The sequence below is a fragment of the Vulpes lagopus genome, chromosome 4, assembly GCF_018345385.1.
Source record: "Vulpes lagopus strain Blue_001 chromosome 4, ASM1834538v1, whole genome shotgun sequence".
Lineage (NCBI taxonomy): Eukaryota > Metazoa > Chordata > Mammalia > Carnivora > Canidae > Vulpes > Vulpes lagopus.
The window spans coordinates 99,712,571-99,968,799 of record NC_054827.1 but is presented as its reverse complement, the minus strand read 5'-3'; the positions used below and the strand labels follow the sequence as shown (position 1 = coordinate 99,968,799).

The 256,229-nt window shown below is 44.5% G+C and overlaps 3 protein-coding genes and 2 long non-coding RNA genes across 7 annotated transcripts; 1 reads left to right on the top strand and 4 right to left on the bottom strand.

Annotated features, from left to right (window-relative positions):
• Positions 1-33,505: 33,505 nt before the first annotated feature.
• On the bottom strand, positions 33,506-43,855 carry SELENOS (selenoprotein S). The gene is made up of 5 exons (XM_041753699.1): positions 43,726-43,855; positions 42,868-43,002; positions 40,750-40,856; positions 37,232-37,400; positions 33,506-35,233 (listed from the first exon to the last, which is right to left on the bottom strand). Exons 1-5 carry the CDS (start codon positions 43,799-43,801, stop codon positions 35,154-35,156), a joined length of 567 nt encoding a protein of 188 aa, XP_041609633.1. The 5' UTR covers positions 43,802-43,855; the 3' UTR covers positions 33,506-35,153.
• Positions 43,856-49,272: 5,417 nt separating this feature from the next.
• Positions 49,273-63,025, bottom strand: SNRPA1 (small nuclear ribonucleoprotein polypeptide A'). Its single transcript, XM_041752035.1, has 9 exons — positions 62,843-63,025; positions 60,865-61,012; positions 58,603-58,681; positions 54,813-54,859; positions 54,461-54,563; positions 53,746-53,825; positions 53,253-53,328; positions 52,490-52,583; positions 49,273-49,738 (listed from the first exon to the last, which is right to left on the bottom strand). The coding sequence occupies exons 1-9, from the start codon at positions 62,922-62,924 to the stop codon at positions 49,680-49,682; spliced, it is 768 nt and encodes a 255-aa protein (XP_041607969.1). The 5' UTR covers positions 62,925-63,025; the 3' UTR covers positions 49,273-49,679.
• Positions 63,007-69,869, top strand: LOC121489254. 2 transcript variants are annotated; one of them, XR_005987307.1, is made up of 3 exons: positions 63,007-63,230; positions 69,092-69,182; positions 69,302-69,869. It is a non-coding gene; the product is annotated as an uncharacterized LOC121489254 (long non-coding RNA). The 2 variants fall into 2 exon arrangements; XR_005987308.1 differs by having other exon boundaries at positions 63,122-63,502.
• Positions 69,870-71,225: 1,356 nt separating this feature from the next.
• On the bottom strand, positions 71,226-253,767 carry PCSK6 (proprotein convertase subtilisin/kexin type 6). Of its 2 annotated transcripts, XM_041752033.1 has the most exons (22): positions 253,462-253,767; positions 205,855-205,959; positions 190,976-191,086; positions 190,281-190,424; positions 188,893-188,969; positions 186,541-186,629; positions 154,218-154,390; positions 148,851-149,063; positions 145,104-145,204; positions 140,430-140,533; positions 138,564-138,681; positions 128,599-128,787; positions 124,337-124,473; positions 95,578-95,757; positions 95,378-95,416; positions 89,613-89,715; positions 88,256-88,452; positions 86,623-86,710; positions 84,027-84,130; positions 79,183-79,312; positions 74,434-74,546; positions 71,226-72,749 (listed from the first exon to the last, which is right to left on the bottom strand). In XM_041752033.1, the coding sequence occupies exons 1-22, from the start codon at positions 253,765-253,767 to the stop codon at positions 72,652-72,654; spliced, it is 2,919 nt and encodes a 972-aa protein (XP_041607967.1). In that variant the 3' UTR covers positions 71,226-72,651. The 2 variants fall into 2 exon arrangements, with proteins under 2 accessions (XP_041607967.1, XP_041607968.1); XM_041752034.1 differs by lacking the exon at positions 95,378-95,416.
• On the bottom strand, positions 177,237-181,135 carry LOC121489255. Its single transcript, XR_005987309.1, has 2 exons — positions 180,931-181,135; positions 177,237-177,649 (listed from the first exon to the last, which is right to left on the bottom strand). It is a non-coding gene; the product is annotated as an uncharacterized LOC121489255 (long non-coding RNA).
• Positions 253,768-256,229: the final 2,462 nt, after the last annotated feature.

Sequence of the window (256,229 nt, the reverse complement as noted above, 5' to 3'; positions counted from 1 at the left end):
TTCAGCAACAGTCCCATAATTCACAATGATTTCTATAAAGCATGAATCTGGCAAGACACAGATGTTCAATTTGGTGACATACTTAATGAGTTCAGTATTTTCTAACCTTTAAACGTCTCTATATTTCCTCTACTAGACTGAAATCCGATGAAAAGTAGACAGACGTGATGGGACTTAATGTCATGAGGATATTAAATGTTTTGCCCTTAATTCCTTGGTTCCTGATGTCCCTAGACCGATATCCTCACCTACCTCATCTGGAGACTCAGTGGAACAGCCTCCTTCATGATGCAGAGGATTCCCTATTGTCCATAAAACCTGAACCTGAAGGTTTAGAGTGGCCAGGACAAGGAGAATATGACATAAGTGAAGTCCTCACAGGAAACACAGGAGAATGCCTGTCCAGGGGCTGGTGAGACAGGAGGGGAGCCAAGGTCCTATAGAAGTCAGCCAGCGGATCCAGGACCCTCCATACTGGGGAAGGGGCCACTTCCCAAGTGCAGCCTGGAGATAGGGAGGGGACACTCCAGCACAGCTGCAAGCAGCAGCTGGATGGTCAAGCTGAGACCATTCTCCTGGGGAGGGATCCAAAGGTGTCCGACCCACCGAGGGGCCCTGCAGAGGCCTCAATCAGGAGGCAGAGCTGTCCCAGTTGGGGATTTCATAGCTGGAGGGTAAGGCCTACAACCAAGGACCTCAGTGACAGCCAGAGGCCCAAAGGGCCAAATAGAGTTGGTAAGCCCAGAATGGAGGCCTGCCTGTCTATAGACACTAGCCCCATCGGCCCCTGAACAGCCATTACCAGCAAAGATCTAGGGAGGATGGCATGTATCTGAGACGCCTGCCTCCCCATGCACACATATGCACCCTTCTCAAAACAACCTCTGGGCCAGGCAGCAACTCGAGCCCTATGTCTCCCTCTCCTAATTTTGTCTTTAAAGGTGAGAAGTCAGATTCATCCGATTTAAAAGGCATTTCACCTTAGTACACTGAGGAAAGAACTATTTCTCAAGTTTGTGGCACTAGGAACCCTCTCAAGTTGAGAGACCACTCATTGACCATTTTTTCTTAAATAATTTTTTAAAAGACATGTTGGGGCACCTGGGGGCTCAGTTGGTTAAGTGTCTGCCTTGGACTCGGGTCATGACTTCAAGTCCCAAGTCATCAGGCTCCCTTACACAACGAGGAGTCTGCTTCTCCCTCTGCCCCTCCCCTCACTGGTGCTCTCTCAAATAATTTTTTTAAAGTGTGTTGTTAACCACAACCAGAAAAACTTGTAAGGGAAACCCTAAACTAGAGAGTTATCCAAGGATGAAGGCTCCTGGGGCACCTGAGTGGCTCAATGGTTGAGCATCTGTGTTTGGCTCAGGTTGTGATCCTGGGGTCCTCAGATCAAGTCCCACATCAGGCTCCCTGCTCTGTGAGGAGCCTGCTTCTCCCTCTACCTGTGTCCCTGCCTCTCTATGTCTCTCATGAATAAATAAAATCTTTAAAGGAAAAAAAAAAAAGGATGAAGGCACCTAAGGGCGCATGCCCCACGTGAGTGGGGGTCCAGACTGGATCAGGTACCAAATACAGAGTGGGGGTTCAGGTCTTCCTTCTACATGATGAAATCCCACCAGGACAAGCTGTGTCCCTCTCCACAAGGTTTCAGTTTTCTGGGGTTCAAACGGGTCTTTTCACAGATCGTGTTAAAAGTTCCTTCTCAGTGATTCTAGACTGGCATTTAGAAATGTGTTCAAAAAATACCACATTATCTAACTTTCTGTTTTATGCAGTGTGATTCTCTATGACATGTAATTAAAATTCATCTCCACCAACGTTACTGAACACTTTCTCACAAATTCCAACACTGTTCCCACATGCATTACATTTTTTTCTCTTGCTAATACATTGAATGCCTGTAACAGGTATAACATTTCATATAATTTGCAGCAATTTCTTGGAAACCTTTGGTAAATACCTCAATTGTTGGTTGGCAGCAAGCCTTGAGCAACTGACAGAGTTCCCTGTAAGGGCTTCTTTAAAGAGGCAGCTCCTGGACTCCTGCCGCAGACAAGGAGCACTGCAAAAAAGTGGCAATCATTTAAGACCTTTAGAAATACCTCTTTTGAGAAACAGCAAATGCAGAGGAGGGAGTTGTAATAATCCGTCTTTTCAGAAGGTTCTGTTCATTGCCTGCAAAGAAGAAAATCTATAATGACCATTTTGCTAAGATTGCCACTTAACCTCTATTAACCCAATAAAACTTTGCTTTATTATTAATGCTGCCATTAAACTGGCCTTTAAGGTCCTCATTAGCTAATTACTTTTGCTCTATATTTCCTTCTGTTTGCAGCATTTCCAGGCAGATGCAGGAAAGGAAAAGCCACTAGAGCTTATGTTCTGGCTTCCAGACATGAGTGGATCTGACACTGGTTGTGCTAGAATGTTCTTCATACTTCCTTGGTCTGCTTATCAGCTTTGTCCATTCTTTCCGTCAGATACTGAGTCATTATGCATGTGTTTGAGAGACAGAAGAAATTCAGCACTGCTCTGGGTGCTGGCAGGATGGGATGTAATCTTACTAACTAGAAAACATTGGCTGACGCCGGCATAGGCGGTATTGAGAAAGAGCCTGAATGTTCTCTGGGAGATAACCTCACTGCAGAGGCTGGGGACAGTTTGCTTGTAGGCTAAGACTTAATCCTTGAATAGCAGAGAAGTTTGCCTTTCCCATCCATTGCCAAGAAATGCCATTAATCTTTAGAGCAGTGCCAGAGTTTCCCCCAGCTGAAAGTTTGCACAAAGACAAAGCTTCCATTCCACAGGAGGGAGGGAGTGCCCCTTCCCACCACCACCACCACCATCAGAACCCAAGCACTGATTAGCTGGTCAGCAGCATTGCCACCTGAGCTACATCCCGTGGGCAGGCCTGGGTACCTTGTGGAAATCTCCAGATCAATGTGCAACTCAGACTCTGTTTTATTCATGGCCTAATGAAGCATGAAATTGCTTGGGGAAATTCAAGTTGTAGGAGAAGGTTTGAGCTATGAATTGAGGCAGCAGAAATTCAGATGCATGAACAGAAATCGTAAAGCCAGAATAGGGAACATCCATGACATAAAACCTGCTCAAATGACCCCATGTTATTGATATTTCACATGCCCTGTTGTGCTGGGATACCCATCCCATGGTCATAAACACTCATGTCACCCATCTGGTGAGTTACAAGGATGTTTATCCAGACCTGGTATTAAAGCCTCCAAGAGAGTTCAAAATGAAAAATGGCACAATGATGCACTCTGTTGGCAAGTCTGGAGAAAGAGGCTTTCCAGCAGTCTGGGGGCAGTCATACAACCCACTTAGAGGGCGATATGGTCAAAATTGCAAGTGATGAGTGCATTGACTTTTGACCCAACAAAGCCACTTTGAAGACTTTGTCTTCCAGCTACACCCCTTGTACCTGGTTATTCTCTGCTGCATTGTCACCTGAGATTATACCCAAGTGCCCACTTCATTTCAATGGAGAAATAAAGAACAGTGCATCCATCAGAGAATGAACTAGCAAGGCAGGGCTCCCTCGCCACTGAGATGGAAAGGGGACAACATGGTACAGAACAAAGAGCAGACAATAAGGATTTTGGTAGTGTTTTTATTTTGGTAGAGCAGACAAGAAGGATGCACAAGGAATAAGACAATAAAACCTCCAGGTTTGGGGGACACCTGGGTGACTCCGTTGTTTGAGAGTCCAACTCTTGGTTTCAGCTCAAGTCATCATCTCTGGGTTGTGAGATCCAGCCCCACATAGGGCACCATGCTTGGCAGAGAGTCAGCTTTAGAATCTCTCCCATTCCCCACTCACGTGCTTGCTGTCTTGCTCTCTAAAATAAATAAATCTTTAAAAAAAAAAATCAACCTCCGGGTGTGGGGCTTGGTAGTTGAAAGGAAAACTGTGAGTGAGATTTCCCAACGGAGGCTCCAATCTTCAACTGATTTTTTTGTTACGTGGTTGTATTAGCTACTGAACCCTCCCGCAAAAAAGGGTACCAATTTCCCACAAGTTGAAGCCCTAGGATGGTATTTGCAGAGCATTGATCACTAAGACCATGGGTTCTCTCTGACACCTTATTTGGTGCAGCTGCTTTTGTTTAACTGAAGTGGCAATGGGGGCCCAGAGACATGAAACCAGTTAGCCAAGTGGGTGCTGCCACCAACCAATTATCCAATACCCCAAAGCCCAGGATGCCTCAGGTTCTAAGCAAGAATCCCCCAATTTTTGCCTCTCACACCTGAGTGATCAGTTAAAATGAAAATTTTAGAGATCTTATCAAGCTTTTACTATCTACTTTCCCTAACACATCATTATAATTGCTGTACCAGTATGGAAATGCCATTTAGAGCCTTCTCACACCGTCAAACTGCCTATACTTTTTCCAGAATCTATTTCTCCACTTTTTTCTTTATCCTGCTTCCTCCTTGTACTTTATTCCTGGTTCTTCCATAATCTTAGGGCCTCAAGCCATGTTTTTTTGTGTGTATGTACCTTTAAGCATACAAAAGAAAGAATCAATCTTTCAAATTGTTCTTAAAACCAGCCAGCATAGTATTAAACCCCACATAGTGGGCTGGAGCTGGACCAGAACATTGTGACAAGTCTGCCCTCTTGTGGTGTGTAGCTACTCCTGTTAAGTGCAGATCTATAATCTTGGACTCCAAGAGAATAAACGGTCAGATTTCTTTATTTTATGGTTAATAACCTGTTTCTTTTAAAAAATTTTATTTATGAGGGACACAGGCAAAGGGAGAAGCAGGCTCCCCATGGGGAGCCCGATGTGGGACTTGATCCCAGGACCCCAGGATCAAGCCGAAGGCAGGCGCTAAACCGCTGAGCCACCTAGGAGCCCCTAATAATGTGCTTCTAGTTACCATCTCTATCAGAATTTTCCAAGCTGATAGATACTCTGGTCTTGGATTTGTGGCGAACTAGCAGATGAAACTGTAAAATGAGAGGAGTTGAGCTAAACAGCCAGTTAGGATCGACGCCTAGCGTCTTGAAGCTGAATGAGAAACACGGTGACTCTTGTTTTAACAAGCACCTTGCAAGATTCTGTTACTCAGACAGTTTTGAGAGCCATGGATCTCTGCTTCTGTGTGGGAAGTGGGTCAATTTCCTCCACCAATGAAAACTACCAGCCAGTGTAAACTGATTGCATGTGGCAGTGATGCTAAGGGAGAATGTGTGTCCTCCTGCATCTGCCTGGGATCACAGCTGTGAGTTCATGCTGGACGAGCTGTCTGATGGCCCTCGAAACAGATGTCTGAGGTCCAAAGATTTTCTTTGCAATTCTCCTCAAAATGCCACCTTTAACACGCACTTGTATGAACTGTAGGGGACATGGTCATCAGCACCTACTGTTTGCCTTTGTTGTGCACCCCTAAGAAAGGCCCCAGTCCCCACCCACACCTGAACTCAGAGGGCACTCTGAAAATGTGCCCTCCAGACCAGCAAATAGAAGACTCAAAAATGATGTGCTTTATTATCACAAACTAGAAGTGGTATTTTAAAAAATCATTTTATTTGTATTCATTGTGACAGGTGTACTCTCAAATCCCCTATCCCCCATCCTGCCACCCACCTCCCCTCTGGTAACCATCAGTATGTTCTCTAGTTAAGAATCTGTTTCTTGATTTGTCTCTCTCTCTCTCTCTATTTTTCCATTGCTCATTTGTTTTGTTTCTCAAATTCCACATATAAGTGAGATCATATAGTATTTTTCTTTCTCCAACTGACTTATTTTACTTAGCATTATAATTTCTAGCTCCATCTACGTCTTTGCACATGGCAAGATTTCATTCTTTTTCATGGCCAAATAATATTCCATTATATATATAATATAGAGAGAGGCAGAGGGAGAAGCAGGGAGCCTGCTGTGGGACTCAATCCTAGGACCCCAGGATCACACCCTGAGCTGAAGGAAGATGCTCAACCACTGAGCCACCCAGGTGCCCCATATCATACTGTTTTAATTACTACTACTTTGTAATCTAACTTGAATCTGGAGCTGTGATGCCTCCAGCTTTGTTTTTCTTTTTCAAGATTGCTTTGGCTACTCGAGATCTTCTGTAGTTCCATACAAACTTTAGGATTGTTTGTTCTAGTTCTGTGAAAAATGCTGTTGGTATTTTGATAGAGATTGCATGAAATCTGTAGACTGCTTTGGGTAGTAGAGACATTTTAGCAATATTCCTTCTTCCAATCCATGAGCTGGAATGTCTTTATATTTCTTTGTGTCATCTTCAATATATTTTATCCATGTTTTATAGTTTTCAGAGTACAGGTCTTTGACCTCTTTGGTTAAGTCTATTCCTCAATATTTTTTTGGTCTTGGTGCAATTGTAAATGGGATTATTTTCTTAATTTCAGTTTACGCTACTTCATTATTAATGTATAAGAATGCAACAGATTTCTGCTCATTGATTTTGTATCCTGCGAACTTACTGAATCCATTTATCAGTTTTCGTAGTGTTTTGGTGGAGTCCTTAGGATTTTCTGCATATATCATTATGTCATCTGCAAATAGAGTTTTCCTTCTTCCAGTTTGGATGCTTTTCATTTCTTTATATTGTCTGATTGCTGTGGCTGGGACTTCTAACACTATGGTGAATAAAAGTGGTGAGAGTGGACATCACTGTCTTGTTCCTGACCTTAGGGGAAAGGCTCTGTTTTTCACCGTGGACTATGTATGATGTTAGCTGTGGATTTGTCATATATGGCTTTTATTATGTTGAGGTATGTTTCCTCTAAATTTACTTTGTTGAGGGTTTTTATCACAAAATGGATATTGTACCTTGTCAAATGCTTTTTCTGTATCTGTGGACATGATCATATGATTTTTATCCTTTGTTGTACTGATATGATGTATCATACTGATCATTTTGTGAATGTTAAACCACCTTTGCATCCTGGTAATAAGTCTCACTTGATCATGGTGTATGATTTTTTTAATAAATTGTTGTATTTGGTTTCCTAATATTTTGTTGAGGATTTCTACATCTATAGTCACGAAAGTTATAGGCCTATGGTCCTCTTTTTTGTTTGTGTCTTTATCTGGTTTTGGAATTAGGGTGATATTGGCCTCATAAAATGAACTTGAAAGTTTTCCTTCCTCTTGTAGTCTTTGAAATAGTTGGAGAATGGGTATTAACTCTTCTTTAAATGTTTCGTAGAATTTGCTTGGGAATTTGTCTGGTCCTTGACTTTTGTTTGTTGGGAGTTTTCTTTTTATTATTATTAGCTCATCTTCTTTGCTGGTGATTGGTCTGTTCAAATTTTCTACTTCTTCCTGCTTTAATTTTGGTAGTTTATATGCTTCTAGGAATTTACTCATTTCTTCTAAGTTGTGCAATTTGTTGGCATATAGGTTTTCATAATATTCTGTTGCAATTGTTTGTATTTCTGTGGTATTTGTTATATTTCTCCTCTTTCATCAGTAATTTTGTTTATCTGGGTCCTCTCTTATTTTCTTTAATGATTCTTGCTAGAGGTTTATCAGTTTTGTTTATTTTTTCAAAGAACCAGCTCCTAGTTTCATTGGTCTATTCTATTGTTTTTTAAGTTTCTGTATCATTTGATTCTGATCTAATTTTTATTATTTCCTTCCTTTTGCTGGGTTTGGATTTTGTTTGCTCATCTTTTTCTAGCTTCTTTAGGTATAAGGTTAAGTTGTTTATTTGAGATTTTTCTTGCTTTTTTTGAGGTAGGACTGTATTACTATAAACTTCCCTCTTAGAACTACTTTTGCTGCATCCCATAGATTTTGGAGAATTTTATTTTCATCTTCATTTGTTTCCATGTAATTTTTTATTTCTTCTTTGATATCCTGGTTGACCTGGTTGATTCATTATTTAGTAGCATGTTATTTAACCTCCATGTGTTTGTGGTCCTTCCAGATTTTTTCTTGGGGTTGATTTCTTGTTCCATAGTATTGTGGTCAGAAAAGATGCATGGTATGACTTCGATGTTTTTTAATTTGTTGGGGTTTGTTTTGTGGCCTAATGTGTGACGTATTCTGGAAAATGTTCCATGTGCACTTAAAATGTTCCATGTGTATTCTGTTGAATGTTCTGAATATATTTGTTAAATCTCTTGTCCAGTGCAACATTCAAAGCCATGGTTTCCTTGTTTTCTGTTTGGATGATCTATCCATCAGTGTAAGTGGGGTGTTAATGTCCTCTACTGTTATTGTATCACTACCAATTATTTCTTTTATGTTTCTCATTCATTGTTTTAGGTATTTGGGTACTCATATGTTAGGTGCATAAATATTTACAATTGTTAGATCATCTCATTGGATTGTCTCCTTCATTATGGTATAGTATCCCTTCTTCGTTTCTTGTTATAGTCTTTGTTTTAAAGTCTATTTTGTCCAATAGAAGGATTGCTACCCCGGCTTTCTTTTGGTTTCCATATGCCTAATAAGTGTTTCTCCATCCCCTCACTTTCGATCTGCAGGTGTCTTTTGGTCTGAAATGAGTTTCTTGTAGGCTAGAAATGGTCTTAAGTTTCAACTGGCCCTGCTGCCAGACAGAAGAGTTCAATCATTTCAGTGAAGTTGAAAACAATGGAGAAATTCTACTGACCTAGTATAATTTGTTTTCTTCTCTACATGTTCTGGGCTTCCTGACATTTTCCAGTAAACATTTTATTTGGTTAAATGAGAAAAAAGGAAACATCTATGCCATTGCAAAATCCATTTTATTTCTAAGTATTTCTTAGTAATAGAGCCAAGTGCTTTGGCTAAAAGAGGGCAAACATCAGAGGCAATGGTGAGAAGCTGTGTAACTTATGAACAGACTGGAATTGCCCATGACACTTGCCTGGAACATACATCAGGCTCAACCCACCTCTACTTTACTCCTTTGTGAAATTGCATGATGTTAAGAGAGCAAAGCTGACAGAAACTTAAAGATCCTACAGAGAATTCTGATCTCGCGCTGGAACCACTTGTGCTGTAAGGGGCTGGTCAGGGGCCAAAAAACCTTGCCAGTTATTTGAACAAAAAGAATTTTTTAAAAATATTTTTTCTTTATTTATTTATGATAGTCACACAGAGAGAGAGAGAGAGAGAGGCAGAGACACAGGCAGAGGGAGAAGCAGGCTCCATGAACCGGGAGCCCAACGTGGGACTCGATCCCGGGTCTCCAGGATCGCACCCTGGGCCAAAGGCAGGCGCCAAACCACTGAGCCACCCAGGGATCCCCCAAAAAGAATTTTTAAAAACAGTTATTTCTGTTGATGAACAATAAACTGCACATATTCTAAATATATAATTTGGTAAGTTTTGATATACATATTAAATGCCTCACTGCTATGGTCTGAACGTGTCTCTGCCAACACCAAATTCATATGTTGAAATCCTAATCTCCAAGGTAGGTATTAGAAAATGGGGCCTTCGGGAGGTGATTCAGTCATGAGGGTGGAGCCCTCTAGAGTGAGATTACTGTCCCTATAATTGGGACCCCACAAAGCTCCCTAGAATCCAAGTGAGGACATTGGAGAACATATTAAAAGGTTTGAGATGTGGAGGTGGACACTCATCCAGCCATTCTGGCACCTCGATTTCAGACTTCCAGCCTCCAGAACTGTGAGAAATAAATGTCTGTTGTTTATAAGCTACCCATCCTGTGGTACTTTGTTATGGCAGCCCAGAGGGACCAAGGCAACTACAATCAAGATAGTAGACTTATCTATCATCTTCAAAAGTTACTCCTTCCTTGCCCCCAACCCATATCCCAGGCAACCACTGATCTGCCTCAGTCACTATAGGTTAGTGTGCATTTTCTAGAGCTTTGTATAAATAGAATCATACACACACTACTTATCTTAAAATCCATCTATGTTACTGTGCATACCAATAGCTCATTCCATTTTATTTTTATTTTTTTTAAGATTTTATTTATTTATTCATGAGAGACATAGAAAGGCAGAGACACAGGCAGAGGGAGAAGCAGGCTCCATGCAGGAAGCCTGATGTGGGACTCGATCCTGGGACTCCAGGATCACGCCCTGGGCCGAAGGCAGATGCCAAACCCCTGAGCCACCCAGGGATCCCAGCTAATTCCATTGTATTGCTGAGAAGCATTTATCCTATGAGCATACCACAGTTTATCCATTCAACTGTTGATGGATATTTGCATTGATTGTAATTGAGACTATTACACATAGGCTCTTATGAGCATTCACATGCAAGTCTTTGTATGGACATATGCTCTCATTATCCCCAGGCAATACTTATGAGTGGAATGGCTGGATCATATAGTAGGTGTGATTTAACTTTTTAAGGAACTTTCAAACCATTTTCCATTTTATATTCCTACTAGCACTGTGTGAGAATTCCAGTTCTTTCATATACTTGCCAACACTTGTAATATGAGTCATTTTAGCCATTCTAATAAGTGTGTAGTAGAAACTCATGGTGGTTTTAATTTGCATTTTCTTCGTGACTAATGATTGTGAGCATCTTTTCATATGCTTGTTGGCCATCTATATGTCCTCTTGGTAAACTGTTTAAAGCTTATGCCTATTTAAAATACTGTTTGTTTTCTCTTTCTCCTTTTCTTCCTTCCTTCCTTCCTTCCTTCCTTCCTTTCATACTTTCTCCTTTCTTTTCTTCTTTTTTTATTTGTCTTTAATCTCTCTGGTTAAGTTTATTCCCTGGTATCTTATTCATGTTGATACAAGTATAAATGAGATTGTTTTCTTAATTTCTCTTTTTGCTATCTCATTATAGTGCATAGAAATGCAACGAATTTCTGCATATGAATTTTGTGACCCACAACTTTACTTACTTAGTCACTTATTAGTTCTAGTAGTTTTTTGGTGGAGTTTAAGACTTTCTATATATAGTATTATGCCATCTACAAATAGTGCAAGTTTTACTCCTCTCTTACCAATTTGGATGCCTTTTATTTCTTTTTCTATCTGATTGCTGTAGCTAGGCCTTCCAGTACGATGTTGAATAAAAGTGGTAAGAGTGGACATCCTTGCCCTGTTCATGATCTTAGAGGAAAAGCTCAGTTTTTCCCCATTAAGGATGATATTAGCTGTGGGTTTTTCATTTTTGCCTTTATTATGTTCAGATATGTTCCCTTTAAACCTACTTTGTTGAGAGTTTTTGTCATGAATGGATGTTGTACTTTGTCAAATGATTTTTCTACATTCATTGATATTATCATATGGCTTTTATCCTTTCTCTTATTAATATGATGTATCATGTTGATTGATTTGTGACTACTGAACAACCTGTAGGAGTGCTGACAACACTGACTCCATCTTTATCCCTCCATCTTGTTCATACCCACACAGTGACCTCCCTTGGGGCTATGTCTTCCAGGTCCCTTAAACATTAATGTCTTCCCTAACCAGAATGAGGGAAGGCTTGATCTGATCTTCCCTAAAGTGGCACAAAGAAGGTGCCACTTTAGATAACTACCCTTTGGCCTCACCACCATGATCCCCTCATCCTATAAACCTGGTGGATAAGGATCCAGATGGGGGTGGAGAACAGCTATGTAGCATCTGGAACATCATCCACCTGATCCCCTCCCTGTCAATGAGTTACCCTGAATATAATCCTGTGTAAACAGTATGGAGTGATTTGCTTCATTTGGCAGTCTCAGAGTGCTCTTAGTCTGAAGGATTCTTTACTGTCCCTTCTCTACCTTCTAATAATTAGTGAGCTGGCAGGAGAGCAAATATAAAACAAGCGTGGGTAAAGGGACTGGGCAGGGGGGAAAGCCCAGCATCTGTGGGGATATCTAGGGCGGCCAACCATCTATGTATGGAGCCACGTTTTTTGAGCATTTTGAACCAGTGCATGAATAAACCAATCCATTGTAACCATAGCCGCTATGGTGGCTGATTTAATGAAATTGAAAGAATTTGTCATAAGGGAAATGTTTTTTCCTTTCAACCTGTTTAAACAGGTTGAAAACAGAAAAACAAAGTGTCCTGCCGATAATAAAATGGTAGAAAAGGGTCTCATCAAGGGCTCTTGTAAACAATTGTGGCAAGATCTAGTATTATCTGGGATGCTGAGAGAAAATATGGACAAACAACGCAATTGGGTCTGGCTAAGTCTATAGACGGCATCGCTCCAAGGGCATCTCCGTAGTCCCACAGTTTGTCATGGGATGGTAGGTTGGAATAATGGATATTGCCAGAGGACACGATGTTTTATCATTATACAGATGATGTTATGTAAATTTGTGATGATTTTTCCTCCCTGCGTCAAGCAGCTGTGTCATTACAGGCATACCTAAAGTCACAAGAATGGCAGGTAAGTACTGACAAGATCCCAGGCCTGGGTCAATCAGTAAAGTTGCGGGGCTGTGACGTGGGCAGGTAAGACAAAGGTGATGCCAGAGGCAGTCATTGATAAAATACGAGCCTTCCCAATCCCTCAAGTAGTAAAAGAATTATAGGCTTTTGTTGTTTTATTGGGTTACCTTTTGTTCTCCATTTGCACATTTTATATACCTTTGTTTAGAAGGGAAGCAGATGGGATTCGGGTGCTAACCAAAAGGGAGCTTACTTGAAGACAAAAATGGCAGTTAAACAAACAGAGGCCCTGTAGATACTGATACCAGATGTGAGTTGTGAACTAGACATAAATTCATATCCAGAAGGGTTTGGCTGGGACTTGTGGCGATGACAAAAATAGGAAACAAATCCCATTAGGATTCTGGTCTCGATCATGGAAGGGAACAGAAACCAGGTATGGTCCCATCAAGAAACAACTAGGAGCTATGTATCTTGCATGACAACAGACAGAAGACTGACTGGCCGTCCATGGTGATATGAAGGTCCCTACCAGTAGGAGGATGGAATTAGGACATGTTCAGCAAACCCAAGAATACCTCTGCCCAGATAAGCACTTTACAGAAAAGGCACGCTTCCCTATGGCAGAGGAGTGCTCACAATGCCAGCCCGCTGTCTCATGAACTGTACTTGTTACCAAGACTCGTAATTTCACATTGACCCAGCCCAACTTCCAGAAGTTGCCAACATGTGGCCTCTTCCCCTCCCCAAGTAAAGGAAGGAGTGGATACATGGATGGCAGTTACTGGGTAAGCCCCCCTATTTGGCATTCCTCTGCTGTCTGACTGGATTCTTGTAACTGGAGCCCAAGGGTGCAAGAGCTCCTGGGTCGGGGGTGTCTAACAGACCAGGTTTGGCCAAAACAGGCCAGGTTTGCTGACAAAATCCGAAGGCAGAGAGACAAGGAAAGGAAAAAAGAAAGGAATTTATTTCAGTGAGGCCAATACCGGGAAGACAGCAGACTAACGTCTCAAAGACTGTTTCCCACGTACTGAAAATACTTCTAGGTTCATATAAGGAGAGTAAATTGTCCTTATATATTCCTCATATAAGGAGAATGGGGAACAAAGGTTGGTGGGTATGTGCAAGTGGGAAGTGAAGATCAGGTCATTGTCTTGGGGTCAATCACACAGAGTCTTGCTGGCATCAGGGCAGTTGTTGCAGTTCCCATCATGGGATGCTTTGCCCACCAGGTCTTGGAGTTAAAGATAGGCTGGAAATAACTAAATCCGTTAGAAAGTACAGACTCAGGTCAGAATGGAGGTAGCTGACATCCTCTTTCATTCTGATGTACTTTGGTTCAAAGAAGGAACTAAACAAAGTAGCCAGTGAGCAGAATTGAGAGCAGTATGGATTGCATTGACACGTGAACACTTGCCCATGGATTTGGCCACTGAGAGCAGGGCAGCGTGGAAAGGGTTGACACCATGGATGCCGCAATGGCATAAAGAATGCTGGGCCATCCTAAATAGACTCCTGTGGGGAGTGGAACTGTGGAGAGATTTTTGGGAAGTATGCATTAAACCCTGTGCAGCCATCCAAGTATGGGATGTGTCCATCCATTCCCCATCCACACAGCTGGGCAATCATGAGGCAGATGCTCTAGATCTGGTGCAAGCCCTTCTGCTCGAGGCATTGCCTACCTCACCAGAGATAGCAGAATGAGTCTACTGTAAATCTATTTGGGACACAGTAAGAAGACTACATTTGCCTTTAAAATATTCTGATCTACAAGCTGCTGACAAGGACTGCCCCCCAGTGCCACCTCAGGCAACGGCTGTTGCACTATACCTGGGGCATATCTGGTAGACTATTTCTTGCTGAAAAATAGATTACATAGGCCTCTCACTGGTATCAGAAGGGCACAAATATAGGCTGACCTGCGAGGATATGCCCACAGGATTTGTACAAGCCTTTGCCTGTAGAAGAGCAATCAGGCTGCAATTATAAAGGGATTAATAAAACTAGAGGGCGAGTATGGAACACCATCTCAAATAGTGATCAAGGGACACATTTTACTGGCCATGATGTCCAAGAATGGGCAGAGGGCTGGGATATATTCTGGAGTTCGCACCTGCCATACAATCCTATTGCTGCAGGTCTAATCAAAAGGATGAGTAGGCTAATAAATAACACATTAAAGATGTTGTCACCAAATGGCCCTCTCAAAAGATGGTCTCCACAGCTAACAGAGGCAATTTGACTCCTTGATGCCACACCCACAGCAGGACAGACATTGGTATGTGAACGCCTAACCATCTACACCCCCACAGCTCAGGTCCAATGGGTATATATACTGTCAGGAGGTTTGAGGCCTATCTGATGGGAAGAGGGACTCGTTTTGTGATTGCCACAAGGCCTCCCACCTGGTAAGACTTTCAACTCATTGGAAATTGACTTGGAGTACCCTCCTCCCCTAGGTGGCTCAGTGTCCTAATTCCTTGGGACCAAAAGCTCACATCCGTATTACTCTTTTTTTTTTTTTTTAAGATTTTATTTATTTATTCGTGAGAGACACACGAAGAGAGAAAGGCAGAGACCCAGACAGAAGAAGAAGCAGGCTCCATGCTGGGAGCCCGACGTGGGACTCAATCCTGGGACTCCAGGACCACGCCCTGAGGGAAAGGCAGATGCTCAACCGCTGAGCCACCCAGGAGTCCCTGCATCTGTATTATTCTTAACCCCTTGTTCTACATTGGTCAAAATCTAAGACACATTCAATTAACTGCTTCTGAACCTCTGACTCTTGGTACTGACATAGGGTTGTTAGTATGGGTGCCGATTGAAATGCCTATGTATAATATGGACACACCTTCTGATGATGTTAAGGGTCAAAACATATGGTATCATCCCCAAGGCAAGATACCTAAGCCAAGGGTGATATTGGCTCATGGGGACCAAACTGCTACTCTGTAGTTGCTAAATGAAATTTTGCCATATTTATTGCCTATAAAACATTTGTCTTATTGCTTCAGCCTCGCTTTGTTGATGCTTCTGTTGCATCAGGAAACATCATCCTGTCATGGGTCATCACTTATGCTGAAGTTCACAATCACTCCATCTGTAAGGTCTACAGAGAGGACCCCTTTATAGGGTTGCTGAGGAACCATAGTTCTAAGTATTTCCTTTGTCTTATAGGGATATTAATATTGCTATTGTGGCATAGGGATGCAAGTCCCCTCCTGGCTCTATAGTCATCATGGAAGAATGGCATGTAAAGATTATAAGAGCCATAAAGATGGTGGTGGGGGGGATCGGTAAGTGCAGAACTCCTGACTACACTAACTGCATCTTTGGCCCTCCATCTTGTTCAAGGCCATGCAATCTCCCTTGGGGCTAATGTTCTAGGCCCTGTGAGGGGTAATGTATGCCCTGACCAGAATATGAGGAGGCTTGTTCTGATCTTGCCTAAAGTGGTACACAGAAGGCACCACTTTAGATAACAACCTTTTGACCTCATCACCATAATCCCTCACTCTATAAAAGCTGTGAGTTTAGGGTGAATATGGAAGCAGAGAATAGCTGTGTAGCACCTGGATCATCACCCACCTGATCCCCCTGTCAGTAAGTTACCCTGAATAAAATTCGGTATAAATGGTATGAAGTCACTTGTTTGGTTTCTCAGTTTCAAAGTACTTTCTTGGTCTGGAGGATATTTTACTGTGCCTCTCCTACGTAGTAATACCCCTGCATCCCTAGAGTAAATCCCACTTGATTGTGATGACAATTTTCTTAATGTATTGCTGGGTTCTGTTTATTTATATTTTGAGAAGTCTTGCATGTATATTCATCAGAGTTATTGGCCTGTAGTTCTCTTTTTCTGTGGTGGCTTTATCTGGTTTTGGTATCAGGGTAATGCTGTCCTCATAGAGTGAATTTGGAAGCTTTCCTTCCTATTCTATTTTTTTTAATAGTTTGAGAAGAATAGGTATTAATTCTTCTTTAGATGTTTGGTACACTTTTGTTTGGACTTTTGTTTGTTGGGATTTTTTGATTACTGATTCCATCTCATTGCTAGTAATAAACTGTTCAAATTTTCTATTTCCTCCTTGATTCAGTGTTTGAAGATGATATGTTTCTAGGAACTTATCCATTTCTTCTAGGCAATCCAACTTATTGGCATATAATTTTTCATAATATTCTTATAATCCCTTGTATTCTTGTGGTGTTGGATGTCATTTTTATTCCATCATTTCTTTTTTTAATGGAATTTTATTTTATTTTATTTTTACTATTTTATTTACTTATTCATGAGAGAGAGACACACACAGAGACACAGGCAGAGGGAGAAGCAGGCTCCATGCGGGGAGCCCAACATGGGACTCGATCCCAGGACTCCAGGATCGCACCCTGGGCTGAAGGCGACACCAAACCGCTGAGCCACCAGGGCTGCCCTATTCCATCATTTCTAATTTTATTTATTTGAGTCTTCTTTTTTTCTTGATGAGTCTGGCTATAGGTTTATCAATTTTGTTTATCTTTTCAAAGAGCCAGCTCCTAGTTTCATCTGTTCTATTTTTTTTTTAGTTTCTATGTCATTTATGTATGCTCTAATCTTTATTATTTCCTCCCTTCTCCTGGCTTTGGGATTTGTTTGTTCTTTTTCTAGCTCCTTTAAGTGTAGGGTTAGTTGTTTGAGATTTTTCTTGTTTCTTGAGGTAGGCCTGTATTGCTATGAAATTCTATCTTAGAACAGCTTTTGATGCATCCCAAAGATTTGGGGCCATTGCGTTTTCATTGTCTCCATCTATTTTATTTCTCTTTTGATTTCTTGACTAATCCATTCATTGTTTTAGTAGTACGTTATTCAGCCTAATGTATTTGTGTTCTTTCCAGACTTTTTCTTGTGACTGATTTCTAATTACATAAGTGTTGTGGTTGAAAACGATGCATAATATGATTTCAAACTTCTTGAATTTGAAACTTGCTTTGTGGCCTAATGTAATCTATCCTGCGGAATGTTCCATGTGCATTTGAAAAGAATATGTATTCTGTTTTGGGATAGAATGTTTCGTATGTATGTGTTAGGTCTATCTAGTCTAATGTATCATTCAAAGTCACAGTTTGCTTCTTAATTTTCTGTCTGGATGGTCTATCCATTGACATAATTGGGTGTTAAAGTTCCCTACCATTATTGGATTACTGTCAATTTTTTCCTTTATAGCTTTTGATTGTTGCTTTATGTACTTAAAAATGTTGAATCCCATCTTAGATGCATAGATATTTACAATTGTTAGGTTCTCTTGTTGGATTGTTCCCTTTATTATTATGTGATATCCTTCTTTGTCTCTTGTTACAGCCTTTGCTTTAAAGTCTATTTTGTCCAGTATAAGTATTGCTATCCTGGCTTTCTTTTCACTTCCATTTGCATGGTAAATATTTTTCTGACCCTTCACCTTCAATATGCATGTATCTTTAGATCTATAGTGAGGCTCTTGTAGATGGGTCATGCTTTTTTATCTATTCAATGTATTTTGATTGAAGCATTTAGTCCATTTACATTTAAAGTAATTATTGATAGGTATGTACTTATTGCTATTTTGTTACTTGTTTTATAGGATATTTTTATAGTTCTTTGTTCCTTTCTTCTCTTGCCCTCTTCCTTTGTGGTTCAATGGCTCTCTTTAGTGTTATGCTTGGATATGCTCTTTTATCTTCATTTGTTGTACATTATAGGTTTTTTTATTTGTAGTTACCATTTGGTTCATATATAATATCTTAACTTTATAGCACTCTATGTTAAACTGACAGTTGCTTAAGTTTGAACCCATTCTAGAAGCACTAAATTTTTACCCTCCACCCGCCCAAGTTTTATGTATATGATGTCATACTACACATCCTTTTATTCTGTGAATGCCTTATTTTTATAGATATCCTTGATTTTACTACTTCTGTGCTTTAACCTCCATGCTGGTTTTATAAATGATTAATCTACTACTTCTATTATATGTTTGCATTTGCCTATAATTCTTCCCTTTCGTAATTTTCTTACTCCTAATTATGGCCTTTTATTTCAACCCAAAGACCTCCTTTTATCATTTCCCATGAGGATACTTTATTAATGATGAACTCCTTTAATCTTTGTCTGGGAAACTCTATTTCTCCTTCTATTCAGAATGATAATCTAGCTGGATAGGGTATTCTTGATTGCATGGCTTTTTCCTTTCATCACTTTGAATGTATCATGCCACCCCCTTCTGTTTTATAAAGTTCCTGCTGAAAAATCAGCTTTATGGGGTTTCCCTTGTATGTAAACTGTCTTCTCCCTTCTTGCTGCTTTTCGAAATTCTTTATCACTACTTTTTTCTTTTTCTTATTTTTTCTTTCTTTTCTTGTCTTTTTTTTTTTTTCTCCACTTTTTGCCACTTTAATTGCATTGCTTCTTGGTGTGAACCTCCTTGGGTTAATTTTTTGGGGGATTCTGTGTTCCCCCAGATCTTCCCAGATTAGGGAAGTTTTCAGCTATTATTTCTTTAAATACATTTTCAGCCCCTTTTTCTCTCTCTCTTCTCCTTCTGGCATTCTTATAATGTAATGTTATCATGCTTGATGATATCACTGAGTTCCCTTAAACTATTCTCATTTTTTATTCTTTTTTCTTTTGTGTTTCAGCTTGGTTGCTTTCCATTACTGTGTCTTCCAGATTGTTGATCCATTCTTCGGGATCCTCTAGTCTGCTATTGATGCCCTCTAGTGTATTTTTAATTGTAATTATTGAGTTCTTCATCTTTGACTGGTTCTTTTTAGAATTTTCTCTCTCTGTTGACATCTCACGGATATTCTCCACTCTTTTCTCAAACCCAGTGAGTATCTTTGTGACCATTACTTTGAATTCTTTATTAGACATACTCCTTATCCCCATTTCACTTAGTTCTTTTCCTATGGTTTTATCTTGTTCTTTCTTTTGGGATATAGTCCTCTGACTCATTTTATCTAACTCTATGTGTGTATTTCTATGTGTTAGGAAGGTCAGCTGTGTATCCTAATCTTGAAAGTAGTAGCCTATGAAGAAGAGGTTCTATGGTGCCCTGTAGCACACTGCCCTTGTCTGAAGCTGCCATAGTTTTATAGTCAATCAGACCAGGTGCCTGCTGTTGGTTCATCTGCTAGGTCTGGGGTCACACAAGACTGCAGGGCACTCCCTGTGCTGCCCACTGAGAGGTTTTTAGTGTTAGGCAGAGCCAGCAGTCGGACCAGATAGCTACTGCCTCCGTAACACATACACACCAGGCTGTCTATTGGAACTGCAGTCATATAGAGTAGGGTGCTCTCCCTGTGCTGTCTTTGGATAGTGTTTGTTGTGGGCAGTCAGACCAAATGTCTTCCCCGAGTCCGTCTGCTGGGGCTGCAGTTACACTGATGGGCAGGGCACCCTCTCTATGCTGTCAGTCCCTTATAGGGTTGCTTGTAGGGTTTTGAGAGCTGCTTTGGAGGGATGCCTGTCAGGTGGGGCAGGTTATACAGGATGGATCCAGCAGGGAATATGGGGTGGGGTGCACAGTGCTAGCAAATAGGTGTAGTTTTCTGGTTGGTTCCTGCAACTTTCCAGCTATCTAGAGCTAGAGAGGTTGCTGGGAGAGAAATGGCACCCACCCCAGCACTTTTGTTCTTAAAGAAGTCTCCTACAGATCCCTGTGCTTTCGCTGCGTGTTCTGGGATAGTAAATAAATCTCCTTTATGTATACTACAGGTACTTTTTCAAACTGCTGCTTCTATGCTGTCTCAACTGTGTTGTTTATTATGCTGGCTCTTTAAAGGTGGAGACTCAGTTTCCTATTGCCCTCTAGCACTCTCTGAGCTAGATCTGCTGATTTTTAAAGTGCCCAGAGTTAAGCACCACTGATTGTGAAAACTCACAGACTTAAGCCCTACTAGATTTCAAAGCCAAATGTTATGGGGATTCATCTTCCCAATGTGGGTCCCCCATGCCTGGGGTACCTGGTATAGGATCTGATCCTCTCACTCCTCCATGCTTGTGGCATCCCTCTGTTTGTGATTAATCTCGCCAGGGGTCTGGCTCTCAGCTGCATCTCTGCCCCCCTATCCTTTGTGTTGTGGCCTCCTCTCTACAGTTAATGGTTAAAAGTCTGCTAAAAGTCTGTTAAAAGTTTGTTCTGGCAGGCTTCCAGGTCATTTTCAGAGTTAGCTGTATGTATACAGAGGTTAGCTCTTGTCTGCGGAATGACACACTTGGCTTGGGATCCTCCTACTCCACCACCTCCCCAGATGGTTGTTTGTTTTCTTTTTCTTGAGCCTTGAGAGTTTATATATTGAGTTTTGAGGGTTTATATATTCTGAAGATGAGTCCTTTATCACATATATGATTCGCAAATATATTCTCCCAGTCCGTGGATTATCTTTTTGTTTCCTTAACAATATCTTTCAAAGTGCAGACACTCCTAGACTGTGCTTTTCCTGCTGTAGCTAAGAAAAATTTGCCTGACTCAAGATTATAAAGGTTTTTCTTATGTTTTCTTCCGAAGTTTTATACTTTTAGGGTTTGTATTTAGGTCTATCAACTGTAGGAGATTTAGACCAAAGCTCATTTTCTCATAAATAATATCAAGTGTTTTCAGCACAATTTATTGAAAAAGACCAGCTTTTCTCCACCAAATTGCATAGGCAACTTTATTAAAATTAGTTTTCCATATATATATATATATATGTATATATATATATATATATATATATATGGGTGTGTGTGTGTGTATGTTTATTTCTAGATTTTCTCATCTGTTCCATTGATCTATTTATCCATCTCAATACCAACACTACTCTATCTTGGTTATTGTAGCTTTGTAATAAGTCTGGAAATCAGGTAATCTTAGACCTCCAACTTGGTGTTTATTTTTTAACTTGTTTTAGCTATTCTAGATAACTTTATATTCTATATAAATTTTAGAATCACCTTGTCAGTTTTTACAATGATGCCTGCTGGAATTTTTATTGATAGCACCTTTAGCTCAATTGGGACAGAAATGTCATCTTAACAATATGAAAAATTCTGACTTATGAACATAATATATCTTATATAGTCTTCCTTAATTTCCCTCAACAATGTTTTATAGTTTTTAAAATACAGGTATTGGGACACCTGGGTGGCTCAGTGGTTAAGCGTCTGCCTTTGGCTCATGGCATGATCCCAGAGTTCTGGGATGGAGTCCCGCATCAGGCTCCTTGCATGGAACCTGCTTCTCCCTCTTCCTATGTCTCTGCCTCACTCTCTGTCTCTCATGAATAAATAAATAAATTCTTAAAAATAAAATAAAATACAGGTTTTTATATGTTTTGTCAGATTTAAGTATTTTTTATTTTTGATAATGAGAATATAATTTTTAAATTTCATTTTCCTGCTTTTTATGGGTAGTATATAAAAATACAATTGACATCTGCATATTGATCTCATGTTTGGCAACCATGCTAAATTTACTTAGTAGTTCTAATAACTGCAGTTCCATCTGATTTTCTACACAGATGATCATGTCATCTGCACATAATGATAGTTTACTTCTTCCTTTCCAATCTCCATAGTACTGATTTCCTATATTTGTTTTGTTACACTTGCTACAATCTCCAATGTTGACTAGAAGTGTCTGATCTTGGGAGAAAAGCGATCAGTGTTTTACCTTTAAGTGTCCTGTTAGCTGTAGGTTTTTGGTAGATATACTTTATCAAGTTCAGGAAGTTTCCTTCTATTCCTAGTTTGCTGAATTTTATTAGGAATTGATGTTAAGGGGTGTCTGGGAGGCTTAGTCGATTGGGTGTCTACCTTTGGCTCAGGTCATGATCCCAGGGTCCTGGGATCAAGCCCAGCATGGAGCTCCTTGCTCAGCTGGGAATCTGCTTCCCCCTCTTCTTCTGCCCCTACCCACTGCTTGTGCTCATTCTCTCTCAAATAAATGAATAAAATCTTTTTTAAAAAAAAGGAATTGATATTAAATTTTGTTAAGTGCTTTTTCAGTGCCTATTGAGATGATCATATGATTTTTCTTTCTTAGTTTTTTAATATAGTGAATTATACTGATTTTCAAATATTAAACCAGTCCCACTTGATTATGATATCATGAACACTCTACTTTTTTAAATTATAGAATTTATAAAACTCAACTTCATAAAATTTTGTTTAGAATTTCCACATCTATGTCCATGGGGGGTGTCTTGAGATATTGGTCTGTAGTTTTTCTTTTTGTTTTTTTGTGATTTTCATATAAGGGTAATACTATTCTCATAAAATGAGTTTAAAAATATTCCCTCCTCTTCAATTTTCTGGGAGAGTGTGTGTAGAATTTTTTTCTCTCTGGATCTTATTTTGGATTATTTTTATGGCCCTGCCTTCAAGTCCACTATCTGATCTTCTGCAATGTCTAATCCCACCCAGTGTTAACCCCACCCAGTGTATGCTTTTTCTGACATTGTAGTTTTCATCTCTAGAAATTCTGTATGAGTCATACATATATGACTCACATATATATATGAGTCATATATGTATGACTATATATGTCATATATGTATGTATATATACATACATATATGTATACATATACATATATGTATATACATATATACATATATGTATATATACATATATGCATATATATGAGTCATATATGTATGACTATATATGTCATATGTGTATGTATATATACATATACATATATACATATATGTATACATAGACATATATGTATACATAGACATATATGTGTGTATATACACATATACATATATGTATACATATATACATAGTCATATATGTATGTGTATATATATATATACATACACACACACACACACACACACATAATCTTCCATGTCTCTACTTAACTTTTTGAGTATATAAAATATAGTTCTAGTCAATGTTTTAATGATCTTCCTGTTAATCCTAACATCTCTGTCAATTATGGGTCAGTTTCACCTGTTTTTTCCTCAGTATGGGTCATGTTTCCCTGCATCTTTGCATGCCTGGAAATCTTTGATGCCAGAGATTATGAAATCTACTTCATTGGGTCCTGAATATTTTTGTATTCCCATAAATCTTGAGTTTTAGCCGGGGAAGCAATTAAGTGCCTTGGAAGTAGTTTGATCCTTTTGGGTCTGGCTTTTATGGTCGTTAGACAGGTTGAGAAGAGTGCTTAGTCCAGACTAATTATTTTCTGCTACTGAGACAAGACTTTCCTGAGTACTTTACCCAATATCCTATTAATTACTACATTTTCCACTCTGATTGGTAAGAACAGGCACTTTTCCTGGCCTTCTCTTAATATTTGAGGGGGACCCTCCGCAGATTTCCAGAATTCTGTCTATAGTTCTCTCTTCTGGGGGTACTCTGTCTTGCAAACTCCAGTCACTTGAGTCTCCCCCAACTTTCATTCAGCCTCTTCAACTCTGGGAGTCAGCTAGGTCCCACTTGGGCTCACTCTTCTTGTTTTCTCTTAAAGATTTTATTTTTTAAGTAATCTCTACACCCAGCATGGGGCTCAAATTTGCAACCCTGAGATCAAAAGTTCTACCTACTGAGCCAGCCAGGCACCTCCTGGGCTCACTCTTCTATATTGTACCTTGGAACTCTGAAATCAGTAACTAGAGGAACCATATGACCATCTTGCATGTTCCCATTTATCTAGGATCACTGCCTTTCATTATCTGATGACTATCATGTTGAACCGTTATCTATTTGATTTGGTTGTTTCAAGTGGGTGGGTAAATGCAGACACTGCTATCCCCATCGTGGCTGGAAGTGGAAATCCAAAAAGAGAGAGCTTCATATAAAGAATTGTTTACTAGGTACAAAGCTGTTAACTTGTTCACCAAAGAGTAAGGGAAAACGCTAAGATACCATGGAAGGAGTAGCTATGGAAGCAGCTACTATTCCTAGGACTGAGCGAACAATGGTAAGAGGTTAGGATTCTTACAACTTAGAATCTTAGAGGAAGGGCCCCACTCAGACATCTGAGGAAGGGACCCTGGACAGTAGTAAGTGGTAGTTTCTCCTGTGTTAGGGAAAACTGAACCCCATGAGCTACTGCTATAAGGAACTGCCTCTGCTAGAGTGAAGAAGCATGGCTGGGGTAATGCTCATAGGAAAAAAGAGGCAGACAGGAGAGAAAAGCCCCTTCACCACCCTTTTCAGCCTCGCAGCCTCCCTCTAGCACCTCCACCATTGGCAGTGGCTAACAAGGAGCTGCTGGCCAAGCAGAAATGTGGTTTGCCAAGTCCCAATCTATACATCACAATCACCACCCACAGGAGAGTAGGACTAAATCTAACAATTAATAACCAGCTCACCAACCAAAGGAATAGTGAGTAGACTTCTCAACAAGGTGGAGAATGCCAATCCTTCTGTATATTTGTTTAGTTTCTAGAGTATGAATCAGCCCTTAATGTTAACATATTATACTGCACTGCAGGCATTATCAGAATATGTAATCCAATTATCCACAAGCCATGGCTGGCAAAAACTTGGCTAGATTTACTGCAAAAATATATCATGGCCTGATTATAACTGCAAGAAGATGAAAAAGTCTAGATAGCCAATAATAGGGGAATGGTTAAATTATGGTAGAGACAAACAATGGGGTAGTATGATATTCTTTTATATTATATGTTATGTTGTGATATGTTATTTTAACAGTCATAAATTTGCTCACATTTTTACCTCTTTTGTTGTTCTTCATTCCATCCTGCTTCTCCAACTTCCAACCAGGATCATTTTCCTCTATATTGAAGAACACCTCTTAGAATCTCCCTTGGTGCAGGTCTGCTGATTGTAAGTTCCTCAGTTTTTGTCTAAAAATGTTTTTATTTTGCCTTAATCATTGAAAAATAGTTTTCCTGGGTAGAGAATTCTAGGGTGGCAGTTGTTTTCTTTCAAGTCACTGTAGATCTCATTCCAGTGTCTGCTGGTTTCCAGCAGTTATTATGATAGAAGCCAGCTATTGATCTGACTAATCATCAAGAATAAGCTCCTATAAAGATATTGTTTCCCTATGGCTGATTTTTAAGTTTTTTCTTTGTCTTTGGTTTTCAGTAGTCTTTTTTTTTTTTTTTTAAGATTTTATTTGTTTATTCGTGAGAGACAGAGAGAGAGAGAGGCAGAGACACAGGCAGAGGGAGAAACAGGCTCCATGCAGGGAGCCTGATGTGGGACTCGATCCCTGGACCCGGGGTCACACCCTGAGCCAAAGACAGATGCTCAACCACTGAGCCACCCAGGTATTCCAGTTTTCAATAGTTTTACTGTATTATGCTTAAGTGTCTTCTTTGTATTGAATCTGATTGGGATCTGTCAGGTTTTTGAGTCTGTGGATTGATGTCTTTTATCAGGTCTGCGAAATATGTCTACCATTATTCCTTCAAATAACACTTCTGATTTTCTCTCTCCTCTTCTACTGTGACTACAATTCCAAATATTTTAGATCTTCTCTCTATATCTATGATGTATCAACTACAATCTTTACCTTGTCTTCTGTATTATTCAGCAGTTTTATTTCTTTGCTTCATTCCAGAATTTTTATTTTGACCTATCTCACAACTGATTCTTTCTTTAGTTTTGACTAATCAGCTATTAAACATGTCCATGAACCAGTATTTTCAGTTACCAACTTGTTTTCAATCCTAAAATTTATTTTTTTCAAGTCCTATGTCATTTTTTGATGTTTTTCACTTCTTTGGCAAACATTTCAATCTTGCTTTTTTATCTCCTTGTACATGATAAACATCTCTGTTTACAGCATATTTTGTGGTACTGGGAGTTTAATGTCTTGGATCCCTGAGAGTCCATTGCCTGTTGTCTTTCCAGTTCTCCCTTATGTGGTCTTGTTCCCTCGTATGTCTAATAATCTTTGATTGTGAGCTGGAAAGTTATGTGTGGAAAGAATTTGAAGTCAAGGATAGGCTTGCCTTCCTTCAGAGAAGACTGTAATTGCTTCCATCAGGCATCTGGGAACAGTTACAGTCCACGTTCATTCCGGTACCAGGCTGAGATTTCTCTGAGCCACCAAGATGATGGGAAGCCAGGCTGCAAACTCCGCTCAGGCCTTTAAAGTCAGGGTTGAGGGATTTACCAAGGTTCTCACCCTTGGCAGGCCCCTAATTCAGACAATGTTTTCTAGTCTTGAGAGGCCAGAAATGAATGCAGCTCAGTCTCTCAGATATCTCTAGTATACTCACAAATGTCCCAGGACAAAAAAAAAAAAAAAAAAAAAATGGGTACCAGTGTTCTTTGTACACCTTACAGTGTTACTGTACCCTATTCCAAGATCTTGACCTAATGATTGCATGATTTTAAAAAATGTGAAACCTATCTTGAATAGTTTTTTAGTTTCTTTTAGAAGGAAGCCTGGCCTGAATCACCCAGTCTACCATTGCAGGAATACATTTAAGAAAAGGGAGAAGATGCTACTGAAAGCATCTTTTCTCCACTTGAGGGTCAGAGTAGTCAATGCCAATTGTGAGGCATGTACAATGTAATCTTTTAAAAAGATTTTATTTATTTTACAGAGAAAGAGAACACAAGCAGGGGGAGCATCATGCAGAAGGAGAGGGAGAGGCAGGCTTCCTGCTGAGCAGGGAGCCTAATGCGGAGCTTCATTCCAGGACCCTGGGATCATGATCTGAGCTGAAGGCAGATGCTTAACCAACTGAGCCACCCAGGTGCCCCTGTATGATGTAATTTCTTTTTTAAAAAATTGAAGTTGTTTTGCCACTTATTAGCAAGTCACTTTACTTTTCTGAGTCTGTTTCTTCATGGATCAAATGATAGGAATAATCTATTTTACAGGGTTAGAGTAGATGATGGATGTGAAATTGCTTTGGGACAAAGGCAAAAAACTCAAATACTATTATTTTGGCATTTTCCAAATGTAATTTTGCTTTTTACTAATAAAAATGAAGCTCTAGAAGTTTGTAAGTGGTTGAAGTATCTTTTTCAAATAAATGAAATGTTTATTTGAGTTAGTCAAGCTCTTGAAGTTTGTGTATGGGTTCATCTATATTTATTTTTTTAAGATTTTGTTTATTTTACACAGAGAGAGGGGAAAAAAAGCAGCGGGGGGGGGGGGGGACAGGCAGAAGGAGAGGGAGAAGCAGACTCCCCATTAAGCAGGGAGCCTAATGCAGGGCTTCATCTCAGGACTCTGGGATCATGACCTGAGCTGAAGGCAGACGCTTAACTGACTGAGCCACCCAGGGGCCCTGAGTTCAATCTACATTTAAAACAGTTTTGGGTTCTTGGTTACTTGGATATGATCAGCTTCTAAAAATTTATTGTGCTGTATCCATAATGTGTGGATTTTGTGTATATGATTTTATATTTCAATAAAATGTTTAAGAACCGAAAATTTGTATCTTATTTGAATAGGTAATATATGCACATGAGATAACATTTAAAAGGTAGAAGGGGGTGGAAATAGAGTTTTTCTCTTTATCCTGATCTTCAATCTTTCAGTTTCACTCCTCAGCAGCTACCACTGCTGGTTTCTTTTGTATTGCTCCAGGGATTATTTTATGCATATCAAAGCACATGTGTGTATATACATGTGTACATACATGATTCTGTTTTTTAAACTCAATGTCGGCATCTTATACATGTGGTTCTGCAGCTCGCTTTTTTCACTTAATATAAATCATTCTGTAGCCATACTTACAGACTCACTTACAGTTACAGGTACTTGGTATTCTATTGTATGGATATTCCAAGATTTGTGTACTCATATGATATGCCACCCTTTTGTACAATGTGCCCAAGAATATTACTTATACACCTTTTGTGTGAATGTATTTTAGGATACATTTCTAGAAGAGGAAATGCTGATTTAAAAAGCGTGTCCAGGAGTGCCTGGGTGGCTGTTAGTTAAGCACCTGATTTTGGCTCAGGTCATCACGTCATGGGTCATGAGATGGAAACTTGTGTGGGACTCCATGCTCAGCAGGGAGTCAGCTTGAGATTCTCTCACTCTGCCCCTTTCCCAACTTGTGCTGTCTTTGTAAAATTAATAAATAAATCTAAAAAAAAAAAAGTGTGTCCATTTAAAATTCTGATATATCCAGATTGTTTTCTGTAGAAGTTGTACTCTACACTCCCATCAACAATGTATGAGATTTAAGGGTGTCTGGTTCCCTATACCCTTGCCAGTATGTTAAGCTTAAGTTATTGTCTTTCCATTTGCTAGTTTGATAGGAAGAAAAAAAAAGGAAAACACAGATATTGCCTTGTATTCCTTCAAATGGATGATGGGCAGCCCAGGTGGCTCAGCGGTTTAGTGCTGCTTTCAGCCCAGGGTGTGATCCCGGGGTCCTGAGATCGAGTCCTGCATCAGGCTCCCTGCAGGGAGCCTGCTTCTCCCTCTGCCTGTGTCTCTGCCTTTCTCTCTCTTTGTATCTCTCATGAATAAATAAAATCTTTTTAAAAAATAAATGGATGAGGCTGAACATCTTTTTCATATGTTTAGAAACAATTTTAATTTTCTATGAAGCGTATCATTTTTGTTTTTAGTACATCTTCCTATTGATTTGTTGGTCTTCTTTTTATTGGTTTGTGGTTTGCAAATCCTTTGCTAATTTGTCCTTTAACTTTGTGGTTGTTTTAGCCACAGAAATGTTTTATTCTTATGTGGCTGTATATATTAATCTTGCCCTTAGACATAAAGATTTCATAGTATAAAGATGTTGATTCTCAAAAAATTACTTTTAATAGCTGAATATAAACCCAATAAAAATACAAGTGACCCTTCCATCCCTTCTCCCTCCCTTCAAAACTAGACATCTCCCTAGACCCTGCCTATCCTTTTGCAAGCAGTCTCCTTATTAGCCTCTTCTTGATTACCCAGTTCATGCAGGCCATCTGTTTCGAGCAAGACCCCATCTGCTAAATACAGTGAATGTCCTGGGAGTGGGTCTAGGAAACAGACCCTCAAAATAAGATTGGGGACTGCATTGTTCCCATATTTAAGAAGTGAGTAATGGGACACTGGTAAACCATGGCATGCAGTGGCATCTCAGGCATTCAACATGTCACTGATGATGTCATAGGAGAGGAATGCAAAGCAATGGGAGATCTAAGGGCTGAGAAACACACCTTGTGGCAACAAAAGGGACAGGAAAGGCAGTGAGGTCACCTGGCCACTTCTGATGGTCCCTGAGTGTAAAGGGAGAACAGGGAAAAGGACAAACTGAAGGTAGTTATTTATGGTCAATGCAGAACCCAAGTCGGAAATCAAAAGCCCAGATAGAATTCCTCGCTGTCTATAGTTGCAGGAGAAATGGCTGCCCCCAGGGCCTGACTGCAAGGGTTGCAGAGTTGCAATGCCAGTTAAACACTCAGCCTTGTCTGGTCTTTCACGCTAAGGACACTGATAGGAAAGAGTGGGACCCTGAGCTATGGGTTGATGCAGAGGAGGCTGAAAACTTTGACCTCTAAGCCCCTTTGCCTCAGCCCCTGCCAGCCTTCCCTGCAGGAGCGTCCTTCCATGAACACACCTGAGGCAGCTGCCTTTCCTACAGATCCTGATTACAACCTCAGGACTCACCCTCTCCCTCTCCTCAGGGCCTCCGGGCCACAATAAGAGTTTGATCCCACCACGTCCCAGATGGAAAAGTTACCAGGCCTGCCATGGGAGGGCAGAGCTCCACACTGATATGTGTGGCAGGACCTCATCCATCTGTGCTGGCAGGAGTCTGGGAAGCATCATAGTAATGGACTCCAAGGGTGTCAGAAGAACAATGAATTATCAAAGGCTTTCTGGAGCCAAACTTCTCAAAATGAAATCCAGGATTTTATGTGTTGGCTGGAGCCCTGGGGAATGGTACTCAAATCTGCTAGACTTCTCATTTGAAGCCTGTGGTCCAAGTAGCCTAGAGTCAGCACCCTCAGATGCTGGCCTGAATGGACTGCCATTTATGGCTCCCTGCAGTTCGTATTACAGTTCTAAAGGGAAGAGTCCAAAATTGAAGTGTCTGCAAGGCCATGTTCTCTCCAATGGCCCTAAGGGAGGGTCCTTCCTTGTCTTTTTTAGTCCTGGGAGCCCCAGGTGTTCCTTGGCTTGGGGCCGTTTCACCCCAATCTCTGCCTATTTTCACATGGTTGTCTTCCTTCCACATGTCTCCTTGTAAGGACACCAATTAGTAGGAGCTGAATTGTGTCCCCAGAAGTCACATGTTGAAGCCCCAACCTCCACTACCTCAGAATGTGACCACATTTGGAGAAAGGGTCTTTCAAGCCATAATTACACTAAAATGAGGCCTTAGGGGTGGGCCTTGATCCAACCGCACTGGTGTCTTTAAGAGAGGAGATTGGGTCACACAGATAAAGGATGCATGTCCACAAAGAAAAGACCATGTGAGGAGGCAAGAGGGCAGCCATCTCTGAGATGGGAGGAAAGCAAGCCTCCAGAATTATGAGAAAAAATTTCTGGCAAGCCACCCAGTCTGTGGTGCTGTGTGATGGCAGTCCTAGCAGACTGATATGCTAATTACACTGGGTTAGATCCTACCCTAATTCAGCAGGACCACGAATGACCTCATTTTAACTTGATATCTACAAAGACTCTATTTAAATGAAGTCACATTCACAGGTCTTGGGGGTAAGGACTTCCAACATTATCTTTTGCAGGACATATTTCAACCCACCAGAGCATCAGTTGACTAGTTTGGCTGATATTATATTGTCCTCAGGGGCCCCAGATTTCAGCTGAGCTCAGCCAGTGGGAGGTACTGGCAGGGAAATGGTGGGTGGGAAAGTGGGATAAGAGTCTTTATTCTGGTTCCTTCTCACTGCTAAGTGAGCATTGGCTCTCTCTACTGCAGGCCTGTCTCTGTCAGGCGGCTTTCTCCATACAGGCCCTCTACAGGTTCTGGTAGCTGTTCTTTTTGTGGATCTTCAGGCTCATGGGGTGGGGAGAGGGGAGAGGGGAGGCGGCGTCAGTGGCTCCTCAGTATTGCCAGCTGCCCCCTCTTCAATACCTTCCCCTGATTGGATTCCTTATACCCCATCTACACCTTTGCAGTTAGCTCCTTTACTGACTACCCATCAACCAGTTGAGTGAGGCATGTTTCCTGCTGGGCCCTGCCACTTACCAGGGCATGTTCTAGGCTTTTAGGATTGCGGCATGGTATATATTTATCAGAGCAGGATTCTTCCCCTTTGCCAGGCAATTCTCTTGATTATAAACTTGGGGATGGACCTTAAGGATCAAGTGGGGGCAGCCTTGATCCAGACTGGGGATTTCATAGGCTGAAAGATGGACATTACAAGATTGAAGAGGATTTACAGTATGTCCACTGCAAATAGCAAATTTCTTTCCCTTCTCTGCATCTCGTGTATGGTTTTTGCTTCTTCCATTGAGAAGCAGTCTTCCTCCACCCTTTGCATTGGGCTGGATTTAGGGATTGCTTTGGCTGATGGGATGATGGCAAATGTGAAGCAAACAGACTTGGAAAGGTTTAGCCCATTATTCTTAGAACCAAACCATCACGTGAACAAGCCTAGTTGGGCTGCCAGAGATTGAAAAATGCATGGCCTGTCACCTGCTGCCCAGCTGAGAGCCAGCCAACCAGTGAGTGTCCATCTGTGGTATCCACAATGCCACCAACACTGGTCACCTTCTTGCCTTTTCTAACTTCTGACTAACTATAGCATTTAGTGGTCAGGGAGATAAGAAAAAAAAAGCACCGAGGAATGGCCAGAAAGGTAGGAGAAAACCAGTCACATGTGGAGTCCTAGAAATCACGAGACCAGGGTTTTTCAAGTGTTTTTCAATTTTCAAATGATCCTCGCTTAAGACGAGTACTGAGAAAGATCCATCAGACTTGATACCACAGGTGACCTTGAAGACGACTTTGGTGAAGAACAGGAGAGAGAAAATTTGTTCAGGGAGGAAGTTCACAAAGGGAGTGGTATAGGCACTCGTGGGAGTAAGACACAGTGTGGTGTTAGGGCAGACAAGAAAGGGAGGATTGTGTGGGGAGGGAGGGTAAGATGTGACCAAGCAAGCAGTCCACCAGTTTGCAATCTGATGACCCAGTGAGAGCCTGGCCAGCGTGAAGCAGAGGGTAGGGAGAGAGGCAGAAAGCAGGCCAAGCCAACTCAAGGCTTGAGCTATAGGGAAAGGCATGAGAGGGAGCCTGGGCTTGATTTATCTGACATGGCCATGTTCTTGTTGGAATGCCAAGTATGTGTGAATATTGATGAAGAGCTGGAAGAGATGGCAGGGGGGAAAGGAGACGATGGGGAGGCAAAAATGGAGTCTGGGGAAAAAAGCATATGGGATCCAAATGACTGTCTTTATCCTCATGTACAGAGGCAGGTGTACTGGCCAAAGCTAGAACTCCACCTACCAGTTTCAACTAATGATTCATGTGTATTTTTGCCCAAGAACCTACTGACATTGCTCTGGAAGGATTGGGTCACACATTCATCACTGAAAACTTATAGCTCCCAAGTATCTACACACCAGTTCCAAGCTGCCATCCCAGCTGCAGCCCTTCCACGGAGGGATGAGGCAGTGTCCTATTCAGTTCGACATGGCTCTCCTGGCCCTGGCCAACTCCCTTCTTCCCCACAGGCCTCAAGTTCTGGCCCCACTTCTTCATCCATTCAAGAGGAGAGCAAAACTCACTTCTTCATCCATTCAAGAGGAGAGCAAAACTCACCTTCCTGGGCTACCTCTGTCTACCCTTCTGGAATGCTTCCCGCCCTAGGCTTGTAGCACACAGTTTTCGCCCCATTGTTCACTATTCCACACATCTGTTTCAGTAGCCAGATCAAGCTCCCCACCCTGGTTATCCATAGCCCTTGGCTGTTAGGAACACAAGGGTGAGGTTGAGGGGTATCCCTGGGTGGCTCAGCGGTTTAGCACCTGCCTTTGGCCCAGGGTGTGATCCTGGGGTCCCGGGATCAAGTGCCGCATCAGGCTCCCTGCATGGAGCCTGCTTCTCCCTCTGCCTGTGTCTCTGCCTCTCTCTCTCTCTGTCTCTCATGAATAAATAAAATCTTAAAAAAAAAAAAAAAAGAAACAAGGGTGAGGTTGACCATGGTGATCAAGGCTCAGAATTCAAGCATTATTCCTTCCTGTGTGCTCGTGACTAATTTCTAGTCATGAATTATGGAAAAAAGAGGCGTGAGGAAAATGAGTCACATTTCAGAGTAGATTAAAACATGCCCTTTTACTTCTAAAATGAATCACAGAGAATAACTAAACACAAGTTTTCAGCTACAGAAAACACATGAAGAAAAAAAAAAGAAAGAAAGAAAACACATGAAGGAAAGAATTATTAAAGTTCCTTAGAGACCACAAGGGAATCTCTCTCTCCATGCAAACAACAAATCTGGATGAAATACTTTAATCCAAGTCTGAAACTTCCCATGTTGTAAACCTTCTATGCTGGTAAAAAGCCAATCTAGTTAACAATTGGAAATTTTGATCTCCAAAACCTCACAAGTCCCACCCTTGTTTTCACTGACCCTCTCTTCTGTCTGGAACCCCCAGGTCCCCCACCCAAAATTAAACTCAAATGTCTCTAAGACTCAGATTCTTAGTCTGGACTATTCCAACCTGTTTGTTTGTAAGTACACTGTTCTTCAAGTGTTCTGGTTATTGCTCTCCCCAACGCTCCCCAAGAGACTGTAAGTTCCATAGGAGCAGATTATATTTTTTCCTTTATATATAGCAAGGAAGACAACCCCAGAATACTTCACACATATCAGATACTCAATAAATGTCAACCAATGTATACATGAGACCACTCTAGAATATTTTTCTGGCTAATTAACCTGCACTATTTTGTTTCCTTCTTATGATCTTGACTTGACAGCAGGATCAGTAAACTATAGCACATAAGCCAAATCCAGCCCATGAGCTGAGAATTTTTTGGTTTTCAACATTCCTTTAAAAAAAAAAAAAAAAAAAAAAGCACAAACCCAACACTATGCATCCTGCACAGCCTGAAATTTTACTGTTTGGTCCTTTACAGTGGACTATTGACAAGAATATAACAAATGAGTCCTGGTGCAAGGGGAATGACCCACAGGGCCCTTGTCTAGAGGTCTGTTTATCCTAGAATTTAGCAACTAGCTCTCAGCACCCGATTCTGTGGACAGACTTCAAGGGGCCTGCCCACTCTGGGAATCACTGTAGCTGACCGTCACTCCTCCTGCTCACCACAGGTGAGAAACAGTGAGCAGGAAAAGTAAGTAATAAGAGGAGGTTGTGGCATGATAGAAAGCTATTTCAGGTTTGGTAGACATATTCAAGTTCATAATGAAACATCCTTGAATTTAATAAAGGTGCTAAAAATGTTTTTTTTGTATTTTTTTAATATTTACAGTTTCTTTTTTACAAAGTTCTGTACATAAAAATAAATATACAGAAACAACCCCATCAACTGTCTGCATCAGTAATCCTCGCTGGTGGGCTCACCATTTACAAGGAAGACATCATTCAACGGCAACCTGTCACAGAGACTGTCCTACCAGCAACAACTTCTAACTTGAAGAACCATTAATTTTATCAAGATTGTTAATCAGCTGGAGGGCTTTATCTACCACCTAGAAATTACCCATGAATCAATGAATGCAGTCACTGGCTTTAGTGAAGTGTGACCAGCTGTCACTGCTGCTGGTGGTGCTATTATCCTATGCTGACTTCAACCAATAAAGATGCATGTGTGGTTAAGAACAGAAATAAATCCCACTCCCCTTGGCTAGTCACTGTGAAAAGCATGCACGTAAGGCAGTTGAATTGAGGGTTACGGATTCATCTTGCTAATGTCCAAAGTGACATTAACAAGATTCTTAGCCTCATCCACCAGATGACGGGCCTCTGCGTCCAGGTCTCCAGGAGCAGGCTCCACCTCCTTCACCAGACAGTGGGTTGTAACCTGGGATGAGGGAAAGGAAGCAAAACACTGGGCACATTCTGCATCAAATATAAAATTGCCGAGCCTGACATGCAAAGCTCTATTCTCACACATTTTCATAAAACTTTTAGCTACCATGTGAAAAAAATACTTTATTCTGTGATTACACTTTGAATGGACTTTCTGGGGGAATAAAAGAAGTCATCCAGCATTTTGGTCTTAACTCCTCAAAAATGTAAAAATTCCCCCAAAACACACAAGAAATTTGCCCCAAAAAATCTCTCAAGATGGCTGGATTTAAGTACATGAAGGCTTCTACAACAGTGCTTAATAAAATGTATACATTCAAATAAGGACAGTGCAAGCTACAGAAAATAAATTTAAAAAATATCAAAACAGAATGGAATTTGCCCCTACTACCGATCAGACCTGGGTAACATTCATGCCCTCACCCTCACTCCTAATCCCACCCACTCAGCTCCCAAAGTTAACAGACATTTGGTGACTAGGTTGAGTGCTCAGGCTTTAGGCCAGTGAGACCTTAACTGAGGTGGTTTTGCTCCTTATTTACTATGGGATCTTTGGGCAATAATTCCCTGTGCTTTGGTTCCCTTATTTGTAAAACCAAGCTACTCAGAAAGCATCTGGCTCAGGATCATTGGGAACACTGAAAGAGACCATGCACATGAACACATCATATGTTACGTTTTCTACAATGTCCACTCTTCTCCTAAATATCACCACTGTTTGTTCTACAAAATATCCTTTCAGGAAAATTTTTTTTAAAAAAGATCAGAGAGAGACAGAGACAGAGAACAGAGTGCACAGGCATGCATGTGCATGGAGGGGGTAGAGCACACGGCAGAGGGAGAGGGTGAAAGAATCTCAAGTAAACTTCCCGCTGACTATGGAACCAAATTCAGGGCTTGATCTTACGACTCTGAGATCACGACCTGAGCTGAAACCAAGAGGTGGACGCTTAACAAACTGCGCCACCTAGGTGCCCTGATAAAGTTTTAAAATAGCATTTTCTTTTCGGATATATCACTCCTCTAGCAAGCCAGCTTTGGGTTCCTGACGCAAAAAGGATGGGGCTCAACCTTTATGGACAACCCAGCTTCTGTCCATGCTGCCTTGGAGCCCACATTCCAGTCTCCCTGTCGTCCTCCCAAGACGCCAGCCAGCCTTCCATGCCTCTGCCTCTTGCAATACCTCTGTGCAGAAGAAACCTTCTCCCCCAATGGAGAAAAAAGTATTCAGCCCAGAACTGGTTCCTCCACAGTGTTCTGGTATCTTTGCCCCCTCCTCCCTCAGGATTAATGTGGAACTGCTAGCAGATCACAAACATTACTTATTTTCATTTGTAAGTCATGTCTTCCCAAAAGGATGTGAAAGACCTCAAGAATGGGATGGAAATAGACAGCGACCGTGTCATCTAGAGTGCAGGGGACAGGGGTTGCACACAGAAAAAAGCTCTGGATGAACACCTGTTCGTGTCTCCTTGAGAGAGTTATTTGCAAGAAATAAGGTGGCCCTGGCTGGGAAGACAGAAACCACGGTGTTCTAGCCTCGTGACACTCATTCGCAAAATGCGCAAACTATCCTTTGCCCTACTTAATTCTCCCCTTCCTGTGTGGGAGCAGGGTGAGAGGCTTAAATATGAGAGCCACCATGCCAGTTACTCATGGGGGCCTTGACTGACCACCCCTTCCTATTTCTTAGGCAATGTTTACTTTACTGATTGGACATGGAGGCCTAGGAGGTTACAGGCCTTCTGGAAGCAAGATCTGCTCCCATACCCTTACCCTAGGACGCTGGGCAACAGGGACATTGGGCTCACCAGGTTGGCGACCTTGAGCCATTAAGGGTTTCTTTTATTTATCCCATAATCCCAAGCTAGGAATTAGCTTCAATTTATAGATTTAAAAAAAAAAAAAAAAAAGGAAGAAACAGAATCTTGTTTTTAAAAGGTAAACCTACCCTGTAATTGCACAGAATACGTTAGTATCTGGTACTCACCACCACCCCGCAGAGGCTTTCGATCAGGTTTCCGTTTCGGCAGGACTGATGAAGTAGAAGGCCCAGGACAGTCTTCTTCTGGAGGCTTTCTTGCATTTCCTTTGTAACTTTTCCCTTCTTGCATGCTATCCCACATTTCAATCTTCTGTCTCCTTTTTTGTTCCTCAAGCTAAGAAAGAATTGCACATTAATTCATAAGGTGCCATCTTTCTCAAAGAAAATGCTAATTTTGGCAATTTTTTCATTTATTTTTTTTTTAAAGATTTTATTTATTTATTCACGAGACATACAGAGAGAGAGAGAGAGAGGCAGAGACACAGGCAGAGGAAGAAGCAGGCTCTATACAGGGAGCCCGATGTGGGACTCGATCCCAGGTCTCCAGGATCAGGCCCTGGGCCGTGCTAAACTGCTGAGCCACAGGGGCTGCCCAATTTTTTCATTTAAAAGTCTTTGAAACCAAACCTTCACCCGAATTTTCTTTAGTTAATTATGTTGCTGTCATCTAGTGGTATAAGTTTGACTCACACAGAAATTTTTTTTTTAAAGACTTTACTTATTGGGCAGCCCCGGTGGCTCAGGGGTTTAGCACCGCCTTCAGCCCAGGGCCTGATCCTGGAGACCCAGGATCAAGTCCCATGTCAGGCTCCCTACATGGAGCCTGCTTCTCCCTCTGCCTGTGTCTCTGCCTCTCTCTCTCTCTCTCTCTCTCTGTGTGTCTCTTGTGAATAAATAAATAAAATCTTAAAAAAAAAAAAAGATTTTACTTTTTATTTGGGAGAAAGAGAGACCATGAGCAGCAGAGAGGGGGAAATGGAGAAGCAGGCTCCCCACTGAGCTGGGAGCCTGATGTGGGGCTCGATCCCAAGATCATGACCTGAGCTGAAGGCAGACACTTAATTGCCTGAGCCACCCAGATGCCCCTGTGTTTATAAACTTTAAAGAGAGCAAAAAGTGTCATAAGAAAGAAAATACCAATTCAGTTCTTCTAAAAGTTGCCCAGAGCAGGACATTTCTGTGACATGGAAGAACTCTGACTTGGAATGGGTGAGTGTGGCTGCCAGGTCTGTTGCCACTTGGCTGAGTTACCTAAGGAAAGTCACTTATTCCTTCTGCTTTGCAGAATGAGAACCGATGTGATGTGAAAGTGCTTTGAAAGTCCAGTACTACTGGAAACATAAAGGAAAACTAATCTCAGCAGAAAATTGTACAGAACAACAAGCACTTGAGAACGCTTGCAAGCGTAGAGTGAGCAGGCTCCCAAGGCAGGAGGGAAACGTAGTACACTGGACCTTTGCCTCTGTCTGCCACTCTTGGAAGAGCAACATTCCCACCAGCAATCAGGAACCATGCCTTATGTGCACACAAGCTTATGTGCACTACACATTTCTCATTCCCCATGGAATCCAGACTCAAACTGCTGTTCATTCTGGTTCCAGTTAAACTGTGACACCAGAAGGATATGTGAGAAATCTCTGGAAGCACATCCACAAGATTTCTCCAAGGCTTTCAGGGTTCACTGCTCCTAAACCCCAATACCTGTTACCCCATTCTTCCACTGTCTGCAAGGACAAGAAGTCAAGGGGGAAATCATCTCTTGACCTGAAGGCTATTCTATACTCCTGGCTGACACACAGAACACCAGGATGGAACACAGCTGACAAATCCTGAAACTGTGAATAGGAGAGCCGATTCAGCTGTGGGCCAGGCAGACTCAACCCATTTGTTATTATTACTATGCTTGTAGTACAGGAAACAGAATTACATGTGCTGAAACAATCTTAAAACCAAACATGGACTTTTGTCCCTTTCCCAATTTTAGGAGGCTCACACTGCAATTTTACAAAGATTTTTTTTTCAGCTACTTCAGCAAACTGCATAAATGATCAAGCTATTTTACAGACACAAACTCAGACCCTGAAGTTGTCAATTATGACATGTAAAAGGAACTCAACTTATTCTATGGCTCTTGGAACAAAATAATAATAATTAAATGGTTGGAGATCAGTAAACATTAAAATAGAATGGATCAAAAATGGCATCTATGTACACTATGCTGCCATTTCAATGAAAAATTACTTTTTCTTAAAGATTTGATCTATTTATTTATGAGACACAGAGAGAGAGACTGAGGCAGAGACATAGAGAGAGAGAGAAGTAGGCTCCAGGCAAGGCCTGATTTGGGACTTGATCCCAGACCCCAGGATCATGGCCTGAGCTGAAGGCAGATGCTCAACCGCTGAGCCACCCAGGCGTCCCTCAATGAAAAACCTCTATGGGTATTTATATATGAATAAATATTGCTGGAAAAATACCTAAAAAACCTAATATGGAATGCTGGGCAGCAGGAGGTAGAAGAACAAAGAGATAGGAGACTTAATTTTCATGGTAGAGATTTTTTATAACAAACAATTTTTTTTTTTTTTACCCTGTATGATTAAAAAAATTGAGCAACAGCAATGTGCAAGTACATTCTAGGTTAGTGATTCCATTTAAGTGGAAAACACGCAATTGAACACTGAAGAAGGTTGCTGAGACAGGGTGACCAAGGGGGAGGAACGTGTGGAGTAGGTGTGCTGTTGTTCTGTCCTCCTGGGCTCCAGCCAAGCTGGGGAAACCAGCCATGTACTAGATGACTGTGCAGAAACCACAGGAGCCACTAGCAGTGGCAGAGAGGCACAGGACACTGAAAACACCACAGACACAAGCAAAAGCAACAGGAAGACCAATTTCTCTGATGCCCTCAAGCTAGCAGAGGCTTTCTTCTAAGAGGAAAAAGGGCCCAGAAACATCTGGACTGAAACTTCTTAGAAAGTAGTCTACAACTTCGTCATTTCAGTTACACAGACTAGGTCAAATCTGGTGGGTGGTCTTGCTCCTGAGAAGGGCAGTACAACCCACCTGACCCCTCAAGTCACTTCCAACAGTTGTCATTGGTTCTTTCTTCCCTTTCCCCTTCTACTGCTCCCCAGTGAAACCACCTGCCTTTAAAAAATCTTTCAAAACTCCGTCTTCTGCTCCCCATCTCACTCCTGGGTTGAGCCCACTATTGCCCTCCACCCCCTGACTCTCCTTCAATCCACTGAAGAATGACTAGATCCACCAAGCTAGATCGTGTGAGATACATGGCTTAAAACAGATAATGGAGCTAGAGCTGAACGTGGCATGGCACCTGGACACACAGTTTTGGGTGAGAATACGGTGTGAAGAAACCATTGGAAAGCAAAAATGGTAAATAAAAGAACATCCTTTTAAAAGAGTATTTTCCCCACAAACAGTAAGATATTGCACAAGAGAAGTGTGCCGACCAGTACTAAGCTAAGAGGAATCAATTCTGCCATAATTAGCTGTTCCCAGTACCCACCCTAACAGGGGGTGGGGTGAAGGAGACTTGCAGGCAAACCTGCTTGTATACACACACACACACACACACACACACACACACACACACACACTCTTTTACCCACTAAGCAGCAAAATATTTCTTAAGACCATGTATTCAAACTAAAACCAGCTCGTACCTGTCTTAGTTTTTCCTTATGCTTTTCAACTTGTGCATTTAATTCTTCTTGCATTTTCAAACGAGCGGCTGCTAGAGCCTCCTGTCGTTTAACAACAACATCAGGTTCTAAAAGGTCAAGAAAAAATTTAATAAAAAAGAGATTCTTAAGGGTCCATATTATTAGGATACAGAAGTGCAGATGTCAGGCAATACAAAAACACTGACTTCATGTGACAATTCTCCCGTTGTGCATAAATTTTACTGCTTATGGGGGCAGAAGACTGCTCTTACTGCCTTACTTCTTAGCCCCAAAGATCCAGGGCACCAGAAATCCCTGCTAGAAATGCATATTTCTGGGCTCCCTCAGCAATTCCAATTCAAAAGAGTCTGGCATAGCCCCGTGACCAAGGGGCACCTGAGATTCCATTTCACAACCTGGATTTCTAACATCCAGTCTCCAGGCTGACCAGAATTGGAGAAGACAACAAGGAAAGATAAAATTTTCTAATCATTAGCCACACTTATTTAGCTCCGATCCCTACCACAAAGACGTAAAGATCCTTAGGCATCTTACCCTTGTTTCTACAGAAAAGAAAAATCCTTCCAGTTAGCCTTAATGGAAATAATGCTCCCAGTTTTATCTACGTTTTATCTGGTTTATAAAACAAAACAGAGTTATATAAATATACTGTCAAGTTCTCTATCTGCTCATCTATTCAGACCACCATGTTAAGAATCAGCAAGAGGCATCTACACAGTGGTATGGCTAATTTTTAAAGAAGAAAACAGAGTAGAACTATATGTTCACATCAGCACTATCCAAAAGCATAAGCAACCATCACTCCTAGAAGGTAGTGGAAAGAGAGTACTTAACTGAATTCACATAAAATGGGCCAAAGTAGCACGTGTGTGTGTGTGTGTGTGTGTGTGTGTGTGTGTGTGTAGTGGTAGAAATGACTGGAAATTTTATCTTCAGAAACAAAATTATAGTTCCACTTCACAGAAATGTGATTTTTGGTAAAATCTGTAACTATCAGGGCATTCTTAAAATCAAGCATGGATTTTTTTTTTTTAACCAAATTTTCCTAACAAAATTGTATAATAGCACAACATAACATTTTTGACTACACATTTACTTTTCGCAGTTCTTCACAAAAAAAAGCCTCTTTTAAAATGCCCAGCCTAAATAAATAAAATAAAATAAAATAAAAAATAAATAAAATGCCCAGCCTATCATCTTATAAACCTATTCTTCAATTGTAAGAGCAGTCTCACACTGCCAACACTTCACTCGGAGAGATGGCTATACCAGGTGACTAAAGCTGTTTCCTAACACCACTGCCGCCCTCTTGAAATCCTGCATCTTATGCAAGATGCACAACTGCAATTTGTAGTTTGCTGTCAGATGTACAGCTAACAATAAAAAAGACTGAGAGAATGGCAGGGCCACACACAGAGTTTAATGGAAGAGCGGAGAGGTATGTCTGAAGGACATTCCTAAGCCTTTCCGCTAATGACAACTTTTGTGCTACATTTGCTTTTCTCCCCAAACTCAGTAACTCTGGTGGGTCAAAAGAAGGATTTGTATTTAATTGTGCTGCCACTCTCAAAACACTTAACATTTCTTTCTTTTAGATATGTTCTCAGAAACTAGCTTCTATTTACTGAAATGGCTACAGTTTCAGAGGGAATATGTTTTCAAAACAGCCAAGTATAGTTTGAAATCAGAGCTGATGAGGAAGTTGTGAAAATCAAAATGTGGTGGATATAAAGACCTAAGGCTGAGTTTCTTGTCACTTGCAATGGTTCTAGAAATTTAGTAGGCAGACCCACAAGTAGGAGAAGCTGTGAAGTTTTCATTTCAATCCATCCTATAAGTAAAAAAACATTTAACAAAAAAATGCAGCGAGTGCTCTACACATCATGAAGCAGGTTTTCCATCTCATTAAAATTACCGAAATTTAAGGAAATAAAAAAGCTATTACACGTTCCCCAAAATTAGTTACAGAAGCATAAAAGGGGTTTCCTTTCATACAGATTAGAATCATGGACTTCTTACTCTTCCTAATACGCTTACTTTTAAATACTAAAAAAAAGAGGTGTACAGGTGTATACCCTCCTGGTATCACGCACTAACCCACGGCTGCTTCAGCCCGGTCCAGCTGCCTCTGCCTCAAGGCCCTCAGCCGGGTGGAAAGCTTCTGAAACACCACGTAGAGAAGGATGCAGCTGAAGACGATGTACCAGCCATAGGTGGCCAGCAGGGAGCCCACTGAAAAGCAGAACACAGTTGTGAAGAAACTGAACATCATGCCACTACTAGACTTTTTCATAAAATTCAACTAAGACGAGGCGTAACTCCTCCCCTCAAAACCCAGAGTGCAGCCGAGGAAAGGGCCTCCTAAGCAGGCAATTAAAATAGGAGCAGCACCATTCAAGGGTCGCCAAGAAGGGCCTTCTCAACCATCTGGGGAGTTGGGGGCAAGTCCGGAGGATGGAGGGCACGGCAGAGTGGGTTTTGGGGGGTGGAGGGAAGCGTATGACTCGGGAGGGCAAAGGCCTTTGAGACCTCAGAGACAGAAAGGGGTGGCCGTGGGGGCCGATGCAGCGCCAGGTGTGCGGTGCGGTGGGGTGGGGTGGGGTGGGTGACGTGAGCCCGGGAGGTGAAAGCCCAGCGCCGAGGGGCCACCGTTACCGCAAGCCGGGAAGGGCTTGCGTCGCATAAAATAAAGGATTCGCGCAAAGGAGGGCCGGGCCGGGCCGCGCAGAGAAGTGCGGTTCCGGGAGGGCCTCCGCGCGCGTTCCAGGTCCGCCTCCCGGACCTGCGTGCGGCGCCACCCGGCTGCCGCCCAGGCCCTGCCCAGGCCTCCCCAGGCGTCCGCAGGCCTCCCCGGGCCCGCCCGGGAGCGCAGCAGAGGACGACCCACCGAACATGGCGGCGCCCGGGGGCAGGCGGTACAACCCCGAGGCCCAGCGGCCCGCAGCTGCGACTCACCCGTGACGTGCAGGTAGCGCAACCCCTCGGTCTCCAGAGCCGGCCGCGCGGACAGCTGCTGGCCGTCCCGCTCCATGGCTGTCGTCTACCCGCGGCGCCCGGCCGCGTCAGAGGGCGTCTTCGCCTTCCGGCCCGCCCCTACGTACACGTGGCGTGCGCCCTGCACCAGCGTCCCGGAGTCCTGGCCAATCGTGGCGCGACCCGGCCCTGGGGCTCGGCCAATCACAGTGAGGCCGTGGTCCACGGGGGCGTGGCCGGGAAAGCAGAGGGAGGCGGCGGCGGAGCGCGCCGGGCCTACCGCGCCCTGTTGTGGTGAATGAAGCCGCCTGACTTATCTGCCGGCCGACGTCGTCTGGCGGGTTTGCTTTTGTACTGATTGCACACCGAGGTCACGGGGGCGCTGGGGGCCTCCTGGAAACGGCTCCTGCGCCCACATCCTTGCCCCGGGCCCGTTGGGCAGGCGGACTCCCGGCAGGCGAGGGCTTCAGCCAAGCTACGCCCCCGAGGGGTGCAGGTGAACCCCTGGCAGCCGCCTCCTCCACCTGCCCTGGTTGCATCTCAGGCGGAGGAAATCCCACCTCCCCTCACGGTTCTCCTCCTCTCGGCTCCGGAGAGTTAAAGCAGTGGCTCCAGCACATATTGAATCCTCCTAGGTGTCACCAGGCGGTGTCAGTTGTTTATAATAGATGCCTGGCGGCTCCCTCGGCCTGCAAAGACTTCCTCCATCGCCTTCGCTCTGCTCTGAAGCCTTCATTCTCCCTACTTGAAATTTGAAAACTCGAGTGATTTTTGGAGCAGGCTTTGAGGTGAACACGCCTAGCCGTGTCTCGGGAGGAGGGTTGAGAATCAGGAAAACAGTCGTGGAAAGACAGCGAACAGGGAATAACGTCAAAGCTCTTCTTCACCTTGACAATGGGCTCTTGAAACGCGGAAATGGAGGACTCTGGACTTTGTCAGCCACTGATCTGATGAGTTTAGGAGAGAGAAAGGTTATTCCCTTCTTGATGTTTTCCTCTCGCTTGTAAAAGGTGATGTACCATCACTCTTTGAGGTGGTTTCGCACTTGATCTGGCATCTTGCAGGAACTAGATGTGCTAAAACTGGACTATTCCTTGGGATTATGACTGCAATACTTGATTGAGGATCCGCTTTAAACATGCCTTGTGTATAAATAGTGATAAACTAGTCAAGAGGTTGGGGTTGCCCAACTGGACCTGATACACTAACTATACTGTAGGAGTCACTGCTCATGGAAGCCATTGATGAGGACCTCTCTCTTTTCTCGGCGCATTAATGTCCTGGAAAAAGATCTGGCACAAGTTTTGATTCATGCTTTTTATGTTTTTTTTTTTTTTTTTCTTTACAGTCACTTAGTGGTTAAGACTGCTGGTAGCTTAGAAGGTTTTTAACAGATAGTTCCCTGCCCTGACAAAAGGCATCAGGTTAAGATGTGAAAGCATCAAGCATGTTGCAGTAAACATCATTTCAGAGCTCACAGTGTAGCCCAGGAATTACGGTATTTGGAGGAGCTATGGAGAAAGATCTGACTTTGCAGAGATCCTACCTTACTGGTGCCAGCTTTCAAACCAAGTCAGTGAATTAAGTCAACCTGCAAATCCTAAAAATGCCAAAATGTTGCATCTGGTTAAATGGTGTAGAAGAGTTTGTTTTATTTGCCTTGTTTACCTACCCTTCCCTGCAGTGTCTGCAGGGATGAAGATAGAATAAATTTAACATTTCGTTTCTATCATTTAAACAAAAAGAATGAATAATTCCTGTCACTCAAAATTTTGTAATAGAAAACAGAAACCAGCACAACAGTAATGAAAATAACGCACATTTTTAAACACCAAGAGTAAAGTGCTTTTGCATACTATTATGAACTAGCGTCATTTACATATGTACTCGCAGTATGATGAATAGTATATTCAACTAAAATCTAATTAGGTTTTGAATTGCTAGAATGCAATGGATAAAGAGAGTTTGCTTTAGTTCCTTAGCACATTGCTGTTCTTAAGTTCCCACTGATGGAAGTTATTCTTCCTAGCCAGGCTGATGTGTTGTTACCTTTGTCCCTTTAATCAGGAAGTATCTCACCTAGCTTATTTAGAACCATAAAGTTATTTCAGCACACACCTTGTTCAATACAACTGCTCACAGGTTATTTGGAAAAACAGAACAAAGGTAGTATCCAGAACTCCCAACCAGTCAGACCATAGTAGACTAAATGTCTCCAATTCATCATTCCTTCTTACAACCACATCCTTGCAATAGCCTCAAGGTAGGAGTATTATTTGCCCAGCCTTTGACTTTGAACTTGGCCAGGTGGCTTGCTTAGGTTAATGGCAAGTAGGCAGATTTAACAGTGTGTCAGTTTTGAGTATAGGTCTTAAGATTTTAGTGTTTTCTCCATGTGTCACTGTCCAGTTAGCTGACTTGCCCAAGGAAAATGAGATATGTAAAGCTGAGTCATGCTAGTTAACCCATGGACCTGCAAGGAAAAGCAGAGCCAGGTGTGAGAATAAATGGTGGTTGCCACTTAAAAGCCTGAGTTTTGGAGTGGTTTGTTATGCAGCATCATTGTGGCAATAGCTAACTGATAAATTGCCTAACACCTCACCTTTTAACAAAAGTATAAAACAAGACAGGATTAAAGGTGTTGGTAGCTAAGGGAGATTACAGAGATGGCAATCAAACAATAGTATTTCTCAAACTCGAATGACCCTTTCAATGACATTCTTATAGATTCCTACTGTAACACTTAAAGGTTTTGAGACAGAAAAAGAGAGCGAGAACAGGGGAGGAGGAGGGAGAAGCAGACTCCCCACTGAGAAGGGAGCTGGGCTCAGGGCTCCATCCAAAGACCCTGAATCCTGACCTGAGCTGAAGGCACGTGCTTAATTGACGGAGCCACCCAGGCGCCCCCTACTGCAGCATTTAAATTAGGTTAAATATTGGGCAGCCCCAGTGGCTGGGGGTTTAGTGCCGCCTTCGGCCCAGGGCCTGATCCTGGAGACCAGGGATTGAGTCCCACATTGGGCTCCCTGCATGGAGCCTGCTTCTCCCTCTGCCTGTGTCTCATGAATAAATAAGATCTTTAAAAAATAATTAGGTTAAATATCTACATATATAAAACCATATATTTATGTATATGTAATTATATACATTTCCTAAATGTATAGTTCTTTGAACCTCAAAACCTAATCACATACAAATGCAGTTACAGGATTTCCTTCTCCTTTGGTGCCCATGGTTCTTGGTCACACCATTTCAAAGAATGAAGAGATCTATAGACCAGACGAACAATGGTGGGCAGCAAAAGTTTATTGAGCCATAGTAAAGTGATAGTACAAAACTCCCAAAGAAGAAGGGGACCCAAGAGGGCTGCCATTGGAGTTTCTAAGTCTAGAGTTTTATGGACTTGTTGGAGGGCTGTTTTAATCTGATTAACCCTCCCTGCACCTGTCATCCAATCGGACTTTTGTCATCTGTCACATGGGAAAGGGTAGAGGGCTCCTTCCAGAGTGGTGTAAAATCGTTTTAAGGGTTGTTTTCCCTTAGGGTGGGGCCCCTTGTCCTGCCCTGCCTCTCTTCAACTATCCTTCATCAATACTATAAAACTACTAATAATCCAATCAACATCTTAATGTAGTTACACAGAAATAAATTTGAGTGTTGCAGGACAATGCCACTGGTACAAGTTGCTACTATAACATGATAGAAGGTATCTTTGACCAAACCTTATGTTCTGCAAAATTGCACACTGAAAACAGGGCTTCTGGGAAAAACTGGGTGGAGGCAAAACTCATTTTTCTGGTCCTGAGACACAAAGATGTTGGTTGAGCTCTGAGCCAAGGAGCCCTCGCTTTCATCTCATCAATTTTTGAAAAATCCTCACTTGGGACCATGCATAAATATAGCAGCAAGGTCTCCTGTTTTTTCTTAGCAGCCCTCAAATCATTAACCACGAGTCATTAAACTGTTTAGTACCAAAGTAATCCTGTTTAGTCCAGATCCATTCAGGGGATGGCACGTCTTGTATTATTGCTAAGTACTGCCCACAGTCAAAGCCAGGACCACAGTAAGCTACTTAAGAGGTAAATAAGGAACGTGACTGGAGGGAGGTGAACTGCAACCAATGTTATGACTGAGGCTAGTGACCAGAGGCTTCAGAATCCCCTTAATAGGTGGCTTATAAATGATGAGAGCAGGGAGCCTCCTGACTAGCATGGCAACAGCTTCCCTGAATCTTAAGTGTGGAGAAGAAAAATGGACTTGTTTTAGTTGTCCTATCAGAAACAGAAGTGTTGGGTAAATGTGCATTTACAGAAAGGCTCTGTGAAAGTAGAGAAGGCAGCCTCATGGCCACTTAGGTCATGAAAGGTGCTGTAGAAGCTAAATTCTAATCCAGCCCAGGAAGATCTCTAAGACCACCCCCAACCCCACCCCACATCTTTCTGTTCTGATCCCATGTACACCTAGTAACATTCTAATCCCAAAGGACATCTGGGTGAGGGGCACAGCAGAGCATGAATTGCAGTTATCTTCCTCTCAAATCAAATTCCAGTTTATAAATCCATCTACTGTGTATTTGGGTTAGTTCCTGGGTGCCTAAATGCCCCAGGCCTCAGGCAATCATTAAGAAACATCAAACTCCAAATCTGCTAAGGTGAGAATAAAACAAGAACACAGCAATCCACTCTGGTTTGAGCATCAGTAAGTGGATTACAGCAGACAGTTCTGGAAGGAGTTGAAAGGTGCCAGGTAGATTTTAAGGAAGTGGTGAGAGGTTAAGGTTGGAAATCCTCTGGGGAGCATTGTCCTTATGGACAGCAACTGGGAACATACTGGAAGTGCAGCCCCAGGGCCGACGGGATCTTGCCATTTAAAAGGTGCCCTGAAGTTCACAGCACACTGGAGTTGTAAAGCACTGATTTAGGGTCATACTGAGGAAATCTAATGGCCAAGGTTTCCTGATACCCAAGTTCCATTTCCCTTCTGAACGCTCACCCTCTTCTTTTCTTGTAGTTGCTACTGCATGGGGGTTTAGCCCCACAGTGGCCCACGGTTCCATCTTCCCAACCCGTCTTGTCAGTTCCTTGAAAATCAAACTCTTTCTTGTCTTATCCATCTTGTGCACACTTTATAAGAACAGCCAATCAGCCCACGAGCAATCACTCACAACCGTTCAGGGGTCTAAGAAGGGTGTTTCTCACATTTTGAATCTCCCAGGGAGCTTTAAGAAAAACCCAGAACATCAGATGAAAACATGGATGAAGGTGCTCACCTCCACCACCTTGTTCCTGAGATTAGCCTAAACAGGGTGTGAGAAATATAACAAAGTGTATTTGTATACTGCTTACTAGGCCAAGACACCGCACCCCCGCCCCCAACCATGTCCTGCCTGCTGTCTCTGCTCAGATTCCAAAAAGCAGAAGTTGAATTCCCCTATAATTATTCCAATCAGTAATTAAAGACTGGCTGCCTTTAATGAAGCTGTTGTTATTCTTTCTATGGGGAAAAAAATGCACCAGAGACTGCACAGTCTTACTGATAACCACTGGCAGCAGATTATCTTGAGTTTTATTAAGAACTTAAAAATCTAAACATTTTAGAGAGGCCTGGGAAGCCTATCTAGAAACATAGACTTCTGTCATTTCCAACCTCCACATGTCCATATACCTCACAGCACTGCACACCCACCCACCCCCACCCGATGACAGACAGCTTGGCAGCACAGTGAATGTCACATTTTTACTATTTGTAGAAAACTGGCATTTAGATTTCAAAATTTATAGTATTACAAAATTATGGGCAGCAGTCTTAAGCATTTCAACAATGCTTATAAGCTCCACTTTGCTGACTCAAACAGGGTTATTATTCCAAGTTCAAAAAAACAGGACTTGTCCCAAGTAGGCATATTATACATCCTGCAGATACTTGGGCCACACTGCTCAGGACCCATTTGTGACCGTGTCTTCTTCCATCTCCTCTTCACCATCATCAGTGGGGCCTAAAGAAAAACACAAAGCCAGATGTCATATTGATTTTAGAGCATGTGCTTCCTCCATATGCGAGTGGTCATTCTGTGAAGCTACTGCCTGCTAGTTCCTCGACTAGGTACAAAAACCCAACAACACCTGCCCTCAAAGACCTTATGGTCCAGAGACTACCCATCTTTAGCAGGTATGGGAAGGGATGGTCAATTCCTAGGGAATGGGCCACAAAGGTGCTTTATAAAAGTCAAACTCCCTGCCTGACATTCTAATAACCCATTTTGGGTTGATAATTCATTTTTTGTGAAGCTAAAAAGCTTATATTTTGTTTTGTTCTTACCATTACCATAAAATGGCAAAGAAAATGGTAATACTCAGTGCCTTTAGGGTCTCTAAATTAGAGAAAATTTGGCAACAATCAAAGTCTTATATTTGCTCATCAATTTATGACAGACAGTCTGGCCAATGTATTCAGAAAAAGGGAATGTTTTAACTCTGTCACGGTTTGGAAAAATTAGTCTTGTTTAAGCCCACTGCTTCTACAGTTAGCCCCAACATCAGTTTTCTTGATACCAAACTACCAAGATAAGAATGTCAGTCAAGTTTTGGCAAACTCAGAAGCCTAGGCCCACTGAAATCTACAAAGTACCCTGAACCATGTCCACCTTTCTCTCCCCAGTTAATTTCCAGATCACAGTGAAAATCCCAAGAGATCCTAAGGCCCAAATGAAACATATTAGGGAAAACAAATAAACTCAGTATTTCTGTCATATGACAATCACAATAAGCAACCTGCAACCACTGAGCCTTGAAAACCTTTGACAGACTTCCAATGCTCTCAGAAGATCGCATCTGTTACAGTCTGCAGGTACCTGTGTGGCCTACTGCATGCTTTCTCTGTTGGCTCGTCTCACCACGTTCTCCCTGTGCCTTGAACTTCACTCATACTGGCCTCTTTCAGTAAAAGTGTGCAAGGCTCCTATTTGCCATAGGTGCTTTTGTCTGTGCCCTTCCCCCACCCACTTTGCCATTAGAATGCCACTCTGCTTTTGTTTAGTTCAGCAATTCACAAACACTTTAGTTTTAGGACACAGAGAGCTTTTGTTTATGTACATTTATCAATACAGTATTAAATTCACCAACACTGTATTAGACATTAAAACAGTATTTTAAAAAACAGTAATTCATTAAAAAAAGTCTCTGCTACACATTAACTTTTATGTTTTTATAAAAAAAGAACATTTTCCAAAACAAAAATATTAAGTGAGAAGTTTAGTATTATTTTATTTTATTTTGCCTATCTCTGGAATGTATGATGAAGAGCAGCCAGCTGGACCCTGGTAGGTACTGGCTTCATCAATCCACTGCTGCAATACATTGTTTTCACTGAAGGATATGAAGAAAATCGGCCTCACACAGATGTGCAACTAGGAAAGGAAGGAGTATTCTAACAGTCTTTGAGGACAATTGTGGGTTTTCCGAGTCTACGCTAAAACTTGACAAAAGTGGTAGTTTCTGAAGGGTTAGTGTACAAGATAGAGCCTGAAACCTTATCAATAAACTTTCCATACTCTTACTTGAAAATCCATAGATGTATCTCATTTTCCTTAAAGTGATGAGTTTACTTCGTGTTCAAGAAGATGCCTGCCTCTCAATTAAAACCACTGCATGAGTGCAAGGAGACAACCGTCCAACTTAGGCATGTGCTCATGCACACCCCCCTCTTGCAACCCAGAATATCAAAAGATGTGCACTTAAAAGGTGATATTTGATAACATTCATCTCTCTGCTTCACAAGGGAAGCAGTTATCTTACTGAGAGTCCACAGTAGTTTAGAATGATGACTACTAATATCCTTTGGGCCACTGCTTTGACCTGTGCCAAGACACCAGCAATTTTACCCACCACTACTCCTGCACCAGCATTGCAAATGTCAATAATGGGGGAAAAAGCAAGTAACACACTAGTGTCATTATACAAAGTTCTCACCTCTGAGATGCCTGCAGGCTCAAGAGCTACATAGTGGGAACCACTGGTCTAATTAATGTCTTACTCATTTTTTGCTTCCGTTCAAACATGATTTGCTCAAGGGAACTTTCCCTGAGTTGCCAGGCGAGGTAGAAGCCCTCAGTTACATCCATATCAAAACTTATACTATGTGTTATGTTGAGTAGTTTTTACTTTACACCTCCAACATCCTGTCACAAAGTTGGCCTTCAATTATCAGAATAGCCAACGCTTAACGAAAATTTAGGCTAATGTTGTAAGTGCTATCTATGAACTGTCTTACTTATCCTCCCAAAAACCTTTTGAAGTTGTTACTATATGTTACTTCAAAATTTAAAATGAAGATATGGACTTAAAATTAAGTGAGGATGAAGAAATTCACCTAAAGATAGAGCCAGTGAGGCTAAGATCTGAGCTTCATGCTGTTTGCCCCCGAGGCTTGTGTTTCCAAGTAGTAAGGTATCTATCCTACACACACACACACACACACACACACACACACACACACACGGGTCCAAATCTACAAGGTTACTCTAGTGTTCGGTTTCACTGCATGGCTGGGGAATAATGTATGTTTCAACTTTTACATCAAAAACTCTGAGTCCTATATCATAATATTCTACATCAAACAACTTCTCTTTGAAGAGCATATAGAGGGATTTCGTGTACGTTGATGCAAGCATTTCTGGGGTCATAGCATCTGAACTGTTTTGGAATCACTTCAAGTATAACATTGATTTATTTGGAAGTCATGTCCTGACCTGATCTGCGTTCTCTGCCAGGTATCTGACCGGACTGTAGCAAGCCCTTCAGCCGCTCCACCTCAGCCAGGGTTGACGCATTTGCTATAGCATTCTGGAGGACAGAAAACAATGGACATGACCAGTTTATTGCATCTAAGTGTCAATCACACAAAAAACCCTACAGAAGTCCACGGCAACTCTGTGAGGTGGACTATTAAACAGTTCTGCTGGGGTAAGAATTTTATTGTCATGTTGAAATCAAACCAAGTCATAAATTCCCCAAATTGGTAGATGGATGTGGACCCTCTTACAAGAGAGAAAATAATCATTGCACATGTCCTAACAATTTAGTGAATTAAAGCACCTTTTTGGAACTATGTTACTGGATAATCCAGGAAGCAGTATTATGAAATTAGGATTTCCCATGATTAACAGATCTTTCAGACAGCAAATCTTTCAAAAGCTAAGGCAAACACTGAGACAACATGCTAAGGTAATTTAACTATTTAAAACAACAACAACAACATAGATCCTGGGAAAATGACAAAGAACCAGAGCTGCCTCTGCTGTGACTGGCTCATGTAAATAATTCAAGTCAAAATCAGGTAGTAACTTTAAGCTAGTTCCTTCCTTACACGGAACATAGCAGGAACCTAACTCTTGTGGGGTGGGGTGGGGTAGGGGAAGACACTACAATGTTTAGAATTTGGTCAATTACATATTTCATGTCCTAAAACCCATGGCAACTCTTTCCAGTCCAAGAGTCCTAACCCGTTATTACCTTGATTGCTTCTACATCCCCTGGAGATGGCCCACCTTTCTTTTTGTCAGTTGGCAAACCAGCACCTGGATTGAAACTTGGGAGGGGAAAGGAGAGGGAAGAATGCAACTGTTAAATCCAGACAAGGGAAACTGCTTCTCTTTTACTTTCAAAAAAGCTTTTGAAAGTAATTCAACCAGTGTAGTATCTTATCTTTGTTAACAAACTGATACAAGAAACTCCCTCCTTCAGAAACACCACCCAGTTCATCTTCCTATAGAGAAGAAGCAGGAAGTATACAATGTCGCATTAAGATTGAACATGGAAGTATTTGCTAACCTGATGGAAATCTCATGTGATGTGTGGACCAGTGATGGTCACGGGGCTATCATCACACGAATTCAATACTGTGTTAGTCACAGGTGTTTTGTTTAATTCTGTAGGAGGGCAAAAAGCCAGACAGATAGTGTTTCTGAAGGTGAAGTGGAGTGAAGTTGGATTATCTGTATCTTACGTTTTGCTTCTCCTGGCAATATCCTTTGCAAGTTGTGCACCCCGTTTGCCCTTGAACATTTTCTCTGCTTCCTGACGCTCCTACAGCAACACCACACACAGAGTTAATGGAAATAGGAATACCACATGCATTTAAATGCATTCCTCAGAAAACATGGAAGGAAACTCTCCTGAAACACTCGGGGCTGGTAAAAATACCAAAAAGCCAATTTCAAATTAAAAGGAGACAAATGGCCTTGCCTTCTCTGGTGAAAGCTCCCTGAAGAAAGTTCCCCCTCCTAGTTTCGAGGAGGGGGTCTGGAGGAACTAAGAATGTTTAAAAAGAAAAAACAAAAAACACAAACCACACACAAACCAAAAACACACCTAGTAAAGAGAAAATCATTCTAACAATTACAGCTGCTGCTGAAAAATGGATTATACTTAGGTCCCCACAGGGGAGTGGATCTAAACGATCTGTTGTTGATGGTGCTCATGGTTGCTCTGATATTGTACTACCTCTGAATGACCAACACTACCATGTAAGACAGCTTTAACTCAAAGTCCTACTATATAAACTCTGCTATGAAAAATAGAGGACTTAACATTTTCCTTCCCACATTTTTATTACAAACCAATAGGAAAACTCATTAGGCAACTAAAAAAAATCTGTAACAAAAGTATAAAATGAAACACACGAATCCACAATGACTTATAACCCGCAGAACAATACTTACTTTTAGTTTCACTTTCTGGAAATCCAGTACTCTGACTTGCGGAACTTTATAAATTACATACAGTCTATAATGCTTCTTGTTTGTTACAGGATTTCTCAGAATACTACAAGAAAAGGAATAACATAATGCCAATCTTACTCACAGTGCAGCATTCAAGAGGTCCATTTTAATGGAATCAGATGAGTCAATTTTGTCATGTTGCAGAGTTATTAAATTCACATTGGGGAGGTTTCACATTTTCAGTCCTCGTTTTTCAAAGGTCCTTCTTACTAACTGTTTGCTCTAAGATCAAGGCTGGTAATGGTGCTATTATAAAGGACTTAACTGTCACCACCACAGATTATTTCCATACCTTAGGTAAGTCAGTGATTTGAGAGATGCCAAAGGGTCTAGGTCACCCTGTAAAAGAAATGGCCAGAGGTAAGAACATGAATACCATAGGCTATTCTGATAACTCTGACATGGCAGATGCCTTTGGAGCAGGGACTCCTACCTTTTATTTCTTTTTTTTTTTTTTTAAAATACTTAATGAGAGGGTTTTTTTTTTTTTTTTAATTTTTCTTTATTTATGATAGGCACACAGTGAGAGAGAGAGGCAGAGACACAGGCAGAGGGAGAAGCAGGCTCCATGCATCGGGAGCCTGATGTGGGATTCGATCCTGGGTCTCCAGGATCGTGCCCTGGGCCAAAGGCAGGCGCCAAACCGCTGCGCCACCCAGGGATCCCCTATTTCTTTAATGCCCTAGCACCTAGCACAATACTAGCACATCATCGATGCTTAGTAAATTACTGACTAAACTGTTAAGTAGATTTGAACTTCTTAAACTGAAAATCCTAGCCATAACAGCTTCTGTCTCAATATTAAGAGACCCCTCCCCCCCAAAAAAATTGTATTTCCTGTAGCAAGCTCAAAAGGGCTAGAATTTAAAGGAATTATTTAGAAAAGAAAAATATATCAAAGTTTATGTGACTTCAGAGCAAATTATTCACACAAGGAACCTCAAACTGGATCTTGGGGTAAGGCGGTTTTTCCCACTAGTACCTGGACATGCCTGGTGGTGACACAGGCATATCATCGTTGAGGCCAGGCACCTTTATTCAAGGTTCCCTCAAACTGCTTTAGATAATTATTCAAGGACAAAGAGTATAGGGGGAAGAAAAAGGACACAATTATGGGATAAAGGCAAGTTAGTTTTTGATTCTTCCCAAATTACCCCATAAGATACAGTTCAACAAGGATAGCAAAACCAAAAGCCTATGGTCAACAACTACAATTAACCTAGATGAAAAGGCATTCTGTCAAGAATCCTAGCAGGCAGAGACAGACCATTGTGAGAGCTGCAAGACTGGCTTGGGGGCCAGCATTTGTACAGGAAGCAACAGCAGGACAGCAGAAAGGCTTGTGACAAATGTGAATACCCCAAAATGACCAAGAGTTCAGCCTGAGAACAGCAGCCAACAGCTATGTATCTCCCAATAAGGAGTACATTAAGTCCTGAAGCAGCTGGGCAATTCTGGCCCTCATTCTTCATACTAAACACAAATGGTATCCTTTCCAGGACAAAGCCCTACAATGAGGATAGATTGGTAGGACCAGACTGAAATTGAGGACAAGGCAAAAGGAATAATGAGAGAAAAGAACAGGGGTACAGAGTAGAAGTTCAGAAAATAGGCTGCCATTTTTATTTTATTTTTTTAAGATTTTATTTATTCATTCATTCATGAGAGAGAGAGAGAGAGAGAGAGAGAGAGGCGGAGACACAGGCAGAGGGAGAAGCAGGCTCCATGCAAGGAGCCCGATGCAGAATCTCCAGGATCATACCCCAGGCTGAAGGCGGCGCCAAACCACTGGGCCACCAAGGCTGCCCCTGATTGCCATTTTTAAATGCTTCACAACCAACCATCAGAGGGAGCTCTAGAGCATGCCACTGGCATGTCACCCCTAAAAGGTAAACACAAGATGACCTAAAAGAAGACAAAGACAAACATCAAATGATCTCACTCGTATGTGTAATCTAATAATTAAAGAAAAATGAGCAACTCTCAGCAACACGGAGTTGAATGGTGGTTACTGGGAACCCTGGGTGGCGCAGCGGTTTAGCGCCTGCCTTTGACCCAGGGCGCGATCCTGGAGACCCGGGATCAAATCCCACGTCGGGCTCCCGGTGCATGGAGCCTGCTTCTCCCTCTGCCTATGTCTCTGATCTCTCTCTCTCTCTCTGTGTGTGACTATCATAAATAAATAAATATTTTAAAAAATTTAAAAAAAAAAAGAATGGTGGTTACTAGAGGCTGAAGTGTGGGGGAGGAGGGGAAATGAGCTACTGATCAGAGTACAAACTTTCAGTTATAAGACAAGTAAGTTCTGTTTGACATGGGGACTATTTACTACTGTATACTTGAAATTTGCTGATAATAGATCTCAAGTACTCTTACCCTACAAATAAAAAAGTAAATACCTGAGTGACGAATATGTGAGTTTGGTAACAGTGACCACTTCAAAACTATACATCTATTAAAATCACACGTTGCATCTTAAATACATACAATTTTTATTTATCACTCAAATTTCAATAAAGCTGCAAAAAAACAAAACAAAAAGGAACAACGAATGGCAACTTTTGTTACACAGAGACACACATAAACTGTGGAAAACAATGTCTTGATGGGTTTCTAAAGACAGAATTAAGTAAATAATATGTGGGGGGTTTGAAGTGTTTAAGGTCACTATTGTTTAAGAAACTAGAGGTATTGGTTAACTCAAAACTGTAATAAATACGTATTTTAGTTCCTAGAATACTAAGAATAGGAATGAGTAATTCCTACACTCTTAGGAAAAGAATGACAGACACACACACACAGAGAGAGACACACACACACACACACAGAGTGAACATAGTAAAAGAGAGAAAAAGAAATGAATGATGAGTGGGTCAAACAATAACCTCCAGAAAAAGTGAGAAGACAAACTCAAATACACCAGTAATTAAATTAAATGTAAGCAGACCAAATACTTCATTTAAAAGAAAGACTTCACACTGGATTTCACAAAACAATCTTATCATTCGCTGTTTTCAAGAGATAAATCTAAAACATAAGTTATAGTAAAGCCTGAAGTTAATTTTGGATAGGAAATATTATACAAATACTAACTAAAAGAAAGCTTGTTTGGGAGTAATTATAGCAGATAAAATAAACAGGGTAAAATATCACTAAAAAAGATAAAGAGGAGCACGACACAATATTAAAAAGGTTAGTTTAGCAGGAAGGTATTAACAATTTAAAATTTGTGTATATCAACTAAGAGAACTTCAAAATACATAACTAAAATACAACTCCCTGTCAAATCCAGGAAGATGTAAGAGATTTTTTTTTTTTAAGATTTTATTTACTCATGAGAGACACAAAGATAAGCAGAGACACAGGCAGAGGGAGAAGCAGACTCCATGCAGGGAGCCCAATATGGGACTCGATCCCGGGACTCCAGAATCATGCCCTGGGCCAAAGGCAGATACTTAACCGCCAAGCCACCCAGGTGTCCCAATGTATGAGACTTTAACACACCTTTTCCAGTAACTGATAGCACAAACTCAGCCTTCATCTTTACAAACAGCTTTAAATATAAATACAATATACATAAAAATACAGCCTCTATCCTGGCACACATTTCCTATGAATGTGCATTTTGGGTTGAAAATCTGGTATATTTTAGAAAAGACAGCCTGACCAGTCAGTGCTCTCTTACTTTTGGAGTTAAGTACTCCTTTAAGAATCCGAAGGAGGGCAGCCTGGGTGGCTCAGTGGTTTAGTACCACCTTCAGCCCAGGGCGGGATCCTGGAGACCCAGGATCGAGTCCCACATAGGGCTCCCTGCATGGAGCCTGCTTCTCCCTCTGCCTGTGTCTGCCTCTCTCTGTATCTCATGAATAAATAAAATCATAAAAAAAAGAAAAAGAAAAAAAAAAAAAAGATGAGCTACAGAGTGGAAAAGGCTATTTAACCGAACGAGGCCCTGATCTTGAATTAAGAAGATAAAGGATGATGGATGATGAAAAAACTTTCTGGACTTTCTAAGTTGTAAGAGGCAAGTAGCACCTTTAATTCCTCCCCCAAAAACACCCCCCTCACCCGGTTGGACTTACCAGTTCCACAAGACTGTTGTTGGTGAGAATGAGTTCTGTCAGACAGGGTAGAGCCTGATCAAGTCCCTCACCTATACGGCTAAAATGAAAATAAAAGACTTCTGTAAAAGTGAAAAAAAAAAAAGTAGGTAAGCTAACCATTTTATCTAAGTCCTTGAACAGAAGATTTCAGACTCTAAAGGTGAAAGAACTTTAGAGATCTTTGTTCCACCACCCTATTTGACAGGGAAAATGAAGCATGAAAGGGAAAACCTTGTCTGGGGTCACAAGGTTAGTGGCGGAAGTGGGGTGATTTTAGAACCTACGCCTCCCAAAGGTTGCCTGGGGTTCCTTCCATCACCACACTATCTAGTGAAAGCTAAAAGAAGAAGAAACTCCTGTGTAGAACTTTTGTGCAGGTAGCACAGAAGTACAAGTGGCTCTGCATTCACACCTCAGGTACACAACAAACAACAACTACATCAGGGAATGGTTAAATCCATAAGAAAAAAATTTTTTAAAGACTTTATTTATTCATGAGAGACAGAGTCCGAGACACAGGCAGGGGGAGAAACAGGCTCCCTGTGGGGAGCTAGATATAGGACTTGATCCCAGAACCCTGGGATCACGATCTGAGCCAAAGGCAGATGCTCAACCAGAGACACCCAGGTACCCCTGAAATACGACATTTTTAAAAAGCAAGTCATTGAGGTGCCTCAGTCAGTTGAGCGTCTGACTCCTGACTTTGGCTCAGGTTGTGATCTCAGGGTCTTGGTAGGGAGCCCTGTGCCAGGTTCCATGCTCACTGGAGAGTCAGCTTTGGATTCTCCCCTTTTGTCCCTCCCTCCTCCACTTGCATCTGAGCATGTGTGTGCTCTCTCTAAAATAAATAATCTTTAAAAATAAAAAAATAAGAAAGTCACTACCTAATACTTCTTAAAAACATTGTCTATTAACTTTCAACAACTTTTTTTGATAGGATTTACTCAGAGATTGGGGATCCCTGGGTGGCTCGGCGGTTTAGCGCCTGCCTTTGGTTCAGGGCGCAATCCTGGAGTCCCGGGATTGAGTCCCATGTCGGGCTCCCGGTGTGGAGCCTGCCTCTCCCTCTGCCTGTGCCTCTGCCTCTCTCTCTCTATCTCTCTGTGTGTGTGCCTATGAATAAATAAATAAATAAAAATCTTAAAAATATATATATAAGTAAAATTCTAAACATCAGTTGTGAAGAAAAACAAATGGCAGAGGGTGTGAGGTAGAGACATTCATTCAGCCAAAAATATAACTGTTGGGGGTGCCAGGGTGGCTCAGTTAAGCGCCTGACTCTTGATTTCAGCCCAGGTCTCGATCTCAGGGTGCTGCAACAGAGCCCCACAAGGAGGTTTACACTCAGTGGGGAAGCTGCTTGAGGATTTCTCTCCCTTTGCACCGCTCCCTGCTCTCAGGCATGGGCTTTCATTCCCTAAAATAAATCAGTCTATCTGTCTATATAAAATTGTTGAACTTTACATATCTTCTAAATATAATCCCTCTGATAATTACAATTAGTTTTAGAAGCCAAATATGCACAAAACAGAATATTTGCAATTTAAATATCTATTACCATGAATATATAAGTATTTCTGAACAAATGCAAATAAAAACAAAACCATTACCAAGTTAATCTATGGGCCTATATGGCAAAAGTGCAGCTTGTTTCTCATTTTAAAAAGAAATACATAAAAAAAAAAAAAAGAAGACATAAACAGGTCAACCCCACTGGCCCAGCAGTTTAGCGCTGCCTACTGCCCAGGGTGTGATCCTGGAGACCCGTGATGGAGTCCTGCATGGGGCTCCCTGCATGGAGCCTGCTTCTCTCTCTGCCTGTGTTGTGTCTCTGCCTCTCTCTCCATGTCTCTCTTGAATAAGTACATAGGGGGATCCCTGGGTAGCGCAGCGGTTTAGCGCCTGCCTTTGGCCCAGGGCGCGATCCTGGAGACCCGGGATCAAATCCCACATCGGGCTCCTGGTGCATGGAGCCTGCTTCTCCCTCTGCCTGTGTCTCTGCCTCTCTCTCTCTCTCTTTGTGACTATCATAAATTAATTAATTAATTAATTAATTTAAAAAAAAATCAGTGGATAACACCAAAAAAAAAAAAAAGAATAAGTACATAAAATCTTAATAAATAAATAAGAATACATAGGCTCAACTGGCAGTATATGTACTATGGCTTCTTCAGGGAATGCTGCAATATTTACTCGGGGGGGGGGGGGGGGAGGAATTACTCTCCACTAGCAGACACTTACCATATTCTATTGTTGTTCACTAATAATGTTTTCAGCCTTCTCAACAAAGGAAAACCATCCAGTTTCCTGATTTCATTGTCAGAAAAATCAATAGCATCAAACTGGTCTAAGGTAGCACCCAGATTTTCAATGACAGGAATTTTATACCCTGCAAAGTAGAAGAAAAAAAAAAATACACAAGTATTGATATGGCTAAAAGATACCTTAAAACCTTAGCAGTACTTCATGGTAATTTGACTCAAAGCTTTATTTAGAAAGTGTTTACCTGGTACCTGTGCTGTGCCAAACACTGTGCAAGTATCTGGCACCTGTGCTGTGCCAAACACTGTGCAAGTATCTGGCACATAAAATGAGAAACAAGGATCAGATGGCCCACTGCCACAGTCTAGGAGTGGACATGAAGTCAGTCATGACAACACGGACAAGGGCTATGGACACTTATTAATAGTAATATTGGTAGCTAACATTTGCAGGAGTATTTTTTAAGGTCTCTCACGCTGTTATAACCAAAGCTCCTGAAATAGATAATAGCTTACATCGTAAGCTGCTTTTTTGTCAGCGTCCAAGTCTTGTTCATACACTGTGGACAACAGCTCTTGACTCTGTTTGCATTCCCACAGGCCAGATTCATAAAACTTACCAGGATATCCTTGTGATCTCATGACAGTTCTCCCTTACTGTACACTTCCCCCAGCTCCAATTCAGAGTTGAAGGTCAACAGTTTACACACAATAACACATCACCCTGTGAACAATTCACCAAACCCTCACGAGTTTGTCTTAAATGGGCATAACTACTGTGCTAGGTGCTGGCGGAAGAAAGAAACGAATCCAAGCCAAGGTTAAAAGTACATAATTCAGAGCAACAAGGGTTATGGCAAAGCAAACGCTATATCAAAACAAGTATCCTCAACACTTGATGCACTTCACACTTAGATGGCTAAAGATCAATCTTCGCCAAGAGAGCGACACTTAATTTCAACAAAATGAAAGCACTTTGGCTTTGTCAGCAAGGAATCCAAGCTTAAGGCAAAGCCCACAACAGTGCTGCACCTCAGACGGTGTTCTTCTGTGGAGCCAAATCTCAGGCCCAAATCGCATTCCCAGAGAAACTGCTCTTCACACCATTCCTAAAGTCATTTCCTTGAAATGCTGATTAGACAGCTGCACTCCCAATTTCCCACCAAGCCTTTACTAAGGTTGAAATGGCTACGTGAATTTGAATAGTTCAGAGCTTCTACCACCTTACACAGGGAACTTGTACTGCAAGCCTCTTTAAAATATGTTTTTCTTTCAGTACTTTACTTATTAATTTCAGAGAGAGAGAGAGAGAGAGAGAGACGGCACAAGCAGGGAGAGCAGCGGGCAGAGAACGAGGGAGAAGCAGGCTCCCCTCGGAGCAGGGAGCCCAATGCGGGGCTGGATCCTAGGACCCCTGGGGATCAAAGACACTTAACCGACCGAACCACCCAGGTGCCCCTCAAATGCTTTGATAAAAGAGAAATATGGGACAACTGAAGGTAAGAGGGAAGAAATCTTGCGGAAGCAGTCGCTTTTGTTCTCCGACATCATTTCCTCCCTCGCAAATTACAGGTAACACGTTATCTTACCTACGCTCCCACAGTAACACCTGAACGTATTTACGAAGAACCAACCAGCCGCTGCGCACTAGCGTTACAAGCACTAACAACCTGCCCGCTCTCAAATAGTTCAGACTGAGAAATACGCCAAGCAAGGCCTACCCGAGGCCCACGGTGTGGACCAGGAAGCGACCTACTGGCTGGGCGTGTGAGTAGGAACGAGGGTAACCCAAGGCTCAGAAGGGCCTAGGGATGGTCTCGGGCAGCCCCGGGAAGACTGAGCCCCGGGCGGTGCTGCCACAGTCCGGCTCGGCGCCCACAAGGCAGGCCCGCTGGCCAAGCGCCGGCCCTCCGAGCACGCGGCTGGGCGCGAAGGCCCACCCACTCCTCGAGACTCACCCCGGAGATCCAGCTCGCGGTCCCGCACGGCGTTGGTGTACTGAGCCGCCTGCTCGATCAGCTCCGCCGTCAGCTTCACCATCCTGCTGCCTCCCGCTGCCGCTGCCGGTGCCGCGGCCCACCGGCTGCTTCCCGCCGCCTCTCGCCCGCCAGACTTCCCGGCGTACCCCGCGCCCCGCCGCCAGGCCTCACCAATCGCAGCCGGCGCATGCGCGCGCCGCTAGGCACCCAGGCCGAAGTAATCGAAGAGCCACGCCCACGATCTCGTCGTCCCCGGAGCTGCTGGAGCGCGCGGAACGCGTCTCAGGTTTTGGGTTTTTCCTTGGGGCGTGCTTGAAGGAGGGCACCAGATTCCTGATGATGCTCTTGTCCGCAAGTTAAGCAAAATGTAATAGCACCCGAATAGAACTCTCTCATGCATCAATGCATTTTGAGGTGGGAGGAAACGCTGTGTCTGCCCTCGCCCCACCCAGGAGGGACGGGCACCCGGGGGATCCAGTGAAAGGTTCAGGACGTCAGGATTCCCGCCCCACCAGGGCAGGGTCAATCACAGCCCCCCCCCCCGCCCCCGCGCCGCCCCGCTGGGATCGTCCTACCACCTAGCGCGCCCGACCCTGCCCCGCGCACAGTTCAGTTTTCGGTTAGGCTTGTGACCTCCAGGTATTTAAATATTCAGCCCAGGGCGTGATCCTGGAGACCCAGGATCAAGTCCCACGTCAGGCTCCCTGAATGGAGCCTGCTTCTCCCTCTGCCTGTGTCTCTGCCTCTGTGTGTGTGTGTCTCTCATGAATAAATAAAGTCTTTAAAATAATAATAATAATAATAATAATAATAAAAACAAATAATATTAGTATGAAAAATAATTATGGGGATTCTTATGGATGTGTAATGGTATTGCACTATTGTTTTGATTAGCTTGTCTCTAATAACTAATGAAGTTGAGGACCTTGTCATGTATAGTGTCTATTCAGGTATCTTTTGCAAAGTGCCCATTCAGTGAAGTCTGTGGTCCATTTTCTTTTCTTACTGGATTGTCTGACTTTTTTTTATTGATTAATGGGATTTCTTTATGTATTCTGGATGTGAGCACACTCTGAGGCATCCTTTTGCACTTTTTTTTTCTTTTGGTTAAAACTGCTTAAATACAAAAGAATTCGCAGAGACCGGAAATACTGTCCTTGTACAAGTCATCAATGCAGCAAACACAAATTATAGTCCATTATGTTCTGTTTAGGATAACATCCTATTCCCTAGATCACTACATCATAATCTGGGCTGCAATTCAAATCAAAAGGCTAATAAAGTAGCTTCCTCAACCCATTCTGCAGTGAGAACAAGGTTTCAAATGGTCCAGTTCAAGAGGAGTCCTCAGAGGAAAAGCTTAGCTCAGAAAGCCCTACGCATGGACTATCTTTTGTCCTCTTCTGTTGGGGCAAAGTTTCACTGTGGTCATGTAGTCTGGAACAGAAAAAATTTTTCTGCTTACAGGCCTTTCCACTCTTTTTTTTTTTTTTTTTTAAGATTTTATTTATTTATTCATGAGAGACCGAGAGAGAGAGAGAGAGAGACAGAGAGAGAGAGGCAGAGACACAGGCAGAGGGAGAAGCAGGCTCCGTGCAGGAGCCCGACATGGAACTCAATCCCCCGACTCCAGCATCAGGCCCTGGGCTGAAGGCGGCGCTAAACCCCTGAGCCACCCCAGGCTGCCTGGCCTTTCCACTCTTAATGGTATTGTTTGATGACTGGAAGTTTCTAATTTTTATGTAATTCTTTTTTTTTTTTTTTTTTTTTTTTTTTTTTTTTTTTTTTTTTAATTTTTATGTAATTCAATTAATCTTTTCCTTTCTGGTTAGAGGGCTGCATGTCTGTGCATGTGCCACCAAATATTTTGTTGCGGTTGTCTACTGGAGGCTTAATTGTTTTACCTTTCACATGTAGCTCTACCATCCCCCAGAATTCATTCCTTTTGAAATTTTTATTGAATTATGATATACTCACAGCAGAAGGCAAACCAAGTACACCCAAGTAACTGGCATCCGGATCAAGAACAGGACATTGCCACATTTGAGAAACTCCCTTCTTGTCCTTTTAGTCACACGCTTGCCCTAGTGGTAACCACGTCTTGCATAGATTGGTTTTGCTTAATTTTATATTTATGCAAATAAAATTGTGCCTTATGTATCTCTTGCTTAACATTGTATTAGTTGTAGTTAACTTATTTTCATTGTTATATAGTATTTTGTTGTGTGAATATTCCAATTTATCCATTCTGCTGTTGATGAACATTTGGGTAATTTCCAGTTTGAACAATTAAAAATAGTACACCTATTATATTATAATAGTGCACCTATGAATACATATGCTAACACATACATGGAAATGGATTTGCTGGATCATAGGGTTAACTTACATTCACCTTAAGTTGTTTCTTACTAGTTATCCTAAGTGGTTGTACTAATTTACACTCATTAACATTTGATAGTGTCTGTCTTTTTAATTTTGGCTATTCTGGTGGGTCAGTAATGGTATTGCATTGTGGTTTTAATTGTATTTTCTTAAGTACTAACACAATTGAGAACTTTAAAAAAATATATTGTCCATTTGGATCACTGCTATTTGAAATGTCTGTTTAAGTGTTTTGCACATTTTTCTATTGGGCTGTTCTTTTTTGCTGATTTGCAGATTTTTATATTTTTTTGGATATGAGTTCTCATAAGATATAAGTGTAGTGAATATGTTCCCCCTCTCTGTGACTTGCCTTTTCTTAATGGTGTCTTTTGATGAACAGAAGTTCTTAATTTTTAAAAAAAAAATTCTTTTTACTTAACAGAAGGAGAGAGCACAAGCAGGGGGAGTGGCAGAGGGAGGAGGAGAAGCAGGCTCCCCTCTGAGCAGGGAGTCCAACATGGGGCTTGGTCCCTGGGTCCTGGGATCATGACCAGAGTCAAAGGCAGATGCTTTGACTGAGCCACCCAGGCATTCCCGGAAGTTCTTAATTTTAATGTATAATTTATGAACTTTTCCTTATGTAGTTCGTGTTCTTTTTAGTCCTCTTTAAGAAATTTGCCCACCCCCAACTCATGAATATTTTCTTCTAAAAGTTTTGTTGTTTCACCTTTCACATTTGGATTTGCAATATGTCTGGAATAGACATTTGTGTATGGTCTGGGGTAGGGATCAAGATATATATTTTTCCCCATATGGATATTCATTTGATTCAGTATCATTTATTGAAAAGACCATCCCTTACCCACTGTTCTGCAGTAACTTTTTTCAAAAATTAAGTGTCCAAAGATGTGGAGGTCTGCTTCTGGACTAGCTATTCTAGTCCGTGGGTTTGGTTGCTTATTCTGGCATAATATCATACTGTCACTTAAAAACTTGGTATTTGGGACACCTGGGTGACTCAGCAGTTGAGCATCTGTCTATGGCTCAGGGCTGATCCTGGGATCCAGGATCAAGTCCCACATTGGGCTCCTTGCAGGGAGCCTGTTTCTCCCTCTGCCTGTATCTCTGCCTCTCTCTGTGTGTCTCTCATGAATAAATACATAAAATCTTAAAAAAAAAAACCCTTGATATTTGCCTTTAAAAAGGCTCACAGCTTTTTTTTTTTTTAAGATCCTCAAGCCTTGGTTGTTCTTGTCCTTTGCTTTTTAGTATAAATTTTAGGTCAATTTTGCATCCAGGAAAGAACACATGCTTTGATTTATATCATATTGGATTTGTAGATAAGTTTGGAGAATTAATATCTTTACAGTATTGAGTATTCCAATCCATGAACATGGTATAATGTTACATGAATTTAGATTTTGTTTAATTTCTTATAGTGTTTCATAGTTTTTTTGTGTGTATGTAGAGGTCTTATCCATCTTTTATTAGACCTAGGTATATAATAGTTTTTGCTGCTGTTATAAACATCAAAAAGCTAAAGAAGCACCAAAAACTAAAAAAAAAAAAAAAACCCAGCTTCTAATTATTCAATGTGAGACATTGAAATACAATTTCAACAATTTCTAGTTGAAATACAATTAATACTAGCATTGTATCCAGCAATTTTACTAAACTCACATATTAATTCTAATGATTCATAACCATTCTTTTGGGTTTTCTGTGTACATACCATGCTGAGAATAATGATAGTTTTATTTCTTTCTTTCCAATTTTTATATTAGTCTTTTATTTTTTTAAGATTTTATTTATTTTTCATGAGAGACACACACAGAGAGAAAGAGAGAGGCAGAGACACAGGCAGAGGGAGAAGCAGACTCCATGCAGGGAGCCTGACATGGGACTCGATCCTGGGTTTCCAGGATCATGCCCTGGGCTGAAGGTGGCGCTAAACCGCTGAGCCACCCAGGCTGCCCTGTATTAGTCTTTTCTTTATTTTTTGTGTAGTTTCACTGGCTGGGATCTTCAGCATGATGTTGTGGGCAATGCTAGAAGCAGACATCCTTAACAGGTTGGGGTGAGGAGAGGTGGGGAGGAGAACCCTAATCAAGTGATCAGTGTTAGTATCACCAATAATGGGAACATATCAAAATCATGATTCACTTACTAAAAAAAAAAAAAAAGATTCACTTACTAGAATGGGATTAGAAGAACACAGCATCACTTCTGGGAGATTCCTGTCCAAGCAAGATGCATGATCTGAATGGAAATGTGAGGAAACCTCAGATAAATACAAACTGAGGGACAGCCTACAAGTAACAGGCTGATGGTCTCTAAAAGTTTCCAGGTTATGAAAGTCAGGGAACTGATGAATTGTTCTAAGTTTAAAAAGACATAATGATTAAATGCAAAGAATGATCTAAAGCGGATCCTTTTGCTAAAGGCATTTTTGCGACAATTCACAAAACTTGGATCCAGTCAGAAGATTCGACGGTAGTAATAATACATCAGTGTTAAGTTCCTGATCCTGATGGCTATGTAGGAGAAGGTCTTTGCCTATAGGAAAATAAAGTACTTTGGAGGAAGAGGGTATCATATCAGTAACTTACTCTCAAATCATTCAGGAAAACATTTCTTTGTACTCTATTGCCAACTTTTCTGTAATTTTACTTCGAGATTGTCTCAAAATAAAAGTTAAAATAATCCAGAATGCTTCATTCCAGAGAGAGCCACCAGGTGGAGTCCTTAGAGCAGGGAGCTAGTTTTACTTGGCCACTCTTTCTGGTTAAAGGGGGTTTAAAGGGAAATTGTAGGAGTTTCCCTTACTTCAGCACACGGACAGGGACATAAGTCAAACTATAGGTGGTTTTATTCATTGCACAACATCCCTATGAAGTTGAGATTACCTTTTTAAGTTTCATTTCTTTTGGGTGGGGTGTCTCAACCTCATTTGAGAGGTTGACACTTTGAGGCTAGATAATTATTTTTTGTGGGGCTGTCCTGTGCTCTGCAGGATGTTTAACACTATTCCTGGCTTCTGCTCACTAGATGCTGTACATACCTCCACCAAAATGTGTGACCACCAAAAATGTCTCCAAACATTGACAAATATCCCCTAGGAGGCGGAAATCACCAACAGGTTAAGAACCACTGTTTCTGCAACAGAATGTTCTCTGCTCTGAGCATTTAGGTTCCTCTTTGCTCAACAGATAGCCTAAGAGGTATCTGATCACTCCTAGTATGGCTGGTACATAGTGTGTGTATGTATGTGTGTGTTTGTCTGTCTGTCTGTCAGTAAAGGGGGAAGCTTTGGGTGGTGGGAACTGAACCCCAGGACCTGGGGTTCTGGCAGGTGCTCAGTGCTGTATCACGTAGGGATTCTGTTCTGTGCACAAACCACAGAGCCTGGAGTGTCAGGAAAAGTCTTGGGCAAGCAGCCAGGAAGGGTAAGTCCTGGGTTCAAGGAAAGAAAGCAGCAGAAAAGGCTGGCTGAGTAGGATACAGACCCCTTTCCCACAGCTGCCAGAACCCAGATGCCTCCCAGCTTAATGGGAAGAACCTTAAGATGCTGGAGGATGGCCTTGGTTTCCATCATCCCTCTTTGTTCTTATTAAAATGTCCTTTCTGGGGATCCCTGAGTGGCTCAGTGGTTGGGTGCCTGCCTTTGGCCCAGGGTGTGATCCTGGGGTCTGGGGATTGGGTCCCACGTTGGGCTCCCTGTGTGGGGCCTGCTTCTCCCTCTGCCTGTGTCTCTGTGTCTCTCATGAATGAATCAATCTTTGAAAAATAATGATAATAATAAAATAAAATAAAATGTCCTTTCTGTTTCACTTCTCCACCCCCTTCTCTTTCCATCCTCAGATCTGGACCTCCCCTGCTCCCCTCACCTGCTCCCAGGGGTCCCAGCATACTTCAAGCATTCAAACTTACAGCCCTCTTCAGCCCTATTATGGTGAGTCAAATGCAGTGGACAGCAGTCTCCCCCAAGTTCAAGTGCTCTCTATGGCTGGCCATAGAGGTTTATAGAAACCTGTTTTTTTTTCAAGTTCAATTCCTCCCTTTCTGTTATAGGTATATCTTCTTTAAAAAGTGCAACTTCCCCCAAACCTTTCAAGAGTTACAAAATATAAAGTCAGCAGTGGCCTGGGAGGGATGGAGATGCATACATGGAGACAAGGTGAGAAAACTATCATCTCCTGCAAATAAAGCCAGTTTAAAATAAATGCATCCTGGCTGGATTTGGCCAACCATAGAATTAACTCACCCCCCCGCCCCAACACACATACACACAGAGAGCCAGCCTCTCTCTCTCTAAAGACAGCAAGGGAGCCACCTTGCCAGTGTGTGGCCCAGTGCAAGTCCCTTTACCTCTATGAGCCTCAGTCTACAAAACAACAGATTTAGAGATGATCCCTGACTTTATCCTAAAAAACAAAATCCATAAACGTGCCTCACCCCCACTGAGTCCAAATATCCTTAAAGTTGGCCCATCTGCAAACAGGCACTTTATGCGGTCAGTCCTTTTTAAAAAGGTGGTGTTTTGTCCCTACAACTTTTTTTTTTTAAGATTTTACTTATTTATACATGAGAGACACACAGAGAGAGGCAGAGACATAGGCAGAGGGAGAAGCAAGCTTCCTGCGGAGAGCCCAATGCAGGGGGTGGGGGGACGGACACTGGATTACGGGACCCTGGGATCACGATCTGAGCTGAAGGCAGATGCTCAACCACTGAACCACCCAGGTGTCCCAGTCCCTAGGATTTTGTGGACAGCTTCTCAGCTTCCCACCACCCTCCACAGCCCCAGGACCAGCTGGCCAGCCACAGCAGCAAGGGGACATGCACTCTGAGGCAGCCTGGTTGGCTTCTCATAGTTGGGATCCTTTGGGAATAAAAGGAATTTGCTTCTGACTCAGTGCCCATAATGTGAGACCATTGCTCTCAGTGGGAAAAGAGCTCCAGGGGCTGAAATGGTGTCCCTGCACCAGAGGTACTTAGCATTGCTAGTTTTAATTCAATTGGTTCATGGGGAAAGTTGAATCCTTACCAGTATTCTGCCCAGGTCCGAACACACTCATTCCATCACTGCCTCACACTGGCAGCTCCAGCCGATTCACACTCGTGGGGGCAGCTGTCAGCTTGTGTGGCCTACCCCACTTGCTGAGAACTGCATGTTGCTCCCTTCTTCCAGCTCTGAGGTCTCTGGAAAGCTCCCTGCTGCCATGTTCTGCTGTACAAACCGTCCTTGTGGCCACAGTCGATGGGGGCTTGGTGAACACTAACGTGAAGCAGGGTAACCATGGCCAAGAAGCAGATACAGAAAGTTTGCTTCGGGAGTTTGATTTGTACCAGTTTCATTTGGAAGGTGTCAGTGGACTCGTTATTTGTCCAATCAGCTGGGGAGGTGAGGAGGACAGGCTATAACACTGTCACCTTTAATGCTGGTACCAGGAGCCCCAAGGCCCAGCTGCACCCTTCCTGAATTCTAAGTTAACCCTGGATTCCTAAAACAATGCCCTTTACCCACTTTTGTTTTTTTTCCTAAGTCAGTTCCAGTGAGTGCATTTCCTTTATTTGTAGCCATAAAGGCTGCAAATAAAAACCAAAAATTTGCTGGATTCCCAGCAAATACAAGCTTCTGACCTCAAAGAGTGGCCATGGTAAAAATCCCATGCAGCACAGAACCCATGGGTACAGGGATTTCAGTCACTATGCAAAAGACAAGCTGTGTCCTAATTAAGTCCCACTTAGCAGAGGTGAAGAGGCATGTGGTAGGGGCTGTGGAGGGGCGACCCCTTGACAATGAAGGGCATCTCTGTCTCCAGCCCCTCCACCCAACTAGGCTTTGGTGGCCTGAAGAAGGCCGGTTACCAAAAGATTCCCTGGGGCTGGAGCTCTGGGATTTCCCCCCTGACTTCATCACATGAACATTCGCTAACATGAGCTAAAGCTCTTCGGCTTAATGGCATCAAAGAGATCCAAAACCATAAAAAAAGCCATTTCACACATTGGTCAACACCCACGTTTATTAATTGTTTAATTGTTATGCCTTGGAAAGAAATACGGGCTTCTTTGTCATGGGATATTAACTCTTTTATTAACAAGGTTAACATTGTATTTGCTTTGTGGATTTCTCTTTTGAAGTTGTGGATTCAATAAACAACAGCTGGGCTTCCCCAGCTCCTAGGGGACAAGGCAAATGCATTACAGTCATAGAGGGAAGCAGGACAAAATGGAGAACAAGCTTGAAAAAATTTAAGGCAAATGTCACTCCCATAGTCAAGGGAACTGATCAAGCAGGTCTGCATTTCAATGAAAATATATGAAATATTTGTCAAAATAATTAACATCGGTAAAAATTAGAACATGTAGCTTATAAAATGCCTACACAGGTTTGGCAGAAATAGACCCAACTGTGTCATTAGGCTCATAGTACATACAGAGACAGGACCATCCACCTTAAGAGCAAGTCTCCCGGTGAGCAGAGGCCAAGCATATTTCAAAAGCAATTCCACAAAATGGGCAGTGATCAGATTAATGATTCAAGGGCTGGGGTTCTATTTTGGTAAGAGGAATTGCTTAAGTCACTGGGGCTCCTTTTGGCTGGCCCCCAGGACGCCCCTGGGGCCCTCCTCAGAAGGTTTTGCATCAGGTAGAGGTGATCATTTGGACCAGGAGACCCCTGGAAACATGACAGAACGTGGTGACAACGGGCACTTGGCGGGACAGTGCGGTGGAGAAAGGAAGGCTCTTCCCATCCAGGTTTGGAATTGGATATTCTAAGACATCGCTGCAATTCCAGAAGTTGCTGACTATGTAGAAATAGATGCTCCATCCTCAGTGGTCATGTATTTTATGCCCCCCAGTCTATTCTATTTACAGTTTGACCAAACCGTCCCCAGGCCCCTCTGTGGCAGGTGGGGGTGGGTGGGGAGCAGATGCACGCTTGCCCAGGGCACCCCATGTGGGGACTGCCCTGGCCTGGCAGGGGAGATTCACCCTGGCAGGGGAGATTCATGGAGGCTGTACAAAAGCACGGGGAGGAGAGTGATGTGTGAAGCCAAGCATTTTGCCTTTCTGCTTTGGTCTTGAAGATTCAATAAACTTACGGTCCCAGACGCTGCTCCAGAGCTGGAGCTGTGGATTCCTGGAATTCATGTCGTTCCTGTTTGGGGTTTGCCAGAACAGAGCCAGCAAGCAGAGTTCGAGAGGCTATCGCTGTTTGAGGGACATCTCCTTAAGGCCCACCCCCCACCCAGACTGGGTGCTCGGAGATGCCTCAGAAGGACTTTGCTTGCAGGGAGATCAAGCTGTCAGATGCAGGGTCCCCCTGAAACAGGCTCTGGCTGACAGTCTGGAGAAAAGGCGGGTGAACAGATGGACAGGAGGGGCCCTGCCTTCTGCAGTCGGCTGGGGGACTCCTACCCCGCCAGGAGGCACGTGCGGCAGCAGAACTGAATGAACAGCTTCCGTTCACAGAGCCGGTTGGACTTCACCATCTCGCAGAACGTCTCGTCAGCTGGGGTTCCCCCAGGAAAGAGAGAGGAGGGACAGGTCAGACTTCGGGGCTTGTTAAGATTGTTCCAACCAGCCCATTTCACTGAGCCCCCTAAGGTGGGCTGGGCGGGGGTTCCCAGAGAAGGTAGGGGCAGCAGCCAGGGTGGGCCTCGCCGTCCTCCCATGACATGTGTAGCCTGGTTTGGCAGAGGGGCCCCGGCTATGGACAAGGGGGGACTTGAGGCAGCATGGAGGGTGGAGGCGGCTACACCAGCCTGGCCTCAGTGCTCCTGCGCATCTGTCTTTCCAGATAACTGTGGTGGTGGCAAACTTAGGAGAAAAACTCTGGGGTGGGGGGAGGGTAGGAGGGCAGGCATGGAAGGGACAGGCATGGAGGCTGCTCCTGTGTCCCAGAAGAACCCCAAACCTAATGAGATAGGAGGAAAAGAGTTGTCAAGGTTAATGCAAAGGAGGAGGGGAAGAGGGATGGAGGCCAGCCCATCCCACCTGGCTGCTGGCATTTGAAGATGCCCTGGCATTGATGATGGGACCTGGGAGACCCTCCTGTGACCACCCCCACTTTTTTGGGCTGGCTAGATAACCTGAGTAGGTGTCATCCTAAAGAGGGAGCTTCCTAGCCTTTGAGAGCACACAATTCTGCAAACCAAAAAGAAATGACCAAACAGCAAGGCAAGGAGGCCACACTGAGGCCTCTGGAGCATGCTGGGTTTGTGCACTGCCAGGCCGGGCCAGCGACAGCTCCACGGGACCGCCAGCTTTCTCTCCTGTGTGTAAGCTCACAATGCCCAGAGCTGGCCTGCCCTGTTCCTCCCAGTGCCTTGCTGAGCACGGAGTCTTCCTGCCACAGCATGGCTGCTCACAGCTCCCACCCCGCTGTCCAGGCCAGAGCCCTCTGCCTGGAGCTGCCAACCTGGTCTCTGGTCTCCCTCAGGAGTTCATGTCCTCGCAGCCCTTCCTGGTCTCCAGTGGACCTAGGGAACCAGGGCTCATCCACAGCACTGATGTTGGGCTTCCCTGTGGGATGTGGGGGCCTCGACTCTGGGCTCTGAGGCTGAGACCCCTCAGGCCTCCTCCTGGCTTTGATCCCCAAGGTTGGGCCTCTCCTCTTTTATTATTATTATTATTATTATTATTATTATTATTATTATTATTATTTTATTATTTTAAAGATTTTATTTATTCATTCATGAGAGAGGCAGAGACACAGGAAGAGAGACACAGGCTTCCATGCAGGGAGCCCGACATTGAGACTCGATCCCAGGCCTGATCCAGATCAGGCCCTGGGCCGAAGGCAGAGCCAAACCGCCAAGCCACCCGGGCTGCCCCGGCCTCCCCTAAGAGAACTCACCATGCCCAGACCACAAGGGCTTATGGAATGAGTGGGAACAGTACAAGAACAAAATCAGTCTTCTGAGTCACCCAACAAATAGACCAGCAGTAGCTTGGTGGCCAGGATGCCTCCCTGGTCAACGTGAGAGGCCTAAAGGGACAGGAGGAAGATGAGAGGTGTCCCCGATGGTCACCCAGAGGAGTGGCCAGCACACCCGTTCAGAGGGACTGCTGTCCCCGCATCTCCTTTTCCTTTCTCTTTGAGCCAGAAGCCAGTGAGCTGAGCACCTCCAAGGACAGCCCCAAGGTCAACCCAGGTGCATCCCCTGGCCCGCCCTGCCTCCCCCGGTGCTCACCGTTGCTGCACGTGTGGTTGGTGATGCAAGTGTTCCCCAACAATGTGAAGCCCATCTTACACCTGCTACACTTCCTGCTGGAGCCTTCACAGCTCAGGCAGCTCTCGTCACACCTGTGGGAGGACAGAGGTTCACAGCTGCTACTTGGGGAAGGGGCCTGACTGACTGCTCCGGGCACCCCTCCTGGAGCCTCCCTGCCCTCCTGCATTGCACCTGCCCTGCAACTGCATCCGTCATGATGGCTTGAGACCCCAGCCAAGCGTCTGCACGTCCTTCCTCCCGTCTGAATGCTCTATTGCCCTGGGAGGGTGAAGACCATCAGGGCCCGTCAGCAGGAACATGCCCAAGGGCAGCAGGCAGGCCCAGGTCCCTGTGGCTTCCTGTGGCTCCCTGTGGCTCACCAGGACACCTTCTTGGGACACTGTGGCACCCACTCCACAGGTGGTTCCTCAAGCAGTACCAGCACATGCACCCTTGGACAGCTGCCCAGCTCTGATGGCTACAAGGTTGGGACTCAGGGATTGGGTGGGGCAAACTTGATCCTGAAGCTGGCCTGGGGGACTGCTGTTGCCCATCAGGCTGAGCATCCTTCACAGTGATACCAGTCTCCCCACAGGGCAGGTGGGCAGGGTGAGGCTTTTCCAGTTCCTGCCCCAGAAATGGGACCCAGGGCTCTTTCTAATGAAGAGTACTGTGATCTCAGGGGATGGTCGGCACACAAGCCGGCAAGCTACATCCAGCAGTTTTACTGGAACAGTCATTTGCTCAACTATATATCATCTGTGGCTGCTCCTATGATGGCAGAACTGAATAGTCGTGATGGAGACCACAAGGCCTGCCATGCCCAGACTACTTACCACCAAGCCCTCTACAGAGAGAGCTTGCCATCTCTGCCTCAGGGCTTGCATCTTCACCTCACCCCCTCTGGTGGGCTGTACCTGCTGCCTTTTCGGAGTCCAGCTCCTGGTGAGTGGGTCTCACCGGGCTCTAGCCTGCCATCCACCTTTCCCCCGCCCCCCCCATGCCAGCTGCAGCCAGAGCAGGCCCTGGAGGTGGCGTTCACGCAGGGTGGGAGGTGCATCTGGAGCAGAAACCTGGCTCTGAGGACTCCTGCATCTGCCTTGTGTGGCCAGTTCTTTGCACAGGACATATGCCACCTGCCTAGTCAGTGACTAAATGTCATCAACAAGGCTCCTGTAGACTTCTCCCCAAAGCAGCCTTCTGCTGAGTTCTGATTTCACCTGTGATTCTGCCTGCGTGGAGTACCTGGTGGGTCACGCCCTCGGCCTGGATGAGAGGGGGGTTTTATTCTACTAGTGCAGGGTGCCCCCAAATGAGTTCAGGCCCATAGTCTATACTCATAAATGGGTAAATCCCACGGGCAAACTTGTCCTTCTCATGTCTTTCTCCTACAGCGAGAGCCTGGCCACTACCCCCATATAACCTGGAGGGGGGAGGGTGGGGCCTGCTGTGTTGGGACCCTGGTTCTGTGCACTTTGGGGAAACCACTAGGGTCTGGTCCATCCTGCTGTACCTTCTGGTGGCCCAGCCACAGATCCCTGGTGCCACAGCACAAGGGATGACTTCCCTTGGGGATCCCTGGCTTCTTTTACAGATCACCCCTGTAGGACCAGAACTAGGGCCTAGCCTAACTATTCAATGGGAGGAGGGGGGTCAGTCATCCCAAAGCCTGGGGGCCAGTACTCCCAGGCCGTGGCCACGGGCTGCTTCGATGCAACACTGAGTGGAGCACGCCAAGGTAGAGGACCACCTGCACACGGCTTACCTTCTCCAAATATAAGCTCACCAAGCTCGGGGGGGCTCCCTTCTAGCCCCAAGTGGGAAAGCAGGTATGTCAGTTTTATATGGCTGTGTAACACACTAACACAAACCTGGCAGCTTAACACAAACACCATTCAGGATCTTCCAGTTCAACAGGCAGAGCCCTAGGCAGGCTCCGAGTAGCTCCCTGCTCAGGGTCTTATGAGGCCCAGGTCAAGGAGTCAGCTTGGCCTGGCCTTGGATGTGGAGGCCCCAGATCAGGGGAAGAATTGGAAGAATCCAGCATTATGCTGCTCCCAGGGAGGAATGATACCCCTCCAGGTGACACCCCGCCCCCCCCTGCCCACAACTGCCTTGAGGTCCTTGCTTCTCTGAAAGACCCTCTTGGCTCCTTTCTGCCCTGCAGGTAGTCCTCTTAAGGCAGGGAGGGGGCTTTTCAAACATCTCTGGTTCTGTCACTTTCTATGGTACCTACATCCCCCACAAAACACCATGGCAGCTTTGCCCTGCCAAAATCTGGAAGGACAGGCATGCCCCCGCAGCCCCTCTTCCATGGCAAGGACCATGTCCTCTTCTTTCTTTTTGCCTTCCTGCTGTTCTGGGTGACAGACAGCAAGTCTTGTCACATTTCAGTCTGGGCACAGAATAAAGCAGAAGGCATGCCTGAAGTCTCTGCCCTGGTGATCACCTGGGAGGGGTGGAGAGAGCAGAGAACAGTGGGGAGGACCAGGGGAATGAGAGGCTAGCTTACCTCTCAGGCAAGTGCCCCACCGAATTGCTGTCTTCAGAGAGGTCCTTGCTCCCTCTTCTGGGTCCTCTTACTAAGCTTTGGGGGTCTCCAGTGCCTCTTTTGAGATCTTTGTCATGGACTGTTTTACACTTTGGGCCTCAGCTCCACCAGTCTTGTAGGCATCCTGGTTGCCGACCCAGCAGGCCTGAGTCCCAGCCTGGCTTTTCCACAGAGCTGCCCCAGGCCTGCCAGCAGGGGCTTGCCATGGAACTCCTCAGGATCCTAAGGCCCAGAGGAGGCCAAACCCAAAAGCTGCTGCTGTCTGAGTGGGGAGAGGGCCTGCAAAACCAAACAGACCAAAACTATTCTTCCTTCAGGAGGAATCCACACAGAAGGGGTCTTCGGAGCCAGGGGACTCTAAAGACAGAAGCTTCCTAAAAGGCTGACATTTTACCACCTCAGGGCCTTGGGCAGGGCTCCTCCTGGGTATAGCCCCAGTACTGGCCTCCCCTCTCTAACTGAAAGCTTTCCCTCCTGTGGAGGTAAGCACCCAGGAAGCTGCTGTCCTCTGATGTCCAGGAGGAGCTTGGGGGGCTGCCTACCTCCTGCCTTCTAGGCTAGGGAGGACATAGTTTCTAGGTACCCCACAGGGGACTGGGGGCCATGTTCATGGGGATGCCCAGCATCCTGTGGGAACCTGGGCGTCTGACAAACAAAAGTGATTATCACTTTCATTCCACACTCTTCCTGGGCTGCTGTTCTTAGTACAATTACCCTTGAACCAGTGGGGCTGGTTAAAATGAAACGCTTACTTCAGACACACATGCCGAGGACCCTATGCAGGACTCAGCAAGGCTGAGTGAAGGTGGCAAGTTTCCTATTTCAAATCAGCTCAAAAGAGGGGGCTGATGCCTGTACAGATACATAAATCCCTCAGGACCTTCTTTTGTGAGTCAAAAAAGTGCCAGGATTTGGTGGTCTCTCATGGGCTGACTATGGGGTTTTGTTTGTTTGTTTGCTTGTTTTTGTCTTAAGAGAATAAATTGGAACCCAGAGCAGGTCTCAAACGGCCTGGGGAGGCAACCCCACCACCGGTCCCCAGCCAAGAGGAAGACAGGGCAAGGTCTCCCTAGCCCTGTTGTAATATGTGCCTCCAGGGCTCCCTTGTTTTGAATCTGTTTCAGAAGAAAGGCCCCTCCCCCAGCCACACCATCATTATCATCAAGGCCACCTTGCAACATCTCATTATTGCTCTTACCCTGAACGAGACAGGCTGCCCTGCCTGTCCTGGGATTTAGGTTATGAAGTCCTGAGGTAAGGCAATAAATATTCAGCAAGACAAGAGGACACCCCCAAACAAATGGCTTCTTCTTTTCACTGCTCACGTCCAATGAGAAAGGGAAGGAATGCCACAGGGTTGGAAACCACCACACAAGAATGGTGCACGACGCAGACACATATGGGAAAGGAGAGAGGGGTTACAGTGTATGTTCACTGGATGCACAGGGAATAATTTTAGAATGAGGACATCATCTGAACCTAAATTTTCTCTATCTAATGTAAAATAAAAAAAAGAAAACAACAACAACAACAACACATGGTTTCCTTAATAACCACCAGTGTGAAGGGTTCCTGGGCTGTGGCACAGAGAGCTCCTGTGGACTTGGCTATGAGGGTGCAAGTACCACCAAGAAGGCACCTGTGTTTCTGCTTCCTGTCCCATGCCTGGCACTCAAAACTTATTAAATGAACAAAGGAATGAAAGCCACCAACAAATTGTGATCTTGGCCATCACCAACTGCAGAGGTCTCTTCCATCATAAATGGGTCCCAGTACCCCACCATACCTGCTGCAACCTCTGCCATGGCGTGATGTGGCACCCTCCCCCAGCCCCAGGGAAGAGGCCATCAGACTTGGCCCTCTGGCTGTTCCTTTGCTGGCAGAGGCAACCACCATTGTCTGGCAACTTTTTTTTTTTTTTTAAAGATTTATTCATTTATTTGAGACAAAGGGAGAGAAAGAGAGAGCATGAATGGGGGGTGGGCAGAGGGAGAGGGAGAGAGAGGATCTCAAGCAGACTTCCTGCTGAGCATGGGATTCAGTGTCACAACCCTGAGACCATGACCTGAGCTTAAATCAGGAATTGGATGCTTCACCAACTGAGCCACCCAGGCGCCCCATCCATTTCCCAGCAATCTTGGTCCGAGCCAGGAAGACCATCTGAAAAGATTACATACCTTCGGCACACTTTGTGGGGCAAGCCTGGCATCTCCTCTGGGTAGAAACCTTCACCACAGGCCGGCACACATTTCCAGTCTTGGAAGTGGAAGTTTGCCGCACAGTGTATACATTCTTCTCTGCTGGGCCCTGGGGGGTTCAGGGATAGAAGCAGATGTCAGGGACCATCCACCTGTTAACACGCTCCGAGCCTGCCACAGTGCCCTGGGGATCTGGGGTATGCTTCAGACACCCCATGTCCACCACTATAGCTAGGGGTCCCAGGTGTCCACCCTATGCCTGCACTGGGCCATCCTTGCCCACATCCCCATTCCATAGGGAGGGATACAGAGGTGTGAGCCAAGCTCAGCCTGCTTCCCACTGCCTGTGCCACGTCTGATGGCCCTGATTCCAAATGCTTCCTTGCCAGCAGGCCTTGGTCCCACTTCTTTTTGCTAGAGGCAACCATGTGTGGCTTGGAACAGTTAAAATACGGCTGCGCCAAACTGAGACATCGTGCAAGCACAGAATATATACATACTGGATTCCAAACAGTGTAGAAACAGGATAGAAAACTGCTTGTTTATTTTTTATGTTGACTATATGTTGAAATGATAGTATTTTAGGTACACTGGATTAAATAAGATATGTTATTATACTTATTTCTGCCTATTTCTGTAGGAAATTTACAGTTGTATCAGTGGCTTACATCGGCAGTTTGCATATTTCTTTTGGGCAGATCACCATTGTAGGACGTGGGAAAAGTGACAGAAGTGCCTCATCAGCCTGAGGCAGACATTGGTCTAGAATAAAGAAACTGTGCTGTCTGCCTGCCTGTCCATTTGTTCATTCATTCATTTAACAGCAAGTAAGCGCTGGTGTCTACTCTGTATAGACTCCTCTTCTCCTCTACTCTGAGGAGCACCCAATGGGACATCAGAGAGAGCAGCGATGTGGCCGCTGGCTGATAGCTTAGGGGGTTGAATAGGGGGAAGAAGTCATCTTAGATGCTTAGGTGATCACAGTCCCTTGTTAAACTTCTTCCTCTAATTTCGCTATGGTCTTGGCTGAGGCCTGGCAGCTAAGGCAGTGATATCTGGCTCTCTTCCTGGAGTAGCTTCTGGACTTGGCAGGGGCCTCTTGGCTGTGTCAAGGGAAGATTCCCTTGCAGACAGGGGTCTGTCTGCAAAGTGGTTTCACCAGCCCCAATGCTCGGTGCTCTGGAGGCTGGTTTTATCTCTCAGAACCACAATGTTAGGCTTGCAAGGGAATTCTGAGCTCATCTAGCATTGTGAGTGGGATGCAGAAGCAGGAACCCTTAGGGGTCACGGAGCCTCTGTAATGAACAGCTGCCCACCCACCCATAGCCTCCACATGGGATGTCCTCCTTCTTTCACTGCGATGCCCCACAAATGTGTAGGGTTTCTGTCCAGTTTATTTTGTTCTAGATGCAAGATTGCTCCTGTGCTTTGGCCACCCCTCCATCATTTATCTCCAGACAGCATCCAGGATTGGCCTTTTGGCCTTTGGAAACCCAGGGCCTCAGGAGCTGTGTGGTCCCTGTGGCCGTCTCCACTGGGGCCTTCCCTGCTGAATCCTGTTACTCACATTGCCCTGCCTTGGGCATTAGGGTCCTGAATGTCTAGGAAAGAATACTAGTTCATATTTGTACAGTTGACCCTTGACCCAACACACAGGTTGGGGCACTAACCCCTCCATGATGTTGAAAATCTACATATAATTTTGGATTCCCCCAAAACTTAACTACTAATAGCCTACTGTTGACCAGAAGCCTTTCCGATAATATTGAGTCAATTACCACGTATTGTGTATGTTATGTGTAGTACAGGCTGCATTCTTACAATAAAGTCAGCTGGAGGAAAGAAAATGTTATTAAGAAAATCATAAGAAGAGAAAATACATTTACCATACTGTATTTATCGAAAAAAATCAACATATAAGTGGACCCATGCAGGTCAAACCCACGTTGTTCAAGGGTCAATTGTACTTAGAAGTTCAACGTATTAAACTGTAAAGCAATGAATCATATTCAGCTGGGGAAGAGGAAAAAAGTTCTGTAAACAGATGGTGGTGAGGTGAAATGCAAATGTACTTAATGCCACTGACGTGTACACTTAAAAACGGTTAATCTGGTAAAACTTGATGATTATGGATACTTTGCTGCAATTAAAAAAACCTAATTAAACACAAATTTTCAGGCAGCCCCGGTGGCTCAGCGGTTTAGCGCCACCTTCAGTCCAGGGCGTGATCCCGGAGACCTGGGGTCAAGTCCCATGTCAGGCTCCCTGCATGGAGCCTGCTCCTCCCTCTGCCTGTGTCTCAGCCTCTCTCTCTCTCTCTGGGTCTCTCATGAATAAATAAATAAAATCTTTTTTAAACACACACACACACACACACACACACATTTTTCTGGACAAACTATTTTCACAATTACCAAAAACTATGAACTGTATAACCCAAAGTCTCTTAAGGATTCTGGCAAATCCCAAGTCTTTACAGTCTTCAGACACTTGAACAGCACCCATAGATCCTAACTTTAACAGCAGGATGGGTTTTGCTTATTCGGGACTCGATACATCATTTGTGGGGCTGACTGCAAAGTGAACATGAGGGGTACTTGCTCCAAAGGCAGAAGAATGTGCCATAAAGGGTACTGATATAACATGCTTTCCTTGCTTCTGCAATCTCTCTATGCAGCTGTCGTGATGCTTTTATCTGCTATTTCAAGCCTTTCTCCCTTAGGCAGAGGCCTGAGGAAGGGATGCCCAAGGTAAGGGCCGACCCTCACAATGACATGGGGTGCCACCCTCAGCTCATCAGGCATATGCTTTATCCGCTGCTCAGTGCTGACCAATGTGCCATGCCCCAGCTGGGGACAAGTTGAACCAGGTACCTCTCTGTCCCAAAGGTCCTCTACAGCAACCCACACCTATCAGGCAACTCCAATGAGTCACATCCTCTGTACCAAGACGCTGGGTATGTGGACCAGGAAATTAGCAAGATGCTTATTTCAGCCAGTCGCCCACCAAATGCCCTGGGGCACTGCCAGTCCTGGGTGGAGACATGCCACCAGGCCCACTCTGCACTTGTACCCGACCACAACTCTGCCCATGACCATGTCCAGGCCCCTGTCCTAGGGATGGGCAGCAGTAATCACTGACTCGGGGCAGGGAGGGGAAGGCTCAGTGGGCGAGGCCCTTAAGGGGGTGGAATGCTGACAACAGCTACTTCAGACACAAACTCACATCTGATGCGGAGCAAAAAACCTCCAGGCAACTCAGAGCTGAGAAGTGGGGGGTGGACGCATGCAACTCAAGAGCTTAGGAAGAAGCCAGGCAGGCAGGCACAGGGAGGAAGAGAGGACCATCCCCACCCCCTTCTGCCAAGACAGCCTTAGACCTGAACACCATTGAATTAAATGCCTGAAGTGACAGAGAAGCCACTGGGTTGAGATGAGAGAAACTGAGCAACTTTGTAAAGCTGTTTGCAACAGGCTGTCTGGGGACGTGGTAAACGAAAATTGAATTATTGAAATCAAAAGCATTGTAAAGGCACATTTCTGAATTTTACGATTTGAGTGACTATGAAATTTAAATAAGTAACATTAGCCATGCTCCTTAATCAACCTGGGTAAACAAGAAGACAAAGGAAACAAAGAATAAAAACGAGAACAAAAGAATAAGAGGGCAAAGGGCTAGGAAAAACAACTGAACTGCTGGTGGCTGAGAATGCTTCCAAATGCAGAGCTCCTGCTCCCGTGGGCTTGTCCCAGGAGGGCGTCGCAGGAAGGCACAGCTCCTGTAGGTTTTGGGGGCACTGGCCTTTGCCACAGCCCCACTTCCTCTGGCACGTCCATGCCTAGGAAGCACAGCCTGCCCACAGGGGGCTCACGTGGCCACAGGGGATGGGGTTGGGGGGGGCGGGGGGGGGGCAGGTGGGGGAGGCGTGCCACTCCTGCCAAGTGCTGGATCAAGAGGGAGGGTCAAGAGAAGACTTCACCTAAAATGTATCCAAGCCCACAAACTCATAATGCACTTCAACATCTAATGCAAATAACTCTGCAAACAGGAAACCCCATAAAACGAACACATTCTCTGCTCTTCTGCATAAAAACGGTGCCTGGGAGACATCTGTGCTATAATCTTTGTAGGAAATTATAATACACATAAAACTGTTTATAGAAGTCTTTTCCTCTTTGAATAAAATGTTCCAAATAAGTGAAGTTAGGTACAAAGAAGAAAGACTATGTTTTTAAAAAGGCTCCTTCACTTCACCACCAGGATCTGCCCCCATTTCTCTGAATCTTTATAGTCTTGCATCCGAGGCAGTGTCTTTCTGCAGAGAGGGCTGAGCTTCAGGCAAAGCAGCTCCTGAGCGGTTCAGCTTCCTTATGTGGCCCCCAAGCATCCGTCTCCTGGCTGGGTTTCTAATGCCTGGAAACCCCGGGCTGGCTCATTAAAGGGTCTTAACGATTTCCCTTTATTTTGAATTTTTTAAATTGTGATGAAAGGAACAGAACATCAAATTTGCCATATTAACCATTTTTAAGTGTACAGTTCAGTGGCATGAAATACATCCATGCTGTCAGGCAACCATCACCACCATTCATCTTCAAAACTTTTTCATCTCCCCAAACTGAAACTCTATACCCATTAAACACTAATTCCCCCCTCCCCCACCGAGTCTCCTGGAAGGGCCCCTATGATTTAATGTTGCAATACCCAGCAAAGCCCTTGGAATCCTAGGGCTTTCCTGGCTTCAGGACAGTTGGCCTAGAGTCCGTGACCCAGGTCCCAACCGTCTGGCATAATGAAAGCAAGGCCCCTCCAGGCGATGAACTCACCCACACAGGTTTGGCAGGTGTGATGGCATTCCCCACATTTGATTAGCTCAGAATCAAAGTAGGTGCCCGGTTCACAGTCCGGAATGCAGCTGCCCCTTGCAAGGCTGTTGAAAAGGGGGGAAAAAAAAGGCATGTTTTCATATCCCTTCCCAAATTCTAATTAAATTACAATTTGCCTGCAATCGCCTTTCATGAGAGGAAAGGAAAGTCGCTAAAGCACGGTTCTTTGTGTTACTTGAGGTTCCAAGCTCATGAAAGCAGAGGAAAAGTGGTCCTGAAGCCAGCTGGAGGCCCAGCAAGAAGGAATGCCCCAGACCTGAAAGCAGAGCCTCTTCGGAGTCCAGGTGACCTTGGAAATTCCCTGGGGCCTTGGTCCTGGTGCAAGATTACACGGTGTTTGATACACATGTAGCAAGCTGTCTGCCATTAGACACCAGGGGACAAGTGCTCTGGGGTGTTAGCAAGATCCAGAGAATCCTGTGTTAGTGGTGAGATGTCAGGGGGTCTGAAAGCCTCTAGGCATCGATGGTGGATGCCCGCTCAGGGCTCCAGGGCCCCTGGAGTCTTTAGTAAGACCCAGTCTTTAGTAAGTGATGTTTCCCTTCAAACCCTTCCCACATTTATCCCCCTAAAGAGATGGATGGCTGCGACTCAGCAGCTCGGCTGCTCTCACTGCTTTAACGTGACAGCGATGATTTGAAGCCACAGCTTAAAAGGATATTGGGCAATAAAAGGAAGCTTTCTGTGGATTATGGCTGACGATGTTTTCAGAGTTTGCGTGCCTCTCTGAATGCCTGTCATGGCTGGAACTGCTGCACCAGTCCGTGTGACTACTCTTTGGCAGGCATTTTTGGTCTGTGACACTCTTCCTGACCTGAGCAGCTGACCTCCTTTCCCCTATAGGACCCACAGGAAAACAGCTCCTGGGACTCCCTAGCGCTCCCAAGGCAGAGAGCAAGTTCCAGTGGGTTGGACCCACAAAGCTTCCCCACCACCCCCGACACCTGCTTGGGGTTTGGGAGCCTGGGGTGGGGGATGCCATCACAGCTGCCTGTTCCAGGCCACCAGCTGTGGCCACCAGCTCAATGCCACTGTTTCCTTTGGAGACCTCCTTCCTTGACTGCTTCATCCTCCTCCTATTAATCCTGCCTTGTCGAGCTAGCGAGTTTACATGACTACAGGCATGATGTGAGACTCTGAGAGGGTCCTGCTTCCCTTTCCTCTCCCCTGACTCCTGGAAGCTTGGGCCATGGACCCTCTTCTTCTGATCTTCTCTGTGACCTGGAGGAGTAAGGGCAGGCTAAGGGGAACCCCATGAAGGCAGAGTCATTACACTTCCTCAGAAAGTCTCTCTCCCCAGTGACTACAATGGGAGCAGTATGATCAACATTGCAGGGTGCCTAGGCAGCAGGTTAAGCATCTGCCTTCTGCTCAGGTCTTGATCTCAGAGTCCTGGGACAGAGCCCCATTTCAGGCTCCCTGCTCTACGGGGAGTCTTTCCCTCCCCCTCCCCCTCTTCGTGCACACTCCTTTGCTCTTTCTCAAATAAATAAAATTTAAAAAAAAATCATTTCAAAGTCCTAGGTTGCTGTGAAGATTTAAATGAGGCAGTATTGATGACAGCACCTGGAATAAGTACTGGTAAAATTTTTCTCATCCCTACTTAGTCCGAAAACATTCAGCTTTGCTGGTGAATTCCAGCTTTGTCAGCATCCTCATCACCTGGGAACCTGTTAGACATGCAGAGTGGCAGGCTCTGCTCAGAGCTGCTGGAGCAGAATCTGCATTTTAACAAGAGCCCTGGTGATTCTTTGCATGCACTTGTAGGGGCGGGGGTGGGGTGGGGGGGGTGGAGGGCACTGCTCTCGGTGACCCTTCCCTTTCTTCCCTGGTTCTAGTCCCTGGACTCTGGGTGTGTTCATGGCATAGTTTCGAATAGTATGTTTTCTAAGCTCTAGACAGTAACTTGGAGGCAGAGGTAGTATATCTTTGGTTGCATTAAATGGGCTAAGCAAACATTTCAAAATCTTCCAACAAAAATCATTAACCCAGTAAAATGTTTTTAAAGCAGACATGTGATGAGCTTGGTGGAAGAGGGAAAACCAGGAATCTAAAAAGCATCCCGAGGGAGCGAGCTCCCAGAGCGGGAAGGAGATACCAGAGCCAGGAAAAAAGATAGTGAAGGCAGAAAATGGAGAGGGGGCAAGGGGCTTTGCAATGGGGCAGACTGGAAGGGGCACAGGAGGGCGTGCCATTACTGGTGCTTAAAAACGGGAGCTCCGTTAGAATCTTCACCTTTCCAGCAGCCACCCTGCTTTATATGATAGGGTTGCTTCTTGCTTTCACCATTCCCCAAGTTCTGCATAAGTGGTAGAGATTTTGCCTTTCCTCCAACTTTCAATTTTAAACATCGATCTCCAAGTGGAACTCTGGTTTCTACAGACTCAGACTCTTTACCCTGAAGGGCTTTGGGCCTTTGCTTTGATCTTTTAGGAAAAAGTTGCCAAAACTTCGTAAAACAGTGATAGAAACAAACAAACAAACACCACAGACACTCTGCTGTTCTTCTTCTTCGGGTCTGAAGGCCGGGTTTTACCTGAATCCTTCTTTACAGACAATACATCTTTCTGGTTCATCAACACACTTTTTACAGCTTGGGTGGCATTTAAGGCAATTTTTCTGACCTGGAGGAAAAAGAAGATGAGGAGGAGAGAAGGGGGAAGAAGAGATGTGAATCCATTCTGGGCAAGGAAGACTGGCATTTCAAAGCAGCATTGATAGAACAGCTTGTCACCGGTGTCCGCCTCCAGGCAGGACGATGGAGTAATAAAACAGCCAGAGGTCATGGCCAGACCGCAGGCCCACGAGTGGGATCACAGATGTCTCTCCTCTGCTTTCTGGAGTAAATTAAAGCCCTTACACAACCTTGAGGCTTTGGAAGTGGGCCCTTTCCAGAGGAGACACGCTCTGCTTCTGTTTATTTCAACGGGGAACGAAACCAGTTCCTGGCTGATGGAGCAGAGATTAATCAGGTGTAAGTCTTCATAAGAAAAAAAAAAGTGACTGGGTGCAGCCTGCAGAGGCCTCACAGCTCTCCGCTGGTGCCTTCACAGGGGACTTTATTGAAGACTTGGTAGTAGTTACAAATACAGACATAAATCTATGACGCCCATCACACCTAGGTTAATGCTGAGGGAATTTTGCCTGTTATTATCTGGTCTTTCCTTCTGGCACCTCATCGACGCCACCTTGTGTCTGGGCCTGGAAGCGAAGGGCTGCTTGCTACCCCTTTGGGTCTCCTCCTAGGGCCCCCATAGGTGGCATGACACACACGCAGCAGGTGTTCAGGCAGGACACTGGATCACTGAGGGTGGCTGATTCTTGCTTTGGGAGCAGGGTGGGGATGAAGGAACCTCAACCCGGAAAACAGGTCTGGCTGGCAGCCTAGGGCAGGTGTTTGCAAAGGCTGTGAAATGCATCTTGCCAGATGATTGGGTTTTTTTTCCTCTAAAGACATTCCAGTTATTCGGTGGCTTTGTATGTCTTTAAAGACTTCCTGGCTCCTTCTCTATAGGAGGAACTGTAACATCATAGGCTGGATCAATGATCCCTCCTGCATAGCAAGGGCCTCTGTGGGAAGGCTGTAACCTACGCAAATCACCAACGTCAAAACAGTAGCTTCTTTGAACTTGAGAACTAGCCTCCATCTGTTTAACCCAGACCCTGTCTTTTGCCGCTTCGGTGAAATGTGGGCATGGGTCCTGGGCCCCAGAGTCCCACCCATCCACCCACCTTCCTGGGCCTGGTGGAATGGCAGGACACCTGGCACACCTGGCTTTGCTGCTCTGAGTTCAAGTTCCGCCCGTGCCATTACTAGTTAGGTAGGGGCCCTCTGCCACCTCTCAGCTTCGTTTCCCCATCTGTAAGACCAGGAAAGCATCACCCACGTCATAGGGGTGTGGTCGCTACCTGTAAAATGTGCCACAAAGATCAATGCATCTCTTCTGAGCCTAATTAACTCTGGCCAGTAGGCTCCTTTTTGTTTTTGAAGAACTGAAAACCTTCTGCCCGTACTCCATTCCCGAGTTCAGCTCAGAAGCTCTTCCTAGGAAGGGCCTTCTCCCAATTTCGACTAACAGGTCCATAAGCTGGTGCCAGATTCCCTCTCTGATCCCAGCTCCGAGATGGGGGCTGACTCATCATTCCTACCCACACAGACATGCACTTACTTTCGTCAGCATAAAATCCAGCAGGACAGAACGTCACACAGGTGTTCATCTCCTGATGGTGATAGAACCCGCGGCGGCAGGACAGGCACTGGGTTGGGCTCCTGCCCGAGCAGGTCTCACACCCCTTGTAGCACCTGCGACAGCGTCTTGCTGCTGTGTCCCCAAAATAGCCCAGAGGGCACACGCTCACGCATTTCCTGTGGGAGCAGGAGCCACAAGAGGACTTTTCCAAATCACCCCCACCACTACCCTTAAAGCCCACAGCACTGCCGGGACCTGGGGGGCAGGGCAGCTAGCTGGAGAGGAAATTTTAGCTGGCCTCTGCAAATCCCCACCCCACCCCTGGTCAGCAAAACTTGGAGGGAAGCAAAGGCCCCAAGGGTGAAGGTTAAATCACTGATGCCCCTTGTCCTGGGGAACACATGGAGAGATTCCTAAGTACATAGGAGAGGGTCCCAGACTGGCATAAGATTCCGGGAAGAGTTGTCTTTTAAAGTCTCCCCAGAGGAGGTGCTCAGTGGCACCTGGATGATGATATTTGACTTTTGGAATATTTACCTCTGATAAAGCCTCACGGCTGATGCCCCTGGGGAGCTAGTCTCACTGGCAGTGAGTAAAAGCAGCAGGCTGGCTGCCTTCATAAGGCGAGGGTGAGTGTGGCTGTGTTTGGGAGCTCCGGGATGGCAGGAAGGTCATGCCCAGCCTTGTGTCACCATGTGTGGCCACACCACCAACTGGGCATTCAGGGATAGGAGCTCCCCCAGGCTGGGCCCAATGGGCTTTTAGAACAGTCCTGACCTCTACTGTGACATTTGTCTATAGGTCCCAAGTGGCCAGCCTTGGCATACTCAGGATGACCCATTTTTGTTTAACTAAATGGCTAGAAAACATTTTATAAGCACAGATACCACACTGCCACAGCTTTTGATTTCTCTCTCACAGGCATGAATTACTCATGTGATGAGGACAAAAAGGTACTCAAACTTGGGCAACCTGGGTGGCTCAGCGGTTTAGCACTGCCTTCAGCCCAGGGCCTGATCCTGGAGACCCAGGATTGAGTCCCACGTCAGGCTCCCTGCATGGAGCCTGCTTCTCCCTCTGCCTGTGTCTCTGCCTCTCTCTCTCTCTGTCTCTCATGAATAAATAAATAAAATCTTAAAAAAAAAAGAAAGGTACTCAAACTTATACAACCCCAAAGCAGTAAATCTCAGTGGAATTTCCTTTTCAGGGGGGTATTACATTAATTCATAATTAGGGCACCAGGCTGTGGGGTGCTAAGAACACAGCTGGAAATAGGTCACCCTAGCACCCCTCTGAGGGGCTCCAGGACATGCAGTCAGAAGCCCCAGCCCTTTACCTGCTGGTCTTGACGTTCCCCAAGCTGAAGTGGACACAGTTCAGGCACTGGTCTGCTTTGGGGCCGTCACAGCCCTTGTCACCACACTCCGGATGGCACATACCTTAAAGAAACAAGCATTTCCTTTCACCCATAGAGATGCTTTATCCATCAAATGCAGTCCCCTAAGACCCTGTGTCTGGGTCTCCCAGCCTCAGAGGGGCAAGAGAAGCTTTCCTGGGGAATGGTGGGGCCACTGACGCTGCAGGACCAGACACTCAGCTGCACGCAGTGCCCACCCCCACAGCAACCTGGCTATGCTGAGAGCTGACCCTAACTCAGCTCTGACACTCTGACCCAGTGTCAGAGGTTCTGATGACTCAAATGGCAGTGCGAGAGAAAGGAAAAGAGCTAGGTGTAGGTGGGGACCCGGATGCACAAGGAGATGAGCAGTGTGAGATACCAGGAGAGAGGTCCAGAACACCCTTCTTCAGGGCAAAACGCTGCATTGGAGGTCATGATCTTGGGACCAGCCAATTCTCTTGATTTCCAAGGTGAAGGACCAGGCAACTCAGTATGGGGCATTGAGCATATCAGGCAAGCTGCTGCCAAGCAGTGATGACCTGACAGGAATTAAGCAGGAAAAGTGGAGGAGAGGATGCCCTACATGCATTGGTGGGAACAGGATGGATTTGCAAGCTCAAGGACACTGGGAGCTGCAGTTCCCCGGTGGGGAGGGGATGGGCAGGGCTGGCCTCACACATGGACTGGGCCCTTTCCTGCAAACCTTTTGGGCTTCCCTCCCACTTGGCATCCACAGTAGACCACCCTGTCTTCTTCCAAGTCCCTTGTGATCCCCAAATTCTGACCCAGGGGCCTGTGTGTTGTTGGACCAGCAATGGAGAGAAATACGGGGAGCTGGGTGGACTCCAGCAAGACTCACTCTTGCAGGCATGCCACACAGAGAAGCCCAGTTAGAAATGCCTGGTGTCCCATGCCTGGGTGGGGCAGGTCCACAGGTATCCCCTTCACCGGGCCTAAAGAACGTGACCACAGCACGCTGAGGAACACCACTGCAGTGAGACCCCTGACTGCCTTAACCTCTGGGCAATGGCTTCAGAAAACCTCCCTGTGTGAGGAAGGGCCCAGTGGGGTGTTATGAGGGTTTTTGGGTCTTCAGAAGAAAAAAAAGCCTTCTGTAAGGTTCGAGTTGTTGGAAGGGGTGGGAAGCGAGTTCAGAAGCAAAAGAAGAGGTGATCTGCTGGCCACCAGGATTTCATGGGGATGCAGGCAAAGACAAAAGTCCCCATTCTCTGCTGCTCACAATGGGTCTTTGCTGAGATGCACAAAGCCCTCTTCATTCGTCCTTAAAGGGCCTGCAGACCTTCCTTGTGTTAGACCCGGTTTATTTTGCTTCCCTCCCCGAAGGTTTACGGTTGTTGATATTTCCAAAGTTTTCATTGTGGGTCCCACTGTGAACCCCTTTCAAAGCTGCCTTCATCCCCAGGAGCATGCTGGGCTGGGGTAGGGGAGGGCTCTGGAGTTGGTGCCTCAAGTCTCAGTTCAAGCACAGGGCCCGATGTGCCCAGAGCTTATCACCGAACCCACCCTCACCCCCACCCCTTTCTCCAGCTCCAGACTGTTGGGCTATTTTGCAGTCTGCCACGCTGAAGACATATGAGTTAGACTACTGGGCTCCGACCTTCCCAACCTGCTCCTCCTGCAGCGGCCCTGAGGATACACCACGTTAAGGACCAGCTGCCTTCTGTACTGATTTCTCCTAAAGGCCAAGGGGAGCAGCAGGTCTGTCTTGTTTGATAAAATAAAGGAAATCTGGCAGGAACAGGGAGGAGACAGACCAATTTCCCCCACTCTTTCCTGGCACCGGACCCAGGAGCTCCACAAGACAGGATCTGGACTAGGGCTTTTACTGCTACATTCCCAGCACCTAGAAAGGCATTTGGCATAGGGCAGGTGCCCAATAAATATTTGCTGAGTGGCTCAAGGGTGATAGAATGGATGAAAGAAGAGTGGGTGGAAATTGGGGAACATCCACAAACAGAAGGTTCTAGAATGTCCCAAGAGAAGGATAGTGTTAGGGAAGGCCTAGTTCATGGTATTTGGACTGGACTTTGCCCTCTTCCTCCCTCCTGAGGCCTCTCTGTGGTGGAGAGTTTAGTTAATAACCTCAAGGGAGTCCTGTTCAAGGCTGGGGTCCACCCAACATTGAAGGCAGCAAAACCCCGACCTGGCATTGGGCGTCTAGCTAACTGGCTGGGTGCAGCCCCCAGTGAATAGGCTCAGATGAGTATCTATAAGCACCCTCTAGTTCGGCCATCTATGTGAGTTGTCTCAAAAAGCCCAGTGTCAAGAATCATCTCTTAATAAGTGTTCTCGGATTCAATCTACTCGGCTGGCTGTCTTAACCCACTCACTCCGTCATTCCTAAGATTATGAGTCTTCTTTTTTTTTTTTCCCCGAATGCTGTAACGCATTCCTGGGGTGAGCATCTATTCCCAGAGCTCCAGATATGAGGGGAGCCATGATTCATGCACTGACTAGCTGTTGACCCCCCATCTACATGGTGTTAGAACAACACAGGCTCATTTGAAACCTCTACCTTAAATCTTTCATGAAGAAAACCCAGGAGTGAGAAAACCTTACAAAAAAATGTTAGAAAGCAGCTTGGGTGTTCTAGAAGGCCTTTGTCATTAGGTGGTGCTTCGACCAGTGTCTGGAGGAACAGAAGGACTTACTAAGTATCATGATCTTTCCCCTGACATTCCAGGAAAAGTGGGCTAGAACCTCACGGGCAAAACGTTAGACATGAAGCCGATTGCAGGGGCAGAGGTGCTTGACTGCACACAAGAGTTGTGGATGAGGGGATCCCTGGGTGGCTCGGAGGGATCCCTGGGTGGCTTGGCGGTTTAGGGCCTGCCTTTGGCCCAAGGCATGATCCTGGAGTCCAGGGATTGAGTCCCACATCAGGCACCCCGCAGGGAGCCTGTTTCTCCCTCTGCCTGTGTCTCTGCCTCTCTCAGGAATAAATAAATAAAATATTAAAAAAAAAAAAAAGAGTTGTGGATGAGAATGCCAAACTTCACTGCAGGTCTGGTCTCCCTCCTGACAGCCTGTAACCTGGGCCTCAGTGCTCCTGGGCAAGGGCTGATGTGCCCTAAGTCTCTGACCCGACATGGTACTGTACTGGACATGCTACGTGTCCCACATATTAACTCCCCTGTGACTGTTGAGCTGTCCTGGAACGTGTCCAGGCAAAGGCTGCAGGGGCTTTTGGCTCCCCTCAGTCCTGTGTGGCTGACCACACTGTCCCCAGCCATCCTCAGCCCATGCACCCTGCCTTCCTGAAGCTTGGGCTTCCCTTCATCTTCATGACCAGTCCTTCCCTCGAGGCCACTCTTTTGTAGCAGCCTAAGCACCTCCCCGGGGCCTGCCACCATCCTCACTCCCCAGCCCCCCTACCTGGAATCACCTAGCATGGCCTCCAAGCACCCCCAGACCTGCTGAATCTGCCTCTAGGATGTGTGGGTTACTGGGGTGGCCTCACTCACTGCCATGCCCAGTGCTCTCCAGGGGCTCTAGCTATTCCTCAGACCCCAGGCGGCTCTGTCCCAGCATGCAGGCCATCGCCACAGGCTCTCCAACTTTAAGTACCTCAGCCACTCATGTTTCCCTGGCACCCTCCACGGCCATGCAGCTACTGCACTTCCTTCCTGCTGGACCCGCCAGCCTCCCAATCTTCCAGCCCTACTCCTTCCTACGTTGGATTTCCACATGCTCTTTTACCTCAGGAAACCCAGAATTCACCACTACCATGGACTTCCACTAGCTATGGCCCTGGGGGCATAACTGTAGTCACCTCCTCTGTCCCCATTTCCAGGAGCAATGCTGGCTGAGAATATGACTGCTGCCCATCTGCATCATGGCTAACCTCTGCCTGGGCAGCTTTCCCACCAGCGCTGGGGAGGCACCCAACACCCCGCACAGGAGTCCTGTTCCTTCTTGGTAGATGGCTTGCCCGCTACCACCCTGGGATCCTTGCCGACTGTCTGGGTTGCTGGACTCCATCTCTGCCCCTTGCTCACCTCTTCCCCTTTACCTCTTGTCCCTGGGAGAGCTGACCCCCCCATCTCTGCCCTCATTGCAGTGCTGTCCTGGGGCCCCCAGTTTGCTGCCCCTGGGACCACTGCTCCATCAGACTCCCCCACCCCTTCCTGATGCACAGGCCCTAGGTGGAGAGCACACCAGGCTGTGCTCATCATCCCCATGTACCTCTGTCCATGGCCAGCTCTCTGAATTCTTGAGAATCTACTCCTCCATGTGACCACCCCTGCAAATTCCTGCTTCAACCCATCTTACTTCTGCTAAAACTGCTGATAATAATCACAGGCCCACTTCAAAATCACCCTCTCTTTCCCTGAGCTTCTGCACTGGGGTTTATCTGGGACTGAGCTTCTCCTACAAGAGGCATGAGATGAGGAGCTCCATCCCACAAGCCCTTGACCGTGGAATCTAACATGATTGCTTTCTCCTCCTCCCCCTCGCTCCCTCCCTCCTCCCTTCTTTCTCCTTCTTCTCCTCTTCTTCTCTCCCACTGCCCTCTATACCACGCACCTTCCTAATCTCATGCCTCTCTTGCTCTTCCCCTGTCTCTGGCTCTTCCTGCTATTACTGGTCTGCCCGTCCCACTTGCCCCAAGACTGTAGGACCTTCCCTGAGAGTCAGGAACACATCCTATTCCCACAGAGACACCCTGTATCCATCTAGGCCATACTTGGGGGAGACTAAGTCACTTAGGCTGCAGGGCAGTCTATTAGTGAGATTCCAGGACAGTGTAAGGTTAGAGTCAGTAGCAGATTTTAGGTGAAAAAAAAATCAGTCCTTTATTAATAATTACTGAGTCTTGCCATCACTTATAAATCACAGGGGAAACAGAGCAGATTAGTCCATACATAATTCAATGCTCCATTTTAAAGGAACTGTAGAAGAATTTAAAATTGAATCAACCATAATTTATGTTCAATATGTATTGGTGGAATTCTGTTTTGTTACTTTTCTTTTTTCAGAAGCTATTAGATAACTCAAAACATCAATATCCTTAGATATCAGCCATCATTTATCAAGCAGCTGTAATATTTGGCTAAGGAAAATATGCCCAACCAGAAACACTTGGTTTCTCACAAATCACTGTGGGATGGTTCAGAGAAAAAGGAACCTAACATGCTAATCATGACTGTGCCTGGCCCAGTGGCTGGAAATATCTGAAGCCTTCTCCAGACTGCCATCTCTGTGAAGGAGGCTGAAAGGCCAGGACCAGGCCCTCTCCCCGACCCTGACAATACAGCTGGAGAAGAAGGATTCATGTAAGGCATATTTACTTCCTGTGAGATGCTTAACCTGGTTTTGGTGACATCAGTATCTACATAAGGTCCTGAGATCTTGCCCTGGGTCTTCATCTCAGCCCTCAAAGGTGATCAAGACCTCTACTGCTAGTGCCTTTCCTGGCTATGTTCATTCAACCCAACCTTCCTGGGCCCATTAGGACCCACATCCTTCCCACCTTCTGGCTACAGGCACAGAAAGTGGATGGACTTGAGAGGGTCAAGAGGCTGAGGCCGAAGATGAGGGACTTTGAGGGTAAGAGGGGGGGGACCCAGGAGGAGGCTCACTTGCCATGTGGCGAGTCCCAGTTCTGGTTGGGCATATAGAACCTCTGTTTCTCAGCCTGGAAATGTTGGAGAATACTTACTGGTTTGAAGCATACTTACTGGTCTGTAAGATACTAGGAGAGCCATGGGTGGAAAGAGCTGTGTGAGTGCAAATTACCATCATTATTACAACTTCCAGAAAAGAAGGAAGACCCACTATCATAATCCCCACCTTTGGCCAGGAATGGCCACATTTAAGAGCCACGGTGGAAAACCAAAACTCAGAGGCTGGCCATCAACTCTGGCTACATGTTCATTACCTGTGTAGTCCTCTTCATCCTCAGGAACCTCAATCTGGGGCAGTGACAGAGCAGACTTGGGGGACTCCAGCACCGGGGCTGAGAGTTCCAGCATCCGAGAGCGTGACTGATGGGAGCTGAAGGTGGTGTAAGGATGCTCTGCTGTGCCATACAAGATGAGGCTCCATTCTTTCAATTTCCCTGAAAGGTACCAAGCCCAGGGTCACTGGCCAGTCATGAAATCTCCCACAGAAAGCTCCTGAGGTCCTTGGCCCAAGGCCTCCCGCACTCACAGAAGTGCCAGGCACAGGGGTCCCACTGGAGAGCTCCGCCCCCACTACCTCCCTTCCCAGTCACCCAAGGACCAGGGACTTGTTCTCTGTGTCCCCCACCCCCACCCCGTCTCACTGCAGCTCCCCCAACTGGCTCTCTTCCCCTTCTTGGAATATCCATAGAGTAGATCTGGGGCCTGGCCCCAAGCCTTGCCCCATCTGCTTCCAAATGGGACAGCTGGGTTACACCAAGGAGTCCTGCTATTTGGATCAATCACCCAGACCACAGGAAGACTGGTCTTGGGCTCCTTCCTGTGTAGCCAGCATGGGTGTGCAGGGAAGTGTGATGAGGTGACAGTGGTTGTGCAAACCCAAATGTCCCTAGAGGGTGGGTGCAGGGAGGATGTCCTTAAGAATGGCAAGATGAATGGCACAGATGCCAGACTGTGTGGGGGTGGGGAGCGTGAGAGGCATGCGGAGGGCAGGAGCATACCCAGCCATGCTCCGGGTGGAGCAAAGAGAAGGTGGGTGGAAGGGACCCACCCCCTGCCATCGACCTTCATGTGGGAATGATGCCCCATGCTGCTAGGTTTTCTCAGAGGTAAAGAGAAGTGAGAAACCTGGCCTGCAATTTGCAGGTGAAATCTGTGATGTTTAAAAACAAAACAGGGGATCCCTGGGTGGCGCAGCGGTTTAGCGCCTGCCTTTGGCCCAGGGCGCGATCCTGGAGACCCGGGATCCAGTCCCATATCAGGCTCCCGGTGCATGGAGCCTGTTTCTCCCTCTGCCTGTGTCCCTGCCTCTCTCTCTCTCTCTCTCTCTGTGACTATCATAAATAAATAAATTAAAAACAAAACAAAACAAAACAGAAAAACACTTCAGGGGCACCTGGGTGGCTCAGTGGTTGAGTGTCTGCCTTCTGCTCAGGTCATGATCCCAGGGTCCTGGGATGGAGCCCCATACCAGGCTCCCTACTGAGCAGGGAGCCTGCTTCTCCCTCTCCCTGTGCCTGCTGCTTGCCCTGCTCATGCTCTGTCTGTCAAATAAATAAATAAATAAAATCTTTAATAGACATGCATGTGGACCGACCCTGGTGCAGACCACAGGTCTGGGCATCTATTCCTTAAGATCGTGTCCCTGAGCATTCAGAGCAGTGAGACCACGTTGAGGAGGTCACTGCTGTCCTTCTAGTGCAAAAGAGGGGCCAAGTCCAGTGTGACCAGCAGGGGACACACTCCTCATGCTCATGGACTCACTGTAGCTTCAGGCCCACACACAATCATCTAGCTGTGAGCCACTTCAATGAACCCTTGTGACCAGCCACCGGGACCCAAGCTGGGAACAATGTCTTTGCCAGCTTCATGTCTGTGTCAGCTGGGACAAATCTCTGTCTTCCTCTTCATTTTCCATCATTGGTTTTATTGGCAATCAGAATGCTTTAGGTGAGGGAAATTAGTGCTCTCATTCTTAACTATTGATTTATGTTTTTATTGTCACTTCTGCTCATATTACTCTACTTCTTTGCTCTGAATAGCAGGCCATCTGCCCTTAGATATCCGCCTATACACTATTTTTGCAATGTGGGTGGTTCTGCTGGTATAACTTGATACTTTGTTTGAATCCCAGGAATATCATACTCTCCCTAAATCCTAGAACAGGAGGCTCCCGCTTGTCCACATACTCCAGGAACCTCTGGGCAGTAATCCATACTGCCCGCTAGGTGCTACGTGGAGGACAGAGGCAGGACTGGTCTGCACATACTAGGCCACACTCTGGTGCTGCTCTCAGTGGTGTCTGATGTTGATTCAGTTACACAACATGGCACATACCACACTCTAGCTAACCAAGGTCCTAAGCCCCCCAAAGCCTGCAGCCCTCCAACTTCCCAAATCAGGCCCTGCATCACGTGGGCCTCTCCAAGCCTGGCCAGAGCAGGATGATGCAGGTCCTTCAATTTGCAAAAACATTCCTGAGCTACTTGCTAGTACACAGACTTCCAAAGGGCCTGGTTCTTCTAGACACTCCAAGGCCATTTCCTGAACACATGCCTAACATGGACCACACAGTTGATGGCACCATGAGAAGTATTTTGCACGGGTACAAGTGCAGAAAACACAGTCCCTGGTTATGAATTATCATCTGTTCTCAACCTCTGAAGACCAAATTAGAGACACATTTCAAAACCACAAAGGAGCCTGGGCACATTAACTGCAGGGCAAGGAGCTGATGGAGGCAGGAGCATGAGGACCACGCGACAGGGAGCAAAGCTCTGTAAGCTGTCATTTGAGTCAGGATCTGTTTCCACCCTGTATCATGTCTCTAAAAACACCCACCAAAGGGTGTTGCCACTGAAATTAGGTTCATATTTTCAGAAACAGTTTGGGTAGGACAAAAAAAGAGAGGCCACTCTGAGCTCAGGATCAGCACCCCACCCCATAGAGGGAGGGAGCGCAGAAGGAATTATAAGAAACCAAGACTGTAGATCCTAAGATTTCTCATCATAAGGAAAAAAAAAATCAAAGTTTCTTTTCCTTTTGCATATGTGTGTGGATGTGCATCTATATGAGACGATGGATAGTAACCAAACTTATTGTGGTAACTGCTTCACAATTTATATAAGCCAGGTCATTATTCTGTACACCAAAAACTTGTGCAGTGCTGAGTGTCAGCCATATCTCAATAAAACCGAAAGGAAAAAAGGAAAAGAAATTTAAGAAACTAGCAGTAGGAGCTGCCTTGAAGGGGAGTTTAGGGTTCAGGAAGAGAAAAGAGACTTCATTTTTACTGTATTCCCTTGGGGACTGTTTTATTTTTTTAAGCCACAGCATATATAATTTAAGAAGAAATTTAGTTTAAGAAAAAAAAAAGTGGTTGTAGAGTCATAGAAAAAACATTGAAAAAACTGTAGTATTCAGGGCTTTTGGTTTATGTTTCTGAATAAGTAATGCATACGAATAGCTCAAAATCCAAAGGTGTAAAAGGGGAAACAGCAGAGTCTCCCTCCAGCCCTGCCTTTTGGCCACCATCTCTCTTACCACAGGTGATGCACTTACTCATTCTTATGCATCCTTCCTGAGGCATTTTATTCTTTACCAAGCAAGTATGAGCATATGTGCATATATCCCCCCCTTCCCTTTATTAACACACCCCGCAGAACCTTCTGCACCTTGCTTTTTCTGTGAACAATACATCTTGGTGACCTCATCACTGCATCAGAGAGATGTTGAGCCATTTGCTTAATGATCCCAACTGATGGGCAGTTAGGTTGTTTTTAATTTGCAATTACAAACAGTGCTGTGGGGCGCCTGGGGGGCTCCCTCATTAAATGCCTTGGCTCAGATCACGATCTCCCTGTCCTGGGATCAAGTCCCTCACTGCTGTTCAGCAGGGAGCCTGCTTCTCCCTCTCCTGTTGCACCACCCTCCCCCCCCCCTCCTGCTCACTCTCTATCTCAAATAAATAAATAATCTTAAAACAAACAAACAAACAAACAAACAAAACAAAGCCCAAACAGTGCTATAACCTTGGTCACAAGAGGAGGGATCCAGGGAGGGAGAAAGAGGTAGTAGAAAGAGATAGAAAGAAGTTCCAGTGTGTGACCAGGTTCCCAGTCCCAGCTCCTTCCATGCTCACCATTGCAGAGTCTGCCCTCGCTTTGGGGAGATGAGACATATAGGCATAGAAAAAAACACAGAAAAATAGGAGATCAAATGGGGGGGGGGGCGCTATGCCAAACCAGGGACTGCATCCATCCTCAACAGAACTGCAGGAGGATTTCAAAATATTGGCCTGCTTTTGACAGAGCATTTAACCAGAGAATATTCTTCACCATTCAAGATACTATGCATGCTTGTTCAAGTTTACCCTGACAAAAACTCAACCGCTACCATTAATTCCTTAATTTCCAGGAGAAGGAGTCTTAAAAGATAACCTAATTCTTTGGTTTTTCTTCCCATCAGATTCCTGCGACTGTAGAAGAAAGAATGACAAATCCACCTGCTTAACCACTTGGGGCCGGCACCGCCAGGATTCTGCCTCCAAATGTCACCAGCAAGCCCAGGCAACAAGAATTGTGTGAGAGGCAGACGGTAATCCTGGCTGATGCCAATAAATGGCTTTATCATCATTCACTATCTTCAGTGCAGCGTTTCCCCTCGATGAATTGAATTGGTAATGAACAAACAGGATTATTCCTATTATTCAAAGGAAGAACCAGCATTAAGGGGAGACTAAGGTTGAATTCACCAATAGGAAAGTACCAGCAGTAATGAAGCTTTTCTCTGTCCGGCATTTTGAATTAAGCATTAAACATCCTTGAGAGGGGAATTTACAATTGGAGACAAAGAGGGTAGAAGTGGGGGAATGGTTTTGTTAGGCTAAGGACTCTGAGCTAATACTTTAGAATTCTTGGGTTTTCTTTGGCCATGAGAAGTTATTAACGATAAAGAATTTATTAATCCTCCCCCCACCCTTATATTGAAAATATGCAAAAAAAGAAAAAAGAAAAGAAAAGAAAATATGCTGGGAGCAATTCTTTAGTCAAAACATAGTAAAGAAAGAGATGTCTGGAAAAAAAAAATCAAGAAATACTTTTCAGTTTCACCCCCTAGTGGAAGTTTTTTTGTGAGGGCCAAAGAACCTGATTTGCAAAGTTTATGAAGTTTAATGAAGAGGATTTGGTGAAAGGAATAAAGAAAGCTTACCACCCTCTGTTTATAAAAATATACAAAAACACTTTAAAGGGGGGATTTTATGGTATGTGGATTATATTTCACTATACTTCAATAAAGCTATTATATGAAATACTGTGAATATATATATTTATACACACACATGTGTCTATTATACATACACAGAGAGAAACCCAACATTCACTCAATAAATTTAACACATCATTAAAAATGCACTTTAGACCCACATTATGGCAACTAAAAGGGAGGAAAATAAAGGGAATATAGGAAATGATCTGGAAAGGACAAGGAAGAGTGTACACCTGTGTGTGCTCACCCTCAGAGCCCAATGTAAGACAGGGTAGATGATCCTGTAGTCATAAAAACCATTAAACCATGATATTTTCAGTACCAGGAAAAGGATCTAAGAATCCTAGGTTCCAGTGTTCATTTAAATGAAGGGTAGACGGCTTAGTCAGTTAAGCACCTGCCTTCAGCTCAAGTCATGAGGGATTGAGCCTGGCATCAGGCTCCCTGCAGGAAGCCTGCTTCTCCCTCTGCCTAGGTCTCTGCCTCTCTCTGTGTCTCTCAAGAATAAACAAGATCTTTAAAAAAATAAATAAATAAATAAGTGAAGGGTAGAAACAAATATACATTTGGTGAAGAATAATTGTCCTGTACAGCAATGTACAAAATCGCATTTTCTTCTTTTAACAATTTTTTAAAAGATTTATTTATTTATTTATGATAGACATAGAGAGAGAGAGAGGCAGAGACACAGGAGGAGGGAGAAGCAGGCTCCATGCCGGGAGCCCCATGATGGACTCGATTCCAGGACTCCAGGATCGCGCCCTGGGCCAAAGGCAGGCGCTAAAGCACAGAGCCACCAAGGGATCCCAGAAATCGCATTTTCCTTAATGGAACCAATAAGGTTAGATAGGAAATGCTCAAATACCATCTTTTTCATATTTTTTACTTTTTTTCAAAGTAATGAATCAATAGTTTGCCAAGTCAAGTAAGCTACATAGTTTTTTTTTTTTTTTAAGCTACGCGGTTTAGACCAAAGACAGAAGTCCTTCATGTCACTCGCCCCTACCTCTCTGAGTCCATCCCTCAACACAGCATCTTTTCATACTTTGAGCATGTGTTCTAGCATTTAGTACCACATTGCTTGATTAAATGTTCATATGCTATATCCTAGTTTCTCAGTTTTAGACACCATCCAGTGACAACCTACCTAAGACATGGAGAAGCCCCACTCTCACACCATCCCTAACACACTCATGTCCTCTCCAAATCCCCAACACTCTGTTAACACCATTTCTTACTGGGTCAGCATTTAGTGTCTTCCCCACCCCACTCTCATTTCATTTTGTGGGAGATTTCCTCAGGTCTTCTAACCAAACAATTGACTTTCTAATTTTTGCCTCATGTTTAAAATTTTCAAGGCATTGATCTGGTTCTTCCAATGTTCTTTTCTCAAAATGAATAAATCTGTTCTTGTTTTATAGATGAAATATTTTCTTTTATCTTCCCTGAGGACACCTATGAGATAACAGAATTTATATCCTGGTCTCTGTTTTAGTTCTTGGCACAGAGCTCCTGAGAACCTTGTCATTTCCTGATTGGGAAGAGCAATAGGAGCATCTTTTGTTATAATATTTGCCTTTGACCCTGTTCCTGACTCAGTACTAACATCCTTGTAAATTCCTAAGTGATAAGAACACTAGGAGCATCCTTTGTTCTACGAAGGGGACTTGGACTTGGGATGGGCTCCTGGATGGGGGCTGGTCACCAAAAGGACCAAGCTACGGGGGGGGAAAAAAAAAAAAAAGGACCAAGCTACGATTAGAAGCTTGGAATTTTCAGCCCTGTCCCCCACTTCTCTAGAGAGGGGAGAAAAATAAAGTCAGTTACTGATCATACCTACATGAGGAAGCCTCCTTAAAATCTCAATAGTATGTGGTCTGGTGAGATTCTAGGTGGGCAAACACAGCCATACCAGGAGGGTGACACACCCTAACTCTTCAGGGACAGAAGCTCCTGCTCTTGGGACCCTCCCAGACCTCACCCTTCCTGTGTATCTCTTCATCAATCTATTCATCTGTATCCTTTATCACTTCCTTTAATAAACTGGGTAAGTGTAAGTAAATGCTTCCCGACATTTTGTGAGCTGTCCTAGCAAATCAAGGGACTCCCAAGAGGAGTTCTTTAGAACACCAATCTACACCAATCTACATTAGGTCAAAATCACCGGTGGTAACCTGAACTTGTTATTGGCATCTGAAGTGTATATGAGTGTGTAGGTGTGGTAGGCAGTCTTGTGGGACTGAGCCCTTAAGCTGTGAGATCTGATGCTATCTCTGGGTAGATGGTATCAGAATTGAGTTAAATTATAGGACACCCAATGGGCGTGACTAAGAATTGTTTGTTGTGGGAAAAACCACACACTTGGTGACTAGAAGTATCAGAGGTGAAATGTTCTGTGTGAATAGTAAAGGAGATATACAGGAGAAAAACACAGTAGGAAATAACTGAAGTTTTCCCTATTCAGGGGAGGAATAACTACAATTTTCTATTTTATACTAGCAATAATAGTTTTTCTAAAGTTTTCTTTCGCTGCCAACTTGCTCTTTCCCCTCCAAGCTTCTTCTCTGCTAGGGTTTGTTTTTAGTTTACCGTTGGGTAATTTCCTCAAAAGTCTGGTGGTCCCTGAGGTGGTCTTTTCATATTCAGTAGTAAGGTACTAAAAAGCTGACTGGAAGCTCTGTGTGTTAGAATATGGAAACACACTTTTCGTTTATTCATTTTGTACATAGCAAACTTGCTAGCTTGTACAATATGAGAAAAAAAATGTTATCATAGTGTATAAGGTGGCTCAGATATAAACAATGCTTACATAGTATATGTAAATACTTCCCATCAGAACAATGGAGGTCAGAGGAAAATGTAATATCTTTATTGTGCTGAAATCTGAAATTAAAAAAAAAATACTGCTGGAGCACCTGAGTGGCTGAGCATCTGCCTTTGGCTCGGGTTGTGATACCAGGGTCCTGGGTGGGATCAAGTCCCCCCTGCTCAGTGGGGAGCCTGCTTCTCCCTCTGCCTATGTGTCTGCCTCTCTCTGTATCTCTCATGAATAAACAAAACAAAACAAAACAAAACAAAACAAAACAAAACAAAATACTGCCAAACCCTGGGATGCGTAGGTTGAGCCTCTGACTCTTGATTTTGGCTCATGTCATGGTCTCAGGGTCATGAGATTGAGCCCTGGGTTGGGCTCCGCACTCAGTGTGGAGTCTGCTTGAGATTCTCTCTCTCCTCTCAACACTACACCTCCCCCATTCTCGGTCTCTCAAATACATAAATAAATAAAATATTTAAAAATAGTTTTAAAAAATACTGCCAACCTGAAACTCCATATCTGGTAAAAATAGCATTCAAAACTGGGTAGAGTCATGGAAACATCATGAGGGTTTATTCAAACCACAAAGTCAATGTATCAACAAATGAATATACACATTTTTAAAAACAAACAAATAAAATTGGTTTAAATAAAGACATTTTGAAATAAATCCAAGCTAAGCAAACTCATGGCCACCAGGCCAACATGATAAGAAATGATAAAGGCAATGCTTTAAGCAGATGGAAATTGATACAAGATAAAAAACTGGATCTCTAGGAAAGAATAAAGAGCACCAGAAATGGAAATACATGAATGAATAAAAAAAAAAAAAAAAGAGCCACTTTTTTCCTTCTCTTACTTTCTTTAAAAGACAAAGCCTCCTAAAGTAAAAATATCACTATAAAATAGAGTTGGTAATACATACAGAGGTGAAATACATGACACAATCATAGCAGAAAGTTGGGAGTAGAGGGGAACAGAAAAACTGTAGTTAGGTTCTTACATTTATAAAGTGTGAAGTCATGTGATATCAATTCTAAATAAACTGTAATGTAATGAGGATACCTTTGTAATCCTTAGAGTGACCACACAAATATGGCTAAAAGGACAATAAAATAAATAAATGTAATATTCAAAATTATTTAATACCCCCCCCAAAAGGCAGAAAAAGAGAAACCATTTTTTTAAGGGGGGCCAAAAGATAGGGAGAGAAAATCTTTTTTTTTTAAGCTTTTATTTATTTATTCATGAGAGACACAGAGAGAGAGATAGAGGCAGAGACACAAGCAGAGGGAGAAGCAGGCCCCATGCAGGGAGCCCGACATGGGACTCGATCCCGGGTCTCCAGGAGCACACCCCGGGCTGAAGGCAACGCTAAACCACTGAGCCACCAGGGCTGCCCAGGGAGAGAAACTCTTAAGCTGACTCTGCGCTCAGCTCGGAGCTGGACCTGGGGTTTGATCTCACAACATTGAGATCACAACCTGAGTTGAAATCAAAGGTCAGATGCTCAACCAACTGAGCCACCCGGGCGCCCCGAAGAGAAACCTTTTTGCTTAACGTTGAATGTGAAATTTTCATATTTATGTTCTTGAGTGAGACTGGCTGAAAATTCTCCATAACGTGCTGTTGGGATTTGGCACCAAGGATACACAGGCTTCATTCAACTACTGGGGACTGTTTCCCTTTTTTCCACTGTGTGAAAGAGTTTATGGAATATTGGTGTTATTTCTTCCATTTGAATGTTTAGTGGAATTTGCCAGTTCATCTATCCAGGCTTGGAGTTTCTTTTAAATTACAGAAACAATTTCTGAGGATAATTTTAGTCTTTATTTTTTTTCTTGTGTCAATTTTACCAAGTTGTATTTTTTTCTTGGAATTTGCTCATTTTACTTAAAATTTCTTTCCTTCTTTCCTTGCTTTTCTTTATTTTGTCACAAAGTTGTTTATAATACCTTCTTACAATAGCTTTAATGTATACAGGATTTGTAATAATATTCCTCATTTTCGTTCCCAAAATAATATATTCTCAGTTTTTTCCCTTGATTGGTCTTTCTAGAGGCTTATCAATTTTATGTATTTCTTCAAAGAACCGGTTTGTGGTTTCTTTGATTCTCCCTTCCATATCTTTGTTTTCTATTTTATTAATTTCTGCTCTTAAAAAATTTTTCCTTCAAAAAAAATTTTTTTCCTTCTTTCTGCTTTCTTTGCATTGATGTTGGTCTTTCTCTACCATCGTAAGTTGAGATGCTTAGTAAATTAATTTCCAGCCTTTCCTCCTTCCTAATACATGCAGTTAGAGCCATAAATTTCTCTCTCTCCACTGCTTTATTGGCATCCCACTTGTTTGCATATGTACTATTTTTATCATCATGTAGTTCTACATATTTTCTAATTTAAATTATAGTCTTTTTCCTTAGATGAATTATTTCTCTTTTTTTTTTAAGATTTTATTTGAGAGCAGCAAGAGAGCACACAAGAGAAAGAGAGCACACAAGCAGCAGGGGCGCAATGGGTGATGGGGTGGAGACGCAGGCTCCCTGCTCAGCGGGAAGCCTGATGTGGAGCTCTATCCCAGGAACCCCCCCCCCCCCCAAAGATCATGACCCAAGCCAAAGGCAGACACCTAACTGACTGACCCACTCAGGAGCCCGACACTTGTTATTCAGAAGTGTTTTTCAATTTCCAAGTGCATGAGCTTTTCCTAGTTATCTTTTTATTTTGATTTTTAACTTAAGTATAATGTCAGAGAACAGGGTTTATATGCTACCAATCCTTAGAAATATGCTAAAGCTTGCCAAATAGCCCACTATGTGGCCAATTTTCATGAATATTCCATTTATGCTTGAAAAGAAATCCTATTCTTCAGTTGGTGGATACAACACACGAACAGACCCATTAGACCTTGGATGTCAGTTGTGATGTTCAAATCCTGTATTCTTACAGGATTGCTGTTTTACTCATCAAATATATTTGAAGCATATTAAATCTCCTACCTTGTGTGTGAGTTTGTTTATGTGAGGTTTTTTTTCTCTTTGTAGTTTTAACAGCTTTTTGCTTCCTATATTTTGAGGCCATGTCAGAAGTGAAACAAATCTTTTATCAACGTGTAGTAATACTCTTTAGTTCTAACGATGCCTATCGTCCTGACATTTCTGCTCATCTGATATTAATATAACTACACCAGCTTTCTTTTGGTTGGTATTTGCTTGCTATGTCTTTTCCCATCTGCTTTACTTTGAACTTTTTTTTTTTTTCCTGTTTTAGATACCATTCCTTAGAGTTCTATGGGTCAGTCCCAGCAGGAACCAGACAGCATAATTAAACTGGGATAATCTACAGAGGCTTCAATAAAGAGGCTATTTACAAAGGTGTGAGCAGAACAAAATAAAGCCACAACTTTGGATAGTGGAGTTCTCTGGGGCTAGTAACAGAATGTGTGTTAAGCCCTTAGGTGTACTATACTACGGCAAAGGGAGGGCAGGGCTGTGACCCTGAGAGGGATGCTGGCTGCTGAGGGCAGCTGAAGGGCAAAACAAAACAAAACAAAACAAAAAAACCCCACAAAACCTCATAAATAATTCCTTCCCTCCATTCTCCTGTGGTGTTTCCCCTCGGCTGAACTCAACTGTAAGCCACAGGCAGAGTCTGTGATTAGGCCAGCCTCCTTATGCAGAGTAGGGTGGAGAAGAATAGAGAATGGAGCTGGTGGGCATGGGAAACACACTTGATGCAACAGCAAATATATTTTTTAAAAATCTAATATGATAATTTTTGTCTTCTAAAACAAAGCCATTGGTCTATTTACCTTTATTGAAACTATTGACAATTGGACTCATTTTGAACCACTTCTTTTGTGTGTTCTGCCATTGACTTCTTTTCTTTTCTTTCTTTTCTTTCTTTCTTTCTTTCTTTCTTTCTTTCTTTCTTTTCCTTCTTTCTTTTTCTTTCTTTCTTTTTTTTTTTTTTTTTAACTTTCTGTGCCTCTGAGGTCCCAGATTTATGCAGATGCAACTTCCCAGATCCAGCAAATACCCTAGGGCACAAGCCACCATTATTACTCCATTGGCCTCTCTGTCAACATTTCAATCAGCATTTAAAATTTTTTTCTGTGGGCAGGCAAGATACTTGGTCTTCGTATTGTTGGAGGTAGGGTTCTATAACATCTTTTAACATTTCGGTTCTGTCTTTGATTTGGGGTAATTTGTCAGCAATTTAGAAAAACCATTTACCTTACACTAAAAAAAAAAAAAAAATCCAAACATTATGGAGAAAATCAAATCCTAAACAAACTGGGAATGAAAAAAAAAAAAAAAGAATTATCAGAACTCTGGAGGAAAAATTTAAGATTATCTGTAAAGAATTAAAGGTCAAATAGCATACCAGAAAAAAATATTTATAGGAACTATCTCACACCATGGGTTATTACATCTGTGGTTTACCTGGAGTACTTTTTAGCTTAATAATGATAGTACTGAGACCTCTTGGGACAGAAACAAAAATGGCAATTTTCTGAAGAAAAAATATATTTTGTACACAAACATTTGAAAAGGTATTCATCCTCACTAGTAATTATCACAGTGCAAATTAAGGAAAGATATCATTTATTTCCTCTAGAGCTGGCCAGCGAGTATGCCTGGTGAGATTGTAAATTGGTTCAATTATTTTGAAAAGCAAATTAGTGATACCCATCAAAAAGTAAATATGCTTCCATCTCTAATTTGTCCCAGTGTCTTACTTCTGGTGAATGATCTCCAGAAAATAATTTTTTTAAGGTTTTTTAATTTATTTATTCATAGAGACACAGAGAGAGAGAGGCAGAGACACAGGCAGAGGGAGAAGCAGGCATCAGGCAGAGCCCGACATGGGACTTGATTCAGGGTCTCCAGGATCACACCCTGGGCTGCAGGCGGCGCTAAACCGCTGCGCCACCAGGGCTGCCCTCCAGAAAATTTTAAATTTAGGAGAAGCTTTCTGCACAAAGCTATGTATAAGAGAAAAAAAGGAAAACAGCCTATATGTCCAACAATAGATGTATAGCTTAAATAAATTACAGCATTTCTACTTGGTGAAGTTTTATTTATTTATTTAATGTGGGTTTTTTAATACTTTATTTATTTATGAGAGACACAGAGAGAGAGAGAGGCAGAGACACAGGCAGAGGAAGAAGCAGGCTCCATGCAGGGAGCCCGACATGGGACTCAATCCCAGGTCTCCAGTTTCAGGCCCTGGGCCGAAGGCAGGTGCTAAACCGCTGAGCCACCCGGGCTGCCCGGTGAAGTTTTATTTAAAAAAAATACAAAATGCTGCTTACAAAGGATATATGACATTAAAAAGTGCTTGATATGCAAGTAACAAAAAAGAAATACAAAGTTAGGAATGCAGCACTCTCTGAACTCTGTAAAACGTCAGGAAAAAAAACAAGTAGAAATTATAGATATACTTTTGAATATGACATGTTGCTGAAAAAAGTAATAAAGTTAAGTGTTCAAAAACTAAATGCATTTATATATTTGATAGTAGATCTTGTTGCCAGAATGTTGGGCAGCACAGACAGCATGAACCTCAAGCTATGTCTTTTTTTTTTTAAGATTTTATTTATTTATTCATAAGAATACACAGAGAGGAGAGAGAGAGGCAGAGACACAGGCAGAAGGAGCAGCAGGCTCCATGCAGGGAGCCCGCCTTGGGACTGGATCCTGGGTCTCCAGGATCATGCCCTGGGCCAAAGGCGGCGCTAAACCACTGAGCCACCCCGGCTGCCCTCAAGCTAAGTCTTTGTACTAAATACTGATGCCATCTGGAGGAATCTGAGAAAGGGGTTTCAGGAGAGCTCTGTCTCTCCTCACATCACTTCATTTTTCATTTTCAGCACATTTAGAATTTTATTTGCAACTGTGAAATATTAAATAAAACTCTCATCTTTGCGTTATGTTCACTATCAAGAGACACAGAACCAAGTGGCTAATGCCATGATTCATAACCACACACAGCAGCGGTTGGGTTGTACTGTCACCTACATAAGTGGGAATCTATACTTTTTTGCTTAAATTAGGAGACCTGGGGAATGATGCCGCTTGATCTTTGCAGTCCCTTGGACAAAAGGAAGGAAGGCAAAAAGACCAGCTGGAACACTGAGCCCTAGTGAAGCAAAAGGGGTTAGAAGTGAGACTTTTGGAGAGTGGTGCATATGCTGACTGTTTGGAAACCTTACTGAGCTCTTTGGTCCCATTTCAAGAGAAGCAGGAGTGATATTCTAATTGCACTTTCCAGAAACGAGAGAGTTCAGTCACAAACTTGAAAGCTGGCACAGAAGGCACGTGATTTCAATCTGACTTCCTTTCTAGCCGCCAGTGCAAGATAGATTGAGCCATTGATCACAGATTGCAAAATTTCAACTCATCTTGCAAACGGAGATGAGCTCAAAACAGATGTCAATTAAAGAGGAGTCAGTAAAATAACAATAAAATGAGAACAGCTCTGCTCTCAGGAAAAAAGCAATGCATGAAAGAGCTAACTGAAAGGAAATTAAAAAAAAAACATGGAACTTTTTATGATAAAAAAAAAAGGAAAAAAACAGTCACACAAAAGAGACTAATTTCTTCCACTTTTAACCGATTATTAAATGTTTCACTGAGTGTGCACAGACAAAAACAGAGTTGATTAAAATTATATGAGCTCTTGATTTAAACAAGGTTCATGGATGCACGCACATTCACTCAACAAATAGTCGTTGACTGTGCTCAGCACTCGGGCTGGGGCGGGAAGAGACAAAAGCCCTAGTGCGGCACTTCCAAAGGCAAACTTTGCCCAATCACACTTGACCTGTTCTAAATTGATCCTCTCTCCCTCTCCAATATTTCCTACAGATTATTGAAACTCATGTTTGATCTGCCACCTGAATATGTATGTGCTTTAGCCTATGTTCCCTAGAAAATGGGAGGCCAAGCCTATGGGGCTGAGGCTTTATGGGGAGGCATAATCCCAGGGCAACAAGAGTGAGGGCTGAAAGGTCGTTGGCAGGGAAGGGGGGTGGGGACACCAAGCTGGCTCCAGCTTCACAACAAAACAGCAGGGCACTTGGACAGGGGAAGAGCTGATCTCCTGTCTCTCATTGCGCATTTCCTGGTCTATCACCTGTCCCCTCCAGGCAGCCAGATACTGTGGAGCCCAGATGCCACACCTCCTCTAGAAGTGGAAAGAAAAGTCACAGCTTCCCCAAGTCTTGCTGGGTGGGAAGGACCTGACTCCCTAGGACCATTGCAGTTTCTACCTGTGTGCAAATACCTGTGCACTAGCCTAGCCTTCACCTGGGCTAGGACACAGGTGTTCACGCAATGAGGAGATAAACTGGGGGCCAGACCTCTCCACTGGGCAGAGGGGCTGATGGAGTCAATCTAGAGAGACACGTAAGAGGTCCAGCGTGCCATTTATGGAGTAAAATTCAATCATTACATGTGCTTGGAGGTAGAAGGCACAAACTATCATGAGCAATATTTGAAAAGAATCTTTTCCCCTAGGCTTTCTCTGGTCTTCCATTCAAGTGAGCATAGCACCTTTGTAAGACACTGTATAATGGTAAAAGGCAGACTTGTAGAATTGGGTGCACATGACACACACTTACCACCGAGAAATATGTGTTGGTGATCTTAATATTTCAGGCACTATGGTCAAACACTGATCAAAACTTTTTAAAAATCCTCATGAGGTATTTGTTTTATATAAAATTTTCCTACATTTGAATCTCAACCAGGCCCATGAAATAATACTACTATAATATTAATAAGTATTCTTATTCCTATCACACATATGCAGTAATGGAGACCGAGAGAGGTTCCATGACCAAGCCAGCAAGTGGCCCTGTTGGAACTCAGACCACACACCTGCCAGACCCTCTGTTCTGGGCTCACTCCAAAACAGGTCCCAACACCCGAATCCTGTGCCCCGAGTCCAAATTATGTGGCAGCCTGGCCTTCCTCACACTGCCCACCTGGTCACAGTCAAGTCAACTGGACTGTGGATGGGGTCTGATCTTCATAGCTTATTCTGCAGGTTTTGGCAAATGCACTTAAATTCTTCCTGGACTTCTTTGATCTCGCCCCGGCTTCAACTTTCACGTTTGTGCTAAGGAGAGAGGCAGAGATGGGATTCCACAGACGTGAGCAGGTGGACTTGGGTGTACTGGGCTGAGCTCCAAAGAAAGCCAAGATGTGTGAGAACTCTTAAATGACTCGGGCCCTGGGGACGCACCACGCACACACACAAAGGCCACTGAAAAGCCAGTCAGTTTGTGGGGTAGTATCTCCTCACAGCAGTTTCGAAACCAAGCTGTTGGTTAGCAAGTTTTGGTTTCTTTTGTTGGGAAAAAAAGCATTGCTTAAGAAGAAGAAAGAAGAGAAATGTACCTGCTGAGTTCAAGACTTGAAAGAGTTTCTCATTGGGTCTGTTGACTAAATGGTGATCCAGGGTGCCCTCAGCACAGCAAGCCTGGATTCTGTTGTTTCCAAATTCCTTGGTTCTCCAGAAAAGCAGAGCCAGTTTAATCTCCCTCAAAAGCACTGAGACAGGTCTCTGCCAGTTACCTCTGGGCTGGAACTTACCCAGAGGGCAAAAAGACCATTTCCTAAAGGCTGTGGTTAGAGCCTATGCTTGTAGCAAGTAAGGGCAGCCTCAGGGACCTGAGTTTCCAGAACAACCCACCATATGCCAGGTTGTGCTAGAAAAGTTTGCTCCCATCAGGCGCTCACAACATGCCTAGGAGAGAATTATTACTCCCAAGGTCCCCTAGACAGTAGCTGGTAGAGCCAGTACTGGGTTCCAGGCCTTCCTACTTCCACATTCATTTTCTTTTCACCAAATCACACTGTGATCCCAGTACAGAATACCACGGATGCTCTGGTATTTGTTCTGCAATCCCTAGAACTTCTACTTGTTGGCTTGCTATCACTATATTTACTCTTCTGTGTTTTTATTTATGTTTTCTTCAATTATGACAAAGACAATCTTTTGTTCACTGATTGTTTATATTTTTTTCTTTATGAACTGTCTTTTTGGGCTCCTTTGCTGATTTTTCTCCTGGGGTGCTTTGTGTATTTCTTGGTGATTTGTAAGCACTCTTTATATATAAAGGCTATGATAGTATAAAGCTTTGTATGCCATCATCTAGCTATAGTAGTCAAGATGCTAGAGATAAAGAAGGTATCTGCCTGTGTATTGGAATTTTTTTTTTATACCAAATATTGTTTTTTAACTTCCTGTCTTGCAAGGAGGACTGTTTAGCACATTGAAAATTCAAATGATAACTGTTTATTGATTAGGAATATTTAGGCAGAAAAATAATTTGACTTGTTAAGTAAGCAGTTAAACCAATGGCAATTAGACCTTTACTCTTCTGAATGGGCCTTGAGAAGAAATAAACCAATAAAATAAGAGCCCCTGGTTGTGATGTCTAGTTCTGAGGGAGGGACCAAGGCTCTACTCAGAGATGGGCTGGCTCTGTTAGGATAATGAGGAGGTGGAGGTTGGGGAACAGAGCACATTACAAGATCTGAGTCTTGGCCATACATTGAATGCATTCCTTTTAAAGGATACCCATCTCAAAAAATAGTCCTTTACCTATATGATTCCCAATAAGCAGTGGTGTGCTAGGGCCACTTTGCATCGATTTACTGATTGTTAACATTTTCAGGAATTTGTGATCTGATTGATAAACATAGCCATTATTAAAAATTAAATAATATAAACATAAATTATATTGAAAACAAAGGTAACAAATACTCAAAAATCATCACTTTCTAATCATTTTACTGGATTTTGACATAATCCATGCTTTGGGGGTTATTTATATCCTATCTATACAGTAGAAATACTATCAGTGGCTACTGTGTACTCTTCTCAACTCTACTTTCAGTGACATCTCATTAGTGGTTTGAAATCAGCTGTGGTGGGAGCATTTACACAGGGAAATTGATAAACACTGCAAAAAAGGGCTCGATTTGCTGTTGATTTTTTTGACTTAAGAAAGTGATGGAGGAGGAAATATTCATAATGTAGGTTAAACTTAAAAGTGAATTATATCTGTAGCCATTATATCAGCAACAGCATTAAAAAACTGAGGAAATACATTCTTCCAGTGTTTGAAAACCATCATCCAATTCAGCAATGAGGTTGCCCATATCACTGACAAATAAGTTCCAACTTGTATTTATGCCAAAGGACAGTTGTTCATCAACTGCAACCACAGATCGACTATAGATATTAGAGTCTGGCAAAAATCAATGAACGCGTTCTCTTAGAATCAATGGACTATATGTAATTTACAATGTGAACAGTGTATTTTCTTATTATTTGCAAACTGTGTTACACATACTTTGTATCAGTAAAATTTATAATATTGCACACACACATAAATAATTTTATATACATTTCTACATACACACTTGCCCCCTGGAGTGCTAGTTGTTAAGTATTTACTAGGACAGTGGGGGGTCCATGGGGGGGTAAATGGGGACAGGATGAGAGGCCTCAAATAACACCCAAATAAACAGGCCTCTTAATTACAAGGTAACGGAGTACTCCATTCAACTGCAATTTGTAAATAGGCTAGAGCACAGAGCAACAAACTAGGGCCCACCACCTGATTTTGTATAGTTATGTTAAAACACACATATGCATACATTTACATATTTTCTATGGCTGTTTTCATATTGTAATGGCAGTGCTGAGGAGCTGTCACAGAGACCAGAAAAGTCTAATACATTTATTATCTGGCCCTTTATAGAAAAAGCAAAAAAAAAAAAAAAAAAAAAAAAAAAAACAAAAAAAAGCAAAAAAAAAAAAAAAAACAGCATCAGCCTTTTTTTAAAGCATCAGACTTGAGTGAAGTGAAAAAGACCACTTGTGGATTACTCTGAGTTCATCCAAAATATTTTATAAATATTTTTCTAATTTTAATTTTATGGCATTTTTTTTTTGCCAAGTAGAAGTTTCTAATTTTATGCGTATTAATCTACCAAAATAATGCTCTCTCCAAATGGTTAGCCAGTTGTTGAGAGCTTTTATTCAATACCTCATTCTTTCACCACCAATTTGAAATGCTACACTTAGTGTATCTCTACTTGTGGACTCTCTCTTCTGTTCCCCCTGACTTACCTCTCTATACCAGCACCAGGGTCATACTGTTTTAATTATTTTAGTTTAAAAATACAGTTGAGCTTTGAATAACACAGGTTTGAACTGCACAGATCACTTACACATAGATTTTTTTCGATACAAACAGTAAAGTACTGTAAAAGTATTTTCTCTTCCTTATGATACTCTTAATGACATTTTCTTTTCTTGAGCATACTTTACTGTAAGAATATAGTATATAAAACATACACTAGTATGTGTTAATTGTTTATATTGTCCGTAGGGCTTATGGTCAACAGTAGGCTATTAGTAGTTAAGTTTTGGGGGATGGTATCCCTAACCCCTGTGTTGTTCAAGGGTCAACGGTATGTTTGAATACCTGCATTTAAGTTTTTGGAAGTTCTCTCACTATTCTCTGTGTTTACTCTTACAGATAAGCTTTAGAATCATTTAGTTAGGTTCTTCCTACCCCCTTAGTTTCATGGTAATATTGATTGAGGTTGTCTTCAAATGGTAGACTTATGAACAATGGCCACCTCAGTGATATTAAAGCCTGAAATACAATACAGAGGAAAACCCTTTAAACATCAATAACCATCTCTTCTAAGTGCCTGTTGTATTTCAAGTCCTCTGGTAGGTCAAAAAAAATAAAGATTTGGGCTCTCTCAACTCTCCGTCCAGTTGAAGCAACCTCTCAAGAGAAACACTTTCTAAAAGTCATGACCATAATACAGAGCAGATGTTCCTAGTATAAGAAACCTGTTAGACTTCAATATTTGATTGATCTTTATAATTATGACACTTAAAATAAAATTAAAAAAAACAACCAAAAATATCCTAACGCCAGATATAGGAAAACCACAGAGCTAAAAAGAGAAACATCAACTAAAGGCTGCCTGTGGTCAGAAGAGGCACACTGAGTCCAGGCTCTGCCCTTAGGGTGCGTGAGCTTGGTCAGGATCCTAGGTGGAGCTTGGAATTAGCTTCCTCTCCCACAAAATGAGGATTAAAACACTCAACAATAAGATTGCCACGAGGAGTCATGTTAATAATATAACACCAAGCACTTGGCACGGACTTGTAAATCAAATCCCTCCAACAGCCCGATGCAGAAGAGGGACCGAGACTCAGAGAATGGTAATGGCCTGTCCAGGGGCCACTGCTGGCAAGTGGCAAAATGTGGATCTGATGAGCAGGGTGGCTCCAGAGCTCAACCTCTGGTAAGCTGGGTTCTTTAAAAACAAGAAAACACACACACACACACACACACACACACTCATACATATATACGTACCTACCTATACCCACACCCCACAGACACAGTACATATATACACTCATGCATATATACATACCCACATAGTACATACATTCATGCAAACGTAATACCCCCGTGCACATATATATACAGATACATACATACTCCCATGCACACATATATACACACATGATCCCACTCTAATCCATGTACACACACACACACACAGTTTGGTGCCTTGCCTTATTCCTATACAGATTTAAGGATAAAGAAAGTCCAAATAACCTAGTTCAAAGAGACTAGCTCTTCCATGGCATACTGAACCTTTCTGTTCTTCACACGTATATGGGGAATTATATTTGCTCCCAGGCAACTTCATTGTTGTTAATTTATTTAACCATGCAATCTAAATCTCTAGGACAGCCTTTCATTTTGACCTCTTGGGAAGAAATGTCCCCCATGTGAATTTTTTTTTTCAATTTCATGATGGAAATTTTCAAGTGAAGACAAAATAAAGAAAACAATACAATGGGTTCCCATGTTCCCATCACATAGTACCAATAATCATCAATGTTCTGCCTATTTTCCCCTGTCTACTCCTTCCTTGCTCCTCCACCTCATGTCCCCCGAAGTATTTATTTATTTTTTTTTTTATTTTTTTATTTTATTTTTAATTTTTAGGTAAGCTCTACCCTCAACATGGGGCTTTGACTCCAAGATCAAGTTGCATGCTCTACTGACTAATCCAGCCAGGAGCCTCTCTCCTTAAGTTTTTTAAAGTTAAGTCCTAGATCTCATTAATACTTCACTCATAACTACTGTTGTATGTATCACTATCAATAAGAACTCCTTTTCCATAAACCTTAATTCCTTATCATCATCTAGGACTGTTTAAGATGCCCTACTTCTATACTGACTTTTATCAATGAGATCAGATGACATCAGTACCTGATGGAGAATACTTAAACACTGACTATCAGCCCATTCCTCTCTTTGATAAATGTTACTGCTCCCCTAGATCAGTGGCAATTTGGAAATGCTGGTGAGATCAAGAAAAACCTGCCCCATGTGGGCTGCTGCTCTTTTGGAATCAGAGGCAAAACTAGAGGAAAAAAAAAAAAGAGAAATTTCAATCAAGAAGAAAAAGTGAATTCTCTGCATTCAAGAGAAATGACATAGAAGTTTTAAAAGTGCCATCAATTGTCTCAGACAGTCTATTTATTACTATGTGAATACCAAGTATGTGAAACTGGAACCCATTGGAGTCCAAGAATAATATACATGGTGTCGATGACAGAAGATTGGGAAGCCTGCTTGAGGATATTTTCTGTTTAAAGTTGATGTCTCACAGCTCCCCTCAGAGGGGAAGATGGTGGGAGGTGCCCAAGAGCTTCAGGCAGGCTCATGGTCATGAAAGAAGTGTGATCTGGCTACAGAAGACACACCATAGCCCTGACGGAGCTCTCTGTGCCGGGCACCAAACTGAACCCTCAGGCGCAGAATGGGGTGCAGAGATGAAGAATGAAGAAGCATGCTTCCACTTGCACCTGCCCAGCAGATCAGGTATGTGGCCCACATGCAGTCTAAGTAAGTGCATGCTGAGTGAATGGGAGAAAAATGGAGCAAAGATATCCTGGATGCTGCCCAAGGCCAAACTCGCTTCCAGCCAAACAGGGGAGGACTCATTTTGCCACATGCATCAGGGTGCTTGCCGGAGCCCCAGGGGGCTAGGCAGGATGCTACCTGGGCAGGAAGGCTGGTTGGAGTGGTGCAGGTGCATGCACTTTGCCTTGTGCCGGGCAGGTGACCACCAATGTGGGCTCTGAGGTGAGGGTAGGATGGGGAAGGGGGGTGGTGGGGGAGTGATCCTAAGTTTCTTGGCCTGGGTCAGCACCTTCTACCCAAATCCTTAGCCAAGTGTGCTCATCCTCATCTTATGGGAGAAAAGGCACAGCATAAAGGCGAGGTATCATTCTAGACTGAATGCTTATATCTCAAGGTCATATTTTTTTTTAAGAGTTTATTTATTTTTTGGGCAGCCTGGGTGGCTCAGTGGTTTAGCGCCACCTTCAGCCCAGGGCATGATCCTGGAGAGCCGGGATTGAGTCCCACATCAGGCTCCCTGCATGGAGCCTGCTTCTCCTTCTGCCTGTGTCTCTGCCTTTCTCTCTCTGAGTGTCTCATGAATAAATAAAATCTTAAAAAAAAAAAAAGATTTTTTAAAAAATTTATTTGAGAGTGTGTGTGTGTGAGTGGGGGGAGGAGCAGAGAGAGAGGAAGAAGCAAACTCCCCCCTGAGCAGGGAGCCGGATGCTGGGGCTGGATCCCAGGGCCCCAAGACCATGACCTGAGTCGAAGGCAGATGCTTAACCAACTGAGTGGCCCAGGCACCACCTCCTGCCCCCAAATTCATATGTTGAAACCTGCCCCCAGTGTGATGGTATTAGGTAGTGGGCCTTAGGAAGGTGATTAGGTCAGGAGGGTAGAGCCCTCGTGAATGGGGTTAGTGTCCTACTAAAAATGGTTCAGAAAGCTCACTTGCCAACCTTCTGCCATGGGAAGAGACAAGGACAAGGTAGCCACCTGTAACGCATAAGAGAGCCCTCCTGGGAACCCACCCACTCTGACAGCCTGATCTCGAACTCACCTGCCTCCAGAACTCTGAGAAATGAACTTATGCTGTTGATATGCTACCTCATCAGCAGTACTTTGGTATAGCAGCTGGAATGGACTAAGACATCAGAGATTTGGGAAAAGTGGAGGCAGGAGGATCTGATGGATCCCAGGCCTATTTCAAACCAGATACAGGGGAATGAGGCACATAGGGGTTCCAGACAACTGACACTTCCTGCATTCAGAAAGACCCAAACTTAAAATTTTGAGCATTCTAGGTGGAAACCTTCTATTTATTTATTTTAAACATTTTATTTTTACTTATTTTGTTTTACTTATTTACTTGACAGAGAGAGAGAGAGAGAGAATAAGCAGAGGGAGCAGCAGGCAGAGGGAGAGACAGGCCCTGAGCAGAGAGCCCAAAGTGAGGCTCAATCCTAGGATGCTGGGATCATGACCTAGGCTGAAGGCAGATGCTTAATGACTACGCTGCTGCCCAGGTGCCCTAGGTGGAAACCTTCTAAAATGTATCCCCAGAAGATGTTCTGCAAGGTGGGACCTTTGCTCTGGTCACAATGTCACCAGCTCCCTGGCCCAGAGGTGGTCTGTGGGGCACTGGACTCGCACACCAGTCCTGCATGCCAGGCTCCCTGTGGAGCCTGTGTTCCCAACCCCTGGGCCTGCAGCTGCTTCCCTGGTGAAAGGTGAGGTCCCAGGGCACCCGGATCCGAACTCAGGTGAGTGGAATAGAGGTGTGCTGAATGCAAGAATGAACGAGAAGCCTCTGGTAAACACAATGCAGCTATGAATCAGGATGTGCACTCCTTTCCATTCCTTGCTTTCTCCCAGAGAAGGAGAGTGATCCTGGGAGCAGACACACCCTTCCCTTGGCCCAGGAACTGAAGAGGAACATGCGTGACTCATCTGCTACTTGGTTTTCAAAAACTAGTTTTAAAACAAATTACATCAATCAGGTTCAATCTGACAGGAGGTGAGTATTGTCTGAGCTAGCATATTCAGGAGACTTGGTTACTTAATAAACCCTGGTCTTAACTGAGATTTTCAAGTACTATTCCATAGCATGCCATTGGAGCTGAGTTGATTTGTTAGGGTTTTGTTTTCTTGGGTTTTTTTTTAAGTTATTAAGTCAGTTGCAGATATGTGAAGGATATTGAAGTGAACAATGCAGGAACCAGCACCTCACTCCCAAAACGGATGTCAGAGGCACTGTAGAGAAATGAGATAGGTGCTGCTCTTTCTAACCAGGCTGTCTTTGTGTTTGCTGCATTATTCTTGCCATGAGGCTGGCAGTGACCTGGTACCAAGGAGCCACCCAGACCCGATAAGCGGGGAGGGAAAGACATGTGCTTTGGGATCAATCTTGCCCGGGGTACCAACAGTGACAGCTCCCTAGTCCGCATTTCTCCTGGGCCCTGGAATGCTGGAGTTGGTGAGAAACTTTGGTCAACTGGTGTCACTTTCTGTAGCTGAGGTCCCCATATGAACATGTCAGTGTTAAGGACAGCCCTGCTTTGAAAGGCAGAAAGGCTAAAAGATCATTCTTGCTTTTTTTTTACCCTCCCTCCCTCCCCTCACTCTGGAGAGATACTGTTGGAAGCAAGACCAAGGCCCCCATTTGCAGAGGGAGGAGGTGCTAATGCCTGGATGTGCCGAGCATGTAGCCCAGAGAGAGGCATCCATCCTCCTTGTGCACAGAAAACAGGGCTTGCAGTATGGTCTCAGTGGCAGGACCATTTGCTTGCACTTGTTCCTGCAAAGGGCAGCTTAGGAGCAGCTCCCCGCCAGTGCAAAGTGGGTGTGAATGCAACGTTGCAGGAACAGCTGCAGAAAAGTGCAGTCTGTGACAGTGTGTCCTGATCCCCTCTATTCCAATAAGCCACAGAAGGGCAGAGCTAAAAGAGCCTATTCTGGTCCTGTCTCACCCAGCCAAAAGACCTATGTTCTAATCATGCCCAAAGATGGACACTGGCCTGTTTTGGGACTTAATGCAGGGCCACCCTCGTAGGTATCCCCTGCATTGCTTAGCAATGCATCCCTTGTACACAGAACGTCTGGTATTGTGATGATCACAAAACGTTCCAATTGTCCTCACTCATTCACCAAATGACCACTGTGATCTGTGATGAGCCCCACAGCAGGAGGTACTGGGAACATGGCAGGAGCCAGAAGACAAGGGCCAGACAGAGATTAGCATGGAAAATGAAGTCAGAGCTGGTGAGTGCCATGTGGGCAGGAGGCGGTGGGAAGGCTTGGGGAGGTGTGTGGCATGTAGTTCTGTGCTGGGTACCACAGCAACCCTCAAGCGCAGTACCTGTACTTGTGAGAATCATCATGACATAAACAGATCTCCTCCCAGTGCCCACCCCTGGAAGACCCCTGGGTATCCCCGTTTGCCCCCCGGGAGAGCTTATCCACACTGTGGCTTTCATTACCAGAGCTACTTTCTGACAACACTTAAACACTTGCATTTCCAGACCTCTGCCCTGATGTCCACGTATATACATCAGACAGACAAGTTGTGCTGCGTGAACACACAGCTCCACAGCTGCGTCCACAGTACTGGCCTCCTGGGCAAGCAGAGGTGCCAGTGGGTGCTGGGACTCTGCCTTGTGCCCATGGGGCAAGGAAGGCTTGAGGATGGAGGTGGCATGAGATGTTGATCCTTATCTGTTACCAGCAGGCCAGTGCACTTTGGGGCTTTAAAAAAGAATACAGGAGTTTCTGCTCTTAAAATATATGAATTTCAAGTGACTTAAAATTTTGCATTTTTGTATTTTTATTTATTTGAGAGAAAGAGAGAGAGAGAAAATGAGTGGGAGCAGGGGAGGGAAAAGAAGATGCCCTGCTGAGCAGGGAGCCCGACATGGGGCTAAATCCCAGGACCCCGGGAACATGACCTGAGCTGAAGGCAGACACTTAACTGACTGAGCCACCCAGGCACCTCAGCATTTTTGTATTTTTAGGCTTTGTTATAGTAATGTCTTTTCAAAATAGTTATTTATTATCCTCAAGGCTGAAAGTTATTTTTTTAAAGGGGGGACCAGGGGAACCTTATAGATGACTTGATCATTTAAAGTCAGTTTTCTACATAAGGCAAGTCAATGCTCTTCTCTTCGGTTCAATACAAACAAACAAATACCTCCCAAAACTGTGCTTCATGAAAATTCAGAAAAGGACCAGGGCAGAGTAAGATTCTAGAGTGATCAAGAAGCAAGCCCCTGGGAACAACAGAATAGTGAAAGCAAACCTCAGGGAAATGTCTCCAAAGAGAAGCAAGACTGGAGAGTCATCCCTGTCCTTTACTATGAGTCCAAATCTAACTGAGAGATACGAACATGTCAGAGATCGCTGTCAGTGACTACAGCAGAAGACATAAGGATTATTCTCGTTCTCTCTCCGGGTGTAGCTCCACCACTTCCGTCGGTGCCTAGCCCAAAGTAGGAATTCAATAACAGTCGGTTCAAGAGATGGTTATGAACCAAAAGGAGAGTCATGAAAGGCTACCTTCCCAGAGTAAAAAATAATCTAAAAGCAAAATTAAGGAAACCATTCCATTTACAATAGTGTCAGAAAGAGCAAAATACTCAGAAACAAATTCACCAAGGAAGTAAGAGACATGTAGAATGAAAACCATAAAACAATGTTGAAAGAAATGAAAGAGGATGGAAATAAACAGAAAGGCATTCTTATCCGTGGATTATAAACTCAATATTGTTAAGATGACAATATTCCCCAAATTGAAATAGATTCAGTGACATCTCTACCAAAATTCCAACTACCTTTTTTTCCCCCAGAACTGGACAAGATGGGGGATCCCTGGTGGCTCAGTGGTTCAGTGCCACCTTCAGCCCAGGGTGTGATCCTGGGGTCCCAGGATCCAGTCCTGCTTCGGGCTTCCTGCATGGAGCCTGCTTCTCCCTCTGCCTGTATCTCTGCCTCTCTCTCTGTTTCTCATGAATGAATGAATAAATAAATAAATACATACATACATACATACATACATAAAATTGACAAGATGATCCTATTATTCATATGGAATTGCAAGGGACCCAGAAGAGCCCAAACAATCTTGAAACAGAAGAACAAAGCTGGAGAATTCATAGTTCCCAATTTTGCAACTACTACAAAAGCTATGGTCATCAAAACAGTGTGGTACTGGCATAGGCATAGGCAGTGGTGAACAGACCAGTGGAATAGACCAAAGAGTCCAGAAATAAATTCATACATCTATGGCCAATAAATTTTCAACAAGGGTGCCAAAGTCATCCAATGGAGGACACAACAGGGTGTTTTTTGTTTTTGTTTTTTTTGTTGTTGTTGTTGTTTTCTTTTTTTAATAAATGGTGCTGGGACAACTGAATAGCCATATGCAGAAGAATGAATCTGTACTTTTACTTACACTATACAGAAAATTAATTCAAAATAGATCAAAGTAAGAGTTAAATGTAAGAGTTAAAACTACAAAACTCTCAGAAGAATACAGATTTTAATCTTGACCTTAGATCAAGTGATAGTTTCTCAAATATGACACTAAAAGTGCAAGCTATAAAAGAAAAAATAAACTGAATTTCATCAACATGGAAAACTTTAGTGCACCAAAAGGCACAATCAATAAAGTAAAAGAACGGCCCATAGAATGGGAGAGAAAATTTACAAATCAGATATCTGGCCCAGATCAAGTATCCAGAATATATATGAATATCTATATCTATATCTATATCTATATCTATATATTTATTTTTAAAGATTTTATTTATTTATTCATGAGAGACAGAGAGAGAGAGAGAGAGAAAGAGAGAGAGAGAGCAGGACACAGGCAGAGGGAGAAGCAGGCTCCATTCAGGGAGCCCAACGTGGGACTCAATCCCGGGTCTCCAGGATCACGCCCTGGACTGAAGGCAGGCGCTAAATCGCTGCGCCACCAGGGCTGCCCCAGTATCCCGAATATTTAAAGAACATTTACAACCCAGTAATAAAAGACAAACAACCCAGTTTTTAAAATGGGCAAAAGGGCCAAATAGACATTTCTCCAAAGAAGATGTAAAAGTGTCCAATAAGCCCATGAAAAGATGCTCAGCATTATTAGTCATTAGGGAAATTAGTGCAAATCAAAACCACAGTGAGATATACTTCACACCCACTGGGATGGCTATAATGAGAAGAAAATGAAAATAATAAAACAAGTGTTGATGATGACGGGAAGGAATTAAATCTTCATATTGTGCTGGTAGGAAGGTAAAATGGTACAGCCACTGTGGACACCAGTTTGATGGCTCCTCAACCAGTCACATAGCATTACTATACAACCAAGAGAACTGGAAACATACACCCACAGAAAAACATGGATGCTCAAAGCAGTGTGATTCAAAACAGCCATTAAGTAGAAACAACCCAACTGTCCATCAACTCATGGAGGGATGAACAAAATGTTCTAGATAATCAAATCTGTACAATTAAATCATGTTAATGGTGAAAGGGAATGAAGTATGGATACCTATTACAACATGGATGAACCTTGGAAACAGCATGCTAACTGGAAGAAGCCAATCATGAAGGGTGACATGATGTATGATTCCATTTGCATGAAATGTCCAGAAGAGGCAAATCCATAGAGACAGAAAACAGATTAGAGGTTGCTGGGAGCTGGGAGAATGGGGAGTGTCTACTCAATGGGAATGATGACAAAGTTCTGAAATTGGGTAAGTGGGGATTGTTGCACAACACTGTGAATGTACTGAAAGCCACTTAGTTACATACTTGAAAAGGATTTCAATGGCGAATTGTATCTCCATTGAAAAGAATTAAAAAAAAAAAAAAAGAATTATCAGAGACACTACAGTCAAATAAAAGTCTGGAGTTAACAAAAGGGTTGAGATATAAAGTGGTGTGTGAAATTCCCAAGAGCCACTGACCTTGTTTCTCTGGGTTGCGGACCTGGGACGGCATGTCTTGGATTTCCAAGGTCCATTCCCCCTCGGCCTTTTCTCCCCAGCAGTGCACAGTCATGAACTCCCAGTTTGTAAACCCTTCATTGGAATGATCCAGCAATCTGCAATTGGAGACTTGGGGTAAGAACACAAGGGTCCAGAAAGGAGCAGTGGGTAGGGGGCCAGGTCTAAGAGGGCTCTTTCCCACCTTGGAATTACTCCTTAAGTGATGGTACAATCCCACCAAACAGCACCTCAAAGGCAGCAGCTTTGAGAATGGAAGGGAAAGAGGCTTGGCCCTCAGCTGAGGCCAAAATGCAGGTAAAAGCAGGTGACTGCTTTCAAACCCTTGCATGATGACACACCCCTGGCCAGCAGCTTCACCTCCATTATCACACTGGGTCCCCAAAACATTCTGAGAGGCAAGCAGGCCAGCAGGACTTACAGGTGCCCAACAAAAGAGAGTGATGGTCTCCCTCCTGCCATCCTCATGTACGGACTTTTACAGATGGAGAGATCCCAAGTGTAGTGATGAGTAGCAGGTCCAAAAGCCTATTCCTGGCTGAGCTGGGACTTATCTGCATACTGTATCTGCATACTGACTCCTGTCTTTATTCTTTCCAGCATAAGGAAATGTTTAAGAGGTAGCCAAGGAAGGCCCTCAAACCTAATCCCCCAAAACGTTCCTTCAGAAGCTGTGTGGTTCCTTCCTACCCCAGCAGTGATCCTATAGAGCCCATATACCAATGCCTGAGGGCACAAAAGCAGACAGAGGCCAGGCCACACACAACTCTTCCACGGAAGCCCCAGGGGCATCACATAGGAGGCCTTTCTAAAATGCTGGCCTGTGGAATCATGAAACCTTCACATTTTCATGGAGCTAGCTAGCTCTTGTGTGCTGTTCTCCAAAAGATACAAAGAAGGCAAGCCATGTAACTCTCTAGGGCTTAACAAGCTTCCGCAGGTGCATCTGGGGGGAGATGACATAACTGACCAGTCTGGTTGTTTTTCAGTGTGTGCGGGAGGCCCCTCCCCTCTGCTCGCCTCCCCTCGAGGGTTCTGATGAGCCTCCCTTGGTCCTTCCATACCCCAAGATCTTTCCAGACTAGGACTTCAACTCAGATCCTTTTTCTCTTATTTGACTTGAGCAGGAAACAGGAAGTGGCTCATGGGCGCCCTCTTTCTTCCAATACTCCCGTGCCCTGCTTGGTCTTTTGTCCTTGGAAGGAACAATCTCAGGTTCTTCTCTCTTCCTTCCCCATCTAACTACATCTCTATTTGGGGATAGTGTCTTTTTTTTTTTTTTAAAGATTTTATTTATTTATTCATGAGAGCCACAGAGAGAGAGGCAGAGACCTAGGCAGAGGGAGAAGGAGGCTCCCTGCGGGGAGCCCAATATGGGACTTGATCCCAGGACGCTGGGCCACGACATGAGCCAAAGGCAGATGCTCAACCACTGAGCCACCCAGGTGCCCAATGGGGACAGTGTCTTAATCCAAGGGGCTCTTCATTGCCCATCAGAAGTTCAGAGACATGTTTTGTGTGATGTAAGACTGGAGTCCTGATCTGGGTGTTCTCCAAATGTCCAATGAATGTATAGACATGCTTATGGAGAGAACATTCTGGGCATGGAGAAGAGTGAGGGGGAGAGGTACACCCTGTCCCTTCACACGGTACAGCCGTGTGAAGGTCAAGGCTGATTTTCACACACGATACCATGCCAAATGCAACGCGCTCTGAACAAAGACAAAACTGTCCCTTAAGGGTTGAAATACTTCATGAATATCAACTTAACTCTCAGTGAAAAGAATCTGGCAACCTGAAAAAGCTGCCAAATTGAGCAAGATATGAAGTAAGGTAGGAGGTAATAGATCCCCAATACAAACTCTTGATAGAATCACAAAATCTGTGCCTGGGGGGCAGGAAAAAAAAAAACCCCAATTGCCAAGACTCAGGAGAGTGCCAAGTGGCTGCAAGGCAGGTTTAAATTGCTTGATGGCCCAGGAAACAACACTTCCTAGCAAACAGGTTATCGTGAACCAAAGGAACTTGGCAGGACCCGCTCTCTCTCCTGTGAGGGGCTCATACTAGGCCTGAGCAGGATGGAGGTTAGAAGGGGAGGAAAAACTGATTGCAAGGAAACCAGGAGGGATGCTGGGGTGCTAGAAAGTTCTTCCAGGTCAGGTAGATGGATGGAAGCAGGACAGGATGGGAAGCCAGCTGCCTGCACCAGGCATTTTCATCTGTATCATCATAGGCAGTTCTTGTAGCAATCCTGGTTGTGACAGGAGTAAAATGACATTTCTAGAGGGGAGGAATAGACAGAGGAGAGATGGCCAGCTCCTGGGTGCCCATCTGGGAAGTGAAGGAGCATGGGTAGAAGCATGAGTCTCTGGGCTCCAAAGCCCATCTCGCCATTGGTCCTTGCAGTTCACTGCTGGCCCACTGGCCTACAGCCTGCTGTCCCAATTTCTTAAGCCTCACTGTCCTCTTGGTCAACCCAAGTCACCAGTTGGTGCCCATACCCAGGTCCTACCTTGAAGTCAGGGCTCACTACCTCTGATGTTTCCTGGTATCCAGCCTGGAGCAAATAGGGTTCCAGGGAGGTGACCTCAGGAGAGCACAGAAAAGTAGAGCCTGTACCTGGCCTAGGGAGCCTGAAGCAGACCTGCCCAGTCTGGAGTTCCCACAGGCAACGAGGGCCCATTATCAGCAAACTTCCAATCCTTCAAGAAGTGCTAGAAACCTGGCCTTTAGATGAGATCTCTTGAAGTTCCAGTAATAATAATAATAATAATAATAATAATAACAACAACAACAACAACAACAACTCTGATTGCAAAAGAGCATAATGCTTTGGCTCCCCAGCTGGTACTCCCAGACTGCTCATGCCTTAGCTGCCTCCTACGGGCAGAGGCAGAGTGTGGTCCAGGCCTACCCTCAGGAGGGAAAGATGCCCCCTGACGCTCTTGTGTTACAAGAGTGAAGCCTAACCTGGTAGGGACCAAGCCAAATGGCCAAGCCCTGGAAATCACTGAAGCCAGGATCTGGTCTCAGGGCTGGTTCTAGGGCACCAACAACAAACTCAGTGCTCGCCTGGTGGCAGAGCCACCAGGCAGGGGTGTGGTAAACAGGGCATGGCTCCCTACTTCTTCAGACAAAGGCCCGCATCTCACTGTCCTTGCAGCAGGCCAATCTCTCAGTCTTCTGCTAAGTAGGGGTGAGGTAGAAGGGGGCTAAGAAAAAGGGCAACTCCTATCTGGTCCTGAAAGGAGGCATTCACTCAATCACCATCTCTGAATCCTATCCTCCAAATTTGGCTGCCGCCCCAGGCAGGAGACCCAAAGGAGTCAAGCAAGCCCAGCGTGGGCAAGCAGGGAGTGGGCCACCGCCCAGGGGATGGGCAGTTGCAGGTGGTGGAGTTCGGTTGCCAGTTCTATTTTTCAAGAAAAGCCAGAAATGCTGGCTTATTCTGAAACCTTTCTCTTCCTTCTGTCTCTTAGCTAAGGTGCTGAAAAGAAGCCCCAGTGCCTCTCCCCTCCTCCCCCAAGCTCCCATAAATCCCTTCACCCCAGTTACCTCCGAGCGACACAAATGCATCAAAGCCCTCCTTCTTGTCTCTGACCTTGTGGAAGAAATGGCTTCATAGCTTTCCATGAACTGTATGTGAAGCCCCAGAATTCAGAGCCTGTTTCTCAGGCCTTCAGTTAAACAAGGGCCCTCTCAGGTACACGCGTGAGAACCCTGCAGATGGAAGTCTCTGAGTGCCCTGTAAAAGCCATGTCTCCCACAGAGCAGAGTTCTGGTCCACACAAGTTCAACAGCACCACACATGACCTCAGGGCCATGCAGAAGGTTTAGGAGGCAAGGCAGTCCTCCTCTGACACATGTGCTCACCTCAGATCCCGAATGATAGGATAAAAATGATCTTCAGTGCACTTCTAAGAGCAATTAAATCATCGCCAGAATTCCATAAATCTTTCCATTAAACAAAGCAACAGCAAAACCCTTGTCACTACTGCCTGGAAATGAAAGTTTTCCAGGATGGTTTTGAAGGCCAGGTTTCAGGTGAGTGGGGTCTGTGTGTGAATGTCCTCAAGAGGAAGCTTTTGGAAGAACCCACCTGCCTGGGGTGGAAGGATGGAGGGTGAGGGAGTCCCGCAGGGATGCTGTGACCTCAGTCTGGGTGGGCCCTCCTGATAAGCTCCAGCTCCCGTGCCAGCCCCGCTAGGCTGGCCTGGTCTTACCTCTTTGCCAATAGTTGAGACTTGGTTCCTGAAGGAGAAATGAGGTGGATCTGGAGGTCTCCTCGACGTGGGTGGGAAATAGTGATGCGAGCCACCACGTGCTCCAGGTAGCCCACGTGCTGGTCTGAGTGGTCTGCACAGGCAGTGGTCAGGGCGGTGGTCCGAAGCGTCTGCACCACAGGGATGCTCCTAGGAGAGAGGGGAGGGGCTAAGGACTCGCACCAGAAGCTCCAAGGCCCGCAGGAGGGCAGTGGATTCAGGCCTTCCCAAGGACCCTCAGGGACACCTCCAGCCCCTCTTGGATGTCCTACTCTTGGATGCTCCCATTGAAGCTATCTTGCCAATCCAGAAGATGTTTGCTGTTCTGGAACTTGCTTAGAAGAATGGCTTCTCATACAGACTCAGCTGACATACCCAGTGATCAGCCCTCAGTGCCCAGGAGCTGGCTTCTCTCCAAGTAGCCTTTGGCCAACACATTGCATCAAATGCTGGGAGTCACCAAGGCTCTAAACCGCTACTGCTTTGTGGCAAAGACTGGCCTTGCTAATAGAAGACACAACGCTGAGTAATAACAGCAAACATTTCCTGAGATGACTGCATGCCTGGCACTAGACATGGCACTAGTCTGAGAATTCATGAGGATCCAGTTTAGAAAGAGGTCAAGGATCATGCCCAAGGTCACACAGCTACTGAGAAGCAGAGCTGGGATACCAGGCTCAAGTTCACTGCCTCCACCTGTGCAGCACACTGCCCCACAAGGATGCTGGTGTCAATCTATGCTTGTGTTCAAGATACCGAGGAAGAGGAGATGGACAAGGCCCCCAGGGCCAGAGCTGGGCTCTTGTGCTAAATGCACTGGTCAAAGCCATAGCGACTGGACCAGAGTCATGGAGAACGGACAGGAGCTGGTCTAGTCCCTACTGTCATGTGTGGAGAAACTGGGGTCCCCTCCCTCTCTGGTCCCCTCATGGGAATGGATGACAATTCTCTTAATTAAGTCAAGGCAGTTTTACCATATGAGATGGAATCTAAGAACAAACATCAGGTCCCAATCATTCACGAGTTAGTTCCACTAGAATCTTCTAACACTCCCCAGAGGAGGGAGATACAAAGCAATACAAAGCATATACCTGCATGCAGCTCCTACCTATTCTGGGCTACCATGGCTCGCCCCTACCTCTTGTAAACTGAGGAAAGTTCTCCAGCCACCCTGCAGCACATTAACAACTCCCCACTGCTCAGCCAGTGCTCAGTTTATTATGGGGAGCGCTTTGCTCATTATACCCCGACTTTCCGCTCAGGAGGGGAGGCTCGAAGCGTAGGCTCAGCATCTCTCAGGAATTACATTGCTTGGCTCTACGGGGCCTGAATCATAAAAAACAATCAAAACATCTATAAACAGTGATGTAATTCCCTCAGAGACTCTGTAAATATTTGAAAACATGATTTGCACGCATCATAAATTGATTTAGAGATGCTGACTTCTTTCACTGCCTTCTCCCAAATTTTCCTGTCTGTGTTTACAGGTCAGCAGGCCCCCCACTGTGGCAGAGGCAAAACCTTTTCAGGGCCCAAGAGGAAGATCAAGTTAAAGCAGAAACAAAAGCCATAACAACGTTTCAAAAACCTGCCCCAGGGCAGCCTGGGTGGCTCAGAGCAGTTTAACCGCTGCCTTTAGCACAGGGCCTGATCCTGGAGACCTGGGATCAAGTCCCACGTCGGGCTCCCTGTGTGGAACCTGCTTATCCCTCTGCCTGTGTCTCTGCCTCTCTCTCTCTCTCTCCCGGGTCTCTCATGAATAAATAAAATCTTTAAAATAAAAATCTCGAGGACTATTAAATATTCCGTGAGATTATTAAAAGCTTCTTGCATTTGACACTTTTATCCTTGCTAAGGGATTCTAGCTGTGAGGCCACCCCTGAGGTCAGAAAGCTTGGTTGGTCTAATGGACAGGGGCCACTTGGCAGCTGCCAGTGGGGTGGCTGCCGGGGGTGGGGGTGGCCTGCAACTCCTTTGGGTGTTAGGGCCTAGCCTGGTTAGATTTTCAAAACTAAGACATTACCCTCACCTGGGGGGTTAGGAGTCCCTTCCTCCAGGGAACAAGGCTAATTACAACAATTAGTTTTTATGATACAACACAGTTACAGGCCACCAGCCCTCCACATTTGCCCAAGTTCTAGAGGAGGGTGGGAGCCCAGGACAGCCACCCAAGGACAGCGAGTTGTTCCATCTCCTTACCGGCAGTTAGCCTTCCCCACATTTTATTTCTGCTCCCATTGGAACAAATAACTTAATATTCCAAATCAGGAGCTTTTAAATTTCCTTTAAAAAAAAAATGGAGGGGGGAGATGTTAAAATGTTTCAGAATAGTCGAGCTGAGATTTTTCTGTATTTCAGATAGAAACCCCAAGTAGAAGTGGGGAAGCCAAATAGCAAAAGCCATCACTGTGTAAGAATGAACTCTTAGGCAGAAGGTGAAACCTATATGGGGAGGGGGGGCGGATTTTTTCCCCATCCTACAGTTTTTTGAGAGAGAACACAGAACATGTAAGTCAACTGCAAAGCCGTTTATTTTTCAGTTAAAGCAATGCTCAGGGGTTATTTTTGTCACGAGAATACGGCTAAATTGTCCTTTAACCACGAAAATTGATCTAGAAAGATCTTCAAGTTCCTAAGGTAACTAAAAATATCCCATTGTGATTAAATTCTGTAATTGTTGTGTGTACACATGGCCATCCTCCAAGTGCCCTAAAGGCACCCAAGGAGTTAAAAAAAAATCCCACAAGACCTATCTCCAGACCCAGCGATATTTAAACTATGGAGACTGCCCTACTTTGAAATGATCTCTGAGGACAGACTTGTCACTTCCTGTTGAACCACATTTCAGACTTAATTACTGATACTCCAGATGTTCTTCTTTCATCCTGAAGTCTCTTAAACAGCTCCATTCTCCTGAGGGGGTGGAGGGTTACCAACAACAAGCAGCCTTGACAAGAACTTCCTTGTACCTCCAGACCATGACTCCTTTGACCTCCTACTTCTCTCCAACGTATAATAGCATCTAGTATCTCATAAATGTACAGAAACAAGATCCTGATTCACTCAATTCAAGGCACTCACCAAATCACTATGCTTAGACTCTTCTGGCATCCGAGTGAAATCCAGAGCCAAAGATACATATTTTCAAGGACAGGTTTTCCCTGCTATGTGAAAGCAGAGCATTCCTGTCTGAAACCTTTCTCAAGCTGAGAGCAAAGGCGTAAAGCAAGGAAGCAGTTACCATTAATTTGTATGGAAAAAAATGTGGGAGCATTCCCAGACCCAAAAAATAACCTCTCTGAGGTTTTTCTGATACCTTAAGAAACATCCTGCTAATAGATGCACAAAATAAATGGAGATAAAGCACAGATGCTCATGGACACTGTTCAAAGCTCCAGCGGCTTGATGCTGAGATGCTGGGTGTTGTTCCTGGGAAAGGAGTTTGGCAGGGCCACTCTCACTGCTCAGGGTGTGCACTGCCTTTATCACAGCTCACTGCAAAACCAATGCTGAACGCTATTTTTGCTTTCTGTCCTTTTTTTTTGGTAAAAGCAGAAATCCTCTTTGGATTTCTTCTAGATACTAAAGGTACTAAGACTTTCACAGAAGCAAAGTGGTGTAAGGCTACTTACAAACAAGTGGCCAGGGAAAGCAAGGAGGGAGGGAGATTGGTAGCTACCAGTAGGAATCCTCCATTGTTCTACTTGTCTTTCTGTCCTGGCTGGGAACCCACTACAAGATAGTATTTCTCACTCCCACCCTGAAGACCTCTTTCCAGCTCATCTATAAGGGCAGATCTGTGCTTTGGCACAGAGCATTTCCAGGGCAATGATGTCTTACCAAGCTGCAGGGCGGGGGCAAGAGCAGGCTTGGTCCAGTTCCTCATCAGATAATTCTGAGATCATGCTGCGTGTGAAGACACCCCCCTCCAAACCCCGCCAAAGCAGAAAGCAGGGACACCCTCCCCCATTGTATTTGGTATTTGTCTTGGAGAGATGAGGTTGCTGCGGAACTGAGGACAATTATAGTGGAAAGAAGCAGAAGACCAACCAGAAGACGCTTTCACAGACCTTCTAATGGGTAATGAGTAGAGTGGAGAGGGGTTAATTGGGGTACTTGTTAAATAAAACTGTACAAAACCAACTTGGTCTGTTGGAGGGCACAGAGTGATCTGAATGGGGACATTAAGAAGCTTCAGAGTCACTTTCTTAGACCTATGTTCTAGGATGAGCATTCTTGACAGAATGGTCATGGAGTCTGAGGTAGACAGATTCCATATACTTCTTATTCGTATTAACTGACGTTTAGGATTTTCCTTAGATGAAATTACTTTTGATTATGAAACCACAGCACATCATTTAGGCTGGAAATAAAATTTAAAAAAGAAGAAGAGGTGAATCCAGTACATTAATTTAGACGTGCTGCTCATCATTAAGTTGTAAGGTGTTTTAATACACAGTGTTTAAATTTATAGCGTTTATTTTTCTTCTGTATGAAATAAATGCTGGCTGTAAAGATTTCTTCCAGCTCTAAGATTCTATCTGATGCAGAGTTGAAAAAGACAATTAGATATATAGTCAATTCTCATTATTCACCTGGGCACAGGTGAGGCCAAGCAAGGTGACACTCTGGCTTTTGGTTTTTGCTCTCATGCTGTGAACAAGTGTCCTTCTTGTGATCTATTTTTAATGCTATGTTTTTCACATTTTCATTTCTTTTGTTGGTGGTTTCACACATACTGCTGGGGTGCCGTCTGGTTCCTAGGTGCTGGAAGGCTGAGATGCACCTTTTAGAGAAAACAAATATGCTGGATGAGCTTCGTTCAGACATGAGTTATAGCTATTGGCCTTATAGGCAATACTAATGAATCAGTAATATATATTAAATTAAATGTTTTTAAACAAAAACACACATAAGACAAAGTTATGTTTGGATCAGTTGATGAAAATGTTGTGACCAGAGGCTCATAGGAACCTAACCCTGTATGTCCTGTAGGAGCGATGGCTCTGTATTTGCAAATTCAGTGTTTGTGGTAACTTCATAGAACATAACTACTGTGTATAATGAAAACTAGCTGCATTATTCAAATTCAAATACTAATTTTTTAGTGAAGTTGCATTTATAATTTGGGGGGAGCAGATTTGCAGCAAAAGATAAGCCTGGCAGGGCAAAGGCTATAGGAAAAGAGGCAGCTTACTAATGTTACCCAGTGTTTCCAAGGGGGCTGAAAGCAGGACAAATACCAGGACCCAGGTATGGTCACCACCACCACCACCACCACCACCCCTGGGGGCAGGACAGCAGAGCACAGATTTTCTTAGGACACCCTGCCATGCCTCGTGACAAAATGACACGGTGTTAGAAGCCAGAAGCAAGGGCCTCCTATGGTATCCAGGAGTGCACACAGTGAGATGTCCCAGAGAGAGGTGCCAGGTGGGGTGTGGAGGCAACCCACACAGTACAGACGGAGCCCAAATGTGAGAGGGGCTCTTTTTAAAAAGATGCTAAACCAGACTGTGTGCCACAGCACAGCAGGATTCTGAAGCTGGGTTGTTGTGGGTCCTGGCCATGTAGGTACTTCCCCAGCAGGACGTGGTAGCCATGTGGCCTTTCCCACTTGCCTAGCTAAGCTGCAGACAAGACGCCTGGCCTGGCCTCTGGGGTGCTGATAGCTGGTCAGAGCTGGAGGAACCTGCAAGCAGCCAGAGCCAATGTGTTTCCCATCCTCAGGGCCCAGCTGGCTGGGGGTGCAGAAGGGAGGGAGGAAAGGTGTCTCCTGGAGAACTTGCAGGTCACTCCTGAGTTCCCATGATGAGCTCCTTCCCAGGGGAGGCAAGATGGGTTCCAGAGACAGGCAGCCCGGGGTAGCAGCTCAGCGCTGCCACCTCTCTGTGCTTCAGTTTCCTCACTATATAAAAGGGGAATAAAACCGTTCCCAAACTTCACACACCCTTGCTGGCTGTTTCAAATGTGTGAGTATACAGAAAGCACTGAGAACAATGCCTGGCACACAGCAAGCACCTGATAATCATTATCCATTACATCTACCTACATATTTCCAAGTAGAATTGTTAGAAAGTCACCATGGCATGTGGTCTGGTTTAAGGAAATCCCAGAAGAGTAAGTAGTATATGGTTAATCCACAGTTAATTCTTGAACATCTATAAATGTATGGTCCAGCCTACAGAGAATTCTTAATATTCAAAGCCGTTAGGACTTAAGTATATTTTTGGGGTGGTGTGAGTCCTTTAAGTAAAAGACAACCCACACTAAACCATAAACTCTGTCTGGGTGGTAACCTGCCAAATCTACTAAAAACTAAAGAGAACTAGATAAGGTCTTATTGCTTGAAGAGCCCCTGCTGTTGTTGCTGCTTTTCCAGTAGGGAGTAGAGAGGGCTGTCAGAAAATGTTTCACTGGAGCCTGGATTTTTAAAGACACAAGGGAAGTGTTGGCTAGAAACATCCTAAGGGTCAAACAAGATATTTAATAGCTGGGCTTTTTTTTTTCATTCATATTAATAATACTAAACTTGATTCTCATTTTCACTTTTAGAAAGGTTATAAAAGCATCCTTCTTATCCTACTCTGACAGACAGTTTTGCACAGGCAATGCCATGGGTCTTGATCCCAGGTACCCTCCTCTAACTGAAGAATGGTTCTAAGTAGACAAAAACCTGTTTGTGCCTAAGACTAGGAAAGGAACTCTCCTACACATGTTGGAATGTTTACAAGGCATTCTCTTTTGCAAAATACCTGTCGAATTGCAGTGATTTTCCCCTTGCCATTGCTTTTAGATTTAGCATTCATGGACAGCTCCTGGGATGCACTGTGGGTGCTAGAGAGCTGGGCCAGACACCATGGCCTCTGTTTTGGGGGACTCAGTCTATTTGGGGGGAAGGGGAATTGTCAGGCCGTAAAGAGATGGCTCAGCGAGATCTGGCTGGTGTTCTGGAGCAGGAGGCCTGGCCCCTCTCCTTCCTCACCACCCCCAACCCCTGCAGTTCCCTCTCTTTCTGTGAGAGGCGTAGGCAGGGGTAGGCAGGGACAGGAACAATGTTATACTGTATGTTACGGCTGGTTCCTGACCTTCTCCACGCTCCATGAGACTTTTAATTCTCTCTCAGGAGGGGGATCTAGACAGAGACAGGCTAAACCCCAAACTCCAGAGTCCCTAGACGTACAGTGTCCAGACTAGAAATGTTGACATAATGCTTGGTTTTTTTTTAAAATTAAAGAAAATCAGTAACAGTTGCTTCCTGATAGGGCTCTTCTCTTGTGCCTGCAGTGGCAGCCCAGCTTCCTTCCATCATGGTCTCTCCTATGCTATGCTGTTGTTGGCCTTTTGGCTTCTTTCAGCCTGAGTGCGATTCGGGGTGGCACGGGACAGAGCAGTCCAGCAGAGGAATACCAACAGGGGCCTGGGTGGTCATTTGGGGTCCAGTGGGTGCACTGTTAGTGTCTGAGCACAGGTTGGGAGGCTCTGCAGAGAGGATGGCCCATTGATTCCTCCCACAGGGGCCATGAGGACTATCTCCCTGAGCTGTGACATATCCCAGGAGAGGAAGGCCAAGTTGAGGCTGAAGGGCAGAAGAGGGTGGAGAGGTCACCATTCTTCATTCCATTCCCACCCTGGCATGTGACCATCAACACCCAGGCCTTCTGACTCAGCACCCTGTGGGACATTACTGCACAAATGGCAGATGTGGCCACAACCTCCTCTAGGATGTCTATACTTGATGCTCAATGAACACAGTTCCTTGGCCTTCATCACATGAGGGTGGCCTTTCTCTTCTACCCAAGAGGAAAGAGGTCAACGTATCTCTTGTTACACACACAGGTACACACGGGATGGCCAGATAAGGAAGCTCCCCCCACACTCTCTTTTCCATCGGAAGCAGCTGAAGCCAGGTCTGGGACATTCAGAGAGACCTGGGGTTCCACCATGAGAAGCAGAAACCAAAATGAGGCTACAAGAGTAGACAGCTGGACCACAGAGAAAGGCAGTGAGGAGAGGAAAAAACAGATGTGTGGGAATACTACCTTTTCATGTAGTACCTTTTCATGCTGGAGTCAAATGACTCCAGCAGCTTGGGCAAAGTTAAACAACAACTCTGATGAAAGAAACTGGCCATAACCATTGGGGGTGCTAAGCAGCCCTGGTTCAAAAGACCCTGACAGGTAGGCTGGAGCTCTCTGCCAGAAGACAAAGCCCAAAGGTACAAACGAGGCCTCTACTTTCCACATAGAGGCCTCTGCCTCTCCCTCTCTCTATCTGGAGGCCCTTATGTCCTTGGGAGCAATTGAGTGTGCAGTGAAGCAAGTGCTCTGGGATAGCAAGTTAGCTGAATATTCTAGAAAGAGCCTTAAACCGCTGAATGTAAAGATGATTTTTCTTCTGAAACAGAAGTCTGATTCTTCTCTTAGAATTTACAGAGTTCTTTCTTCCCTCAAAGGACAGGAACAATGTTATACTGTATGTTACGGCTGGTTCCCTCAACCTGTGCTGTCTAGACTCTGTGTGCTTTCACTTAAAAAACAAAATTAAATAAAAATAAAAACAACCCTTCGCCATCTAGGCACCACTCTATCATCTTAAAACTATTTCTGGCAGGAGAAGAATGCTTCATTCAGGAGTCGCCCTGATGGGGAGACCAGCGGGAAGGAAGTGGGCCTGGACGTGGCGGCCTTTCAGGGCAGGACCCAGCTCCCAGGAGCCCAGCATCCCCTTACCTGGAGTTTGATTCTCCGTGCGTAGGGCATTTTACAACAAGCAAAACAAAAGAAAGCAAAACCTTCTTTATTTCAGAGAACCTCCTCCCACTTTCTTCTGAATTGATAGGCTCAGGCTCCCCAGATAAAATGATGCTTGAAAATGTAAAGATTGAGATCTGCTGCTGGCTGACTGGCTTGTCAGGCCTGGGAGGGCTCACCCAGCACTCAGTCTTCACAACTAGCAGCAGGATGCAAACTTAGTTTTTCAAAAGCACCTTCCATGGCTACTCAGGCAACAAACACTTTCTGAATTCCTACTGTAGGCCGGGCAGCAGCGAGAAACATTTTTCTCAGCATTTTATAGCAAAAGAACATATTATAAGAGGTAGGTGCTTTCAAAAAGAGGCAGTATCAAAGGGAGTAAGCTGCATTTGTTGATAAAGAAAGGGTCACTTATAATCACTCCAAAATTTCTTTTTCCAAACGCACATTTTCCCAAACGTAATAAATAGTTACGCCTATGGGGGAAAAAAGCATTCTGTTGTTTATCAGATATTGAGGCCTAGAGAAACACCATTCTCCTTTTTAAACAGTATAGAGACAAAGGCAGAATTCAGAGGAATGATCTGATTTCTTCTCCTAATGGAGTAGGGTCCTTGCTATCGATTTACTTTGTAGCTGCTTTTGTTTTTTAAACAAAAATTTCAATGAACAAGTGTACCTGATTTAGAACAACTACTACAAAGGGTGATGCTGGGAGTGTCCTAATCATGGAAGAAAGATGAACCAGGGTCCTACAGCACATTACTTAGGCTTGGTAAAAAAAAAAAAAATCCCAGGCTTAGAGGTGCCTCGGTGGCTCAGTGGGTTAAGTGTCTGCCTCTGGCTCATGAGCCCTATGTAGGGCTCTCTGCTCAGCAGGGAGTCTGTTTCTCTCTCTCTGTGCTCTTTCCCTCTCTCAAATAAATAAATAAAATCTTTAAAAATTTTTTTAAAAAAGGAGTGATTCTTTTACAGCTCCGGAATCCATAAGAGAAAACACAGGCACATCTATAGGTATACAACCATGCATGCATCCCCCAACATGCACGTGTGTCTACAGATGTGCACTAGAAATGTATGTGTGAACACCTCCTCCGCGGTACCTTACAGGAGAGTTCGGTTCTCACTGACATTCCTGAAAAGCCACCTGGAGCCTGAGCTGAGCCTCACCTGGGCCTCTTGTCTGTGGTGGCAACACACATGTGCTGCGTGGGCACTGCTGTCCACTTCTTTGCCTCCATGACGAGGGCTTCCGCGTCCACCAGGCCAAATCCATAGAGATGGCTGACTGAAAAGACAGAGCCTTCAGAATCACACACACCCCCACCCCAGGAATGAAGCAAGGCCTGGCTTTCACACTCTGCTTGGCTCCCATGCAGGGCACCTCATCCGCAACTGCCATGGTCCTGGGACAGACCACTCGTTTCACTCATGGGTGGCAAGAACATGAGCCATCGCCTGGAAGCCCTGAGCTGCGGGACCAGCCCCTCTGCAGACAGCTCCAAAATCCCAGCTGCTTTCCCTAATTCTCCCTGAACTATACTCCTTCAGGTCAGGAGTGCGGGCCAGGAAATGTGGCCCATTTTAGTGCAGAGTATGAAAAGGAAGTGTTGAGAGGGTGTAGCCACTTTCTTTGTGTGAGACAGGGATGGGTTTATGTACACTGAAGGCACTTGTTGGCATCTGAGCTCCTCAAATCATAAACCAGACAAGAGAAACAAAGCTTTAAACCCCTTGGTTCACATGACCATGATGTGTAATAAACAAGAAAGCAAGGCCAGGTACATCTTTTTTATCATTATTTTTTTTTCCCTGCTAAATTCCCAGGGCATTCTGGGAAAGTGGCATTGCACAGAACACAGACCATGAGTGCTTGTGAGTTGGCCTGATCCAGTGTTTAATTTGGCCATGGCAGGAGAGTTCCAAAGTTAATTTAAGAGGCAAGGTCAAGAACTAGATACAATCTATTTTCCTATTTAATTAGGCCAACATTGAAATGTAGGTCAGCTCTTGTTACAGCACACCACCACCACCACCATTCTTGCAAAACAAAGATGCATTAGGCCTGGTCAATGGCTTTCTTATTAAAAAGGAATGTCCCTTGGAACTTACAGTGACAACACTTGCCCTATATTTTACAGATAGTAATATCAGGCTCAGTGTCAAAATAGTTGGGCCTGAGCTTCAGAAAAGGAAAAAGAAGTCCTCCCTAATATACCCTGGCTGAATGTAAATCTTTTTCAAGTATCTCTGGTAAAAAGCCAGACAAACAAAGCCAATGGCAGAGTCCTATAATTATCTGCCAGAGAGGCTCCAAATATCTGGGTTACAAGCCCTGATCATGGGTTGATTTCAAACAACCTAAGTCTGTACCAGGCTGGGTTGGGGAAAGAAGCCTTGCTGTTCTATGAGTTACTTCTATAACACAGACAGAAGTTTTATAGTTAGAAAGTAACTTACGTAACTGTCACAGTGTCCTCATTATACAGATAAGGAAACTGAGGGCCAGTTTCAAAATCATGGAGCTACTCAGGACTAAGAATGCAAGATGCCCTTAGGCTGCACACAAATAAACATTATTTATCTTAATGGTCATGGATTTGTTTTGATGTGCATTAAAAAAAATAAAAATAGACATCAAACCTGTGTGATTAACTGGATGTAATAGAGTCTCCTTTTAAAATGTATGTCATTATGTAAAAAAAAAATGCAAGTCAGGGTAAAGAGAACTATTACTTCAACACTGGTTCAGGTGGTCTCTGGATGTGGCCAAAATCGTGACATTGAGGGGACCTTGAATTCTACTGATCTTAGGTTTTTTTCCCTAATGTCAGTGGGAGGTTCCAGGATACTTTTCTTAAACCTCTAACTATATACTTCTCACTCTTGTGACACACAATCAATACCATTTGGGAATTCTTTCTGAAAAGCTCCTGTCATCCCTTTAATACAGATTCCAGCAAGTCACCCAGTGGGCTTTCCAGGATGGGCTGCCGATCCCCACCCAGCCCAGCCCAGTGGGAGCTACCACCGCACCTTTATGACCAGCACCGTTGACTTTCCAATCATTGGCTTTCAGGTGTGCTGGCCTAGATGTCTTCACCAGCAGGTGCTGGACATCCCTCCAGGTTAACTGGTTACTGCAAACACAATGACAGACCAATGAAGCCCACACATATCAAAAGGACGGCCACCCAGGTCCATCAGTGGTGGTGCATCGGGAGCCAGCCCCAAGTTGGGACTTGAGGAAGCCCAGAAGATCCATTTTTACATAACCTCTATGTAAAGAATGGTTTCCAGGGATTAAATTCTAAGACAAAATAGTACAGTGGGTGACCTCAGATCCATAGCACTAAAACTCTAGCCCTGCTGCCAAGGTGTACCTGAGTGTGAACAAGGGCTACAGAAGAAATTGTAGCAGGGAGAGGGACATCCTGATGTCTCTATTGGGGGCTACTCTTCACCAAGACAAGCAAATTCCACGGTGCATGAGAGCACACTTAAGTCATCATCTGCCCAGCCCCACCTGGTGTAGATCCACCTGCTACCGATTATCATTCGAGATGTTAGTAATTCTAAATTTCTTTAGAATTTAGAAATGCTTAAATTTCTTAAGCATTTGTTTGGTGCAAAGGGGAAATGTTTCACACATGCCCACTATCAGAGTTTTTTGAGTCTATGAAACATTGTCTTGCCTTTTTAACACCACAGGAAACCAGGATCCAACTTACAATGAGACTCTATCATCACCCCCTTAGCCCACAGCATCAAGACCAGGTCCCAAATATCAGGAAGGGAGACAGAACATGAAGACTCCTAACTCTGGGAAACGAACTGGGGGTGGTGGAAGGGGAGGAGGGCAGGGGGTGGCGGGGAATGGGTGACGGGCACTGAGGGGGACACTGGATGGGATGAGCAATGGGTGTTTTTCTGTATGTTGATAAATTGAATACCAATAAAAATTAATTTATAAAAAAAAAAAAAAAGACCAGGTCCCAGACAGAGGCTGAAGTACCCTCTGTGCAGCCTGCACCTGCTCCTCTTGACTAGGGCCTGCCCCCACCCACAGTGGCCACAACTATTTTTCCTGTCACCTACTCTTTGTGTGTGTTTAAAAATATACATAACATAAAAGTGACCACCTTAACCATTTTTCGGGGCAGAGTGCAGAGCCAATTAGTACCTGTACATTGTTTTACGTCCAACAAAAACCACCCATCTCATCTTCCCCAAGTGGAACTCTGTGCCATCTCTGCCCATTTCCTTCTGCCCCCAGCCCCTTCCTTGACCACTTCATTCTGCTTTGTGTCTATGAATGTGATGACTCTAGGAACCTCATATAAATGGAACCACACAGTATGGGTCCTGCTGTGAGTGGCTTATTTCACTCAGCATAACATCCTCCAGGTCCATCCATGTTGTATGTAGCAGGTGTCAGAATTCCCTTCCTTTTGAAGGCTTGTATGAACCACATTTTGTGTATCCCTTCATCTCTCAGCAGGTACTCCAGATACCTTGTCCTTTTGTCTACTGTGAGTAATGCTGCTATGAACATAGTGTACACAGAGATCTTTAAGTATCTGCTTTCAATTCTTTTGGGTATATACCCACAAGTGGAATTATAGGATCACATGGTAATTCTTTGTTTAAGCTTTTGAGGAATCCCCACACTGGATTCTACAGTGGCTGCACCATTTTACATTTCCACTTTGGAAAGTGTTGTCCCCTGGGACCTCACTGTGGTTTGAGTCTTGGAGCACACATGCATCCTCTCTTGGGCCTCACTCTGCAGTTGCTAGCCTCAGTCTTCTTTGATTTCTCCAGCATGCTCCTGCCACTGTAAGAGGGCCTCACTGGCCTCCTAGCCACCTCCCCACAATGATGTCTATCAGTGAAGTTTCCAGGCCCTTGCTTGGCTTTCTCCCTTTACCTAATGCCTCTCCTGAGGGCTCATGGCCAACCTCATCATTCAGGGGTGATTCTGAGGCCCCACATGGCCCAAAGCCTCTCACCCTTACATACAGGCATAGGCTTTAGAGTTCAGCCAGAGCTGATGGGGCTGTGCTCCTTGTTACCTGTGTGACCTGGCAAATTACTGCTCCTGTCAACAGGGCCTTTCAAGGATGGCTATAGCCAGTCTACCTAGGAGTTCAGCAACAGATGTCAGGCAGCATGAGCTTCAGAGTTCAGGACAGAATGGGTGCAGAAAGGGAGAATGTTAGAAATCATCTCATTATGAGGACGTCCATTTTATTTTGGACTCTAATAATAAAAAAACATACAGTTGTAGGGGGCCCTGGGTGGTTCAGTTGGTTAAGCATCTGGCCTTTGGCTCAGGTCATGATCTCAGGGCCTGGGATTGAGCCCCACATTGGGCTTCTTGCCCAAGGGGGAGTCTGCTTCTCCCTCTCCCTCTACCACTCCCCTGTACTCTACTTGTACTCTCACTCTCAAATAAATAAAAAATAAACAAAATACTATAAATAAATATATATAGTTGTATGAACAACAAAGCTAAGACATGGTATTGAAAATGTTTTTCAATGAAGATGGGACTGATGAGAAGTCCCAAGAGGGCCACAAACCAGGATGACCTTTGCACCATTCTTACCCATGAGGGTTTTTCTTCATTTTTGTTACATGCTGTCCACAGGCCCTCCCTGACCCCCTGAGACCTTCTCCACTCAGGAATATTTGGCTTGGTCCTGATGCCTTCTACAGTAGAAGTGAGCAGAATTTGAAGGCAATGCTAGGCACGCAAGCAGCAGGCCTACTCTCTGGACATCTGAGCTATCCTGGTCTCCAATCTCCTCACCTCGGGTCTGCAGGGTCCCTTGTTATAACTTGTCCCTTCCTTGACCAGTTCTGCAGGTTTAAATGCTCTGAGCTGAAGCTGTTTTCTTGACTAGCATGAAGTTTGCTTGACAAGCTACCTGGAAATTTCTGAGGAGGAGCTAAAAGGGTGAGGAAGATGACTACCAGAGTTTTCATGTGTCCATAGGCCAAGTTTAATGGGACAGGCTGGCATGAAATGAAGCTTATTTTCTATTTAGTTTTGACTAACAAAATTCCTTGCGTGTTTCTATTATGGAATGGAAGGAAATATAAAACAGTGAATTGCTAAGTTTGTGAATGCCACTTTCCACACAAGTAAGTAATTATTTCGTGTTTTTTTTTTTTTTTTCCTAAAGAGCCTCAGGACACAGAAGCTAACATTTTGGCCTAAAAATAAAAAATATTTAGCTATTCCTTTGTTAAACTGATAGCATTTGAGTTGTATGCTCTTCGCCTTGGACAAACCAATATGTAAACATTCATAACTGTCAGGATTTAATTAACCCAAATATGATTTTCTGAATCATTTAAAATCTTGACAACAACTGACTATCTCAAATGGCAGGGTTGTTCTGAGCTAGTTTTGATGTCCAATCTAAATTTGTTTTTGACACCATGATTGTATATGTAGTAAACTCTCTCTTCTCTCTGATCATCCAGACACTAAAATTCTAGAGTTTTTATTTGGCTTGTGACAGATAAAATGTCACCACTGCATTCTCAGTTTTATTAACTAAAGTTTATAAAGAGCACCTGTAGCAGCCCAAAGTGGAATTTTGGTCTGTGACACAGAATGGGAGGTAGGCTTGGGGTTCTGGCCCACTCAGCAATCTGTGGAGATGGTGAGTTTTAAAAAAGAAAAAGAGGGGGTAGCCCAGGTGGCTCAGGGGTTTAGCACTGTCTTCAGCCCAGGGCGTGATCTTGGAGTCCCTGGATTGAGTCCCACATCGGGCTCCCTGCATGGAGCCTGCTTCTCCTTCTGCCTGTGTCTATGCTTCTCTCTCTGTGTTTCTCATGAATAAATAAAATCTTTAAAAACATAAAAAAAAAAAAACGGAAAAGGAAAAAGAAGGAAAGGAATCTCTTCATATCCATTAAGGGTGGTCATAAAAAGGAAGGAAATCCTGACCCACTCTACATCATGGATAAACCTTGAGGACACTGTTACGTGAGCCAGTCATAAAACACAAATCCTGTATGATTCCACTTACATGAGGTGTTTAGCACAGTCAAACTCTTAGAGACAAAAGGCGGAATGGTGATTGCTAGTGCCTGGAGAAGGGTTCACAGGGAGTGTTGTAGGCTGAACTGTGTCCTCCCAAACTTATATATTGAAGCCCTCACCCCTAGTCCTTCAGAATGTGACTTTATTTGGAGACAGGGTCTTTAAAGAGGTAATTAAGGTAAAATGGGATCTTTAGAGTGGGCCCTAAGCCACTATGACTGGTGTCCTTATAAAAGGATCTAGACACACACATGGATGGAAGACCGTGTCAGGACTCAAGGGGAAGGTGGCCATCTACAAGCCAAGGAGAGAGGCCTCAGAGGAAACCAACACCGCTGGGCACCTTGATCTTAGACTTATATCTGCCAGAACTGGTAGATCATTTATTTCTTTTGTCTAAACCTCCCAGTCTGTGGTATTTTGTTATGACATCCTAGCTGACCAGTGCAGGCAGATACTGCTTAATGGGTTTAGGATGATGAAAATGTTCCGTAGATGAACGATGGTGATAGTTACGCAAGGTGAATGTGCTTGATGAAATGTCCATTTAAAAAATGGTTAAAATGGTAACTTTGATGTTATGTGTATTTTACTGCAATAAAAGCAAAGAGAAAACAAAAGAAAAGAGGGGGAGGGAAGTGGGAACTTACTTTGCTTCTAAAGCCAAGGCGATGATGCCCGCCACCATGGGGGCTGAAACTGAGGTCCCTGTGTGGCCGTCTGTGCAGCGCTGCCGCAGATCCGTGGTGACCTGGGTGACAGGGCAGCAAGAGGTGAAGTTAGCTCTCAGAAGATGTCAGAGGCTGCTCAAGATGCTATGCCTGGACAGGTGTGGCCCCTAGTCGGAAAAGATACTACACAGATGTATCTCTGCAATCAAGGTTTGTGTCTGCTCCTCCCTGCTCATCCACTTTGCTCTTATTCGTAGAACACGGAACTGCTGCAGGGGTGAGCTAATCACAGGGTGGGAACAGGGAGACAAGGCAGAGAAGATGAGCAGCAGGAAGCCGTATAACCTCACTGCTGCGGAGTGTGGGCTAAGACACAAAGATAAGGCAAAATGAAGCAAAGAGGGGTCCTCTGTGGCAGAGCCCCCAAGCCAAGACCACCTGCCATAGCCCATGTTAACAACCCCCAAGTCACATTTGACATCAGAGCAGCTGGAAACACGGCGGTAGGCGGGGGGGGGGGTTGCGCAAGTGACCCAGAGACCATCTCTGCCAGATCAGAGACCAGTCACAGAAAGTTACAGATCACTCCCCACCAGGACATCCTCCTCAGATAGTTGACAGTGTCCCAAAGCACCCAGTTCCATCTGCAGCAGCAGAGAAACCTGGAGTGTTCTCTACCTTCACAGGGCCTGCTGTGGGAGACGACAAGGCTGGCCACTCTCCTTGGGAAGAGCTGATTGCACACTGGGGAAGCTCTGCAGGCCTTCCTCTGGGGCATAGGCTCCCAGCTGGGTGGGGATATTGATTCTGGACCTCTCTAGTGCACAGACTGATTTGTACCTTGCCCATGAACTGAAGTGGAGAAGCAGCACTGTGGAATCACCACACGTGGGTTCACGTGTGCCAGATGAGATTCTGGCCCTCAGCTACTCCTGTGCGCTCTGCAGGTGGAATTAAGGTAGTTAACCAGCAGACCTTAAATCAGTGGGAATATCCTGGATTATCCAGGGGGCCTGATGTAATTGTAGGGCCCTGGAAAATGGAAGGAGGCAGAAAAGTGTGTCAAAGAGCTGAGGCAGAAGGGGGACCCAAACCATCTTTGCCAGCTTAGAAGGGAGAGATGGGGGAATGGAAGCCAAAGAATGTGGGCAGCCGAAAATGCTGAAAACAGCCCTTAGCAGACAGCCCACAAGGAAATCCGAGCTCAGTCCTATAACCACGAGGAACTAAAGTCTGCCAACAACCTGAATGAGCACAGAACGAATTCTCCACGAGAGCCTCTAGAAAAGAACCTGGCCCAGCTGGCACATGGATTTCAGCCTCTGGAGACTCAGAATACAGATTCAGTCAAGGCTGCTGCACTGCTTGGCTTCCTGAACTGTGAGATGAGAATTCTGTGCTGTTTTAAGCTGCTAAATTTAGGATAATTTGTTACAAGAGCATAGGAAGCAAGACCCACACTAAATGCAAGATTCCAGTAGCCGAGCTGCATAGCCCTGGAGAATGAATTTCCCCAGTCATAACAATCTAGATCCTCTTTCTAGCAGAGCATCTTCCATCCTCACAGGTCGGTTGGGCTGACGATCACCCAGTGAGACAGGATCCAGCCTGTCTCACACACATATACTGGGAAGATCCCACAGAAACCCTAGCAGAGACCTGCCTCCTCCTCTCCCTGATATTAGGAGGGGCAGCTTAGGGCAGGGAAGTTGGGACAATGATGCATCTTCTGACCCTGGGATCTTCATCTGCAAACAGGCATCATGATACGTCCTTCACAAGACTTCTGGTAAGAGTCACAGCTGGTACCTGAGACATACTGGCATTCAGTAAGTGCTGCCCAGGGAGGGACACTGAGGGTGTCTGGGTTAGGAGGCCAGCCTCTAAGAAAAGGCTATGAGGAAGCAAGCAGAGGGGCCCATCTGAAGGGAGGGAATGGCTCAACCAAGGCGGGGCAGCCCCCACTTCCTGAGACCCAACGTCATGCATTTGGAACTCTGCTCAAGTTTAGTGAATGAAAGAAAGAGCCAAGGCATGAATGAGAGATGCTCTGCTAGGTGTTGTTCCTTTTATTGAGTCATGTGTCAGCATTGGGCAATCCCTTCCCCCAGGCGAACACTGGCATTTGCTGGACAGAGAGGAAAGGAGAGCATGGGTGGGACAGATCCTGGATTTCCAGCTGACACCTGCCTGAACCAAAGAGATTGCAAACTGCCAACCATCCAGAGCAGTTACCCATCCCCTTGTGGGTTCTCTGAAGGGACTCGGAGCAAAATCTTGGCTCTGGTTGACCTGAAAATGACATCAGCAACAACAACAAACTTGACAAAAATACTATCCACACTCAAAGAATCCCAAAGCCCAGCACGGCAGGTACAACTAAGTGATTTTTCTCTTTTATCCTCCTCTCCACTATACCCTTCTGACCCATATGGTATTGCTCAGAGAAGAGAAAGAAAGAAAGAAGAAAAAAAAAGAAAAGAATTAAGGCATTTTATGCCTAAGATGCCTGCTCACGCAGTATGATTAATTAAGCAGATAAAGCTGCAAGCCCTGCTCCCAGGAATGGGAGACACAGTTGTCCCAGCATGAAGCCTCTAGTACAAAGTGTTCGATGACACAATCTCCACCTCATACACCTCCAGCCAGCAGGCCTGTTTAACAAGACTCCAGCAAGTCTGTGTTCAAATGAGCTAGATGCCTAAATGAACAGGACACCGTTCAGAATCTCAGCTGCCTGTCTCAGGGGTGCATGCTTCAGTAGAAAAGGAAAATAAATTAATACCTTAGTTAACTAGCCCGGGCTGCTACCAGGCTGGCGGCCCGGCAGCCGTGGCCGACCCTTCAACTGGTACGGAGCAAAGTGGAAAACAGGGAGCTTATATGCTCCCACAGAAAGATGTAAAAATAAATTTGCAAATAATTTCTAGAGATGTGGCTTGGCAGCAGGAGAAATAAAAAGATGCTAGTGAGCTTGCCTGAAAATTAAACCATGTCTGGCCAGCTCCCCGGTCTCATTTTTTTAAACGTCTAAAAACCAACTTAATGACTGTGCATTTGAATTCCGCATTAATTTCAGCTCAAAAATCCTCCCCCTTCTTACTTTGCTTAAGGTAGGAGAGCCTGCAGGGAAGGAGGAAGCACCAATTCCACCCATCTACTAAAAGAAAACAGTCACTTTTTAAAAGATAAATCACACTTGATGTTCACTGAAGTGAGCGAAACAGACAGAAACCACGGCACAGTTTGAAGTGTCCAGGGAAAGTCCTTTTGTTGGGGAGAATGAATGGCCCAGAAGAACACTTGGATCTCCAAAATGTTTCAGTATAAAATCAAGACTTTCTCTTAACTCTATTTGGCACACTGACACTGAACCGGTCACTTGGATCCCAAGCAGTGTGACCACAGAAATTTAGAGAGCTAAAAGGAGACATGGCACAGAGAATGCACCCCATTCTTAAATGCTATTTTTAGATCCCTAAAGCCAGAGAGGGTTTTAATTGGTATTTAGTGCAAAAATTAGAAAGGCAGGGTCTGAGGATGGTTGCCAAAGGACTGGGGTTTCCCTCTAGGACAATCAGCTCACTGATGGGTGAGGTTGGTACTCTGGGATCTGGTTCAAACTGGCCTCAACCTGGCTCATCTTTTTGCAAAGAGGGAAAGAAACTTCCCCCAAAGGGGTGGAAGGCGTGCATCCTAAGCTCTGTCTTGGTTAAGAGCACTCACGATTTTCCGCTCATAAAACGCGCCGCTGCTATAGGTGGTGGCCAAGGTGGATGCACACTCCTCCAGGTACCACGGCTTGTAGCCATTTTCCGTGGTGCTGCTCACGGAGATGGTGTAGATGCTGTTGGTGTAGCCGTCACAGGAGCAGTGGTCCCCCTCTCTCCCGCCATTCCCTGATGCCCAGACGAAAATGGAGCCCAGGCCCTGCCGACCCTAGACAGGAAGAAGGAGAAGGTGTCAGGCCTGGTAGTCAGAACCTTGCAGGTTGGGTCTCGCACCAGCAGAAAGTCCTTCCTTCCAAATGTCCCTTCCAAAGGGTTGGAGAAGGATGTGTTCAGACTATTTGGATGCCACATGGTTCTGTGGGCTCGTTTTTATTAATGGAGCACTGCTGAATCACAGCATGGCACTGAGAAGGTGGCCCGGAAAGACATCTCTGTTCCTCATGGGAAAAGCAAGGGCCCTCAAAGAGATATTCTGTCCCAGAGCCATGCCTGTTATTTCCATCATAATGACCTATCATCACAAAGAGCAAGCAGTGCCACAAGTATCACTGAGATGAAAGTTGCTGCCAAATTTACAACATTAATTTTTTTCAAGATTGAAAGGGCTGGTCCTATGGGCAATGAAAGAGCTGGTCCTGTGGGGCAGAGGGCGAATTTTCCTAAAAAACCCAGAAGAAGAAGCACAAGTCTTGGAGAACAGGTAAGATTTTGAAAAGAAGGGATGGGACAGCAAATTCTGGGTGAAGGATAAACAGGTAAAATGGGTCATAGTCCATAATGCTATGGCCTCTTGTGGCCACCCTGTGAGAGCTCCCCAGAGTCTCTGCCATGGGTAGTCATTAAAGTAGTCAGATGAGGTACCTAGGTGGCTCAGTAGGTTGTCTGCCTTGGGCTCAGGTAATGATCCAGGCATCTTGGGATTGAGTCCCTGCTCAGCAGGGAGCCTGCTTCTCCCTCTCTCTCAGCCCCTCCCCCTGCTTGTGCACTCTCTCTCTCTCTCTCTCTCAAATAAATAAATAAAACATTAAAAAAAATAGTAGTCAGATGGTCAATGCCAGCCAAGGCCAGCAGCCTCACCTGTGTGTAAGTTTTCATTTATAAGAACATATAAGTGAAAGCGAATCTTTGAAAGATAGTGGCTCGGTTCTGGCAGCTGTTTTATCCCACACTCATAGAATCAATGATTTCTGACCCAACCAAGTGCCTGTCCCAGTCACAAACACTAGTTAAAGATGAACTAATCCAAGATGGAACTGACCCATTCTGAGTGGCTGGACCTGTTGGTGGTACACACCCAGCCCCAGATCAGTGCCAACACCCATCTCTGTGAAACTGGACCCACAAGGGCTGATAACTTTGGTGTCCTTGCAAGCACCCTCCTCCCCAAACATGTGGAAGGAAACTGATACTTCTGCTCAACAACTGGCCAATTTAAAGAAAACTTGCAACAAAATCCTGAGATCTCCACAGAGTTCAACTCAAGTTTTGCTGTCGACTGGATGCATCACACTCACCCAGAGTTCAAATCCACCTTGGGGGAATCCCTGAGCAGCTCAGCAGTTTAGCGCCTGCCTTTGGCCCAGGGCCTGATCCTGGAGACCAGGGATCGAGTCCCACATCGGGCTCCCTGCATGGAGCCTGCTTCTCCCTCTGCCTGTGTCTCTGCCTCTCTCTCTCTCTCTCTCTCTCTCTCTTTCTGTGTCTCTCATGAATAAATAAAATCTTAAAAAAAAAAAACAGAAACAAAAAACACAAATCCACCCTGGGCTGAGCAGACCCACCTGCTCTGAAAGCCTCATGTTCCTCCACTTTGTAGACCAAGTAGAAAAAGATTCTGGCCTTTTTGTGCCTATTTGTCATGACTCTGACATTTCCTTCAGTTTCTAACCAGAGGCTCTCAACAGAGCCCATGGAAGATCCCTTAGGCTTGCTGCTCAAAACTGCCTTGCTCATTCTGCTTTCCATGTCTCCCAGGTGGATCTGTCCACATGGCCAAGAGCTCAACAGAAAGGTTACTCATATTTAGCAAAAAAGGTCAACCTTCTGGAAAGCACAAAGTACTATAGAAATGGGTATGGTGTGTCTGGGCATATAATTCCCTATATGGAAAGATTAATCAGAAGCTAGTTCAAATAAATTAAAATCAAAATGGAAAGATATTAGGGTGCCTAGGTGGCTGAGTCAGTGAAGCGTCTGTCTTCAGTTCAGGTCATGATCTCAGAGTTCTGGGATCGAGCCCTGCATTGGGCTCCCTGCTCAGTGGGGAGCTTGCTTCTCCCTCTGCCTCTCCCCAACTTGCTCATGCTTCTTCCCTCTCACTTTCTCTCTCTCTCAAAATAAATAAATAAAATCTTTTTTTAAAAAAAGAGAAAGGTATTTAACCCATCAGAGCCTACTTTATTCCATGAGAATCATCTGTAAGATGCTTCCCACTCCACTCCAAATTATTAATGAAAGGCTGTCACTTTGCAAAGTAGGGCCCCCAGACAGTACTCCTTCTACTTGAGCATGCACGCAGGTCACTGGGAGTCTTGCTACATGGCAGGCTCAGACTCGGCAGGTCTGGGGTGGGGGCGCAGAGATCCTGCATTTCTATTGAGCTCCCAGGTGATGCCTATGTGGTTGCTTCTGGACCCCACTTTGAATAACCAAAGGGCTGAAAATGCCAAAGGCCCGCATCTTCCACCTCACGCTGCACAGTTATTCCTTGACCAATCCATTCTCACAAGTGTCAAGGCCTCAGAACATCTCTCTTCCTCCTGCAAATTTTCCTAAAGAGGACATAAGGATGAGGTGGAGGAAACACCTGAATCAGAGGTCTGAAGAGATGTTTTAGCTGTCTCTGAGCATTTTATATTTTCACTTCCCAGGTCTTGGAAGCCACGGGCCAGAAGCTATAGGGGACAGTTCAACCCTGGCCATGAACTTGTGTTTCTGTTTAGGAAAGTTACAACCTCAACCCAATCAAAACATATTTCAGTGCCTTCCCCGGGAGGTGGAGGGGTCATCTGTGAACTCCAAAGCATGGTTTCTGAGGGGTTGCAAATGCCCGGCATCTGGACAAGGCCAGCGTTTCCAGCCTCAGCGAGGCTGCCTCTCCGCTGGGGGATGACAAGCCACGTGAGGAGTCAGACTCACTTCTATGCCAAATTATGGCCTCTGAAGTCTCCTACCACCAAACCACATCACCTACCAGAGATGAAGTTTGACTTGACAGAAAAAGATTGTAGCTGACAAATGGGGCATCGAGGAGGAAAAACAGATGGGGGAATGTGGATTGGTTTGAGATCATCACATTTCTAGGAGATTTTCAGTGACAACTTCAGACAGCTATGATTTAAGGCTCCCTATATGACATATTTTACTTCAGAATGACTGGGGAAAAAATGAAATGACCTCAGCATTTCAAGAAACTGTGACAAGAATGACGAGGAGCCACATGGTTCCCTCTGCAACTTCCTCACTACCCTGACAGCCTGATAAAGCCAATGCTACTTGGAATCTGAAATGCAAAGAGCCCCTCACTAAGGCTCCAGACTTTCCAAAGTCCTGTACAGATTCAGTCTACACAAAACTAAGTGGAGTTGAGATACCTAACAATCATTTGAAAACCATCACTGACCTCTCCAGGAAATGCGGGGTCCTGTCCTAAGACATCAAATCTTTCGATATCATTTTATAGCATGACACAGGTTTAGGATTGATGCTGTTCAAAGCAGTATCTTCCACACAGAAAATGTGATCTCTAATCTACAGTTTAAATTAAGCTTCACTTTTAGGGTGTTCCACTTGTCATCAAGAGTGAGATCCATGTGATCTAGTGGGTAGCAGAAGCTGAGCACTGGAAAGATATTTTTACTTGGCAGTCCCTTGTAGGCAGCAGGTGACTTGGTCACACTTGACCCTGCCAGCATTCCTGAGCCAGCACCTGGCACAGCTCAGGTGCTCAGCAATCTGACGGAAGCAGCCTTTGCATTTTCTTAGAGTCATGGAAGACAAAAGAAGATATATAGTATCCCAAGCATGACCATGAGGTCAAATGCCAGGTTGGGGACATTCTAAGAGATAAAGATTCAAACCTCATAAAAAAGTCACAGAAAATGATCAGGACTAGGGGATGGGCAGGGGAGACAAAGAAAGGCTGCTTTTAATGTAATCGTCTGATAATATTTGATTTGTTCATTAAATATTTATTAATCACCTTTTAATCACGGCACACAGGTTATAATAAAATAAGGACCTCAGTATTTTAAGTATTTTAACAAATGTTTTAAAAAATTTTTCTTATATTTTAAATTCAATTTGCCAACATAGAATATAACACCCAGTGCTTGTCTCATCATAAAAAATGTTTTAAAGCATAAATAATAAAAGGGACTGGAACCACTCCCCTTTACAACCATACTGTCCCATCTCCCTTAAGAGAAGTTGGAAATATGAATGATGGCCCAGGGATGCTTGGACTTCCTGCCCAAAGCCCCACCAGCATGACCAGGCCATATCTTAAACTCTGGGCTGGAGCTTGTTGAGCCACCCAGGGCTACCCAGCCACTGACCGCAGCTCTGTCTGTCTGCTCCAAGAAGCTGTCCTCACCCAGAAATCTGCCTCACCACTTGGCTTATAAGAACTGGGTCATCTCCAGATCCTCTCTCCCCTTCCCCTGCAATTTTGACTCCCAAGGATCCAGAACTAATGATCACAGAGTGACTGTGGGTAGGCCTCCTGGCCCGAAGAGGAGAAGCCTGCCAGCCTCCTCTGCTTCCCCTCAGTCAGTCAGTGGAGAACCCATGCTTGGATGTTTGCTCTGTTTAGTCCTTGGTGAGGCACTACCCAAGAAATCCTAAACATGTTAGGCTGTGTGCTGGCAGTGAGGTCAATAAGGCCAAGACTTTCTGTTCAGTGGCAGGAGTGGGATGTTGGGTTAGTGCACAGTCCATGATGGACACAGGAAGCTCCATGGCTGGTTGTTTCTCTGGGCAGGTGGTTCAAGGCCCAGGACACTTCTTCTGCCTACGCAGTTCAGGTAACAGGCCAGGTAGTTAGACTAAGACCCCTACTGCCCACCTGCACACACCCCTTAGTTGGGGGCTGTCAGGCTTCAAGGCACAGAGTCCTGGGCTTGGTGGGTGACCAGCCAGCACTTGCTGGAATAGCCATATTCTCTACCAATAGTTTGGTAGAGAGCCACTTCCCTGAGCCCCGAAATGACTCCTCTATCACACTGGTCGAGGCACAGCAGGGCCTTCCTAGTCCCACTTTAGGACTCTGGCCTGTGTCACTCTAATTTTTTTTATTGTTAAAATTTTTTTTTACTATTTCCCCCACCCCTGAGAGATCCACCGTAGCCCGGATGACTCACACCTTTTTAATGCCATACTCGAAGGCCTGTTTAGCCAGTCGGCCAGGCCCGTCCACCGTCTTCCCGTCGTCGTCTGGCCCCCAGCTCGCGCTGTAAATGTCGATGTAGTTGGGTCTGATGCCCAGCGACTTGGCCTCAACCACATCCGTCACGTCGCCGTCCAGCATGCGGATGCCTGAAAGCACACAAGGGGGCTCCGTGCACACCTGCTCTGTACTTTTCAGGGCCGCACAGACTGTGACCCTGGGGTGCAGGGGACCCCGGGTGCAGGGGCACGGCCGGGTAGCCCCACACAGCTCAGGAATCTGCCAGCGTCATTCTGGAAAACCTTTCTCCCCATCGTGTGCCAACCGATGTGAAAGAATTCAAATGACATCTGGGGCCATGTTGTGGCATCCCCAACACATGACATCAACAAAGGAAACAGAATTGTTTGGAAAATACAGGATTTAAACAGTTTCCTTGGTAGCACGATGTCACTCTGGCATTGAAAAATGGAACATAATATCATTATTACGACGATTATTTTTATAATAGAACTCTGGAGTCATTTCCAACTTTCCCTGCTGTCAATAGTTTTTTTTTTTTCTTCTGTTTCTTATGTCTCTCTCTCTTTTTAAAATATTATCATCTCTGATTTGTAACTAGGAGTTTTTAACCTGGAAGACAGAAGGCCATACTGTAGCCCATCAAGGAGGAGCCACCTTATATCTCAATGTGCATTCAGGTTCTGTGTTTCCCAGGGGGGGTCTTTAGATGCTGGGGAGTACCACTTCAAGAGCACCCTAAAAGGAGAAGGAGGGAGCCATGAGCCTCTCCCAGTGCCTACCTCCTCGGCTAAGGGTCCCCGCCTACCCCACACCCAACATTTGCCTCTATTAACTCTGCATCCAGCAGGTGTGATGTCCCTGGGCCTGACCCAGAGAGGTGGTCTCAGTGATGCTGGCCCATGACTGGGAAGCAGAGATAATGAGAGCCACCAGCATGTCCTGCTTGGACACTAGTAAATATATAAAATCAGTCCTCTTGGAGACTCAGAAAACCCCAGACCAATTGACCCTGGATCAGCACTCTAGGTGACTGCTCCATCCCCAGTCACCCTGCTCAGAGGCCCCCAAGGAGCCCCTCCTCCACTAGGCCAAGCTCCATGTGTGCAGTGGCCATGCCAATGAATTTTCAATCTTGAGCTATTTAAGACATAACAGAAAAGAGGAATTTTTTCTGATTATAAGCATCACATATGCTCTTTGCAGAAAGTTTGGAAAATAGAGAAATAACTAGTGATAATATTTTGGTTATTTTCTTCCAGTACTTTTCTTTGGCCACAGCAGGCATTTTCTCTCCAAGTTCTTTTTTTACCACAGAACTTCATACAGAACATTTCCCTGCACCATTAAAGACTCCTCTAAGACACGATTGTAAATGGTTGCAGCTTCCCCTCCTTTGCACCCCAGCCCTGGATGCAGTTTTGTGGAGCTTTGCCTCCCTGAGCAGAGAGGCCCCTAGCTCCCCTAGCCTGGACTGGATCTATTTGTGCAGAATCCCAGAATCTGCATCCACATATAGCCAGTATGCCAAAAATAGAAACTCTGAATACAAATGATTTTAAAAGACACAACAGTGACTTTTCCCCAGGATGAAAAGAGATGGTACAGGGCTCTGGCAGGAGGAACCACGGGAAGGAGACTCTCTGAGGGGACACCCTCCCCAGGAGCTCAGGGACAGATGTTTTATATAAATTCAATCTTTCTGTCCCACCCTTTAAACTGTAATTGTAGAGATGCTCCACTGTCACTTTTGGTGGAGAGTGGAGGGGCAGAAATCCCGAACACATAAATTTCAAATGATGCCTAATCTCTCAGTCAGTAACACATGGATTGTAGATGAACAAATAAAAGTACTTTGTGATTTGTCGGGGTGAGTCGAAACTTCCTACCTACAGAGCACGTGAAGATGATTTAAATGCAGTAAATTCTTCCACCCTATCAATTCATGCTGCCCGGTTCTGAAAGGTTCAAGTTGCCCTGAAGTGTTCTCCTTAATGCCTGCCCTAACCCTCATGGTCCCTGTTATGAGCTGAGAGAAAAAAGGTCAGAGGCACTGTACAGGGTCCCTGGGAGGCCAAGTCGGACAGTCACAGTCTAGGGCATGCCATCCCTAGCAAACCAGAAACTCTTGCTCCCAAAGTCTGGAAATTGTACTCAAAATCGGTATCACAGAAATTTATAGCAGTGAGAGTAAGGTCTGGGAGACATCAGTTCAATGACAGTGTCGAGAGCCATTTGGGAGTGTCAGCCAAAGCGGCACAGGTGGTGACAGAGGGTGGTGCTGGAATCATTGGAAGAACCATCTCTTTATGGCCCGAAGGCCTTGACAATGATAAGTAGAAATAAATTTTAGCTTTAATGCTCTCTGTTCTATTTTCCAGCTCCTCATCTATTTCCCTTCCTCCCTTTACTACCTGCGGTGGACTGAATATGTCTCCCCAAATTCACATGTTGAAGCCCCAACCCCCAGTATGATGAAGGTAGGATTTTTAGGCGGTAATTAGATTTAGATGAAGTCCTGAGGGGGGTGCTCCCATGATGGGCAGAGTGCCAGTATGAGAAGAGTCAACAGAGAGCTTGCTTCTTCTGTCTCCACCACATCAGGACACCGAGAAGGTAGCCATCTTCGAGCCATGAAGTGGGCTGTCACAGGGGAAGAGAATGGGTTGGCATCTTGATCTTGAACTGCCGTCACAGGGGGAGACAATGGGTTGGCATCTTGATCTTGAACTTTCTAGCTTCCGGAACTATGAGAAATAACTGTCTGTTGTTTAAGCTCCCAGTCTGTGGAATTTTGTTATGGTAGCCCAAGTGGATGCAGACAGTATCTCAGCTGTCTGGCTTAGGATGGCCCCTGGAAGCCACCACTGTGCAGGCACAAAGATGGTGCCACATGGCAAATGGATGTGGATGCCTCTTCACCACTGCCAAGGAGAGGCCTGTGGAATAGAGCCCTCCCCCACACTGTGCCTTGGAGGGGGCACGAGGGTGATGGGGCATGCCACAGGTGACAGCCCTGCCGGGACCACCAACTAGTGATGCAGGGAATTTACCTCATGTCACTAGGCCCCCGTTTCCTGTAGGTCGCAGTGATGAAAGTTATTGTAACTACAGAGGTGCCAGAAAAACTAAAAAAGATGATTAAGGTAAAATGCCTGGCAATAAGCACCCAATGTGCATGTTAGTTGTTAGTGTAAACCTGCTAATTCCTAGTTTTCCCAACTGCAAAAAATGGGAGTGAAGACATCAATTTCCGGGGTTGTTAATTACTTTTTACCTTTATTTTAAAAACATATACTATATTGTTATGTATGAAGGATCATATGTTACATATGTATTAGTGATAAAGTCTAAAAAAATAACTGACACCCATGAACCCTCCATCCATTCAATGCAAATATAAACCTGACTGATTGGGGTCTCTACCCACACCCTGCCCTTCACAGAGGAAACTCCTCCAAATTTTAGATTATTCTTTTCATTGCCTTTTAAAAACTAGTGTTTCTTTCCAACTAGGGCCCGGCAGAATGGCTCCCGCAAAGAAGGTAGTGACCAGAGAATACACCATCAACATTCACAAACATATCCATGGAGTGGGTTTCAAGAAGCGTGCCCCTCGAGCACTCAAAGAAATCCGGAAATTTGCCATGAAGGAGATGGGAATTCCAGATGTGCGCATTGACACCAGGCTCAACAAAGCTGTCTGGGCCAAAGGAATAAGAAATGTTCCATACCGTATCTGTGTGCGGTTGTCCAGAAAACGTAACGAGGATGGAGATTCACCAAACAAGCTCTACACACTGGTTACCTATGTACCTGTCACCACTTTCAAAAATCTACAGACTGTTAATGTGGATGAGAACTAATCGCTGATTGTCAAATAAAGGTATAAAACTAAAAAAAAAAAGAATAAAAAATTTTAAAAACTAGTGTTTTAACACAATTGTATGCTTCCTTGAATAATATATATAGCTTAGTCTTGCTTGTACTGGGAAACAATCCTTTGTTGGTTATACACATTATAAATATCTTCTTCCAGTTGATACGGCCTTTTCTTCTCACTGATTATGCTCCTTTTGACAGACAGGGATACTTAATTTCAATGTAGTAAGAAGAACTTCCCTTTGAAGATCAAGGGAATTATGATAGGGGTTAAACTTATCCAAGTTCATTGGCATCTCTTATGGGGTTCCTTTCTCCCTCTTAGAGGTGAGGCAGAGCCATGGTCATATTATCTCAGGCTATATCTCCTCTTTTCTGATTTCTGGGTGGACATGAGGAATCAGGGTGATCTGAAATGTTTTTTGTTTTTGTTTTTGTTTTTGTTTTAGATTTTATTCATTTATTCATGAGAGACACAGAGAGAGGCAGAGACATAGGCAGAGGGAGAAGCAGGCTCCCTGTGGGGATCCTGATGTAAGACTCAATCCCAGGACCCCAGGATCATGACCTGAGCCAAAGGCAGATGCTTAACCACTGAGCCATCCAGATGCCCCTGAAATATTATCTTTCTTCAGTCACTGCTCTGTGAGCCCAGGGCCTCCTATGTCAGAAACACTAGGCCCAGGTGTGGCTGACTCAGCCACCAGCCCAAAGAGAGGGGCCATAAGCCGTACAGGACACTGGCCTTGTGGTGTGGCAAAGGTGTGGCCTCGGGCAAGATAAAGAGCAACTCACAGCAGCAGGGAGGGGCCAGGGATCAGAGAGTCCTGGGGTGGGATCTCAGCTCTGCCTAACCTTGGGCCAAGAGCTCAAACTCTCTGAGCCCTTGTTTTCCACAATGATTACCTGGCAGAGTAGTTGAGAGGATTAAATATATGTTGAGGCCACAGCACCTAGTGCTGTTTGAGAAACGGTGGCCTTGTTCTATATGCCCTTATATTCCACTGGGTGCTTGCCAGGGCAGGAGAAGACCCTGCCAGCCACACAGGCAGCCAAAATCAATTCTGATGTTCTAGTGCCAAAATGTAACCTGCTGTTCTAGACCTCTCCATACAAGTTATAGGTGTCGGAACACCTACTTTTAAAAAAATTTCAGTATAATGAATGTACAGTATTATATTCACTTCAGGCATACAATATAATGATTCAACAATTCTATGCATTTACTCAGTGCTCAGCTACTACTTTTGAACAAGAAGAACAAGAGGCCAGAAGACATAAAAAATACAGTAAAAAAAGATGACCAGAATAATTTCTCAACACCTCTCACGCTGCTTTTCATCTTGGAAGAAGAGTGACTGATGTGTGAGGAAGAAAGCATAATGTCTTTAGATTTCAACGAAGCATCTATTTTTCCCAACACTGACAATTTGCCAACAAAGAAAAGGTAAATATTTTCAATGGAAACCTGCTGTTCCAATATTAGCTTTAAATGTGAATGGTTTTCTGGAAATGCCAAATTGAAGAAAAACAGTAATCATTTCTCTCATGAAAAAAGAAAGACTCATTTACCATAAACTGTCAGGTACCAAAAAAAAAAAATTGGGGCAAGTTGTTTGTATGGCAAATTAGCTCCGGGTGGTGGTGCACTGCAGGCAAGCTGGGTTCAGAGCTCACAGTAGCTGGACAAATGTGCTCCACTGGTCCGCCCTGAGGACCAGGCTATGGGAGGAGCACTAAGGAAAAGGAAGATGGTGTTTTCCAGGAGCTACAGGATCCCATGAGTTGGGATCAGAATGTTCTCAGGGCTCAATCCCCAACCCAGGCAGACAGCCCTGGAAGGCACAGAAGCTACATCCGAGAGCAAACCATACAGGCTTGCCTCACTTTAAACAACATATGCTTTCCTATAAAACCGCCTGGACCCAGTAATATTTTACATGCCCTGGAGAACTTGCTGAAATGAATGATTTTACAAGTCTCTTGGTCAAGTGTAAATAACCAGCCGTACTTTTTTTTTTCCAGAGTGACCTGTCCTTCCTCCCCTTCTCCCCCTGCTACTAATTTATAGTGCAAGTTTTGAAATTACAGCCTATCGACATGCAGTTGACCCTGTAAAGTAGCGCAAGACACAGCCTTTCCCCTGAACTTTCCAAGGAAGCTCAATGTTAAAAGGCATGGCAAGGTCAGCGTGCCTAGATTCAGAGATAAATTCTTTAAGGAGGTATTTATGCTAAAATGAGGCCATCTGGGTGGGCCCTAATCCAATGTGACTGATATCCTTATAAGAAGAGGACATTTGGGGGATCCCTGGGTGGCGCAGCGGTTTAGCGCCTGCCTTTGGCCCAGGGCGCGATCCTGGAGACCTAGGATCGAATCCCACGTCGGGCTCCCTGCATGGAGCCTGCTTCTCCCTCTGCTTGTGTCTCTGCCTCTCTCTCTCTCTCTCTCTCTCTGTGTGTGTGACTATCATGAATAAATAAATAAAATCTTAAAAAAAAAAAAAAGAAGAGGACATTTGCATCGAAAGATGAATGGATAAAGAAGATGTGGTCTATGTATACAATGGAATATTACTCAGCCATTAGAAACGACAAATACCCACCATTTGCTTCAGCGTGGATGGAACTGGAGGGTATTATGCTGAGTGAAATAAGTCAATCGGAGAAGGACAAACAGTGTATGTTCTCATTCATTTGGGGAATATAAATAATAGTGAAAGGGAATATAAGGGAAGGGAGAAGAAATGTGTGGGAAATATCAGAAAGGGAGACAGAACATAAAGACTCCTAACTCTGGGAAACGAACTAGGGGTGGTAGAAGGGGAGGAGGGCGGGGGGTGGGGGTGAATGGGTGACGGGCACTGAGGGGGACACTTGATGGGATGAGAACTGGGTGTTATTCTATATGTTGGTAAATTGAACACCAATAAAAAATTAATTTATTAAAAAATAAAATAGTCAGCCAAGTGGAAAAAAAGAAAAAGAAGAGGACATTTGGACACAGACAACACCTAGACCGACCAAGTGACGAGCATGGGAAGACCCAGCAAGAAGCAACCATCTGCAAGCCAAGGAGAGAAGCCTCCCAAGAAACCAAACCTGCCAACACTTTGGTCTTGCACTTCTAGCCTCCAGAATTGAGAGAAAATAAATTTCTGTTGATGAACTAAAAAAAAAAAAGAGAGAGAGAGGAACAAGAAGAACACACACACACACACACACACACACACACACACACACAACATAAGTAGTCAGTTATCAGCCCAGGTTGTTATCTCTGGAGGAAGGCAGGGGAGCAGGACATGCTGAGCCCACTTTTGTTTATTGAAAAGTAATGGATTTTGCCTTTAGCAAATGAATGGCGATGCAAGAGCAATGAACAGCAACAAGTAAAATTAGATTGTAGCTTTCTGAGTGTGATAAATAGGCCTCCCCAACAAATTTTGCTCATTAATCCTGAGTTTATTTTAATAAATCCACAGAGAATTGGTTTTGGGGGTTTTTCTGTTGTTTTTTTCCGTCCCCCCCCCCCCCCCCCCCCCCCAATATTACAGTACATTCTGTTCTAGCAGCAGCCATTCTGGGCCAAGTGAGGTTTCAACAGTTGTTTAGAAATGTTACAAACCTAAAAGGTTTCGGTCAACTCTACTTATTGCCTAAGACTGTAACAGGCTCTCCAATCTCTGAATATGCTCACACGTGACAGCCTTGTTCTACAAACCCCAGGGAGCTGTGGTCTGCTGGGTTGTCAAGGCACATCTATGTTCACCATTGTTATGTGAAATGCTTAGAGACCACTGATTGAAAAGCAAGCCAAGTCTCTCTTGGTCTCCCGCTCTGTTCTTGATCTCCTGATAGAGCCAGACTATCTCCTTCCAGAGCAGAAAGAAATGCAGCTGTAGCCAGTGCTATACCACCAGTAAACTCATGGGCATGTCCTACAATGAAGCCCATGTCAGCTAGGGTCTTGCTTTAACCATGTCATTTTTTTTTTAAGATTTTATTTATTTTGAGAGAGAGAGAGAGCACACACAAGTGGGGGAAGGGCAAGAGACAGAGGCAGAGGGAGAAGCAGACTCGCACTGAGCAGGGAGCCTGACACGAGGTTCTATCCCAGGACCCTGAGATCATGACCTGAGCTAAAGGCAGATGCTTCCCCTACTGAGCCAAGCCCCCCAACCATGTCTTTTATTTTGTTATTCTGATGCTCTGACCTCTTAGGGCCTTGTTGTTGACTTTGGACAGACTGACACCTTCATACCCCAGGGCTAGACAGTTCCTCAAAATAGTAAAGCACTCTCCCAAGAGGCATGCCTTTCATGGACAGACTAATCAATCCAGAGCCCACACTTGCAACTGCCTCGTTTATGGAGCTCTCGGGCTCTGGGATCACCCTCCAACTACTCTAATCACCCCACGACCAGGTACCAGACAACTAGGGACAGCCCTTCAGCCCCAGAGCCCACTGAAATTATTCAAATGAACCAATCCCAACTCTGCTTCCTCTGCCATGCCCACTCTTCCAGAAGAAACCACTACAAAGGCTTCAGCCCATGCCTTCTCTTGCTCCCTCTGCCTGCCCCCTCCCCTCCCCACCAGCCCTGATGCTTGGCCTCCAGGCCTCCATGGCATGGAGTACTCTCTAGGGAACTGTGAGTGACAAACTCTGTTCGATGACCATTGTCTCCTGATCTGTTGGCCTCCCCAGGCCAAAACAATAATGAAAGCTATAGCTTAAAACAGGTCACTCTTTCATAATTGGGTTCTGTTGGTTTTTCAAAAAATGGTTAAAAACTAGAAGACCTCAGTCCCTGTCTTGAGATTTGAAATCTAGACTGGCTGTCTTAGATCTCCTGACCAAGGAACAGGGGCCAGAGAACAACAGTGGATCACCTAAAGGCACCAGATATTCAGGGAGAGTTGGCGGCTTGGGGCACTACTGGACACGACAGCATGCTTCTGAGCCAGATGGGGCACCCATAAATACACTCTGTGCATGTGGGGAGCAAGGGACCCTGATGGGATGTTCCCTTGTGATAGAGTAAGGGAACACATGCCCTGAACTGGCCTCTGAAGGTGGTAGAAATAAGACATTCAAATTGGCCACAAACAAAGGCCACTGGAGGAGGCTCAGCCTGTTACTTAAGACTTGAAAGCGCATCTCTCCATCTTTCTCACATACACCCGGAAGCAGCTAACATCTCATCCAGTGTCTGTGAGGGCAGTCTCCAGAGCCCAGATTGTGTGCCCCAAGACATCCAAGAGCCAGTCTCATCTGTCCTGTGGGGGTGACTGCAGGAGGGTGGTTTGGGAGGCCACAGCTGCCAGGGAGACATAGGGGTGAGGCAGCTATGGCTGTTCTTGTCCATTTCCTCCTTCCCCCAGCTACTGCTTAGCCTAGGATGCTCAGATCCAGCAGGCAGGAGACTCTGATGACAATGTGGAGGTGAGAACCAGGGAGGTGGGGAGTCCCAGCTCCTATACAGTAGCTGCCCACATTAACTAAATCCCATGCACCTCCCAATGTGTCTCAAATCCTACTGCAGTCGAAAATATACTTGGAGCCCTTGAAGATTAATCTGTAGCTTAAACTGTCCTCTTCAAATGCTCACAAGCCTAAACTGCTTAATGGAAACGCTAATGAGACTGAGAATTCTGTGACTCGGAATTAACATAATTAACTAATTTATGAGCCCGGACTAATTTAGCTGTTATGTACTTAACATTTTTGTGTTTATGAAAGGAAAAAACATGATTCAGCTCCCCAATCAAAATATGGAATAAAAAGGCCAACAGAGGGATCTCTGGGTGGCGCAGCGATTTGGCGCCTGCCTTTGGCCCAGGGCGCGATCCTGGAGACCCGGGATCGAGTCCCACGTCGGGCTCCCGGTGCATGGAGCCTGCTTCTCCCTCTGCCTGTGTCTCTGCTTCTCTCTGTGTGTGACTATCATAAATAAAAATTTAAAAAAAAAAAAAAACCTTCTTAAAAAAAAAGGCCAACGGAAATTTGGCTATTGCTCTTTTTCAGTTTTCCTTCCCAGAACCAGAGTAAACACATGCTGAAAAGATGCACGTACTTCTTGCGGCCTGAGAAGGGGAGCTGTTCTGTTTCTAAGTACCTGCCAGGCCCAAGGTGGGGTGTCCTCGCAGCCTCCAGCTGCCCTGCTCCCTTCCTGCCTGCCCGCAGTAGCCTTGGGATCTGCTTCCCAGGACAGTGGTGCTTCTCCACGGCTAGAAGCAGGTGTGAAGTACCCAAAAAACACCTGTCCCAGGTGACACTCATCTGGCCTCAGGAAGACGTCTGTATCTTGTTAAGCATCACATGTGGGAGGCCTGCTGAAAGCAAGGCACCTCCTCACGTTAAAGAGGCAGGGGCTTCACTCCCCTGCCTTACAGGATGCTGGGATGCCTCCCCCTCCCCCCTCCCCCCAAGCCAAGAATACCCTGATGCAGTGGCCAGGCTCAGACCCTCAGCACACAGCCTGGGAGACGCCTTCATGTTCCTGAGGACAGAAGGAAAGGCTTTGTCCCATGGGAGGTAGCTTGTAGGTGAGCTGCTCTTGCTGCTGAGCCACTGGCAGCCAAGGCTGAGAGCTGCCCACCACCCACGCCAACAGGAAGCACAAGGGGTGAGAGGGATGAGCATGACACGGAATGAGAAAGAGAGAAACTGGGGCAGCCCCAGTGGCGCAGCGGTTTAGCACTGCCTGCGGCCCAGGGCCTGATCCTGGAGACCCGGGATCGAGTTCCGCTTTGGGCTCCATGCGTGGAACCTGCTTCTCCCTCTGCCTCTCTCTCTGTGTCTCTATGAATAAATAAAATAAAAAGTCTTTAAAAAAAAAAAAGAGAGAGAAAGAGGGGAAACTGCATAGGAAGGAATTCTTTTAAAAGAGTAAAGAAAGGTGTACTGGCAGGGTTTTTTGTTTTGTTTTTGTGGTTGTGCACTGGATTTCTTTATTGTAATGCAAATGTAGATTAAGCTTCTTTACTTGCTTAAGGCATCCATTATAAAGAGGAGTCCATTTCAAAGACTATCTATGGCAAATAAACAAATTGCCAGCCACAGTAGATAAAGGGTCAGGCCACCTTCCCCCTTCACACCACCCCCCTACCTCCATCCAGGCTCCTTTGTTTTAGAGATCTTGGTTGATTATTTTGATGACTGACCATTTGGGTCACTTGTCTTTTCTCTTCCCAGCACTTGAAATTCCCACTCTGGTATTTTATATTCTCACTCTCACCAATAGAGTGAGCCCATGGATCCCTAGGTCCCCATCCTCCACCCCAAAGAAGGCAGACCCTCCTCCCCATACACACCACCTGTGCATGCAGTCTCTCTCTGTACCTATGACCTTGCAACGTGGCCCTCGGTGCTGTGTCATTTTCAGGTTGTCAGTAATAAACCTATGTTTTTAAGTTTCCTGATATCTGTTGCTGAAGGCTGTGTTGCAATCGTAATAAGAACCACAGGGGTTGGTCCAGTTCTAACATCAGTTCAGAAAGGGGAGAAGGCCATGCAAAGCTCACCTGGGGCCTATAGCAAATGACTGCATTAATTGGCTGAAATGGGCACAAAACAAAGGTGAGAAGAAAGGCTAGAAACAATATCTATCCAAAACACTATCCTTTGTCTCTGCCCTCCTATGTTATTTCCATCATCAGACGAAGGTCGAAAAGCCTAGTTTATTATATTTTAGGCTAAGAATGGGAAACAAGGCCAAAATTGCTTTTGGGAGGAAAATTAATTTGGTCGAGGAAAAGAATACACATGCACGCCATGAAAACTTCCTTTTGCTTCTGTTCCTGCTCCCAGGGCTTGGTGGCTGCTGTCCTCATCTAATCACCACTATGTCCCAGCACTAGAGAGACCCCACTGCAAAGGACAAGCCAGGCTTCAAGTCAGCAGGCCTGAGTTTACATCTTGGCTCTGCCTCCTAACAGCTGTGTGAGCCTAGGTGTGGTAGGTGATCTCTCTGATTATCACTTTTCCCTGGTATGAAATGGCAGTAATAATTCCAACTCAGGATCGTTCTGAGGATGAGATGCCAACAGCTGGTGGTGAGAGCTGTTACTATCATCACAATAAAAACACTAAGGAGATTGGACCATGACAGAAAACTGAGTACTCAGTCTATCTCTCCTTGGGGCCCAAATCCTCAGAAATAACATAAAAAAGAGAAGAAAAAAACCAACAAATCCATAACAGCCCTGGAAAATGAATCAGAAGGTGAGATCTTTTGAGGAATTGTGGACAGACAGCAAGCAGATAGGATCAGCCAGTAGGAGCGATTCCAGAAGTACTTGATGCTCCCAGGCGTGGTGTGCAAGGACAGGAGGAGCCCCTGAGCAGGCCTGGGTGTGAGGAGCTAAGGAAGAAGCAGGTTAGCTGTCTCCCCCTTTAGGGTGAGAGCAGATGAGTAGCAGCAGGCTCTATTCAAACACTAGGGTAATGTAAGAGGGTCCTGAGGCCAGAGAGGTGGGACAGTGCCTCCCAGGGCCTAGGGAGTCCCCCCTCCACCCCCACCCTGCAACATAATCTAGCAGCAGTTCCCTCCCCCTCCCACATCATAGACAGACTGCTGCCATCAGGCCTGACAACCACCACAGCCAAACAAGGATCTGTGAGCACAATCACAAATGGATAACCAATGATCAGTAATTAGGGGGAAAACCAACATCAAGAAAGAGAACGACCAAATTAAAAAGCTAAACAAAAAGACAATAAGATAAACCCAAGAAGATATGGTTAATGCAGCAAATGGTAAAAAAAATTTAAAGTATTTGTTAATATCCTTCAAATGATATAAGAAAATACTGCATCTTTAAAAAAAAAAAAAAAAAAAAGCAACTAGAAGCCACTTCGCCCCATTCTTTTTGCCAAGAAAAGTGAAAACCCTGGACTCTGTGTAAAAAAACAAACATAAGACCTGAAAGGTAGAGAGAAGGCAGCAGACTATCTAGGGATCTTGGGACCCAAGGAACAAGATGGTGAGTTCCCCAGGAATGTCTCTCCTATCCCCAGACTTGGAAATGGAGCTGCTGGCAACCTGAAAGTACCAATGGGAGCAGACCAAAAACTAGTCCCCCAAAGCCTGTTCCCTCTAGGCAAAGCACCAACAATGGGCAACAAAGCAAGAAAGAACTTTTTCACACAATAACCACTCCAGCCAAACACCAGAGACAACCTTGTGGCACTATCCCTACACACAGCAGCAAAGACTAAGTGGGGAACCTAGACTTTCACTCTTGTCAGGCACTCCAACACCCCTCCTAGGTGCCTTTTCCCCTGCCTACCAAAAAAAGAGGCTCACCCCCATGGTGTCAGTGAAGATCCTGTGGGAAGCTTGGTCTTCTACCCTACCTGGCAGTTAAGAAGGTGTCTCTCTTCCTCCCTGCTGATGTCACATCAGGAGGCCTAGTGGTGTGTTAGGGTTTTCATCATCAACCACAGTAAGAATGTGACCCCACGATGGAGGACACATGAGGAGCCTGCTCAGCACTGATGAGAAGCCCTCCCACTCTCCCATGCCAACAGTGGGTGAGTGAGCAGACTTGGATGTCTACCTATACCTGGCAACAGTGAAGCAGGGGAGCCCCATCCCCCACCTAGCAGTGTCAGAGAAAGCGATCTGAAACAGGCTTAAGTAAGTTCCAAAGCAGGATGTCTGGGTGGCTCAGTGGTTGAGCATCTGACTTTGGCTCAGGTTGTGATCCCTGGGGTCCTGGGATTGAGTCCTGCATCAGGCTTCCCACAGGGAGCCTGCTTTTCCCTCTGCCTGTGTCTCTGCCTCTCTCTCTGTGTGTGTGTCTCTCATGAATAAATAAATAAAATCTTAAAAAAAAAAAAAGATCCAGAGCTTCATAATATAATACAAATATGTAAGGTTTCAGTCGAAAGTCACACATGATAAAAAGAACTAGCAAGACCTCAGATGGAATGATAAAAGACAATCAATAGATGCCAATGCTGAGGTAACAGGGATGTCAGAAGTATTTTTTTGTTTGTTTTGTTTTTTAAAGATTTTATTTATTTATGAGAGACACAGGGAGAGAGAGAGAGAGAGGCAGAGACACAGGCAGAGGGAGAAGCAGGCTCCAGGCAGGGAGCCCAACATGGGACTTGATCCCAGGTCTCCAGGACCATGCCCTGGGCCAAAGGCTGTACTAGACCGCTGAGCCACCTGGGCTGCCCAGAAATATTTGATATAGATTTTAAAGCAGTGATGATACAAATGTTTCTCTGAGCAATTAGAACTATGTTTGAAATGAGTGAAAAAATATAAAACATCAATAAAGAAACAATATCTCGGTAAAGAAATAAAAGATATCAATATGCAATGAGTAGAAATTTTAGAATTGAAAATACAATAGTCAAAATTAAAGAACAAAGTGACTGAGTTTCACAACAGAATGCAGTGTACAGAAGAAAGAGTGAAAAGGAAGACAGAATAACAGAAATTGCCCGTCTGACAACAGAGAGAAAACAGACTAAAAAACAACAACAACAACAAAACTCAATAAAAATGAACAGAGTCTGAGAGGCTTCTGGAACTATAACAAAAGATCTAACATTCTTATCACTGGAGTCCCAGGAGAAGAGGAGAAAGAGGGAAGGGCTGACAAAGTACTAGAAGATACAATGGCTAAATTCTATCCAAATTTGGCAAGACCCATAAACCTTCACCTTACAATAGGCTTTCCTTTTTTTGAGTTTTCTAAATTATATTTAATGATTGGAGCAAAAACTATAATAGTCTAATGTAGTTCTAAATGTATGTAGAGATTTAAGACAATTGCAAATAAGAGTGGGTAATAAGATCTAAGAAGTAAGGTTTCAATACCTCACTCAAGCTGGTAAAATGAAAACAACCAAAGACTGTGATACGTATATATAATTTAATACCAAGAGCAATCACTAAAAAGAGATATATAGGAAGATACACTTTAAAAGACTATAGATAGGGGTCCCTGGGTGGCTCATTTGGTTGAGTGTCCAACTCTCGATTTTGGCTCAGGTCATTACCTTAGGGTCATGAGATTGAGACCTGTGTTGGGCTCCACACTGGGTGTGGAGCCTGCTTGGGATTCTCTCTCACTCTCCCTCTGCCCCTTGCCACCACTCATGCTCTCTCTCTCATGTGTGCACTCTCTCTCTCAAAACAAAAAGCTATAGGTAAAATGGATTCTAAAAAATATTCAAATAACCTTTGGAAGGCAAGAAAAATAAACTAAGAACAAACAGAAAACAAAAGATAAAATAACAAACTTAAATCCTAGTATATTAGTAATCACATTAAGTGTAAATGGTCTAAATATAGCAATTAGAACACAGAGATTGGCAGGGTGGATTAAAAAACATGGTCCAAATATATGCTGTCTACAAGAAACTCACTTCAAATATAACAATACAGGCAGGTTGAGAATAAAGGATAGAAAAAAATATATATTGTTAATATCAAAACCTAAATGAAAACAATGTAGCTATATTAATAGGAGACAGAATATAGAGCAAAGGAAATTACCATAGACAGAAAGAGACATTTTATAATAATAAAAGGGCTAATTCACCAGAAAGATATAGTAATCCAAACAACAGGGCTACGATATATGTGAACAAAAAACAGAACTTAAAGGAGAATACACAAATCTACAATTATAGTTGAAGCCTTCAACACTCTTCTCTCAACAAATAAAAGAACAACTAGACAGATAATCAGTAAGTATATGGAAGAACTCAACAACAACAAAAGTTCTCATCAACATTTTTAGAACACTCCATCCAACAATAGAAGAATAAATACTCTTTTCAAGTGCCAACAGAACTTATACCAAAATAGATTAGATCCTGTGTCATATCAAACAAACCTCAACAGACTTTAAAGAATTGAACTCACACAAATTGTGTTCTCCAACCACAATGGAATCAAACTAGTAATCAGTAACAGAAAGGTAACAGAAAGATCTCCAAATACTTGGAAACAAAACAAAATACTTCTACATAATCTATGGGTTCAAGAAGGAGTCTCAAGGAAAAATAATACACTAAATTTAACAAAAATGAAAAGACAACATATCAAAACATGGGAGACACAGCTAAACTATTGCTGAGAGGGAAATTTATAGCACTATTGTTTATACTAGAAAAGAGGAAAAGCCTCAAATGAATAACCTATGCGTGCACTTCAAGATCCTAGAAAAATAAAAGCTAAGCAATCCCAAAACAAGAGGAAGGAAGGAAATAATATAGATAAGAGCACAAGACAATGACATCGAAAATGAAAAACACTAGAAAAAAATAAGTGTAACAAAGAGCTGACTTTAATGAAAAGATCAATAAAACTGAATAACTTCTAGTAAGAATTATAAAGAAAAAAAAGAAGACACAAATTACCATTATTAAGAATGAAACAAAGGATATTATCACAGACTATACAAGCATTAAAAGTGTATATAAGGTAATACTACAAACAACTCTACACACATAAATTTGACAACTTAGACAAAATGGACCACTTCCTCAAACAATACCAACTGCTACAACTCGGCCAATATGAAATGGATAATTTGAATAATCCTGTAACTTTTCAAGAAATTGAATTTGTAATATAAAAAAAAAGTTCCCCAAAAGATCTCCAGGTCTGTATGATTTCACTGGAAGGTTCTACTAAAAAGGTTTGGTTTTTTTTTCTTTACATTTTTTAAACATTTATTTATTCATGAGAGATACAGAGAGAGGCAGAGAGAGAGAAAAGCAGGCTCCATGCAGGGGAACCTGATGCGGGACTCAATCTGGAGTCTCCAGGATCACGCCCTGGGCCGAAGGCAGGCGCCAAGCCACCCAGGTGTCCCGGATTCTACTAAAAGTTTAAAGAATCAACACCAATTCTACACAATCACTTCCAGAATATACAAGATAAGGTTCTACTTCCCACTTCATTTATTAAAGCTAGTATTACCCTGATACAAAAAAACTAGACACGGATAGTACAGGAAAAAAAATGGAAAGAAAAGTGGAGGGGAGGGGAGGGGAGGGAAGGGAAGGGAAGGAAGAAAAATAGGCCAAAACTCCTAATGAATATATATACAAAAATCCTCAATCTGTTGAAATCAAACAGATTTTAATAACATATAAAAAGAAAACACCAAGTATGAAGTTTATTCCTCAGATTCTAGGCTGGATCAGTAATTCAAAAATCAACCAACTTAACCTACCATATTAATGAGCCAAAGAAAAATCACATAATCATATCATTCATTGAGAAAAAAAGCAGTGACAAAATTCAATACCCATTCATTTTTTTAAAAATTCTCAAAAAACTAGAAATAGAAGGGAACATTGTCAACTTCCTAAAGAGCATTTACAAAAAACCTGTAGGTGACATTATAATACATAACGGTGAAAGTGTTAATGTTTCCCCCCAAAGATCAGGAACAAGATAAGGATGTCTACTCTAGGTTATAGGTTCTAGCCAGGGCAATATGGCAAGAAAAGATAAAGAGCATGTAGATTAGAAAGAAGAAATAAAACTAGCCCTATTTGCAGATGACATTATCAAGTATAAAATCTCAAGGAATCTCTCTTAGAACAAATTAGCGAGTTCAGAAAGATTGATTGCTGGATACAAGATCAACATATAAAAAGCAATTACATTTCTATATATTAACAATTAACATATAGACATCAAAATTCAAAATACAGGGTGCCTGGGTGGCTGAGTCAGTTAAGCCTCTGTCTTGGGCTCAGTCATGATCCCAGGGTTCTGGAATAGAATCCCACATTGGGCTCCCTGCTCAGTGGGGAGCCTGTTTCTCTCTCTCCCTCTGCCCTTACCCTGCTCACGATCTCTCTCTTTCTCTCTTACTGTCTCTGTCTCTGAACTATATAAATAAAATCTTAAAAAAAAAACCCACAAAATTCAAAATACAGTGCTCTTTATCATTGCTTAAAATGCAATGATATTTATATCTAATGATATTTATACCTAAGTGTATAAATCTAAACAATTGTGTATAGGACTTGTATAGTGAAAGCTACACAATGCTGATAGAAGAAACCAAAGATTCAAACAAATTGAGAGACACTGTGGATGAGCTAAAAGCCTCCACAAATAGTAAAGACGTCAATTATCCCAATTGGTGTATAGGTTTATTAACACAATCCCTACCAAAAGCCCAGAAGATTTTTCTGTAGATATTGACAAGATAATGATAAAACCTGTACAGAAAAGCCAAAGAACTAGAACAGCTAAAATTATTTTGAAAAAGAAAAACGAAGTGGGAGCAATCAGTTTGCCCTGATTCACAACTTACACATTGCTACAGTAATCAAGACTGTGCTGTACTAGGAGAGAAACAGACCCAGAGATTAACGAACCAGACAGAGAATCCAGAAATAAACTCCCACAAATGTCCCTGAGTTTTGACAAAAATGCAAAAGCAACTCAATGGAAGAAAGATAGGCATTTTAACAAATGGTTCTGGCATCCATAGGCAAACAAAACAAGAAACCTTGACCTAAGTCTCACACTTTATATAAAACCAACTCGAAATGGATCTCTCTCTCAAGATGGGGTTCAAAATGTAAAATTTAAACCCGTAAAAAAATTTTAGAAAAAAACACAGGGTAACTTCAGAATCAAAGACAAGGCAAAGAGTTCTTAGACTGACACTAAAAACCTTGATCCATAAAACGAAAAACTGATAAATAGATTTCATCAAAATTGAAATTTGTACTCTGCAAAAGGCCCTGTTAAAGAAAATGAAGACATAAGCTATAGATGGGAGAAAATATTCACAAACAACATAATCATCAAAGAACTAGTAGGTAGGATATGTAAAAAACCCTCAACAATGAACAATTAAAAATACAACATTACAATTAGAAAATGAACAAAAGATATGAACAGACATTTCACTAAAGAGAATATATAGATGGCAAACAAACACATGAAAAGATTTCCAACATCACTAGCCTTGGGGAAATGCAAATTAATGCCACTATATACTTATCAGAATAGCTATTTTTAAAAAGTGATGTTACCAATTACTGGCAAGCATGCAAAGTAACTGGATCATTCATACTTTGCTAGTGGAATTGTAAAACAGTACAGATCCTCTGGAAAACAATTTGCCAGTTTCCTAAAAAAAAAAAAAACATGTAACTATTACAGAACTCAGCAATTGCACCCCTGTATATTTATCCCAAAGAGATGAAGACTTACATCCACACAAAACCTATACAAGAATGTTTCTAGGCGCTTTAATAGCCCAAACCTAGAAATAACCCAAATGTCCTTCAGTGGGTGACTGTGGTACATCCAGTTTTCCAAAAGGAAAACTACCTTTTAATAAAAAGAAACAAACCACTGATATACACAGCAACCTGGATGAATCTCCAAAGAATTACACTGAGTGAAAACACCAATTCCAAAGGCTCCACAGTATATGGTTTCATTTATATATCATTCTTGAAATGACAAAATTATAGAAGTGGGAAACAGATGAATGGTTGGTTGCCAAGGGATTAGGGAAGGAGTTAGGGAAGGGGTATGTGTGCTACAAAAGGGCAACATGAAGGATTATTTTGGTGATGGAACTATTCTATATTTTGACTATATTAGTGTCAATATCCTGGTTGTAATATTGTACTATTGTTTTGCAAGATGTCACCATTATGGAAAACTGGGTAAAGGATACATTGGATCTTTGTGTATTATTTCTTATGATCACTTGTGAATCTACCAATTATTTGAAATAAAAGTTTAATTGAAAACACCAACTAGAAATCCGACATGGGAGATTACTTTCAAAATTTACAAACTGAATAGATAGGGGATATTCAGAGAGCTGGAATACTGAGTTTAGGGATTCTCCCAACACCTAAGACAATGGTGACCAAAGAAACTGGTCTATCTTTTAGTTAAGCTCACATAATTATTGAAGTGTAATGTTTAACTGTTAATAACAATATGGAGTCTTTAAAGGCTCACTAAGAGCCAGGCAGGAAAATTAAAACAAACTCACATCCAGACTCAAAGAGGTTGAGTCCCAGAACAATGAAAGAGAAAAATCCTGAAAATATCTGGAAACAAAAAACAAGTTACCTGAAAAGGCACAAAAATTAATATTGACATTGGACCCCTCATCAACAACACTAGATAACAAAAGATGAGAGGGACAATATTTTTAAAATTCTGAGTGAAAACTATTTTGAACCTAAAATTTCAACACAGCCAAATGTGTTGGGAGAAAATAAAGCCTTCAAGTGCTCAGAAAATTTATTACCTATATAACTATCCACTTGTATAGGACAACTTAAAAATATCTTTTAGAAGAATGAATGATTTAATTAAAAAGACAATCTTGTAAAATAAAGAATTTAATATAAAGAAGCCATAAGATCAAAGAAACAATGGTGACCAAAGAAAATGGTCAACCATTATGGTTAAGGTGACATACTGAGGTTGCATAATATAAAACTGTGAATGACAATATGGAGTGAAAATCCTGGATGGCCCCAATCTGAGGAGGTGATGAAGGAGAAGAGAGATGGCAGAGGGAATGGGAACTGTGGTAAGATTCTTGTTTTGCTATGGAAAAGGGGATAGGTACTGAGTAATGCTAAAGAGTGTAGGAAAACATAAACTCAAGTATGTGTGCCTCGGGGGAGTAGAAAGACAGTTTGAATGTAAAGATTTTAAGCCATTAGAATGAAAGGAAACAAAGAAAAGAAACTATATCTCTCAAGGGAAGTAAAAGAAACAGAAGAAAAAACCAGTAAAAATAAATCCATCAACTAAGTCAGTCAATTAAGAGAAAGCAAAATATGGTCACATACATAAATCTAGAAATATCTGAAATCAGAACAGGTGTGGACATATCAAATTTCCTCTTTGAAGTAATTCTTAGATTGTACAAGAAAAATAAGTAAATAAAGCCAGATACAGGTTGCTTGCAAAACTAAGGCTAGAAATAAAGGAATGAAAAACATATGAGGAAATAGATGGTAAAAAACAAAAACAAAAACAATGAAAGGCAAGAAAAGGATGGAATAGAGAGGATTTTTATGTTGATTAAAGAGTCATTACATCAACAAGAGATGATAACCTTTGTGCACTGTGTGAACACAGCTATGACATTTATATACCAAAGATTGAGAGAAATCACCAAGTCCACAATCATCATGGAAATAATATCCCTTCTCCGAAACTGACCAGGCAGATACAACAAAAGACTGCCAAAACTTTTGAAAGAACTTGATCAGGCCCACAGGTGACACAGATGGATGCCTATGGGCACCGGGAAGACTGGACAAATGGCTGAAGGGGATATGTCGACCAAACCAGGCAGTGAGGGAGATGGATGAATTTCTCTTTGAAGGAGCAGCCACTGTGCAGCCCCAGCTAACTGTCACCATGAAGCAGAGGGCCAACATGGCCAGAACTTCTGAAAGAAACTCCTACTTTCATAGAAGATGCCTTGATTTGTAAATGTTTGCTTAAGTGTTAAAAAAACACTCATGTGGGTCACACAAAACACATCTGTAGGCCAAGGCAGCCTGTGGACTACCAGTTGCAACCTCTGATCTAATTTATACAGATTTTTGTACTCAATAAGCATAGGATAGAAATACTCTTCAAAAATCCACTGGGATATTTAGAAAAATTGAACATGCATTAGACCACAGAGAAACACTCAACAAGTTCCAGAAAGCAAAAAACATACAGAACACAGCTTCTGATTCCAATGCAATGAAGTTAGAAATTAGCAACAAAAGAGGTGCCAAAAAAATCTATCCAGTTGGAAAAAATTTAAATCCCTTATAAAGAACTCGAGTTAAAGAGAAAAATCAAAACTGAAATAAAAATTATTCAGAAACAAATAACAGTAAGAGCACTGTATTATTAAGCCAGAGATAGGTAATGAGAGGAAAGTATATAGAACATTTATTTCCTTATTAGAGCACATCAAAACCTGAAAATAAAGAACTAAGCATTCTTTTCAAGGAGCTAGGAAAAAACCCAACAATATTAAAAATTAAAAAGCCAAAGGAATTAATAAACAAAGGAAAGTAGAATTCATGAGTTAGAAAACAAAATAACTCAAATAATTTTTTAAAAGATCAAAATCTTGTTCTCAGAAAAAAAAAAACTTTCATAAAATAGCAAATTTTTCATTAGTCTGATCAAGGAAAAAAGGAGATGCCACAAACAAGATCAGGAACAATTATAAGTATGAATGTGGAGGATATATTTTTTTAATTATAAGAATACAATATTAGATTTATAGGTCATATACTTGAAAATCTGGAGAAATAAATAATTTTGCAAGAAAATTTAACTACCAAAATTTCCTCACGGAGAAATAGAAAACTTGAATAGACTTAGCCCTTTAAAGAATTACCCTGCCTGGTCAGATTGATTTATCAGCCCTACCAACATTTAAGAAAGCAGGCAATGTCCACAGTATACAAACTGTTTCAGAGCACAGTAAAAGATGGAAAACTTCACAACTCATTCTACAAAAAATCCAGCATAATTCTGATACCCAAACTGGAGACAGACATAACAAAACACAACAACAGTAGTTCAAGCTATCTAATAGACAAAGATTCAAAACCATATGTAACATATTAACAATTGAACATAGCAAGCAGTATATTAAAAGAACAATACTCATAATCAAATAGAACTTATTCTAAGAATAGAAGAATGAATTTTCCACTGTTAGGAAATCTTTGGCTATAATTTAACACAATAAACAGATTAAATAGTACATTTGAAAAGCAATATAATTACCTCAATAGATGCTCCTTAAAAAGCATGTAATAAAATTCAACAGATCCATTTCTCATCAAACCTCTTAGAAATCTAGGAATATAAAAATTTCCTTAATGGACTAAAAAGTAATCACAGAAAACCTATGGAAGACATCTACAAATGGTGTAACCCTAGGAATATTCCTGTATAAGCAGGAAATAAAACAACAAAACCTATAAATTGCCATTATTTAATAATCATCAGGAGTCCCTGTACATTGAAATAAGACATGAAAAAGAAATGAGAGTTATTAAAGAGATAAAAAACCACCATTACATTTATAGAGAGCCTTTATTTATATCAGTCCAGAAAAGCCAAGGGAACAAAAAATTAATACCAATAGAGTTCATTAAGGTGGCCAGACACAAAAACCCCACATGCAGAAATCTATAGTTTCCTATATCCATTTCAACAATAACCAATTGGAAATAAAATTTCAAAAAATCAACCTAGATATAAACCTAACAAGAAATGCAGGAGATTGATATGAAGACAGTGATAACACTTTTAAATGATGTCAAAGAAGACCTGAATAAAGAAAAACATACCATGTTCCTGGGTGGGAAGACTCAATATTGTAAAGATGTCAATTCTCCCCCAATTAATCTATAATTTCCATGCAATCCCAATCAAAATCCCAACAGGATTTTTTTATGGAACTTGACAAGCAGATTCTCAAGTTCATCTGAAAGAGAAAATGTGCAAGAATAGCCAAGAAATTTTTGAAAAAGAACTGTAAGAGGAAATTTGTCCTATAAGTTATCTAAAAAAAATCTGCTTAAACTATATAATAACTAATAGTGAGGTCTTATTCAAGGATTAAAAACAAATAGGCTGATGAAACTAAGGAGACAATGGAGGATTAGGGTGGCATGTGCAGATCACTAAATATTAACTGCAGGGAAAAATAAAGTTAGGTCTCTTCTTCACACCATGCACAGAAATAAATTCCATATGGATTAAAAAGCTAAATGCAAAAGACAAAACCATAAAAGCTTTAGGATGAACTATTTTTCTAAAGCTAAATTTTTAGAAGAAATATAGGACAATTGATTTATTATCTTGGATTTTTCTAAGCAAGATTCCAAACCAAGGAGTCACAAAAATGATTAATCTAACAACATAAAAAATTTTAAACAGATTTTTATTGAAATATTACACATAGAAAAAAGGCACAAATCATTAATATACAGCTCTACAACTTAAAAAAAATTAAAATTTCTCTGAAATGAAAGAGACTCCCTGTTAACCCCACTCTCCTCTCTGAAAACAATGAAGATGACACATGGCTCTGTGATTCCACCATAAAGTAGGCAATACACCTAAGGACCTTGTGACCAGGCATCAGGTGGCTGGGGGGTTAGGAAGGGGGTTTGTTTCTTTGCCACACTGCATTGCTTTCACAGCAAAAGTGAAAAGTCTATTCCTCTAGAAACAGTGCAGTCTGATCAAGAACTATACAGATGCGTTGTCTTTCCAAGAACAGGCATTTTAGGACACCAGAGTGGCTTGGTCTGTTAAATATCTGAGTTTGGCTTGGTCATGATCTCAGGGTCCTGGGATCGAGCCCCAGATCAGACTCCCTACTCAGCAGGGAGTCTGCTTGTCCCTTTCTCTCTCCCTCTCTCTCTCTCTCTCTCTCTCTCTCTCCTTCTGCCTCTCCCCACTCATTTTCTCTCTCTCTCTCTCAAAATAAATAAAATCTTAAAAAAAAAAAAAAATAACAGGCATTTTTTTTTGTGACATGGTTTGTTGGAGGATGAAAAGCAAGTGACAATCAGCTCTGCCCCATCCCCACTGTGGCAAGCATAACATGAGCTAACACTAATTCACTGATGAGGGTAGAGGAGCTCTTAAAGCTATTAGACTGGCAGAAGAGAAGGATCTAGGTCCACAGACCCATGACCTTGATGCCCGCAGCCTTGATCTCTCCCCTGGTCCTCCCTACTGCTCACCCCCAAATTTTAGCATCTTACTGGTTTAGAGAGAAAGCCCTCATCTACTCTCCAGTTGGTCATTAATAAGAACCAAAAAGTGACTAGCATGATATCTATACAATAATGCTACAAGAAACAAGGAAAAATGGGGCATAACAAGTGCAAGAGAATAATGAAAGCATAAACAAACACTTCTGCATAATTGAATGAAAATATAATTTCTCTCTGAAGCAAGAGATCAAAGATATACAAGAGTTCAATGAAGAGATGATAAGACAAAGGAAAGAGGCCCTAAGTGTTTTTATCCTCAGGACAGAAATAGAAGGAAAACATTAAACAATTTTAGAAATGAAAGCCTTACTAGAGTTTTCTTTAGGAAAAAAGACACTGGTGAAACTGCTAAAAACATAGAGGACAGGCTCGAGAAAAACAAAAAATAATAAATAAACAAACAAACAAATAAATAAAATGATAAAGTGGGAAATAAACAAAAAGTTAAATATGATTGGAAAGAAATACAGAAGTAAGATAACAGAAACCCAATATATGTATAAGTGGTACACACAAAGAATAGAACTGCATATATGGAACCCAAAATAGTCAAAACAATAACAGAAGTTGCCTGAAAGAAAAAAAAATACCCAGATCTTTTCAAGAATATTAAATCCCAAGAACAGCTGCTATAGAATAATCCTCAGACCCAGGTGGCCCAGCAAAGCTACTGGACTTCATGTTTAAAGGAAGAATTCTACACAAGCCATGAAGTCATATGTCCTATAAGGGGAAAAAAATCAGGTTGACCTCTAACTTTTCCAAGCAACAGTGAGTCCAGGGACAAACAAAGTGATGTTTGCTAGGTTCTGTAAGGATAGAATAGACAACACAAATATAATTCAAGGGCAAAAGCAACCTTTGGACATTCTCAAAGATGAAAGAACTAGGAAAATATAGCACCTGTTTACCTTTCCTGAAGAAAATTCCTCAGTGATGAAATCCAGTGAACTAAGAGATGAATCAAAAACAAATAGCTCAGGAATGGAAAAACTGCACTGAAAACGATGGTGGTGAAACAAGACTAACTGTCAGAATGATAGTGACAGATGATTACTATTGAACCCTGAGAACTAAAAACAATGACAAAAATCTGAAATCAAGCTGTGAGGGTGAAAAGGTGCTAATAATCTAATTATCCACTATGGGAAACATATAATTAAAAAAAAAAAAAAGTAACCCTAGAATCTTAAAGATTTTCATAGTCTTGTGCTTTTTTTTTTTTTAAATAACCTTAGACGGACACCTGGGTGGCTCAGCGGTTGAGCATCTGCTTTCAACTCAGGGCGTGATCCTAGGATCTGGGATCAAGTCCCACATCAGGCTCCCTGCAAGGAGCCTGCTTCTCCCTCTGCCTATGTCTCTGCCTCTCTCTCTGTGCCTGTCTCTCATGAATAAATAAACAAATTAAAAAAAAAAAAAACCTTAGAGGAGTATTTGAGAAAATATTTCATCATAATGAAATATTTATGTGAGGCCCAGCAATTCCCTCATTTTAAGTTTGTTTTTCTTCTGTTAAATTCACATAAGTCAAATTAGACATTAAAAAAGTAACCTTGGCCTCTGAAAGATTTTCACAACCTTGAGATTTGTTTTGTTTTAAATAACCTTAAAGGGCTATTTGAGAAAATATTTCATTACAATAAAATATTTATGTGAAGTTCAGCAATGTCTTGGTTTCAAGTTAAGTTTCTTTTTCTTCCATTACATTCACATAAATCAAAATAAGCATAAAATTAAATGTTAAACAAATATATAAATTGAAACATAAAATTAAATCTGGAGTTCAGGAATTACTCAGTTTGATTTAATTTCTCATGCTGTTTGCATAAAATTAAGCTTAATATATTTTACTAAAAACAAGTATAGTATGATCAAATGTCAATGAAATAATAGCCATCCATCCAGCCATTCACCCATCCATCTGTATATATGGTTTAAAGATTTCTATTAAAGAGTAGATAGAAAGAGCTGGTACCTGGAGCCAGGTTGGTTTGATCTTGGGGCAAATTAGAAAACCTCTCTGGCCCTCATCACTGAAATAGAGGTAACAGCAGCATCTGTAACACAGTTTCTTACGTAGGTTACATAAGAATACATATAGGGGCACCTAGATGGCTCTGTTGGTTAAGCGACCAACTTTGGATTTCTGTTTAGGCCATGGTCTCAGGGTGGTGAGATGGAGGCTCTGGCCTGCTGAGCAGGGAGTTGGAGCCTGCTTGAGATTCTCCCTCTCCTGCCCCTCCCCCTGCTTTTGTGCACTCTCTCTCTAAAATAAATAAAATTAAAAAAAAATACAGAGACCTTAGGTCAGTGTCTATTATCTAGCAAACATTCAGTAAGTACTGGTAATTCTTATTTTCACCAGGATCTAGATATTTTACCTTCTCCTCTGTACTCTTCCATTCTTTGATAAATCATTACATGTATTAGTAATGTTCTAGTGAGAATATTATTTTACAGATAGGATTTGGACAGTTCTACTAATTCTTTCATTTGATTTAATTATTTTTATGTGAAAGAACATATAAGAAATGCACAATCTGACAAAGCAAGTTGGTAGAACAAAATTACTCCATTTGTATAAATATGTAGCCAAAATTTTAGGAGCCCATCTGTGGTAATTTTAAGTCACATCCACAAATTCTTTGATACTTTTCCATTCAAGAGGTGTGGCCTAATTTCTCTCCCCTTGACTGTTTGTCAGACATAATGGTCCATTTCTCTAAAGTAATGGTATGTAACTTCTAAGACTAGGTTATAAAAAAATATTGTTGCTTCTTTCTTGTCTCTCTTGACTCACCTTAAATGAAAGAAGATAACTACCATGTTCTGGCGATGCTCTAAGAAACCTATGGAGACCTGCACATGGTGAGGAATCAAGGAAGAAGGACTCTTGCCATCAGTCAGCAAGGAAAGGAAGACTCCAGCCAATAGCCAAATAAATGACCATCTTGGAAGTGGATCCTCCAGCCCAAGTCAAGCATTCAGACTAAAGTCACAGCCAACAGCTTGACTGCAACCTTATGAGTGACCTGGAGCCACTGTTTCTGTTTGATGACAAATGTTTGTTGGTTAAGGAGCAACGTTTTGCAGTGACTGTCATGCAGCAATAGTACCTAATATTTCATCTATTCAGTAAAGAAATGTAAACCACTAGTTTTGGTTCTAATATCAGCAGAGTAGATTCTATCACACCAACTCCTTTAAAAAACAATAATGGTAAATTCTCAACAAAATATTTACTAAATAGAAATAGGGCTTTTTTTTTAAAGGGCATCAGAAAGCAACCAGGAGAAGGCAGTGGCAGGCAGGGGATTCAGTTCTTGAAAGAAGGGAATACTGGTTATGATGTTAAGTTTAAATAACTTTTCTTCCGAGAACTCCCCAATTCTCTTGGTATAGAGAAGCTAACTCAAGAAGGAAAGCACAATCTAATTCTCCTGGGGAGTCAGGGGATGTGGTTTGGGACTGCTAGAGCAGCTGGAAATTGCGATAAATCCTAGAAAGGAGAGAGCCACAGAAGAGGACATACATATAACTCCTTTCAAACACTTGGCTGAACCTTGACCTAAACATGTTTGGGCAAGACTCTACGAGGTTCAGGAGGAAAAGAACAGCTGGAGGTTGAATGAGCTAAGTGGATATCTCAGCTGCTATCACAGGGGAATCAATTTGGAGCTTGACTCTTGTCAAGTTAGAGGTCTTGGTAAACCTTTCAATCTTTCCACTGAGATGCCCAAAGGGTCACAATCTAGAAGTAAAGACCATGTGTTTGGAATAAAGAATCTTCCGTAAGGCTAGGAACAAATCAGAAAGAGATCAACCATCAAAAAATGAATAATCAAACCTCCAGACTGCTAGAACAAAACTCAATAGCATTCAAAGATCACAGAATCCAGCGTCTTTACAAGGTAGCACAACAATGTCTGGTGCACAGGAAAAAAGTACTAGCCATGTGCAAAAAACAGAGGTGTGTGACCCACTGTAAAAAGAAAAACCAATCATTGGAAACACCCACACCTGGACTGGAATTAGTACAAGTCTTTAAAGTAACTCTTACAAATATGGTAAAGAATCTAAGAGAAAAGATAGAAATAATGGGTGAAGAGAAGAAGAATCTCAGGAAAGACCTGGAAACAGAAAAAAAATTTCAAGTGGAAATCACAGGACAGAATGGCACAAGATCTGAAAGTTAAAAAAAAAAAAAAATCATTGGATGGAATTAACAACAGATTAGACACAACAAAAGAAAGTATTAATGGACCCAAAGACAGTGATAGAATCATTATCATTTGAAACACACAGAGAAAAAAAGGACTTAAAATAATGAACACAGCTTCAATAACCTGTAAGGTATGTTAAGCAATCTAACAACTATAACTGGTACTCAAAGAGAAGAGAGAGAAAATAAGTTTGAAAAAAAATTAAAACAAATACTGACAATTTTTTTCCACATTTGACTTACACCAAAAAGTAAGAACAAGCCACTAGGAAGCCAAACAAACCCCACGCTCGATAAACATGAACAGAATTACACCAAAGGACATTCTAGTCACAGGCAAATCACAGATACAAAAAAAGTAATCACATTATGTGACATCATCAGAAACAATGGATGCCAGAAGACAATGGAAGAACATTTTTAAAGTGTTCAAAGAAAAACAGATCACATTAGAATCCTATGTTTAGTAAAACTTCTTTCAAAAATGAGGATGAAATTATGACACTTCCAGATAAATGCTGAGATAAATTATCACCACCACTATACTTGTGCTTCAAAAGATACGAAAAGAAATTCTCAGGCTACAGAAAAATCAAAACCAGATAGAAATCCAAAGCTAGAAAGTAAGGATGAGGACTGGAAATGGTGAATATGCAAATATTCCTTTCCATTAGTACTTTATAGTCAACTATTTAAAGGAAGAATAACAATATATGTGGGTCTATAACATATGAAATAAAACATAAGAACAACAGTGCAAAGCATGAGAGTATGAACTCAATCTGTTCATATGTAATACGTGAAATTGTATAATAGTAATTTCAAAGAGATTGGAAGAAGTTAGGATATACACTTCAATCTCTTGGGCAACAGCTAAAAAAAAATTTTTTTAAGAGTCTAGCTCATGATCAGCTCCATGGGCATCTCAGAAAAACTCTGCTGCACATGCAGAGAGGGAAGCTATACTAGGGGTGCCTGAAGATTGCCCTATCCAGGGCTGGGCTTGGAGGAAGAAGGGATGGCTGCCTGTGTGGCGGGTTGAAGCAGTGTACAGGCATTTTTGTAGGCACAACTGTCACAGATTCCCTGGGCCAGTGCCAGCCTCCAACCCCACACTTGCCTGTCGATGGCCAGTCCCAATCTGTGGTCCCTAACTCTATGTAGCATGCCTCCATGCTCCAGATCCTATTTTTCCCTCAGCACTTTCTCTGTTCACAAATTCCCTCAGTTTGAGCTCATGCCTTATTCTCATGCTTCTGCCTTCACCAAGTGCTTACACTGCCACCCTTGGGAACCCTGGTCTGCCTCTATCATTTCAGGACTTGGTCTTAAACTGTCTTTCATGTTCACACTGTTTATACCAAAGATGTGTGGAGCTCCTAGAAGGTCCCACTTTATGTCTGTCTTATCCTTCCCTTCAGTGGCTAGCACCATATTATATGTACAGTTCATTGTCAAAGGTATTAAATGCATTAATTAAAAAATATATTCCTGGTCCCAATCTCTGGTCGTAGACTTGATCTCTTCAGAATTTGGGAAACTGGGGTATACAATTTTGCAATGAGTATAGAGTGAGAACCAACCATACCCACGTGCACATTCTCTGGAGATTCTTTACCTCCATAACTCCACTGGCTGCTCATCACAGCCCACAGTGTGGGTGTTATCTACCTGCCTGACTCCAAAAACTACTAAACCAGCACTTCTCACTGTCCCACCCTCTAGGGATTTTGTTATAATGTAGATCCTGACCCAATAGGTCTGGGACAGGGGCGACTACGCTGCACTTCTTCAGCTCTTCCACAGCTCCCAGACATTGTCAATGCTGCCAGTCCAGGGTCTCTGGGGAGCAAGGCTCAGACAATCCTAAAGGTGGGGTCTATCCCTTTGAGTTTTAGTAGGAGGAATGGAATTGCTCAGATTCTATTGCTCCCTGCAGACTTAGCCCTGAGCCAATGCTTTCACACATAGTATCTCACTTCAGTGTCAGAACAGACCCCAGGAGTCAGCTGAATTATTGCCATTCTTCCCCCACAGGTGAAGGAACCAAGGCTCAGAGAAGCTACATTGGTTATCCAAGGACACACAGCTAGCAGGTCATGGGAATGGGATTGTTATCCAGGTCACCCTGGTCCTACAGTTTGTGGAGAGACTTTTTAAGAGTATTCACTCATCAAAACCTCCAGGGGGATCCAGGGAATTCACAGCCCAACCTCTCTACTTGTGCAGTGCATAGTAGACCTGAAAGGGCTATAGCAGTGCCACAGGAAGGCAGCATCCTAGCATGCCCATTGAGTGAGCATGAGTACCTCCAAACTGAGAGAGTCCCAAATGAGAACAGTGGTGCCCCAAAGCCATCTGGATGGTCAAGGGCCATTCATGCCCATGGCATGCACCTGCTCAGTTCCCAGCTCAACGAAACGTTCCCAACTGATACTTCAGAGTACTTGTTGATTGCCAGTTTGAACTGTCAAATTGCCAGGCTCAGGTGGTGAAGGAAGACTTGTGACTGTGCTCTAAAGCCTTAACCTAGCAAGGGAAGTCTGACTCATAAATGGAGAACAAGAGAGGCAGAAACACCTGGGGTCAGGCATTGCTCCTTACAGGGTCCTGGAAGACCAAGTCCCCTACACACTGTGGTGAACAAGCCAGGGAGGAGTCAAGTGGGCATGGAGCCAAAGGGAGAGGCAGAAGGAGGCTCTGGGGTGATGGGAAGGAATGCTGCCAGCCCAGGCCAAATTGGGAAGATTACATGTGGCAGGGGGGTGGGGTGGGGGAACAGACAGTATGATAAATGTCTTCTGGCTAAAAAGGGGGGCAGGGGAGGATCCCTGGGTGGCGCAGCGGTTTAGCGCCTGCCTTTGGCCCAGGACGCGATCCTGGAGACCCGGGATCGAATCCCACATCGGGCTCCCGGTGCATGGAGCCTGCTTCTCCCTCTGTCTATGTCTCTGCCTCTCTCTCTCACTGTGTGCCTATCATAAATAAATAAAAAAAATAATAAAAAGTTGTTTAAAAAAAAGGGGGGGGGCAGGGGCAAGAGATGGGGGCCAGCAGGTTATGGCAGTGACACAGAGCCACTGCAGGGCTGGGAGCAGGAGGGAGCCAATGTGGCCTCATAGGAGGGGCGGTCTGGGGGGTGGGGGTGAGTCAGACTAGCAGGACCAGAAAAGAGAAAGAGGGTGTCTTTCTGATGGCTTTTCAGGTCAAACAGTGAGCAGTTCCTCTGCATACGTAGCCCAGGCTGCAGGCCTGGGCATCTGAGGCAGCAGAGGCAAAGCTGCTGAGCCTGGCAGGATGGGTCACCCCACCACCCCTGCCACTGGCCCCAAAGCTCCCAGGCCCTGCGCTCCCAGACCTTACCTCCTATTTTGGCATTGTATGCTATGCCCACGATGCAGTAAGAGTTGTTGGCCGAAGCGGCGACCTCGCCCGCACAACGGGTGCCATGTCTGAAGCAAAGCAGAAAACGAGGTTAGGGCTCAGCCCAGCAACCTGTGGTGGATTCAGGGCATTGCTCAGGTCTTCTAGGAAGAGAGCCAGTTAGCCCTAAGTCCAGATATGACACGAAAGCCTACGTCCTGCCTCCCCTCTCAGTGCAACAACACCCCTCCTCTGATGGCCAGCTCCTCTGGGAGGGAGCATCATACCAGGCTTTGGCCAGCCCTGGACAGTCCTGGCCCTGCCACAGCCCATATCAGCAGGCTAATGAGGCCTCTGGCCATAAAGGTGATTATTGGCTCAGGGGTATCTCTTCCCCAAAACCCTAGGACTGAGGGTGGGGCTTCTGCTTCCAGCACCCAGGGTCCCAGGCTTCCCTCCTCTGGAGCTATGCATTCAAATGACTAACAGAACATTGCCTGGCACATTATAGGTGTAGTATAGACTGCTGGGCTGACAGGATGAAGGAGGAACCAATGGGTCCCCTGTGTACCCATTGCCCCCATGCTCACCTCGGGACAGTCTTCCCATCACCTCCACGGTCACTTAAGCAGGAGCTGAGGAAGAACGCTCTAAATTGAACACTCAACAGTGGCAGAGAGATTATGAGGAAATTACCGGAAAAACAAATTGCTTTCCTTGGTAATGACCCCATTTCCCAACGTGCTGCATCGAGGTAATTTCTCTAGCAGACCAAAATATGGGCAAGTTTAAACAGCACATCTCTAAGAAGAGTCCACAGGGATGAGAATCATTGATTCAAATTTAAAACCATGTTTAAAGAGGCCTAGGTCTGTGTGCTAGCCTTCTGGAAGGGAGTCATCCATCCTTCTGTTGACCTTGGGCGGCCCCACAGCCAGGGCTAGGGCTGTTCCCATTTTCACAGAGCTCCATGCCTCATCCAGATTCAAGCCTACCCTTCATGGGTCACTGCCTTGAGTCGGGATCAATCATCCCTGCCCCCTGGATGTGTGGCTGGGAATCAAGGCACCCTGCACCCCAGGCATGTCCACCGCTGAACAGGAAGGGCATCTCTGGCCGTGACCTTGGGACTTGAGGCAGGGAGGCAGCCCTCAGGGCTGGGAATTCTGCAGGCTCTGGCGAGCTCTGCAGACTGTCGTGTCGAACACGTCAGCTTTGCTGAGCCTCCCTGCACAGCACGGCATGGGCACCAGAATTTGAACCTCACCATGGAATCTACAGAAAAGCAAAATACTATAGGAGGGAGAACGCACCTTGGCAAGTGTAATGTCAGCTGGGAGATAAAAGAAAGGGCTTTTGCTCTTTCCTTCTAAATATTTTTTGAGGAATGGTAAGAGTTCAGGGCATGGGAAATGCTAACAGAAAAAAAAAAAAAAAAAGATAAGTAGGACATAGCAAATGAACTCCCAGGACCAGTTTTGTGAAACTGGTTTCTACCCCCAGGGCTGCCACTTACAGCATACAAGTCACCTAATCTCTCCAGACCCCACTGCCTTCATTTGCAAAGTGATGAAAACAGCTATATAGACCACACCCCCACCCCGCAGTGTATGTCCTTCACCTGTCTGCTCACCCATCCCACAACCCCAGGAGCTAAAGAGCATCATCTCCACGGGAAAGTCTTTAAGACTGAGATGGAGCCACACAGCCAGGAATCGCAGAGTCAGGATTTAAACCCAGGTTTATCCAATATCATTCACACCCCTTCCACCTCTCTTGCAAGGTCATAGATGGAGACAAAAAAAGCTCAGGCACTGACGTTTGTGCTCAAATAGGCTAAACTGCTGTTTTTTTTTTTTTAAAGAGTTTATTTATTCATTTGAGAGAAAGAGAGAGACAGCGCATGCATGAGTGGTGGTGGTGGGGAGGAGGAGGCAGAGGGATAAAGGAGAGAGAGAAGCAGACTCCCCACTGAACAGGGAGCCCTACACAGGGCTCAATCCCAAGACTTGAGCTGAAGGCAAATGCTTAACTATCTGAGTCACCCAGGTACCCCCAAACCGCTGTCTTAACACAGCTGGTCATGGAGACAAGGTTGGAAATAGGAGTAATGTTGGTCACACATCAATTTCTAGTTGACCAGCAGAGATGATGCACCTAAGGAAGAGGCAAAAATCCACAGAGACTGTCTTGTGCCTGACAGGCTGTGCCACATCTGACTTCTGGATAAGCCCCAGATACTAGCCAGGCAGCCCCATCACCCTCCTAGAATCCCTCCTGAGGGACAGTTCAATAGTGATTCTGCAGGGAGAAGGACAGGGAAGCAAGGAAAGAGGAGACAAAGTAACATACTTATTTTCATTGCTGGCATCATAACGTGGAGATGGGTCATAATCATTTCCGTTGACATCATAGCTTGCGTAGGAATCCTAAGAAAGGAATCTCAGTGACTGAAGAGAAATAGTACAGTATGCTTTAAATTATTTTCATGCCTCTTTTAGAAAGTAGAGAAAAACATACACCTGGTACTCTCTTCCTATAACTATCATCTTATATATATTTTTATTGCAGTAAAATACACACTACAAAACGTACCCTAACCATTTTAAAGTATAAAGTTCAATGGCGGGATCCCTGGGTGGCGCAGCGGTTTGGCGCCTGCCTTTGGCCCAGGGCGCGATCCTGGAGACCCGGGATCGAATCCCACATCAGGCTCCCGGTGCATGGAGCCTGCTTCTCCCTCCGCCTGTGTCTCTGCCTCTCTCTCTCTCTCTCTGTGACTATCATAAATAAATAAAAAATTAAAAAAAATAAAATAAAATAAAGTTCAATGGCATTAAGTATATTCACACTGTTGTGCAACCATCACCACCCTCCATCCCCAGACCTCTTCATCTTACAAAACTGATACCCTGCACCCATCAGACACTAACTCCCCACTATCCCAGCTCCTGACAACCCCCCTTCTGTTTTCTGTGTCTATGAATTTGACTGCTCTAGGTGCTTCTTACAAGCACAATCATATAGTATCTGGATTTTTCATGATTGGCTTCTTGCATACAATGTCCTCCAGCTTCATCCATGTTGTCGTATGTGTCAGAATGTCCTGCATCTTATACTTCTAATGTTCATGTCTATGCTTATACATTCACAATCATAGTATTCATATCATTTCATATCCTCCTTTTAAAACACATCAGAAAAGCTCTCCTGAGTTGTTGACTTCAAAACTGTCATTTTTAAGGGCTGCATAATTGTCTCTCAAACAGACACGACATGGTTGAACTTAACTGTCGTTAGGCATACGGGTTCCTTAGAACAGCGAATGTATGCAATCCATGCCTGGCTCTCTTCTTTACACTTACAAACACATTCAATCCTCACAACTGCCTGATGAGATGCCACTTTACAGATGGTGACACCGAGGTCCAGAAATGAAGCAACGTGCCCAAGGCCTCAGAGCTAGTAAGCTGTGAAGCAGAAGAGGAACCCAGGCAGTTGGGTCCAGAGCCCAGGCTTCAATCATGTCATGTGTGCATATGTGACTCCTCAAACATCTGAACGAATCCTTCTGTACAACCCCTAGCTCCAGGATAGCACAGGGAAGCGTGTTTTGCCACCCCTCCCCATCATGGCTCTCTGTGTTGTATAGTATAATGGGGTGGGAGGGGGAAACCTTTTGTATTCCTTTACTGACTAGCATGGTTGATTATCTTTGCACATTCCTAGGCTTGACTTACATAGTTTGGGGCCAGGTCCGGGTGATTCCGCTCTATGCCATCATCGAGGATGGTGACCACCACATTTTTCCCAGTGTAGCCCTTCTTCCACGCTGCCTGGACATTCATTTCTGATCGGCAGCGGCTGTTCTTGTCACCACAATGCTGTATGCACAGAAGACACAAAACACCCCACCCAGCAGGGGCACTCCTTGCGGCCATCCCTTGGAATAAGATGGATATATCATACCCTGTAAACCCAGCAGGGATGCTCTTATGCGTGCAATAAGGAGGAAACTCTTCCCCATGCCCTACAGAGCAGACAACTGCTTTCTCCCACCCATTTCTAAGAAGAGTAAATAGGAAGAGCTCCCATGCTTTTTCCGCACCTGGCAATCTATCATTTTCCTAGGGCACCATCTCCCTTTGGGGGCTCTCATTTTCATTAAACTTATAAATCACTCCCCTGCTCAAACACCACTCCCACCGCCCCCACCCCACCCCCCGCCACTCTCCCTGGGAGCTTGCACATCATTTTTAAAACCTGCACAAGAAAGTTTGTGCTACGCAGCACTGAAGTAGGGGGTTCACACTGATAGGAAGTGTGTCAATTTCCAGTTGTCATGAGAATTTAGCTTTGCTGGGAGAAATTAACCTATCTCGGAAGCACAGCAGTGCAAATGCCCCAGGGGCAGTGAGGCCCACATCCTACTCACCATGTACCACATGTTGGACCAAATGGGGTCATTGAAATAGAGGGCCTGAGGGTCGCTTCGCACCTGTCTCTTCACCCTACGTTTCACTTCTTGTTGTTGGAGCCATTTCACCTGGCAGGGAGAAATGCAGTTACTATTTATTTTAAAGAGGGTCTCATAATTGTCTGTAGCCTCTCAGTAGGTGCTACAAGTGTCCTTTTTCATGAATATCCGTGTCACAGAAGTCTTGGATCGTAAATACCAAGGAGACATTTTCACTCCAAAATGACCACATTTGAAACATTAGAACTCGTTTGTGTATGTGGCAGGAAAAAGAGGTTTTGAGATCATTCTAATGAAAAAAAGAGAGAGAGAGAGACAGCTTGTGAAGTTGACAGTAAATTGTCTGGTGACCCTTGTCCTGAATATGAAGGAAATACATGTATGAGAATGGAAAGAGCTGAAAGAGGGGAGAAATTGATCAAATGGTTATTGGAAGTTGGAATCAAGATGTTCAATAGAGGACAGGAATCAGTAAATTCACTGGAATTTTTAGCAGCCACTGGAAACATGGCACCAAAATAAGCACACAGAAAAAAATCTAGAAAGAGATATGGCAAAATATTAATAGCAGCAATTCAATGGTGACATTTTTTTTAAAGATTATTTATTTATTTATTCATAGAGACACAGAGAGAGAGGCAGAGACACAGGCAGAGGGAGAAGCAGGCTCCATGCAGAGAGCCTGACGTGGGACTCGATCCCGGGTCTCCAGGATCATGCCCTAGGCTGCAGGCGGCGCTAAACCGCTGCACCACCAGGCTCCCCTTCAGTGGTGATATTATTGGTAATTTCAAATTTCTAAATTATTTTCACAGTTTCATAAACTTTCAATTGGCATGATCTGCCAAGGAAAACGGTTTGAGAGGGAGTACACATGACATTTAAGAGCAGGAATCCAGGAGCTTAGCTGCCTAGATTCAAAACCCAGTCCCACACTCAGCAGCTGGATGACTGAGAAACCTCATGGCCTGTTTGTTCATCTGTACAATGGGTCTCACCACAAGTTGTCTTGAGGGGGCACTGGCATATGAACTGGTATAGTACTCACTTAAGTGTATGTGTGTCTGAGTTTTTCAAAGTAGAAGAGATTTGTTTCATTCTGTTTTATTTTTATTTTTATTTTTAAAAGATCATGGGCAAAAGAACTCCCATGCCCTCAAGCAAAGCATTTTTTTGGTCCTGCTACTGTGGTCTCACCTGATTCAGTAATGGCTCCCTCTGGGGCTCAGTCTGGCTGGGGTAGAGATGAGCAGGCTGAGGGCCCCGGGGCTCTGCTCTCAGGAATCTGTGCTCTGGGTGGGGGCTTGCACCAAGCAGCCCAGAGTGTGATGTAGGCTCTGAAGTAGTGGACAGGTGGCACAGGGTAGGGAAGGCAGAAGGAGGAGGAGGAGTGGGTGATGGGAACCTCAAAGTTGGGGGTGGTGGAAACCCAGAGGGACCTGGAGACCAGGCAAGGCTGGTGACCCCAGGCTCCAGACCCAAGGCTGGCACAGCTACCATGGGAGCCACCCAAGACAACTCTTGAAAGGAATAAAGGCACCCAAGGGCAGAGGGGCAAGATGTCTTCCCTCAGACCTCTCCTGCCCTCAACTACCCTACACTGTCCTGACGGACAAAAGCAGAACAGCCTCATACACAGCCTCACATCTAAGGGTAGGGACTGATCTGAAAGGCAACCTTGGTCAACAAGACAAAATGCTTAGAAAGAAGTATCACAGCCTGTCCCACCACCAATGTGCTTTGTTCATAAAACACCAGGAGACCAGGTTCCCTAGAAATACCATAAACAGCTCAAAAACAATTTTGGGCTTAGGTACTAAAATTAGGCCCCAAGTCCTAGATAATTTATAACTGCCATGGATAAATACTTCCATGGAAAATAAAACTATACAATGAGATATTTCCTTCAGAACACCCTCCGATGGCATTCTGCAACTTGCCCATATATCATTGCCTGAACCAGAAAAGATTTGCTTGGCATAAGATACCTGAGACAATATTTCCTAATCTGCTAAACAACCTAATTACAAAATCAAGTGTTGTGTATACTACTAATGGCTCCACTGTCTTCCCATCAATCTTGCCCCACTAACTCACCACTTATCTTACTAACGTCCAGCACCTTCTGCTACTGTGGCCACCAGGCCCCACTTTCAGTTACAGAGGAGGAGGTGAACTCTCTCCTCTTTCAAGCCCGAGTGGGTGACTTCCCCAAATCAGGTAGGTGACTTAAGAAACCATGTTGCCAGAACTTATAAGATAGTCCCCTATTGGGATGAAAGAGGGTGGGCATCCCGGCCTCCAACTCACGGCTGGACTCTAGGTAAAAATTCAACGTTACCACCCAGTTCTGAGAGTGGGCTATAATGGCTTGTGGTCCACAGTACAGTTTGGGGCTCTCCCTCCAGTGTGGTCCCAGGGACAGCCCTCTCTCCCGCAACAGGTTATTATAAGTCTTTGACTGCCAGTGAGGCCTTGTCAGGCCAATGGAACCAAATACAACAAATTATTCAGATGGAGTCACAGGTGACCTCACTGTCACAGGCTGATTTGGCCAGTGGTCCCTTGGTCTGGGCTTGCTTCCCATTTTCTTTCTCTGGGCCCCAGTCATTGCCTTGTTTCTCAGCCAACTGCAGGGAAATACAAGGGGATCCTAGACTCCTGCATTTTGGCATCTGCTAGGTCTACCTGCCTTGATTTCTGGATGGTATGGCCCTTGTGGTTGCTCATTCAGTTGTCTGCTTGACAAAGTTGTGACAGAGTCTAGCTCTGTGTCTGATGCCTGAATACCACTGGGCCCCATCCAGCACCAAAGTACCCTCTCCTGCACCTCAACTCAAAGACAGGGCTCTGCAGATGCCCCTCAGGTTGGAACCTAGGAGCCACCTGGCCTATCCAGGAAGGTCAGAGGTGCTAATGACCCAAAACCAAATGACTGAAACTTTAGGTATCTCATCAAATAATATCTGGACCTGTCCTTGCTAACGGGGTTACCCTCACACAGGCACGTCTGAGGGTCTTCGTTCATGAATAGTGATGTGATTTATGAGAAAGGGGTACATAGTTTAGCATCTCCAAGGAGGTGTCACAAATGGAATCATTTTTCTGCAGAACTGGAGAACAAATATGGCAAAATAGTCCTGATGATGGGTGTCATGGCTGGGAGGGAGACCTGACTGAGGCTATTTTCCTTGATGCATGTGATTATCTTTATTAGAAAAGGCAACCTGAGATCCTTTGTGGGGTTTCAAGTGTTTTTCATAATATTTCTCTGGAAGTTTACCTGGATTGTCCCTTTACATTGAAGCTTCCCTCATGGTCCATCCAGATTCCCTCAGAACTTCCTGGGGAGGCGCTCAGACTTCCTCTTGGTGAAAAATGCAAGAGACAGTACTACACATGATCTACCTTTCAAGGCCACAGACATATAGCTCAGAAAATAAGACCTAAACTCAAGTAAGCCTGCAAGGGAGTGGGCCTGGAGCATAATAAAATACATTTAATGCCCAAGTATGCCTTGTAAGGATTGAGCCCAACCTCCTTACGAAGACTTATCAAACCTTCAGGTCATTGGATTGAAGGAAGGAGAAATACTGCACACAAGAAAGTACCTGCTCCTTCTACTTCACTCTCCACAGGCTTTTTAAAAGATTTCTTTTATTTATTTATTTATTTATTTATTTATTTATTTTAGAGAGAGAAAAAGAGAGAGGGAATGAGCAGGGGGGAGGGCAGAGGGAGACAGAGGATCTCAAGCAGACTCCACGTTGAGCGTGGAACCCAATGTGGGACTTGATCCTGTGACCCTGAGATCATGACCTGAGCTAAAATCAAAGAGTCAGACGCTCAACCAACTGAGCCACCCAGGCGCCTCTCCATAGTTTTTTTTTTTAAAATATTTTATTTATTTATTCATGAGAGAGAGAGAGAGAGAGAGAGAGAGAGAGGCAGAGACACAGGCAGAGGGAGAAGCAGGCTCCGTGCAGTAAGCCTGATATGGGACTCAATCTCGGGACTCCAGGATCACGCCTTGGGCCAAAGGCAGGCGCCAAATCACTGAGCCACCCAGGGATCCCTCTCCATAGGTTTTATAGTAGGTGGCCTCTCACCTACTATACCTAAGTAGATGGTGGCCTCCCAAAGGTATGTCCACTCAGAAGTAATTAAATTATGGATCTCCAGATGAGACCACCCTGGATTATTTGGATGTGACCTAAATTCCAACAACAAGGGCCCCCATACAAGAAGGCAAAAGGACAAGCCCTTAGGAAGACAGAGACAGAAGCAGAGGTGGGAGGGATACAGCCATGAGCCAAGGAACACCTGGGGCCACCAGGAGCTGGAAGAGGCAAGGAGAGATCATTCTCACCTGGAGTCTTCAGAGGAGCTACTGCCCTATTAATACCTTGATTCCAGAATTCTAGAATTCAGGACTGTGAGAGAATAAATTTCTATTATTTTAAGCCACCCAGTGTGTGGTCATTTGTTACAGCTGCCCTCAGAGAGTAATGCGGATTTAAATTGTGGCCTTAATCAGGGTTGAGATTCTTAAATGTTTCAGAATCCACGAGGCTGTTCTGCTAAAGGAGGATCTGGAAGCCCTAGCTCAGTCAGACCTCTCCTCCCATTGCTAGTGATGAGAACATACAGGACCCCAGAGAAGTGGCCACGGTGGCTGAGGCTGCATTGGGCCAGGGAGAGATGCTCGAGGCAGCAGCTCTTTACCAATATTATATTATATTTTATTATTTTATTTTTAAGATTTAATTATTTATTCACGAGAAACACAGAGAGAGAGGGAGAGACATAGGCAGAGGGAGAAGCAGGCTCCCCAGGGGGAGCCCAATGTGGGACTCAATCCCAAGACCCTGGGATCACAACCTTAGCCAAAGGCAGACGCTCAACCACTGAGCCACCCAGGCATCCCTGTATCCATCTTTTGACCTCCGCACACCCTGGAAGCCCATTCTGACATCCAGGCTGGCTGTTGAGGGGTTCCCCTTGGGGGGCCCAGGCACCCCTGCATGCCCTCATCTGACAGTGTGCCCACTATTTGACAGCTCTTTTTTCCTTTCAGAGGAGGGATGATTGAGGTCACCCTTGTTTCCCCAGCTCTCAGCAAACACCTGCCCTGCAACAGGTACTTGCTCAGCAAAGATTTGCTGGACTGATAGATCATCCTCTTTCTTACTGAAAAGGCAAAATGAAAACTGACACAGAATGAACACATACTTAGGTGAGTCTCTGCCATAAGTTGAGGGCTTGTCCTGCACCTTGCTCTTCCAGCACTGGCCAGTTCATAACTGGATGTGTCCGGAAGTCTGTGGAGGGATGTGTCCCTCCACTCCCCATGGGCCTGTGGGCAGGGCCTGGGTTTTGCTCAGCACTGTATTTCAGCATGCCAGGCAACATGTGGCACACAGAAGGAGCTCACTACATGCTTCTTGAATGCAAGAGTGAAGGTAAATGGATACATTTCAGATTACAAATATAACCACAGGTAGACTTTTAAAAACACATTGCAGGGGAGAAAACATGATAGCCTTAATGACTACCTGATGACCTTGACTGAATTTGTGTGTGTGTGTGTGTGTGTGTGTGTGTGTGTGTGTGTGTGTGTGTAACATCAACCATAAAGTGATCTGGGGCAAGAGCATGGTTTGTCAAATGTTACGTCTGGCCCAAACACATCATCTCTTTTAGCAGACCTGTACAAACCTGTATAAAATGTCTTGATTTCCTCAAAGTCATGTTGTGAAGGTGGAACCTCACACTGACCCTTTTCTTTTTATCTTTGTTTTTTTTTCTATGTTGCTTGCTATACATATAGCATATTTATCATAGAACTTATTTGCTCTGCGGGAGAGAATTCTAGTCATGCAGAAGACTTCAAAATCTTCCCAAGGTTATGTGAATAGCAATGCTTTCTTTTGCCAGGCATGCCCCTCCATCTTTCTTCTCAAGAAGTCAATCAAATTAAAATTAGGCATCTGGTGAATGCCCTTCTGTAGATGAGGTAAAAAAAAAATTTTTTTTAACATATTATTTATTTATTTATTTGACAGAGAGAGAGAGAGCGAGCACAAAATGAGGAAGGGACAGAGGGGGAGGGAGAAGCAGACTCCCTGCTGAGTAGGGAGCCCAATGTGGGGCTTCATCCCAGGACCCTGAGATCATGACCTGAGCTGAAGGCAGATGCTTAACGGACTGAGCCATCATCTAGGTGCCCTGATAAGGTAATTACAATTTAAAGATGGGTATAAAGAGGTAACATAAATGATCAGGATTCCACTAGATGCCTGTGGGTATCATGGGTTATCAATGCTACTGTACTGTAAAATTGTCCAAGTGTCATTTTGGCAGGCATGCCTTAGACAGCCCTGGTCATGCCCTCTTCCCTGTGGCCCACAGCATGCTGACAGACCAGAAGCTGGCCCAGCACATCAGTCATAGGCTTGACAAGTGACAATGGGGTTTGTTTTGTAGCTCCCTCCCATGAGCCAATGCCACCAATGAGAGCATGAAAATCCAGCTCTGTTCCACCCGAAGCCACCATGTGTCCATGCCCTGCTGTAAAGCCCTCAATTGCTCATAGGGGCCCACTATGGCTTCAGAAGCCTCAGGAAGTTGGTAGGAGCTGGAAAGTCCTAGAGGGGGGCTCCAGAGTCTTTGTCTGGAGACAAAGGCAAGAGCTAAGGCAACAAAGGCCATTCACAGGATCCTTTGTCCCCACAAAGGATCAGAGGGCCCTACGGCCTCAGGGGGAAGACCACACATTTGACTCAAGCTGCTAAACTTCCATAAAGTGCCCACTGGTATGTTCGGTTTGTTGAGAGTTCATTCTACGTAGGTTCTGAGTTCCATGCACAATTGTATCCAGAACATGGGAGACGGCTCCTGCCAGCTCTCTTTTTTCTTTCCCCCTAAGCATCATCAAAGTGAAGGGCAGCTTATTCTGTACTTGCTGAAGGACAGGGAAATTCCTCTCCTGTTAGCTTGTGAGTAAGCCAGTCCTGACTGCAGGCCAGGGAATAGCCATGGAAGAAGTCAGAGGCCAGACCCCCAAGGGCCCAGGTGCCACCAAATCCCAAGACCTCCTCCACAAGAGAGCGAGCTCACCAGAGATAATGTAGACAATCAACCTCTCACTCTGCTTGTAGGAGGCTAGGCAGCCTGCCTGCGCTTCAGCGGCCATTCTGTAATCAGGGGGTCAGATCAGCCCATTCCTGAGCCACCTTTGCACTCCATTAGGCTCTGATACTTAGAACTCGGTGCCCATCAACACCGACTCTTCTCAACACTTTGGGCCAACACGAGCATTGGGTCAACTTTCAACCAGGTGATGAGCTAAGTAAGAAGCTAACCCACTGAGTAGGGAATTGAAAGAAAGGAAAAGAATACTCCTTGACAAGTGTCAGTCACCCTACAGCATGCAAGGTGGCCCTGGTCTTGTGACAGGCAATGGTTAATGCACACATGACACGAGCAGGGAGCTAAGCTGGGGCTTTCTTCTCTAGGGCCTAGGGTCCCTCAAGAATGGAAGGACAGGTGACAGTCCCAGGAAGCCCCAAAAACTAGAGGCAAAGTGATATGGACACGAGCATGTATTTTCCTTTTCTTTCCTCTGTAGAGAGAAAAAGAATCCAGGACTTTCATCAGCTTTTCAAAGGGGCCTGTGATTCCAAAATGAGTATGAGCCATTGAATTCAGCTAGGCTCACAGAAAGTAGATCAGAGCTTTCCATGTGAGGAATTGAGAAGTGCAGTAGCACTTACATTCTAGGGGTGAGGAGGGGCAGAGGGACCAACCCCTCAAGCAAGCAATGCCTGGACAGCCTCTTTACAGTATGTCTCAGTAAGATGCCCGAGCCCCCCTGAGGGTCTCACCTTGGGGTAGGGTAAGGGATGCTGGGCTGCTCTGGCAGTTGCTTAGCTGGAAACCCAGGAGGCAGGGCTCCTGGGCCCTGGATGAAGGAGAAGAGAAGGAAGATGAACGAACAAAATAAAGGGTATTCCGAATCAGTGTAGAAACCCACCACCCTCTTCCTCCCATGTCGGGGAGGTGACTGGGACCTAGCCCCAAATCCACTTCCTCACCCACAGCCATGGCTGAAACAACATGTAGACCACCTCCAGCTCTTGCCATCCAAGCTGCACTACACAGGCCACGAATGTTTCATGTTGGTGGGACATGACAGTAGTCATTTTGCCCGTTTTAGAGAATAGGAAGTGTGAAAGTACTTTGGGAAACTGACTCTCTTCATTCATTTGTCATTTAGTTCTTACTCTGCTGAAAGAAAAGAGAAGGTATCCCTGTACCTCTGAGTTATCACCTGCCTCTACTCACAGAAAACAGGGCAGGTGGCTAGAGCTTAGCTCCCCACTGGTGTTCACCAAGTAGACCCTGGTCAACGTGCCCAGTGTCCAGCTGGCATTGTCAGTCCTATCTTCATTGTGGGCTTTAGCAATACACGATGCAACATGATTAATTCATTCAGGCCCTTTCTAGGATTTTTGTCATCATATTACAAAGGCAGGCCACAAGTCACTTCTAAAGTCATTACATAAAAAGAAGGGGATAACAGATGATAAGAGATACAACTTGATTATGTGAACCTACTCTGTGCAAGTTGAGGTGTTTCAATAAACATTTACTAAGCGTCCATCTACTATCTACTGATTAATCTGCTAGACTCATAAGGGAATAAAACTAAGATGTGGCCTTGGCCCTTGAGCACTTTATAATCCACTGGCAAGCGATGTGCTCATGTGCTTCTAACTATAAGTTTGTCTATCTCAGGTCGGCTTACCTTCCCATTGCCTCTCCTTGGGGTCCAGAAAACTGAACACTCTCCCCAGCCTCATGTTCCTGGCACCCTCGGGCACCATCTGCAGCTCCTGCTGACCTTGTCCCTGTCCATTACCAGATCCCAAGCACACTAAACCATTCATCATTCCCACCAAACACTGCTGTGTGCTCCTGTGTGCTCCCCACCTGGGCCTGCAATCTTGGCACTCTTTCCAAAATGGCCAGGAATCAGATGTTTACAGGAACAAAAGGGAGGAGGCCGTGGTCAAGTAAGTCCGACAGCTGCTGAGCCAGACAGGCTTCATTCCTGCTCTTGTGTGTACTGGGACACTTCTCCTACACCTGTGTGACCACTAAACCCTTCAAGATGGTGCATCTCCTGTGACGGTGGTCAGCTTGGAATGCATGCCGGATATAGAGCCCACACCAAGACCCTCTCTGGCCCTGCCACTGCTAAGCTCGAGTGTTGAACTGGGACAAGAGAAGGGGGATAAACAGACATAACCCCTCCACTTCTGGAATCCAGTGAGGAAGTCTCACAAGTCTAGAATATAAACATACAACTGTAGGAAGTGCAAGTTAAGTCAGAGAAGATGAGCTAACTTCTGGTGGCAGACAAAAATAAGTTGAGATGAGATGATGAAGAAGAGACACAGTGGGAAAGACAGTCTGTACAAACTCTGCAGGGGGAAAGAGCCAGTGCCATCTGAGGAGGACGGGACAGGCCAGTGTAGCTGGTGTCCAAGGGCCACAGGGAGGCCAGAGAAAGAAGGACCTCCCAATGGGGCAGTGGGAGCATCACACGTGTGTTTTATAGGATCTCTTGGGAGAGGGAGAGCAGACTGGTGAGAGACGAGGAAGCACATGGCAGGCCAGTGAGGAGGGCAGGGCAGTGGTCCAGCTGAGAGAAGGCAGGGGTGCAGGTGGTGACACAGTATAGGGGCATCACAGAGTTGTGTAGGAGGTAAAACAAATGTGGGTGTGAGGGAGGTTACTGCTTATGCCATGGATGCAGATGGCGCTTCTGAGACAGGGGCAAGGTCAGAGGCGGTCAGTTGGGTTGGGGACGTGTGGACTTTGAGAATCTATGAGGCATCTAGGCAGAAGCATAGAATGTGCTAGTGAAAAAATAATAAAGGTCCATCTTTTAAACCATATTTTAACATTCTAATTTTTGCCCATTCATAGTAGCCATTCCACTCTACCTGGCCAGGTCATACTGAAAATGTGAAGAGACAGCTGGAAATTTCTTCTGTCGCCAGATGGACAAATCCATCAGTCCCTGGGTGGCGGCCCTCCCATGCCCCCAGCCCGCTCAAGTTCATCGGCCCCTGAGATCTGGTCACTGACTATGTGCTTGGATTTGCCAGGAACTTTTTGTTTGCACTTTGAATGGTTCTAGCACACAAAACTCTCAGATAAAATTCCATCTGTGGTTAATGGAAAGATCTGCCTAAACGTTGCATCACTGCTGGAAAGAAACCTGAGCTTTGACTAAACTCTGGGGGCAGAGTCCCATCCTACAAGACAGAATGCCTACCCTGGTCCTAGAAATCATTTCCAACTTTTGAGCTGAAAGCACTGAAATGAAGCTTCAAACTGAAGGCTCCCACCGCCCCAGAAGGAGCCACAGAGGGCCTGCCTTATAACATCTTTATCCTTCCATTTCTGTCATCAATCTGGCTGAGAACGGAAAGGAAGGGAAGGGCTGAACCACAGTCATCACACTAAAATGTAAGGGTTGGAAGATGCAGCCAGCCATGCCGAACTATAAGCCAGCTTGGAACAAAATCAGAACAAGTAATTTAAAAAAAATTTGTGAGCCCTTACAGCCATTGGCTGATGCTTCTGTAGCATCCACCCTTCTCCAGACTTTTGGCAAAAGAACAAGTTAAAAAACAAATGCTTTCAGTTTGCTTAAATGACAGCCCTTGGAAAAACCCAGTGACTGATACTGCACGCGGAGAACAGTCAGGCTGTTCTCCCAAGGAGGAGGCTGATCCACAAAGCACTTGGAGCAAAATGGCCCTTTTCAAGGGTGGTTGATACAAAACAAAACAAAACAAAACAAAACAAAACATCAAGTAAAGGTAATTAAGAATATAAAGAAAATTACAGCACAATTCTGGTACAGGGTTCATGCAAAAAGTAGCTTAATAAATGTCCATATGTACACACGTGCGTGTGCACATGGGCAGCGAAAAGAAGTCTTAAATACTCCCTTCCCACTTGCGTTTTGTTTTGCTTTCTTTTGTGAGGTTGGGGTGGATTGTAAATTCCATCCCTTATCAAAGCGCTTTTTTTTTTACAATAGAGACTGAAGCTAATTACAATAAAATACCATCTGCGTTCGATCGCACTGTACCCAAAGAACTGCAACATTCATTTCCAGTATGGTCATTCAAACTCAATGGCAACTTTGCATTCCAGTGTCTCTGAATAATATTAACTCATCTTGTCCTTTCCTTACTAATACTAATCACACCATCTCCAAATGCCTAGATGCCACAGAAATGCTCCGCTGACATAGGAAAGCATCCTGGTGTGCTGTGAGAAAAAGGTGACACTCAACACTTGTGTAAAACAGCTACTTTTGCTCAATATTTAATCAGAATGACGAGGCAAAGTAAATATTAGTTAGTCAGCCTGACAGCTAATTGATTTGGTTTGTATTCAACTAGACTGATTTAAACAGAAGTATTTCACTTGTGATTCCGAATTCATAATTGGTTCAGATGTCTCTATGTTTTCCCTGCGGCTACAAATTTAATTAGTGCTGCAAGAGAGCAGGAGCCAATCGCGTGGAAGTCGCAGGCAGGGCTGGAATGTGCAGGCTGTTTACCTTTTCTCTTTCTTCTATAGTGGCAAGACGCTTTGATAGTAGCCCTGCCAGGAGCTTATTAAGAAGCTCTTGGATAAAAGGGACTTTTATTTGAAAAACCTAACTGCCATAGCCTTTGCTAAGAGAAAGTCCATCCTTCCTAATCTTCCCTTCAAGGACACAGCTGATCACTGGGAATGGTTTGCCCTCAGTTCCAAACTGAATGTAGGGCTCTGATTGCACCTCAAATGAATGAGTCTGGCACCATAGATGCTACTGCGGAGGTGGATCTGGACACTCCCACCCCATGCACTCAAGCCTGCCTGGGCTCCCTCTCTGCTACATCGGACAATCTCACGCCCAACTCCTGTGCCTTGCTCTGCTGGGGGCTCACCCAGGGCAGACACCAGCTGGGTGGGCATCTCTGCCTCCCCTGGGGCACAGAGCCTAGTATCCAGCAGGTGCACAATTAATATTTGGGGAAGTAAGGGAAATGCAGTCAAGTTGAATACCTTTGAATGTGTGTTGTTTTTTTTTTAAAGATTTTATTTATTCATGAGAAACACACAGAGACAGAGAATGGCAGAGACACAGGCAGAGAGAGAAGTAGGCTCCATGCAGGGAGCCAGATGTGGGACTTGATCCCGGGACTCCAGGATCACATCCTGGGCTGAAGGCAGGCGCTTAACCTCTGAGCCACCCAGGGATCCCCGAATGTTGGGTTTTTTTAAAGATTTTTTTTTTTTTACTTATTTACTGCAGAAGGAGAGGGAGAAGCAGACTCCCTACTGACAGGGAGCCTGATGCAGGGCTTGATCCCAGCACCTAGAGATCAAGACCTAAGCTGAAGGCAGATGCTTAACCAACTGAACCACCCAGGCACCCCCGTTGTTTTGTTTTTTTTAAGATTTATTTATTTATTTTGAGAGAGAGAGAAAGTGAGTGACACTAAACACAAGCAGGGGTAGGGGCAGAGGCAGAGGAAAAAAATCTCAAGCAGACTCCATGCTGAGCGCAGAGCCCAATGTGGTACTCTATCTCATGACCCTGAGATCACGGCCCGAGCTGAAATCAAGAGTTGGATGCTTAACTAATGGAGCCACTCGGGTGCCCAAGATACTTTTAAATGTTTTAAAATTTAGTCACTTAAAAAAAAAGGATGTCTATAAAACTCAGGTCCTATTTCAACTCTGCTGTAGTTCTAACAATTGAGAAACAGCTTAATTCTCAGAACGCCCTGCAGAAAAGGAGCCAGGAAGTACACTGCCACATTATCTTCTTATTGCATGCTTCTGTTGGGACACGGGAGCTCCCCCATTCAAACGGCTTGACCTGTGTTCTAACTATCTGTGTGGTAACAATTTAATAACTCTGAAGACTTCCGATGAAGAACAAGCATGTTGTCTTTACAAAACAGGGCACATTGTTCGCTTAGAAGTGAAACTGTGGATGGCCTGGCAGCAACTCTCTTCCCAGCTCAGAAGTTTCTCGATGCTTTGAGAGATGCTGCTGCTGTGAATCTCAGCATCCTTCTTGCAGCTTCAAAGAATCCACATTTCTTTGGTGACCAGCACAGAGAACCCCTTCCACTCAGCTTTACACTGATAGAAGCATCAGGTCTGCTCATCCTTCTCCAATTGTCCCGTTCTGTGGGAATCAGCAACTACTATCTAGCTCCACTTCCAGAAGGAAAAAAAAAATACACCAGCCCTTTGAAAAACATTCCTTCCAATTCCGTGGTGTGAACACACGTAGGGATAATCATAGTACCCTATGAGCAGAGGAGATGACATACATTAAAGTGCTCAAGCACACAGTAGTCCCTTAATAAACATCGAATTCTTTTCCCTGCCAGGAAGGAATAATGGGATTAGCATAATGCTTCATATCTATTTCCTTCTATCCACCTATCCATTTAGTCACACATCTATAAAATCAGTTCAGAAATATGTACGAGGTATGTCTGTCTTGTCACAGCTCAATCACATGAATGAGTGGCATGAGGACCACTTTCTCATGTGCTTGAATTCAGAAGACCATGAAGTATTACTCTGGAGAAGGGTGTTTCAGGTACTGTGCCCAGGCCTAATCCATCTCTCTTGCCTACCCTTAGCTCAGCCAATACAAAAGGAGCCAGGACTATCAGTAGGGTGACTTGGGACAAACCAAGAACCCATTTCTCCATGGAAACTTTATTGTAAATATTCTGTGGGAATAAAGAAATAGTACTGTGTGCCAGCTTGGAAGCCCAAACTAACATTTAGCACATTGCTTTTTAAGAGAAGGCGATTTCCACATTTGAAAACTATGATTTACCAATGGCCTCATTTCTTTGTTGCTACTGCTTTTCACATGAACTTCATTTTCCCTCATAGCACTCATCACCCTGTGACAGATCACATATTTTTCTACTTACTGCTTCATTTTCTATCAGCCTGACCACCCACTCCAACGGTGCTGCCCCATAGCTGGTATTCCAACATCACTTGCTGAATGAAAGAAGTCATCAAAAGCTAATTTGACCATCTTAAATTTTTAAGCTTACCAAGTATGTTGACGGACATTTGTGAAATACTAGTCTCAAATTGATGCAGAGAGAAAGTATAATTAATGATCCAATAAACATGAATTATATGAAAATGTTAATTGTTAGCCTCTTCACAAATTATAATTGCTCTTATCTCAAAGATCACATGAATTTTTAAGAGGAAAACAGTAATATTTACGGCCCAAGTTTTAAAATTCATGGTAACCATTAAGAACATGTGTTATGAAAAAAAAAAAAAAAAGAACATGTGTTATGACAACCACAAAAACAACCATTGACCCAATCTAATTTCATTATTATTAAATCACTAGCTTGAATTACCTAGTCTTTTTGCTTTTGTGGGTAATATTCATATAGTTACCTCCTCTGATTACTGTGTATTTTGCTGGTTTTTAAAGATTTAAAAGATCAACAGGTCTATATTCATTTGACTGTTGCTTCAATGGAAATTCTCAAGTCTGACAAGGGACCAAATATTTCAAGCATTCAGATGGTCTGATGTGTTGCTGCACATCTGTCTTGTTTTATTCAAAGTGGATAAGGAAAACTGTGTAGCATCATGTTAAAATCAGGACTCAGTTATTTTTAGAACCACAGATCCAAACAAAAAGCAAACAATACTCTAGGAAAGGGTCCTGTCCCGGGAGTGGAGATCCATACCTGGGGATCCATTCTAAGGAAGGTATGAGGGCCTCTGCTACTCCAGGTCGATCTTTTAAAGGTTTTGCTATGATAAAAATGGTAGTAATCTTCCAGGTTTCCAATCTGCAAAACAAGAAGCAGGATGTTTGAGTCAATACAGTCTTTTTTTTAAAGTTTTTTAAAGATTTTATTTATTTGCAAGAGAGTGACAATGCACAAGCGGTGGGGAGGGGAGGAGGGAGAGGAAGAAGCAGACTCCTTGCCAAGCAGGGAGCTTGAAGTGGGGCTCCATCTCCAGACCCCAGGATAATGACCTGAGCCGAAGGCAGATGCTTAACCAACTGAGCCATCCAGGCACCCCCCAGTTAATACAGTCTTACAGACAGCTTCAAAAATCCTCCATCCCACAAAAAATCTTTCCTGTCTCTGAAAGACTCATTCTGTTCCCAAAGAAAACATACCCTCCATTATGCTTTCCTATCCATCTCTCTGGCCCATATTTAGTGTTTACAAACATGAAGGTAGATTTATATACTCCTTTTGGGATAAACAAGGCAGGGTAGTATTTCCAATGAAGTACATGCTCCTCCAAATCTTGTGGTAAGTTCATATCACTTAAAATTTGTACTCTCTGGGCCAAGTTTTGTAGACAAGAATTAATGTTCATTTAGGGTCAAGCATCCCTGAAGTAGCTAAGTTAGTGTCAAGTCAGGCCTGTACCAAAATATTCATTTCTAAACAAACTCCATCCTCTCCACCCCACGGGTAAACTGAAATATCTAAGAATGAACATTCACTCCCAAGCTTAATGAGGGAGCCAAAAAAAACACGCGGGTCCATCTGCTTGGGGATTGTGAAAAGGTCAGATGAGAACATTCAAACCCCCAGGGCGTCCCAATTTTCTGCCAGGGGTGGTTTGTCGAGACAGATTTCAGCTTGAAGGCTGGACAGAACCAAGAGAAGCAATGGATGTGGCCTTCAGAACAGGCAGCCCTCCTGCCTCAGTGACCCTTGAGTATCAGGACATTGTTCTCAGAAGACCTGTTTCTTGTTCTGACTTTCACTGGTTATTGAAACTGGCTTGTTGGTCACCGTCCTTGAAAGCAAAGTTTTTTTAAATGAGGCTGGACCAAATATTATATAGACTTTCAAGTTACCCGTCTCAGCTTAAACCATCCTAGTTTCTCTTCCAGCTTCTGATCAAAGAGTGAATTTAAGACCATTTGTACTCAAGAGTGGCACATGTGTGGTGATTCTGATAGGAACCTGGTTCAAACTCTGCCCTCTCCCTTCACCACTACTGGCCATGTGACCTTGCATTTGCATTTGCAATGTTGTGAATCTTGATTCCTTCTGTATAAAATGGGGATAAAACTACCTAACCATTGGAGTTAGGAATAACTAAAGTGGGGGCACCTGGGTGACTCAGTGGTTGAGTGTCTGCCTTTGGCTCAGGTCGTGATCCCCGGGGTCCTGGGGGGAACCTGCTTCTCCCTCTGCCTGTGTCTCTGCTTCTGTGTCTCTCATGAATAAATAAGTAACATCTTTAAAAAAAAAAAAAAAGAAGAAGAAGAAGAAAGGAATAGAGTCTGCACAACTCACAACCATCTTTGGCTATACCTGCCTCACTCAAGCCATTCTGTCTGCTGTGACCTGACCCTATAAAGGTTAACAGGCCCAGGGAGAGACACTGGACAGACACTCTGAATGGCCACTTCCACATCTTTCCACAAGGCAAGAGTCCTCCAGCACTTCTCATTTCCAGCAATCCTGGGCAGCCTGGCTGTCTCCTATTCCTGAGTGGCAGGAGATACCCATTTGTCCTTAAAATAAATATCCTTTTTCTCTTCTTTTTTTTAAAGATTTTATTTATTTATTCATGAGAGACACAGAGAGAGAGGCAGAGACATAGGCAGAGGAAGAAGCAGGCTCCTGCAGGAAGCCTGATGTAGGACTCCATCCCAGGACCCTGGGATCATAACCTGAGCCAAAGGCAGATGCTCAACCACTGAGCCACCCAGGTGCCCCAAATATCCTCCTTTTTCACTTAGGCTTCCATATATTCCTGCCATTTACAACGATAGAACACTGAATACTAGGATAGTCATGAAGATTAAATAGGTATCATTTGTATTGTGCTAGAACCTGGTGGATGTCAACAAACACTGGTTGGTGTGGGGAGCTGCATGGGATTCTCTGTCGGCTCCTCTCTACGGTGCCTCCATGTCCCTCACTGGGACCAGGTGCTTTAGATTTTGGCCAAATCTAGGTCCACATTCCAGCTTGATCCCTTCCTGTGGGGTGACCTGGGCTTCAGACCCTCTCTTAGTTGCCTCGTGAAAACAGTAACTACTGCCATGAAGGGTTGTTCTAAGACTTAAATTACACAAATCTAGAAAGAGCTAGCAGAGTGCTCAGCAGGTAGTAAGTGCTCAATAAATGATTTTCTGCAATGAAGATTCTCAGTTCATTTTCTACCTCAAGACATTTTTCCTACCATCATAAACCTCATTATTTTGGCCCCATTTTGCACAAAAGCACTTATATTTCTCCTACAGATAAGTCACCTTGCTCACTTCTTCAACAAAGGTAATTGCCGTATGTGTCAAAGCATCCTTCTAATGTGTGCCAGAGCTAAGATTTAGAACCAAAAGCAATAATGGAGTCTTTACTTGGAACAGTATTTAATCAGCCTGTTTGCTTCTATCCCTGCCACCATCCCTGAGAGATGTTTCACAACTTCCGGTCTTTTAACTCTGGGCATTCAAGTCAATTCCCATTCAGGGACATGGAGAAACTAAGAGGTAAATTGAATTTGCTGGCAAAGGGATAAATGACTTGCAGAGCTGCTGACCCTAAGCAAACCCATATCAGGGTGGCCCTGGAAGCCATCGGGGCAGCACCTGGCCTCAGGGCAGCCAAGCCAGGCCACTGGCAGCCAACCCAAAGGCCATCCACCTCTCTGCCTCTGAGCCACCATGACCATCCTTAGCAACCGTTCAAAGTATCTGAGTTAACAAGAGCTTTTCTCCTTGAGGAATCCATGGAAAGAAGAAATGCTCTCCCACAGGGCTGACCAGGCAGAGCAACAGTGACCAATGCCAAACATGTTTAGAAACTTATGTCCAGCCCAGCATGGGGGCTGAGGGTCTGGGAAGGACTGATTACTCCTGAAGCACAGAAGAAGGGGATACCAGCCAAGGCTGCCTTCTTGCCCCTACAAAGCGAGCTGTAGAAGAAGCTGGAATGTGTTTCAAAAAAAGAAAGGCAAGGGGGTCAAGTCATTGGCTGTTCATAAATCTGAAAGCAGCAAAGGGTCCCCTCTGAGATTCTGTGTACCCCTTCCACCACCTTGGTAATTATGGAGGAGGGTTCAGGGCATGAGGAGCAGCCACATTCCTTCCTCACAACCAAAGATTTGAGGCCAGATAGTGTCACTGAGGGCAGCATGGGACAGAAAGGGTCACCTGATACTGGAATTACTGTGAGGATAAGAAAAGGAGGAAGAAGAGCCCAGATCCTCAGGAGGGAATCTAGATACCACAAAAGCCTCTGAGTCAACTCCCTAGTATGCACCCACTGTCTGCAGAACAGATTAACATGGTGCCCCCAAAGTATGGCTACAACTGTCCTCCCAAAGCTGTTCACAGTAGGGATTGGAACACTATGGCCATGGGCCAAATCTGGTCTGCCTCCTATTTATCTTATTTTCTTGTGGTAAAACACACATAATAGAACACTGATCATGTTAACGATTTTTAAGTGTGCCTGCAGTTCAATGGCACTGAGTATTGTGTGACCAACACCACCACCTGCATCCAGAACTTTTTCATTTTCCCAGACAGAAACTGCACCCATTTCATTAACTCTCCCTCCCTGCTCCGCACCAACCCTGACAACCCCCATTCTATTTTCTTCCCTGTGAGCTTGACAGTTTTAGATATCTCATATGAATAGAATCATTTGCCTTTTTGTGACTGGCTTATTTCCCTAAACATGATGTCTTCAAGGTTCATCCATGTCGGGATATTTGTCAAGATTTTCCCTTTTTATGGCTGAATAACATTTTCTTGCATATTTATACCACATTTTATCCGTTCATCCATTAATGGACACATGGATTGCTTACTCCTTTTGGCTATTGTGAATAATGCTGCTATGAACATGGGTGTGCAAATATCTGTTCATGACCCTACTTTCAATGCTTTGGGCCTTATATACAATTCATGTTTTTATCAATAAAGCTTTACTGGAGCACAGTCACACTCATTCACTGACCTACTGCCCATGGCTGCTTTCATATTACGATGGCAGAATTGTGTAGTTGCCACTGAGCCCCTCTGGCCCACAAGCCTAAAACATTTCATATGTGGACTTTACAAAAAGAGCTTGCCATTGTATAATTCAGAGCATTTGCTGCTGGGTGTATTTTGGGAGTCCAGGAAAGTCTCTGATGATGAACATGGCTTCTCTAAAGGTTGGGGGCCACCAGGGCACACACTGAGGGGCTCTGCTTAGAAACAGGCATAGCTGCTATGCCAGCACCAGCGCCTCATTTGGTTGGTCATTGAGCTGTCCTTTCTCCAGGAACCCTCCTTGTCAGATGACCCAGGAGGTCGCTCCCATCAGTCTGACTCACGCTACACTGCCCTCTTCCATGGCCCTTCCCTGGCATAGGGCATGGGTCAGGAATGAGGTTTACATCACGGGCAAGAGGTCAGAAAGGATCAAGGGGTGGCAGAGCAGAAGATGGCTTGTACCTGGCTGCCATGGAACACAGCCCAGTGAAAGTCATCTTGGCTTGGCTGATGCAGCATTATGACGTAGCTGTGTCTTGCTCCCTCCTCCTCCCCCACCCCACCTAAGTCCTTCTCTGGTTCTTACTTTGCCTGCCACAGCACTGTCGACCCCAGGCATGCCCCTCCCAACTCGGGGAGCTACTCCTTAAGATCTCTGGGTGCATCTATGAACTAAGAAGACAAGATGGCTAGGAATTCCCTATTCTCCCATCCAAGTACTAACCAGGCCTGACTCTGCTTAGCTTCCGAGATCAGATGAGATTGGGCATATTCAGGGTGATACGGTTATAGCCTGGAAAGCCCCCATTCTCCAGTAGAGTCCCTGGAGACATGGCCACTGGCCTGGTTAAACTCACAGGACACCTAACTGTTCCGTGGCCCTGACCTACAGATAAGGGTATAGGAAAGAACCATGGGAATGGCCCTATTCTACACATGAGAAAACAGGCCCAGGGAGTCAAGCCCAACTGTCACCCTCTGAGTTTCCCAATTCCTGAACCAGCAATTTCCCCTCACTGCCCACAGATGAACAGGTGACAAGCTCTGCACCACATGACATAGAGATAACACAAATTAGGATTTGGGATTACTGCAATGCTTTTGGTACACCTTCAGAATCAAACTGACCACAGCTGGAATCATAAGAATGGACAGAAAAATAGGGGCAGCCTAAATATTTTTTGAATTAAAGCAATTTCCTAACAGAGGAAATACCCTAATTTTGATTTGATTTCTGCACTGATATTAAGGAGCTACTCCTCCTGGCTGGGCAGCCCTGGCCATTCTGCGCTGCTATCCCAGGGCAGTTTTTATGCCAGGCCTCACTGTGCCCCAGTGGTCACCACTCACGTGCTCTGGGCCCCACCTCTTGAGCCAGTATGGAAGCAGTCTGCCTTTATAAACACAGGGTACAGTGGGCTTCCATGGGATTACTGCTGCTCGAAGGCTCTGGCAACCCCCACTTCCTTCCCCTCCTTGAGAATGGAGGAGAAATTCTTCCCCCAGAATACCAGGCTATCTCCCAGTCCTGCTCAGCTCTGAGCACTTCCAGAACCTCAATGTGCTCTCCGTTGATGAATCTGATCTCTAGTCTACAAGGTATGTTTTTTCGTAAGTCATAACACAAAATTTCAGTAAGTGCCTTTTCTCTTTCTTGTCTGTGTATTTTCACAACGCGTTAATTAGAGCCAGTCCCTTAGTACCCCATCCAAGAAAATGAACAATCTGCTGAATATGTAATGCTCATGTCTCTTCACTCAACACTGATATGTAATTATACACATTAGTTGATAAAATTGGTAACATCATTAAAATATCATTAAAGACCCTACTAAATGTTCTGGGCTAGAGCACTGGAAGGAATGAGATCAAAGAACGCATAGTGAAAATAATTGAGCGTGGTTTCTCCATAACTGGGTACTCTATTAGACATTTAAAAAAAATCTAGATAATGTATGCATATGGTACAAAATATGGACAGTACATAGGGAACAGCAATTCTCCCTCCTTCTCCTGTCTCCCAGCCACAGAGGATCCCCAACTTTTACTGGGTGCTCCAGGCTCATGAGCTGACACTTGCTGAGAGCTCACTGCATCCCAGTTAGATGCATGAACCTGTCTGAGTCTTACAACAGCCTGATGAGGTAGATGTTGTGATTATCCTCATCTTGTAATTGGAGAAACTGAGGCACCAAGTGGTTAAGTAAAAGCGCATCTTTAGTAAGTAGCACCACCAGGATTTAGGCTCAGAGATCACATTCATGACTATCATACCTTCTGCCTGTTGACACATTTACAGCATCAGTTACCATGGTTCTCATCCTCAGTGGCAGGTTTGCCCACATAGGGCCAAGTGGCTCCACAAGTGTTCATGCTCCTTCATTTCAAGCAGAAGTCATGCGAGACATACATTATGTTCCACACATGCATCTCTTCCATGACGTCCATATGGGTGTCATACGTATGTATGGATATGTGTTTTATGTATTTATATACACATACATGTATGTATATGCATGTATGAGCGTGCCTATAGATGTATGTATTCAAATATGTGTGTACATGTATGCATGTATGTATAGGGATGTGCAAATGTGAGTGCATATATGTATGCACGCAGATAACGTGCGGGTATGTATATACGAGGTATGAGTGTGTATGTACATACACATGAATGTGTGCGCACATATATATATGTATGTGTGTATTCAGGTATGTGTGTAGGTATATAATTGTGTGTGGGTGTTTACACAAGATTCACAGATAAATGGTTTTGAAGTATAACCAGGCAAGCCTTTGGTTTCCCCACAGCCTTCATATGCAAGTGGACCTCCTGAGCCCGCTGCTAATTGCCCTCATTCAGAAGTTCTGGATTTGTGGCCACGACATTGGTCAGGGTCAACTGATAGCATGAGCATACCAGCTATGGGCTGGGCCTACCCCCAGGTAAAAAAAAAAAAGGGTCCAGGACACTGTTCATGTGTACTCTGAAAACTCTCCCCAGGAGATTGCAGAGCTGCATCTAGGGGCTGTGTTGAGTGTGCCCTTCCCTTGCCCAGTCACAGTTCCCACTGGTCTTCCAGGCTCAGCTCAGCGCCAGTGCCTCTGTGAAGCCTCTCCCATGCACACGGGTCCCTAGCACACTTGTACTATTACAGGCTGAGTCTTCCAGGGCCCAGGCCATACCCTTGCATCTCTGTCTCCTTGTTCCTGGCAGAGTGTAGTGGGGGAAGCAGCCCTCAAGGTGCATGTCCCAGATGACTCCTGCCACACCCAGAGCAGCCATCCCAATGTCAGTGTCTTCTTGCCACCCTCATCTTCCAGATCTGCTCCTCCTCCCAAGGAGTCCCTTGTCTTGGTGAATGGCCCCACATCTTCCACGTGTGTCCAGTATTGCCAAACCCTCTGGAAGTGGGTCCTGTTTCTTTTTCCCCCTTGTAAATTTGAGTACAACCAGCTTCCAATCACTCATGGCAAGCTACTGGCCTTGAGGAAACCAAAGACTTGCCCAGTTGTACTTCAGAGCCATTTATCTGTGATTCTTGTGTAAACACCCCCCTCACTCTGCCTCCTCTTAGGGGATGAAGTTTCAACCCCTCACAGGGCACATAAAGATCTCCACCACTGGGCCATGTCACCTCTTTGGCCAAGGGCATGGCTCTGCTAGCGTCACCTCTATCCTCCAGCGATGCTACTATGTGTGAGGGACTCTGTTGTCACTTGCTGTCTCACACCTCAGAGCCTGCCTGTGCCAGCCCCTTCACACCAATAAGACCACCTCCCACTCTGTTTGTAACCATCACCTGAGCTATCACTGCCTCCATGAAGCCCTCCTGGACTTCCAAGGCCCAGGTCTGCCCTGGTTGCTATCACAATCCACCCCACCTCTCCCTCCACTGTAAGCTCTCAAAGGCAGGAATTGTCTATAAATCCTCAGGCCTTGGCAGTCTAAGGAGGGTGGCAGGAGCTCAAAAAATGTTCAGGGAAATGAACAGACTTCAAATGACATGGGAAGGACACACACATCTTCCTCTTTCCCCCTACATAGAGTTGTCCATTGTGCCCTGGGACCAACTAAGACCCCGTGCCTCCCAGCCCAGTGACTGCTGTCCTGCCCCCTTTCCAGGACAGTCCTGAGGCTGTAGAGTCAGGCAGACCATCTACTAGCTGTGTGGCCTGGGCTGGGCCCCAAGCGGCTCCTCTGAGCTCCACAGCCAAGGGTGCAGGCAGAGCGAGGAAGGCCATGCATGACTGCACTCCATCCAAGTGGCCTGGCACCCTTCACTCATGGCAAGCTACCGGCCTTGGAGAGGAAGCCTCTCGGGGACTACAGGTGGGATGAGTGTAAACAGCTCACAAAGCCAGAGAAGGAAGGGGCAGAAGCCAAGTGTAGTGGGGGAGAGGCCTGGGCTGGGGATGTTTACAGGAAGAGCCTCTCTTGTCCTGTTTCTTTTTCCCCCTATAAATTTGAGTACAACCAGCTTTCAATCACCTCCCTGCTAATATAGGGCAGGTGTGAGGTCTGAGGGATCTGTGGGTGCTGGCAGCTAGGGTGCACACTGCCTTCCTGACGAAAAAGATGACTTGTCATTTTTTGCAGCTCCTAAGGCAGGGTGGAGAAGAGCCCCATCTAATCCATTACATTTGATTTGCAGCAGAGTCACTGACGAGCATGCCAAATCCACCCCAAATGACATCGGAGGGTTCCAAAGGTCCACCCGCCCACTCGGCCTGCCAATGAATGTGACCTCAGATGCAGGTGCAGTCAGTTCCCTAAGCCCTCAAGTCAGCAAGCTGGCCTGGGGGGCGGAGAATGAAGGGGTGCTGGGGGGTTGACTAAGTGCATGCTTTGGTCAGTGCACAAAAATGCCACCCCACCTCTCCAGGCTCGCACAGTTAAATCTGCCTCACAGGAACAGCTGATAAGCAGCCACGAAATGTCACAATTCAAGGTCTCAGAAATGAATGAGCTGTAGATGAGACTTCTGACTGTGCAAAAAAAAAAAAAAAAAAGTCTTCACTTTATCACTTGCAAAACCTGCCCTTGGCTGGAACAGATGTTTCAAGTCCTGTCAGTTAGCAGCTGCAGCATGCCTGCTCCTGGAGCTGCTGGTTCTCACGGCTGGCATCTTCCAGGGGCCTTTGGCTTTGGGGAAAAGAGTCTATGTTTAAAAGCCATGGACGTCAGAGTTCAGTTATATAATATTACTGATCTCACTTGGTCTGCTTAAGAAAAACATAACTAATTAAAGCCTATAAAAACCTACACACCAAATTAATTCTGTCTTGCTCTGGTGACTCCTACCTGAAGAAAGTTATAAATATAGATGGCTAGTGAACCTATATTTAGCCAGCACTGAGTTACCTAGTATTTATAATTAAGGAAGTCCAGAGAGGGAGAATGGACGTTTTGTTGTTATTTTTTAAAGCATTAAAAAAAAAAGAAAGAAAGAAAGAAAAAGAAAACCCTGTTTCCCATTTCAGTCACATATACACTTAGCAACATTCTGTTACTGCAATAATTACAATTCTGACCCAAGTTAAGATTATTGCACAATTTCCTAGTCTCCTAAAATTGCTTTCTTCAACACATATCCACCCAGAGCCTGCAATTAAGCTGCTCGACTTCCTACAAATTCCTGAAAAATCATTAATTTTGACTTAGCGACCTTCACTTCTTTTCCCTGAAGTTGCCAAACCAAGTGGTCTGGCCTCCTATGAGGAGGTTTCATTTCTATATTTGGTCTCAACCTATATCTTTAACGTCCACAAACAGACATCTGGAAACTCAACAATCTTGACTTTGAAGATCTTCCTTTGAAAACATTCACTGTTGAAAGGTTTCTTTATGGCTGTCTGGAATTAGGTTAGTAGATTTCTAAACCCAACCTTCCCTTTTGTATTTATTTGTGTTTCATTTTGACTGAAAAATAAGAAGTAAGACTCATCCTCCTTGAAAATATTCAATCCTAAAGCCATGTGGGCACAGCACGGCTTCTGGTGTGTGTGGGGAGGGCATGGAAGGAGGCAGCCCAGAGCAGGTGGCAGGGGAGGTTGTCCACGCTGGGAGGAGGCAGCCCCGTCTGGGTATCAGAGCCTAAGTGTGGGTGAGAAGTATGTCCCACACGGTGAGATGTAGACAGAAACACATGGAATACTGGTTCCCCACAAGGAGAAGGATCAAATATAGTTATTAACACGCTGGGGCACTGGGATCAATTTCTCACTGTTGGGAGAAGAAAACTGGAAAGAACTCTGTGGTGTTGGATTGGAATTGGATAGCCATGTGAATTTAGTTTTCAAGATAGATATCTAGATAGATAGCTAGATACACACACACACACACACACACACACACACACACCCATCTCTCCCTACTGGACAGGCCTGTGAGCAGCAGCACACAACAACAGTGAACCCACCCAGAACCTGGGTCGTGGCTTCTAAATACCATTTCTACTAAAAGGAACCAGGAGAAATGGCTGACTCCAGAGTTAGGGCAGGGAAAGTGCAAGTGGAGTCTGTAATACCATGTTTGGGAAGAGAGCAAGAAACAGTTCGAAGAACTCTAGAGACATATCAGTCATACACAGAAGCCAGACTTGAAAGGCCCCCACAGGCCAAATCAGAGGGCCAGTTGAGAATCAACTGGTAATAAATAATTACCAGTAATAATAAAAAATAAATAATCACTCTGGTAGGTTACAATCCAAGAATAAAATAGGAAACCATGAGTCTATACAGGTATACTTAATAACAAATCCCAAGCAGTATACAAATTGGCTATTTATATTTATTTTTATTTTTTTAAGATTTTATTTGTTTATTTGAGTGAGAAACTACAAGCAGGGGGAGCAGCAGGCAGAGGGAGAGGAAGAAGCAGACTCCCCACTGAGCATGGAGCCTGACACAGGCCTTGATCCCAGGACCCTGAGATCATGACCTGAGCCAAAGACAGATGCTTAACTGGGCCACTCAGGTGCCCCTGAATCAATTATTTTTACATAGTCTTAAAGTAATAATCCCTTATTTACTAATTTGTCAAGGGGAAAAGAGAAACTTGACAGGCAGACAAAGCCCCTTAACCAAGTGATCCACAAGCATACCACCAGCAATGAGGCAAGTTGAAACGGGGACCATGGGGTTGGACACAGTGAGAACCCAGTGTCACTCCTGTGAGACTCTTGCCCAAAGTGCAGAACCCGAACCTCACTGTGAGCAAACAGCAGACAAACCCCCAATGGAAGGACCTTCCACGATACAGCTGGCCTGCCACTGGCAAGTGTCAAGGCCACAAAAGTTAAGAGAATGTTGAGGAACCACTCTAGAACCACATAGGAAGGAATGGTGTTGTGTGAAGCCATACTGGAGCCCAAGGCCAAGGAAAAATCAGTCATGCTGAGCCTACCTTTATTTAAATTTCTGACATTCTGGTCACTGTGGATTTCATTCATTTCAAAATCGCATTAAAATGTTATTTACCTTGATTACTGAGTTTTCTTCTGGCGTCTGTCTCTTATGGCTTGTGCCAGGTGAGTACCTCCCCCCTCCTCACCCTCAGCCTGACCCCACGAAAGAGTCCCAACAGCAATGTGTAACACCTGACTCTGAACAGGACGCTCTCCTGTGAAGACCACTGTTTGGCAGTTGGCAACAGCGACTGAGGTGTGTGGATCTGATGGTGCAAGAGCATCTGCAGTCCCCTGGTTTCCATGCTGCCACAGCTCTGTAGAGACTGGCCCTGTTTATGAAGAAAGACTCACAGAAGGATGAGGGGTGATGAGGTCAACTCAGGGATGTACTCTCAAGTGGCTGAGAAAAAGCTGTATCCTGCACTCCCAACTGTTTTTAAGAGCTCGTGATTATTACGCTATTTTCAAAAAAGAATATTTAAATTGCAACACAACCAGGTAACAAGAATCCCCTCCACACTTTCCCAAAAAAACCTAAAGGACTTAGAGTCTGGAACTGAAGACAGTACCTGAATCACTTCAACAACTGACTTTTTGGTGAGTTGGCCCTTGGGACCAGGCCTTCCTCTCTCCCATGAAAGGATAACCCATCCGGCCCACGACTTCGCAAAAGAGACAAGAGGCCAGTGGGGTTTGTTTCAAGGGCAGATGACCACTAGGTTTGAGAGGCCCACCCAGCCCTGCCCCCTAGCCTGCTCTCCATGTATCCAGGGCCCAGCTCCCCACCCCAGCCCCCAAAGCTGTTCCCTACCACCTGTGTGGTGATCTGATAGTGAGGACAGGTTCATTCCTGCTGCCCACTAAGTGCTCTGTGCAGGTTTGGTCTCAGTTACTAAAGGTACCCTTGATGCGCACAGGGCCCAGGCAGGGATCCCATGACAGGGAGGAAGCAGGGAGGTAGAAACTAATTTTAAAATGTTAATACCACTGTGAAGCCTACAGGCCTCAGGGAGCTCATGGTCCTTGCAATGGAGGGACCCAGATATTGGGTTTAGACTTAAACTTTCCTCACTCTTAGGAGGCCCGCTGCCTATTTTTCTCTTTTTGGGTATGCAAGACATGAGCCATGGCCTTATCCTCAGAAAGTCTCATCTGTAAAATGCACCACAGAAGAGCAGGTCTGGACATGCCCAGATTTGCATTCAGCAAAAAGCATCTCAGCTTGTGAATGGAGTAAAGCATGACTGTGACCTTTGGCCCCAATGATAGCGCACAGTGCATCTGGCAGGCCGGTAATGCAGAAGATCCAAGAGAAAAGCGACACTAAGCACCCAAGGAAACCAAGTGGGGTCCATCTGGATATCTCCAGAGAGGCCAGCACTGGGCTTGTTTGGGGATGCTTAACTGAGGAAGGTCAGAAGGCTGCAAGGTTTGGGGGGGAAAAAAGAAAGGGATTTTTGTCCTGATGAGAGATATATTTAAAATTCAAACTTTAATATCTAAAACACTCTCACTGGAGAGCAGTTATCCTAAGGGAAATTAAGGAGGATTTTCGAGAAATTAATCTTCAAATTTTCCACTTTAAAAATAAATAGCTCCTATACCCCAAAGAAGTGAAAGCAAGGACTTGAATAGATATTTGCACGCCCATGCACACATCAGCACTGTTCACAATTGTCAAGAGGAGGAACCAACCCAAGCTTCCATCAATGGATGAATGGGGTCTGTGCATACCATGGAATATTATTCAGCGTTCAAAGGCAAGGAGATTTTGACACATGGTGCAATATGGGCGAACCTCGAGGACATTATGCTTAGTGACACAAGCCAGTCGCAAAAGAACAAATATTGTATGATTCCCCTTTGGTGAGGCACCTAGGGTGGTCAGGTTCATAAAGATGGAAAGTAGAATGGGCATGGCCAGGGACTGAGGGATGTGGAAGGGGGAGTTAGTGTGTACTGGCTATAGTTTCAATTTGGGAGGATGAGAAAGTTCTGGAGATAGATGGTGGTGATGATTGCATGACTGGGAAGGCATTTAATGACACCAAACTCACACTTAAAGACGATGAAGATGGCAAATTTTACCAGCGATATTTTACCACAGTAAAAATATAATATTGCACATTCTCTCCCCACCTGTCCTAAAAGAGACTCCTCTGCCATGTGACTCGGGGTGCTGGGGACCTCAGCTCCCATGACAGAGGCATTTGGAGGTGCACCAGGGAGAAGGTGCAGCCAGCCTCAAGGAGCAGAGAACAGACCGCAGAGTCCAGTTATGCTGCCCAGCTGTAATTACTAACTACTCTTGGCTCCAGGTGGCGCATCCCCCTCCTGTGTCTCTCTCCATTATGTGGTTTCCCTTCCAGAGCAAAAGGATACCAGAGAGGAGACAACAGTGCTCTTGGAGACTGGCCAAGTTCACCTGACCCCCATCACCCCAGCTTCCTCTTATCCAGATGTCCAGCCTACGGGATGGCCTTGAAGGTCTGCTGACCAGGCAGGCCACATATTAACCCCCCCTAGACTGACCTCTCAGAGGCCTGCCCTACTGAGACAGGCAGCTGACGTTACATGAAGATATGGAAAACTTTAGTCGAACTGCATTAGTGCCCAAACTCAATAATGCCAATTAAAAACAGATGTAAAGAGAAACATGCTCTGTCATTTGGCTTCTGTGACTCAACCCCAAGCCAGTGATTAAAAATGAAGAAGCTATTGATGAAGCAGCTGTCATGATTTCACCAAAACACCACTTGAGGGACACCCCTTCCCGGTTGCACAGGACATCCTGGTTTGTAAACTAAAAACAGGGCTTCGTGCAATAATTTTCAGGTTAGCCCTTTCAGTGTGGCATTTGGGGCTTCTGGAGCAAGCAAGCCACTGTGCTAAGGAATCAGGCAACCCAGATGGTGGTGGCCCATCTCTGGCCCCTCACCAGCCGCAGCTCCTCCTCACTCAAGGGAGGGGCTGGATTCACTTTCCTCTCCCTTTCATGCTCACATTATGGTTTATAGACTATTTGGCAATAAAAAATTTCAACAGAACTTCTGCATTCAAAGTCAAACTTCAGAAGTGCTAATTCACAGGCAACGAGTAACTGTTGGAAGGAAGGTTAGAGAAAACATCACCAGGCTGCCCTCTCACCTTCGCCCATTGTTCCCTAAGACAGTGCATGCAACAGTGCCTTGTGAACGGGGGACCGGATGCACACCACCCACCGATGGTCACTAGCTTTTCTGCAGTGACCTTGCTGTATACTTACTGCTAGTGACGCCCACATGGGCTGCTGGGCAGCTGCCCATTCACCCCCTCATTCTCTCAGCAAGTATCTGAGCAGCTTTTTGAGCCAGGCACTACTCTAGACACAGGGGTGGGAGTGGGGGGATCTAGCAGCTCTTACATATAGTGCAGGACCTGCCTCCAGGCCAGAGGCCAATAGGAGTGAGTTCCCTATGGCAAGGGGTGGGGGGCGGGGGGGGGCGGGTACGGGGTGGAGACCCAAAGGAAGACTTTCTGCCCAGCTGGTGCTTGGATGGCAAACTGAGCAGTGACCTGCTGCAATGCATCATAAGATAGAAATAAGCACCAGCATTCTGAATGGCTGGCGTCCTGCTGGTGGAGCAAACATTTTCTACTTGGCTTTCGAGGAAAGACGGGGACCAGTAGAGAGAGGGAGGACACCACAGGTGAGGATGGAAGGCCAAGTCAGCAGGTGGCAAAGGAACCCCAGTCATCCCCTTGCATGGACTGCAGGGGACACTCTGATGGGACTCCAAGTGGCCCTCTTGGGCTTTGCAGCCAGGTGGCCCAGATCTGAACTGTAGCTCTTCTGTTTCACTGAAGAGGCCCTAGGCAGGTGCCTTATTTTCTCTTCACTTCTGACTCCCTTTCCATGCAATGGGGACAAGTGTCCTGTCCCTATGGCTGTTGGGAGGGTAACTGGGGCCAGCACATGGCAAGCTGTCATTCAGATAGCTCTTTTCCCATGACTTCTAGAAGAAAAGAACATGAGTGCATCTCACTTGCCACAAAGCCAGGTGCAAAGTTGGTTCAGTAACAAATCCCATCTGCCCCTTGATTCTAACTAAAAAAAAAGAAAGTGGACTTCTTTATCAGTCCTAGCATGAATCGTATCACCTTGCTGGCAGGCCTGTACCTGGGGAGTATGTGGGATTGGGAACGGTGCTCTGGGCACTCTAGAATATGCGTGCCTGTGGGGACGCAGCACCACACGCCACACGCATGCAGCCCCTACCACCGTGTCGTGGCACGGGATACTGTCCCACATCTGCCAGTCCACTGGATCTTTCAGTTCCCCAAAACTAACTCCTGTCATCTCTTTCATTCTTCTCAGCTGTTATAAAACACAGCTGCCAATAAATGGTCGATTCCGGGCTGACACATTTCTTAGGTTCTAGACTTCTGATCCTGTAAAATGAATTCGTGCCTTATATCATCACTCATGTACCCAAGTCTGCAAAGATAAATTCACTTCAAGTGAAAGATGTACTCATTAGGTACTGTGAGCTTCTGTCTGATTTATGGTTACCACTTACTAAAGCTGAGAACTGGTATTTCAATGCATACCTTCACCTACAGATACTCAGAGGACACATCCCCTTGACAGGTCGAACTAGATCCAGCAATTTTGGGGGTGACTCGAAATGCAATGGCTACACACCTGCTCTCAGAGGGCTTAGCGGCTACTCTTCATGAGCTGGGTGAACAGACCTGACATGGCTGGGCTGCTATCCACTCCCTCCCAGGGAATGACCAGCAAATTCCCACTGTGTTCCCCTACCCTCACGCAACACTATTTCTACCAGGTGTTGCTGGGAGGTTGAGCTAGGGTGTGGCAGAGGGAATGTGTGTCATGAAACCCAACAGGAAGGACACCAGCACTCTGTGGTCACTTTCCCCCTTGCCCTGCCTGTGGCCCTGTAGGGAAAGGGCCTGTTCTTCCTGTTTTTCAAGAGAAGCTAGAAATTCAAATTCCTATCTGAAATCTCTCAAAGTTTAAATGTCGAGAGCTATCCAACTTTCTAAAAACATTCTAGTCAACATAAAATACACCTGGGGGCGGGGGGCTACTTTTCCCTGGATCACCAAGTGACCTGGAGCACCCTCAACGTCACCCTCAGCAAGGCTCCTGGCTAATGGTGTCTCACCCATCTATGGACCATCATCCATTTCCAGGGACCATGCCCTCCTGTGCATTTCATGACCCATTCCCCCCTCAGAGTCTCTGCTCTGCCAGAAACAGATTCCAGCAGCCCACAGTATGTTTCATAAGCACCAAAAGTTCTAGAGTTCACGGTCAGCAGCCTCCTTTTGAAGACTTCTGTTCTATTTCTCCCCAGTGACAAGTATAGACACAAATTTTGCCAAATGATCACTCGGATTTCTCGAGGATGGGTCTAATTACTCAGCACATCACCTTTCTAACCTCTTTCTTTTCCAAACCCAGGCTAAGTTTAGTTGCTTTTCGTATATTTCTGTCAGCTTCTACATAATTCCTATATCTCCGTCTTACTTGAAAAAGAACAAATTGCCTTCCATTTCATTTGATTACCCCCGACAAACCCATGTAATCTTTTCTCAAGAATTCTTTGATGCACTTGGCTATTTACTACCGGCAGTTCTGCTGCTGTGGTTCTGCATGCCACATACTCAAACAGAATAGTTGTGTATGTGGCTTTTCCTAGCCAAGGAGAAAGGCATTGGAATAGAAGAAAAGATAGGGGAAAAAAAAAACCTAAAATTCAAATTGTTTGAGAGGTTGTCTTGATCCAAGTCAAAGAAACCGTCTCTACCTTGCTATCGGCATCCAGAGATCTGAGAGCATAATTGGCCTGCAAGTCATATCAGCATGCTTGGGATCCCCCAGACCGACTAGGTGCTCAGCCAGCCAGCCATCTCTTCTGCCCATCCAATGTAACAGCCCGACTTCCCTCACTCCAGCTACCCATATGTGAGTCACCTCTCCCACCCACCATCTCTAAATTGCCTCACTTCACCAAGCTCCACTATTAGCTCCTCCCACTGAACCTATGGAGATTGCTATTATCTAAAAAATTGTAAAAACGGAATGGAAAAAATATTTGCAAATCATCTATCTGAAAAGGGTTAATATCAATAGTACATAAAGAACTCCTACAACTACAGTAATCTAAAAATGGGCAAATGATTTGAATGGATATTTCCCCAAAGAAGACATACAGATGGCTAATAAACCCATAAATATATGTTCAACATTGCTAACCATTAGGGAAATTAGGTTAAATACCATGTCATACATCTTAGGATGGCTACTATCTCCCCAAAACAGAAAACATGTGTTGGGAAGGATGTGGAGAAATTAGAACCCTGTGCTGCTGGTGGGAATATAAAATGGTACAGCAATGTGGTTCTTCAAAAGAGGCAAACATAAGTTTACCACATGATCTGGCAATTCCACTTCTGAGTATATGCCCCCAAAGAACTGGAAGCAGGATCTCAAAGAGATCTATGTACACCCATGTTCATAGCAGCTTTATTCCCAATAGCAAAAGGTGGAAGCAACAAGTGTTCATTGACAGATAAATCAATAGCCAAAATGTGATATATACATACAACAGAGTATTATTTAGCCTTAAAAAAGAAGGAAATTCTGAATCTGCTACAACATGGACGAACTCTGAGAACATGATGTAAGTGAAATGAGCCAGTCATAAAAGACAAATACTATGATTCCACCTGAATGAAGCACCTAGAGTAGTCAAACTCGTAAATATAGAAAGTAGAATGGTGGTTGCCAGAGGCTGGGGTGATGAGAGTTAGTGCTAAATAAAAAATTTCAGTTTTGCAAGATCAAGAGTTCTGGAGATGGATGGTGGTGATGGATGCACAACAGTGTGAATGTAATTAATGCCATTGAGCTGTACACTGAATAATGGTGAAGAGGTAAATCTTATGCTGTGTGTATTTTACCACAGGCATTTTTTTTTTTTTTTAAAGGCCTCAAAGGGATCCCTGGGTGGTGCAGCGGTTTGGCGCCTGCCTTTGGCCCAGGGCGCGATCCTGGAGATCCGGGATCAAATCCCACATCGGGCTCCCGGTGCATGGAGCCTGCTTCTCCCTCTGCCTGTGTCTCTGCCTCTCTCTCTTTCTCTTTCTGTGACTATCATAAATAAATAAATTAATTAATTAAAAAAATAAAAAATAAAAAGGCCTCAAACAAACAAATATAAAACTCTTTTACCCCCTTTGGTATTTGCTTATACACTCTTGTCTTGGTTGAAAACTCTTATCTGATAACTTTTCCTAATAAATAGAATGTGTCCAGTTTTTCTCACCCTTGTTTTCCTGTATAAGTATTATGGCTCTTATTTTCACTCTTAGAAACATCTGGGCTGGATGGTAAGTTCTGTGGCCATGCTCATCCTTCTAGGAAAGGATATCTCCAAGCTTTCAAGCCCTGTGTTTCTTCTTCCCAAGCCCACACACCACCTGCTATCACCACTCTTGTCCTTTGTCATACTCCTTATTACCATTATCCAGGAGCTCACCCTCCTCCTTTGTCACCATTTTGCCACCAACACATGACTTTGACATCCAGGTTAATGACCTAATGCCCTGGCCTCAAAATTCCTGAGTACCCTTATCTTCTCCCTGCTGCCCCCCCCCGCCCCCCACCCCCCACCGCTCCATTTAAGCAACCATGAGCAAGGCTCCAGGCAGGCCCCTAGACTCCAGTCTCCTCCCTCACCATTCTCCCCTCCCATTTATCATGACCTTGAGCACTCTGGATTCTTGGTCCATCCTGCCCTAGCTGGTCCTGGGCCTTTGGGGTAGCTGTCTCAACCATGCTCTCATTAGAACCCCACATTGCTTGTCCCTTCACCTTTGGTCACCTTTGTTTTTCCAATCCCCAGGCATGGATGAGGACATCCTTATCACTCAGTTATACCATTACCACATCAGGGTCACACAGCTCAAACCACGCAGGCTTCTCCTTTCTGTCTTCACCCCTCAGACAATTCTCTCCTGCCTCTTTGCTAAAGAACAGCCTTTCCTAGGGTCTCCTGTCCTTGCCCCAGGCACCTCCCTACCCTCTGGCTTTCTCCCCAGAGGCTACGCCACTCCCTTTTCTCACCAGTATTTATGTTACTCCCTCTGTCTAGGCCCTCCACCTACTGTTTCCCTCATTCTCCAGGGAGCCCAAATACCTGCTCTTCCTTAACAAGTCCTTGGACTCCAGAAGCCATAAGGCACAGAGGGTCACACAGACAAAATGTCAATGGTGGTGAACGAGATCTGAGCCGCTCTATCCAGAGATGTCCTCTGGCAGACTTAGAACTCTGCACTTAACATCAGAGGACGATACTATTCTCCAGATACACAGGACATTTTAAAAACCTGACAGGTCTAAAGCAAATAACAGATTTCTTCAGAGTATCAAAGAACTGGTTTCCAGGACAGCATAGGTCTCTAATCATTGTGTGATTAAGTAAGAAGTCCATAATACAAAGAGGAATTTAAAAATCTCACACATTTGGAAATTAACAAACACATGTATATATAACTCATAGGTCAAATAAAGCATCATATTGGAAATTTAAAAATACACAAAACCTAATGAGTGAAAACACTATATATGACAACTCATGAGCATTAATGACCATGAAACTAGAAGGGAAGTGTCAATCTTAGGTGTTCATATTAGGAGTAGACATGCTGAACATTCATGAGATTGTCTTACAAAAAAGTAAAATAAATAAATAAACCAGAGAAGAAAAAAGATAATAAGGTTAGGAGAACTCTATGAAATAGAAAATAAGTTTATGATAAGACTAAACAAAGCCAAAGCAGTTCTTTAAAAATGTAGCAAGATAGGCAGCCCCATGGCAACATTGATTTAAAAAATTAGACACAAATAAGTAATATTATAAAATAAAAACAGAGATACAACTACTGATAAAGCAGAAAATTTAAAAATACTAAGGAAGGACTATTGATGTTAAGCTAACAAATTTGAAAACTTAGACAACATGAACAGATCCTTGGAAAATATAATTTATGAAAACTAACCAAAGAAGAAATGTTTATAGGATTAATCAGACTTTCCATTAAAGACACTGGAGCGCTAGTTGAACATCTTTTTTTCTTTCTCACAAAACAGGCCTAGACATGTTTTACAGGTAAACTCTACCAAAATGTCAAGGTGTAGATAATCCCAATCTTGCAGAAACTCTTCCAGAGAATAGAAACAGTAAAATCTGATGAGGCCAGATTATCCTTAATATTAAACAAGACAAGGACAGTATAAGAAAAGATTATAAGCCCATTTTACTCATAAATATAAAAGCAAAACTCCTAACTAGAATATTAGAAAACCAAATTCAGCAGTAAGTAAAGAAGATAATCCACCATGACCAAATTGAGTTTATTCCAGAAATGCAAGGGTATACTAGAAAAGTCAATGAATGTAATTAACTACATTAACAAATTAGAAATATAGGAACAGTTTTTGATAAAATTAAAAGCCCATCTAGTGAAAAACTCTTAGCAAGTAGAAAGAGAAGGGAATTTCATTAACCTATTAAAGACTTATCTATATAAAAATCAAATAGAAAATATGAATCTCAAAAGGGAAATACTGAAAGCATTCCCTGTAAAATCAAGAATGTTATCTACAAGCAATGCTTTTATTGCTGATTATACTGAAGGTCCTAACCAGCACCATCAGCAGTAACTAAATAATTAGCTTAAATATTGCTCAGGAAGAAATAAAGCTAACATTATTCATCAGTGAAAATACTATATAGGAAATCATAACATCTATAGACAAGTTATTAGAAAAGATAAGAATGTTTATAGCAGGGTGGCTGGATATAAGCCAATATTAAAAACAATCCATTGCATTTCTATACCAGTGATGAAGTTTTGGAATATAGGTAAGGTTTGGTGGGGTGAAGTCCAGAGTCAACGACCAAGAAAGAATTCTTGAGATGTCCTTGGTGCAAAATGGTGGTTTTATTACAGCCCAGGGACAGGACCCATGGGCAGGAAGAGCTGCTGCACCAGGCCTGTGAGGAATGGCTGATTATACACCTGGGAGTTTGGAAGGGTTTGGGGATACAGTACTCTCTAAGTAATTTTGGAAGCAAGGTTTCCAGGACCCTTGAGGGGGCTAGCTATTTTTGGGAAAAGGTCACTTATAACAGGCTAATAAAACCTGAGCCATGAGACCTTCAGATGTATGTCAGTGGGCCATGTGCTTGGGGGATGATTGCCAACATGTATTTTGGTGGGTAGAGATAAAGGAAAATTTTTAAGGAATCTGTATACATTAAAGTAGGCGTACAGAATCCTGGGAATCTGGCTAAGATTGCCTTTTGCCCTCAGCAAAGTATTAACATTGAGGCAGTTCAGTCCATAGAGTAATGTCACTCTGCCTGTTTCAAGGACTTGTCAATGTGCTGCCCCAGGTTCATGTTTTGTCCTCAGTTAGTCCTCTACTCCCTCATCACTAGCAACAACTGTTAGAAAGCTTAAGATACCTATACATTTAACAAAAATGTATAAGTCCTATATATAGTAAATTATTAAGCTTTACTAACAGATATTAAAGAGGAGACTTAAATAAATATACCATACTCATGGATATGAAGACCTCATATCACAAAGATATAACAGATATATCAAATAGATTTATATATTAAATAACATTTAAGTCAAATTTCTGACAGAGCTTTTGTTTTGTGGAACTTGTCAAATTGTCTCAAAGTTAATATGAAAGGGGCAGCCCCAGTGGCACAGCAGTTTAGCACCGCCTGCAGCCCAGGGTGTGATCCTGGAGACCCGGGATCAAGTCCCACGTCAGGCTCCCAGGCTCCCTGCATGGAGCATGCTTCTCCCTCTGCCTGTGTCTCTGTATCTCTCTCTCTCTCTCTCTCTCTCTCTCTGTCTCTCATGAATAAATAAAATCTTAAAAAAAGAAGTTAATATGAAAGAACAAAGGGCCAAGCATAGTCTAGATACTCCTGAAAAAGAATAATACTTACTCTACAAGATATCAAGCCTTATTATAAAGCTACAGTACTAAAGTTTGGGAGGCATTGTGTCAGAGGCAAAAAAATTAGCCCACGGAACAAAAGAGTGACAAAACCTGTGCAAATTTGGAGCTTGTTTGACAATGGAATACCAAGGGTGAAAGGAAGGACTTATCACCTGATGATGCTGGGAAATTCCTATGGAGAAAAAAATTACATTCCTACTTTTCATCAAACACAAAAACAAACTTGAGCTAGGGTAAGTACTTAAATCAACTTCCTCTACCTGGCTCTCTGCCCTAGGAATATGGACTTCATCAGTGGGTTCCTTTGCCCTCAGGCCATGGGTTGGGTTTGGTAATGAACTACCTTGGGAAAAGATCAAAGGGAGGGTAGAGGGTGAAGGTGGCCTATTTACTCCCCTGATCCTCCCTACAGGGTTAGGTCAGACTAGCTGTATCTCTCCCTGAAGGCCACTGCTCTTCTTAGGGCACCTTGTCAACACAGTGTCTTTATTCTATGGGGGCTATGGATGGAAAAAGTTCTATTAATAATCTGTAGTGGTTTCTTGGAACAATGTACACACCTTTGAAAAACTTACTAATCCTCCTCAAAGTACCCTAAGTTGACTGTGTCCTACCTTTCTTATTGAGACCCTGACATATAAACTCATTGTTACTAGAAGTAATCTTTTTTTTTTTTTTTTAAGATTTTATTTATTTACTCATGAGAGACACAGAGAAAGAGAGGCAGGCAGAGACACAGGCAGAGGGAGAAGCAGGCTCCATGCAGGGAGCCCGATGTGGGACTCGATCCCTGGTCTCCAGGATCACGCCCTGGGCCGAAGGCAGCGCTAAACTGCTGAGCCACCTGGGCTGCCTATACTAGAAGTAATCTTAAAATAAATCCTCAAAAAAAAAAAAATCCTCAAACTTGGACTCTGGAATTGGGTTGTGCATATATTCTGAGAGCACTGGGATCATCCCCTTGCTGAGGGCAGGGGTGTGTGTGTGAATAAAAGTAATCCACAGCATTCGGATTATATGCAAAACCAGAGCATTCTTGATTACACATAATGATACCTGGGAATGAAGTACAGAAGGAGGGTGAGGCACTGGGAGAACACGGGTGTGGCAACAGCGACTGCAAAGGTTGTAAGGTCAGGTAGATTCTGCATGTGGCCCTACAGAGCCTATATAGGAAAAAAAGAGAAATAAGCTAAAAACAATCAATTAAGAACACATTCACAACTAGAGGGCCCCGACGACAGCCCCCAGAGTGTGATTTTAAGGTTTTAGAGTCAGAAAGGTGTTGAAATGTTTGACAGTTCTAGGTCTCTTAAAATTAGGAAAGTTGGGGAAAAAGTGGGCCCATTAGACACAGGCAGACATAGGCTACAACAGAGAACTCTGAACTCTTTTGTCTTCATCAACTCTCTGGCCACATATGAGGGACAAGACCTCTGTGAAAAAGCCTTCCAATGGCTGCTATTAGGCCACTGTCCTTTTTCCTCATGACCCAGCCTACATTCCTCACTTTCCAGGCCCATAAAATGAGCCGGGTTCTAGAGGTCCAGCATCTGCTCTCAGAGAAGAGGGCTAGTATGTCCTGCAGGAGCCTGGACTATGTGTTGGAGTAAGTTAGATGAATGTGCAAAGAAGGGGGATATAATGTAATAGCCCAGGTCTGGCCAAATTTGAGGACATGGGTGCTTTCCCCACCATCAGAGTATTTCATGTGTAACTCAAATACCTAGGAGGTGTTTACCATCTATGAGACTGTCTAGCCAACATCAAGAATGAACAAAAACCATAGCTGGTAAGGCCAACCTGCTGGAATTTCCTGATCCCTATGGAGCTCTAGCAAGCACTGAATGCCCTGGAGGGTTTTTTAAACCTCCATTTCTGGACTTGCTCCCAGAGTTTCTAAGGAAGTAGGCATGTAGCAGGGCCCAAGAACTAGCATCTCTAATGTGATCCTAAATGATGCCACCACTGGTGGTCAGGTGGGAATTGGGAGAATGGAAATGTTGGAGAGACGTGTTATGTGAAATCTGCTATGCTACCCCTACCAATAGGCCCTTCAACAAGAAGTTAAGAAGATTCCTGGGCAAGGTGCAACATCATCCCCAAAGAGCTCCATGGTGGTTGCCCTCCCTATCCTGTGGATGCTCAAGGGATTCTCCAATGGCCCTGGGCTCCTTCTCTACAATCAATGGGAACCATGGGATCCTAAGAGGTAGAGGCCAGTGGCAGATCAGAGGCAAGGAGGGTGGGAGGCAATGATGAGTATAATTGATATGCTAAATGAGAAGATAAGATGAAAATATCTAAAAGGCTCCATTATAATCAGAGAAGGTAGAAAAGGTGGGGGGAGGACAATTGCAAACAGTAAACATGGTAGATATTAACCTAATATCAACAATTACTTTAACTGTGAATGATCTAAATATACCAATTAAAAGAGAATGGAAGAATGGATGGAAAAACAATAGCTTTTGTGCTGCGAGGGGCACCATCAAGAAAGTAAAACAACAATCTACAGAATGGGGAAAAAATATTTGCAAATCACATATTTGAAAAGGGACTTGCCTCTAGAATATATAATAAAAGACAAACCAATTACAAGTGGGTAAAGGATCTGAACAGCTTGCTAAAGAAGAGATACAAAAGGCCAACAAGCACATGAAAAGATGCTCAACAACATTAGCCATCAGGGAAATGCAAACCAAAACCACAATGAGCACTAAGATGGGTACAATAAAAAAGGACAAAATGACAAGTATTCATAAGGATGTGAAGAAATTGGACACCTCATATACCGCTGATGAGATTGTAAAATGGTGGAGCCATTTTGGAAAACAACCTGGCAGTTTCTCAATAGGTCAAACACTGAGTTATATGACTCAGCAATTCCACTCCCAGATATAATCCCAGAGGAGTAAAAACATATATCCTCACAAAAACTTGTGCATGAATTTTCACACTAGCATAATTCATAATAGTCAAAAAAGTGGAAAAAACCTCAATGTCCATTGATTGATAGACAAAGCATCCATACACTGGTACATCCCTGCTGTGGAATTTGATTTGGAAATAAAAGAATGAAGTACTGATACATGTTACAAAATGAATGAACCTTGAAAACACACTAAGTGGAAGAAGCCAGACCACCTGTTGTATGATTCCGTTACATGAAATGTCCAGAAAGACAAATCTACAGAGACAGAAAGTAAACTAATATTTGCCTGGGGCTGGGGGTGTGGAGCGGAAATGAGGAAAGACTGGTAATGGGTATGGAGTTTCTTTCTGGGATAATGAAATGCTCTAAAATTGATTGCAGTGATGGTGGCACAATTCTGTGAATATACTAAAACCACTGGATTGTATATTTTAAATAGGTAAATCATATGGTATGTGAATTGCAACTTAATAAAACTGTTATAAAAAAAGAGAAAAGATTGATAATACAATTACCTGAAAGTTAACTCTCCTATTTAATCAGAAAACACCTACACAAGTTTTTCTTTAACATTCACAAACTGGAAAATGCTATTTCTTACATTTGTAATAGACAAAGGGTTGATATCCACAATATATAAATCCAGTCATCCTAATTCTAGGCAAGTACCCAAGGGTCTGGTATATGAGCACCAGAAGTCATGTACAAGATTATTCTCAGAAACATTGTTCTTCATAAAAATCATAAACACGCATCGCCAGGAGAATGGACAGATACATTGCAATTTGTTGGCCAATGAATATTGTATAGCAGTGAATATAAATGAACCACAGTTAAACAGGGTAGCTACAATGTGGCTAAATCTTTTTTTTTTTTTTTCAATGTGGCTAAATCTTAGAAGCAAGATGTTAAGGAAGAAAACCAAGTTAAGTCCCAGTCCAGGACCCTCATACATCATTTTCACAGAGCTCAAAAACAAAACTGAGCAATGCATTGTCTAAGAATATCCAACCTGTGACACACCATTTGGACAGCTGGATAGGTGGTGGCAGGGTGGTGTTAATTAAACAAGGAGGCCATTAGACTGAGGTGGCTCTAATTCCTTAGCAGCCTACATAAGCAAACCAAAACCTAAGCCTGAAAATGCTTCAAGGCTAAGAAATCAAAACCCAGGGAAAGCCAATCACAAATAGCCAACAAGGCTTTCCCAAACAAGACAACCATTTTGGCAACAGTCAATCTAATCACTTCCTTGCTTTGGCATCTTCTTCTCTCTTGCTCTTATCAACAGGGTGCTCCTAACCACTTTGGTTTGGTTCTGCTCGATTCAAATAGATTTTTGCTCAAATAAATTCTTAAAATTTGTAATATGCCTCAGTTAATCTTTTAGCAGTGGCAAGATAGAAGAGAAATATATAGGTAATATTGATGATCGTCTAGTTTCTGGACTGGGTAGTGCCTTCACAACTGCTATTATTATACTTTTTCTAACTAACACATATGGGAACTATATTATATGTATTAAATAACACGTTTTAAAGATAATGAAATAGAAATACATGTATTGTCAGCTCTGGCTCTGCCATGTCTAATCTGAGTAATTCACTTAACTGCTACATGCCTCAGTTTCCTTATCTGCTACCTGGCGGGTGGGGAGGGGCACCCACTTTGTGGGGTTGTTATAGGGAGCAAATGAGGATTTCTAGCCCAGTAAGAGTTTACCGTTCTTGTCATTGTCAATGTCATCATCCTCACCATCATTATCCCTATCATCATGGTCACCCTCACCATTCTCATCACCATCATTATCCTCACCGTTCTCTTTACCCTTATCTTCCTCCTCCTCCTTCTCTTTTGGAAAATGGAAATGATTCCCCACTGCCCAGTCCTCCAGTATCACCTGCATCCCTACTGGGTAATTCACCACATTCTACTGCTATATGGTTACTGGTACAGGTACCTCCCTTGCTACAGAGCAAGGCATGGGATGAGCTGGCCTGTCTCGGTCCCATCAGCATTCCCCACAGCAGTTAGGTCAGGTCCTGCCCCACAGTGAACTGCTGCTTAACCTGAGTAACATTGGGAAGTAATTTCTTTCTTGTGATAACACAAGGCTCTCTCCTCCCTCTCTCCTTCCTGATCATCCATAAGATAGCAGGAGCATACTACAGTCATTGAGATGTGTGGTGGGCTGATCCTACCTGTTTTCAACAATTTTTCGGCTGCCCACCACCCCCTTCCAGAGAGGTTCTAGAATCTAAAATCCTGGCTTCTCAGACTCTCTTGCAGCTAGCAGGGCCACAGACATAGTTCTGCCCCATGAGATGTCAGCATAAATCCTTGGATGAGTGACCCTTCCTGAACAAAAAGGGAAAGACCTATCCTTTTCTACCTTTTGCCCCTCAACCCTACCTGGAACTTGGACATAAGGCCTGAAGGTGCCCCAACCACCATGCTACTCTGGCCACAAGGACAGAGACCTCCTGCTGAGTGTAGCAGAGCAGACAAAGACACTACCAGGCACAGCGCCAACCCTGAATGGCCCATTTCCAGAACTGCTGCGTGAAAGGACCCTGGCCATCATCTTCTGGATTTGCATCTAAATGCATTCCTTGTGACCATCTGATACTGCTCTGAAATTGGTGGCACAGGGTGTATTATTCCCCAGCAGAATGCAGACTATCCGCTCTCAGAAGGGGAGCTTATAGATTACTGGTTTAATTAGATTACCGCACTTTGATCGTTCCAAATTTCAGCTCTCAATCAGAAGGCGGGCTGTGACTCCAGGGCTCTACAAGTACCCAGCATTCCACAGCACCTCCAAAATCCAATACAGCACTAACCTAGGCAAAATGTGAGGGAGAGGGCAGAAGTAGGTTCTAGTAAATAGGTGTGGCCACCACCCTCTGGGCCCTGGGTCAGTGGCCCCAGCGTAGATGGCATTAGGTATCACACTGGAGCACCTGTACAGAGTGTCTGTCACTTCACATCCACAATAATAATAACTGACCCTTCAGTTACACAGAGGCTTAAGTCTACACTATGATCCAACAGCTAGATGAGAACACGACTTGGGTAATCATCATTACAATCATACTTGACAGATGAATATAGGATTTGACATCCAGAGACATTAAGAGACTTGCCAATTGTTGACGAACTTGTAGTCAAAGGTGTTAGAATTAGAATCTGTCTCTTCTAATTTATAGGTCTATGTTTTTGCCAATGGCTCTGTCTGCAAGAGCTACCATCAAAATAGCCCTATGAAATGCATGCATGCCTTCATGTATCATGGGGAAATTTGGCTATTATTGGGGGGCGAAGTGAGGAGCAAGAGGAGAAAAAGCAACCCATCTCCTGCCTCCTTGTTTCCAGAGTCCCATTATGCCTCTGGCTCATTTAATTAGGCAAGTCAGTGTTCTATACAATCCATCCTGAGTGATATCCAGGCTAAGAAAAGTTTGGAAAAAATGCATAAAAATCCAGCATCTCCAGACGCACAGTTCTCCTTTGGGGACAGACACAGACATGTGTCAGCTATAATTAATAGGCAAATGCACATTGTGGAGAGCTGTTCCAGGCCCTATTTGGCCACGTTCAGGCAACAGACCATCCCTTCATAAGCTTTATGTGGCTCCCAGATGCCCGCATAGGCTAACTGACATGGAAAGTTGTGTTTAATCCAAAGTTTTATTTTATTTATCCTCAAGAGAGGATCATTCATTAGTTCCAAGCAAGAGGGCCCTCTTTTGCATTGGTGGTGGTGGGCATGAGCCCAGCTGAGCATGCCAGGAGCTGAGGGGGCACCTTCCCCGGGGCTGCAGCAGCTCCCAGAGCAGGCACCTCCCTAGGAGCAAGCCCGTGAGCATGCCCTGCAGCCTGGCATGTCCTGGCTTTGTAAACTATGGCTCATTGGCTCTTTCTTAGTCGGTACCTCCCACCCTTCCCATCCTGAACTTTTCACATCAGCAAATCTTCTCCCTGCACCTCCTGCCCCTAAAAAGATGAAGGGTTATAGAAGCGCCCTATTTGCAATCACCTCCAGGTCACCTTTTGCTAGCTCTTAGTTCCTAGCCTGCCTCCAATGCCTGACATTGAAAGGACATGTTACTTCCCTCCCTTTTGGTATTAATAATCACCATGATGATAATAATATTATTAGCATTAATATGCACCAAAAGTCCACTCTGGGCCTGGCGCTGTGCTAAGCATTTGATTGTTGGAGGTGCTGATAACTTTTCCTTTTTTTTTCAGTAGAAATTGCTGAGGCACAGTGAGATTGAGTTACTGAGGCCTTCTATTGTGTCTTAACACATTAAGCTTTCATTTTAGGGGGTAGTTCTGTCTCTTGCTTTTTTGAGTGCACGTTTTTCAACTCCTTGCTTTAAGGAATCCCCAGTCATTCATCAATTTGTTCCTTTGAAAGTGCTTGCCTGCTTCCAGCCCATCTAATGTACGTGGCCCCTTACTTTGCGTGTTATCCAGGGAATCAAAAATCTCTCGTTTTATAGTCAGGAAATAAGGCACGGGCAAATTATGGCTATTTACATACTTTACTGAATTTGATACATTTTATTTTACCAACTCCTCTTAACGCGTGTTAAGTATTTAATTAGTTTTATTTCTTCTTACCACAGTGACATTTTATTTATTTGTCTCTATAATGTAATTAGTGTAATCTCCGTCTTTGTTTTCCCCTTGAGTCAGTTTAACACTTTCTCCTTTTCATTATGAAATGTTTTCATGTTTCCTTCCAAGTCCTCTCCTAACCAAGTCCTTCTTTTAATTCACTTTCCCTGCGCTATGTGCTTGAAGATGATTTTATGTTGGAAAAATGTCACATCTTCCTCTCGGTACTGAGACTCTCTTCTCATTTTACCATTGTTCCCTATTTTAGCTTAACGTCCTTTCATTTCTATTATGTGTTACATGTTCCAAGTTTTATATCCCTCTGGCATTCATTTTAATAGAATTAGGAGAATCTATAAATAAAAGCAGCTTCTTAGAATAATGCTTTCATTCTTCTCCCCTCTCCCTACCCCCACTCCTCACAAGTTCCCTAAATTTACCAGCAGACCAGGAGCTTCCTTCTCAGAGGTTCTCCTACAAGGAGTCTTATGGCTGTGTCTCTGATGCTCCTGGTCTGGGACCAGCCCCCTGGGGAGCACAGGGGTAAGGTGCTGGCATAGGACACTCAACCAGGACGACTATGTACAGAATGGCTGCTACTCCTGCCCTTCAGTTCGACAACATGAGGCTGAAAATTGTACATAAAGTCAATAATTCAAATCCTGAAACTAGAAAACCACTGCAGAGCAAGACAAGAAGATAATTAGCAGGCAAGCAACCCAGACTACCATGGCTGTGCCACGGGTATCTGCTGCAGGCTTATCTTTCCTCTGCAGAAAGGTACTTAAACTGCAGGACTCCGCTCATTTACATTTACTGGGATGCTTCTCCCCAGGGCTGAATCTTTCTGTCCCTGGAAAACTAACTGAGCTAGGGGCTCAGGGAGCCTCAGTAATCCTTTCAGATGCCAGGGTGACCAGAACCCACCTTACAAAAGTCTATGACCCGCCTCAAGTCAGATCCCGTGGGGCTTTCTTTGATGACCTCATTTGCCCCATGAAATCTCTAGGCTTTTAATCCTCATCTTCAAACACAAATTTATAAGTACGTCTCCAAGGACAGTAGATTTCTCCTAAATCCATCCTATGCCCACCACTACCCTAAGGATCATCTTCTCCCAACATTTTCTCATGCAATTTTTCAAGCATACAGCGGAGGTGAAAGAATTGTACAGGAAACACCCACACCGCCTTGATTCTACTGTTAACATAATTACTGCAATTACCCTATCACATTTCTCTTCATCTATCCATGTCTCTCTCTCCATCTGTCCATCCATCTTATTTCTGGTGTGTTCTGAAGTAAATTGCAGCATCAATATATTTCTCTCCTAAATACTTCAACATACATATCATTATAGAGGGTTCAATATTTGCTGATGGCTTTTCCCCTTTGAAGAAAAACTGACATACGATGAAATGAACAAACGCTCATTATACATTTGTTGAGTTTTGATCGATATTTATACCTTGTAACCCAAAGCCCTAGCAAGATGTATAACATAGCCAGCACCCCAGAAGGCTTCTCCATGCACCTTCCCAGCCCATCTCCACCCCTGCACATTAGTTTTTATTCCACTACAGATTGGTTTTGCCTCTTCCAGAACGTACTATAAATGGAATCAGATAGCTCTTCAGTGCAGTTTCTTTTACTCCATATCATGTCTATGAGCTTGTCACTGTTAGGTGTTACTGGTTTGTTTGCTCCTCTTTATTGCTGAGTAAAGAGAGCCCATTATATGAATATGCCACATTTATTTATCTATTCTCTTATTAATGGACCTAAAGAACAAGCTGAATGTTCCAGGGAACCTCATAACCCTCTGGGGGGAAAAAAAGCCTAACAGAGGGCCACCTGGGTGGCTCAGTGGATGAGCATCTGCCTTTGGCTCAGGTCATGTTCCTGGGCACCTGGAATCGAGCCCACATCATGCTCCCTTTGAGGAGCCTGCTTCTCCCTCTGCCTGTGTCTCTGCCTCTCTCTCTCTCTCTCTCTCTCTCTCTCTCTCTATCTCTCATGAATGAATAAATATTTTTAAAAATAAAATTTTAAAAAGCCCAACAGACACAGCACCCCAGATTACAGAGAATCTCTGGACAGGGTGATAGGCAGACTGGGGACACGCTTGTGTTAATGCAAGGACCTGTTGGTTTGATTCTCTCACTGAAGCACCATGACCTGCTGAGGAAGCCACAGCACCGGCTCTACCTGGCCATAGGAAGGCCTGGTCATAGCAGTAACGCATTATCTTCTGCTTTGCAGAAGCTGATGCAGAAATCAAACTGCTCAATACTAAGGAATGTCCCCAAAGGACCACAGGACAAGGACATATCACTTGAAATGGACTTGTCAGGTTTAGCAAGATGGAGGCTCCCACCCAGCTGCACCCATGATCTCTAAGATCTTTGAGCATCACTTCTGTGCCCAGAGAGCATGCAGAAACACAGCCCTGCCTTGAGACTTGCAACTTAATTCATGCAGCCTGACCACACAATTCAAGTAAAACATACACACTGAGAGGAGAAAAGTAGTGCTGAGTCCACAAACAGGTTTCCCAGGGCTTGGTGGGAGAAAGATCTCTTGGTGGCAGCACCTGGTCACTGAAAGACTCCCCTGAGCAGGTCAGTGTGCAGGAGCAGCTCAAGGTAGGAGGATGAGTGGCTGCCTGGCAGGAAGACAAGCCCAGGCTGGCACAGCCATCAGCACAGACCAACTACAAAGCCCCGTGAGTGACTCCCTTCAGGAAAGGAACCAATTGCTGGAAAGTAAAGCCAACTGTCAGTAACACTAAGAAATTGGCTTGTAGATAGGATTTTCTGTAGTTTTATGTAGCCACAGTACTTCCAACCCAAGAAGAAAAGAGAATAATATCCAGTACCTTTCATGAGTGAATATCTAAAGGGAAAAGTAGAGAGATTATCCTACTTAGGTTTTGGATAGGTACTTAGACTAGGAATGCCATTAAGGCATGGCTCACCATTATGTGGGGTGCTTAGTCCTGGCCCCCACAACATAAGCCTTATAAGGATGGTTAGAGTCATCTAGAGCTCGCAGATCTACCTTCGGGGCTTTGTTTGGATTTAAGGACTATTTAGTGTGAGAAGGAATCAATTTGGTTTTACAATGTTCCTGGTGTGGCCAAATATCAGAGGAAGGTTGAAAATCACATTCCTTGTAAAAGTAAATCCCACCCACCCCCACCTCCACCCCAGCCCTGCAAAAACAATCCTAGAAAATACTAATGAGTTCAAGTTCTTTTGTACAAGAACAGAAACTCTGCAGGAACAGAAAGCATTCATTCTCACAAATGGGCTTTTGCATCTTGTGCTAAAAAGAAAGGGTTGTGAGGGTCTTGAATTGGCAAGTTGTGGTACATAAACTTGTTTAAGCCACTGAAACAAATCCTGCTTCTTGTTCCTGGCTAATAGTGTCATATTCCTGCAAATGAGAAATTAAGAGATGTGTGTTAAAAAGACTGTTAATGAGCTCAGTCATGAACAGTTACTTTGATAGCAGGACAGAAATAAGGTGTTTTTTTTGTTTTGTTTTGTTTTGTTTTTTTGCAGAAATTAGCTTTATTAAGAGGAATACAAATAAGGGGTTTTTTGTTTGTTTGTTCAAGTTTAAAAAAACAGTAGAAGATCAAGATATGTACTAGACTGAGGGCAATGGTGGCCAGAAGTGGACGTATTTTTCCATGTTAAAGGCTGTCCTCAGACAGACACACCTAAATAAACTCCCTCTGGAACAAGGAGGCACAGATCCAGGTACGTGGGGTCTAACAGCAACAAAACCACATGCCTCTGCTGTAACCCTCCTAGAGGACGTGTGGAAAGCTAAAACTGGCACTAAGGCACACATCCCTGGATGTGAAGCCAGCCTGATGGATCTCTGCAACTTGCTACCCTGCATGGGGCCAGGTTTGGAGCCAGCACCCAATAAATGCCTGCTGGATAAAAGAAGTGGCAAATGAATTCCTCTACCCTCTAAAAACATCACAGTGCTAGGTGAGCTCTTACTGTGCCCCAATTTTTTTCTCTCTTTATCCTTACCATGCTGGTTCGTGTCCCTTCTCTGCCTTGCCCTGTGCCCCTCCAACAACCCCCACCTGGACCACACTTCTGGATGGCCAATGGGTGGAGCCAGGAGGAGCCAGCCTCCCCTGGAGCCCCAGGTCCTGCAGGGCTCTGCTAGCCCGTTTTCTCTCTTGGTCCCTCCCATTCAAGGTTGAGTAACAGCTCCCCTACCGCTGCTCTGCTCTCCAGGTGCCTCAACACCCTTTGTTGGTTCCCTGATCCCCACTCACATCTCTATAAATAGCCCCTTATGAGAGTCTCTACCCAAGTCAACAAGGTGAGCTGTTCCCCAACGGGATGCAGATTGATGCACTCACTCAGGATCCACCTGCAGAGAAACATTCACTCCTTGCTTCTCTCTCTGTAAAAGTCCAGTGGGCCCTCTGTGGTCTGGCTCAGAGCCCTCCCTGAACTTCCCAGGTGAAAAGCAGCTCTCCTCTCCTCTATTATCCTAAAGCATCTGGCTTCCATCTCTACATTAATTTCACTATTCTTCACGTAGGTGCCTGTCTGTTGTAAGTAAGGACCCTAATGAACAGATTATAATCACTGCACTATACCTAGTGATGAGCCCAAAGCCTCGCAAACAAATGGAACTTCAGGTTTTACTTCAGAAAACAAGCAAGCAAAACCCTCTGAACAGTGTTCAAAGAGAAGTGACAGATGGGAGAAATATCTGCAATGTATTTACAAACAAGAGATTAATATCCACAATACAGAGACAGCACCTACAAATCATTAAGATAAAAAGAAAAACAACCCGATTGAGAAATGGGCAAAGAATGCAAATAAGCAATTCAGAGAAGAATTAAAATGACTAATAACTTTATGAAAAGGTATTTAACAGGAATCAGAAAAAAGCAAATTAAAACAACAGTGAGATTTCATTTTCACCTGGAGGAGCCATCTCCAAAGATTGTTGAGAACTGCTCATACACCACTGGGGGCAGTGTCAATTGGCACCGCCCTCCTGGAGAGCCACCTGCCGATGACTAATACCACATAACATGTATATATGCTTTGCCTCAGTATATATTCCCCAATCTCTGGAGCCAGATCATCTTGGTTCAAATCTTGACTCTGACACTTAAATGCTGTGTAACCATGGACAAGTTAGTTAACCTCTCTGTGCGTTGGCTCCTTCGTCTGTAAAATGGGCCTAAGAACAGCACCTATTTCATGGAGTTTCTAGGAAGATTAAATGGGCCAATACCAGGAAAGCACTTGGAAAATTACCTGGCACATAATAAGGGCCAGATAGGTGTCCGTGATCATTACTTATTATTATAACTATTATTTGGTTTTGTTATCATATACCGTACAGAAATTATCATATGTGTGCAAAGAAAGGCATGAATAAAGATGATCACCACAATGTTGCTTATTATACAAACAAAACAAAACCAGAGGCAAATCAATGAACATTAATAGGTTAATGATGTAACAAAATGTCACACTTGTAAAACAGTTTAAAACGACTTTAAAATAATGGAGTAGATCTCTATGTATTAGAGTAGAAAGCTTTCTAGGACATATAGTTAGACTTAAGAAAAGCTAGGTGCAGAAAAACATGTTTAGCATGATCTCATTTACAGAAAACAACAAAACCTTCACAAACATGTATGTTTCTGAAACAGACACTCCTATGTGAAAGTATGGTGGCGTCTGGGGGAAGAAGGGAATTGAAGATGGGGCGATAGGAGGAAGATTTTGGATTTTTGCTCCTTATACATCTGCACTGTTTGAATCCTTTTCAATAGGAGAATATACAATACATGTGTGACTTTAGAAAACAAGAAAAAAATGCTCAATGAAATCCTTGTGAGATGAAGTGAACAAATGGTATCAAGTCCTGGACCCTCCGCAGGGCTGGATGGGGAGACACAGGGAAATGTGCCGGGCCACCATGCCCAGGGGCGCCAGGCATGTCAGCGCTAGACAAGGCGGTAACAGAACCCCTTTCATCCCCCGGGATGGTGCTCACATTCCAGACCAGATTTCCCAACAAGTCGCAAAGAATCCACTAACCTAAAATGTCAGAGGAAAGATGAATCAAGTATGGGCCAGACACTAAACGATGCACTGAGCAACTATTAACAGTTATACCGTAGATGGGCACCTGGGTGGTTCAGTCAGTCACATGCCTGCCTTCAGCTCAGGTCATGTATGATCCCAGGATCCTGGGATGGAGCCCTGTGTGGGGCTCCCTACTTGGTAGGGAGTCTCCTTCTCCCTCTCCCTTGGACCCTCCCACCACTGCACGTGCGCGCTCCCTCTCTTTCTCTCAAATAAATAAATAAATAAATAAAATCTTTTTAAAAATTGCACCATAGAGTAAGTAGTTCCAAGCTTGGGAGGTGCAAGGTGCCAGATTGCACACTCCTATTTGTAGAAGACATTCATGTATGTGTGAGCATGTGTGTGCATACATATACACATATGTGCACACTCATATACAGATATATGCATGCACACACATGTGCACACACAGTTTAAAACCAAAAATAATAAAAGGACATAGTCCAAAATGTTAATGGTGATTATCTTTGGGTGAGAGGATTATAAATGATTTTTGGAGTTTTGTTCTTTTTTGTGTTTTCTAAATACTCTACTGATGTATATAGCACTAAGAAAATTTAAGTAATGACACAATTTAATAACTAGGCTGTGCCACCCTCTGAGTATCCTTGGGCCCTCATTAAGCCCCTTCTCTCCTCATGGGGTTCCAGTTTCCTTGTCAGATATCTGGTTCCACAGTGTTCCACTATCCTCCCAGGGTGGGAAACACCTAGATCTCTGGTAGGCTGGGGGAAGGGTGTCCAAGAACAGCTCCCTGCCCTTGAGACTCCTGGACTTCAAAGTCAAGAGTATTGTGGGCAGCCTTCATTCCTGCGGAGATAAACCTCTGAAGTGTAGCCCCAGGCCAGAGAGCTGATGAGAAGTGAGGGTCCTACAGGACAGCCACCCTCCTTTGGGATGGGCCTTCGCAGACGCCTCCCCAGGGTGCCTCGTCGACCTCAGCCCTCCATCTGTCTGGACTTACCAGTTGGAGAACCCCACCTCAAGCTCCGTGGCCAGCTCAGGTGTCATTGGCTCTCTGTAGCCTTTCCTAACATGGACACGGGGACTGTGGGTGAGTAAGGCCAGGAATCAAAGTGGTCCAAGCCGAAAGCCTTGCTCCGAAATTTACAAAAGCTGCACTAAGGCACTTAGCTGCTTGGAGCCTCTGTTTGTTCAACTGGGTCACTCCTAGGGCGCTGGGGTGATGATCAGAGCAGAGCTTCTTCATCATTGGGGCAATACTATAGGAGTCTGCTGGCAGTGGTCATGCTGGGAGTACCAGCACACAGTGACTCAGTAACCCTTTCTAATGAAACATAGTCACAAGGTACAGCCGGGAGGTGGTTGCGGGCAGTGAGTGGGCCAAGGACCTTAGGAAGCAGATGTGAACAGAGATGAGGACCACAAGATGCTCCCATGCCATGTCTGTGCATGTGGTGGGTGGTAGGGGTCCAGCTGAGACCTTCCACAGAGTTCTGAGAACACTGTGCTCGGGCCTGCCAGGCAGCAGATAGGTCTGGAAATGCCAAATTGACTAATTCTGAAGAGCAGCATTCTCCAGGGTGACCATACAGGGAGTGGGCATCCAGGTGAGAACAATTGCAACTAACAGTGGAGGCAAAAGAAAGAAAAAGTATAGGGAAAGTTTCCAGAACGGCAAAGGAGTGGCTGGAACACAAAAGGGAAGGGTTCTGGGTTAAGGCTGGAACAGGAGAGAGGGACAGTTGGCTCCCCAAGGGCCAAAAGGGTGAGGCCCTGACATGCAGGAGCACCTGCCAAGCCCCTGACATGGGGCTTGATCCCAGGTTCAAAGCTGGGAAAGGATGGAATGAGGTCTTTGCTGCTGAGGCCCTGGCCAGTCGGTGTGGGAAGTGGCTGGGAAGGGAGGCAGTGAGAACACTGAGGCAGTGACCCAGGCATTGCAGGAGGGAATGTGAGTGTGTCAGGAGCCAGCAGAGCTGGAAGGGAGAAGCCAGGAGGCAGAGTGGACAGGGCCATGGCCAGTGGGTTGGTCCCAGTTTCCAGCTTGGAGGACAGAGGATGAGAAAGGGCAAGCCTTCTCCTAGCCAGGGAGAACTGCAGGCCCTCACCTGGCAAGTAGGTAGCCCTGCCGGCCCCTCTGTCCGCCCCTTCCACCCTGTCCACCCTGGAGAGTCTGCCGAGATCACTGATGGGGGGTACTCGGGGCCCCCTCCCCTCGTGGGCAAGAAAGAGATTCTGGTTGAATGAACACAGGAGGCATCAACACAAGTTTCTGAAACAAAAAGGAGAGCGTCTGGAAATGAAGGGCCCTGCCAAAACCCTGCCTGCCACCACTGGACAGAGATTTATCCACCCCTGTGGCAAATGCCGTCTGGCTCATCGCTCAGAGCTTCAGGAACCTGATCCAGTTGGGCTGTTTCTTCCCATTGAGAAGTCAGATTCACCCAACAAGGACTCTGTAAGTGACTGATTTCAGCCAGTGACAGCAATTCAAAGGCCCCAAGGATGGCTGCTTTCTGGCCCCAATTCTGCAAGCAGGTCAGATGCTGCAGGGGGGCAACACCCAGAGGCTATTGGGCCCTGCGGGGAGCATGGCTGGTTTGCACCCAAGCAACCAAAGGGGAGACAATAAGACTGTTTCTTCCTCTCAGCAGTGGTACCGTCTTGACACTGAGGGCATTGATGGGCTTGTTACCATGGGAACCTGAGCTGCTGATCCCATCCCGTGGAGCATGAGGCTCCCTTCCAACAGCTGATGGCTATTCATCCCTGTTCTTCTCAGCGCGGGACAGAGGGCCTTGTGCCTGCTGCTGGGTCTCCAAAATCCTCCACCAGCAGAAGCACAAGGGCATTGGGAAGATCTGGGATTAGATGGGCTGACAGGACCCATCAAGTCTGAAGCAGCCATGGTAGTCTCCAGGACACTGCTGGGCCTTGCTCCTATGTGGCTGCCCTGACTGAGAAGCAAACTAGAGCATCACATGGAGGGTCGTCCCCAGGTACGAACACAAGCACAAACCCAGGAGACGCCAGTCGGCTGGGTGACTCCCAAAAGAAAGGGATTAAAATTTTAAAAAGTGGGGGTGGCGATGGCTTATCCAACCGATGTGGAGACCTAGGAGGTGACCTTGCTCCTTCACAAATGCCCACCACCTCCTCCACCAAGAGGTTCTTGCGAGGCAGGAGCCACGTCTCTTGTCTCTGAGGGCCCAACACCAATGAGAGCACCCGGCAAACTCTGAGTAAATGAGTGCGTGTCTTCTCGCTGGCCTGGAGTGACCCCTCCACCATCAGTGAAATGGCAGGACTTGAACTGATTTTTGAGAGCAGCCTCAAGCCTCAAGCCACCAGCTGTGGCTTGACAGACCCAGGAAGCCCAGAGCCCATGGGTAGAAGCAGACAAGCCAACGGGCAATGTCAGGGCAACGGGGCTGACAGAAGGGCTGGGAAAACTGGGCAGGCCTGCAGATGGCCAGGAGGGATGAGGGGCTAGCCAGGGGGTGGGAGGGGCCTCCAGGGTAGCAGGAAGTGTGAGGCTGCTTGAATGGAAGCAGGATCATGAAGTGGCTTGGCAGAGCTGGAGCTGGGGCCAGCGTGGAAAGAGGCCCTGTAGCTGGACAGACGGGCAAGGGGTGACAGAGGTCCTGGCCTGTGCTGGGCAGCAGCAGCAAGAAGGTAGGGGGACCTGAGAGCCATCCAGGAGACCAATGAGACAAGCCGAGTTACAGACCAGATGGGAGGCATGGAGGCAGGGAGAGGCAGCTGTAACTTCCGGGCTTTGAGCTCAGACACCAGGGCAGACCATCCCTTCCGTAGACATGGACCACCCAGAGAGGAGGTCTGCAGCAAGGGATGATTAGTCTGGTAGATAATGTGCAGAGTTCGAGCAATTGAGTGTAGCATCTGTCCTAAAAGGAGTGGGAGGAATTGGAGTGGTTTTATTTTCCCCTCCGAAATGGAGAGATATATGTTTCTTTTTCTTTTTTTTTTTTTCTTAAATCTAACTCATTTATTTATTTGAGAGGGGGAGGGGCAGAAGGAGAGAGAAGTAGACTCTCCACTGAGCCCCCTGACATGGGGCTTGATCCCAGGACCCCAGGATCATGACCTGAGCCGAAGGCAGATGCTTAACGAACTGAGCTGCCCAGGAGCCCCAGTGAGGTGTAAGTTCAATACTGATGAGAAGGAGCCAGTGCCAACTCTTCTAGATGGAACAATGTGGATATGCAGCAGTGTGTGTGTGTGCATGTGAGCCACATGGAAAGAAGGAGAAACAGTGGCTAATGGGGTCCACGTAGGCTCTTTGTCAATGGCAGAAGAGAAGTGAAAGGCTTTCTGGCCTGGTGGCTTACCCTTCTCTGAGAAACAGTGATGAGGTCCATCTGCCAAGGGTGGGGACAATGGAAGGCGGGTCAGGAGGGTACGGGTTTGTGACCTGCACAAGTCAGAACCTAACTGGACCTGAGCTCTCTTCGTGGTGAAGCAGGCCTGGTGACACCTCTCTGCTAGGTCGGTGCAAGGCTCCATGAGCAAGAACACCCAACACAAGAAACACTGGCTGGCACGAGTACGGGCCCGGGCTTCTGGTCAATGCCAAGGCCAAAAGCCATAATCCAAGAGCCAGAAGGGAGAGAGGCAGTCACGGTAAGTATTACTCAGAAGCCCTCCATGTGCTGGGCCCCAGGAGAAGGAGAGGGAGACGCAGCAGCAGCCACCTGGCTTGGGCTATGGAAGATCAGAAGAACTATGTTGTAGAGGCAAAATCTGCACAGAGGCTCAGAGACCCAAAAGAGCCCAGGATGTTGCCCAGCATGTGAACAGTCCCATGTGGCCCTCTTGCCAACCCAAAGACCAAGGCCAGAGGCCTCAGACAGGTTCTTCTTAGATGGGGATTTCCACTGGTCAAGAGCTCTATTTCTCATTTGCATCCTTGACCTCTGCCTCGAGGGAAACCCAAAGTCTTTCAGGGGACCAGTCAGCTGAGCCATCCGCTCTGGCCTGACTCTGAGTCTCTCCTGGTCACCTGGCTCCATGCATAGATACTCAGCTCCAGGCAACTTTATCACAGCCCCGGTGACTTGCCAGGGCAATCCACCTACTTAAAACTGAAGAAAGATGTCAAATGTGAGGGTGTGAGGCCTCCAGCTTCATAATCCCACTCATGTCTGTACCCACCCACCTCACACGCGGAAGGAACCTCTTCCTTTCTGCTCCCAGGCCAGCCGTGCACATGGCTCTTGGTTCAGAGCATAAAGGCAAGGCAGCCTCAAACTGAAAATCAAAACCAGATAACTAGGTCACAGGTGACTGCTAGTCTGGGCTTCTCCTTGTCCATCTCAAGCCCCCAGCACTCTGGGTGGAACAAATGCTGGCCCATTATTTTAACACCTGGCTAAAGCTTCAGTTTCTTTTCTTCTTCTTTTTTAAATTGTAAGAACAAGCTGCCTGCAGTATGACAATTTTCCTCTGCTGACAAGTGAATTATGTAGGCCCACCTGAAATTCTGGGCCAGGTATGTCCCACTTGGTAGCTATTTTAAGCAAAACTATTTAAGGCAAGTTCAAAATCATTTAAGGCTCTCAGATGTTTTAGGGGCCCTGGCAGCCAGCCTGCCTTTTTATGTTCAGATTCAGAACCAACAAATTAGCTCAATACCCCAGGCAAAGCAAAAATGCAAGGGAAAGTATGGTGTCTGAGTGTCACTTTTTAGATAAACATCACTTCCAAAAGCTAAAGATGCTGAGATGTCATGATTTGGTTTGTGAGAATTTCCTGTTGCCATCCTTTTCACATAGACAACCTGTCTATTATTGGAGCCATCACTGTCAAAGGTTGCAATGCACATAGATTAGAGTGAGGGCCAGGTGGGCAGAAGATGCTCTGAAGGAGAAAGAAGCCTAGTAGGAGGGTTCCAGCACTCTAGGTCTGGCTCTGTCCAAACAGCCCCATGATCTAAGCCAAGCATTCCGGTTCCCCAGGCCACCAATTGCTTGACAAGCAGACTGGCCCAGCTCTGGAGATAGTCTAAAGCGCTGGCTTCTTACCCCAGGTCCACAGGCACCTGTGTGCCCACCGACAGGCTTCAGGCAACACAGGAACACCAGGACATGTGTGTATGATGTGCAATTTTCTTTTCTTTTTTTCCCCTTGAACATTTCATGTGTATCTACATCTACGTGTATGTACGTGTGTGTAGGTGTATATATGTGTGTGCATGTATACATACATGTGTCTGTACATGTATACACGTGTGATAGAAAGAAAGCACAAAATGCGGAGACACACAATTTTGCATATCATTTATATGTTATATATACAGATTTGTACTTATATATGAATATTATGAATTAAAACACTGCAGATAAAGTTTGACATTCTTTTCCTGGTCTCTCCCCTCTCCCTCCCTTCTCAGAGGCTACTACTAACCCGAACTTGAGCTGGATGCTTCCTCCATGTGTAAGCATTCATACATAACATAAAATTACTTAGTGTGGGGCAGCCTGGGTGGCTCAGCGGGTTAGCGCAGCCCTCAGTGCAGGGCCTTATCCTGAAGACCTGGGTTCGAGTCCCATGTCGGGCTCCCTGCATGGAGCCTGTTCCTCCCTCTCCCTCTGTCTCTGCCTCTCTCTCTCTCTCTGTGTCTCTCATGAATAAATAAATAAATAAATTTTTTTAAAAAGCTTTAAAATTACTTAGTGTGCTTTTTAAAATTTACATAAGTACTACCACACTGTGCATCTGCAATGTGCCTTTCTGCTCAACATCATTTTTGAGACTTCTCTATGCAGATGCGTATCTGGTTAATTCCTATTATATAGCATTCTATCACGTGACTATTTTGATTTATTTCTCCATTCTTCTACCGATGAATATTTAGGTTGTATTTCCCTTCATTTAAAAAAATGCCCCTATGACGTCACCCTGCAAGGCTCCCTGTGCTCTTGTGCAAGATCTTCTCTCTAGTAGAAGCCTGGATGTGAACCTGCTGATACAATTCTACCTACCTCACTGTCAAGTGCCAAATTGCTCTCTGAAGTAGTTCTACCGATTTATACTCCCACCAGCAGCATCTGGAAGTTCCATGGCTCCATATCCTTGCCAACACTTGATACTAACACTTGCCCACATCTGCCAATCTGAGGGTGTGCAGTAGTCTCGTTACTGCCTCATGTCGTGTTGTCCCCATAACTCCCAGGGAGGCTAAGTGGCTTTTCTCATGTTTACTGGCCAGGTGACATCCATCTCCTAGTCTCTTCCTTCTTTCTCTCGCTTCTCAGAGGCTACAACTCACCTGAACTTGATGTGGATGCTTCACATCGGGCACTGAATTCTCTATTCATATACTTCTCCATTTTTCTACCTGCCATTTCTCTTTTGCTTATTGATTTATAGCTTTTTAGACAATTGATGCACTAACCTGTGTGTTATAATGTTATTAACATTTTTTAGCCTATTGTAAGCTTTTAAATTCTTTTATGATTATGTGTTTGTTATGTTTATGTGTTTGTTATTCAGAACTTTTCACGGATTCATCTTTTCCTTTATTTGTTCTTTTCATATCTTGTTTAAGAAATCCTTTCCTGTCCCAATGTCATAAAGGTGTTCCACTCTGGTTATTTCTAGCTGGAATTTACTGTTGTGTAGTGTGGGGATGAGGTAAGGATCTGATTGTTTTCCTGAGTCAACTGTTTCAGTGCCACTAATTGAAATGCCCATCCTTCCCCGTGCATTTGTAACTCTTCTGCTCACATAACTCTTCTGCTCGCATATACAAGTTTCCATACGTGCCTGGGTTTGAGTGATTTCCACTGTTGGATGGGATCATCCCTGGGCCAATGTCCAACTGTCATGATCACCCCAGCTTCATGGGAAGTTCTGCTCTCTGGCAGAGCACACTCCCCTCCTTTTCCTCCTTCCTCCCTTCTCAGAGTAGTCTCAGGGATTCTGGGAACTTACTCTTCCATGTGAATTTTAGCATTCGTTTGTATGATTTCTTATCCCATATAAAACCCTGTTGGCATGTCAACTAAATTACACTGAATTTAGAGATTAATTGGGGGAGAGCATGTGATAATCAGTCCTCCTGTCCAGGAACATGGCTTATCCCTCCATTACTTCAGACCTATGAATACATCTTTCAAATATTTTATAATCTTCTCTGGGTAAGTTTCACCTTTTTTTTCCCCAAAAATTTATTCCTAGCTATCTTTTTTTTTTTTTTTTATTCCTAGCTATCTAACAGCTTTTATGCTTGAGTGTATTATGATTTCTTTTATCTTCTCAGATATTGCTGTTGAATAGGTTGCTACTGTCGATCATGCACCCTGCTCAACTCTATGACTCGTTATAACAGCCTCTGGGTTTTCTTGGATTATCTACAGTTAGTTGTACCATCTGCCAATAATGACATGACTCTTCCAAACTTTTCTGTCTTTCTTCCTTCCTTCCTTCCATCCTTTCTTTTTTTTTTTTTTTTTACATTGTGGTGCATTATATGGGACCTCAAGTATTGTGATAAAGGAGTAAAAATGAGGCTCATCTTTCCACTTCCTGACAATGCATATTTTTCACAGGAGATCCAGAGCCTTGATCAATCTGAAAGGCTACCGTGTCCAAGAAAGGTGAATAACCACCTGTCTCAATTACGTTTGTGTACATGTATGTAAATACACGGAATCAAGTTCTTAGTTGCCATGAAAGAAACTAAAACAATCGATCCAGGAGTTAGAGCATCGCAAAGACCTAGGAGAAAATGAGGGCTGTGAGTTCAGGGCAGGTATCAGGCAAAACACCAACTGCCCATTAAGGGTAAGGGAAAAAGAGTCACACAAAGGACACTCAGACCAGAGAACGTAGCAGGAAACAAAGAGCAGAGAGCGTAATTGTCAGAGGCGACACGCACCATGTAGACACAAACGGCTTCCACGCCTTGCTTCCCCTTGGTTTACTTGTCCATAAATCAAAGCTAATAATATCTACATCATATTTATGAGTCACAAATTCTCCTGGCTGAAAAAGGCAAATAAGGTTTTTAAAGAGTTCTTATAGAGTAGGTAGAGGTTGGAATGCTCCGGGCCTTTTCCACATTAGTAGTTCACTTGGGGGAGGGAGGGAGAAAAGCTGGTTTTGGAATAAAGAGTAATAGGCTCTCCTTGAGTAATCTCTCACACACCCTGGATCCCCAACCAACTAATCCCTCCGTTTGCAAAGATCCCCAAGGTGGCTCCCCCAGTGCCCTGCCTCCCAAGCTGGGCGACCGGGCTATGTGCAGCCCACCCTGGCAGCCCTGGACAGAGCTGAGGAGACATTGAGAGACTCTCCAGAATGTCCCAGGTCGGGGCAGCTACATACCTGAAGGAACCTCCCCAACGGGCAAAATGAGAACAGCCGAACTCTGCATATGAAATTCAACTCAGTGAGCCTGACGGAAGTGGTCTTCAAAGCCCTGGCATGTTTGATTCTGCTGGACAAGAGCTCTGATGGGGGGAATCACTGTGTGTGCCTCCCGTGGCAACATCCGGGAGCCTTACAGCTCAACTTCAGTTCCCCCCTGCTTCTTTAATTATAGGAGCCAGAAACCCAGGCACTTTGTAATTTACCGTGCAGCTTAAGAGTCACTTTTAGCGGAAGACAAATTGCCAGGCCACCTGGGCAGAGCAGTGAAGTGTAGCTGGAGCCGGGGGCCCTGGCAATGAATGGGGATGGAACCCGGTCTGGACCATCAGCCAGGGAGATTTAGGAACCATGGGCAGAAACGAAGCCAGTGCTCCCCAAAAGCAAAATCTTCAATCACAGGGTGTTTGAAGAGACCCGAGCTGTCAATATAGATATAGATAGATATAGATACACAAAAGATAGGGCGGCACTCTCCCAGAAACACTCTGACCCACCATGTAAAAGTACGGAGCAAGCGGCAGAATTTACTTTTCCAGGAGGCCACACATCTCCCATTAGCAGCATCTGTGCAGGACTCAGGATCCAGAAGGAATGTCATTTACATTAGGGCCACATCACACTTTGCTGGCTTCTGTCACAGATAATGATGAAACTAAATTTAACACTGCCTGACACTACAGTTTGAGTTATGAGCTGGCGCTTCCCTGCCGTTTCGCCTGATCCTCTAAGTGCATATAGTTTTGTAGGAGATTTGTTAACTGCACACTGAAAGGTCCCCTGCTGGAGTGGCACACTTGGGTCTGCGGCGGCCCCTCCACCTGCCATAAATCAACCCCTTGCCCCATTGCCACCCTATGGGGTTGGGTCAGGGAAAGGGGACCTGCCCCAGCAGTTCTTTGGACTTACGCCACCTTCGTGCCCAGGGCGTGTCCTCTCTTACGAACAGAGTACCAGCGACAGCCGAGGCCATGGGAGGGCTCTGGGCTCACCGGCCAGGGTCAAGCTGCTGGATTTTCTCAACAACTGCAGCCCATACACGCGGGCACCGACGCTACCCGAGAGGAAGATGGGGAAGTGACTTGCCTAAGGTCATACGGCCAGTATGCGGAGAGCTGCCATTGGAAGCCTAGAAACAAAGCCAATTCCCCCCTGCCGGGGGGTTTTCTACGCAGGACCCCCGCCTCCAGCCGCCACCCCCCGCCCCGCCCCGCCCCGCCCCGCCCCGCGCGGCTGCGGGGTCCTGAGCTGTCCCCAAAGCCGCCGCCGGCTGGGCTGCGTCCGGGCTCCGGGCTCCGGGCTCCGGGCTCCCGGCTCCGGCACGGGCTGCCCTCCCTCCCCTCCGGGAACCGCGCGAACCGCGGACACCGCGACTCCGGGCCGAGCTCCTGTGGCCGCCCGGCCCCCGCGGGACGTCCCGGGCGCGCTCAGGGTCTGGAGCCCCGCGCAGTCCGTGGAGGGCGGCGGGTCCGGCGTGGAGGAGCCGGGGCTCGGGGCCAGGGAGAGCTTGGGGGCCACTGAGGACAGCGCCCGGGCGGGACCCGCTCCCGCCCCGCCCCGCCGCGCCGCGCCGCGCCGCGCCCGGCAGGTGCCCGCGCCGAGCCCCAGGCCCGCCGGACCGCCCCCCGGGGTCCCGCCGAGCGACCCCGCCCGCCGCCCCGCCCGCGCGGGCCGAGCCCGCCGGGACCCTCGGCCCGCGCGGCCGGAAGGAGGCGCCCCTCGCGCCGCGCCCCCCGGCGGCCGGGAAAGTTTCGGGCGCGCGGGCCGGCGCACTCACCTGGCCCAAGTTGAGGTAGCCGTGCGCCGCGGCCACGCGGTCCGCCTCGGCCGGGCCGCCCCGCACCTGCACCGCCCAGTGGTTGGTGTAGACGGCGCGCGGCGGCGGCGCGGAGCAGGCGGCGGGCAGCGCGAGCAGCAGCAGCCAGCGCCAGGGGCGCGGCGCGGGCGGCCGGAGCCCGGGCCCGCCGGCTGCCCCCGGGGCGGGGGCGGCGTCGGCGGCGGGGGCGGCGGGGGCGGCGGGGGCGGCGGGGGCGGCCCGCGGCGGGGGCCGGGGCCCGGGCGCGGGCGGCGCGCGCGGAGGCATGGCAGCGGCAGGCTCGCGCGGCGCCCGAGCGGCGAGTGCGCCGGGGGGTGGGGTGCCGCCTTTTAAAGCCGCTCCGCGCCGGGGAAGCGCCGCCGCCGCCGCTGCGGGCGGGAGCGAGGGAGGCGGAGGCGGCCGCGGCGCGTTCCCGCCCGCGCGGCCGGGTGGCGCCCCTGGGCCCGCTGGAGCGGCCGCGCCCGGACCCGGACCCGGACCCGGACCCGGGCCCGGGCCCGACCCGGCGAGCCCCAGACGCCCCCCACCGGGGAACTTCTCGCCGGCTTTGGGGGCTCTCGGAACAGGCCGGCCGGGGGGCCCGGGGCCGCTCAGGTGAGTCCAGACCCGCGGCCGAGGCGGACGCCCTCCCCCCCCCCCCCCCCCCGTCGGGCATCCTGGAAGCCCCGGCCGCCAGCTCTGCTTTAACCTCCTCGCAGGGCGGCCTCGCTCATCTCCGTGTGACGGGGCGAGCTCCGTCCCAACGAGGCCTGATTGAAGAGGCAGGTCAGGTGGGGCAGAGACACTTGCCGGGCGAGCCGGGTTCAGGGAGTGCAGGGAGTGCGCAGGAGAAACCTGCCAGCCCGGCCCCGGGCTGTGGCCCACCCGGGAGGCAGGTGGTACAGGTGAATCCCCTCGCGGCCCACCTCGCCCACCTCGCGGGCTGTGATCTGGGGCGCCTCGCTGTCCTCGCCAGAGCAGGGCTCCACCTGTAAATGGGGACGGGAACAGTATCTATCCCGTAGGGCTGTTTTGAGGATAACATGAGCTCTTGCCACGCAGCGAGCTGTCCGTAAACGTTTGGTTTTTTACGAGTTCAGGGCCTGCCACTCAGGGCCTGCCACACGGTAGGTGTTCATTTGCGTAGACTCTTAAAAGCTCCCACTGAGCTGGGACGAGTCAGTGGGAAAGTGAGTTGAATCACGCTTGTCCCTATTGCCAGGAGCAACCTCGAATGCTCTGGGTAATTATTTGGTGCACCCTGGAGAATTACGGAAATGTTCATACTGTGAACATGCAAATGGTGAGAGGCAGGGACCCCTTTAGAATCTCTTCTCCCATTACTTTCAAGACCTGTTGGTCCCAACCAGGCTCCTGTGGAAAGCAAGCCTTTACCCCCATTTATACAGGAGAGGAAACAAAACATAGGCCGAGGATGCCTTGAGGTGGGAAGGCAAAACCACTGATGTGGTGTTCGGTTTCTAAAAGAAATTCCTGTATAGAGCTCACTTGAATCTGTGGCTTGGCAGGTAGAGGTTGGGCAATGAGGGGCAGGAGGGGTGGGGAGAAAGCAGGATTCATGGAGGTGGCGTCCTCAGGTCCTTTCCAGCCTCCCTCTCAGGAGCCCTCTGGTTTCGTAACCCACATGATTCATCCTTTCTGCAGGCGTGAGTCACCCTGAATGGAGGTGGGAGAACCGAGGTGTGGTGGGAGGCCCAACAGGGACAAGCCAAATCTTTGTTCACAAGGGCTCCTACCAGGGGCCCCTCTTGGAATCAGAGGACTGAGTTCCTACATGTTTCTCTCTTTTTTGCACTAGATTCAGCTTCTCCCACCTTCCTTTCCCTGGCCAAGTGGGGTCCGTTCCCTGGGCAGATACTTGAGACCTGCCCCACACTGCAAGATGCAGGCCCCTTGCATCCCTCTTCCAGACGGCCTGGACACTTGCCCCCCCCCCCCCCCCAACTTAAGAGACAGGAGGCCAGGGATGTCTGGGTGGTTCAGTGGTTGAGCACCTGCCTTCGACTCAGGGTGTGATCCCAGGGTCCTAGGATAGAGTCCCGCATTGGGCTCCCCACCAGGAGCCTGCTTCTCCCTCTGCCTATATCTCTGCCTCTCTCTGTGTGTCTCTCATGAATAAATAAAATCTTAAAAAAAAAAAAAAAAAAAAAGGAGGAAGCCCTGGGGTAAGCGACGCTGACCTAGAGGAGGGTACACCACCCCCATCCGGCAGAAACATAATCAGAACTCTCAGCCTCTCTCTTCCCAAGGTCACTCTAGCTGTTCACAGAGAAGGGGCACTGGACTGAGTCAAGGGGCTGGATTAGAGGCCTCAGTCTGTCACCTACCAACAATACATCTGGGCAACACCTGTCACCTGGACTGTGTCTTAGCTCTGTCCCAGATCTTGTGTTATACTTTTTCAAGCATGTGGCCCTCTTTAAGATAATGCTACACTGCACATAATCTAAGTTATTATGAACCAACTCATCCCTCCCAAGAGAGTCCCCCCAAGACAGCAGTGATTTTGACAGGCAGAGATAAGGGTTTTTCCATAATAATTTGGTAGATTAAGGGATTCAGCCCACTGAACTGAGGAGGCTAAAATGCATCAGAATTTTTATTTGGTGGGAACTGAATTTATTTTTATTAACAGATCTGATCCTTTTGGACTAAATTTTGCATTTATCACCAAAGTGCCCGGGCACTGTCTTGGCTTCAATGTTATAGGGAGACCAGCTTCCCAAAAA

Excerpts from the sequence above, each read along its gene's own strand:
- PCSK6 (XM_041752033.1), bottom strand. The coding sequence starts at position 253,767 with ATGCCTCCGCGCGCGCCGCCCGCGCCCGGGCCCCGGCCCCCGCCGCGG. Across the intron at positions 154,391-186,540 it reads ATACAATGCCAAAATAGGAG|GCATCCGCATGCTGGACGGC; the intron begins GTAAGGTCTGGG and ends GTGTGCTTTCAG. Across the intron at positions 86,711-88,255 it reads TGGATTTTATGCTGACGAAA|GTCAGAAAAATTGCCTTAAA; the intron begins GTAAGTGCATGT and ends TTTTTCCTCCAG.
- SELENOS (XM_041753699.1), bottom strand. The coding sequence starts at position 43,801 with ATGGAGCGGGACGGCCAGCAGCTGTCCGCGCGGCCGGCTCTGGAGACC. Across the intron at positions 43,003-43,725 it reads GCGCTACCTGCACGTCACGG|TGGGCTCCCTGCTGGCCACC; the intron begins GTGAGTCGCAGC and ends TCTGCTTTTCAG. Across the intron at positions 37,401-40,749 it reads ATAAGGAAAAACTAAGACAG|CTTGAGGAACAAAAAAGGAG; the intron begins GTACGAGCTGGT and ends ATTCTTTCTTAG.
- SNRPA1 (XM_041752035.1), bottom strand. The coding sequence starts at position 62,924 with ATGGTGAAGCTGACGGCGGAGCTGATCGAGCAGGCGGCTCAGTACACC. Across the intron at positions 58,682-60,864 it reads GTGAACAACAATAGAATATG|CCGTATAGGTGAGGGACTTG; the intron begins GTAAGTGTCTGC and ends TTTTCATTTTAG. Across the intron at positions 53,826-54,460 it reads TCCAGAAAGTGAAACTAAAA|GAGCGTCAGGAAGCAGAGAA; the intron begins GTAAGTATTGTT and ends GTGTTGCTGTAG.